Here is a 288358-nt window from a genome sequence, read left to right as displayed (position 1 = left end):
TATTCGCTTTGGGACCAAAGTGATGGAAAATACAGAAAATATGTCAATTTAAACCTGCTTCAGTAACCCCTTCCCTTCATTGTGGAATTATCATTTCTGTGAGGAATTTAGATTCAAAAGCAGTACCTGATTAACAGCTGCCCGATTATTCAGCTATTAAAATGTAGTTTTAGAATATACCTGCAAATACACTGTATTAGTATCATAACCTCCCAATTCTTGAAGATGAGTACATTTCTCCTTTTCGTATAAATTATACACGTTTCTAAATAACAATAAATTGTTACTTTCATTTTTATCGAGTTTCCGTTTTGAAGGAAGGAAATTCACGATGATGCGATACATAGCACTTTCGTCTTGAAGTAAATATCAACATTACTATGAAAGGATAGAACAACTCGCTGCTAAGCAACCGTCACAACATCCTTCATCATCAACGGCATCATTATGTGTAAGCCATTACTTACATAGCACGCTTCCACACACATACATGCACAAATTCATAAAATGTACAGAGAAGCTCACAAAGTTGTAAGTAGAGGAATGAAAGGAAATGTTGTTGGAATTTTCCAAAGTTGTACTAAAATACAATGTTGTCCTTGTGCTGCTGCTACTCTGCAATTTCTGTTGCTATTTAGATATTTCATTTTTTAAGCAGACATCATAAATCAATTTGTTTGAAGCCATACAACACGAAATGGCAGGAACATAATGGCGATGCTAAAGATGGTGCCCACTGGAGTATAGAAAATGGAATGTACTCTCAAGTGCAACGACATTCATACCATCGCGTCCATTCATGTATTCAATGTCATTCAATTTGCCATAGACAATAACAAAAAAAAACATTCCTGGTCTGTTGTGTTAAAGTAATAATGGGGACGACTTTGAACGGACGAGATTGAATTTTATTATATAAAGGAAACTATAATTTTAAATTCATCTTTTTTTAATGAATGCAAAATTAATGGGATTTGCTGAAACTTTTTAAATATAGCGATTTTTTAAAAAATAAATATTTTCCTGGCGGCTACAGAAATGCTTAGTAACAAAGATTATACAAAAACTGTTTCGATATTTCGCAACTTCAAAAATAGTTGATATTTTCTACAAATATTTTGTACACTGTTATACAGCAGAATGCGTCTTTGCTAAGGGAGTTTTTCGCTAAATAACATGATTTTAATCTTCACGAACATGTTTCGTTAACTGTGGAGCAAAACGTATTCTAAAGGCCAGTTCCCACATCGTGTTATAGTCATATGTAAAGTAATTTTTCACCTTTTATAAATAACAATTTTGTAGCGGACACGTAGGCGCGCCCAAAAGTTTTCAAAATTAAACGAAAAGCAATACATCTTCTACTGACAGCCTTATGTTTCTCTTACACACAAATTATGAATACAGTGAATATTACCACATATTATAATATATAGTATGATATATACTGTCAGATAACCAATTTGTGGAAGCTCTTTAAAGTATGCTATAAACATGTTTAAGAGAAATGTAGAAAATGTAGCTTTGCATAGGACTATAACATAAGTTGTGTTCCAGTACTTTTTTAGTAGTAAAACTAGCAGAAGAGAGAACAGTTCTCTTCATCCGAACAATCTCCTAGCACATATCCAGCTTCATATACATTACATATCCGAAACAACCTGAATATTTCGAGATACCAACTACAATACTCCCGAAAACTCCATGCGTTTAGCAAACTTTCTGCGCTTAACGCTATCGAAACTTTTAGTAAGGTTCATGAGCTTAACACGCCACAAGCTCCTTACATGCTCCATGGTCTTAACTAATTCCCGGTAATTAGTACAATTCTCTTATTAATTTCCCTACTACCAGTTCGTTGCCTCAACTTCCAACTTATAGCCAGCTTCATACTTCCACTAACCGAACTACACACCAACTGAAACCCGATACAACCCTGATACTTTCGAGCCGACAACAACTCGAACCCTGATACTTTCCAGCCGACAACAACTCGAATCCTATTACCTCCGATTACACTGGAGGCCGAGTATTTTCGGACACTTCCGAGCTGGATGCTTCCAAACCGCCCGATTACCTCGGAGCCGACCATACTTAAGCCTTACCACTCAATTATCCAAAAAATCTTTGCCTACTATAATTTAGAGATTCTCTGGCAAAAGTCTGATAATGAGAGTTAGGATCTACATTACATAACCTCCAATCCATATTCCTTACACATTCCTTACATTATGAACACAAACCATGGAAAGGGTAAATGTCGGATACAGACGACTCTATTCAGAGCACAGATTTACTCAATTTCACTCGACAGCGAAACTTGTTTGGGAGGAAATATGGTGTGTGATCTTGTGCAGAAAAATACACATGACGCAGACATACAACAAATGTATGACAAAAAACTGAAACAGTGCTCGGCAAAAGTAGAATCTGCTCGATTTTGAACGAATTTTGCTGGTACTACAAGACAAGGAAAACATGCTCACTCCTATTGGAGCGACATTGAAACATTGAGTTTACTTAATCTTTTTTTCTGCTCCCAGGAGCGCAACTGGCTCGAAATCGAGTGAGTGTCACTCTTCGAATGACTTTTGCCGGAGGTCTGGCTATATGATGCGCTACAACACTAGGCGAATTTAGCAAAGCTACATGTAACAAATATACGTTTATATTGTGAATTTGTGTTAAATAACTCATATAAACTATTACATCCGATTTAAATTCAAGCTGCTATCAAGCCGCTATATCTTAATCTGAATCGATTTTCCCAGAAATGGAGGGAGATTTGTTTTATGATGTAGGTGCGTTAATTCCCGTATCAAATATCTTTGCTATAGAGAGTATATTATGACTTTGAGATTGATTAAATATGAAATCGGACTAAACATATACATATGTATATGAGATCCACCGATGCAGATAGGGTCAGCTCGATCCCCCTTCAAAAGAATTAATATTAAGATACTTTCTAAACATTTTGTTTGGAAGTCATTTTTGTCTCTTGGGGCCCTTCCAAAATGGTTTGGGAGTACACCCCTGATTTGGTCCTAAATTGACAGGCATTATTCTAGTCAAAAATTTATCGTATAATTTAAAAATCTACCAATAAGAGCAATTTTGGTATATCAAATTAGAGTGACGTGCGTATGGGAGCTATAACTTAAACTCTCCAATTTTTCTAATAGTTTATACCAGATATCATTGTTATGTAGTACATATTACAGTTTTAGGGTTTTAAATGTTATATCAGACGAAACATATGTACATTTATGAGAGCTACAGCTAGATTAGATCCAGTGTAAATGCACAAATTCGTAATATTTTGTGTACACTGAGTGTAAGCTTACCTCAGCCTCCGTCAACACATCTTTAAATCTACCTAGAATTGTATGCTGAGCAAGAGGTGTTGCATTTAGTATGGCAAAGGGTCCAAGACTAAAAAATACTTTTTGTCGTAATAACTACACCATAGAGGATTTCATTGTTGCCCCTTACATACATACATCAACAGCATACAAAGAGAGTGGAGAAAATAAAGATTTTGCATTGTGTAAACTTGAAAATGAAAGATTTATGAGTTTGAAAAAAGAAACTTTATGTCATGTACGTGCAAATGGCTAAATTAATTTTACTCTTATTTATTTTCGTTTTTTTTTACCATAAGAGTGTCGTCTATTTTTTAAAGAATGAAAGTTTTAGTATGAAGGAATTATATTATATATAAAACAACCCGGGCCGAATCTGCGATTTGGGCATTCCGAAAATGAGTTAGTGTTAACTGGTACTTAAATTTTTTAGCTGCAATTAAAAAAAAATTGAATACAATCTCATCATCTCAGAGAAAATCAAATCATCCACAACTGTCAATACTCGAAACCTTTAACCTTAAATCTAATTCAGCAATTGTCAGCCAACTATGTCATTGTCTTAAACGATTTTTGGCAGCAGTTTTGCCACACAAACAAAATTTACCCAAAAGACAAAAATAAAACAAAATTCGTCACAGAAGTGGCACGTAATTGCAGCATTTTATTCTAATGGAATTTGTTTCATTTTATATGATATTTGTACGTACGTACGTACGTATGTAGTAGCTCTACTATAACGAAAATTGTGTCAATAACCTCTGTGTGTAATACGTCTTCTTCACATTTGGTCTTTATTGGCAAATTCAATAAATTGGCATGTGTATTGGAAAAGACAGAGATAAGCATTATAACAGAAAAGAATGTAGGGATATGATGGCAATGATGATGATGATGGTGGTGGTAAGAAATGAATGACTAACGAATTTTGATCACATATTGCCTAAATTTGTTATTTGTTTTCCAATCATACCAAAATAGGAACGATACACGTTCGTTCATCAGCATGCTGTGAAAATGTTGTGTGTGTGTTGTGCATACAAACAGAGAGGAGTTGGTTATCAGTTTTATACGAATCAAATAAAAATTAACTTGCCTTTTTAAGATAACGGGCACAGGGTAATCGAAAAAAGTCTTGATTAACAGCAACCCGATAATATGTAATAAATTTAACTATCGCTCGTTTAAGGACGTATTTTAGCATCCATAGCTCCCAAAATTGTAGAATTCTTTTTTTTTTACATTTGTATGAAAGTTAGTCCTTCGGTATAAAATGCAAATTTTTCGCTGCCGGATATTTTGAATACTTTTCAAAACATCTCAAAGAAGGGCAAAGCCACTAGCACATGTTTTTTTTTTATACAAAAACCAGTAAAAAAGGGTTAAGTTCGGCCGGGCTGAACTTTGAATACCCTTCACCATTTGGAACGAAATTGGCATTTATCAAAAACAATAAGATGAGTTAAAAATTCTGTAAAAATCTTAAAAATACCGAATGTAGCTGTTATATTAGGGTCTATGCGACGACATGAACCTGCATAGGTAACTTTTGTCATAAACCATTACATTACCATTATGTAGCTAAAATCATCAAAATACCGAATATCGGGAGGTACCGTTATATGTGAGCTATACGAAGACGTGGACTTGCACAATTTTCTGCCTTAGGCTGTAGTATCCATTTCGAAATTCAAATACCAAATTTGAAACAATTCATATGAATATTGTCGCTAAAATCATCAAAATACCGAATATCGGGAGGTACCGTAATAAGGGAGCTACACCAAAACGTGGACCTACACGTCCCATTTTCAATATCATAAGTCCTGCAGACTAATATACATTTGAGTAAAATTTTGTCAATCTTCTTCAATTCGTAGAGTGGTTTTACAGACGAACAGACGGACGGACATCGCTAAATCGATATAGAATTTTATGCTGATCAAGAATATGTATACTTTGTGGGATCTAAAATGTATATTTTGAGGTTTTACAAACTGAATGGCAAACTTATTACCCTCCATACTATGGTGGAAGGTATAAAAATGACAACAATAATTAAGTCTGACTTTTTTGAACAACAAAATTATTTTAGGTTTGGTAAAGTATCAAGCTAGATCTGCATAGTGAAAATTTGAAAATATGTATATGTAGTAATTTGATGGACCAAATATGTTTCTGGAGTTAGATATATTTATCAAATACTCATAAATTTTAAAGCAACATAGCAGTTTCATTTCATTTATTTACCTTACAAAGAAATATAAATAAGCCCACAGGGCCCATAACTTATATTATCTATCTACAATACCCTAACATAATACAAATTCAATGATTAATTCAAACTTAACAAATAACATATTAAACCTAATAATTTATCTTAATAATTCACGAGAAGCTCGAACCCTACACCATTCACCATCACCAACTAAACAATAGTCTACTAGAGCAGTGAAAAAGTGTAGCAGAAACGAGCTAAAAATAAGAGATAACTATTTTATTACTCACAAAACAGAGTATAAATAGTAACTCACATTATACCCTACAAATAAAATTAAGAAGATAATATAGTGGCTCCCCAGCCCAAACAAAAAGAAAAGCAAAAAGAAAAACCCATAATAAACCGACGCAACCACTACAAAAACATAGCCTACATATTAAGGCGAAGGTATTCAATTACTTTAACCCTAAACAGATAATTGGTATGGGCAAAAGTACGTAAGGCCAAAGGAAGCTGATTCCACAATCTCACCGCCCTAACCACAAATGATCTCTCACCAATGGAGGACGAAAACCTTGGACACAACAATTGAGGATTTCGAGATGATCTACAAAACACAAAGTTGTCACGAAGAGGCGAGTCAAAATTGCACATAACACTGTAATGAAATTGAAGAATACGAAGATCAACGTAGCTGCTAAATGGCAATCCCAGGAGATCATTAACAAAACAAGAAACATGATCACCACGACGCAAGCCATACACATAACGAACAATCGAATTTACCGCCCTACGGATACGTTGCATTTGAGAAGAAGTAGTACCAGAGACTACCTCTAGACAATAATTTACCTGCGATAGCAGCAAGGATACAACCACTCTCTTCCTAACATGACAAGGCAAATAAGCATTAAGACAATACAGCCTCCGCAGCTGAAACCTTATGCGACAAAGCAAGGAATCAATGTGTCTCTTAAAGTCCAACTTCCGATCAATTATAACACCAAGACATTTCATTTCATCAACAAATTTCACTAACACAGAACCCACAGTAATATTAAGAGAACCACCATTACCATGATCATTGAACAGCATAGCTTTAGTTTTATTCCAATTGATCATAAGGCCATTTAGCGAAATCCACGACGAAAGAGACAAAACAATAGAATTAACCAACCCTTCCAACCCAGCAATATCAGCCTCTCTGAAGAAAACATGAATATCATCTGCATACAAAAACAGACAACACCTGTCATCAACAACTGAGTGCACAATGTCATTAATGAACATAATAAATAACAACGGTCCCAGTACAGAACCTTGCGGGACTCCACATTGGACACTACAAACTTCAGACGAAACACCCAAATGAACAACAAACTGAGACCTACCTTCCAAATATGAAGCCATTAAACGACACGCAGAAGATGAAAAACCAAACTTAAACCTCAGCTTGTCAAGTAAAAGGGAATGGTTTATCGAATCAAAAGCCTTTGACAAGTCAAGGCCCAATAATAACCCAACATCAGATGAATTAAATACATCTCTAATCATGTCAGTAAGATATAATAAGTGCGTGGTCGTACTACATCGTCGCCGAAAACCAAACTGAGAACTACTCAATAGCCTACGATCATCAAGGAAGTCAACAATCGCTTCTTTAATAATATGCTCAACGACTTTTGACATAGCAGGTAGAATGCTAATGGGACGCAGATTCGGCAAATCAAATGATTCACCAGTTTTCGGCACAGGAACAATTCGTGCAACCTTCCACGCCCGAGGAAAAGTAGATGTCATAAAAATCGAGTTAACAAATTGCAGGAAATGACAGGAAATGTATGGAAATATAAGTTTAAAAAACTTTACTGGCACGCCATCAACCCCCACAGCTCCCGACTTAACTTTATTTAATGACCTTACAACATCAGAATAAAATATGCAATAAAACCGAAAAACATCATCTCCCACATGACCCTCACTATAAAGAGACTGACCACGCTCACCCACAAAACCAGGATTCCCACCGGAAAAATAATGATTAGCAGCATTGACATCAATTGGTGGAGCTTCATTATCACTACCCAAAACACCAAACGACTTTAGAGATTTCCACAGCTGATTATTATTCATACGACCAAAGAAATCATTATAGTACTTACGCCTCTCATTCCTCATCACAGCCTTACAACGATTCCTATACATACAATATATTATTCTATTACCCTCCATAGGTCGCTTGCGCCACTCAAAGTACGCAAGATCTCTAAACAGCCGTGCCGATTTTACCACATCAGATTCCAACCATGCATCATTCCTGGGGTTGACCTTACGAACAGAAACAGGAACGAAAGACAATAGCGCGTTAAACAACAAATCAAATAGTGAAAGTTGACAATTCACATCAGAAGTGGAATATAAGGGGTTGAAGCCAAAATCAGATATGAAATTTAAAATGCCCAACCAATCCGCTCGGCCAAAGTTACGATACTCAATAAATCTCTCCTCTGAAAATACAGGCAGGTTAAGCGAACCAAAAACAAAGGAATGGTGTGATATACCAGGACATCGACCCTGAGACGAGAAACCCAAGGACAAATTATCACTAGTAAGGCAAAAATCAATTAACGAGGTAGAGTTATGGGCCAAATCATAATGGGTAGGTTTCATGTTATGCACAATAGTTAGCCCCAATGATCTGCATAATCCTCTCATCGAAACAGAGTTCGAAGACACAAATAAATTACAGTTAAAATCACCAAGGACAATGATATTAGAGAAGCGATCAAACAAACTCTCATGTACATCACAGAAAGACTGAACATCGCCATGGGGAAGATATACTACCGCCACAAGCAAAACCAATGCCCCAATATTCAACTCAACACACACCGACTCACAAACACCAAAATTATTTGAACGAAAAACTACCTTATAAGGAATGCCACTACCAATATAGAGACATACCCCACCACCAACACGACCAACACGATCACTCCGCACCAGCTTATATCCTGGAATAACCAACGATTTCGATGAGACTGCAGAATTAAGCCAAGATTCAGTGACACCAAAAATGCTGATACCACTACCAACCAGCAAGGATCGAAGCTCATCAATTTTATTATTGAATCTCGATGGGCGAATACTTTGGCAGTTCAAGTGGCCATACGTTAGTTTACCAAACAAACCCTCAAATAAGGGTTTAAAAAAGTGAGCGTCATTAATTATGGGTCCCAGATTATCATCAAGTGACATCAAACCAAATAAAGGGGCTGGGGAGCAAAATTATGTAAATTCGATTTCGCATCTTATACTAAAAATTGAAAAATATAAATATATAAATAAAAAAAATAAATAATAAATAATAATATGAAAGATTATTTAGTACAAATAAGCAATAATTTGCATCAAGAAAACAATTAAATTGCCAATGAGATCAAAACAAAATTAATATTTACATTACATGACTACACTCCCAGCAGCATATCACCAACCAACGGAGCACCACCCGGTTGCAGAGGACAACTACGAGCAAATTCAAGAAGCTCCTGTCGCTCAAAAATTGTTTTACTTCCATCAGCAAGTATTACCTCAACTTGAGGTTCATCACTATTTAACAACCTGAATTTCTTAATCTTCTTCTTGAGCAGGCCTCTGCAGGCAAAGACAAGACTAGATGCCGATTTAACAAGATGATCATTTAAGTAGATACGGGACTCCAATAGACAATTCTCCATAACTTCTTTTAGGGTTACCTTCCCTCTTTTAACAAATCGGCGGATAAGGGAATCTCTTGTCTGAATAGAATTAAACTTCACCAAAACCGCTCTACGTTCAGATATGTAACAGCACTGCTGCATGTCGCCATGAGATAGTTGCAACCCACACAAATTAGCAACTTTAACAACAAAGCTCCTGAGGTCTTTAATATTTTCCGGCAAACCTCTTATAATGATATCAGCTCAGTTAAGCCTTCGCTGGAGCACATTGTTAAAAGACTCAAGCTCAGAAATCCTATCAGCAAGTTTCTTTTCTGCTAACAAAGCCGTACTTTTAACTTCAGAGACTGTCATCTTCAACTCAACTACGGCCTTTTTAAGCTCAACCACATCACGCTTTACCTCAGATATTTGTGCATTATAAAGATCAAACAGAGCATCAGTTTTGGTACGGAATTCAGACAGACATCTAGCCATATACGTGTCCATTTGTTGTTTCATAGACAAAATCAAGTTATCCTGCAGCTCTCGCAGAGCATCTGAATTCCCAACAAAATCACACGCAGCCACACCAACTGTCCCATCACCACCATTCAAAGAAGCATCAGCTGTGGCACCAACCCTAGATGCATCAACTGCAGTGTTCGCTTTTGTTCCGCGATCAACCACACCAGCGTCACCACTACCACCAGTAGCCCGAACACAGCACACACAAGTGTATCTGAGTTGCTTATTTATTTTAGCCTCAGCCTCAGAAATGCCAACGCAATCCAAATGGAAAAAATTTGCACAGCCTTTGCAACCAATTTTATATTTGGATTTGGCAATATGATCCTTACAAACATTACAGGTCAATAGCGACGGCATTTTCAGGATTACCTTGGCAGATGCAAATGAATAAAAAAAAAGAGCGCCAAACGAAAATGCACAGCAACAGGTTAAAAAGGTGAGAAGAAAAACCAACTCCACCAAAAGCCACAGCTCCAGACCTTCAAACACCAATATCCACAAGAAATAGTCCAGTCAATTTGTAAAAATCTCCAATTTTAAATATTTAATTATTTTCTTGACAGAGCTCAAATTTAATGCTTGTTCATTGCAGGGATCTATAGTTCGTTTTTTTTTTAAATCTGTCCCACTGTAAGGATAGGGAATTTGTCCGATTCATGAGAAATTTTTTAAGATCCCAGCAAAATTTTCGCAATCACCTGTCAACACTCTATGCATAACAATGTAATGATAACTCATTATCCTCGAAAAAAAATTATTTTGGGGGCCCTATATTTCCCAGGAAGTACTAACTATGGCATCCCAATGTTGAAAGAGTTAATACCACTGTGAGACAAAATTAAATGTTCTTAGTAATTACAAGATAAATCCAAAATGTTGCCCTCATGCGAGTCAAAAAAGGTATTTATGGGCTCTTTTTCAAAATATAGTTAAAAACTTTTTTAAACGTGATCGCAACAAGCCGAACTACTCTACACATTTATTTGTCACAAAATTCTACTATAGGTCCCAGAAGACATCATAAGTCTAAATTTCACCGAAACATCAGGAATTCACAAATATTAAAAACACATTTTAGGATTAAAGCCGTGCTTAATGTGAGTTTATACAAAATGTTCCTAAAAAGCATAAATTTACAATATTCTTCATCATATTTCACTATAAGTCATACAAATTTCTATTTCCATTACATATCAAGAAAATATTTGCAACAAAGTTGCTAAAAATCGGTTTAGACAGAAAGTGGGAAAAGAAAAATGTTCTACACAAAAAGTCACTATGAATCTCAGAATAAGCCTTTTTTTAGGAACCTCTTGACTGTATCGTCCACCAAAATTGACAGAAATTCCGTGTCTTAAATTTTATAGATTCTTAGTTTTCTATTATTAAATTTCATGTTTGTATTAACATTAAAATGCGCCGTAGGTTTTAACTTCACCGCTGGCTACACTCCCTTAATCCCATGAATTTTTGTTAGAATATTTTGTGGAATATTTCCTTTTTTCTGCCTGGAGCTTCCCCAATTTGAATCATATATCCTGTCGTCTATACAGACATGCACGTCGATAAATGCGAACATCACAGACTGATGATGCTAGAAGGAATGCCTTTTGGCATTATTTATTATTTAGGTTTTATTTGCAAATGTAATTTCATCATCTATGGGTATGCTTGAAATCATCAGTATCAATGCTGTCGTTGTTTTTGTAGGTCGTGTGTGGTTGTAGTCCATTTTGTTTAGGGGGCATACTCCTTTTTTAGATATAGAATGTTTAATTCTTCCTTGCCAAGTTGTAGGTAGGTGAATGTGTGTTGGGCGGCGGCGGTGGTGTGTGTGTCTGCAAGAGGACTTTGCTCCTTAGGTTTCTCTTTTCCTAGTTGTTTTTATGCCTATCACGTACATATGGCTTGTCTTAAATACGGTATGTTTAGATTTGGTATGTCATTCGTGTGTATCCTTTTGTACATCCTCCCAGCCACACATTTATACCTTGCTCGGTGTTCTGTAAATGATTTCGACTAAAGATATCAACATTAATAATGTTTACAATTTCATGGCACATAAACCCAGTTGGGGCCAAAGGAAAAAGGTTGTCTTTTTAAGGAAGAACTCATATTTAATTATCTTAAAGTTGGTTATCTGTTTATTGGCTGTAGTTTCGAGTTTAATTTATTTCTACCGGTTCAACATCTGATTGGGCTAATCGTTTGGGTACCAAAGGTTCATATTCATATTAATATTTTGTGGATAACGACCTGCCTAATGGTGCTTATGATGTAGAAAATATGTATAATAATTGTTTCATAAACGCTAACATATCCCCAGAGACAATTTACATATAGTAACTTAAATTATTGCACAATGTTTTCCATGATAAGGAAAGGGGACCATAATACGGTATTATTTCCGCCGTGCTACAAAATGCTTCGGGGGCAATAACACTGTTCTGGGAAAGTTCGGTCTGCGTCTTTCGTACATTGCGGTACTTTGGCGGATAGTCGCCGTCACTTACATCTTCAAAGTTGGGGACTACTGATAGGTTAATTGATGTTGAAATCACAGCTCTAACACCCCCGACCGCTATCTGCACTGTTCAGCATGCAATTCCGTTGAACCAACGCAGCAAAATGTCGTGTGTCACATCGAGAAAAAGATGAATAGTCTATTCACCACTATATGCAGCATTTCTCGATATCGAGGAAGCATTTGACAATATCATACTCGAATCCATTCATAACTCTTAAAACTTGATGTACCCCCGCTCATCATAGAATGAATTAATGCCATGCTCAGCAGAAGAATAATCAATTCGCACAGGGGAAGACCGCAGGAAAGTGTTCTATCACCATTCTATCACTCAAATTACAAAAGTATTTGTTGAAATTATTATTATTTTGTTTTTCAACATAGCAATAACATTTGCTTGAAATAAGAAAAAAAAAACAATCAAGACTCTGGATTTGGAGATTATATTGGGAGAAGCCCCCAAATATTGGTTCATTCTTTCTAATATATTAATTGTTTCGTCCCAAAATGTATGCTATGAGGAAATTTGGTTATTCTGGCAACACTGATCTCCCATCTCACTATTTTTCTCTCTTCTACTGTCAAACAAACAAGCTTTGCATAACAACAACACCAAGATCGAATAACCAAACAACACACATTGGTATCGTAAAAATGGAAAGAAGAATAAAAACAAAACCTCAAACAGACGCAGACCAGAGATCCGCGTGTAAAATGTTAAATAAATGTTTACGTTTTATTTCTGAAACGAAGTGACCACAAAAGGAATAATAAAATACGTTGTTGCTACAAAACATATATCTGTACATGTGTACCAAATACATACATACTTACATATGTACGTTTGCAAAATATAAAAGGCCGACAAGTAGAAAACGCCAAATGTATGAGCAAATATTTTTAAAAATAAACATTCCGGGGTTTTTTCAATCAGCCACGAGGAGTGATGATCTGAATTAAAATTCCAAATATTCAAACTAATGAGTTTCTGGGAGTATGTATTTTGAGATTTCTCTGAAAAAAGCGTTACTGATTTATGCTTAGGTAGTTATGGATTCATACGAGTGGTTTTTAGAAATCGCAGATAAAATTAAATAAAAACAGATAGCCTATAGTCGGACGGAGCCGACTGTGTGATATAACCCTAGTAAAGTAGTATAGAGCAGTACCCAGAAATGCATTTTGAAACCATTTCGGAGGCCCAACGAGCTAAAATGTGAAAAGTGGCAATTTTGGAAGACGGCCGGTGAAAGAATTGTGAAGAGACGCTGTGCAAAATCATCACGAATTTGAAAATGCACTTAAAACTAGAACTAAAAATCGACTAAAGTTGATTCAATTTTTTTTTTTTTTTTTTTCACTTCCATCAATCAAAGCTGTGCACTTTTAAATTTATTCCGATCCAAATTTTGTTCGATGTGGAATGCCCCAAAATTTGAGCTTTCAAAATGGCATGAAACAAGTTAAAACATATCGGTTGATTTTACCGGCAGATGTGTATACCTTCAGCCAATCGCGACCTTAGAATGACAAGGTTCTAAGTGGACTGAGTAGAGTTCGTGGCAAATTGAAGTTCAATATTTAAAATTCTATAAATTTTTTAATTCTGGTACAAAATAATTTAACTTTTTTACAGACCATTACATTCTCGTTTTTTTATATGATGCTTGATCGAAAATTACGATTTTGATCAGAATCTCCGAGTTTCAGCAGTTAAGGTTTAGCAATTAGAACTTTGGCCTTCTAAAATATCAATAAATATTCAATTGTCTGGTTCTATGGTATGTTAGATCCAGAACCACATATCATTCTGAGTAAAAAACATTTTTTTAATGAAAAAATTATTTAGAAAAAACATAAATCTAGCCTTCAAAGCAATCAAAAAATCCATTACAAATCAAAATTGCAAATAAACTTAACTCCTCTTATAATAAAATAGTAGTTTTTCTTAAATCTTTTATACTTATTTTATATTAATATTGGTATCATAAAAATCCAAGTCTTGAGGCGCCATAAATTTTAGCATTATCTAAATTTTTTTTATTTTTTCTACTGATAATACTGGTTTTGTTGTCACAACTTTTGACCTGCTGGTTATAAAAACGGAAGTATTACTGTCTTTTTTGCCTTAAGAGTTGCGGTTAGCACGTTCCGAAATTCTTATATTTACGGTTAGCAAGGCTGTTTCTCGATGAGAAAGCTTGTTCTGAATTTCAGGTAAACTTTGTGTAAATCTTAATGTGCTTACTTTTGAAAATGGTACCTCCTTGTAATTAAAAAACTTTGAAGCTGTACTATAGTTCCTGAAATCTGTGGCTAGCATTTGAATAATTTTAAAAGGTTGTTTTCTGTTTACCAGTTTTAATAAACGGATTAATCCAACAGGTGAATATATTTTTGTGCAGCGCATTGCCATCTCGATACACGAATGCACATGATCTATTTCCTGGGTACATGAATGTCCCGGTACTGAGAACTTCATTAGAACTTGATCCATGTAATATGGTCTTGCATAAACTCCATCAAGCATTTAGACATGTGCGAATTTCTGTTTTGAGGCACACATGAGTTACTCCTCAGTATAAGCTCAGTCAAAACGTTTTCCTCGACCACACAGTCTAGTATTTTACGCAATGCGCTAGCAATATCATTTGCAGCTCTACCAGATAAGGATTCATTCCATAGCACAATATACTTGATTAGTTAATGAGAGTTTAGCTGTTAGATTATAAATATTAAGCGGTTCGTCTATTAAAAAACGAAATAATTTCCGTTCTGGGACAGTTAATGACATTTTGCAAATCAAAGCTTAATATCGGAATATTGCCATTTTATCTTCATCTCTTTCTTTCGGCATTGAATCTTTATTGGCAATATGTATATCGCATTCACTCATTTGACTTTCAGCTATACCAGATAAGGATTCATTCCAAATTGTGTTTTTTTGCACTTTGCAATCGCCTCATACAAGTCATATCGGTCACTTCTTGGAACGTAAAAGCCAACATTAAATTCTGTGTTAAAAACCCAACGGTATGTTGACTGTTTTGCGGGTTGTATGTCATTCTCTTTACACCAATCTGTATACAAACTATACATTTGCCGTCTGGCTTAGCTGAATTAGCGTCTGTCTTCTGATGATGAGCATTGTGTACCATTTTCAACCGATTAATTTTCCTCGGAAGCTAGCAGGGATTATCAGAATCTTTATCTGTTGTACCTGATTTTATTTCATGTCTTAATGTCAGGACAATCTTTCTTTATAACTGTTACTTAACCAACAGTTTCGGCACCATTACTCATAATTTGTTATAATTTCTTAAAACAAACTATATGGCCAATTCACGGTTCTAAACACGTGGTTCTAACTGTTGTTATAAAAACATGCGGTATTGCAAGAGTGTTCGGCTCTCTTCTTGCGTTATTTGTTATGACAAGGTTCTATAAAACAAACTTGTCTCTTTTTATGAGACAAGGTTCTAAATGTAAAACATAGAACCTTGTTCATCCTATGAAAACGAAATTCTGTACGATAGAACTTTGTTATTTTTAAAAAACTGCCTCAAATGCACATAACCAGTTCAGATTGAATTATTCGATATTAAGTTAGAACCCTGTCATTCTAAGGTCGCGCAATGTCCTTTTATGTACATATATTTCGATGCATTATAACTTTAGGGTTTGTTATGTTTAGGGTTTATATAATGGTTTAGTTGAAACCCAAGGTAGAAAGAATCGATGTTTATCAATAGCTTACCAATAATAAAGGCAATCTGATTCTGTCCATTTATTCAGACTGTTTCAAAATTAATAATGGCATGGAAGCCAGAGTCAACAGCAACAACCTAAGCACTTTAATATATTTTATATTGATTGAGACTTATTCCAAACGGAGTCCTTATGATAAAAAAAAGTCAGATAGACAATGACCGGATCTAACAACAACAAGGAACACATTACAACAAAAAGATGTCTAAAACAGCTCGCAGTCTTCGAGTCTAGAAATCACATGCAAAAGAAACCCATGCATTCAACAGTCTCTAATCGAAAATAGATTTGTCATTTAAGATAAAGCTGTCGGGTATATAATCTAAAAGAACAACATACTTTTAAGTACTATAAAATATATTCTACCATGTCCCTAAACTTTTGCCCAAAACAACTAATTTTGCGAGTTACTGTCGACTCCTGCAAGCAATGTGAGTACAAGGGAGATACTGAGAAGATTGAACACTTGATATGTGATTTTCAGGCCATCAAGCATAGAATAAAATGAAACCGCCAGAACCGGTGGTTAAGACGAGTTCAATAAAACCCCTTCACTTGCACTACATGAAACAATAGATATATTTTTATATATTCCTTTATATACAGCAATTCTTCCTTAGAACCATCATATTGGATCGAATGATTTCCGAGAGGAATGGACTCCCGGCTTAAAAACCCAGACCAAATTATATACTTTATATTTAAATACTATTAATTACTCTTATGGTTTGACACAACAAATGACATTGTTATTATTTTCGAAATTCCCACAAGCCATCTGTTTGTTTGCATTGATAACAACTATTGGAGTTTAAACAACCAGCCAGTTATTATTAGCGTCACTGGCCGATGAATCACAATTTGTGTCTATACATACAAACGAATGTACATATAATCACAGACATCACGATGGAATGAGGTAGCGAAAATTAATATGGATTTTAATATATTGTGTATCAACCGCACTCTCCTCAAATATGTTCGAAGAAATTTGCGTTTTTCTCAAGAAGCTCACAACAAGAATTGGGTAAAATATTTGAGAAACTCGTCGATTAAGTTCGAAAATCATGCCATTGCTGGCTGTAAAGTAAATATTTGCGTGAGGAGTGTGACGTCGTTGAATAAAATAAAGACAAGCCCATAAAAAACATAATTTTAAAGGGGAAGAAGCGATTGATAACCTTTTTAAACAATATAATCGATTTGGTGGAAATTTAAATTGGGACTCTTGTAGTCTCTGGTCTCCGGCGTATGGTCAGTAGATTTGTACAATTTTACCTGTTTGTTTAGATATATACATATATAGGAAGCATATAAACTTCTCAACTATGAAATCGCCAATCGAAAGATTTCTTTCTTTTTTATTTCGGAAACTAACTTCATTAATTCTAATTTAAACGTTTTAACTGACAAACCTCACTTTTTAAACAGTGCTGCAGATATGGATTTTAAATGTAAATGTATTTTTACTTGTATAATAATGATGAACCTTTGTTCAGTATATTGCATAAAATTTTGTATAAGGGTACATTCCGATTTGAATTAATCTGAAAATGTCATCCAAAATTGTCCATAGATTTTGGGACAATGTGGTACTTACATTTTCTAGTGTATAAACATGTGTTTAAATTAAATTATAGTCCAACTCAATGTAATAAAATTCGGGTTAAATTAGAAATCCAAAACCTTCTCAAAATATCAGGGAGGTGATAAGTGCACCAGGGACGTCGACATTCAAGGAACGAACACGAACATGTAAAATGCTGTCAATGCAATGCTTGGATGTTACCGACAGAGCCATCCGAATCACCATCTGGTGGATAGGCAACCTCCGCCCAGGTACGTAAGGAAAAACCTTCGAGATCTAGAGAGAAAGGTAGAGAGGTATAAGAGAGAGAGAGAGCATCTAGATCAACAGGCCTATCAAGCGAGAATGAATATTATCACTCTAACGCGGCCTCAGAAGTTATGAAAGGATATAGAGTGAATACTGTACTAGGAGACAATCCATCTCCTATCGCAGCTGAAGAGCGAGAGCTGCCCCGATAAACCCGAGTAGCAGCATCCTTTTTTAGACTGGACTTAGAGGCAGAACCCGATTGAGAGGAGTCAGATCGAACACGGCAGGCGAGCTGCTACAACAACAACAACATTCAAGGGACATGAAGATTATTCAAATTTTATTCAAATTCATGACATAAAGATGTGGGTAGATCTCCTTATATCCCAACTTTATATAACTCAACCATAAAATTTGAAGAGAAGTGCTTAATAACTACTAACAAATTTCTCATGATATAAATAAAACTGCAAAACAAATGTGCACGCTCTAGACTTCAGTCGGAGTTATAAATGGCAAATCTTTAAAAATGCTATACTGGCCATTTCATTTCAAATGACGTGTCTGATCCATGTTGTAATTAGTGAAACTAGTTTTAAGGTTTCAAAAGACAATGACCAGCCCTCTTCAGGCGAGCGACGTACTCAAAAAACACTGCTAAACATTAATATCACCATATTAAATGTACGAAAATGTCAACAAAATAATAATTGCCCCTTCGAACGATAGATTTTATATTCTCCCCCAAGAAGATCAATCTACGACTGGCAGCTCATGTCTTAACTAAAACCTGAAAAAGTGTGACGATAATAATTATGTTAGACATCAGACATCTTTTATCTTAGCTATGCAACGAAAACTCATATTTAGCATTTGTATGTGAGGCAACTCTGAAATTTAAAACAATTATCGCATAAAACAAAGTATACTTTCAGGCTGAAGTTAAAACTATACGTATACAACTCACATAAAGTAAAATTTCAAGTTTCCTATTACAAAAAAATTGCTTGTTAATTAAATTATTTCAAAATAACTTATAGTACGTTTATATATATGAGGGTTAACCCACTGGATTTGGATTTAAATTGTCATACCCATTACTTTTACTTCAAATAAATCCTCTCAAAGTAGGTTAACCCTACAAAAAGTTCTAACGTAAACATGGCATTAGTCCGTGAAGTTATAAAAAGTGGTTACGCAAATGGTGATTTGGCAACTCAGCAAGGGGAATCCACTGATATTAGACATGACCCATATTAGACATATACACCCTTTAAAAACGGTTTGGAGATCGAGCCCATCCCAAGACGGTTAGGTCGATTAGTCTATCGGGTAGAGCCTTAGCTTTTGCCAGTCCCGAAATTAATAAATTGTTAAACAACCATTTAAAAGAAAACTAGTAAACAAAATGTTGATTTGGACCGAGCCGAACTTTTAATACCATTATAAATGAAAGTTTTTGGATTCAATATTCGAGCGAGTTTTATTTTTCTTCAATGTCAGCGAAATCGCTTGGAAAATGCAGTAAATGCCTTCATATGGGCGCTGTACCAGTACGTAAACCAACACTGGGATTAAATAAAGAGAAATACAAAATAGGTAAACTAAAGGTTATGTTATGTTAAAGGACTATATAGTTGCCTTGAGGCGATTGCTCCACTCGGAGACCTGCTGGTCCATTATGCTCATTCTAAATCTGAGAAAAGAGAATAGAGAAAAAAGAAATAGTCTATAGTAATCGGTATCATCACCACTCCACTTAGAAGTCATGGGTCATTGCAGTGACCTGTGATGATACCCACAAGTTTTTGATCGGGTTTCGTCATTTCGTTCCCGGATATAATAGGCCATTACAACAAAACGAGCATTACATTCCCTTTCATCTAGCCAGTTTTGTTAAAATCTCCCGGAATAATGTTCATGTATCGCACGAAAGAAGTGACACAAGTGACGAGTTCTCGAATTGAGTGGAAAATGATTCGGATCCGCGTTTTGTCAATTTATCTGCTGCTTCATTACCTAGAACATTGCAATGGCCTGGAACCCAACAGAGCTTGTTTAACAACCTAACTTTTTCCAAAGACTTCCTATAATCCAAAAGTGTCATAGATTTAATGGTAAATTAATTTAGCGCCATCAATGCCGTCTGACTATCAACGTATATTGTCACCGGAACATTAATTTCACTGTTTTTGCAATTAGATCTATGGCTTTTTTTATTTACAAGTGTTGTCCGCGCACATTTTCTTCTTTATGTTTGCACCTTTATTTGTATACCCTCCACCATATATAGTATGGAGCGTATATTAAGTTCGTCATTCCGTTTGTAACTCATCGAAATAATCATTTTAGACCCAACAAAGTACATATATTCTTGATCAGCGTAAAATTATAAGACGATTTAGTCATGTTCGTCCGTCTGTTGTAATCACGCTACAGTCAAAACGAATTAAGAAATTTTGCACAGATCTGTCTTTTGTCTGCAGGCAGGTATAGTTCGAAGATGGACTATATCGGTCCACGATATCGTATAGCCCCAAATAACGGTACCCCCGATATCTGGTATTTTGATGATTTTAGCCACATTTTTCAATGGAATTGTATGAAAATCCACATAAGCAGTTCTTTGTGAGCACTTTACCCCCTGACAGAGAATTCTTTCTATAGGTTAACAATATCGTATATCCCCATAATGTGGTAGAATAGAGCCTTCGATATTAAGTAAGTTGTGGATCAGGAGTGATAATAGTATTTACATCCACCTCCCAAGGTCCGAAAATGGAAACCCATGGCACAATTCAATCTGTTCTTAGTTCACTCATGAGGTCCAAAGCGATCGTTGTTCTAATGTAGAAGATAAGTACTTAGTAAGTAGAGACTAAGTCAATAGTGACAATATGATAAACTTTTAAGTGTCGTCCCAGTAGAATAAGCAAATTCTATATGAAGATTTAATTCCAAATTTTTAAAGGAATCCGATAGAAACTTTAATTTTAGTGTGGGACTTAACTTGATATGGTAAAGCATCTTCTATAGACCGTTTTTTCCAATACCTGGAAGTAATAAATGTGTTAATTTAAAAGGACAGATATATTTAAATACATTTTTGTATTCGCCTACAAGTCAGCTACGAGACTATATATAACCACATAACCAAAAATGATTTATTAAATTGAAATATGTCGTCTATGAAATATGTCGTCTAAACAATTAAAAAAAAGACTTTGTTGGTGGTAAACAAATCAAGCATTTAACCCCTGTCAAGTTCAGCAAAAAATCACTGCTCGACCTCTAATATATACACAACGGTTTATACGATTCCACAAAATTCCATGTCTGAGGTGGTTGACCCTTTTCAGTTCGGTGCACGCAGCATTGCAATTGTTTGCATTCTAGCCAAAATTCATTTAGGAATGACAGTTAAATATAAAATTAGCTATGCCAATTATGTGATTACTATAATGCACAAAACCATGTAATTTATTATTTTAGTATTGAATAGGAGGGTGACATGGCCAACAAAAAGGCAAACGTAAACACGGAAGGAATTTCCTCCATGAGTAGACGCTGTATATAAATGAAACCATATTTGCTGTAAACTCATATCTAAAATTTTTTGTGTGCATAGCAACTACCAAATTTCATAACGTAAACCAAAGTATATTTTCAGGCTGAAGAAGTATTTTTTTAATTGAGTTCATAAAAATAGTCTTATATTAAGTAAAAAAGCAGTCGGCCGGGCCGAACTTTGAATACCCTCCGCCACTTGAAACGACTTTGGAAAATTTCAAAAAGATAAAATCCACTAATACTGTTAAAATCTTAAAAATATATTGGGGTCTATACGAAGAAGTGGACCTGCATAAGCAACTTTCGAGATAAGCCATTACAATATTCAAATACGAAAATTGAAAAAAAAAAAGAAATCCGGTGAATAATGTAGCTAAATTATCAAAATACCGAATATATGGAGGTAATTGTCATAGGCTGTAGTAACCATTACGAATTCTAAATACGAAATTTGAAACAACTCTGGTGAATAATGTCCCTAAAATCGCCAAAATACCGAATATTGGAGGGTACCGTTGTATGGGGGCTATACGATTTCGTAGACCTATATAGACAATTATATTCCAGAGGGTTTTGAACTCAAAAGGAACTCCTTGTGTTAATTCCATTGTAAAATGTAGCTAAAATCATCAAAATACCGAATATAGACTGATCTGATTTAGATTCCTATCTTTATTCGTTTGTACTCCAGCGTGATTACAACGGACGGAAAAGGCTAAATCATCTTGGAATTTTACACTGATCAAGAATTTGTTATGTCTAAAATTATTATTTTGATGAGTTGCAAACGAAATGAGGAATTGGTTTTTTGTTACCAGAACCATATTGTATTTAAACATATTTATTCTAGCCAACGTCAACTAAAATCTTAGGGCAATACTTAAACCATAGGCTATTGTTGAAAGGGACACATGAAACCGGCGACAACAATCTTGTGGTGTGGTGTGGTGACATGCTCCATTTTCGTAGGGTGTTACGACATTACGACATTTTCACATTGTACTAAAAACAGAAGCGTTTGCATTTAATCGAAAATAAATTTAGGGGTGACAGCTACGCTAGAAATTAGCTACGCCTATGACATGATGTCACGCATTATAAAATCCATAACTAAAATGCACAAAGCAATGTAAATAAACACAATTTATTGCTGAATAGAAAGGTGGCATCGTCAAACAAACATAAGCAAAAGGTAAACAATGAGGGAATTCCCTCCCCCTTCAAACACGTTTTTTTAAATGATAATACAAACATTTAATCCAGGTAAATATAAACAATTATGTTTATCAAATATTTACTTAAAGCACACATTATTTTCACAAAATTTACTTCATTGGTTTACTGCTAAGTTGGAGTCTATTGTAGAGACAGGTAAACAATGAACCGTATTATCGTACATATAAAATTTTAATTTTTGTTCAACAATTGTGTGATATTCAATGCCTCTACTTTTTGGATCAAATTTAATCCGCATATTTTATTTTATGTGAAATAAAAACAAGCGATGGACACCATCATCGAGCCGAGCTTTAAGAATCACTCCACAGATAAACAAAAATCGGTCCTTTGGGGTCTCTTTGGGTCAACTAGGTGCATTTGGCCCGGGCCGGGATGATATCACCATCTGCCTTGCATTCAATCGATAAGGGCATCGATAATGTGATATTTGTGGAGAAACATGTAGTCAACAGCATTAATGTATTGCTGTCACGAATTATCCCATTCTATATCAGATAATGACCAGAGATGGGCATAATGCACTGTATTTTTAGTGCACTAATAATTTCACTATCACTGTTCATTTAGTGGTAGTGCAGTTTTTAATTCCACTACCACTAAAGGGTTGGTGGTATTGAAAAATAAATTGCACTACCACTAACCCTTTAGTGATATTTAAAAAAAATTGCACTACCACTAAATTTTAGTGGTAGTGAAATTTCAATAGCACTACCACTAAATTTAGTGGTAACCCTTTAGTGGTAGTGGAATTAAAAACTGCAGTACCACTAATTATTTAATTCTTAGTGCACTAAAAATTTAGTGCAATATGCCCAACCCTGATAATGACAATGTGTCTTAGCGACGGGTGAGTAAATTTTAATGAACGACAAAGGAGGGCTTCCTGCAATTATAAGAGAAGACACTCTACGTTCCGCAAAAGTGGAGAGAAGACAACATCAGAAAACTACACAATACCACTAATGTTCGGGTATCAGAAACTGACGGGAAATCGTCACAGCTGCTGACGGGCGATATAAAAAGATGGGAGAGTGGGTAGAAAATCTGTATCAGTTATGTTACATCTCGGAAGGGGAAATTCTGCATTCCTCGCGGCAACACGACATACATAGCTTCAGCAAAACGTTTTCCAGAAAAAACACAAATCAGAAGAAATAGTTTCAATACCCACAAGTTCATTGAACATACCCACACATAAGACGGAGTAGACATATTGAACCCTCGAGAAGTTGAAAGAACGAAACCTAGTGCGACATAAGATTTTAAACAAATTCCCTTTTCATTTATTGTTGGCTTAGTAGGAATATCTAAAAATCTTAAAAAGTAACAAAATGCAAGATAAACAGAATTTTGGTCTATCCTTTGTTTTTTTTATATTTGGCCTAAAAGACCGTTTATAAAAAACGTGTTCAACCGATTCGATATTGGTACTACAGAAAATCATTGGAAAGCTTATGAAGATACCATTGTTATGACAATCATAGACGTGGTATTTTATTGAACACTTAAATGCTCTTAAAAAGTATTGAGTATAAAAACCCAAGCCCAAGCCGAAGGCCAGGTACTTAAAATGTATCAAATATTGAAAAACTTTAGCTCTTGAAGTTGGTGTTGGCTACACCCCAAAGAATTAGTAACGTTAAAATAGTTTCAAAATATACTTATGGTAGAATAAAGGACGCGCGATTACCTTTTTTGTAAACCGCTCCACTCGGAGACCTGCTGGTCCATTGTGTTCATCTTAATAGGAAATTGGAAGAAAGATAATTAGTAGAAAAAAGTAAGGTGTTAGAGGTTTTAGAATAGTTTAGCTTATTCTCATTATTGTTGTTCTTATAAAAACTTTTCATGTGCGATGCCGATTTAAGACATACTCGAGAGAAAGAATCACAAACGTCCCGAAAACACTTTCTCCAACCTTGAGTTTATACTCTTGCCTCTGCGGTAAAATGGGAAAACATACATTTCTAAGAATTTTACCGCAGGTATCTTTCGATCCGCGAGGGGACCCTAAACCCTGCTTAAGCCATATTTACAAAAGTCTTAGAGTTAACTCACCTTTATTGTGTATTTAGCATTCTTTTTAGCTTTGAAAAATTTAAATATGTCCAGCATATTTACAAACGCTCTGCGTGTTCTATATTCACTGCTTTCATTCACTTGTAAGTTTGTTTAGTTTTTCCGCGAAAATGCGCCAGCCAGTTAATGTGATATAATAGGGATTTATGTTTGTGCAAAAATAAGTATAAAAGATTCCCCACAATTTTTCGAAAGACCTTAATTTATGTTTTGCGCCCGTGCTTTTATTATGCTTTTTACAATATCACAACATAAAACACGTGACGCTAAAGTGCGTAACAAATTACAACATGTTCGGAGACTAACAAACAAACTGAGAATTTTTCACGCATTCATTGTATGAATAGCTGCTAACACCTATGGGCCTTGGCAGCATTTTGAGACCAACAATGAAAAAAGACAACTACTGTGCAAAAATGAAAAGAAAACAAATGGAAATTAAACCGACTTACAAGGATGATGGAAGTTTTTAGACAGACGATACTGCTATTCTCTTGCTTTGCAAGAGAATAAAGTGTGTTGTGGATTTTCATCGTGAAAATTTCCCAGTTTTTGTCGTTGACTTAATTAATTATGCCTATTGGCATATTGCTTTTTATAGATTTATACACCAACGTAATTAAAATTAATAAAATATGCAGTTTAAAATATGCAGTAATTACCTCCACGTGAGCCGGACTAATGAAGTTGCGACAAAGAAGGGACACAAAACGCAAAAAAAAGCGCATTATAGTACACTTTGAGCTATTTAACTGTTCTTGAAAGCAAGAACAATGTCGATAGCATGTAAACATACAAGAAACAGAAAACAAAAACGGAATATACATGTGTATGGCTGTGCGTTCTTAATAATGAATGAAGGGAATGAATGGAAATGAATAACATGACAATGAAACAGAAAAAAAAAACAATAAAACAAAAATTAATCATAGCAATGACATTTCGTTATAGTGGCTTAACTCTTAAAATTCATTAAACTTTTTAAAGTGATACCTGCAATGAAATTTAATTTCTGTAAAAGAAGTCCGCAATTAAAAACAAAATAAAAATATTGCAAAAGAAACATAAATTCACATCGAAGTAAGTTACAAAATAACTAATTACATACATATTTTTCTGGAAAGGCACGAGTAACCAAAGCCTGTTCATCTAACAAAAATAGGCTTAATATGCATTGCTATATAACATGTAAGCTGATTTAATCCTCCCAAGATCTTGAACTTTTCATGCTGTTAGCTTCCAGGTATGTACGAAAAAGCTTCATCCCAGTCCCTTTTCATTTTTATGTACGCAAAATCGACCGCCCTTTGAATGCTATTTTATTTGTTCCCCTCTTTAAAACCTATTTAATGACTTCATCCTTTCTGGGAAGAGTTCAACTCTCCTTGTCATTAGAAGCCTGAATCTGGGTAATATTTCTGTTCTAAACGGCTTTCGCCTGTTGACCTGAATGACTTGTTTAGGAGATTAGGCTTTTAGAAATCTCTCCTAATTCTTCGTATGCACAACAGCCGATCTTGGAAATATTTGTTTTATTTGCACCCATGGCAACATTCTTCCGGGAAAAAACCGGTTGATATTCTTAGTTTCGGGGACATCCAACTCGAAGACAGAGATATTGCTCTCCAAAGGACATTCTTTAAGTATTCAATTTGAAAGCGATAATGTTATAGCCCTTGCACCATGGCAGGTTCCCTGATTGCAAACTGGAACGGTGTTGGGAATGATATTCAGTAAAAACATTTGCTGATACTATCAAAGTCAGCCCTATTTTAATCATTTGTAGATTCTGTTAAAAATGTTCGGTTATTAAACACATCTATTTTGAACCATACGATCGTTGGGCATTGTGAGATAGGTTTTGGGCACGCTCTTATTTTGTAACAGCTGAATAATGTAAACGTCACTTCCAAATAACTTGACAATCTATATAATGTTTATAAAAAATATGACTAAAGACCTAAACACCTGTTTCTTAGTCTGAATGTGCTAGGTTAGGTTAAAGGACGCGCGGTAGGAAATTGGAAGAAAGAAGAATAGTAGAAAAAAGGAAGGAGTTAGAGGTTTTAAAATATAGTTATGAGGGTGATCCACGGCTAGAGATCTTGCTGTGCAGTTTTTACCCATTTTAATCTACTGGCTAATTGAAGAACTACTGTAGGGTCAGTGCTAGAGAACGAAGTCAAATCATGTGACACTTGTTCCTCCACCTACCTGTGTCTCACGTTAATGAGTGCTGGACAGTGGCAGAGTAGATGTTCGATCGTCTCAATTTCTTCTTCGTCCTGACATATTTTACAGTAATCAATGTAATCGCTGTCCCATTTCGAGGACATTGCTTTCACCTTGCAGTGACCTGTGATGATACCCACTACAAGCTTTAAGTCAAGTTTAGACAATGACAGTAGCAACTTAGTTCTGTTCTCCGAGAGTGTGGGCCAGAGTCTTTTGGAGATGTTGCATCTCCTTTCGTCCAGCCATTTTTGTTTAATTCTCTCCAAGTAGTGTTCATGAATAATCTGTAGGAAGTGGCACAGGGGTGGGTCTCAACTTCAATGGTAGTCGATTCGGATCCTAGCCTATCCAATTCGTCTGCACTCTCGTTGCCTGGAATATTGTAATGACCAGGAACCTGACGGGGCTTGATGGACAACCCAGCGTTTTGCAAGGATCTCCTGCAGTCCTAAACAACCTTAGACTTGATAGTAGAAGTTTAGGGCTTTCAGTGCCGCTTAACTATCGACGTATATAGTCACCGGCTGCTAACCTCGTTATTCCTCGTTACCTACCGTCTATGGCTTTTTTGACAGCAAAAATTTCCGCCTGAGATACGCTACAGTCGTTTCTAAGCTTGTAGGATTCGCGAACATCAATGAGTGTCACAGAAGATATCAGCTCTCGTTCCGCATTCCATCTTTGAGCCGTCGGTATAGACAGCTATGCCGCAGAACGGTGGATTGTTATGGACCGAGGTGTCCTATCAGGTATGTGGATGTCAGGTGGGTCAAAGCACAACCGTGGTGAGATATAATCACTAGTGTTGGCTTCCTCCCCACATTTTAAACACGCCCTAGGATCGCAGAATGTTCAAATGATTAACTGGATTTTTTGAGGATTGCCATAGGCTTTGTTCGTTGAGTCTATCTTAAGTCTGGGAATTGTTTGAGTTTGGCACGGTCGACCAAGTAAAGTCGGTGGCTGCAAGCTAAGCAACCATGATGGAGTTCCATATTAAATCTAACAAAAACGATCACAGATCTTATTGGAGTCGAGTAATTTTGCAAACAACTCCTTTTTTATTAGCCGGTGCACTGCCGTCTCCGGCCATACATTTTTGTAGGAAAGCAGGAATATTTTAGCCGTCATATCACGGGGAAGGACGTCTGCACTCTCACGTAGCAATACTGAGGTTAGATTTTAGGAAGAAATCATTATAGGAGACGTTCTAGTATGTTGTAATCAAAACATCTGGAATGTTTAATTCCGATTACTAAGATAATAATGAGGAAACAGTGACAGTCGAACACAGCTTTGTCAATGCTCAATGTAGTTTAGATCACCGAATGTTTCATGACCATGGAGTCTAATCCCATTTCTATTTTAATAGCCTTGATGCGTTGCAGATTAATATCGACTTCTATTGTCCTCTAATGTAGCAATGTCGTAGTTGTCGTATTTTACCAATAAAGTATCGTAGGAAACGGATATGTACTAGTCAATATGCAAGTGGAATGCCCAATTCCGATTACTGCGATAATGCGAAGGAAATAGAGACAATCAAACAACACTTTGTCAATGATCTATTAGGTTTAATCACTAAATGTCCCATCCTTTTTTTAAGTTCAGCTATATTCCCTGTAGTAAGGGAAAGGACTTTGCAGCAAGTTTAGTAAAATTGTCGACGTCTGAAAAGATGGTTTCGAATTGGGTCATTCTTTCTCTGTTTTCTCAATCATTTTTATATCCTGAGTCTTAAATATGGCAAATATCGTCATATTTTTATTTTAAATGACATCTTTGATTCCGTCAATTTAATATGTAGGGAAAGAGACGCAGTTTAAAGATTTGCACATTTTTAAAAATTCCACTGTTTCTATTTCTTGAAATTTGTCGGCAAAAATTAAGTAGTCGCTAAGACCTACTGTAATGAATGATGTTAACTTTTATTTCGCCTATTGCATGATCATATTCGATGTCTGACGTTAATGGCAAAAAGCGTTAAAAATCCCAGTACAGGAAATGCATTTTCAAAAAGCTTACCTTTCGATAAACATCCTGAAAAAGCGAATGTATTGAGTCACTCACAATTTCATCAGTATTGGAAGAGCATGTAAATATTGAAAGAAAAGATCCCATGGCTAAAAATGTATTTTTTCTATGTATTCTTAATGCGATGTGTCTTTTCGTTTCATTCGACAATAAAACTTGCTCACATTTTAAAATATATTGACACTCAAAAACTTATATTGTATGCTGAGAGATATTTCTTTTTGCAATGATTTTTAAATAAGTTCACACTACACTTGCATAAATATTTTCCACCGGATCACTAAGTATAGCTGTTTAAAACAACATATATCTGTCACATAGCTGAACAAAAACTAATTTTCTTTATTTTATTCTCAAAGACCCTTAGGTCTATCAATATCCTCCAGTTTCTTTTATTATTGTAATTCAAAGAGAAACGAAAAAGGTCGTGTACAAAAGAGAAACACAGTTGAATCCGTATAACCGGAAAACATAAATTTAAAATGATGTATAAGAAAATCCATCCACACGGTACCGGCGTTTGAAATTAAATATATTTCAAATTTAACGTATGGGACACAGGGGTCGTTGCTGGTTGTAAACTTACGTAGGGTGTCTCAGGATGAGTACTCCAAAAATGAAACTCTGGCAAGTCAGGTTGTTGCATGGTACAATGAATACAAGGTAGGATAACTTTGAAAAAATTGCGAGAGTGGAGGTCTACCTGTTTGGCTTGTAATGTCTGAATTACTATCAAAACAATAAAAAAGCAAACAACTTGTTGCATAGATTTTGAATAAATAGTTTACAACCGCGAAAACTGAATGAAAAGTCAAAATTTCTTTTCAAAATCATGTTCTATATATCTCTTATGGTTTATTTCGCGACAAAAACTGTAGATTTTTTCGATGCATACGTCGCAATAAGCATTTTAAAAACACCCGAATTTGAATATTTTCTGAACAATTTTTTTATTATTGAAAAGAATACACACACATAAACAAATGAAGTTGACATATAAAGCCAGAAAAATATGACTTAGGTAAGTCTGCCCTACCTTGAATTCATTGTACCATGGGTTGTTGCAAGTTATTTGTGAATGTGGTTTTAGTTCAAATTAGTACATAATTTCAGTAACATAGATGTTTTGGTACGCGAATTTTAAGATTCCACGCCAGTTTATGTTTTCTAGCTGGTTTATTTATTTGGATTCGTCTGTGATGTGATTTATATTTTGTAAATCGTTATCAACGTAATTATTATTGGCAGCAGTGGAAACCGCAAAGCAATTTGAAATGTTATTAATAAAAATATGAATTAATATTGACATTTAGCCCCTTTCTATAATATAAATGAATCTACATTTCATTGTTTTATTCAAGCAAAATAACCTAACGTATCCATGTGAATATTTCATATTTGGCATTATAAATCTGGGAACAAATTATGCCTTTCTGAATACGTTGGACTTTGAATCGCCCATACTGACATACAACCTGACTGATGTTTAATTACAAACTGCTGTTTAGTTGAGGTTGTGTAGATATCAAGTAATTAAGAACTTATCAGCAATCGGGGCAAGTTAAACGACAACCCGCCTTAGATTTCCGAGGCGATGTTTCGGACTCCTGCTCATCAAGAAAGGAGACTGTAACAAAGAAGCCTTCAAAAAAGGCCTCTGATAAGCCAAAACCGCAGGCTGTGAGGAAGAAGAGGAAATTAAAGCCTTCTACAACGGAGAAGGTGATCTACATCTACCGAACATGAATGTAAGGATGGGACGAGCTGTTATCTATAAGGGAGCTAAGGTCATTACCTGTGAAATTAATGAATTTATAGATTTCCTAATTTCTGAAGTCAATGGGCTCTGCCGAGCCCAGTACAACGGAGGAGGTGATCTGGTACCGAACATTAATGTAAGGCTGGGACGAGCTGTAATCTATAAGGGCTAAGGTCATTACCTGTGAAATTAGGGAATCTATAGATTCCTAATTTCTGAAGTCAATGACCTTAAATCCTTTTGGGAAGACAGCAACGTCGCTGCCGTTTCTGTCTCTAAGATCACATGCGGAACGGTGACCCACCATTCTATTATGGAGTTAAGGGAGATCCTGAAGCAAAATGCTGGTCTTAGTACTGGAAATTCCTTTACTAGGAACAACGGATGGTTCTAAAAGTAGCCAAGGAAATGACAAAGAGGTATACCTAAGAAGTCGAGGGGGATCTATCTGCATCACTACAAGCCCGCGGGTGCCGAACTTAAGATAACCCTCTCGACATCAAATATCGATATCGGCCTGGTCCAGGAGCGTAATCTCTTCAACAATAGAGCCACCGGGCTTAATGGCAAGAACTATACGGGTTTCTCCTCCACAAATAAGAACAAATAAAGGAGACAACACCACCGTAAGGTCGAGTAGAGTTAGTAATTGTACTGATATCCTCATTCTACATGCCCTAGGAACATCAGGATCCAAGACATGTGAAATGTCTAATTGCGATTACTGAGATAATAATGAGGAAACAGTGACGATCCAACATCGCTTGTCAATGCTCAATGTAGTTTCGATCATTCTACTTAAAAATTGTAAAATATCTAAACAATAATTTAAAAATTCATGGATTCTTTATGACCGTATAGATCCAACATTTTTGTTTTTAATTTATTTTCAAACCTAAAGAACAACTGAAGAAAGAAATGTTTCGGCTTTCCCGCCGATTTGAAAGAGTTTTGAAATTATTGTAATTTTAGTTGTAATTTGTCATCAAGTTCCTTGTACAATCAATTAAGCTTTCCCAGATCCCCATTTTAATAAATTAAAACTAAGAAATAGTCAACTATTTAACTAGAAATTCGGTGAGAAATTTCAAAACATAAATTAAAAAAGAACAACAGCTAACAAAAGAAAGGTAGTGATCTATTAAAAAAGAAACCATTAAAATCCATTTTGGTTGGGGTGAACGATCCAACGCAGCTAAATTTATTTTTGGGACCTCAAAATCACTCATAACTTTTTTTTTTTAAATTCAATGGATAATGACGAAACGCTCTAACGATAGCTACCACTGCTGTCGAACTACTCTAAACAACTGTTGTCACAACTGTGACAATCACACAACGGTGGCAGATACTTCGCAAGCAATTAACAAAATAATAAAAATAATTTGCATATAACTGGACTGGAAATGCTAGATTTGTGTGCCGGATTATTCGAAAAACACAATACCACAAGACGACAACGAATTGTTAGACACAACAAAATATAAACAAAAATAAACGATAAAAACAAATCGTAAACCTATTTGCCCGCCAAGTACAACAACCTCAGAGAGAGGGAAAAACACATGGAAGACAGTCTGTCAGCAAAACGAAAGAAAAATGGGGAGGAGGAGGTGTGTAATATGACAATTTCTTTTCTAAAACTTTGCATAGGAAGCATATGACACATGTTGTATTGTATTTACATACACGGCTAGACAGACAAATTTGGTCAGAAAATAGCACAAGCGAACCAAACAATACCAATTACTTGACATTTAACACTTGTTTGGAACCTGATGACATCAAATTCGATTATTATGTGAAGATGGGTAAGAAGACATTTTTTTATGAAGCAAACAAGTTGTTTATTTAAAATTTATTGTCTTTTTCGATGTCTGAGGGGGAGATGTGTCTGTCTTTGTTAATGAGATATTCCATATGCATAGGAAGCGAAGAAACTAAGATATTTTCCTTTTCGCTGCAAATTTCAGATAAATCTGCAAATTTCGTAAAAGGAATCAATCAATAAAATTGCAAGCACATGATCTTTGCCCTCCGCCCTAAAAAATGATTATCTATTGATATACGAATTATTAAAATAAATATGTTGGTATCTTTTGATGTAGAATTTCTCATACAAAAATAAAATAGTTTTGAACAGAGATCATCAAATTGGGATTTTGTTTGTGTGCGGCATCTTGATTTCTCATTAAATAAGATCCAATTAATTGTAATTAGAATTAAGAAATAAATTCAGCTCTGTTGACGTTTCTTTGAAGATGAAATACTTTTGCAATATGATTCATCGAAGAAGTGTACAAATAATCACAAATTAAATTATTTGAGCGTTCGATTGAGAAACTAGATCAAAATTGTCACGTTTTGTGTTATTTGAGTACACACCAGTCGTTTGTTCTTTATAGGCACGAAAATTTATATTTACACACAACCTCTTTAAGGAAGATATAGAAAAATTATTAAATATTTGAAAACTTTAAGACAAGATAACTCTTTAGAAAATTAATAACATCCTTGACGTAATAATTCCTGGGTTCACAAGGCGATGTTATTCCCAACATAAACTAGCCAAGCAACCAACTAGGGGCTATATAACTAAGTGCCTCTCAATGTTAATGGTTTGCTTGGACATTGGCTTTATTAACGGAACTATTGCATTAATTAAGGCATTCCATGTGTCGACAAAGATCCAACCCAATTCACGCATAAGAAATTCAAGCTTATTCGACTAAACCCCAAGTTTATAGGGAGGGAACTTCAGATAAGCCAAATCTCAAGAAACCAAATTAATTGAAAACCATGAGTAAAACTTAACCTGTGGGCCTGGGAGAGTCTCAGTCTAAATACCTGCTTGTAATTGATTCCTGAGTCCACGAGGTGAATATAAACTAGCCAATAGGGGGCTATGCAACTACTTGTCTTTCTTTATTCATGGTTTACTGTAAGGACACTGGCTTTATTTTAACGGAGCTTAGACTTTATAAAATCAAAAAGGTTCTAATATAACTTTGCCTCGTATCCTTATTATGTACCGCTACAAGTGGGACTACAAACTACCACGTATTTATGACGATATAGACTACTTAAAGAGAACAATTTAATAATGCTCATCTAGGAGAGCACCAGTGTTGACATCAGAAACAACCTCTTCTCGACAGTTGAGTAAGAATTAACTCATGTGATACAATTTTGGACCTATGTTTAGAGTTCGTTCTCAGACTGTGTGTTGACTTCTGACGGATCTTATACCGCAATGTCGAACAAAAACGACAAAACTTCGCCAAAATAGAGGCATCATTGATATTTCCTACCACAAAAGGACAAGAAAACGTTAAGAAGACCAGTTATTAAAGCAGCCTTTGTGAATAAGAAATTCCAACTTAATCGATTAAATCTCAACTTCAGTTTAGTAGGATTTCCAACGTTCCAAAAAGTAGCAGTATGTAGAAGCCTGTAATGACCGTAACAAATTTTCCACACATTAGCTCTAATAATGGCAATTTTTGATCGAGCCAGTCTCAGTAAATAGCTATGGCCTAGCTCTTTTCAAAGGAAATCCAATCCGTCTTTCAGCTAGTAGCAGTTAACAGGATGAGGTTGCAGCAAACTGCTGCGAATAAATCATGGTTCTTACAGTATAGCCAGTGTCAGAAAGTCGATAGATCGATAGAACTTCGCTGATACCATGCAAACTTGGACCGTAGTAAGGTAACCCCAAAGGACTGAATCTTATGTATATATTCTTCATTCATTTCATTCCAATTCCTTGGATCTCTTCGAAAAGGCGACAAATTGATAGAAACTTCTGCATTTCCCATGCGGCCAAAAAATAATTCTTTTAAAAGACAATCTATACATCTCCTCCTTGGCATCTATAAGTCACATCTTCATTTTATAATGTAAATCCATTCTGACACTCATTAAAAATCCTTAAGCCTGTATATACTAAACATTCTCGTGAAATTAATTTATACTCAGTCAACTCGATTTTTGTAAGACACCTACCTGTATCTCTAATAACAATTCCTGTCGCCTTCTGCGCAATTCCAGCAACAATTTTTGTTGTTCGGGCGTCAGTTCTGAAAAAGTAAAGAACAAAACAAAACATGAATATCATAATGTATATAGATATTTCATATGCGGATAAAGGCAATTGTGAAAATACAAACACAGATGTTTGTCATCAGTTGGTTTAGGTTTAATGTCCAGACGAACATTTAAATATCACAACGGAAGTTCATAGTTGAGGAACACAGACATCATAGGTAAATTCCAAAGTGTGTGACAGTGCTACACACAAATATTGAACCGCTTGTTTGTATGTGTATATGCACCAAAGTATTTTGGTCCCAATAGCTTATTAGAGCAATTTTAACAGCTGTTTAAAAGATTTCGGAGGCTGAAGTCATTAACCAATTAAGATAGCTGTCAATAAAGAAAAAAAAAAACAAAATGTGAAATATGGGAGACATCGTGACGTTAGCAGCAAGGGTAATTACTACTATGATGACGATACTGTCTTGATATGTGGAACAATTAAACAGAATATGTAAAACATTCCGAGTGAAGCTACATTCAAATCAACAGAATAAAGTGACATTCAAAACAATTGTTGCTTCAATCTCAACCACCACATCTTGCTACTCACATATCAAATAGTCAGAGTCAGCAAAGGCAAAACAAACAGAAAACTACCCTTCTGGTGTTTATATCTCTTCATGCAGGCAAACATACATACAGACGGACTGTCCAATTGAAATGCCGACACTAAAGGAATGTTTGCAGAATGACACTTTCCAACAATTCATGCATGAGTTTTTCACGAATAGTTAGGCGGTTCAGGTGTCACTCCACCACAAGAAACACCATCACTTCTGCATTCAAACAAGGTACAGCAAATGCTTGGCTTATTTTTAAATGTTGGGTTGGTTGGTTGGTCGGACGGTCAGTTATATTGATGCACTCTTTTTTTTACTTCATGTTTCATGGACATGGACTTTCACTTAAACTTGTCCAAGCCAACCTGATGTTGCCACAACTATTATATTTTTAACTGTTTCCATTTCATTTCGAATATATTTTTGTCTCTACTTTAAATTTGGGTCGTCGACCTATTTTCATCTCCACAAGGAGGGGTTTTGCTACCTTTATCATATTCCACCTCATAAGCTGTGTTTGTGTTCCCTCCTTTGCCTTCCACCCAATCAAGCACACAAACACTTACCTGGCATTCCAAAATCATTCCGCCCCGCCGCCGACGTAGCTGTTGATGATGATGTATATGACCGTGTTTCCATTGTTGCTGTCATAATTATTGCATTATTGTGCTGGGCTTTTTATTTCTTTGTGTTTTTGTTTAATTTAAATAGCACTGGTTTTTCAGAAGTTTGGACACAAAAAGCTGGACACAATTTATATTGTTAAATATTTTTCAAATACACAAATAAATTCCCCCCTATATATCCCCTCACTCTTTTGTAAACTTTGTTTTTTCTACAGCCACTATTGAGAGAGGACTCCTTATTCTCTGTTTTAGTTTTCACAGAAACATTTTCTTCGTGTATTCCTTCACTTTTTGGCCAACCAGACACAGCAAGCAATTCAATTTTATGTATTTCATTTAAATAACAAAAGATATTCACTTAATTTTGTTACAAAATCGCGTTTATTTGGATTTTTTGTTCTCTGTGTCTTTTTGTTCGACGTACACACAAAACTAGGGAAACATAAGTCGACTTTTGGCTGTCGATTGAATGGAAAGGCAAATGTTGCTAGATATCGAAAAATCTATTGTTGGTGTTTCGACCGGCTGCTACTAACACGATATTTACACATGCACATAATTTATGGAAGGAAATAAGTACGCGCTGCTGTTAAATATTTATATAGAATTGTAAGGTTAAAATGTGCATTTTTTAAATAGGGTAAGTGTACCAGTAGTCGGCACTTTTAGGATTTTCGCATTTTTAATCGCTCACCATTCTGAGTGGAACATTTTAATTATTACATAGTTAATTTATTCAGATTCGAAATTTTGTATAGTTTTTGCAATAATAAATAAGGTTTTAATAACTTTTTATTAAATTTCATAAATTTGTAGTTTTATTAAAACAATGCTTTTGTGCCAGTAGTCGGCACCACTTGCTAATTGTCGGTATGGCATGTTCCAACAGTCGGCATACCAATTTTTTTGTAAGAGTAGTGAATAATAATAATAAATTAATTCATTAAAATATAATATTTTTGTTTAGTTAAACTGATTCGACGTCTTTATTGTACTTTTCTTAAGAATATGGATTGTTGAGGACCTTCACAGACATAAATTTTAATTTTTATTAGAATAAATCATCTTTTCTTAGCGAAATTGTACACAAAGATAGCTGACAATATATTTGAAGTAAACAAAATATATTTAGTTATAATAGTTTCATTTATTTGGGCTTAAAAATAAAAAGTGCCGACTACTGGGACATGCCGAACTTAGGCACTCTTACCCTAGTTGTACAAATATAAAATACGGATTTGCAAAGTGATAGAAACAAGAGATAAATTTAAAATTTGGTAATAAATTTTAAACAAATTGGACAACATTTTATGAAATTGAAAATTATTTTTTTTATTTTAAAATGCTCTATTCCAGAACCTGCAAGAATCTATTAGTTTTGCAAATTTTTTCGATATGGTCGGAATCGGATATCGTAGTGAAAACTTTTACAGTCTTGTAGTTCTGAAACATACCAGTTTTTTTTATAACACCAAGCACCTACCAGGGATTGTTCTGTTCCAGATCGTGCAAGAATCTACTAGGTTTGTAATTTTTTTTCGATATTATAAAGGGAAAATTTGTAGTAAATTCTTTTACATTGCAGTTCTGGAACAGACCATAAAATTCGTATTCTATAGACATAATTAACGTATCTTTTTGTGCATAGAATACGAATTTTATGGCCTGTTCAGGAACTGCAATATAAAAGTATTTACTACGTTAACAGATTTTCCCTATATAATATCGAACAAATTGCAAAACTGGTAGATTCTTTCAGATTTTGGGCAAGGCATTTGTTTTTAATTTTCAAAACAATTGCTCTGTTCAAGAAACTGTAAGAATCTACTATTTTGGATTTTTTTTCCAATATCGGTTATCGTAGTAAAAATTTTGCGTTCTTGCAAATTCTAGAACAGACCAAGTATTTACATAACAATAAAATACACTCAGAAAAAATGCAACCATCTGGTAGCTTTATCTTACTTACCTAGGACAATAAAAACAATGGAAAGAAATATAAATGTATATAAATTAGAAACTAAATTACAACAAGGACGAAAACTCCTGCAATTTTCAGGCGTCATAAAATACTTTACATAAATCACGTTTTTCAGTTATTTTTCCAGAAATTCGTCGAAAAAATGTACCTTTTGTACGCTTTTGCCTTTTACCGTTTTACAAGAACTTTAATCGTAAATTTTCATTGTAGCGATTAAAATAGGGAGGAGTTTTCCAAACAGAATGCAGCAACGTTGGGTGTAAAAATGCTGAAATTATACCGAAAAGGGCTTCCATAACACAAAATAAGGTCAACAATGCAAATTGTAGAAGAAATATGAAAGATACTCTGAACTAAATACTTAAAAATAAGCCTAAAGCAGAAGTTAGAACATTAGGGTCCCGACATGCGTCATTAATTGGCCGAAAAAAACTACGCAACTCTAGTTACCCTTCTCTACACAAATACGCTGAAATGCATTTCATTGAGGGAAAGTAAATTCATTATATTTCTTAAGGTCAGAGCAAACAGAAAGAGCTTTATTTTCAGTAACTTCCTTGCTTGGTGGCATTATTCGCCTTTTTTAATAATTTATCCAAATTGAGAGAAGGACTCCATCTTAATCAATAAGGGATTTGTTGTTATTGTTATTGTTCAGATTGGAGTGGTGGGACAAATAGTTTTTACTGTTTTAGGTGCTGATCCAAAAGCTCTTCCTATACTAACAACCTTTTCTCCCGATCTAAAACTTCTTTGACTCACTATTTACGTGGGAGAATCACACATTAAATTCTTGCCTCAAACAAGACAAGTGTATTTACCACCACTAATACACATAATAACAAAGAAAATTGAATTTCCCTTTTAAAGGTGCAGGTGACGAGCAATGCTGTTAAACGTTGTAAACTTGGCAAAACAGATCTACATAACTTAAAATACAACGCTGCTAATCGGATTTTTTAGTTTTAAAAATGAGACCCAACTCGAAATTCAACGACGCATGCGGGAGTTTCTAAAAAGTGACGTAAGTCGGAGCCCTAATGTAACTATATACACCGACTTATCATGAATTTGAACTACGAAATTCACGAAAAATGATTTTGAAAAGATATATTAACTTTTCATTCAGTTTTCAAGATTATTGTTTAAATAATAAAAAAAAAAAATAAAATGAATAAAAAAAGGAATAAACATAACATCATGTTGCAAACCCATTTAACTATACCTACCGGTATTCGACATTTTGACGACCTAATTTTGTAACGCAGTTGTTTCAAAATCAACAAAATTAATATTTAGAGTTCGTAAGAGACTTTACCACATGTGACCGGGCATTATCTATATAGATCCACGTTTTTCTATAGCCCCCAAATAATCGTGTCTCGAAATATTAACTTTTTATACCCTCCACCTGGAAAGGGAGGGTATATAAACTTTATCATTTCGTTTGTAACGTCCCTAAATATTCGTCGTAGACCCCATATAGTATCTCAACCTTAGATACCAACAGTGTCCTTTAAATGAAATTTCAGCTCTGCAAGTTCCCCCCATTGCAAAATTTAGAAACATCTAGTACAATTATAGTACGAATTTCCAAAATCAGCTCATTCTTCCTACTACAGATACCAACAGTGATATCCATATAATATTTCAGGAATAATTTAGTAGTATTTAGTACTCTTTGAACCGCTATAGTACACATTTTCAAAACAATCCGCATATCTCAACCTCAGATATGAACAGTAACATAATATTAAATTTTAATTTTCAATTTGACTCAATGCCAAATTTAGTAACATTTAGTACTTTTCGAACAATTATAGTACACATTTCAGAAACAACCTCCATATCTTAACCAGAGACACCAACAGTGACATCTATTTCAAATTTCATGATTTCGGTTATATTCCTTCACCCAATACCAAATTTAATACTATTCATCTTCCATATCTCAATTCCAGATTCCAACAGAGACTTCAGTAACAAATGTGAGGAATTTTCAGTCCCATCTCCTAAACTAATAACAAAATTTAGTAACATTTATTAATTTCCGTACAAATATAGGACGAATTTCTCAATCAATGCCAAAGCTCAAACACTAATACCACCATTTCAGCTCTTTTCCTTCGCTAAATACAAAATATAGTACAATTCAGTATTTTTTTTTTACAATTATAGAACAAATTTCCGAAATCTTCCCCAATCGGCAATGCTACTTAATCCCAAGTTTTAGATTTAAAATATCAAATATAGTACTAGTTAATGCTTTCTGTGCACTTGTAGTATACATTTCAAAAACCTCCTCCTTATCTAAATTCCAGATACCAACAGAGATCTCAATATCAAATTTGAGGATTCCAGTCCTTTCCCTTCACCCAATGCCAAATATAGTACCATTTAGTATTTTTCGTACAAATATAGGACGTATTTCAAAACCACTGCCAAATCTGAAATGCTGATACCGCCAGCTATCTATATATCAAATTTTAGGATTTCAGCTCTATATTCCTTCACCCAATACAAAATACAACCGTACAAAATTCCGAAACCACCTCCATGCGGCAACCTGGCTACCTAATCCCAAATTTCAGATTCGAAATACCGAATTCTAACAAATATAGTACCAGTTAATATTTTCTGTAACTTGTAGCACACAATTCTAAAAACCACATCTTTATAAAATGGAAAACAAAATTTCAGTTTCTTCCGTTCCAAAATGTTCCAAATTAAGTATCATTTAGTACAGTTCGCATACTTATTACACATTTACAATGTAATTTTCATATATCAAACATACTTTCCAATCTTGATTCTCATACCAAATTTCAAGGTTTTAGCTCTATCACATAATAAATGGTACTATTTTAGAAGTTTCGTGCACATTTTATGTCCGTCCATACTTAATTTTGTTTGAATTGACCATTAAATTCGAACAAAATTAAGTATAGCTGGACATATAGGTGCATTGACTCCGTCCCATTCGACACACGACACCATTAGTAAAACGCAGACAATAGTCACTTTAAGTTTGTATAATTGGTTATGTGTAGCGCACAGTGTGTGTGCAAATATGCTTCGTTGAAATCAAATATTGTGTTTGCCCTAAAAAGTACATAAAATTTTAAGTCCATCTAACAATGTCTGTCTGTCAATTTGCATTGTGTCTAGGATGGTTGGTATTTAAAATGAGATATGTCGGTACACGTTTTGGAATCACCGCCATATAACGGTACCTCCAGATATTATCAACAATTTTTGCCACATTTTTGCACGGATTTGTCTAAAAATTGGTATTTGTCGTTCAACATTGGTTCTAGCTCCATCGTTTGAACATTTTGAACAACAACATTTATGCCCACGTTCTCCTATAGCGCACATATTACGATACCCACCGACATTCGGTATTTTGATAATCCTAGTCATATTTACCCACGAAATTGTTTTAAATTCGGTATTAAAGAAGATTTGGTAGATGACAATCCTTGAAGTATCTATGGAGGATCACGTTTTAATATGCCGCCCATACAACGGCCTCAATCACTTTATGTTTTTTTTGTTTTTTTTTGTAAAAGTTTAACAGCATTATCCAAACGGTCTTACTGATGTTTGTAGTTAAAATTGGAACACGTTTGTATTCAGATACTTTAATATAAAAATGTTTTCTTTGCCCAAAGGCGGATGGTATTAATAGTAAGGCCCGCCGAACTTAATTTGTATACCCTACACCACAAGGTGGTCAGGGTATAAGGTCTTTGTGCATTTGTTTGTAACAGGCAAAAGGAAACGATAGTTCCTTTTGATGATCTGCATTTTTGTAAACAAAGTACAAGTAGCAGTTATTGCCCGATCCAGATGAAATTTATTTGACCCTAGGACGAACCCTATTGAAATTAGAGATAATCGTTCATAATTTAGATACAGCACCCATATATATCTTCGTCTGATCTGCCTTTTGTTGTGCACCAACATGTAATATTAGCCCAAATGGGATGGCATTTGGCACTACAACCAAATTAGGCCTGAAAATAAGTATGCCAAATTTGATCAAAATCGGTTCAAATATAGCTATAGCTCCCATATATATTGTTCATCCGATTTATTTTTTTATCCGCAGCCGTAATATGTACTCTAAAACAATATTTGGTGAAATATATCTAATAGTGTTAAGAAATACCTTTGCTAAATTTTATCGAGATCGGGTCAGTTTCGGATATAACTCCCATATATAACTTCATCCGATTTGTCTTTTATTGTGCACCAAATGGGATGGAATTTGGCACTTCAGACCGAATTGAGTCTAGAAGAAGCTAGTATGTCAAGTTTGTTGTTCATCCGATTTGTTATAATTGTTTTTTGCCAAATTTTATCGAGACCGGCTCAGATTTGGATATAGCTCCCATATATATCTTTATCCGATTTCAAGTTAATTGTGCACCAAATGGGAATGCAAAGTGGTGTGGGCTGTCATAAAGTCGGGTCCTCCCGACTTTAAGATTTTCTTTACTGGTTTTACTTGTTAATTATTTCAGCCACATTTTTAAGAGGTAAAGGTTCACCCTATATGTATAGCTCCTTATTATGGGACATTTGCAGCTTAAAATAAAACCTATTCGAATATTGAATACTATTATCTTAAAAGTTTTTTTTAACTCTTAGTTGAGGGTATTGCAATTTTGGTCCAGCTAAACGATGTTTTAATTGTTTATTTATTATATAATTAACATAAAAAACTATATCTATATATTTTAAAACATTTAGATAAGTTTTTATTCTTTAAAAAAAAATATCGTCTTATAACACGTTGTTTATGTTTTTTTTACCAAACCATGTTCGTTCCTCAAGTCTTTTGTTTTGTTGACTTTGTTCCAAAAGAGCAATAACAGAGCCTTCAGTCTCTACTCAAGAAAATGAGAAAACGACGTAATGGCAAAAGTAATTAGCAAATAAAATAAATGTCTTTGATGTTGTGCTACAAATGAATATAACTTAACTACCCAAAACAACAGCGGGAACGCCACCAACCAAACAACAATTCACAATTCACAGAGTCAAATGCGCCAAGCCCAAAACCGCACTCGAATTGTTGAATGTGGTAAACTGAGCCAAGATAGCTCCAAAAGTTAACAGTAAGTTAGTCGATTATCAGACAGACAACGGCAAACAAGTTAAATCTGTAGACGCCACGGAGCCAAGTAACACGTTTTTACATCCAGCAAAGTAGTGCTTGCGCTTACCAGAGAAAGAAGTTTACATATTAAGTAATCCAGTTCAGTTTCAAACGAGGCCAATCAGATGTTGCCCTTAACAAGTTTTTCGCAATTCATTCTATTAATATGTGTGCTGCACTTTTTGGCGTCATCAACAAATGCCTACGATCCGAATGACAAGAAAATTGCCTCTGTGCTGCCACCTGAGGGCATGTTTGAAGCCTTCTATCCTCGCGAAGTAGATGGCGTTCCCAATGGAGCTTCCCGGCCAGCTCATGCACACGGCAGTTTTTTCAAACATCGAAACCCAGCATTGGTGGATACGAAAAATGCTGCTGCCTACGGTTATCGATTTGATGGAAAGCGTAGATTTAATTTTGATTGATCGGTGCGCAAATTGAACTGTTAGTTGTAGCCGAATTAGTAAACAAAAGAAACTTAATAAAATGTGATTTGTAAATAATACAATTTGTTTGAATTATAATATAAATTATATAACTTCGTAGCTGTTTTCGCTGAAGAAAAAATACACATTTCTGTGATTCGATACATACAAAACATATATTTCACCTCTTGAACATAAATAAACGTATAAATACTAGCAATAGGCGACCAAATGGTGTTGTCTATTTATTTTATTAAGTGCAAAAGACAGTGAATACTTTAAAAACGTTATTTTTCGACTGAAAACTCTCAGGCCAAGTCTTTCGTGGGCTAAAATCTAAGACTGTTCTTTTAAAAACAATATACATAAAATAAATTTCCTACAAAATCCGTCACTCTTAAGCATTCAATTTTTGATCAAATATTCTAGAAGAGCAATGATTTCACTGGCAACACAAAAAATAATAACAGAAAAAATCCAGTTGTTTATTAAAGCAGTGCCATCTTTCGTGCATCTGTTTGCATCGTAAAATAACCTATAGAGAGGGAGCGATTTCCCCCCTCCTTCACGTTTTTGTTAATAATTCCGGATTAAAATTCCTTAACAATATTACTGATAGCAATGTAAGATTTATTTAACTCTCAAGCAAATAACCAAAGTGTTCTTTTATCACATTTTTCAAAAATGTGCGTTTTAAACTCCCTTTCGAGTGGAATCGTAGCAGGTCAAAATATTCCACAAAATTATTTTCCATAAAATTCTACTATACAGGTCGCATTTGTTGCCCGATCCGGATGAAAGTTTGCACAAATTATTTGTTTGACCCAAGGACGAACCCTTTTCAAATTGGAGATAATCGTCCGATTTGCGTTTCATTGTGCACCAAACGTGTAATATCAGTCCAAATAGTATGGAATTTCGCACATGCGACCAAATTAGTACTGAAAAAAGTATACCAAATTTGATCGAAATCGGTTCAGATATAGCTATAGCTCTCATATATATTGTTCATTTGATATGTATTTTTTTCGCCCGCAGCCGTAATATGAACTCTGCAACTAGATACCTTTGCTAATTTTGATCAAGATCGGTTCAGATTTGGATATAGCTCCCATATATATCTTCGTCCGATTTGCCTTTATTGTGCTCTAAACGTGTAATTTTAGCCTAAATGGAATGGAATTTGATACTTAGGACCAAATGGAGTCATCCGATATGTTATATTTGTACTTCACGGCCGTAATATGCACTCCGTAAAAAAATATTTTTAGCCACAATATATTCTACACAAAATTTTAATATAAATATTACAATAAACTAAATATCTGGGCTTAATGGTCTTAAAGAATACTAATTTCAAAACTGTTATATTACAAGGGAAAATAATGTGAAACTGTTTAATACGTTTCCATTCTACGTCAAAATCTCCCTTAATAGTTTATTTTTTGGGGAAAAAGAAATTCCAAAAGTGCATTGAAATTCCAAAAAGTGCAAAAACTTACACCGCAGCAGAAAGAAAACAGACTCTAAAGAGCTAAAGAGTTGCTTCACTTGGCCGACAGTGGTGAACTGCCGAATTTGGTTTTCTCCGATGGTCGATCTCCGCTCCTATTAATCGACTATGGCATCAGAATAAATGCGGAATATTATCGCGAAAATATTCTGGAGGGTGTATTAAAGCATTGGGCATGCAAACATTTTGGCTGCAGACCTTGGACATTCCAACAGGACTTAGCACCATCGCACTCAGTACGCCCCACCCAAGAATAGTTACAAAATGAGGTTCATTTCCAGCGCACAATAGCCACCAAAATCTCCCGATACCAATCCGTTGGACTATTGTGTCTGGAGTATTTTGGAAAGCAGGGTTGCCTCTAGAAAATACCAAAATGTCGATCGCCTTAAGCAAGCACTCCGTCGGAATGGGCCAAAATACCGCAGAGCAACACTCGGGCAGCGTGTGACGGTTTCATTGGCCGTTTGAAGGCCATAATTCGGGACCAAGGTGACCATTCGAACAAATCTTAACTTATTCTAAAATTTGATGCCATTTCCGACATTTTTTGCTTTCATTCAATAAAATTTAAAATAAAAATTTTGACTTTTTGCAGTTTTTTTTACCTCTCCCTGTATATCCAAATATTGTTTTAATTTCTAGTATGATTTTGTATTGAAAATTGTATATATCGGTACTCGTTTAGGTATTTAGGTGTTTTTTTTCCGCAAAAAATTCAAAACTGTTGAGAAAACCAGTTGTCGATGTTTCAGAAGCATTTTCCAACTGAATAAGTAATCCTTCTGTCTCATTGGACAAACAATTTTTCAATATCCATCCATTTTTATACCCTCCACCATACTATAGAGGGTATATTAACTTTGTCATTCCGTTTGTAACTCCTCGAAATACTCATGTCAGACCCAACAAGGTATATATATTCTAGATCAGCGTAAAATTCTAAATCGATTTAGAACATCTGTCTGTTGTAATCACGCTATCTATCGAACGAATTGAGATAGAAGGCTAAAATTTTGCACACATGTTTATTTTTAAGTTAAGTTCGTAAATGGGCCATGTAGGTCCACGTTTTTATATAGCCCCCATATAACGGTACCTCCCGATATTCGGTATTTTTATGATTTTAGCGACATTATTCACCGGAATTGTTTCAAATTTGGTATTTGAAATTCGAAATGGATACTACAGCCTTAGAGAGAAAATTATTTGTGCAAGTCCACGTCTTCGTATAGCCCCCATATAACGGTACCTCCCGATATTCGGTATTTTGATGATTTTAGCGACATTATTCACCGGGATTGTTTCAAATTTGGTATTTGAAGTTCGTAATGGATACTACAGCTTATGACAGAAAATTGTCTCTGCAGGTCCACGTCTTCGTATAGCCCCAATATAACGGTATCTCCCAATATTCGGTATTTTGATGTTTTTAGCGTCATTATTCACCGAAATTGGTTCAAATAACATATTTACAGTTCATGATGGATACTACAGCCTATGACTTTCTTGTGAGTACTTTACACCCTGAAGGAGAATTGTCTATATAGGTCCACGATATCGTTTATCCCCCATACAACGATACCCCCCATTATTCGGTATTTTGATGATTTTAGCCACATATTTCAACGGAATTCTACACAAGGAGTTCTTTGTGAGTACTTTACCCCCTGAAAGAGAATTGTGTATATAGGTCAACAATATCGTTTATCCCCCATATAACGGTACACCCCATATTCGGTATTTTGATGATTTTAGCAACATTTTTCAACGGAATTGTCTGAAATTCTACACAAGGAGTTCTTTGTGAGTACTTTACCCCTAGACATAGATTCGTCTATATTGGTCCACAATATCGTATATATATAGGTATTTTAAAGATTTTAACAGAATTTTTAATGGATTTTATTTATTTATTTTTTTTTTGAGAATGTTCTAATTCGTTACAAATGGTGGAGGGTATTCAAAGTATATATATAATATTTTCCATAATGACTTGTTTAAACACAATTGAAGAAAAATCGTAGAGTACAAAAAAATTAATTGTTCTCTTAAATTTCCTGTTTTGCGGACTGATATGTACAAGTTGTTAAACAGCCTAGCTTCCTTCTTTCATAAAAAAACCCACTTCTCTGTTTCATAAACTTGTTTGTTTACGGTATTAACAAAACTTTCTATTTGACTTTTTAATGGAACAAGAACTTGTCACAAGTCTTTTTGAGTTGGAACATTTTTCCATTTTTTTCATCGAATTGCAAAATATAAATCATTTTACATGGGACATGTGGAAACTCTAGAGCATCAAATATTTGTCCCAATTTTTTGACAATTTTTTTGTTCGTTAAATAGGTTATTGAATTAACTTATTTAGGCATATCTGTACACAACATATCCGGGTGTCTGGTTCATCACCGTCAATGACATTATGAAAGTGATACCAAATTCACATTTTAAAGTTAGCAGGTACACAAACCAAAATACACATGGAATAATTGTTAGAATTATTGTTTTGTGTGTAGATGGCGCTATGGTGCACACGAAAGAATTCGCAAATTCATATCAGAAGTCACTTAATGAAACACAATATAAAACACACATAGGTAAAACTACATAAAACAGGATGAAATAAAAAACAACTGCAACAAAGAATGAAAGCAAAAAATGTCGGAAATAGCATCAAATTTTAGAATATCTTTAGCTTTGTTCGAATTGGTCACCTTTGGCACGAATTATGGCCTTCAAACGGCCCATAAAACCATCACACGCTGCCCGAATGTTGCTCTGCTGTATTTTGGAACATTCCCGGCGAAGCGCTTGCTTGAGGTGATCGACATTTTGGTATTTTTTAGTGCCAACCTTGCTTTCCATCGAATTGGTATCCTGAGATTTTGGTGGCCATTGTGCGCTGGAAATGAAGTGAGGAACCTCATTTGGTAACCATTCTTGGGTGGCGCGTGCTGAGTCCTCTTGGAATGTCCAAGGACTGTTTGCGTGTACAAGGCTTTAATACACCCACCAGAATATTTTAGCGATGATATTAGGCATTTATTCTGATGCCACGGTCGATTAATACGAGCGGAGAGCGACCATCGGCTGTTATAGCGGCCCACACCACACCATGGCCGGTGCTTGAGTTCTGGTGGTCAATCGAAGGTTAGCATTTTCAACTAACCTCTTTGGCAAGTAAACACGATCATTTTGTTTTCTTACAAACTGCTGGACAGCGATTGTTTTCACCACTTCCGGGCAAGCGAAGCAACCCTTTAGCCCTTTTGAGTCTATTTTCTCTCTGTTGCGGTGTAAGTTGCAATTTCAATGACTTTTCCCCGAGCTCATTTTTCAATATTTGCCAAATGGAATATTGCCATATGTTCAGCTCACGAGCCATTTTTCGGCCACTGCGACGCTGGTTTCGATCAAGTCGCTTCTTTACTTTTCGATCTTTTTCTGCTGATGTTGCTGTTTTCTTCCGTCCATTTCCTCGACGTTGGGCTACGCTACCAGTATCACGGTAACGAGCGATGGTACGAGACACAAAGGATTTATTCACATTTAAATGGTGGAGTGCTCTAACGATAGCCACTTGTGGTTTTCCAGCCAAATATAAAGAAATCACACTATCACGCTTGAATTCCATCACGAATAATTTTTACAGGAAAATTCTCACCAAAATGAACACAATGCACCAACCTAGGGAGGAAAAGTGTAGAAAATATATTGAGAAGGGCTTGCGTAACACAAGAGAGTGTCTACAATCTCATTTGTAGAAGAAATAGGAAGGATATACTGAATGAAACCATTACCAATAAGTCTAAAACAAAAATTTCCAATTAGGTAACACGACTAATCACGAATTTAAACAACAAAAACCTACAAAAATGTCTAAAGACACGCGTACCAGGGACCACTTATAACGATCTAAAGCTATTACTTTATCTGTAGCAAACCGCTCGCCGATTCTATATACTAAATATACAGGCATGTCACACGAGCGAATTCGGTACGAAGGTGATTTCAATTTCGTATTTAGCTTTTTCAGAGATCGTAAAACGTAAAGTTTTTTCGATTTAAAACCACTTTTGTTTTTACAATTGAAATTGTATTTTTATGTAAACGTGTGCCTTTAAAACACTTTCAAAACACTTTTATGTAATAACAATGTTGAATTAATGACAAATACACAATTAAATTTACATTTTTTTTATATATTTTTATTTATTTTATATTTATTTAAAATAATTAGCAAATTTTAATGGTTTCTCAATTGACGAAGTCAATTGTTAACAAAGTGTTGCCGTATAATTTTTTTCTTGAAAATCTTTTTTTCTTCAAACAAAAATTATTCGTTTGTGAAAACCAAACAATGTGGTATTACGAATAATAAACTGAAGCAAAGAGAAAAACAAAACAAAAAAGAACACCAAAAAATTTTTTTTTTACAAATTTGTAATCATATTAAAATATGTGAAATGTGGGTTGTGGAAAGCTTTTTAATCAATTAATCATTAATTAACATTTTACGGGCAGGCACAGGAATTCGGCACTAGAGACAACTGTCATAGATTTTATGGAGAGCCACCAGGATCTAGCGAGTGCTTATGTCAAAGGTGATCGAGTGATTGCCGAAACCAGTTGGTCACAGCTTACCGAAAAAAAAAATTCCTCGGACCACCCACCAAAGATTGCAATGGGTGGAAAAAGACTTGGTCAGATTGGACAGTATACGTTGAAAAAACAATAGAAAGAAAAATGAAAAAAAAAAACTGGTGGTGGTCCTTTCAAAAAATAAGTGCTCAGTGAAATTGTGGAATCCATTGAATGTATTTTTGCACAAAAAACTCTTTAAAACTGAATATTTGCACTTCTACAATGTTCCTAATCATGTGACTTGTTTTAATTCTTCATTCATTCGTTCTTTCATTCTCCTAATGTTTCCATATTGAATATATAATGTTGCCATATTTAAACTAAATTCGTAGTGTGACATACCTGATAAATCAAGAACAGATAGCCGGAAAACCAATGAAGCAACAAATTCAGCACACGAAAAAAGCAATAGCTTTAGTTTTGATTGCTGCAAGGTAGATGTACTAGGTAATCGCATCAGCCCAGCTGACGGCACCATTAAATGTCAAAACAAATTGTTGTAATGAAGAATTCGCCCTAAATGAATGCAACAACAAATTTGTTTATGTTGTCTTCCCTAAAAGTACCTTTTTATAATATTTCAAATAATTTAAGAGCAAGTTTAGAGTGAAACCAGTAAAAAATAAAAAGAAAATGAAGGAAGGAGGTTAAAATGGAGTGCAGCTTTAAGAATTAAGTTAGCCTCAACATCAAAGATTCCCAAAGCACATCACGGGAAGTAGTGCAAGAATTCGACTCTTGCAAGGTAGATCTAACAGGTAACCGCATCGGCGAATTGCTACAACAAAGCAACTTTTGTGGTCCCCTCAAATGTCAAAATTGGCATCTAAGGCGAAAAACATAGATTCGCCATGACATTTAAAGGTTGCGGCAAATTTGTTTCAACCAATCAGAAACGAGGTGTTTGTCTACATTTTATTTTGTGTGCCTCTCGTCGTAAACGAACGTCGCAATAAAAGTTTTTATTGTAAAACAAATAAGAGTAAAATAAGTATTAATTGTTGTATTGCGATATTTTTTAAACCAAGAAACTTATAATGACTATATTTTACTGGTTTAAACCGAAAGTTTTCCGGAACTGCAAATGACAAGAGTCGAATTCTTGCACTACTTCCCGTGATGTGCTTTGGGAATCTTAGATGTTGAGGCTAACTTAATTCTTAAAGCTGCACTCCATTCTAACCTCCTTCCTTCATTTTCTTTTAATTTTTTTACTGGTTTCACTCTTAACTTGCTCTTAAATTATTTGAAATATTATAAAAAGGTACTTTTAGGGAAGACAACATAAACAAATTTGTTGTTGCATTCATTTAGGGCGAATTCTTCATTACAACAATTTGTTTTGACATTTAATGGTGCCGTCAGCTGGGCTGATGCGATTACCTAGTACATCTACCTTGGACTCTTGCCATTTGCAGTTCCGGAAAACTTTCGGTTTAAACCAGTTAAATATAGTCATTATAAGTTTCTTGGTTTAAAAAATATCGCAATACAACAATTAATACTTATTTTACTCTTATTTGTTTTACAATAAAAACTTTTATTGCAACGTTCGTTTACGACGAGAGGCACACAAAGTAAAATGTAAACAAACACCTCGTTTCTGATTGGTTGAAACAAATTTGCCGCAACGATGGCGAATCTATGTTTTTCGCCTTAGATGCCAATTTTGACATTTGAGGGTACCACAAAAGTTGCTTTGTTGTAGCAATTCGCCGATGCGGTTACCTGTTAGATCTACCTTGGGTTGCTGCTATTCTCTTTTAAGACAAGTGAGCACCCAATAATATATTTTAATGGATGTGTGTTGTCAATGTACGAATTAAAAAAAACACGTACATATATATTTGAATTTTAATATTTTAATCTGAAATTGTTGAATAATAGTATAGACCGAAAATACACATTAATTAAACGGCTTCAAAATTTTTTGCGCATTGTCTATACGATTTCAGTATTCACCATAAAAATCTGAATCACAGTATACCAATTTATATGCGATATATCAAGATGCGTGCATGTAGCTTCAATTTGAGATGTTGTATAACCTCATACCACGATTTGAGCTATTTTAATGTGGAAGTCGTAACTTCCCATTAATTTGGTGGTGGACGGTATCAAATACCGAACTTTGTTTTTGTACTTGTTACTTATTAAATGTGTCTTCCTTTTTCCGTTATGGCAAATGTTTCAGTTTTCTAAATAAATAAAAAATAAATTGTGTTGTTGCAATTAAACATTGTGTATAAAAATATTGGTGTTGTGTTTTAAAACATGTATTTTGTATTAAAAAAGGAACATAATTTTTAAATTTTCAAAACTTGTTTAAATGAAGATATTGTTCCAACTGAAATTATTTGATGATATTCAATGATTTGAAATTTGTGTTCAATGTATTTTATAGAATTGTATCGGGCTTAACAAATTTATCATGACTTTTTCCCATATGTTTCTGGTATTCGGCAAAGGAGTTCGTTTTGTATACATCCTTGACATCTGTTTGACCATCTTTAGCTGTTTCTTCGCAAATTTTGCATTCGTACATACTTTTTCCTGGATGTTTATCGGTTTTAAGGACATGTTTACGCAGATTCTCCAAGACATTGGTACGAAAATCGCAATACGGGCACTGATATGGTTTCTCGCCACTGTGACAACGCATATGACGTTTTATGTGACTCTTGATCTTGCTCCTAAATTTGCATTGATCGCAATTATAAAATCGTACTTCATCATCGGGTAGATGAATCTTTTTGTGCCTGAAAAGGAAAAATAAAGGAAATATTGTCAAAACCAAAATAAGTACAGATTATATAATTAATGCTGAAAGAGAGAACACGTGTGACGGCGCGTGAGAAAGATCCACCTGTTCCACATTTTTGAAAATTTCGGATTCATATTCCTTACATTTTAGGTATATAGTTTCTTTAACTATATTACTGTTAACAACAAGAGGATTATTTTGTAAACAAATTCAAACCTGAAGCTAGTTACATAACAGTTATGGAGATGGTAACAAGTGAAAATATTATCAAAAGTCTAATTTTTTCCTAGACGGCAGATATTCAGAATATAAAACACAGTTTGGGAAAAAGAAGAAGTCATATTCTGAATTAATTTCACTATAAATCTGTGAATAGTCCATGTGTCGTTTTTTTTTTATTTAATATGTTTCCATTCTAAAATCACCAAAATACCGAATATAAGGAGGTACCGTTTTATGGGGGATATAAGAAAACGTGGACCTATATAGCCCATTTTTAATACGCTCCATACTACGGTGGCGGGTATATAAAACACTTTTTATTTTCCACAAATAAAGCTGTTTTTTCGAATTTCGTGCAAATTTTCATAAGAATTTAGAGTCTAAAAGCCCGTCTGGGTTGTAGAACATTCCAAGTGGATTTCATTGTACTCGATTTGTATATCAAACCCCCGAAAATGTTTCGGGTTCTAAGGTCAGACTTTTTAAGGCCTTAATATAGGACCATTTATTGCCATAGTTGCTATATAAGGTCTTAATTACTTTTACGTTTTGGTCATATTTGTCATTTTATTATACCCTCCACCTTGGAAAGTAGGGTATATTACCTTTGTCATTCCGTTTGTAACATCCCTAAATATTTGTCGTGGACCCCATAAAGTATATATTCATAATTAGCATTAAACATAGTATGTGTAGGTCCACGCTTTTTATAGCCCCATATAGTGGTACCTCCCGATATTCGGTATTTTGATGATTTTTGTCACATTTTCTCAAGAATATGTCTACAAATTGGTATTTGTGGGTCAAATGTTTCATGTGCCCTAAGGTGAAGGGTATTAAAAGTTCGGTCCGGCCAAACTTAATGTTTTTTACTTGTTTTGAGTTTTAAAACCCTCCACATACGTAGTACGAAGGGTATATTAATATTGCCATTCCGTTTGTAACTCTTCGAAATAATCATTTTAGACCCAACAAATTATATAATTTTTGATCATCGTTAAATTCTAAGTCGACTTAGCCAAAATCGCCCGTCCGTTGTAATCAGACTAGACATATAATAGGAAGCGAAAATTTTGCACGGAGTTGCCTTTTGTCTGCAGTCAGGTCAAGTTCAAAGATGAGCTATATCGGTCAACACAGTACACAACATGTTCTTCCTCCTGTGGCAGAACTTTGTCTACATAGATCCACTTTTTCGTGTAGCCTCCATATAATTGTACCTTCCGATATCCGAAATTTTGATGATTTTAGGCACATTTTCCAACGGAATAGTTTAAAATTCAGTATTTTGAGCACATAATATGATCTACTTCAGGTTGCAAAACATTGCCTAAATAGGTCAAGGTTTTCGTATAGCCCCTACATAATTGTATTTCCCACATTCGGTATTTTGATGATTAAAATTCGGTATTTGGAGTTCATAATTTATTCTATCTTCTGTAGCAGAACTTCTTCCATGTAGATCCACGTTTTCGTATAGTCCCATATAATTGCTCCCGATTTTCGGAATTGCGACAATTTTTTAACAGAATTTTCTAATGTAATATTTTTAAATAGGCTTTTTGAGTTTATAACGGTTTCTACCCCGTGTGGCAGAATATGGGGTATTTAGGTCCACGTTTTCCCATAGGCCCCATATAAAGGTACTTCCAGATATTTCAGAATTACATAGTGTGTTCTACTGCTTATATACAACAGTTTCTATATAAGTCGACGTTTTTCCATGGCCCTTTCATCTCGATATTCGGTATTTTGAGGATCATAGCCAACTTTTAAAGAATTGTTTTAAATTTGTAGCGGACATTCCTAATATCAGAAGTGAGGCATATTCCTTGAATACTGGAATTTCGGGAATTACAGGTATATTTTTATATGAGTTACTTTCCAAATGGTAGAGGATATAAAAAGTTCTGTCCGGCCCAACTTAACTGATTTTTTACTTGCTACTATGTAGAAAAGCTACAAACTAAAAAATCAAGGTAAGTCCACGTTTCTGTTAATCCCTTTAATCAAGATAACCGCTGACTTTAGTTATTGCGAGGGTCTTGGTCATAATTTCCAAGGCGTAGAAAACTTTTTCGGCAATAAATTTGAAGGTAGGTCCACGTTTATTTTCGGATAATACAAGCGCACAGTCAAAGCTAACCATTCGTTTCAAATCAAAATGGATGGTAGCTTAAAGTATTCCAATAAACCTTTGCACCGACGGACATGTGATCCATAGATTAAAATGCCGCCACTGAAATGTCCTTTTTGGACATAACGAACAACAATGCCAATAACATACATATTGTACAACAACAACAATGACAACGTGTACGCGACAATATATTGAAGAACCAGACCAGTAACACCCCAACAACTGCAACAACCATCAACAGCGTAATATGCAATAGCAAAAGCCAACAACAACAACTACAACACACATTGTCGACAACGACGTCATTCTGCCCCAAGAAACGTGACTTATCGATCGCTTTGATATGTTCTGTGAAATTTTACACACAGTCACATAGGAAATTCCATCGCATCGACAAAACAAGAGCTACATTGCATTCGGAAGACGATACGACACAGAACTCCTCCCAAACGAGCTTCAAAATTTCATCCAATACATTTTCGACCAACAAAAAAAAAAAAAAAAAGAGTTGCTGCCGATCGATGAGGACAGCGGCACAGCACAAAATAGCCAATTGCATTTAAATGCAATTGCAATTGCCACTGTAGGTAGTGAGGGGCTCTGCAATGCTCCTTAAATCTTGTAATTTTGAATACTGAATGCGTAGCGCTTGTTTTTTAAATGGCTGTTTGTGCTCGTGCTTCTGTTGTCTACACCACCGCAAATGATGAGGATGAAGGTGAAACATGTTAAATGTTGTTCGATGTGAAGTTAAATCAAGCCTTGTTTGTGGCCTTTGAAATTTTTTGGGAATATGATTTCAATGCTAACGCCCAAGGTCTATGTAAATTCGGCCAATTTTTTCTGAGTTTTTCTAGATGCATTAGAAGGTTTTGCAATACTTCTGGCTGATCTTCACTCCAATATCGATAATTCTGCTTATTTACGTTGTCATTGAGCCAAAAATGAGCTTCTTTGCAAAATTGGAGGAAACTTTCTTAACTCACCACTTATTTGGATAATAAAACAAGTAAAAAATATCGGTCGCTTTTGCCGTCAGATATATACCCTCAGCCAATGTTCGCTTATTAAAAATATTTTGACTTCTGTTATGATTATTCAAATGTTTAAACCTTTATGCAGTTGGTTCCGAAGGGAGTGGCCAATCTTGGCCATTTCGTGTCGGACCTAAATAAATGTGATATAAATATTGCGACGTGCTAGGTTTGGACTGTCTTGTGTTAATGGAAATTTTGGGATGTACCAAGTCTTGAATAGAATCGGATGTTAATTTCGCTTTTTATGAGCTTCAGGGATATTCAAAATTTTGAGCCTTTGTGGGGGAGGTGCCAGAAGGAGTGGACCGATATATCCCATCTTCACAGCGGATATTTTGTTAGTGAAAATTATGGGATGTGTGACGTTAATTCAAAATTTCGAACTTTTGTGGAGGGAGGAACCAGAAGGAGTGGACCGATACATCTTAACACCAGATCTTCGGTTGATGAAAATATTGGGATGTGTGAAATTTTAAGACAATCGGATTCTTACATCACATTTTATAAGACTTGTAATTATTCAAAATTTATACCCTTTGTGGGGGAGGTACTTGATGGAGTGGATCGATATTATCCATTTTTGTACCTGACCTAGAACTGACGCAAATATTAGGATTTGCAAAGTTGGATTATCCTTTCTCTTTCTGTGCAAAATATATATTTTTTGAAAATTTCGACCTTTTGTGGGGGAGGTACCAGAAGGAGTGGACCGATATTGCCCATCTCCAACTCGATGAAATCGGATACTCCTTTCAAGAGTTATCGGACGCACCAGCCAGCCAGACAGATGGACGGACGGACATCGCTAGATCGACTCCAAATGTTCTGAAACGGATTTGGTCCAAAGAGACCTAGGTTCTAAAACCATTATTTCGACTAGGCACGTTTTGGCCGTATCAAATGATATATACCCTCTGTAGCCATATGGCTGAGGGTATAATTAACTGAATTGCATGTGTTGTTTGTTTGTAAGTCGATTCGTAGTTAAATTATAGAAGATGTGAAACAAAACACCAAATGTGTGTGAGCTGTTGAAACCAATGGTGCCAAAAAGATAATCAGGGCTGTCACAGAAACCATGTCGGTTTTGCTTCTTGTCGTTTTTGTAAACCAATGTTGGTTTCATTTGGTGTCATGAAACCAAGTTGGTTTTGTCAATTTCGAATGTAAATAAAACCAATGTTCGAAACAGCTGTTGTTACTTACATGTGTTGTTTGTTTATTTGTCATTGAAATATCAGTAAAAGTAAAGTAAATGAAAAAAGGAATAAGTCGCTATAAATAAAGTAAGATGGCATCAGCAGTGGTAGTTTTTGTGTTGTTGGACGAAGAACGCTCAGAAAAGGTGACGAGAAAAGCTCTTAGAGATTTCAGCAACCCACTGGAGTAGCCGGAGATTGCGTAAGTAATTTTTTCCTTTAAATATCCTTTAAAAAATCTTTAAAAATCCACGTTTATAGTCCTTAAAAAAATCCATGTTTATGGCCCTTTTAATATCCTTTAAAAAATCTTTAAAAATCCACGTTTATAGTCCTTTAAAAATCCACGTTTATAGTCCTTTAAAAAGTTCACGTTTATAGTCCTTTAAAAAGTTCACGTTTATAGTCCTATAAAAAATCCACGTTTATGGTCCTTTTAATATCCTTTAAAAAATCTTTAAAAATCCACGTTTATAGTCCTTTTAATATCCTTTAAAAATTCTTTAAAAAAATCCACGTTTATAGTCCTTTAAAAATTCTTTAAAAAAATCCACGTTTATAGTCCTTTAAAAATTCTTTAAAAAAATCCACGTTTATAGTCCTTTAAAAATTCTTTAAAAAAATCCACGTTTATAGTCCTTTAAAAATTCTTTAAAAAATCCACATCTATAGTCCTTTAAAAATTCTTTAAAAAATCCACTTCTATAGTCCTTTAAAAATTCTGTAAAAAAATCCACGTCTATAGTCCTTTAAAAATTCTTTAAAAAATCCACGTTTATTGTTCTTTAAATGTCCTTTAAAAATTCTTAAAAAAATCCAAGTTTACAGTCCTTTAAAAATTGTTTAAAAAAATCCACATTTTTAGTCCTTTGAATATCCTTTAAAAATTGTTTAAAAAATCCAAAGCAAATGAAAAGTGACAGCTCTAAGCAACTTGGTTTATTTCCAATAACAACACCAGTAACATTGGCTTCTATGACAACCAAAACCGATAAAATTCTAATTCGAAAATAAAACCAATAACATTGATTTTCATGACACCAAAGCATTTTTTCTTGTCGTTTTTAAAACCAATAGTGACAAAATGGGTTTCTATGACAGCCCTGAATAACTAAAATTATTTTTTTTTGTCTTGTACTGAAAATCGAATTTTAGTCGAATTTCGATTTTACGTAGATTTTTGTTGGTCGATTATTTTTTTATATGCGCCAAAAAGTATGCAACGAAAATGTTTCTTAGTTCTATGATCTGTTGGCAAAAGTGCATACTAAGCCAGTATTTGCAAATGGGAGTTAATTATAGCTATATCAACACATAAACTATTCAAAATTTCAGTTCAATCGAATAATAAATGCGACCTGATTAATCGTTTTTGACGACAGTTGTATACCCTCAGCCTATGACAGTTAATTGAATTATATTATATGTTGCTCCTTATCCACAATACAATATTGACTACTTCCTAAACTATTTGATTTTTAGATATTTAATTCGACCTTTATTATATATTGTTACAAATGTAAATTTAATAAAAAACGAGCTCGAGGTCTTTGTTGTTGTTTAATTATTTATTATTTTCGATATTTCGTCCTCCAACGGAAGACATCATCAGGAACAATATTGTTTAAACATATAACAAAATTTGACAAAATATCGCCAAGCTTCGACGCCGACCTTGTGTTGTTGCCATCTGTTTTGTCACTCTAAATTTACATTTGTAACTACTTCCAAAACTTTATGTGAGATATGTGATAAATTTTTGAAAATGTTGAGACATGCATAAGGTTACAGATATAGTGGAATGTAGGGTTATACTTCATCTAATACTGACAAAAATATTGGAATGCTCAAGAAAAGAAGTGAGCCGATAAATTCCATATTTACGTCTGATCCCTGATGCTAGTAGAAATATTGTCATGTGTGACATTTGAGAAAAATCCGGTACTTAATTCGCATTTTATGAGAACTATAATTATTCCAAATGTTGACCCTTTGTGCGGGAGGTACTTGATGATGTGGTCCATTTTCTCACTCGACATATCACTGATAAAAATATTTGAGAGATTGCCTGAAATTGGATGATCCTTTCTAGTTCTATGCGGCAAATTATTTTCCGTGAAAATTTTTACCTTTTTATGGGTGAGGTACCGGAAGGAGTAGACCTTTCTTGCCCATCTCCAAAATCGATCAAATAATATTGTAATTCGTATACTCCCTTCGAGAGTTATCGTGTGTACCCCCCAGAAAAATAGACGGACGGAAGGGCACCTCTAGATAATCTCCAAATGTCCTGAAGCGGATTTGGTTCAAAGAGACCTAGGGTCTAAAATCTTTATTTTGATGAGGCAAGTTTTGGTCGTATTATATGATTCAGTATTCTAGTGAGATCAAGCTTAAAAAATGCCGAATATATTTTACACTTTTTATAGTTGAATTTATTCGAATTTTGATATTAAAAATTTTTGATGTCGAAATTGAAGGTTGCATATATATACTTAATGTTGATTTTTAGTCGACTCAAATTTAACCCAAAAAAGCATGCAACAAAAATATTTTTTAGTTCAACAATATTTAATCTCTTGGCAAAAGTGCACATCAAAAATTTAAAATCGATTTTTGTCTTTAGATGGGGAGACATAACTATAGCCCAAAAATAGACTATTTTATTGCAATAAATAATCGAAAAGTCTAAAAATATAGGGAAACTACTAATTGGTAACTAATTTAGAAAGGGCCCCAGCACGAGCACCCTCAATCGGCTACTCTGCATTGTTAAACTAAAATATTTCTTTTTTTGTTTTTGTTATTTTGTTGTCCACCCCTGATAATGATGGAGAACAAGTAAATATCAATAACTGGCATTCGCAAATCGCGCACATCCTTTAACTTTCATGCACGTTTCTTTTGTCATGGAGGAAAAGAGACAAAGAGAGAGGAGAGGCTAAGACTAAAGAATTGCGGTGGCGGTTGTTTGTTTATTGTAACCAATTTAACCTTGAAATATGTTGATCTTTACATGTTCAAATCCTCAACTCGAGAGGAGCATATGCGGCCTATACATTTATTTCCATTAAATGGTGATCGCCAAATGAAGAATAAGGAGATCGTTTTGTGATTATTCGGCGGGAGTGTATGTATAGATATATGTAGTCTTGCATAATGTAGATGCTTTCATTGTTGTATTAAACATTTGTTGGTCTTGAAAATCCGGGTTTGCTGTTCTTATGAACGCGTGTCTGAATTTGACAGGTGATGTCGCCAAAAGTCTGAATAAGTATGATTGGCTTGTATATACATACTTCTATATTTATATATGTATGTGAATAATACAAGATCAGAGATTATCTGAGATTTTCATCAATATTGTGTACTTATGCTTTTTTGCTTTTTTATAGAAGTAAAATCTAAATCAATAAAAACACTAGATTAGTTGAAAAAAACTTTTTGTTAAAGGATCGATACATTTGGAAACAAAAAAAAATAAACTTTCGACATTCAATTTTTAAGTACACACCTAAGCTTCGGCATATTGAATTGAACGATTGAACGATGAAAGAGGTTTAAATAGTAGTACTTTTTATACCATCAGCCATATGGCTAGAGAGGGTATACATCATTTGATACGGCCTCCCCCATATAGGGTTCAAGTTTTTTAAAAACAAAACACTCAAATAAAGCGAAATAAGCATCCAATTCTCCTCAAATATCACACACACAAACATTTTTGCTAATACAAGATCTGCTGTTAAGATAATATATATCGGCGAATCCCTTCTGGTACCTCACCTACAAAAGGTCAAATTTTCAATATTTTTGTCTGTTATAACTTGTGAAAAACGTCAGCGGTTCTTTACAATTTGCTATATCCAAATATTTCTTTCAATGATGAACCTGAGATGAATATGGAATTTATGATTTCGTGTAAAATTGGATATAAATTTTCGATTTTCTTGTTATTTTGCTCATATTCATATTTTTATCTGTATTAGACGAGGTTTGAAAATGGATTACTTCGGTCGACTATATGTGGAACGTGACGCACATTTTAGCAATTTCTTAAAATTATAACATATCTCATACAAAGTGAAGAAAGAAGTAGTAACATATTAAATTGATATTTGTGATTTTGTATAATTAAATATTAATTATATTTAGTCAGGGGTACTATATTCAAATATTCAGATGTAACTCTAGGAGACACTTGAAAGAGCGTTCTGTTGTTTGGAAAATACAGATATATCAGCTTCTGGTATTTCAGTTAAAATTCCCAATTTACTTGTTTATACCGTACTTAAATTTTAAATTGCCTAGTTAAGGGGACTGCCGCATATGCCATAGTTGATATAATTTCCACAGTGGGACAAATTAGTGGATTTAGCTTAGGGTTTCTATGTGTTGCTGCCCTTTGACACGAATAAGCTACTTCATTTGGAGACCAGCTGTCGTGTGTGTTTATCTTACTGAAAGAAGGGGAAAGAAGTGGAGAAAGAAGCATTGTGGTAGACGTAGAGTCTGAACCATGCACAGAATAATGAAGAAGTAGATCAAAAAGACCTAATCCAAAGTTATATAAAAATTTTAGATAACCATTGTTGGTACTGGCGCGGCACTTTAGTCTGGTGTAAATATAGTTATACCAGTTTGCATTATATAAGACACTACTATTTTTATATACGAAATATGCATGACACTTTTTCTTTGAATTTTGAACTCTTGTAGAGGAGGAACTAGAAAAAGTGATCAATATGTCACCCATTAAAATTTTTTTCAATAAAGGAAAACAAGTGTGATGGATCTTTTTAAGCGGAAATGGTACTAAGGTGGTTCAGCTACGACTTAGCTCGCCGGATGGGGAGGTTCTTTTTCCGCAGATCTATACATTTAAAATTTGTGTACCATATGCTTTGATTTGAAAACGGAAATTTAATATTTTAAGTAGACAAAAAAAATAAACAACATTGTAGACGGATGAACTCTTAACATTACCTTGTTTTCATTCAATTCGAATTAATTACTATCAGAATTCTACGTCGTGCGAGGATAGATTTTACTCCTCATTGGCTACCCACCCCTTATGACGTATTTCAGTCATCCTTTTTGGTATTTTCTTGCCAATTTATTTGAAAATACCCCAAGAAAGTTTACACGGCTATCTGGCAACCGTTCAGCCCATAATTTTAATATTTTAACACATGTTTACTTCATATAATCGAATACACATTTTATTATATAGAGTCCTAAACACATTTGTTGTTTAATTTTTTTTATACATTTTGAACAATAACACAATTTTTTTATTTCTGTTAAATATACGTATCAATAATAATAATTTTTAATACCTATCTATAAAAATATACGATTATATTTATGTTCTAAGCATGCGTTTTTTTTTTAATATTTTCTTTAATTATAAAATTTTAATTATATTTTTTTTTAATTTTTTTCTTACATTTTTATTTATTTTAATATCATTTCATTTTTGATTTATTTTTTTTTTTTTTAAATATTTTTCATATTTTTAAATATGTGTAATAACTGTTTTAAAGGTTATGTTATGCATATATATCCGTATTTTGCCATGTTTTTTTTTTTTTTAGAATCTTTGTTCAACTTTTTGTATTTCTTTTGTCATGCAAAATTAAATTTCAATTATGTCTGTTCCACCCTAATATTCCTCTTAGGCTTAGAAAAAAAGTTTGCGCCTTAAGTTATGCTCTGGTGTTTTTTTTTTGTTTTTAGGTTAAGAGGTTTAATTCACTAGGTTTACACCACGTGCAAGAAAAACTAATATTGAATAGAATTGGTGTACACTATGAATGGTGGATGACAATATATTTGTTTTAAATTTATAAAATTTCCTTTCTCAGCTTTTTAGCAATTTGCTTCGATTTTCCTTTCCTTTTGTTTTATAAATTGATTTCAGGGTCTATTATCTATAGGTTTGTGTACTTACTGCAACAATTTTTAAATACATCAGTTTTGCAAACCACGTGGTGAAAATTTGGTTGTGTCAGAGGTGAGGTAATCTTACCTCGAACTCGCTCGGTATATTGTAGATGTCGTTCGTTATATTATTTGGCGCTTTACCAAGGTAATCCTTGAAGTCAATGATAATTTTAACACAATATCCTGTATTAAATGTAACATTAGTGATTTCATTGAACAAAGAGATACTATTTTTTTGTCTTATGTTTTAAAACGTATGCTTACCCGAGCAGAAACTTTTACACAAAACTCACAATAAAAATAAATCACGACAAATGTATAAAAAATTGTGAGTGCTGCTTTTAGATTCTATTTAATAAAACAGAAATTAATGTAAGAAGGAAATCAATAAAAAAAAAACTGTTTTTATACACACATTAAGTTTGGATTTTTCGTTACAATTTTATTTTGAACTTTTATGGTGAAATTATATTTGTCACCTTGACACTCTGAAACCTTCTGCCAAAAAATTTCTGGATATCAATTTAGGTAACTTTAAGGTGACTTTTATGAAGGTCAGTTCCCACATGGAGTTGAAGTTACAGAGTTGAAATATTGATCTCTTTGCAACTATGGTGGGACTTGAATTCGTGATGCAGTTGCCTTTCAATGTGTATAGATGGCGAAAGCGTATAGCATTGCCACATTAAAAACAATGAACGAAATGTTCATAATTCTATTAATAATATATAATTTTCATATACCTCTTTGTATTAAGAATACCAAAAAAAAAGTTCGAACAGGGGGAAACACATAAATTAATATATTTATATATTAATTAATTAAATAAATTTGGGCATGAAAATATGTACGCTGAGTGATTTCTGTCAGTATGTAGGGTAGGAGATATATTCTGAAACCTACTGTGAAATGATCACACAAGATATAAAGTGGTGTTTTCCAACACTACTACTTTGCCAAATGTCAAAGCAACAATATTTATTCTATAGCAGTGAAAGTTAAAGAAAAGTTTTGCTTACTAAAAAATAAATATAAGAGCAAACATTACAGCCAAGGGTGGCTGTCACAAAGCCAATTCTTTTTGTGTAGCCAGTGTAACAAAAAGAGTTGGGAATTCGTAATGTTTGGATGTAAGTATAAAACAAGATATTTTACCAGTTTGTCATTTAATCATGTTGCATTCTCTTGTTTTGCCTGTTGTAGCTGTTCGTCCTGGAGTAGAAGGTGACCAACTAGGGTGACGAAAAAACAACAGTTTGTGTGCGCTAGTTAGCTACCTGTTCAAAATAGGAAAATATTGGGCTGTGATACAAACATAAGATGTTTGGACAATGAGGCGATAATTAACAGCTGAAATCATTGGGAAATTTGTGATATGATGAGGTACCTGCAAATGTGAAAGGGGAAAATATCCTTCCATAGATTCATGGTTTCAGACCAAATTCTTATTTTTTTTTAGGTATATTGGAGTTTTTTCATAAGTTTGTTATACCATCTTTGGAAGCTGTTAAATATCTGATGGGCATATTATATTTAGTCGGAAGAACACTGTATACAGTAACTGCCTATACATAAATGATATTTTTTTTTATGGAAGCGAACAACATTGTGTGCAGAACAGGCTTATAAGACAGATCTAAAAGGACCAATAAGAAGACAATGGAAATTTTGTTGAACAGATGAGTTTTCTTTTTTTTTTTACTTCTGTCAAGTTTCTTTATACTAATGTTTTTCTTTTTCTTTGCAGCATTTTTTTAATATGGGACTATATTAATGTTCTTTTCCATTTCAGGTGAATTGAATTGCTGAATAAATTGACTGCGTGGAGAATTGCTTTGTATGGATTTCAGAAGGAATGCTGTGGAGTTGCAAACGGGAATTGGTAAAACTACTTAACGACATTAGTTTATAGATATAGATATAGTTTTTAATATGTATTTTTTTATTGCTTTAAGTGTTGGGCGTGAATGATGCCAATTAGTTGTCCCTTTAAATTTTCAATTTCGTATTGACAGTTCCCTAAAGGTTTTCTAATGCGACATTTAAGCCACGGTTTACATAGTTTGGCATTGATACCTTTTGCAAAATCGCTTTGCACAAAATTTTTTCTGTATACTTCTTGTCCAGGTTTGAAAGATACAATTTTACATCGTTTATTGTATGTAGATTTATTTCGCTCATATGCGTCATGCATTCTTTTGTCTACCTTTTTATGCAAAATTTGCATTCGGTCAGACATAGGTAATATGTTTATTTCTCCATCTTCTAAAGCGTTTAGTTTTCGAAGTATTTTGTATGCATCAGCATGTGTAATCATATGGTAACCTATAAGGGCAAAGTAGGGAGATGTACCTGTTGAGGCATGAATTGTCGATCGTAAGGCACACTCTATTTTGGGTAGACATTCATCCCACTTGGAATGGTCTGTTTGCAGGTAGCTGCGAATACTACTTAATATTGTTTGATTAACACGCTCACTTGCATTTGCCTGTGGCGAATGTATGGCAGTGCGCATATGTTTAATACCGAATGCTGATAGCAATTCTTTGAACGCTTCTGATGTGAATTGTTTGCCATTATCCGAGTGTATACACTCAGGTACGCCGAATTTATAAAATATTTCCTCCACAAGGAATTTATTGACTTGGGCAACGGTCGCTTTTGTCATCGACTTGAGCAGAACGAATTTCGTTTTGTGATCTAAAACAATAAAAATATGTGTCTTACCAGATTTTGACCTGGGGTATGGCCCTAGAAAATCTATATAAATTTTCTGAAATGGTCTTTGAGTTATAACCTCATTACCCATTGGTGGTCGTAAAATTTGTTTTGGGTGTTTAATCTCTTTACACGTATTACAATTGTTTACAAAAGTCTTGATTTCGTGTACCATTGATGGCCAATAGAAAAATTGTCTAATGCCGTGAAGAGTTTTTGTTATACCACTATGACATGTGTTGTTGTGTATTTTATTTATTATATGGTTGGTGAGTGTATCTGGAAGCCATATTCTCCAACATTCATCATCGTTTTCCACATTTGAACGATTAAATTTTACTTTTTTATAAATTATGCCTTCTTTAACCTTTAAGTCAGGCAAACAACTTTCATTTTGTTCGATAGTTTGGATTAGAGACAGGTATTTTGGACTTTTAAAATCGTCAGAGTCTAGATTAATAAAAGATGAATTATCAGTAGAAATTTCCTCCATATCCAAACGAGATAACATATCTGGGACTACATTTTTAGATCCTTTCCTATGCTCTATGTTAAAACTATAGCCTTGGAGTTTCAAACTCCATCGTGCTAATCTACCGTTTAAGTCTTTTTGCTTCATTAACCATTGGAGACTAGAATGGTCCGTAATCACAGTAAAATCCATCATTTCAATATATTGTCTAAATCTTTCAATGGCAAGCAAAACGGCTAAACACTCTTTTTCTGTTGTAGAGTAATTTCGTTGAGCGCTGTTTAGTTTCTTTGAGAAATACTCGATTGGGTGTTCACCGTCATCGTCATCTTTTTGAAACAGAACTGCGCCAACTCCTACATTAGACGCATCGCATTGGATAAAAAACGGTCTCGAAAAGTCTGGACTCGAAAGTACTGGACTTGATACCAAACTATGCTTTAGCTTTTCAAAAGATTCTATAGCTTGAGGCGTCATATTGAACTTAGGTGTTTTCTTTAGCATATCGGTTAATGCAGCAGTTAATGTTGAAAAATCATGAATGAAGCGGCGATACCAGCCGACAGTACCAAGAAATCTCCTTACATCTTTTTGTGATTTCGGCGGTTTTATATTCATGATTGCTTCTACTTTGCTTGGATCAGGCTTCAGTTTACCAGCACCAACAATATATCCAAGATATTTAAGCTCTTTGTAGCAGAATTTGGATTTTTCCATGTTAATTGTCAGTCCAGCTTGTGTTAATTTGTCACCTACGATCTTCAATATTTCCATATGGACTTCAAAGTTTTGTGACACAACCAAGAGATCGTCCAGGTACACAAATACACGGTCTTTCAACACTGGAGGGATCACTTTGTCCATTAGTCTGCACATCCTTTGAGCCGCATTGCACAGTCCAAAAGGCATAACCTTGAATTGGTAGTGAGGTCTACCTTGGACTGTAAATGCTGTTAAGGGGCGACTTGATTCCTCCAGCGGAATTTGCCAGAATGCGTCTTTTAGATCTATAGCTGAAATATAGTATGTGTCACCTAATCTTGCCAGAAGTCCGTCTATGTTAGGTAGGGGATAAGCATCTTTGCGTGTAACTTTATTTAGTTCCCTTGCATCTAAACAAAGGCGATTTTTATTGGGTTTTATCACTAAAGTTACCCTATTATTCCAATCTGAATTTTTCGCTACTTCAATAACATTTAGTTTTATCATTCGGTCTAATTCATCATACATTAACTTCTGTACGGCAGGACTGACGGGATAATACCTCATCTTTTTAGGATCTGCATTTCCTATGTCGATACTATGCTGTTCTAAATGTGTCTTACCTAAACCATATTTTGTGTAGCAACGAAAAGCAAGTTTAGTTTTCTCCAAGACTATATTCTGTTCATGTGTTAACACATGTATCTTTTTGTCTTTTTCACCATTTGATAAACCGCTAGTAATTTCATTTATATCTGGTTCAAATGAAATTTTCAGATTTAGTGCTTTCCAAAAATCATATCCCAAGATTAGGGCTTGTTTTAAACTTGGAACCAGATAAAAAGTCATTTCCTTTATTTTATTTCCACATTGAACACTAGTCTTTATTTTGCCAATGATTTGTTGTTGTTTGCCATCAGCTGTCCTAATATTGGATTTAAAATTTAGTATTTGGGCATTTATCATTTCGGCATTTTCTAAGCACTTGTTACCAAGGCAGCTAATAGAAGCACCGCTGTCCATTAGACCAGTAAAGTTAAAACCATTTAGTTTGACATTCATATATGGTCTTATGTCATCATCAATTTCTAGACAAGCTGAAGCAATTTCCTTTCTTTCAATTTTTCTATTTCTATAAAGTCTTCTTGTTTTTGCAATCTTTTTGGTAACTTCTGGCTGAAAATCTTTAAAAATCTCATCTCTTTTTTTCTTATATTCCTCTAACCTTTGTTCGTATGGAATAATAGTTTTTAACATGGTTGTTGTAGCTGGTATATTTTGCTTTAGGGTATGTAAAACGGTTGGTTGGATATTTTGAGTATTTATTGGGTATTCTGGGATATGTATTTTTGTGAACATGAGGTCCCAGTCGGCCTCATGCTCTTTTGTTGGTTTCCCACACATTTGGGACATTTTGGTGAAGTCACACCATCGAACCCACATTTAAAACAGAAAATATTTCTTTGCTCCAAGTCACATTCGATATAAGTATGACCCACTGTCTTACAGTTCCAACATGTTAAAGTTTTTGTATTTAAATTTGAGTTATGTAGAGCTTCAACTTCAGTGGTTTCATGGAAATTTTCATCCTGATTAAAATTGATTTCATGAACTCTTCTGACGTTGTTTTGGTGTAGTTGACGATATGCGAGTCTCTTTGATAGGGTTACCTCTGCTCGTTTACATTCTTCTATCAAGTCGTCGATAGAGTTAATACTTTTTGCATAGATAAGTTGGACTAATCCATCTTTCAAATTGTCTTTAATTATTTGTACAATTTCAAAATCAGGGATGGGAGTTCTCATTTGATTTTGAAGCTTGACAATTTCAGATATGTAAATGTCGGCAGATTCTGAGGGTAACTGTCTACGCTCAATAATTTTCCTTTGTATTTCGAAATCACTCTCGTAATTTCGGAACTTTTTTATGAAATGATACTTTAATACTGCCCATTCGCAATGAGGATTCTTCTGACGAAATTGCCAGATCCAGTCATGCGCTCTGCCTGCCAGCATATGGTGGAAACCTTTAATAAAAGTATCCCATGGGCAATTATAATCAAGTCTTAGAGATTCGGCTCTGAAGACGAACTCTTCTACACTTATTAGCTTCGATGAACCGTCATATCTTAAACCCCATTTCTGAAGTTGTAAAGGTGTAATGGGTTTGACACCCATAGCAAAATTTTGATTAATATTTTGAGAATACTGTTGATATGGATTGTGGTATTGGTTAGGTTGTTGTTGCTGTCGGTAATTAGTATTTGAATTTGGGGCATTGGGCCTTTGTTCTTGATTGTCATTTGATTGATCTTGGGTGTGGTCTAAAGACAGATTTCTTATGGAATCAATCGAATGCCTAACGACCTGTGGAATCATGACAGCAAGTCTGTCTTCCAAAGTTTTCATCGCTTCGGATTGTGCAAGTCTAACTGAGGCTGAGATAAATTCTCGTAAGCTTGGTCCATTGGAATGATTTATAGGAGCTTCTAAATTTATTTTCGGGTTTGAAATTGGCAATATTGGATCCTGCTGATTTGAAGCTGTTGGGAATTGTGAATCATGTTGGTTCATTCTTTCAAATTCTCGTCTAACTTGATCGGCAGTAATGCTGCTGTATTCGGGTCTCATTATAGAAGAAACTGATTCCGGTGATGAAGTTGTTTGTAAACCTGTTGGTAGTGACATTAGGGGAGGAATACCAGATTGAATAAGAGTTCTATTTGTACTCTGTGTTGATGTATTCACTGTTGGATTAATAGTTTGATTTTGCATGGTATTGTTTTCTAACAAAAGGCTACTTGGAGGATTGTTATTATTTGCTGGAGCAGCGTTGGAAGTGCTGGGATTAGCAACGTTTGGGGCACTTGCAGTTGAATTACTTTTACCCGCAATTCTGCTTGAAGACCTAGTTCCAGTGTTAGAGTTTTTACTAGACATTGTAACAGTTAATTAGAAATGTATTTATGACAAAATGTATGCAAAAAGTGAATTGCGTAGATTAAAATGGGTGATTAGATTTTGAGCTTAAAGTTTCTCTTAAATTCAGTATTTAATTTATAATGTAGTCTTAAAATTTGGTATTGAATATAAATTGTTTTTAATTAATGAAAAAAATATAATATTTTTAATATTGCTATTTTAATTTATTTATCATATATTTTTGATTAATTTTACTCTAATATTTTATTAATAATTGTTTTTCTTTCTTTTCTTTTCAGATATGTGAATACTTCTTTTATTTTAAATATATATTTATATATATTTTATTATAGCGATATTAAAATATTTTATTTTTTTTTATAATTTACATATATATAAATATGTTTGCACTTTGTAGATAAATAAAAATATAAATTATTTTTTTTATTTTTTTGCCAAAAATATTTTGTTTGAACTTGTTATAAATCTTATAAACTTTATGTTTCTTTCTTTTTATATACTTTTTTTTTTATTATTTAATTTGGACTGAACTTTGTTAACCAGACACCTGTTCATATTGTTATGATGTATAGAATTCTGTAAACAATTTTTTTGTACTTTTTCTTATTTTTAATGCTCTAATTTATTTTAATTAGAAAAGTAAATAGCAAAAAGAAGTAAATTGTTGTTTTATATATATTTTCTTTGCTTATGGTTTTAATAAACATAGAAATATATCATTAACTGGAATTGAATGTTATTTTTATTTTGATAGATTGTTGGGTTTGAAGGTATGTTTAAGAATACAATTTGTTTAGAGACAAAATTTATTGTATTGTACCTATTTAAGTTCAATGAATAAAACCACTGGTTTGGAACTAATATATATTCAGCTCTTTAGCCATTGAAATATGCTTCCATTCGAATAGTAGTAATCATTATTTTGCTCAAAAGGTAACTCTAAAGTGGAATATGCCCACGTACCTGTACAACGCGACATGGATGCTAAAAGTTCCTTTCGGGATACCGATTCGTGCTACATAAGCTACAAAAGAGTGAGGGCTATTGTAAAAATAAATAAAAAAATTAGAGCTCGAATGTTGGGCGCCATAAATGTGATGGATCTTTTTAAGCGGAAATGGTACTAAGGTGGTTCAGCTACGACTTAGCTCGCCGGATGGGGAGGTTCTTTTTCCGCAGATCTATACATTTAAAATTTGTGTACCATATGCTTTGATTTGAAAACGGAAATTTAATATTTTAAGTAGACAAAAAAAATAAACAACATTGTAGACGGATGAACTCTTAACATTACCTTGTTTTCATTCAATTCGAATTAATTACTATCAGAATTCTACGTCGTGCGAGGATAGATTTTACTCCTCATTGGCTACCCACCCCTTATGACGTATTTCAGTCATCCTTTTTGGTATTTTCTTGCCAATTTATTTGAAAATACCCCAAGAAAGTTTACACGGCTATCTGGCAACCGTTCAGCCCATAATTTTAATATTTTAACACATGTTTACTTCATATAATCGAATACACATTTTATTATATAGAGTCCTAAACACATTTGTTGTTTAATTTTTTTTTATACATTTTGAACAATAACACAATTTTTTTATTTCTGTTAAATATACGTATCAATAATAATAATTTTTAATACCTATCTATAAAAATATACGATTATATTTATGTTCTAAGCATGCGTTTTTTTTTTAATATTTTCTTTAATTATAAAATTTTAATTATATTTTTTTTTAATTTTTTTCTTACATTTTTATTTATTTTAATATCATTTCATTTTTGATTTATTTTTTTTTTTTTTAAATATTTTTCATATTTTTAAATATGTGTAATAACTGTTTTAAAGGTTATGTTATGCATATATATCCGTATTTTGCCATGTTTTTTTTTTTTTTTAGAATCTTTGTTCAACTTTTTGTATTTCTTTTGTCATGCAAAATTAAATTTCAATTATGTCTGTTCCACCCTAATATTCCTCTTAGGCTTAGAAAAAAAGTTTGCGCCTTAAGTTATGCTCTGGTGTTTTTTTTTTGTTTTTAGGTTAAGAGGTTTAATTCACTAGGTTTACACCACGTGCAAGAAAAACTAATATTGAATAGAATTGGTGTACACTATGAATGGTGGATGACAATATATTTGTTTTAAATTTATAAAATTTCCTTTCTCAGCTTTTTAGCAATTTGCTTCGATTTTCCTTTCCTTTTGTTTTATAAATTGATTTCAGGGTCTATTATCTATAGGTTTGTGTACTTACTGCAACAATTTTTAAATACATCAGTTTTGCAAACCACGTGGTGAAAATTTGGTTGTGTCAGAGGTGAGGTAATCTTACCTCGAACTCGCTCGGTATATTGTAGATGTCGTTCGTTATATTATTTGGCGCTTTACCAAGGTAATCCTTGAAGTCAATGATAATTTTAACACAATATCCTGTATTAAATGTAACATTAGTGATTTCATTGAACAAAGAGATACTATTTTTTTGTCTTATGTTTTAAAACGTATGCTTACCCGAGCAGAAACTTTTACACAAAACTCACAATAAAAATAAATCACGACAAATGTATAAAAAATTGTGAGTGCTGCTTTTAGATTCTATTTAATAAAACAGAAATTAATGTAAGAAGGAAATCAATAAAAAAAAAACTGTTTTTATACACACATTAAGTTTGGATTTTTCGTTACAATTTTATTTTGAACTTTTATGGTGAAATTATATTTGTCACCTTGACACTCTGAAACCTTCTGCCAAAAAATTTCTGGATATCAATTTAGGTAACTTTAAGGTGACTTTTATGAAGGTCAGTTCCCACATGGAGTTGAAGTTACAGAGTTGAAATATTGATCTCTTTGCAACTATGGTGGGACTTGAATTCGTGATGCAGTTGCCTTTCAATGTGTATAGATGGCGAAAGCGTATAGCATTGCCACATTAAAAACAATGAACGAAATGTTCATAATTCTATTAATAATATATAATTTTCATATACCTCTTTGTATTAAGAATACCAAAAAAAAAGTTCGAACAGGGGGAAACACATAAATTAATATATTTATATATTAATTAATTAAATAAATTTGGGCATGAAAATATGTACGCTGAGTGATTTCTGTCAGCATGTAGGGTAGGAGATATATTCTGAAACCTACTGTGAAATGATCACACAAGATATAAAGTGGTGTTTTCCAACACTACTACTTTGCCAAATGTCAAAGCAACAATATTTATTCTATAGCAGTGAAAGTTAAAGAAAAGTTTTGCTTACTAAAAAATAAATATAAGAGCAAACATTACAGCCAAGGGTGGCTGTCACACAAGTTAAATAGTATCAGTCGGTATTGCCGACAGATGTATACCCCCAGCCTTGAGTTATGATTATTCTAACTTTTGACACTTTATGGGGGACGTTCCGAAGCAGTTTGCCAATTTTGTCCAATTCGTATCTGACCTAAGTCTGATGTAAATTTTACAACGTGCCATATCTGGACCATATCGTCTACTTCCTATATTTGTTATGAGTTATGTGCAAATTTTTGGAAAATGTTCGAAGTATGCGTGAGGTACCATATATAGCGGACGAAATATTCCACTTTATCTAATACAGATAAAAATATTTGTACGTGAAAAATTTAAAAAGAATCGAACATTTATATTCTATTTTATACAAAATCATAAATTACGATTAATTACATAGATAGATAGAATCTTCGACTTTGCAATTATGACAGATATAAGTATTGGAAATAGTGTCACTTTGAGGTTGAGGTACCAGAACTAGTTGGCAGATATCTATCATTTTCACAAAAGATTTTGCGTTAGCAAAAATGTTTGGATGTGTGGAAATCAGATTATTCTTTCTCTTTCTGTGCGTTAAAATATTTTCTTTGACAATTTTGACCTTTTGTGGGCGAGGTATCAGAAGGAGAGGGCCGATATTGCCCATCTCCGAACTTGATCTAAGTTTGATAATAATAATACGATGTACCAAATTTGGATGAAATCGAATACTCCTTTCAAGAGTTATCCGGCGCACCTACCAACGGACGGACGGACGGACTTTGACTCCAAATTTTCAAAGAGACCCAGAGTTAAAAACCGTTATTTCGAAGAGGGGCGTTTTGGCCGTATCAAATGATATATACCCTCTCTAGCCATTTGGCTGAGGGTATAAAAATATAGGGAAGCAGTGGTCCAACAAATTCTCTTCTATCTTAAGTCTGATATAAACATTACCACAGACCCAATTGAAGAAGCTACTTCATTCAGAGATCAGCATTTCATATGTGCTTCTGCATTTGTGTCTCCTACTCGTGCTTCAAAATGCCACTTAAATCATTAAAATACGTCATTGTCAGCCGCGGAGCTGATGTCGGCTGGACACCTCAGAGCTGTGATTTGACACCGTTGGACTTTTATTTGTGGGGTACCGTCAAAGATAAGTGTTACACGCCGAGAAGACAGAGACAATTGACGCTTTATAGAACAATATTAGTGAAGCCATTGGTGAAATACAGCTACACATAATCGATAATGTACATGTATGTGTATATAGATCTATCGTGTAGGCTAACAATAGTCGTTGAAAACTGTTATAGAATAGAATAGAATATTTTTTAATATTCTCGTTAAAGGGATTTACAGAATAAAATAAAAATATCGACTCTTGTTGAAAAATTACGAAGCATATTCATATCTCTTTAGTTTATGGCTTATAAAGTCTTATATGGCGATTGAAGGGGAAGTTTTGTTTAACATATACGAAAATCTTCTTCTATGTTAATGCGTACATAAATTTAATCCAAAAATTTGCCTCCAATAGGGCCGATTCAACCTATGCAATTTTTCGACAAAATTTTTGCTTTATTGCAAACTGAATAACCAAAACACTATACCCCCTTCTATCTTGTAGTGGTTGGGTAAAAAACGCTGCTCTTCCAAGCCAGTTCATGGACTGCACTCAATGCCGGCAATAACACAACATTGTCCGTATGAGGTGGCAATCATGCAGCAGCATTTCTTGTTGCTAATTAAGCTTGCTTTAGACTTTCAGCTATACTGCCATACAGTCACCGAAAAGCCATGCGGCAGATCAGAATGGCATCTCTTCTAAAAGTTTAAGTCTCTGTGCTTAGGTGGTGTTCTTATGTTGGCGGCTCCTGTGTAGATATGTTGCGTTGGTGTTGTCATCGTCTGGATCGATATTTGCACTTCTTTTTTTTTTCTTAGGCATTTGCGCTCCGACTCAAAAGACCACTGATCTGCCAGTGGTCAAGTCAGCAATTAATTCGATATTTTCGTGTTTTGTGTGTGAGTGTGTTTGCAGTTTTTTCTCCATTTTTCGGGTAACATACACATTTCTTATAAGTTACGAGTTCTGCACCTTTTTGTTACTGGATGTTTGCAATGGCGGTGAATATATTTTAAGGTAGGTAACAGATTTTAAATCTTTCACATTTCATTTCGTTTAATTTAAGACATTTTCATCAGATTTCTTGTCATTTCTGACTTGACTTGGAATGTTCTCGAGTGCATTTATTGAAAATAATGAGCCGTTTATATCCTCCCTAATTTGATTTACAATATTAATTTAAATTAAGACGAATGGTTCGTAGTATTTAACAAAATGTTTTGAATTTTAGGCTTTAGACTTCAATTAAGCTGCTTTTTATTTTTTGTTAAATTTTGTTTTGCTTCATTGTTTATTTAGATGCTTCCAGTTTTTGTAGACGTATGTCTTTCTCAACACCATAAAATATATTTCATATTGTTTGGGTGGTAACATCTTCGACTTTAACTTGGGAACTCGTTGTAATGTATCACCCAATGGTCAGGATTTCGCCCAGAAGGATCAGCTTTCTAAGTCCCTTGTTCTTTATCAGGATATTATTGGCCAGGCGACTGTACACTATGTAATGTAACAATACTCTTTCCGTGAGTTATATAGGGGGAAATATAGACTCTGACGATTTTACATTGGTTAGTAAATTTAATAACTTGGCAAAAGCAATCGATCATTTTTATAACATCCTTCACTCTGCCATCCGAACTGAATACTCAAATGTGTTTTAGTTCTGTAGTTTATTTTAAAAATGGGAATTGAATGTCCACGATTTGGTTTAGCCGATTAAAGTTTTTTTGTGATTTTCGTCTTATTTTCATCCTTATTTGCTGTAAATTAGCAGTTTTTGTTCTCAGCGACAGAAAATGACCTTGAAAATAACTGTCTATATAACTCTAAAGTGTGCTATGTGTCCCATATAACGGTATCTCCCGATTCTCTATTTGAATTAATTTTATAGGGGACGAGCAAAATATAAATTGTTCATGAAAAACTTACAAAAAATATTAAATATAGCTAGAGGTTTGTTTTTATTTGGATTAGATAAAGGATTGCTTCGATTAAAAAGTCCTCTTGAACGGGATCGTAGCAAGTCAAAATATTCTAAAAATATTGCCAACACTATTCTATTAATAGAAAAGGAACGGTCGACGAAGGGGTTTTGTTGTAACAGACAAAACCAACTTACATGCTTATGTCATTTCGTTCAGGTAAATGAAAGCATAACAAGTGGAGAAAAATGAGAATGTTTATAAGTGCGGTTGTAAGGTTTGAAAGATGTTCCTAAATAATTTTTGGTTCAATTTACTTCTTTAGTTTGAGCTTATAGTTTCGTCAATTGGGCAAAATAAAGTTTTTTTTGTCATAGGAGTTATTTTAAAATAACTTTATAGACGTGTGATAAGGCATGGGCCATTAAAATGTACCATTTGGTATTATATGGACGGAAGGAATTTTAAACTTGAAATTTGGTATGAGAATTAAGGTTGGGAAGTAAGTTTAATAAATTTGGTACAATTTGGTATTGGGTAAACCGATGGTTCTCGAAATTGGAAATTTGGAATTAAGGTCGCTGTTCATGTGTAGCCTGAATATATGAAGGTGGTTTCGGAAATTTGTATTATAATTGCACGAATTTAGTGTTTAATAGTACTAAATTTGGTCTTGCTTTTTGGTTTGAAACGTGATATATAATTTGATATTGAGGTCACTGTTGGTTTCTAGGTTTGAACTAGTTTCGGACAGTGGGTGCAGTGGTTTTACTTATATTCTTCTCGCCAAACTTCAGAAAATTTTTGAAGACTTTTTGGTGTAAACTATAAACATTTTCCTATTATTCCCTCCGAATAAGGAAAAGCTTAAATAATATATAAACCCTTTAGTACGGTGTATGAAGTTTTGATTAAATTTTTTTGTCAACCTGAAAAAATTGTGCATTTTGAGTACTAAGAAAGCCTTACAAGAACAGTTGGAATCTAAAATATTAAGGTGGACTTTTCGCTGACGAAGAGCGGGCACTTTCTAGTATTAAAAGTAGAATCGACAAAACGAAATATTCTAGAAATCTTACATAAACCGATTTAATACTTAAAATATTCTTATTATACTCCCGAACAAATGGTAAAATTTATTCATTATCATTACTTTCCTAAAATCGTTACACAAAGGGGATTGTTCCCATGCAAAAAAAAATACAATCAAACAATTTAAAAAATGCCAATATAAGTAGACTCTTCCTGGTACTGGAGCAGAGTAAGTAATTCTACCCTTTAGATATAACTACCTGGGTTTTAATTAATCGACCTATCGACTTTGGCATTGATGCTTAAAAATCAAAGTCAATTTTGTCGGCCTTGAAAATTATAGATATTTTGTAGATAAAATTACACATCAAATATCTACTTTATAAAATAAAAGTCTGTTTGTTTAGTTTATATTTTTTTAAAGACGATAATCTAAAATCCAATGTTTCCTTCCAAAATAAGGGTGAGATAAAAAAAAATCTGCAACAAAGTCAAACGCCATAATTTTTACATTTTTTTTTAAATTTTATTGAATAAAAGAAAAAAATGTCGGAAAAAGAATCAAATTTTTGAATAAGTATAGATTTGGTCACATATGACACGAATTATGACCTTCAAACGGCCAATGAAACCATTACATGCTGTGCCAAATGTTGCTCTGCGGTATTTTGGCCCATTCCCGGCGAAGCGCTTGCTTGAGGTGATCGACACTTTGGTATTTTTTAGTGCTAACCTTGCTTTCCAAAAAAATCCAGACACAATAGTCCAACGGATTGGTATTCGGAGATTTGGGTCCATTGTGCGCTGGAAATGAAGAGAGGAACCTCATTTTGCAACCATTCTTTGGTGGCGCGTGCTAACTGCGATGGTGCTGAGTCCTATTGGAATGTCCAAGGTCAGCGGCCAAAATGTTTGCATGCCCAAGGCTCTAATATACCCTCCAGAATATTTTCGCTATAATATTCCGTATTTATTCTAATGCCACTCCATTACCATGCCGGCACTTGAGTTCTGGTGGCCAACCGAAGGTGCACTTTTTCAGCTGACCTCTTTGGCAAGTAAACACGATAATTTTGTTTGTTTACAAACTGCTGGACAACGAACGTTTTCTCATTGGAGAAAACCAAATTCGGCAGTTCACTCTTTTAAGTTTATTTTCTTTCTGTTGCGGTGTAAGTTCTTGCACTTTTTGGAATTTCAATGGTTTTACTCCGAGCTCATTTTTCAATATTTGCCGAATGGAATATTGCGATATGTACAGCTTACGAGCCATTTTTCGGCCACTGCGACGCGGGTTTGGATCAAGTCGCTTCTTTACTTTTCGATCCATTTCTGCTTCCGTCCAATTTCTTTTCGTCAGGCTACATAGGGCTACGCTACGTCGTATGGGAGATATATCTAAATTTGGACCGATTATTTCCAAGTTCAATATGGTTCGTCTTTGGACCAAACAAATGATTTGTGCAAAATTTCATCTGTATCGGACAATAAATGCGACCTGTACTTTGTTTATAAAAATACATGGACTGGCGGACGACATTCATAAATCGGCTTAGAATGTGTGTTCTATGCAGATCATCAAAAGGAACTATGGGTCTATCTCGTTTTTTTGTCTGTTACAAACAAATGCACAGAGACATAATACCCTGACCACCTTGTGGTGTAGGGTTTAAAAACAAAAAAGCATACAATTTAGAAAAATTGCGTTCAAAGACCCATATCTCTGGATCCAAGAAAGATTTGTACCACAGTGTTATCATTACTTCATAGTGTTATTATTACCTTCATAAAATCTTTGCACAAAGCGTACAACAAAAATTCAATCAAATAATTTTAAAAATTTCAAATCATGCAGACTTTAACCGGTACTGGAGCGGAGTAAGTAATTCTACCCTTTATATATAATTATCTCGACTTTGAAAATTATGCCGGCCTTGAAAACTATAAATAATTTGTTGATAAAATTACAAATCAAATATCTATTTTTTTAACTAGAGGTGTATTTGTCTAGTTTATTTATTTATTTATTTATTTTTTTTTTTTTGAAGACGACAATCTAAAATCCAAAGTTGATTCCAAAATTAGGTCCGTCAGAAATTCATATCAGGACAATGTATGGCAATCCAGTCATGCGCGCAAGACTCAAAAACTGCAAAAGAGGTTTGCGTTCTCTGCTTGAAATTTACGTACAATATTCCAGATAGAGCTTTCAAATTCTACAAAGATATTATTGTTGGTTTTTGCAAGAAAATGTTACACATTACATATCCTAATTCGGGACAATTTAGGTAAAACTTTACAAGTTCTTAAAACCTGGATATAATTTAATAAAAATGATAATGAAATAAATGGCTTGCCTATTTTCTAAGCTTTTTGCTTAACACTTAAAGTTTAGACAAACTTTAACCTTTGGAGGTTCGTCGTCTTAATTATTTTAGTAATCTCTAACCCCAGAATTATTTCTTTATATTTATTTTTATGCATACACACATATTAATTAAAGAAAAAAAATCAATTTCGAACTTACCTTTTCAAGTGAAATTCACTCTTTCCCACGGAGTCACAACCCTTTTCGGGGCATTTAAAACTTTCAATTGAATGCGAGGCCAAGTGAACCTTTAATAAGGATTTGTTATGAGTTCTATAGTCACAACTGTCACGAGGACACACAAAACGATGGTTCGGCTTAGAATCATGATGTGTCAGACAATGGTCCTGTAAACTTCGCCTAAAACGAGAACAACAATAAAAACAAAGCAAAAAAGGTATGAACAAATTTTTTGAACAATGTCACAAATTTCAATAAAAAAATGCTCAGCCAAAAAAGGCAATGAGGACACATGGCCGGCCGAGAGCATTTGCATAGAATGTTGAAGTTTATTACAATCAAAATTAAATGTAACATTTGCACTTGCACAGTTTTGTGTCAACTCTTGGCTCACTAATTAGATTAAATCAAAGTTATTAGAATTTGCCACGACATTGCAAAACACTTTTAGGCAATTTTCTAGTCACGTCTGATGACGAGTGTAAAGCAGAACATTGAAACGTGATTTTTTCATTTGAAATACATGAGAGGGGTGAAAAAATACAACAAATACCAAACATTAGAACTGACCCAAAACATGTCCACTTTGCATGGACAAAAAGTGACTAAAAATAAAATATAAATTTTAATTGAATGTAGCCATTCAAGTTTGAATAAAAACAAATGTAAATCAGTCAAAACTTGTTCGTGCAAGTTTAGAATTAATTATATTTGTAATTGTGTGATTGCCATCAAAATAATAGCAAGGGGATAAAAACCATAGGTAAAGTTATCCTTTCTTTTAAAAAAATTAGAATGATTTGTTTTGAATATGATAAGTGTTTAGATTGGATAAATCGATAAATGAATTCGGTGAAAGATAAATTTGTAGGTATCTAAGGCATCTGAAAATAAAGATATGCAATAAGGAAGAAGCTTGGCTCATTCCAATATATAAATTGGGTTCAATCCCCAGTAGCAAAAGACCAATTTAGTTTTTGTCTTCGTACGGTAGATTTTTAAGAGATAGGTTTTATAGATTGGAGGTGGGCGAGCGAGTTCCTGGCCACATTGTTATTCAGATATAGAATTAAAGTTGTAGTGCATTTACGTCGGTGATATGCTGTCAACTCCTATTGAGGTGTTACTTTTATTAAGTACACAACTTATTACTCCGACTTCGGAGACTCCATATTATATCTGGCTCGAGAAAACAAGATCCTTTTTAAATCCGATATTTCTGACCAAAACCTTTTTGATCCTCGCATAATATTGTATAGGAATATAATATTACCTGTATAATATTTTCCCCACTTGCTAAAAGCTAAATGGTTAAATTTGTGTATCAATAACTATAAATACCAAACCAATCAACTGTTTTATGACAGATATACAAATATACATATGTCGACCTATGCGAAATTAATCATTTTGAGGGGATACACAGAATAGTTATTAATGAACGAAAAGCCAGACTCATCGTTATATGGGGGATATAGTCCAACGACATATTAGGAAATATCAAAAAAAAAAAAAACAGCTACGTTCGACAGGGCCTTCATTATTTAAAAGAAGAGGAACTGATAATTTTAAGAATTCTGAATATCTGGTGTTATAGTTACATGGAACTACACAAAAAATTTAGCTAAAATCATCAAAAATATCAAATATAGGGAGGTACCGTTATATGGGAGTTATACAAACGCGAGGATCTGTACAGGAAATATTCTGTCATAGGACGCACCCACTACAAACTTCAAATACAAAATTTGAGACTATTTCGGTGAAAAGCGTAGCACAAATCATCAAAATACCAAATATTTGGAGGTGCAGTCATATCTACCAAAACTTGGACCAATATGGACTAAATTTTACAGCTAATTTACAGACAGACGGGCGGGCATCGCTAAATTGACATAGTATTTTTGACATATTTAAATGCTCTACATAAACTAATGTTGGTTACATATAGATTTAAAAAGATAAGTAATTTTTTGTCATAGGTTGTGCCGATTCCGAACTTCAAATATGAAATTTAAAACAATTCCATCATACTTGAAACTATTCCGGTGAATAATGTCGCTAATATCCTTAAAATACAGAATAAGGAGAGGTACCGTTATATGTGGGCTATACGAAGGCGTGGACCTTCATAGACAATTGTCCGCCATAGGTTATAATGTCCGCGACAAACTTAAATACGACATTTGAAACAATTCCAGTGAATAATGTCTCTAAATTATCAAAATTCCGAATATTGGGAGGTGTCGTTATATGAGACTATAAGAAAACGTGGACCGACATGACCCATTTACGGACTTAACCTGCTTACTGACAAAATACACTTGTGTGCAAAATTTTAGCCCACTGTCTCAATTCGTTCCAAATATAGCGTGATTACAACAGAAGACACACAGACGAACATCGCTATTTTACGCTGATCAGGAATGTATATATTTTGTTGGGTCTAACATGATTTCGTGAAATTGCAAACGGAGACAATATATACCAAGGCCAGGCAAATGTAGACCCGCGTGACTTCAATGAGCGTAATAATTTTCATTCTCACAATTGACCCCACCCATTGAAAAGCAATATAGTCAGAGAGTAACAAAATTGGGAGGATAAAAAAGTGGGACTCTCTGTGCACCGCTACTATATACCTAAAATGCACGGACCTATAGTAGAATTGCTAAGACCACATTTGATGGGAGTTTTCAATCAATATTTTTTTAAAATTTGGAAATAAAAATTAAAAAAGATCCTTTGGTGGGCTGTCATGAGTGTTGAAATTGTGGACCAAAATAATTCTTGTTTTGTTATCAGTAATATTGCCGGATGCCAAGGAATCTTATAACAAAATTCCGAAAGCTGTGATAGTGAGGGGAATTTGCCTCTTTTATTGAGGCACCGGCGTAGTTAAAGATACTATTAATGCGTGAATTCCTTCTCAAGGAGAATAGCAGTATCCCATTTACTATCAGAAGTCATAAAACTCTCATTTCTTTTTGGGACTCTCTTCTATGCTGTAGTTTATGAGTCTGCTTTTAAACATCCTATCCATCATGTCTTCTATGGGGCACATATCACCGTCTTGTGGAAAGTAATTGGTGTCCAGTTCAATACCATCCAACTTTGACCTAAACAAATCTGCGCTATCGAGAGTTGGATAGCGCAATCCACTCGCCTTGGATACATTTTTCATAAATAAGTTGTATTAAGCATTTTGGTTCCGACTGAATTTGAATAATGTAGCTAAAATCATCAAAATACCGAATATAGGGAGGTACTGATATATTGGGCTTGTACGAAGACTTGGACCTGCATAGACAATTTTCTGTCAGAGACTGTAGTTTCCATTACGAACTGTAAATAAGAAATTTCAAACAAATCCGGTGAATAATGTCGCTAAAATCATCAAAATACCGAATATAGACAGGGGGTACCGTTGTATGGGGGCTATACGATAGTGTGGAAATTGTTTGAAATTTCGTATTTGGAATTGATAATAGGTACTATAGCCGGTGACCGAAAATTTTCTATGCAGGTTCAGGTCTACGTATAGCCCCGATATAACGGTGCCTCCCTATATTCGGTATTTTGATGATTTTAGCTACATTATTCACAGGATTTTTTTCTAGTTTCAGATTTAAATATTGTAATGACTTATGACAAAAGTTACCTATACAGGTCCACTTCTTCGTATAGAACTCAATATAACGGCTATGTGTTTGGTATGTTTAAGATTTTAACAGAATTTTTAACGGATTTTATTTTCCAAATTATTTTCCAAAAATTTCCAAATTCGTTGCAAATGGTGCTTTTTTACTTGTTCTACCATCTATGGTCAAAATACACACGTAATGTAATAGCGTATAAATATTTAAAAACTAAATCTGTTTTTCCTATTTATTTTGTTCCTTTTTTCACTATAATATGTGACGTCATTTCACCATAAAATCAATAAGAAAACTTTGTTTCTTTTTTATTGCTTTTGCAGTTTTTCCTTCCAATCATTATCGTCAATTTTCGTACAGCAACATCTCACCATTCAACCGCAATCGTGGCGAACAATACAAACAGCATTGACATCAACTTCGGTGACAGTAATCTCATTGCCATGTTGTTGCATTGTTGTGTCGTGTGATTATGGGAATACTTTGCAGCCATCGTACCTGGTTATATAACTGAGAGCGAAACACGACAATAGCAACAACATTCAAATTTATCGTTATTTTCCTGCACAAGGATTAAAAGGCGAAGAAGTATGGGGAAGAAGAACTTAAAAAGGATAATGGCTTAAAATTATTTTGGCTCTTTATGGCTTTTTTCGAGTGAGTTAGAACTCTTTGTTGTTCGAAACTATTACATCCACATTCAGAATGACGAAAACATTATAAGTGAAATTAAGTCACAGTGGTATTTTAAAGGATAACCTCAAATATTAGTTTTTGACAGACAATTACTTATTGTGAAGTAATTCAACCGATTTTCCCCCCAAAATCAAGTTGACATATATGCCAATTTTGAGCCATAATCATTTTGCTTGTTTCAAAATACTGTGAAAAGCGAATATGGAGATATGACAACGTCAACAATAATGACAATTTGGTAACAGTGTTACAACGGTACAATGTAATATTTTTGTAACATTTGACAATAGAGAAACTCATTAAGGATTTGTCCTAAAAATAATCTTTTACATTTATTTGAGGTAGTTCTTTATTTTGTTTTGCTATCTTTGAAATTGCTTATTCAGGGCCTTTACAAGTTTCACCGTCTCCACAAGGATTATTCTACTCAGGCATTAGTTTTTATGGTAGGGAGGAGTATTATGTTTGTTTCTCTCTGCCCAATGCTTTACAACGAAAATGTAAAAGTAAACACTTATATTTTTTGCTATTCAATAATGTACTGTGATTTGTAAAATTTCAAATGTAAAGTATTAAATAGTTTTGGTATAATTATTGAGGTTTTATGGGTGGAACTTGGAAAATGTCAAAAAATCTCCGTCGAAAAATACCGCTCAAAGGAAACTCGTTATATGGGGGATATACGAAGACGTGAACCTGCCTACCCAATTTTTGTCATAGGCTGTAGTGCCCTCTACGATCTTTAAATACGAAACTTGAAACAATTCCGGTAAAACTGTCGCTAAAGTTATCCAAATAGCGAATATCGGGGGTACGTTTGTATGGGGGCTGTACGATATCGTGATCCTATATAGATAATTCTCTTCAGGGGGGTAAAGTATTAATAAAGAACTCCTTGTGTAGAATTTCAGATAGTTCCATTGAAAAATGTGGATAAAACCATCATCAGGGGGTACCTTTATAAGGGGAGTAAGAGTGAGAATCTTGCTTCATATACCTTGTGCGACAAAATTTCTATTTCTTTAAACCCTCACCTTGGAAAGGAGGGTATATTAACTTTGTCATTCCGTTTGTAACATCCTTAAATATTCGTCGTAGACCCCATAAAGTATATATATATATATATCTATATATATATATATACTAGCTGGCCCGGTCCGCGTTGCCGGCCCATAGTTTTTTTCTATTATGCATATTTGTCAAAGCATGATTATTCAAAGATATGAATGTTATAAATGTTCACGTACTGGTCGATTAGTTTTTAATTTTTAGTCAAATGAGCAGTAATTTGGAATTTACTGTACTTTGTACAACTCGTAATTGAGGGCTAATTGATTTAAGAATAGGCAAAGTTAATTACTTTTTTGAACCCATTAGCACCTCAGATTGTGCATTAGAGTCCTCATAAGTCCCCCTAACCATGTCGGTCTGTTTGTCCGCCAAAAGGTGGACTTGAGGGGATACTATTACATGGAGAAAATCCTAAAATTTGTAGATATGTTGAAATTTTTGTGTAAGATTTTCATCCCCAAATACTCATTTTTAGCCAAATCCTTTGAAATATGGTAAAATGCGAAACATCGACCTACATTGAAAACTTTCTTCACCCCTTATAATCCAAGATGACAAATAGAGGCCAAATCAAAAATATAGCTATTTTACATCCATTACCGTAAGATGGGAATTAATTTTATTTGCCATTTAAATTGTAAGTTGGAGTCCATATTTTTCATCATAGTATAATTTAATGACGATTCAACAAATATTCGGTCCCGTGCTAATTTCTTATATTTGTAATTTGTTCATGTTTTCACAATTTATTTCATATAGATGTATATCCCAAATCTACGTTCCCAACCAATATTCTCTTGGGGGTTACAAATTCAATAGAATACAAATTTTTCTTTTCTGACCACACATTAGATGTGAAAGTGGACTTGGGGATACTCCAATGTGGGGACTTTACATGAATAGATTTCTATGTGGCAATTATCTGTACGATGGTTCCTTACCCCAGGGTAGCATAAATAAAATTTTTTAGTGGTCAAGACCAATATGGGCCCTACTCCGAAAATTTTATGCGAAGAGGTTCTCTACCCCCCTTAGAAACAAAGATGCCAAATAAGGGCCAAAAATAGAAGAAAATGGCGAAGGCTCCAAAAATGGCTTAAATCATACGATGATTATTTATGATCGATATCATGACCTGCTAAAGCGATTTAAGGTATCTTAAATGTTCAGGCAGAATTTTTGGAAGGATAGAAATCCTTTTCTTACTAAAAGTCCCATTCGCTCTACTATTTTGCACCCTTTATATTTGGTATTTTACTGATTGTACTCCCAAAAATTTTTGCATTTTGAGCTCTCATTGGACGGATTATTGTCACATGAAAGAAGTAGGGCCACGCTTTGAAATAAGCTCCATTAGTCTTTTTCGGTCATTTTTGTTTGTTTAAATGTCTGCGCATCTTCCAGCTGAAGCACGATGTAGGCCCTGGAGTTGAAAGGTAGATGTCAGTTACCATCGTATTTCGCACTTATTTCATTTTTTTGGTGAAAAATTGTATATAGTGAAAAATTATTCTTTATTTTGTTCACAAAAAATCCACTGAATTCAATATGATATTAAAAATTGAAAAAAATTGACAAAAGAAGAATAACAAATTGAAAAAATCTTTAACTTGTTCGCTGATTTTTTACAGCAACTGTTTAAAGATCCTTACAAAGTTTGTCAATAGAATGTACTTTTATTTTAAAATTCAATTCCATTGGAATTTTTTTTCGATATTTTCCCGTTTTGAGAATTGTTGCAATGAGATCTCTTTTTTCGTGTTTCTTTTTAACGATTTTGAAAAAGTAATTTTCTTTTAACTTTGGTGTGACCGCATTAAATTATTTCGGTATCATCTATTCCGTTTCGCCACCACATAATTCGGTACTACACTTCCATGTAACCCGTTATCAATTCAATTTCAATTCTCAAGAAATGAAGTCAATTAAATAAATTGGTATTAATATTCGAATTCAAAAATAAAATATAAAAAACACTACAAATGTACATTAGAAAAAAGTAAGTCAAAATGGAAAAAATCATGCAAAATAAAACATTACTATTGTACATTTCAAAAGTCAAAATGAAAATGTTAACATATCACATTTTTACGCGATTTTTTTGGATATTATCCTTTTCGGATTAGAGACAATTCCGAATTTGTATGAATCATTAAAATCAGTTCAGCGGTTCTTAAGTTATAAGCGTAGTAACTAACACAACTTTCATTTATATATATAGATATATATATATATATATATATATATATATATATATATATATATATATATATATATATATATATATATATATATATATATATATATATTCACAATCAGCATAAAATTCTAAGTCGATTTAACGATGTCCGTCTGTCTGTCCGTCTGTCTGTCTGTTGAAATCACTATACAGCCCACATTATTTGACGTAGAGCGCCAAAATTTAGCAGAGCAATTTGTACTGTGTCTAGGATGGTTGGTATTGAAAATGAGATATATCGGTTCACGTTCTGGTACAGTCCCCATATAACGGTACCTCCCGATATTCGGTATTTTGATTATTTATGCCACATTTTTTCACGGATTTGTCTGAAAATTGGTATTGGTTGGTCACAATGGGTTCCAGCTCCGGTGGCGAAACAGTGCGTGTATAGGTCCACGTTTTGATATAGTCCCCATATAACGGTACCTCCCAACAATCGGTATTGTGGTGACTTTTGACATATTTTTTCAAGAATTTCTCTGAAAATTGGTAGTTGTAGATCATAATGGATCCTAGTTCGTGTGAGTCATTGTAATTATAGGTCTACATTTTGGTATAGCCACCATATAACGGTACCTCCCGATATTCGGTAATTTGATGATTTTTGCCACATTTTTTCACGGATTTGTCTGAAAATTGGTATTTGTAGGTCATAATGGGTTCTAGCTCCTTTGGCGAAACATTGTATGTGTAGGTCCACGATTTGGTATAGCCCCAATATAACGGTACCTGTCGATATTGGGTATTTTAATGGTTTTTGCCACATTTCTTCTAATGCTTACTTTACCCTAAGGTGGAGGGTATTAAAAGTTTGGCCCAAGGTAATGTTTTTTACTTGTTAATAATAACATAAAACCTCCCAGTAGATTATTAAATTGGAGCTAAAAATAAATGAATAATGTATTGGCATTTTGACAGTTTACATTGCGAAGTGGGCAAGAAAACCCCTTTTCCACATTTTTTTTAAATTTTCGGAATTCTTGCATTTTAGGTATATAGCGTCTTTGGTAATATTACTCAAAACAGCACAAGAATTATTTTGGTGGAAATTTTTTGGTAACATGCCTAAGAGATGTTACCAAAATTTAACTATAGGTCTGAGAAAACGACAAAAGCAAATATAAAGTCCAGAAATTTACGAAATTCAAAAAAAAAAAAAAAAAAAAAAGAAGGAAATAAAAAAATAAAATTAAAAATAGGCATCATTTTAGAAGAAATGCGTCAAAGACAAAAAATATTCTTCCTCAACTTTCCAGTATATATCAAAAAAATATTGGCAGAAATGTTGCAAAAAAACATTTTCGAAAGTAAAAAACTTGAACAATATACATTCAGGTTTTGGTGCAGAAATTGTATAAACATACCCTCTGTCCGAAAACTTAAATCAATGTTACCTTATATAATGGGGCTGTATCTAAAAGTGGACCTATAATAACAAAAACAAGTAAAAAGCTGTAAGTACGGTCGGGCCAACCTTTGAATACCCTCCACCATTTGGAACGAACTTAGCAATTCTCTAAAACAATAAAATACCGAATGTAGCTGTTATTTAAGGGTCTATACGACGACATGGACCTGCATAGGTAACTTTTGTCATAAGCCATCACAATATTCAAATACGAAAAAAATACAGAATGCACAGACAATTTTCTGTCTTAGTCCGTTATATGGAGGCCATACGAAAACATGGACCGGCATGACCCATTTACGAACTTAACCTGGTGATGGTGATGAAATGGTGATGCCTATTACCAACCTTTGTGATAATTCTTTGAGATACCGTATATGGGTAAACACGAAGACGTGGATCTGTACCATCAAATTTCTATCAACGAAACTAGGACTTATTGCGAACCATAAATTCCAAATTTGAAATAATTCTGTTGAAAGAAGTGATTAGTGTCATCAAAATACGGAATATTGAGAGGTATTGTTCTTTTCAAGAATGTTTCCTTCATATTGGAAACACAAAGTTTCAATTTACAACAAATTCGGTTTAAAATTTGTGACTAAAACAACAAAAACACCATATATGCAGTTATGCTAAAACGTGGACTATTATATTGTCCATTTTAAAAACCAAAAGTTTTATGGACCTTAAAAATGTATCAACCTACTTTACTTTGTTCGGAAGTTAGAGCGATTTCCACAGACGGACGAGCATCGCTAAATCGACATAGAATTTTATGCTTGGCTAGGTTTATATGTAAGTATAATATTAGAATGCTATGGATACCGAAAATGTCCACATTACATTTTCAACAGACTTTGAATACCTCAAAATCCTCATCCTCATCCGTTTGACTAGTTGTGGGTGTGTGATTACAAGTATTAGACTTAAAGCAAACATGGTCTGGGTTAATATCTTAAGGAATAGTTCAACAACAAGAACTTCGACTTCCTTTTAATGCTATCGCATATCCTGTCATGTGTTACAACAACGCATGCATGTTTATTATGACTGGGTTATGGCACTTGTAATTAGCAAAGTTTTACATCACTCCACCTTCGTGAAAGGACCCACTCTGCACGTCCTGAATGGGAGACAAGCCATTTTCTTTTCCTTGCAAAACATCCTTCAGTGATTCGCAGCTCCGTCACATCATAAAGAAATGTCAGTTGTCGCGAAATAAGGATAAACAAAGCTACTCAGGCACGAAATTAGCAAAATAATTCTTGTCTGACGCGGAGTTTTTACGTCGACAGTGGTTGCGATGGTGGTTTCTCCCATCGTTTACGACCGGAACAACAGCAAAATGTGCAAGAAATTAAAACGGAGCATTAAGGATTAAAACGGGAAGACATTTGTGAGAGATGTGTTTCGTATGTGTTGCAAAGAAGATAGACTAAGGGACAGACAAACAGACAGACGTGTGCGATACGACGTGTACTCTATTGCATGCATTTTAAATGAAAATTAAACAAAAGCCCGCAAAATAAAGGATTTTTGCAAATGACTTCAACTAATTAAAGGCCAAAATGTTAATGAGTTTTGCAAGATGTCGTATGGTACAGATTACCATTTTTTATTAGGAGAGACAAAACAAAGGATTTTTTTCTTCAAATAGAAGTAAAATGATTAAGAAAGGCGGAGGATAGTAATAAACAGATTGTTTACTTGAAAAGTTTGCGATTAAAAAACGAATAATAAATCTTTTGGAATATCCAACATTCGCGGCAGCACTGTTGAATGGAATGAATAATCAGCTTACCAGACACTCAGGTTGAATTTCGGATCAAAAAACAGTGCTTCTTCGAACCCAGTATAGTTCGGCCCCATCGAAAGCAAACACTTAAAAATTTAAATTTTAGTGCCAAGATTCCTGTATTGTGAAGACCATGCCGTACGGAATTTCAAACAATTATATTGAAAAATTTGGCTAAAAACAAAGGTGCAAATATTGAGAGGTACCGTTATATGGGGCCGCTATTGGAAAACGTGGAACTAAATATTCAATGTTCTGCCACCGGGCTAGAACCCATTATGATCTAAAAATACAAATTTTTATCAAAATATCGAATACCAAGTACCGTTATATGGGGGCTATGCCAAACGTGGACCTACACATACAATGTTTCCCCATACAAGCTAGAACCCATTATGACCCACAAATACCAATTTTTAGACAAATTCGTGAAACAATGTGGTAAAAATAATCAAATTACCGAATATCGGGAGGTACCTTTGTATGGGGGCTATACTAAAACGTGGACCTATATATACAATGTTTCGCCACACGAGTTATAACCCATTATACCCTACAAATAGCATTTATTCTGATACCACGGTTGATTAAACGAGCGGAGAGCGACAATCGGCTGTTATGGCGGTCCATATCATCACCATGGCCGGCGCTTGAGTTCTGGTGGCCAAGCGAAGGTGTACATGTTCAGCTCACCTTTTTGGCAAGTAAACACAATCATTTTGTTTGTTTACAAACTGCTGGACAACGAATGTTTTCTCTTTGGAGAAAACCAAATTCGGCAGTTCACCACTTTCGGCCAAGCGAAGCCACTCTTTAGCTCTTGTGAGTCTACTTTCATTCAGTTGCGGTGTAAGTTCTTGCACTTTTTGGTATTGCAATGGCATTTCCCCGAGCTTATTTTTCAATATTTGCCGAATGGAACATTGCGATATGTTCAGCTCACGTACCATTTTTCGGCCACTGCAATGAGGGTTTCGATCAAGTCGCTTCTTTGCTTTTCGAATCATTTCTGCTGATGTTGCTGTTTTCTTCCGTACACTTCCTTGACGTCGGGCTACGCTACCAGTATCACGTCAACGAGATATAGTACGAGACACAAAAGATTTATTAACATTTAAATGCGGAAGTGCTCTAACGATAGCCACTTCTGGTTTTCCAGCCAAATATAAAGAAATCGCGGTTGAATTCCATCACGAATAACTTGTTTTCTGAAAAATTCTCTCCAAAATGCTTTTGTACGGTTTTGCCGACAGACGTATACCCTCAGCCAATTCGATTATTTAAAAATATTTTGTCTTCTGTTATGCATTTTCAAACTCTTGACCCTTGGGTGTTTGTGGGAGAAGGTACCAGAAGGAGTGGACCGATATTGTCCACATTCACACCAGGGGTGTATTAGGATTTGCAAAGTTGGAGCAAAATCGGATTATTGTTCCTCTTTCTGTGCAAAAAATATATATTTTTTTTAAATTTCGACCATTTGTGGGGGAGGTACTAAAAGGAGTGGGCCGATATATTCCATCTTAACACCAGACCTTGGGTTAATATAAATATTGGGATGTATGAAATCTAAAGACAATCGGACTCTTCCATTACATTTTATAAGAGTTGTAATTATTTAAAATGTTGACCCTTTGTGGGGGAGGTACTAGAAGGAGTGGACTGATATTGTCCATTTTCGTACCAGACCTAAAACTGACACAAACATTAGGATTTGCAAAGTTGGAGCAAAATCGGATTATCCTTTCTCTTTCTGTGCAAAAAATATATTTTTTGAAAATTTCGACCTTTTGTGGGGGAGGTACCAGAAAGAGTGGACCGACATTGCCCATCTCCGAACTCGATCTAAGTTTGATAAAAATATTACGATGTACCAAGTTTGGACCAAATAGGATACTCTCTTAGAGAGTATCAAATGATATATGCCCTCTGTAGCCATATGGCTGAGGGTATAAAAAACGTCTTCCCTTACTTTTTGTAACAGTGGATGTGGCTTCTGGCAATATTTCAGTACTCTTCGATCAAATTCTAGTATTTGTGGTACAGAAAACTCACATATACATTGAAACGCCGATTTACCCAAAACGAGTCACTCTTTGATGTGGATTTTGGTTCAGAGGTATAATATTGCCATTCCTTGAAAATGAGCAAAAAGTGGTCGTTGGGGAACCATTTTTGTGCAAAAAATTTGAAGGCGAGGATATAAAAAAAATTGGTTGCAACGGGAGGGAGCTATGTGCCATAGAGCCGAAGTTAGACTCGATATTGCATATTATTGGATTTAGTGATTTAAGCTCCCTCATAGTAATTTTGTCACCCTTGATTTTATATTAGCGGATATTATAGAAACCCGCTTCAAACCCTTAAATATGCTTTAGTACAAATAAAAAACAAAACCTTAAAAATACCAAATGTAGCCGTTATATTAGTGTCTACACGACGACATGGACCTGCATAGGCAACTTATGTCACAATCCACTACAATATTCAAATTCGAAACTTGAATGAAAAAAATCGGTGAATAATGTAGCTAAAATCATCAAAATTCCGAATATAGGGAGGTACCGTTATATTGGGCCTATAAGAATGCGTGGATCTGCACAGACAATTTTCAGTCATAGGCTGTAGTATTCATTACGAACTTCAAATACCAAATTTGAAACAATTCCGGTAAATAATATCGCTAAGATCAGAAAAGTACCGAATATCGGGAGGTACCGTTATATGGGGGTTAAACCAAAACGTGGACCTACTTCACCGATTTTCAATACCAAAAGTCCTTCATTTCGTTCGGGTGCTATAGTGGTTTCCACAGACGGATATGCTCAAGAATATATGTACTTTGTGGGGACTAAAATGTATATTTCGAGGTGTTACAAATCCACCATGGTATAGAAAATATTTTTTTACGAAATGCAAATATTTTTAAATGTTAAAAACGTTTTAATCTATTTAATTGTTTCATAAAAAGTTAGCTTTATTTGTTAAAACCAGACCTCCAAAAAACTCAATTGATTTTGCTCAAAGAGTGAAACTCACTCGAATTCGAGCAAGTGAGCTCCTGGGAGCAGAAAAAAAATTGAAGAGTGATTTTTTTTTGTGTTACTCAAATAGGAGTGAACATATTATCCTCGTTTTTGAGTGGGAGTAGATTTAGTCTTACTGAGCAAACAGATGTGTATGCATGTGTGTGTGTGTTTTTCAAATCAAACAAGCTTCGCAATACATTCTGCTGCTTTTTTCTTTGACTTCGTATACGATCAACCTGAAACCACTGTTTGCCCTGGTTTGCCGTCGCACACACAAATCACCAAAAAAAGAGTGTCTACTCTTCACTCTTTCGTTTTGTGTGTAAAAAAGTCCCACTCCCGACAGTCGCTCCCGAGTGAAAATGAGTAAATCTGAGCTCTGGTTAAAACTAAAGTTTTTATTCAAACGCTTTCAGTACACTGGGGTCTGAAGAGGAGTCCGAAACATCTCATAAAATTATCCAGTGTTTCTTTTCAGTATTGTGTTCATTACTAATGTAGAAAAATATTACTTTTTCGCACTCTTTTAGTACAAATGTACAGACGACATGCTGTTTTCATCCGTTTTACACAAAAAGTGAACTCATGGATTTAAAGATCAGTTCTATAGCATTGTTAAAATTTTTATAGCATCAAAAACGCTACTCCTTCGCAATTTGCGTCACACAAAATTACTTTCTTTATTTAAAAAAAAAAAAAAAAAAACGTTTTAGTACTAATTACCGAAAAACTCCGTCATATCATATCTTGAACCAATACCAAATTCTTAGTACTGTTTTTGTATGACGATACGAAAGTGAATGCGAATAAAAAGCACTATTCTAAATATTTCTTTTTTACACTTCTCGTCTCGTTAATCTAGTCACAAAGGTATAGAATTTTAAGCTAAATAAAGAGTTTGTAGTATTCTTGTACCTTTAGTTCTAATTCCAAAAAACCGGCTTATCGGCCACCCACCCAGTAACAACTAGCCGCATGCCAAGTTTTATTTTCAAATAACTAACGACGCTATTTTGTTTTGTGATTCGATGACGGACTTTATCATCCCATTTGCTAGAAGGTCTGTTTAGCTATGCTGTCATCAACATACATCCGTTGCATTAATCTTCCAAGCACCAAAAGTATAAGCCAGCATCATACCTCTTTTCAAGCAAAACAAAACGTAAATGAATACAAAAGTTTGAGCGTCAAAATTGCCGGGTGGTGGGATGAGCAGTTGATAATACAACTCCTTTCTTAGTTAGCCTTTTTGAAAGGATAAGACAAAATGAGCGTTACAACTACTAAGCAAGACGACTATTAATACCGTAGGAACTTTAAGAAAGACAAAAGTGTACAGACGTACACAGTCTGCTGTTGGAAAGACAAGTGTACGGGGAAGGGTTAGTGGTTTATTCTTAAAACTTGACGAAATGTTTCACACTTGGTTGAAAAGCGTGAAGGTGTAGACAATCCTTGGTTCAGGGGATAGAGGAGATTGGAAAGTGTTACTATCATCACACCTTATACAATAATTGTCGAATAGAAGTTGTAGTTTTTAGGAATTTGAAAAGGGCATATATTGGTGTATATACATACATATATATGTGGATATTTTGCAGCATAATTTCATTAATACACAGAGAAATTTCCAAAAGAAATACCTGAGCGCGTGTTCATAAAGAGTGGAATTTTTACATAGAGTTTACTCTTTAGTTTCATTTGGCTGCTCCCCTTGGAGTGGGTGCTCGAATCGCTCGAAATAGAGTAAGAGTTGGCTAAAAAGTTAAATCGAGTGGAAATAAGTAAAAAAAGCAGCTAAGTTCGGTCTTTAATTCGGCTTTTAATACCCTCAGTTCCTGTGAATAATGCGCCTAAATAATCGTATACATACTCAACAAATGCGGAAAAGGGGGATAGATACTAAGGTCTTTAATTGTAATGACATTAGCAAGTGTCCAATACTTAGTCAGCAAAAAGTCCACCATAGAATTTTATATTCGATATAACAGTTCGTGTTAGGACTAAAAATGCACAATTTTTTCATTTTCAAAACTTCATACACCGTACTAAATTTTCAGGCTTTCAAGGTTTTTTTATATTAATCAAGTGTTTCCTTTTTCGGAAAGAATAATCGTTCATTTTGAAGGTTACCGAGGAGAATATTAGTAAAACCATCACACAATGGGCCCACAATCATTTTTCCTGTCCAAACCTATTTCAATGTCGCCATATGTAAACCCTAGAAACCAACATTGATCTCAATATCAAATTTCAGCTCTATCCCTTAACCTTATGCCATATTTAGTAACATTAAATACTCATATCCAAAACAATGTACGTCTCTCCATACAAGACTTTTCGAACAATTTTAGTACGCATTTGCAAAATCTCCACCAGATCTCAATTCCAGATCCCAATACTAAATTTAGTACATTTCATACACCTGTAGGACGAATCGTTGTCGCCAAATCCCATACACAGATACCATTAGTATTCCAAATATAAAATTTCAGAATTTTAATTCTATACCTTCACCCAATACGAACTGTAGTACCATTTATTACTTTTCGTACAATTATAGTATTTATTTGCCCATAAGTCCAGCCTACAGTTCATCCAATGTTCAATGGTACAATTATCAAATATTGTAATATTTAGTGCTTTTCGTGCACTTTTAGTACACATTTTCAAAAACACACATTTTCAAAAGCTCTCATATCAAATTTCAAGATTTGACACCTATCTGTTCACATATTTATAAATGGTACCAAATTTAGTGCATATGTGTACTTTTGTGACGCGTTTTGTTAGAATTTCAAAAAAATCTTTAGTTTTTCTATTCTACACAACATAGAAGACTACATGTACATGCTCTATTCCTTTCAGGCATTATCCGTTCACGCAACACCAAATTTAGTACCTTTCATACACTTGTTGGAAATGCGTTCCAAACTCAAGTCTAATCTTAATCCTACCCATCTCCCCTGATCACAACACAAACATTTTAAATTTCCAGATCAATCCGTTCAACCAAAAACCGATTAAGATTGTAGCTGTATCCGTACACAAATACCAAAAGGTTCGAGATTGTGTGCTTTTTAGTATTTTTATTACATTTTTAGTACGAATTTTCAAAAACCAAGACTTATTTTAACCCTAACCACCAGCATTGACCCACGGGCAAATCAAGATTCAGACAGTCACTAATTTCTTCCTCTTTAGATTATTGTCAGTGTACATATCACCCGCCTTTCAAGCTCCTACATCTTCAACTACTCCCTTAAAACTGTGACACCAGCTACACCTTCCGGATCATTTCACCGATTGGTGGCTATCATTAGTAACGAAGTTACGGTATCTACTTTCATTAACATAGACGAAGAAACACAATACCTGAACAACGTTCGCTGTATCCTTGTGATATCCTTTCAGTCTTGTCATCGTCAACTATGGTTTTAGCTGCCGCTACATTATGTTTCATTTCAGGCAGCCATGTCAGACTGCTGGAACCTAATGCAGTCAGGGCGTTTGCATTTGTAGTCGATGCATACCATGACGCCATCATGTTCATCTGATTACATCGAAATAACATTTTCCTCTTTTGGCATTCGGAGGGGTGGAGTTACATATGCGCTGGCTTTAGAAGTTTCTTCATTCATTGCAAGCGATACGGATGTTCGATGTCTTAACCGGGGTTTTGTTTGGTAAAAGTTTGTGTTATTTCACATCTTGTAGGTGTTGAACAAATTCGTGTTTAGTTTAGGAAAACTTTCCTTGGAATGCGACAGATAGTCAGTCAGCCAGCGACATGTTTTGTTTTCCATACGAAGAAGCTGTGGCACTGTTTGTTTGGCATTTCAAAGATTTTCCGAGGTGGTTGGTGTTGGTATTGCAGTGCTATTCCCGTAGCTGCCATAAATATTTATGACGCTTTTCCAGGTGCCGTGGCGTGCCATTAGTATGCTTGAATACCACTACATACAACGTGTATTTATGAAGCTGTATTCGAAATTCATTGTTCATGGATGGGCATTAGTTTCGCTGGTTCGTGTTTTGAAAACTTCGTCTTTTCTTTCTTCATATCTTAACGTCAGTTACTGACGTCCTGGGAGTTGAATGGGTGGGGAGAACACCAAGAAGAAAAAGGAAGTGACATACATGTCCGCATGTGTCAGGATATGACGTTACACAGGAATAAGATGTTCTGGATATTATTCGGTTGATGTTTAAATCTCAAAATATGTTTTATTTAGAATACAATAATCTCGAGGATATACTTCAGTAATTCCGGATACGTGATTGGTTTAAACGAAATGCCAAATTATGTTGGTTTCCTTTGTTCCATTGGAAGTTTATGTGTTTATGTATTCTTTCTAAATAAGTAACATGCACCTGTAGTGGTTAATTTTATTTAATAAATAATTGTTTTTAAGTCTCCCACCAAAATTCACCACAAAATTTAAATGTTTGTATTTAAATGTATGTTAATACCAAATACGCAATGCGTATGAAAGAATAAAGTTTAAACTTTTCAATTTTGTTTGAATCGAAATATTCAAATATGTTTTTTTCGACGCAATTTAATATTTTTGTAAATATGTTAAAAATTGGACGTTCCAAATGATTGATTATGGTGAGAAGGTGTGCAGTTTTATAGGCAACGCAACCATTTTATTAGAAGCCTTAGAATGGGAACACATTTTTAACAATGCGCCAAAGAAATATGTAGCAAATACTTATAACTCCACAATAATTAGAAAAGAATGGATCCCATATTTCCAATTAGAATGTCGAAATCTAAAAAATAATGGATATTTGACTTTTCTCAAATTTCAACGATTTTTCGATGATTGAAGTTTTATAGCAAAATTTCAATGATTCAGCATTTAAAGCTTTTAGCCATAGAAATATGACACTTTGAAGTATCGTTTGTGGAAAGTTCATATAATCTGGAATGTTACATTAAATAGTCTTCCCATTTAAGGGCGGATCCCAATTTCAAGTACTAAGCTTCTCCAAACCAATGATGATAGACTTTTAACAATGATATTCTGTGTTTTAATTTGAACATTTTTCGCCCAAAATCAACCATTACTGCTAAAATTTTAAGAGTTTAAAAATAATACGCTGCCATTGTTTAATAATAGTGAGGATCTTTTTTACCCTCCAATAAATATGGTTTGCAATTTTTTTTTAAATGCAAAAAAAAAAAAACAGTAAGGAGAGACAAAATTCGGGCGGTGCCGACTTTATGAATTTAGGTGTTAATTGCGTGTTAAAGCTTTAGATCGGTTTAAATTTGAAAATAATTAAAACTAACCTGTATAAGTTATATCTTAACAGATTTCATTTAATCTTGACTGGGGTAAATTTATGTTGTGTGACCGCTCGAACCAAATATCGTTGCTATGGAGTGCATATTATGACTTTTGCAAGAAAATCGTTAGAAATAACTTTCTTTGATTACTTATTATAGAGTGCATTATACGGATTTGGGTAACTTAGTTATAACACCGGCTGATATATTTGTGAGCTATAGCAGCGAAATTCAATACACTTGATTCTAGGCTAAATTTGGTACTCTCTGAAAAAATCCATACCATTTGGCCCAATATATATATGGAATATCCTTCTCTGAATCGATTTCTACTAAATTTGCGGAGACATTTGTGCCTTTTCAATTCGGGCTTGTATTACCCATTTGGTGCACAATTTACTTGAAATCGGATAAAGATGTATATGGGAGCAATATCCAAATGTGAACCGATCTCGATACAATTTGGCAAACGTATTAGCATATTACGGCTGTGGAGAACAAATGTAACAAATCGGATAAAAAATATCTGAATCTTTTTTCACCAAGTTTATATATCATCAAAAGGAAAAATGGGTCTAACTCGTTTCCTTTTGCCTGTTACAAAGAAATGTACAAAGACATAATACCCTGACCACCTTGTGGTGTAGAGTATAACAAAATACTGACTATTTTCTCAGTTGAAGGTACAATCCTTCCCCTTAAAATTGAAAAATAATCAAAAAATTATTATTATTTATGAGGCAAAATTAAAAAATAAAAAAAAAACAGCTACGTTCGGCCCGGCCGTTGCATGGGGGCGTAGATCTGCATAGACAATTTTCCGTCATAGATTGTAATATCAATTACCAACTTCAAATACGAAATTTGCGCAATTTCGGTGAATAATGTCGCGAAAATCCTGGAAATACCGAATAGCTCGGGGTAGACAATTTATGTGTGGATTTTCAGACTATTCCATTGAAAATATGGCGTAAATCATCAAAATATCCAAATCGGGGGGACTATTGTATGGGGGATATACGATATCGTGGACATATATAGAAAATTCTCTTTCAGGGGGTTAAGTCCTCACAGAGAACTCCTTGTGTAGAATTTTAGGCAGTGCCATTGAAAAATGTGACTAAAATTATAAAAATACCGAATTATGCAAATACCGTGAAGTACAGTTATGTGCGGGATATACGTAAGTCCACGATTTATGTAGACAATTCTTTTTCAGGGCTTATAGTACTCTGAAGGAACTCCTTGTGTGGATTTTAAGCCGATTTCGTTAAAAAATGTGGACCTATATAGAATATTCTCTTTAAGGGGTAAAGTACTCACAGAGAACTCCTTGTGTAGAATTTTAGACAATGTCATTGAAAAATGTGGTGAAAATCATCAAAATACCGAATATCGGGGGTACCGTTATATGGGGGCTATACGATATCGTGGATCGATATAGTCCATCTTCGAACTTTACCTGCCTGCAGACAATAGACAGATCGTTGCAAAATTTAGCTTTCAATCTTTATTCGTTTTGACTCTCACGTGATTACAACAGACGAACGGACGGACAGGGCTAAATCTTCTTAGAAATTTACGCTGATCAAAAATATATGTACTTTGTTGGGTCTAAAGTTATTATTTCCATGAGTTACAAACGGAATTACGAACATACCCTCCATACTATGTATGTTGGAGGGTATAAAAACAGGAATAATTCAATTGAAATGGTTGCCTCGGCAGGCCATGCACTGCCCTTCACGAAAGGTCCTATTTTCTTATCGATTGTGTACAGCTGTATTTCACCAATGGTTTCGAAAATTGTCCTTTAAAAACAGGAATAATTCCATTGAAATGGTTGCCTCGGCTTTCACGAAGGTCCTATTTTCTTATCGAGTGTGCGCAGCTGTATTCCACCAATGGCTTCGAAAATTGTTCTTTAAAGCGTAACAACTTCTGTTGTAACATTTATCTTCCGTTGTAACATTTATCTTTGACGGTACTCCACAAATAAAAGTCCAAAATGCTGCTCTGATAATGTGATCTTCAAAAACAGGGTATATAACATGGATTATCTTGCGTCGATCTGGTAAAAGGAAGTGTTTGGAAATGTCCTCCTCTTCAATATTGGTGGAAAAAAACCATGCACATTTCTAAGAAAAATTGCCCAAATTTGCCTCTGAACCAAATGACTCGTTTTGGGTGCATGGTTTTTGTTTCCGATACGGTGACCGTTTGGTAAGTACTTACTTCCTAGGACATGTCCACCTTAAGCACTAGCAGTAACGAAAACTACATACTACACACCCTCTACATTAACCGTAAGCCCAAAATAAAAACAACTATATATCCGCATTATCAGCGAGATATATTATTTACAAAGGAGCACATCTTTGAAATTCTGATGTTCTTTACATTCAAGGAATTCAATAACATGCATAAAGCAAAATTGTATTTTTTATAAAAAATTATAATTTAGCATGTTTTCGTATTCATTTTTAGGAGCTGCATGCAAATAATTTTTAATTTCATATTAATTTCATATTAAATTTATAAATTTCAACTAAAAATTATAAGTTTTAATTTCTAAATTACATTTGAATACGAAGTAACAGCATTATCCTGCCTCTTGCTACGTAATTCGGTACGAGAAAATTATCTCATAAACCCTAGAATAACTTAAATAAGCGAAATACATAATTATTTTTTTTTTATATTTTATTTGCTTAGTTTTTAATGCAACCATATTTAGTTGCCCTCTTTTTCTTCCTTTATATTTTGTGGAAATTTATTTTTATGTTTATTTCAAATCATTGTCCTTGTTCATCTCATTTTGTTTGTTGTCGTTGTGCCAGCAGAAGTGCCCGTTGATGTTGGTCTTCGAATATTTGTAGAATACTTAAGTTTTACGACGAACGAGACCAAAAAATACAACAAATGAGAAAACATCAAAACCATAACAAGACGAAATACTTATCCAAAATGAAGCAGGCATGGCAACTCTTGCCCTCCGTTGTGCCACACTGCATCCTGACGATGGTCTCGGCCCTTGCTCTGAGGCCGCTTGCCGAGTGCGAAGTCGTCACTCACTTTTGAAAGTGAACAAAGAAACGAGGACACAAACATAAAGCAGATGAACGAATAGTGGATATTTCCAGCCATATACTTCCGGATTTGCAGACAAGACTGAGACCGAAATCAAGAAGGAAGACAGTGCAACAGACCTCTTCAGTGAAGCGTCATCACGCTGCTGTTGGTAACGCAACGATGAATGGTAATGCATTTAGAAAACTTTGATTTTGGTGTATATGAAACAGAGGCGTACTGTGAAGGAATTATAGGGTGGGTACTTTCGTTTTTATGGGTAAATCATGCCCCTATTTGAACATTATTATCGCCCTCATATTGTTATCCCCTTCGAATTCGTATTATTTGCCGTCCCTGTTTACTGCCAATGAAGAGCTCTCTTTTTCTTTTGCTCGCAACTCAAGTTGTTTTCGAGTTGGCTGTTTTGTCAGTGGTAATTCATTTTTATTGAAATGGCATCAAATGTTCTAAACTTTACACAGTACTACCGAATGAGAATACGACAAACGAGAACATTTCAATTTATACAGTGCCACACTTCAGGCAATGTTTCCTTCATTACGTTTCTGCACTTTCAAATGCAATGTACCCTACAATATGTATTGGTAGAATAGCTACAAACGTTATGTATCAAATATAGGAAGTAAAACGATCTCACATTTCGGTGAAACAGGGAGGAAATGGGAAACATCAAAGTTCAAAAGAGGACCCTAATATGATTATACAGAATAACCTAAGATGTGTTGAAACGACTCTCAACACATCTAAACGCGCATTAAAGTGCCGTACTATTGATTGACAGGGAGTGTCAAATTTCTATGGAAGACCCAAAAAGGACAAAACAGAATAAATCGTTAGCATTAAGGGCACTATAAAGCGCGGAATACGCTATTGTTTTTAATTGCAACTTTCATATTAGCCTGCCTTTAAGCGTGATTTTTGCATAGACAATAATCGGTTAAAAACATGTACTTAAAACAGCGTGTAAACCATTTAACGACTAGTTTTACATCATGTTGCTGGGCGGAATTTGCTTGCGAACGGGATTGTTCGAAGAGTGGGTATTTTGTACGGAGTTCACTTTTTACTCTTTTTTTTTTGTGGGAGCACTCCTGAGTCAGTCCTGTGTGAAAAATTAGAGTGGGAGCTAAATCGCTCGAAATAAAGTGGAAGGTTGCTTTTGGGTCAGTCGTGGTGCGTAGTCGTGTGATAAGGCTGGGTTTTGGGAAATTCGTGCGAAAAGTACTAAAATGTATGAAAAAATTAATACTTTATGATGGACAAACAGAATGAGTTTGAATTCAGGAATTTGGAATGAGGATCATTCGAACAGGAACTTTAAGGTTACGATAAATTCAAAAATGGTATAAAGCTTCTAAAATTTTGTATTATATGAACGGAAAGAGCTAAAAAAGTGGCATGAGAATCCAGAATCATATGAAGGTGGTTTTAGTAATTCGTACTAATTGTGCGAACTAATACTAAATTTGAAACAGTTTGGTTCAAGGTGAACGAATGAAGCTCGAATTTTGAAATTTTGTAGTGGTTGGTGGTAGATTTCTGATAAAGAGGGGATTTTGGACATATGTACCTCCAGTCCACGAAAAGTACTAAATGGTACAATATTTGGTACAATTTGGTATTTGGTAAACAAATAGTGCTTGAAATCAAACATTTGTTTAAGGGGTCGCTGTTCATGTTTACCCTGAAAATACGGAGGTGGTTGCGCAAAAGTGTACTACAATTGTACGAAAAGGACAAGGGATATATATATATATATATATATATATATATATATATATATATATATATATATATATATATATATATATATATATATATATATATATATATATATATACATATATATATATATATATATAAAATTCTGAAATTTGACATTTATATGACTATTGGTATCAGAATTTGAGAAATGGAGAAATGGTTTTGAAAATGTGGACTATGACAGAAACTGCAATATAGAACCATATTGAACTAGTTGTATATTTTTTATTAGAAATATAATAAATTTAATTGCGAAAAATCACTACGCATTCTTCCAACATGGTTTGCAAATTAACTTTAAGTGGCGTCAGTCCTGTGGGAGTCGAGCCACTTTTGACCAAATTCCAAGACATCGACTCCGTCTTGGCTCCGAAATCATGTTTATCTCCCCATTTCTTTATAGAAACATTGATTTAGTCATCAAGACTGAACTCTGTTTTGCTGTGAATTTATAAATATACTAAACATCGGACCATCAACATTCAATAAAAATTGTATGCTACCACATGGAAATTAAATATTTTTTTGCAGGGATATTTTTTTACTCATTAAGATTTTACAATTAAAAAACGTGAACCGATTTGGTCGAATTATCATCCAATGAGTATCATTAGGCTTTTTCTAAATCGGTAGGTTCCATTCGGTTCTTTTCAGAATAAGTCCCGAAGAAAATCGGATTCGAAGTCAATTTATGTATTGTTTTCGACTAACTAAAGTATAAAAAACGGTTTCCGATTCCGAAACCCTTGCCCATAAATTCATCGTAATATGTTTGGAACATGCAAAGCCAATAAACGTGGAGTATCTTAAGAAAAAAGTATTTCTAACTAAAGTAGAGATAAGTGGAATAACTTGTGTCTTAAACGCTCACCTTGATATCAATTTTATACCTCGTGTAGGCCATGCCGGGAAAATAGTATAACTTCGGTACACATTCTCGGTCATTGTCCAAATTTCACAAAATAGAAAACCCATTTCTTAAACGAATTAAAGAAAGTTAAATGATTTTTGATCGGTAAGAAATCAGTCTCGGGCGGCTAACAGGTTTGCTCATGATAGATCAGTGTTCGACATTGTCTATTTTGTGTTTGCTAAAACTTTAACTCTTTTTTAGCTTTTATCTTTTTGGCAACGCTGATTTAAAAGGTGCACGCACTTTTCGTGTTTTGTTTCACTGTCAAATATGTTTAGTTTGGTCAATATAGCTGGCCGATGGCATGATTGGACCGTACTTTTTCAAATATGCTTCTTCATTTGAATATTTATTTGTGAGATACAGTCCGAAATGTTGGAAAGAGTATACCAGAATTGAACTACGCAGATGCGTTTTTTAAACCAAACATGCGTTGCTTCAACTGGCTTGTTTTTTATACATATGGTGAGATGGAAAACTGCAACCAATTTCAGACTGCTGTCATTTCTAAGCCACTCGTCCAACAGCTGTTAAAATTATATCAGTGACAAGCGTACAAAAGCATTTTGGTGAGAATTTTCCAGAAAAAAGTTATTCGTGATGGAATTCAAGCGTGATTTCTTTATATTTGGCTGGAAAACCACAAGTGGCTATCGTTAGAGCACTCCAGCATTTAAATGTGAATAAATCTTTTGTGTCTAGTAACATCGCTCGCTACCGTGATACTGGTAGCGTAGCCCGACGTCAAGGAAGTGGACGAAAAAAAACAGCAACATCAGCAGAAATGGTTCGAAAAGTAAAGAAGCGACCTGATCGAAACCCGCCTCGCAGAGTCCGAAAAATGGCTCGTGAGCTGAATACCGCATATCGCAATATTCTATTCGGCAAATATTGAAAAATGAGCTCAGGGTAAAGCCATTGAAATTCCAAAAAGTGCAAGAAATTATACCGCAACAGAATGAAAGTAGCCTCAAAAGAGCTAAAGAGTTGCTTCGCTTGGCCTAAAGTGGTGAACTGTCGAATTTGGCTTTCTCCGTTGAGAAAACAATCGTTGTCCAGCAGTTTGTAAACAAACAAAATGATCGTGTTTACTTGCCAAAGAGGTCAGCTGAAAATGGGCATCTTCGGTTGGCCACCAGAACTCAAGCGCCGGCCATGGTGATGGTGTGGGCCGCCATAAAAGCCGATGGTCGCTCTCTGCTCGTATTTATCGACCGTGGTATCAGAATAAATGCCGAATATTGTCGCTAAAATATTCTGGAGGGTGTATTAAAGCCTTGGGCAGGCAAACATTTTGGCCGCAGACCTTAGGACTTAGCACGCGCCACCCAAGAATGGTTACAAAATGAGGTTCCTCGCTTCATTTCCAGCGCACAATGCCCACCATAATCTCCGGATGCTAATCCGTTGGACTATTGTGTCTGAAGTGTTTTGGAATGCAAGGCTGGCTCTAAAAATGCCAAAGTGTCGATCACCTCAAGCAAGCGCTTCGCCGGGAATGGGCCAAAATACCGCAGAGCAACATTTGGGCAGCATGTGGCGGTTTCATTGGCTATACTTCGTGCCAAAGGTGACCAATTCGAACAAATCTAAACTTGTTCTAGAATTTGATGCTATTTTCGACAAGTACATTTAAGGTTGCAAAATTCGCAGGATTTTAACTTGATAAAATATATATTTTTTAATAATAAAAAATTCAAATTTGGTTTCAAAAATCATAACATTATTGTTTAAGTTAAAAATTAAGAATTGATGATCTTAAAATCAGAACAATTTTCTTGTATTTGTTCCATGTTATTCACAATATTTCTCAATTGTGTTAACAGTGTGTTCCACATTCAAACTTAAAAAATATGTTTATAAAAAACTACTTAGAACTTTTTAATACAGATTCCAAGAACGCATAAATTGGAGAGGGAGTTTTTTTTGCTGAGAATGTTACTTTTACCAAATATCGATCAATTCGTCATAATAGAACGCGCTATGGTAGGCATGAAACTATTTGGAAAAATATCCTACGGTGATCGAAAAATACTTTCCATTAATCATCCTTTTTTGATAGACATATTATTTTGCTCAACAACATATCCTTTTATTTAGCAACGTAATAAATAATAACATTTCTCATTAAGATATTTTTAAGTTAAAAATCGGTCAGTCAATGAGAAAATCCCTCCAAATTTGTACGATTGCATTAGACATGTAGCGCAATGTGACTGCCGTCAAGGTGTCCTTTTTTCTCCACAAATTCTCTTAGTATCGTTGCTGGTTGTTTAAGCAATTCGTTTTAATGATTCTCTCTTGCATATAAAAACACATTATTTTAGTTTATTTTAACATTTTGCTGTTTTCACTTCTTTTTTACAAGAATTTTATTTTATTATTTTTATTGCAGTTGTGTGTATGTATGTGTATGTGTCTTTCTTTATTTTCTTCATTCAAACACAACTCTAGTCATCACTTGAGACTCAATTTAATTCAACTTGATTTCTTTCTGGTTCGGATTTCGCAGTCTTCGTTTTTATCGTTTTGTTGCATTCAAACCATTCGTCGTTGTCGTCGTCGTCGTGTTTCGTCTCCGTTCTGTGGGGAAATGAATTGAATGCTTCAAAAACACATTTTCTCGAACGTCCTTCTGTGGGACATTGATGCGGCTATCAGTCTAGAAACCGTGGCTGCATAATCTGGCCCTCTGGAGATGGTTATGGTCGGTCATTGTGATGGTAGTAAGTTTTCGTCTTCATTTATTTTATGGTTTTGAGAAATTGCCCTAGACATGTATGTATGTGTATGTCTATTGAATGGTTATGATGCGCTTCTATCTCCATAGGTTGCAAGCAACTGCGATCAAAAATCCAAGAAAAAATGGAATTTATAGCAAAAAAATATTTCCATTGCAAAATCTATGGATTGGTATATGTATGTTTGTGCGGTCTTTCTCTTTTTAGGATGGAAATAAAATTATTGGATTCCATTATTGTAGAATACAACTTGGCAATAATATTTGTGAGAAGAGAGGAGCCTCACTTCGATTTGATAACTTTTTCCATTCCATAGTGTGGATGGAGTACATCCAGGCAGAAAGTATGAAAAATACTTTTCAATATCCACTTGTCGAAATATTTAAACCTTGTTGCCGCCGATAGACGGTGATTATTCTTTATGTCCACTGTTCACATCATCGGCAGCTATGTTTGTCAGCACTTCGTATGATGTCCACCAACAAATCTATGATGATGATTGTCTTGCACTATTGCCAAGAATATTTTGATTTTCAGTTAATTCAGTTTGGGTCAGCTGAGTCTTAATGATGCGTACATGTTTTGCTTTAAATTAAAAGTTGTACAACATACCCATCAGAATATATTTGTATTGGGATCATTGCGGATAACAATACGTATACTTGTGTGGAAATATTGTGTTAAGGCATTGTCAATGCTGTTGTTTAATTGATTTTGTTATTCCGCCTTGTAACAAAATATTGTATGAAGTCCCCAGTAAATAATTCATTGCGATCAGTAAAAACTTCAAAGTCGACTCACCCACATCCGCCTGTGAATATGTGGGAGAGTTAGATTTTTTAGGCAGTGTTTTCTAGTTTGCAATAATAGCGAATTTATGGTGTTTGATATTGGTCCACGTTTTGCGAAAGGAAGCAGCATAACAACTCGGAATGGTAACAACACTGAAACAAAGCCACTCGTCCGACAGCTGTTAAAATTATTCCAATGACAGCTCATTATATTGATTACAAGCATACAAAAGCATTTTAGTGAGAATTGTTCAGAAAAAAAGTTCTACGTCATGGAATTCAAGCGTGATAGTGTGATTTCTACATATTTGGCTGGAAAACCACAAATGGTTATCGTTAGAGCACTCCATCATTTAAATGTGAATAAATCTTTTGTGTCTCGTACCATCGCTCGAAAGCGTGATACTGGTAGCGTAGCTCGGCGTCAAGGAAGTGGACGGAAGAAAACAGCAACATCAGCAGATATGGTTCGAAAAGCAAAGAAGCGACTAGATTGAAAACCGCGTCGCAGTGGCCGAAAAATGGCTCGTGAGCTAAACAAATATTGAAAAATGAGCTCGGAATAAAGCCATTGAAATTCCAATGGTATCTCCGCTCGTATTAATCGACTGTGGCATCGGAATAAATGCCGAATATTATAGCGAAAATATTCTGGAGGGTGTATTAAAGCCTTGGACACGCAAATATATTGGCCGCAGACCTTGGACATTCCAATAGGACTCAACACCATCGCGCTCAGCACGCGCCACCAAAGAATGGTTGCAAAATGAGGACCCTCTCTTCATTTCCAGCGCACAATGGCCACCAAAATCTCCGGATACCAATACGTTAGACTATTGTGTCTGGAGAATTTTGGAAAGCAAGGTTGGCACTAAAAAATACCAAAGTGTAGATCACCTCAAGCAAGCGTTTCGCCGGGAATGGGCCAAAATACCGCAGAGCAACATTCGGGCAGCGTGTGACGGTTTCATTGGCCGTTTGAAGGCCATAATACGTGCCAAAGGTGACCAATTTGAACAAATCTAAACTTATTCAAAAAAGTAGATACTTTTTCCGACATTTTTAGTTTTCATTCAATAAAATTAAAAAAAAAGGCTATAAAAGGCTATAGTCGTGCGGGGCCGACCACAATATGTTGGAATCCCTGCCCAGATATTACCCTTAGCATTTTGACCAGGGACATTTGCCCAATATTTACGCACTCCGTCGTGCTGTTAGTTTTTGTGGTCCATTTTACAGCTAAATATATTCTATTGGTCATCCAAAATGCTAGAATCCTTCCCTGTCCTTAACACTTTTCTCAGGCGTGTCGAATGGCTTCAATTGTGTGATCAGGAATTCTTTACTTTTTTGGGTTTATTTGAACGCCTAATATTTTGCGATCATCTCCAAATGTTGGTATTTTTCAGACAAAAATAGTGGTCCATTCTACCCGCTGTCCTAAACACTAACTTCATGCGAGATTTCGTGTCCTATTTATAACCTTTATAACGGCTGCAAAATCAGAAACATTTTTAGTTGTTGGTCCATTTCAACTTCTAAATATATTGCGGACATTTTTGAAAACAATGGGCCTAGCCCTTCTGAGCCTAACCCTACACTTTTCACGAGGATCGGACGATAATTGCAAACTTTATATCATACCCCCAACCTGTGTTGTAAGTTGAAAACATTTTACAAAATATACACTTCAATATTATAAGTCAAAATGAAAAAATCGCATGCGATAAAGAATATGAAAAAAATAAAAATATGCCATAAAATACTACAAAATCTAAATTAACATCATTATTGACATCTCTTTTTTTAGATTTTATACTTTTATGCCAAGAGAGCATTCTGAAATCACAACATTTGTCAAAATCGGTCCAGCCATTCTTGCGATATAAGCATTATAGCTAACATTCCCTTCATTTATATATACACATTATATATATTTCGCTATATATATCCGATATATTTACAATTGACATCTATATAATGGTCAGAATTGACCATTTCGTCTATTTGTGATTTCGATGGAATTAAAAATATTCGCGGTTTTGTGGAAATTTGACTTTTACTTAATACAAATGTTATGGTCTATTTCACCCTCTAAATATTACACGATGACCATCAAAATTGGAAGGCTTCTGCCCAGCCCCAAGCCCTAGCGCTTTGCTAACTCCCGCTTCGATTGGTCTATAATTGCGACCTGTAGAGCAACTGCAAAATCAGGAAATTTTTCAGTTTTTGATCCATTTGAACCCCTAAATATTATGCGATCATCTCCAAAAAGAATAGGGTTCTATTCTGGCCCTAACCCCACCTCCATTTTCAATTTCGTGAGGATTGGGCTATAATTGCGACCTGTAGAGTGATTACAAATTAACATGGACAGACGGACGGACATACATAGCTAGATCAACTCAGCTCGGCAAGATAGGAAGATGCATATATACTTTCCTATGTGGGAAACCAATATTTCGAGGTGTTACATAATTTTTTGCCCAATCAAACTTATAATACCCCCAACACATAGTGTTGTAGGGTATAAAAATCGCATGCGATAAAAAATATGACAAAAATCGTAAAAAAATATTCACTTTTTTATTAGCATATTTTTATGTTATTTTCTTTGATGTCATCATTTTTTGGCAAGAGACCATTCCGAATTGATGAGAATTGTGAAAATCAGTGCAGCGGTTCTTGACTTATCAGCGAACTAACTAACATTCCATTCTTTGATATATGAGATTGTATATATTTTGCTATATATGCGAGATTTTGAGTATGAGCATCAATGTAACGGTCAGAAGTGACATTTTCGTGTATTTGTAATTTCGCCAGGATAAAAAATATTTGCGGTTTAGTGGAAAATTTCGCATTTTTTACAAAAATGTTATGGTCTATTTTATCCGCTTAATGTGGTCCGATGACCATCCCAGTCCTAAACTCTAACTCCATGCAAAATTCCGGCCGATTCGTCTATAATTGTGGCCTGTAGATCAACTGCAAAATCAAGTCTTTTTTCAGTTTTTGGTTTATTTCAACCCCTAAATATATTGCGATCATCTCCAAAAACAATAGGGTTCTATTCTGACCCTAATCCATTTTCAATTTCGTGAGAAACGGGCCATAATTGCGACCTGTAGCTTGATTACAAATTAACATGGACAGACGGACGGACGTACATAGCTAAATCGACTCAGCTCGGTGAGCTAGGAAGATCCATATATACTTTCCTATGTGGGAAACCAATAGTTCGTGTTACATAATTTATGGCCCAATCAAACTTATAATACCCCCAACACATAGTGTTGTAGGGTATAAAAAATGTGAAAATTATGTTTGTTGCAGTTTTTTTTTTGATCTTACCCTATACTAATTCTATTATTACAGTAGCATTTTTATAATTTGTTGTGGCACTTTCCAGTTAGACAATATTATGTTTACTAGCAATTTTTTCATTTGTTTTTAATCAAATCCGTAATAAAGGACATTCAACCAGAAGAAGAAAAAATAAAAGCAATTCAATGCAAAACAATTTGTTTGACAAAATAAAATGACTAGAGGAAATCTATTTTCTTCAGAACAATCCAACCGCGAACTATGTACCCAACATGTAACTTTGGGGGGTGTGTGTGAAAGGACATTTTCATTACACTTAGATTAAAAAATTCCTAAAATAACCAAAACCCATCCCCATACCTACTGCATCCTCTTTTTTAGACTCATTAAAATCCCAAATAAAACGAATAAATAAGAAGAAAAAGGAAATGCTTTTAACAAAGAAATAACAAGAAGATAAAAAAGAAACAAACTGTAAAGATTGCGGACAAATTAACTAAAAAATAACTCATTAAGTTGTTGTTGTTGTTGTTTTTTTTTTTTTTTAAACAACATTCCACCGCCATTCAACAATCCACTGAGTATGTATTTTAATTTTCACACATGGATTATGTAACTGTTGCAATATCCCACATCACCAACAGCGTTTTCTTATTTTCGCCTCGTCCAATTCGTTAGTGGTTTTATTTTCTCTCACCAACCAAATATTGTCTCCCATAACCCCAAGCACATATGCAACTCAGTTCTTGTTCGAGTGAAACCTAAAAGTATGCAATGCATTCACTAAATCACGCTTGCGGCCATTAAAAATGCAATCTTCGCCAAAGCATTTCTGGTCATTCTAAGATTCCTGCAAACGTCCTGCTGCTATTGCAGGACGAATGCAACAGTGGCAATGCAAAAATTAGCCAGTATTCTCGTCACTTTTTTTCTGAATAGTGGATGGTGTTTTGTTTCGTTATTTATTCGCTTGTTTATTGCTAGGCAAATGAAATGCAGCTTAAGGAAAACATGACATGATTACCGGGGGCGATGGTCATTAGTGGATATTATGCTTGCTTTGAGATTTTGTTAGCTTAATTTTTACCATATACTTAAAATACTATGAATGGTATTTTTTAATAAAAATATTAATATTAAGAACTCATTGTTTATGACATATTCGTGGAATCTCAAAACTCCCTTTAAACGGTCAAAATATTATCCAAAAATTGTCAAAAAACGCGAACATATTTCCTCCTTTTTGAATGTTTTTTTTTTTTTTTTTTTTTTTTGAGTTGAAAGTACCATATAAATTGGTTTTAGATGAAAATTCTCCATATAAAAATATTCTACAACACATTTCAAATTAAAATTTGTTTGTATTTACGTTTTTATACAACACTATATGTTGGGGGTGTTATATGTTTTATTGGACCCACAATTATGTAACAAATCGAAGTATTGGTTTCCAACAAAGGAAAATATATATGGATCTTCCTATCTCGCCGAGCTGAGTCGATCTAGCTATGTATGTCCGTCCGTCCGTCTGTCCATGTTAATTTGTAATCACTCTACAGGTCGCAAATATTGCCCGATCTTCACGATATTTAGAATGGAGGTGGGGCTAGGGCCAGAATATAACCCTATTGCTTTTAGAGATGATCACATAATATTTAGGAGTTGAAATGGACCAAAATTTCCTGATTTCGCAGTTGCTCTACAGGTCGCAATTATAGACCAATCGAAGCGGAAGTTAGCATGGCGCTGGAGCTTAGGGATAGGCAGAAGATGTTAAGCGGGTAATATTTAGTGGGTGAAATAGACAATAACATTTGTGTCAAATAAAAGTCAACTTTTCCACTGAACCGCGAAATGTTTAATCCCGACGAAATCACAAATAGACGAACAGGTCAATTCTGACCGTTACGTAGACGCCGATAGTAAATATATCGGATATATATATATCGAAATATATACAATGTGGAAGGGAATGTTAGCTAGAATGCTTATATCTCAAGAATGGCTGGACCGACTTTGACGAATTTTGTCAATTCAAATGCCCTCTTGGCATAAAAGTATGAAATCTAAAAAAATCGCATAAAAAGATGGCAATAATGATTTTAATATTGATTTTGTAGTATTTTGTGACATTTTTGTATTTTTTCATATTTTTTATCGCATGCGATTTTTTTATTTTGACTTATAATATCGAAGTGTACAATTTGTAATATTTTTTCACCTTACAACACAGGTTGGGGTTATTATATGCAGATTATCGTCCTATTATCGCAATTATCGTCCGATCCTCACGAAAATTTTCACAAGGTTAGGGTTAGGCTCAGAAGGGCTAGGCATATTGTTTTCAAAGATGTCCACAATATATTTAGGGGTTGAAATGGACCAACAACTAAAACTGTTCCTGATTTTTCAGCCGTTATTAAGGTCACAAATAGAAACCAAAGGACACGAAATCTCGCATGAAGTTTGAGTTTAGGACAGCAAGTAGAATGGACCACTACTTTTGTGTGAAAGAATACCAGAATTATATCCGAAATACACAAAACGCGAACTTCTGGATTTTTTATGCTGATGTCGTCGACGAATATAGCCAAATATCGTAGGCAAGCAAATCATACAGATGAGTCTCAATATGGAGATACAGAGGGGCATCTCTCTTTTGGAGATGATCGCAAAATATTTAGCGGGTTCAAATGAACCAAAAACAGAAAAAAATACTGATCACACAATTGAAGCCAATCGACATGCCTAGGAAGAGAGTCAAGGACAGGGGAGAATTTTGGCATTTTGGATGACCATTGGATTATATTTATGGTAAGGGTAATATCTCGGCAGTGCTCCGTGACATAATTTCAAAAGCGAAATCTTCCAAAATGAATTTGGGCAAAAGGGGGCTTCTAACATTTTGTAGTAGGGTATCTCATTGTCGACTCCGCACGACTATAGCCTTTGTTTCCTTGTTAACTGTTAATTTTTCACGTTTCCGAACTGAGTCAAAATGTTCCTTAATATTTCATTCTTTGCCAAATAAATGTTTCTGAACAAAAATGTTTACATTTAACATGCATTATAAAAAAACATTAATTTTGGTAAATAAAAAATTATTTTCGAATAATTTATTACATTTTCCAAAATTGCACAAAATTCCTGGAAAATATCACAGCCAATTTGGGGTGTGGAGGAAATTTCAATTGGATTTGTAAGTATTTGGTTTGTGGATCAAACCTCCCGAAAAGAGTTTTGAGTTCTCAGAACAAACTTTTTTCAGCGCGTAGAACTTCGCAATAAATGATATATGTAGGCTCATATATAGGTTTCACCTGATTTAGGTTCTAGCGAGGGTCTTGGGTATATTTCCCCCTTAATTCATACACTTTGTTTGTTTAGAATTTGTCACACCCTATTGGCAGGGAACGTGGTCTTAAGAGGTGCCGTTATAGAGAGTCTATAGCGTAGGGTTTTCTACCCACGGAAGGTTTTCTACCCACGAAGAAACTTAAATACTAAATATCAGCCAAAACCCTCGAAATTACAATAAGGAGAATTAATATTTGAAATGGGACTTAGAAATTGGCTCAAAATAAGGGCTGTACCAAAAATCGGCCAACATGACCCATTTTTAAAGCAATCTTTCTTGAACTAATCTAAAGCTCTTTATACAATTCCAAAGCTCTATGTTACATCTTGGGTCCATTCGTGTACGGTTAAGTCTATGTAAAGGGCTCTAACGTTTGGTCTGTTTTGGGGGTTTTATTTACAGACAGAATACAGTAAAATTCACTTATAATTTCTCGTTTGTTGCATAGCGTAATTTTAATAATTCGGGAAAAAACTTCTAAATTTGTTCAGAATAAACAAGGTTTTTTTATATATCAAAATTGATGATAATTTTATTATCTGCTTCACATAAATTGATCTGCTTCAAATAAATTCTCTATGTAGACGTTTATTTCTTACGAGTAGCTCTACTAACTATGCTTAGTTGGGTAGGGTATCATAAAGTCTGCCCCGCCAGGACTTTGACCTTTATTTACTATTTTTCTTCGACTTCATCCATCCATCATGATATTTTGTGGATGCATTTTACCTAAACTCGCAAGCCAAAATATGGTTTTAATATTTAAATATACCCGTTTAAATATAGTTTTTAACATTTTTGTAATCAGTAATATTGCAGAATACAGTATATGCCTAAATTTCAAGGATTCCAAGGAATGTTAATCAAAAAAAAAAAGTAGAAGAGGGTGAACTTGTTCCCTCTAAGTATGTTATTTTCGACGTAGATTTCAAAAACACATGACTTTTAGTCACCCGCTCAAAGTCACTGTATGTTGTGCTGTTTTCGCTGGAGGAGTCATCGGTTTTTTTCTCGAAGACGTCGCGGGCCAAACGGTTGCTGTAAATCGTGAGGGCTACAAAGCAATGATCAACGACTTCTTTTTGCTCCAAAGTCATGAGTTAGGATTGGAAAACATTGCACTGCCCAGTAATATCGCCAGATTGACCGCTCCAGATTTCTTCTTGTGTGGCTTTTTGATGTCGCGGGTTTATGTCAACAAGCCTCAGACTCTTTCGGCTCTTAAAGACAATATTCCTCAAGAATGTAAGGACCTATCGGCGGAAGTCATGGCCATATACCATAAAAAGGGCTCAAAGACATCATATTCTCGACTTGATGTAAAAAAAAAACAACTAAAAGACCAAAATAAAAATAATCCACAGGAAGAATCAAAGTTTTATATAATACACTACAAGATGGTCAGGGTATTATATCTTTGTGTATTTCTTTGTAACAGGCAAAAGGAAACGAGATAGACTCATAGTTCCTTTTGATGATCTGCATAGAACAACATTCTGAGTCGATTTATGCATGTCCGTCCGTCCGTCTGTCCATGTATTTTTGTAAACAAAGTACAGGTCGCATTGTATAAGTAATTCGTTGGCACAAGTAATTCGTTTGACACAAGAACCAACCCACACCAACCAAAGATTAGCGCCCACATAAATTTTCGTCCGATTTGCCTTTAATAGTGCACCAAATGTGTAATAGTTTTTGCACATACGACCATATTATGGTATTTTGCACATACGACCATATTAGGCCTGAAAATAAGCATGCCAAATTTGATCGAAATCGGTTCAGATATAGCTATAGCTCCCATATGTATTGTTCATCCGATTTGTTATTTTTATCATCCGCAGCCGTAATATCCACTCTGTAACAAAGATATTTGGGGATATATATCAAATACAGCTCAGAAATACCTTTGCTAAATTCTAAATGGGATGGAATTTGGCACTTACGACCAAATTGGGTCTAGAAACAAGTATGTCCGCCCGTCTTTAAGACTTTCATTACTGTTTTGTTTTTCATTACAGACCAAAAACATAGGAAGTTAACTTTTGCGCCACCTTGTATATAATACGAAACATGTGATCGAATCATACGAATCATATGTGAAAATACGGTTTTATCCTATACTGCAAAGTATTTGTAAATTGTACATACAAAAAGGGCCGATATTTCCTTACTTTAGCCAAATCGGATACACCAGCTTCGAACTTTAATAAAAATTATAAAAAGTGCCAAGTGTGGATTAAAATGGGTACACCACTCAAGAGTTATAGCGCGCAATAGCTGGCCACATATTGGCTTGAAATAGTACACTTCCATACTATGGTGTAGCCTCCACATATGACTTATAAAGTTCTCGAATGAGATAGTTCGATAGTATAATTATTTGAAGAGTTTAATTAAAGAGCTACTGAAATCTATGCTGACCTCCTACCAACCAACCTATGTAAGGGGTGGATTCGGCAACGGTTGACGACAGACTTCGTCCCAGCGGGAGTAAGTTGGAATTTAATATCACACCTACCTTTATGTGCCACACATAATTAGTTCTCATAGAAAGTGGTTAGTCCTATTATTTCAATATTAAATGATACAAGTTTTATACTTACTTGCTTTTAAAGACCTTCTCACACGAGTCACATTGAAAATCTTTCTTTTGTATGTTTTGATTCACAACACCCATCTCCAGCTTATTCACTGTGCCATGGACTCTATCTATGTGATCTTTTAGATTATATTTTCTGGCGTACTTGAGCCCACATAGGGTGCATTCGAATATCTTCTCATTTGTGTGACGGCGCAAATGACAACGTAATGACTGTTTCCGAAATGTTTTCTCACACAGAGGACATTTTATTTGATCTTGTGTTGCCATGGACACGTTGGTGTGATATAGGTTATGAAAGATGATTTCCGACTCATAAGGCGAGCTAAATAGATATATATATATATATGTATGTATGATAAAAAGAATAAAGTCTCATTTTAATTGTTTTGACTTACACAAATTCGCATAGATCGCATTTCCGCAATACATCTCCATGTTCAGGTGTCACTTTCGCTTCTTGACTTGTCATTTCCACGTCTCCTTTTGTTCCAGCATTCGAGTCTGATGTTTCACGATTACCAAGAATTTTGGGTTTACATTTTCGCAAGTGTTGACCCAATTTCTGGCCATTTACAAATTTTTCCCCACATACCATACACACGGAAAGGGAGTGCTCTTTCTCACGGTGTGCTATTAACTGATCTCTAGATTGGAAGATTTCCTGACAATTAAGACATTTGTTTGTTTTCTTAATTTCTAAAGATTTTCGAAGTTTCTCTCTTTTAATTGCTTCAGCACTAGTGCATGGCTCGTCATCGGAGTTAGTTTCAATTTTAATCTTGTCCTGAATAACTGTTATAGGATTTTCAGTGGCACAGCTATGTATGTTGGAGAGAAATAAATAAATTCTTCATTTTTTGACAGTCAATTATTTTGGAATTTCAAAGCAAATACAAGCACGATTCGGTTACGTGTTTGTTCATAAGTCGCAAATTACATTAGGCATGTTTATTTGCGGCAAGTCTCTATTTGAAGGAAAGGAAGGGGAATCAAAATGGAAAAAAGAGAGTTATTATTATTCAAAACTAGCTGGACCGGTCCGCGTTGCCGGCCCGTAGTTTCTGTCTATTATGCATATTTGTCAAAGCATAATTATTCACAGATATGACTGATATAAGTGTTCACGTACTGGTCGATTAAAAGTGTTTTAAAATACCTGTACCCTTATTTAAGTCGTGTACTTGAGGGGGTACTATTACATGGAGAAAATTCTAAAATTTGTATATATGTTGATATTTTTGTAAAAAATTTCCACCCCAAATATACATTTATAGCCAAATTCTTTGAAATATGGTAAAATCAGGAGTTACCTTTATATGGGCACTACTCCGAAACATCGACCTACATTGAAAACTTTCTTCTACCCCTTATAATCCAATATGACAAATAGGGGCCAACTCAAAAATATAGCTATTTTACACCCATTACCGTAGGATGGGAATTAATTTTATTTGCCATTTAAATTGTAAGTTGGAGACCCCATAAAGTCCATATTTTCCATCATAGTATAATTCAATGACGATTCAACAAATATTCGGTCCCGTGCTACTTTCTTATATTTGTAATTTGTTCATGTTTTCACAATTTATTTCATATAGATGTACATCCCAAATCTACGTTCCCAATATTCTCTTGGGGGTTTCAAATTCAATAGAATACAAAGTTTTCATTTCTGACCAAACATTAGATGTGAAAGTGGACTTGGGGATACTCCAATGTGGGGACTTTACTTAAATAAATTCCTATGGGGCAATTATCTATATGATGGTTCCCTATCCCAAGGTAGCACATATACAATTTTTTAGCCAAATCAATTGATGAATGTGGTCAAGACCAATATGGGCTCTACTCCAAAAATTTCAAATTTTATGCGAATAGGTTCTCTACCCCCTTAGAAACAAAAAATGTCAAATAAGGGCCAAAAAATGAAAAAAGTGCCAAGACCCCTAAAATAACTTAAATCATATGATGGTTATATAAATATGAAATCGGGTTGTACCCTTATCCGTGAGTTATGATCGATATCATGACCTGCAAAGCGATTTAAGGTATCTTAAATGTTTGGGAAGAATTTCTGGAAGGATACACTGAAAGAAAAAACTTCATACCATAAGTGAAATCCTACGTTCCGTAAATGAAATTCGTTATTGATTTTGAACCAACGTAGAGGTTCGTTGAATAAATGAAAAAAGTTTCATTGAGTTTCATTAATGTAAAATTGTTCATTAATATAATGAAAATTCTTCCTTGATTCAGTGAAATTAAAATGACAGAGGGTATTACAAGCTCGGTCCGGCCGAACATTGCTTTTTTACTTCTTAATACCTACACCACACTGTGGTAGTGGGTAATTTGTCGTTGTGCATTTGTTTGTAACAGGTAGAAATATGCGAGATAAACCCTACTTTTTGGATGATCTTTATAAAATCACGTTCTGAGTCGGTTTATGCATGTCAACAAGTCTGTCCGTCTGCCCATGAATTTTTATGAACAAAATGCAGATCGCCTTTATTGTCAAATTGATACGAAATTTTCCATGTATTATTTGTTTGGTCTAAGAACGAACTCCATAACGTAACGTTTCATCCATTTCATGAAACTGCTTCATTAAATTGGAGCACAAGTTTAAATATAACAATTATCATAATTTTTCCTCTAATTATAAATACTTTGGTCGTTGTTTTATATCAGACAGCACGGTTATGTATCATTTCTATATTCACATTTTTACTGAATTTTGTAAAAATAAGTAATTTCGTAACATTAATAAAATCTGTTTCATATATTCAATGAAACCAAAAATCATTGAATTTAAAAGCAACGCAAGTTTTCATTGAATGAACAAAAAATGTATTATATTAATGTAGCTTTTCGTTGCATCAATAAAAAAATCAACGAAACCGCTTCATTGATACAACGAAGCATTTTTCCTTCAGTGTAGAAATCCTTTTCTTACTAAGAGTCCAATTTCTCTCTCTACTATTTTCTACCCTTATATTTGGTGTTTTACTGATTGTACTCCCAAAGAATTTTGCACTTTGAGCTCTCATTGGACGGATTAATGTCACATGAAAGAAGTAGGCCCACGCTTTGAAGTGAGCTCCATTAGGCTTTTTCGGTCATTTTTGTTTGTTTAAATGTGTTCGCATCTTCCAGCTGAACCACGATGTCGGACCTGGAGTTAAAAGGTAGAGGTCAGTTAACATCGTATTTCGCACTTATTTCATTTTTTTGGTTGTATATAGTGAAAAATTATTATTTATTCTGTTCACAAAATAAAACACTACTATTGTACATTTCAAAAGTCAAAATGAAAATGTTAATACATCACATTTTTACGCGATTATCCTTTTCGGAGAGTAGACAATTCCGAATTTGTATGAATCATTAAAATCAGTCCAGCGGTTCTTAAGTTATAAGCGTAGTAACTAACACAACTTTCTTTTATATATATAGATATTGAACCCATGTTATCGTCCGCCCCAACCGGCGAAGCAGTTGCCTATGTCTAGATCGCCCCCAATTGTCCTAAAACAGGGTTCGTCCAAAAAGACTTAGGGTCTAAAACTGTTAATTCAGTGAGGCATATTTTGGCCGATTCAAACAATATATATCCTCTGTAGTAAAATTGCTGAGGGTAAAAAATTTGGATGATGACAATTTGCCGCAAGTAAACTTCCCTTAATTAAAATCAGTACTAAACTAGAGAAGTCGGAAGCAATAAAAGGCAATGCTTCGCCACGATTATATATGAATAGAGTTCCAGTATTCCGCTTCTCATATTATGGTTAATAAATCATAAAAATGAGCTTACGTATTGCTTGTTTTCCACTCTTTTAGTTCTACACTATCCTTCCATTTTAACTCTGCGGCCGGATGTAAGGATACACAACGAACATCGTATTCCATGTTATCCGAGTAGATTGTAATGAAGGAGTCTGTGGCCAGTATGGAATCTGAAACTTTTGGTTTAGAACTGCCAGGGAGTAATATAATAATTTAAAAATTTTGATTATAAACAAGCCACACTGTTCTAATTTTGATTATATTGTTTGAATTCTATTTTATTTACTCACATTTCTATAATGTCGCGTATTTCGAAATCCATTGTCGATTTCTCCTCCCCCATATTTTTAGCGTTTTTCTTTTCAATACCGGAAGCTTTTTGTTTGTGTTCTAGGGTTTTGCGATGTCGTCTTGCCTTACACGGACTATTGAACTCTAGCGAACATATCGAGCAAAAATATTTCGATACAGAATGTTTGAATTTTTCATGGCGTTGGAGGGCTATTTGTGAAGGCAGAACCTCTGGACAGGTAAGACATTTAAATTTCGATTGATAAATATCCGAAGCTGTTCCAAAGTATTCCATTTCAGGATGGTGACTACGAATGTGTCGGCGAAGCTCAAAATTGTAACGAAATCCAGATCCACATTTCAAGCAACTCAAGGTCCGGCGTTTGCTAATGCAAATCGGCACAGAACGATTAATGGCCAGTAAAACTTCCTTGTGCTCGGGACTCAAAAGATGACGTCGCATTTGATTATTATCTTCACATTCAAATCGACAATAGGAACACCAAAAACGACCCGGTCCTTCGGAAGCATCTAAATGCGAAGCAGAACTCCAGTGGAGCAGAAATGCCTCCTCGGTGTTGGCATAAAAACGACAAGGGCGACATTGGAAGGGAGACTGCAGCACTATCGAATGGATATTATCCAAAATCATGTGTAGCGATAGGCCAGGATGTAGTTGCATGCGGCGATAATGATAGTGAGAAATCAGGTGCTTGCCAATGAGATGTCTGCTCATGACATGTTTACATAAACTGCATCTCAAGAAAGTAGAGCGTCGTTTCCGCTTTTTGCCAATTGCCGAAGTGGACGCAGTAGTTACTGCATGCATTTTAGCTGTCTTTACTGCAAAGCCCTTGTTAATGTCCTCACGTGGGATTTCTTCAATAACCGCCTTTTCTAACTGGGTTTCGGGTTCGTAACGTTTCAAGGGATAGCTTGTCTTCAGATGGTTCTCATAGATAGCTTTACTCTTCAATTTGCGACAGCAAATGTTACACCAATAATCCTGTTTTGTAGAATGTTTTGCCAACTCGACGGCCTCCTTGTATTCCAAACGTTGGACTTTGGTTCCAGGTATCCATTTGCCTTTTGTGTGATCCGAGGGCGGGTGTTGGCAGTCATTTATATCAACATCGTCCATATGGTCATCCCAGTTTGGCGATAGCCTAGACAATTGCGAATGGGTAACTCGAAGGTTTGGTCTATGTTCGGGTTTCCATTTGCCACCCGTATGCGTGGCTGGCACAACGGGAGGAGAATGTCTTAGCAGTGGCAATTTCCATTTACCACCTGTGGCATGGCCTTCTGCTTCTGGTTCATAATCTTCGTCATCGTCATCATCTATTTCGTCCACATCAGCCTCATCGTCCTCTTCCTCCTCGCTTAATTCTGGCGATTCGTGTTCATATGTTATGGGCTTAAAAAGGGCCTCATATGACTTCTTTGCCTCGCCCATGTCATTTACGGCTTTCAGAAGATTGTCACTGCCATGTTGGTCGCCATGATGGGTTGCCATCCATGACTCTACTTCATGTGAAGAATGATCAGATTGTAGGGATTTTTGTCTTTGTAATTGACCAGGACCACCTGTTTTGCCACCACTACTCTGATGTGTCGCGACAGGATGATGAGCAACGGACGATTGAACACTTTGCAATTGTAGTGATGAAAAGAATACATCGGCACCCAATTCATACGGCAATTCATAACTCTCTCCAAGATTTTTTGAACTTTTTCCACCGTGACTGGCAGCTGTTGGTTGCTCGGGTTCATTGAAATTAAATGGCTCATAATTTATTGGTGGCGTTACATCGGAGTTACGATGTTCCGATGGAGTTACGGTATGGGACGTTGAATCTTTCGTATTCGTTGTGGTTACAGTCGCTGTGGTTGTATTTCGATTGCAGTTTTGTTTGCGATGTTGAATATAGTTTTCAAGGCCTATTATCGTTTGACTGCATTTAATGCAGAGGTGAGTGTCATCAAGATCGGCATTCATAATGGAGAGGTGTTAGCTGAAAAAAAAACAAAGTGGAACTTGTTACCGATTTCATTATGAAATTTTTGATAATAAATTGACAATTTCATTAAAAAATAATATATTTTGGGTCCACATTTCGCTATTATTTTCCATATAGTGTTTATAAAAATTGAGGATGTTTTTATTTCTCGTTTCTCGTACTTAAAAAGGATTAGTCGCAAAAAGGAATTAAAAACAACAAAAACGACAATATATCCATTGAGTTTGTTTTACATTTCAGCACACGCAGTAGTTTGTTACTGTTGTATATTATCTCGAGACAAAGATAACGCAAATTTATATCAAATTTATTAACAACTTGATCGCGGATCTGAGCCGAACACATGTAGTTTGTGCCACCAAACATATGGTATGGTAAGCATTGATATGAATGAATCAATGCTCACATAGAGAAAAAGGTAAAAAAACGCACACACACGAAAGGCAAACATGTTGTTTAATTGCGCATAGATTATGAGATGCATTTAAAAGATATGTTTCGAGCACATACGTACTATGTACGTAACTACATATGAATTCGAGGTTTGTTAAGTAATTTAGTTTAGGTGATTCCCCACCAGACGTGGCTATCTTTCAATGCGTTTGGCGACTTAATTTTTTACTTGGCGAGATGACGATTTTTTGACTTATAATAGAACTGTTGGTGAATTGTAGCAAATCTCCTGTTTTGACACCCTCCACCATGGAAATGAGGGTATATTAATGTACACATATATTTTTGGTAAAACATTGTCTGTATAGATCCATCTTGGTTTCTAAGGGTGTAGAAAATATCTTTTCATAAAATTTTCAATTTTCGGAGTAGAGCCCATCTTGGTCTTGATCACATTCATCAATTGATTTGGCTAAAAATTGTATTTAGGCTACTCTGGGCCAGAGAACCATCTTACAGATAATTGTCCTTATAGGCATATATTTAAGTATAGCCCCCTCATTAGTGTATACCTAAGTTCAGATAAGAAAATTTTGTATTCTATTGAATTTGTAACCCCCAAGAGAATATTGGTTGGGAACGCAGATTTGGGATGTACGTATACATGAAAAAAAAACTCCGAAATATCAAACGGGAACATGAAAAAAACTACGAATATTAATTTGATTGATCGTCATTGAATTATACTGCGAGAAGGTTAGCCCTAGCTCACGGTCATGAAATGGCTTTTCATAGAACAATTGCCGACTTACAACATAAGCTCGATGTTCAAATGGGTGTTATACGACCTAAACACACTAACCCCACTAGTAAAATGCTAGGGATGGACATAGCTGAAAAATTGCCAGACGTAGAAGATGCCAGTCTTCAGCAGAAGGAAGATTGGGCTGCCGAGGTAGCCGAAGACCTCGGTATGGCGATAGATGTTGCACCCCAGACAGTTGATAATGGAGCTTCTTTAGGTGCAATCCCTAAGCCAAAAACAATGTCAAATGAAGCTTTCCCTCAAATGAAGACGAAGAAGCAGCCTGCCTCTAGGAATGGACCCACTTAAACAGATGTGGGTGCTAACTTGCCTACTCTGGATAAGAAGCAGCCAGCTGGCAAATCAATGCCAGCTTTTACCCTTTACGATGTAGGTGTTAAGGAAATTTCGGGAATCTTCAACCAAAGATACCGATCAGGTGAGTTTTCTATCGTTTATATACGCCCATCTGTTCTATCACTCAAGGTCAAGGGCCTTACAATTTATGAGGAAATTAGGTCTTTACTTGTTGAGCGTGGTTATAAATTCCACACTCACACGCCGAAAGCAAATGGCTGCTCAGAGTATCGGATATAAAGTACACGCTAAATAAAATTTTAGATTGTAATATTAAAATAAAGAAGGATAAAGGTCGCGACTTTATCATTTGTTTCAATTGCCAACGTTCGGGTCATGTCTCCAGCAATTGCACCATGACTCCTCGTTACAATAAATGTCTTGATAGTCATCACTCATATAAATGTCCCATTCCATTTAAGGAAAATGAAGTTTTTGTAGATGATGTTGATTCCGTTACTGGTAATACTATTAAAACTCCTTTAGCTTTAGCTGCGTGAACTGCAAGGTAGTCGGTCACACTGCGTCCTCCCGCCAATGCCCGCGGCGATTATTGCTAAAAACAGAGCCGATGCTCAGGCTAAGATTGGTAGAGCCCTCGCATGGTACTTACTTGATTGTCCAAATCTTCATATATTTTCTTCTGAACACCCCTCAATACACAACGAAGGTCACGATTCATTTATAGATATTTTCATACGCACTCCAGGACTGGCTTTGATCGATGACAACACAAGGGCTACAACCTTAGACTTTGAGTCTGACCACAAGGCATTGGAAGTAGTCGTCCACTTGGGTGGATTTGGGAAAGGAAAACCAAAACCTTTTTTAATTTTGACAAAACTAATATAAACCGTTTCCAGGGAAGACAGGGGCTTGCCTAAATTTGTTTGCCTATGAACAGAAATGTTTCACATCAAGAGATCGATTCAACTGTTAAAAATTTAGAAATCCTGTTTAGAAACGCTATTGACGCTTCAGTCCCTAAAATGAAAGCTAAAAATAATACTCTAGGTGACCTTCCCCCAAGGATCACGTTTTAAAAAACATGTTAGGAGATGATGTTATGAAACCAAGGCCTATTGAACATCTGAACAGCAATTTTTAAAAAAATAAAATCCGTTAAAAATTCTGTTAAAATCTTAAAAATACCGAATGTAGCCGTTATATTAGGGTCTATACGACGACCTGGACCTGTATAGTCAACTTTTGTCATAAGCCATTACAATATTCAAATACGAAACTTGAAATAAATCAAATAAAACACATTAAGTTCGGCCGGGCCGAACTTTTAGTACCCTCCACCTTAGGGTAAAGGAAACATTTTTTATAAAAGTATCTGAATTCAAGCGTGTTTCACTTTAAACTTCATACAACAGTAAGACTTTTCGCATAATGCAGTTAAATTTATCAAAAAACCATAAAGTGAGTGAGGCCGGTATATGGGGCCATACCAAACCGGGAACCTGTATAGGCAATTTTATGCTTTAAGGATTGTCATCTATAAAATCTTCTTAAATACAAAATTTGAAACAATTATGTGGGTAAATGTAACTAGGATTATCAAAATACCGAATAACGCTGGGTATAGTTAGATGTGACCTATAAGAAAACGTGGAATATTCTGCCATCGGGCTAGAACCCATTATGAACTGCAAATACCAATTTTAATCAAAATATCGAATATCGGGAGGTACCGTTATATGGGTGCTATACCAAAACGTTGACCTATACATACAATACTTCGCCATTCGAGCCAGAATCCATTTTGACCCACAAATACAAATTTTTAGACAAATTAGTCGGAAAATATGGCAAAAATCATCAAAATACTGAATATCGGAAGGTACCGTTATATGGGACTATACATTAACGTGGACCTATGCATACAATGTTTCGTCACCGTAGCTAGAACCCATTATGTCTTACATATACCAATTTTTAGACAAATCCGTGAAAAAAATGTTCAAAATACATGGACATTACGGACGAACAGACATGCATAAATCGACTCAGAAAGTATTGTATGAAAATCATCAAAAGGAACTATGGGTCTACTTCATTTTCCTCTGCATGTTACAAACAAATGCGCAAATACATAACACACTATACCACAATGTGGCCTAGGGTATAAAAAATAAATTGTGCTTTTAAAGCGATAAACTGTATAAATTAGAACCGAAATATTAATTTCTCATCTGATTTATTATTTTAAATTAAATTTTGATTAAATAGAGAACGTTTATCTGCAGATATTGTACTTACGGGAAATTCCTCAAATATTTTTAATCAAGTTGCAAGGTGTCAAAAATATAATCATTGAGTAACTTTACTTTTTATTCCACCCTCGTATTTAAATACTTGGCAATGTCTATGTGCAACGCCCAACACGCTATGAAATTATGCACACGGCTGTGATTCGAAAACATACATATCTAATCATTTGCGTAAAATATACGATTATAACATTTCAATCGAAAAATAAATCCACAAAATATAATAATGCAAGCGGCTCGATTGCCTTTTCCCTTTGGATCACCACTCGTCTTGTGAAATATGTACTAAAATCATCTACTGATTCATGAGCTATTCCAACAACAAGAGCAGCAATGTTACTCGGGAAAAAAACGACAACTTTATTTGTAGCACACCAGCCAGCTATGGTGAAAGAAGGTAGAACAAAAGTCGAAAAGTTATCGCTAGGCCAGTAGTTGGGAGAAAAAAGCTAAGAGCTCGTTTAATTTGGGAGCTTTAAGGTTGGGGAGAACAATTTATTATGAATTGACTCATTGTGGTAATATTCACAATTTAAGACATTCTATTCAGAGTAAAATAAATTTGAAGATTGCCGAGCGACAACTTAAAGCGAGTATATGCGACAGGAGGGAATAACTACAGATTATATTTTTATTGCTATTATAAGGACAAGATATATTAATAAAAGCATTTCTCAACGTTTCCACTCTTTCACAAATGAGATGGTGAAATATAAAAACACTTATAGGTGCTTCAGGGACTCATATTGTCCGAGAGAAAAAAAGAAAGCCAATATTTCGGATTCATTCTAAATAAATACTCGGTCATTGCTACAATCCGGTCGACAAACAAACTGCATGGAAATCCCACGGCGGCTAGTTTTTTGTACTGCATTGACTTTTAGATCTATTTGAACGGGAATTACCGCCTCTACAATAACATGTTTGTCGCTAGATAACAAAACTCCGCGATGAGAAGTTAGATGCATCTTTCATACAGCTCTAGGCTCAGCATTTAGCAAGAAATTTTATTGTACCATATTTTGCGCGTTGTATAAGATTCTGATGTTTCCGAAAACGAAACTTTTGCCCATGTTCAACATAGATCAAAGTATAATATGAAATCGAAAATATCCTTCTAGAGTTGTTGTATGTAAAGACAGACGAATGGACATTACCAGATTGACTTCAAATGTCCTGAAACGGACTTCGTCCAAATCGATCTAGGGTTAGCAACTGTTATTTCGATAAGCCCCTTTTATGCCATCAGCTATAGCGATATAGCTGATGGCATAAAAGGGGTGTTCACCAGCGGAGTGCCTTAGGGGGTGATATATCTGGAACTTTTTCAATATTTATATGTACGCAGATGATTGTATTAACATGGCTTCGGGCCTTTTTTAAGAAAACAATTGTGCCGTCATTGAGAAGTCTTGAAGGTCCTCTTTGAGAAGTTCCTTCTGGCCTTTTCTAAGAAGATCTTCTGGCCTTCTCTGAGAGGAATTTCTGGTCTTCTCTGAGAAGACCTTTTGGCCTTCTATGGGGAGACCTTCTCACCTTCTATGAGAAGACCTTCTCGCATTTTATGAGAAGACCTGGCCTTTTTAGAGAAGACCTTCCGGCCATTTCTGAGAAGACATCCGAGCCTTCTCTGGGAAGAACTTTTTCATTTAAAAATATGTAATATCAAGCACTTACGTATTATTTAAGTCATCGCAATCCATCGTTATGTGGTAGAAGAATATTTAGACTTGCCTAAAATCCAACCTGCAACTGCAATAGAGTACGCCCTTCTGACCTGTATGTCAGCAAAACAAAAATGTTTTGAAGCAATACCTGACTGAATGCTATCTCCAGAAGCATCCTTGTCATGGCAAATAAACTGGAGCCACAACATATCCTTTCTTTAGCTGTCCAGCTAAACACGCCAACCATTTCGATTTCGACTCAGTGAAAGTAGAATCACACTTATGAATTACATCACATTCACTATTTGTCGTAATATACCCATTGTACCTCCGAACTGCTCTTATCCAATAATACATTCATTGCCTATTTTACCACTGTAGGGTACACGCCCTTATTGACGTTCTCATTTCATGCTGTGGCAGTAGTTCACCATAAATTCTCAGCTCTTTTTAAGAAAACCAAAACTCAAATCAAGTGGACCGACGCTTATCGTGAACTTCGCGAATATTGACGTCGTTGTCTTCATCATCATCCTCATCATCGTTGTTCCCGTTTATTTTTTCTTGTTCGTATTGTCGTAGTCATTTTCGTCGGCATGAATGAAAGTCCATAATGGTTGAATGTGTTATTTGTTACCATTGCATTGTCATAAGTTGTTGTAAAATTGTTGTGTTACTAAACCTGCTGAGATTCAATACGTTCTGGTCTTCCTTCCGCCTGCGTCATAACTGCCAACTGCCAGTTTCATAGAGGCACTTCGCTTCAAAATATCCATTCGGTATCCATGGATGGACGCATCATAGGACGTCTGTCCTCCGTACATCTTGTTTAGCATTAAAATGCGTTGCCATATATTCGCATAAAAGCATTGTAACTCAGAAATCATTAAATAAACAGCTCAGCTCAGGGGATCGCAATTGGAGAGTCAGCACCAGCTTTTGCCGGGATTGGCCGACGATTGTTTATGAATTTGTAGGTTGGCGTGAAATATAGACACGAAATGTATCTTTTCTAGTAACGCAATCGATATAATACGTAAAAATGAATTGCTATTTGGCTGATTGCCTTCCGCTCTGATCCATCCTTGGCCACGCCACGACAATAGGAAATCGCCATTTCGCTATATGACGCGGCTTGCGCTGTGAAATGCCTGGGAACACTTAAAAGCTGTCTAAATTATTGCTAATGATTTGTTGTTAATATGCCTCATAATTTTCTTGTCATTCAATGGCTGGGCTTGTGAATAGCCAGGATGGGTAGGAAAATGCCAATTGTCCTTATTAAAAGGGAATATTTATTTATGACAAATAATTTAAAATTCCATAGCCAGAAACAAAAACTAAAATCGTATTTTTCATAGTCGAATAACAAACCAATTATATTTATTATAATTAAATATTTTTGCTGTTTAATACACTTATGCACACGACAAGTGTATGCATGTTTACTTAATTAAGCAAATGTTGGAGAACGTACGAGAAAACTTGCTAAAGTTCTGTAAATTCCGCAAGGCGTATTTTTGCTATGATTAAATTTACCACTAAAGAATTCAATGTTTTATATCCTCTGTCATATGGCTACAGAGGGTATATATCATGTAATACGGCTAAACAATGCCTGACAGAAATAACAATTTTAGACGCGAGGTCTCTTTGAACGAAACTCGTTTTAGGACATTTTTAGTCGCTTTAGTGATAACTCTTACGATGTTCTTCAAACGTAGTAAATCTCAATATTTATTTATTTATACCAATCTAGATGAGGTGTAAACCATTTTGAACGTAATTAGAAAATTTTCAAAATAATTAAAATACAGAGATACAAATACAAAGGAAACGAGAAACCATACTACAAAGATTGTAATCTATTGTTAGTCTTCAATACCAAATTTGACATAATTTTGTGGGTAAATGGGACTAGGATTATGAAAATACCGAATATCGGTCTATATATCAAATACCGAACAATTGTATGGAAACCGTTGACCAATATGGACAATGTTGTGACACCGGTTGTAGAACCCATTATGAAGTACAAATACTAAATTTCACACAAATATATTAGAAAATGTGGCTTAAATATTCCATATACCGAATATCCGAAGGTACCGTTATATATACGCTAAAAGAAAATGTGGATCTAGATAATCAATGTTCTGCACAAGAGGTAGAAACAATTATGAACTGCAAACAACAGTTTTGTTTTTTTAAGAAAATCCGTGGAAAAACTGGGTAAAACCATCAAAATACCGAATATCAGGAGGTACAGTCATACGTAGATATACGAAAACGTGGACCTATATATAATGTTCCGCCAACGGAGCTAGAACCCATAAATAAATGTGGCTAAAATGTGGAAAAATGCGGCTAAAACCATTTCGGGAGATACCGTTATATGGGGGCTATCCCAAAACATGGACTGATATATCTCATTTTCAATACTAACCATCCTAGACACAATACACACTATTGTGCAAATTTTTAAGCACTACATTAAATAATCTTGCAGACCTAACGCACATTTGAATAAAATTTTATCAACCTTCTTCATTTCGTTCGGAAGCTAGAGTGATTTCCATAGACGGAAAACACCACACATACGGGCAGGCTTCCCTACATCGACAGAAAATTTTATGCTTTCTTTCTAAACTTTGTGGGGTCTAAAATGACACAATCTTGCCAAAATTATTCGTAATAAAATAGTATGCAAGTCTGAACCGATTACCGTATCATTTGAAAAAATTTATTTGTAGACCAAAATCCGTCACGCATTCCAAGTTTTATTGAAAATTGACATACATAGGGTGTTTGGTGCATCAATAATACGAAATCGGGTGGAAAGACAATGGGAATTTCAAAGATTTATATAACTTGTGTTAATTTCAGACGATGCTATAGTATATTGGGAAATTTGCAGTAAAATCTGTTGAGCGGGTTTTGAGCCTAAAAATTACAAACAGACAATTAAAAGAACAAACATTTTCCTCTTTTAAAGATTTTCATTCTTTTGAAACTTTCATAATGTTTTAAATCGGCGGTGTTAATGGGGCTATTATGAACCATAATAAAACAACTTATTTCGGAAAGCATTGCAAAATACTAAAAAATAATTGATGTCAAATTAGGTTTGATTAGAAGAATATTGAAGTTAGTTCCGAAACTTTTAGCCAATATTGACTAATCCGTATCTGATCTAAGACTGATATAAATATTACAACGTGCCAGATTTGGACTATATCGATTACTTCCTATACTTTATATGATATATGTGCAAATTTCTGGTAAATGTTGAAAAATTCGTGAAGTAACAGCTATAGCGGACGGAAGTATTCCATTTTCATACTTCATCTAATACAGATAAAAAATATTGATACATATAAATTTCGATAAATTACATATTCATATCCGATTTCCTCTATGTGCAGCCTACTAGAAGTTACCGTCTCAACGTTCAGAGCCATTAACCTTAACTTAATCGCAATAAGTTCGAAATAAATACTACTTTCCAGAGAAAGGCCCTTGTAAGCCATCATTCACACCAAATATGCCTGATGAGCCGCTTAACTAACGGCGAATCGCGTGGTGAGTGTGTGATAGTGTCTATCTGGCTTTCCTTTTCACTGCAAATTTCAGATCATTAAGCTCGTCTCGAAAGAGAAATAAACACAGAAATTATAAACATATGGTCTTCGCCTTAACAAGGCAAAACTCAAAAATTAGGAACACGATTTAAGTTTGGCAATAATATTACGGTGTACCAAGTTTGAATCAAATCGGATACTTCCTTCAAGAGTTATCGTGCGCACAAGCCAGACAGACAGACGGACGGACATCGCTAAATCGACTCCAAATGTCCTGAAATGGATTTAGTCCAAAGAGACCTAGGGTCTAAGTCCGTTATTTCGATGAGGCATGTTTTGGCCGTATCAAATGATATGTACCCTCTGTAGCCATATGGCTGAAGGTATAAAAAACACACACACCAAATTCTGAAAAACTCATGAATATTCCATTTCATTAGTTGATAGTGCGGCCCATAGTTTATTTCATGCAAATTTTGACTGCGAGTGCGCCTCAAATGATCCATCCGTTTCGTTCAACTTTGTCATATTCTTTCCAACATTTCGGCCGGTACATGAATGTTTCAATGTCATCTTCCATTGTGCCAATTGAAGCTGGCTCGTCTGTATAGACCTGAGCTTTTATACAGCCCCACAAAAAATAGTACAATTGATCGGTCCCAAACGTAAAATAAAATGTGTCACGAACTCGTCTCTTATTGTAGATTAAGAGGTAGTCATTTCAAACATAAGTTTGACTTAGTTCAATTTCGACCCTACGCTCTTATGTTATTTTACGAAGAAGACAGCCGATGAATCAAGCCCGTCAAAAAAGCGTTTTATGTATTCTCACCTTAAGACTACCCTACTTTCTCAGCCGGACAATTCCTGCAGGAAAAGAAACAGGCACACCTAATATGCTGTAAAGAATTTTATGGATAACTTATTGTCTAAATTGTGAAATTAGTGAAGACCGTTTTTGCAAACATCAGATATATAAAAAATTTTATCGGCAAAGGCACGAAATAAATGAATATATTGATGTGGAATAAAAAATTGTCAAGACAACTCTCCAAATCTTACTTATCTTCACATCCAACACGGGAAATATTCAACGTTTTATCCTCATCTCATTCAATGGGGCCCCAATACCATCATCAAGTACTGTACGCCCTCCCAAATCATTTATGATCTGTTGACAATATTTCGTTGTCAAATGGTCATTGTTTGCTTCATGTTTGTCACATATGCAAATAATGGCTTTATTCTATACCAATTTCAAAATTGTTATGTTTGTGTGTTTGTTGTTCGAACTACCAGCCGCTCTGTCGTGCTGGCCATTCTCGGAACAATTTTATGAATGATAGTTATATTGATGTTGTCCCGGCTTCAATACAACGGCTATTGCTTTGAATGTGTGTTGTTGTCCTGTTGTTGTTGGTGTTTTTATTATTTAATTTTTATTTGTCGTTTTAGAAAACATGTTGTTGCTTTTCTTTGCATCTTTTTTTCGCGTGAAATAAAAACGTAGCGGACAACAGATATTCATTTTTCTGACAATGACTATTTTACTGCTAAAACGGTCTCTCTATTTGTCAGTTTATGTTTCTGTTGGATATTCTTCGGGTAAGGCATTTGGTGTTTTTTTTGTTGTTTTGTTTGAGCAATTTGAAAATATGAATTGGATGAGAATTGTCAAGTGTCAGCGTATATGGCATGTTTGACATGATACTTAGAAAAGAAAACCAACAATGATTGTAACATGTTGTTATACAGATAACAAAAGCAATATTCTCATACATAAATATTTGTGAATGCAGGAGGAAATATACGAGCCGAGGCAACATACCACTGTATATACCTATGAGACAAATACATAAAATGTCCAGTGAAATTACATGTTGCTTTTGTGTCGTAAAAATACTGTACGTAAATGGACAAATATAATTTTTAACGTGACCTATTATTAGATCCATAATACATTAAAGTTCAGTATTTAATAAAACATTGAACAGCAACTAAAAAGTGCAATGTTCTTTTTCGATTTTTTAGATCAATACGAATTCTTCTCTTGTTCAAAAAAAATTAAACAACTTTTTAAGTTCGGAATTTTAGCAATAAGTAAAATACCTGAACGGATGCGTTTAATCAAATACATACATACTGAAAAAATATTTTTTTTTTGTATTTTTTACAACACTATGTATTGGGGTTATTATAAGTTTGATTGGACCAATAATTTTTGTAGGGGTTTGTTTAGGGGTTGAAATAGATCAACGACTGAAAAAATTTGCTCTACAGGTCGCAATTATAGACCAATCGACTTGAAAGTTAGCATGGGGCTAGAGCTAGGGGCTGGGCAGAAGCCTTCCGATTTGGATGGTCATCGGGTAATATTTAGTGGGTTAAATAGATCATAACATTTGTGCTAAATAAAAGTCACATTTTTCTTAAACCGCGAATATTTTTAATCCAGGCGAAATCACAAATAGAGAGAATGGCCAATTCTGACCGTTACGCAGATGCCGATTGTAAATATATCGGATATATATAGCGAAATATATACATAAATATATGTACAAAGGAAAGGAATGTTAGCTAGAATGCTTATATCTCAAGAATGGCTGGACCGATTTTGACAAATGTTATCAAGTCAGAATGCCCTCTTGGCATAAAAGAATAAAAGCTAAAACATCGCATAAAAGTATGTCAATAATGATGTTAATATAGATATTTTAGTATTTTGTGGTATTTATTTATTTTTTCATATTTTTTTATCACATGCGATTTTTTTTAATTTCACTTACAATATTGAAGTGTATATTTTGTAATATTACTAAAAATGTTCCTGATTTTGCAGTCGTTATAAAGGTCGCAAATAGAAACCAAAGGACACGAAATCTCGCATGAAGTTAGAGTTTAGGACAGCGGCTGGAATGGACCACTACTTTTGTGTGAAAAATACCAACAATTCCATTCTAGCGAACGCTGGAAATAATTTACAGGCGAAATCCAAAGTACACAAAAAATAACTTTTGGCTTTCTTATGCCGATTTCGTTCTTTGAAAATAGACAAATATCGTAGACAAGCAAATCATATACACGAGTCTAAATTTGGAGATACAGAGGGGCCTCTTGCAGTTGGAGATGATCGCAAAATATTTAGGGGTTCAAATGAACCAAAAGGAGGACTTCTACCATATAGAGTGTTGTAGGGTATCACATGGTCGGCCCCTCACGGCTATAGCCTTCGTGTTTTACTAATTTACAAAGCAGACTATGTGAAAATATAAAAAATGCCCGAAAAATGCTTTTCAATTTTATAAAAATTATTTGTAATTCATAGCTCCATTCCTTCAGACGAAAATCATGCATATGTCTGCTTATTAAATGACACTTATTAAAAAATCCTACAGTTTCTAGCCTTGAACATTTTTCATATAAAATTGTTTATCGTTCAAATGGCAGAATACTTACTTATGGAAAAGTTCTCGATTTAATTGCTGTATCGAATACACCATCAGTATCAATTTTATTGCCACATCGCTGAAAATGCAATACCACAAGGTACGGATCAGTCATCAGCCTTATGATTATTATATTTTTAAATAAAAAAATGTCGTAAAATTTTGTGGACATTATACGTCAGGATGCCTGGCATTGGGCATTTGCTTGAATATTCCTTTTTTAACATCTTCGCATCACTGGTAGATCGGAAAGAAATGCGGAGACATATAATGGATGTTAAAAGCAGTCAAACGTTTGCCTCATCCTCACAGCCGTTTTTACGACTTTTGATTAATAATTTATTTCGATGGCTGATTAAATTTTTTTATGTTAAAATCTTTAAACGAATTCTTATTTTTGTATCAGTCGGAATTGGTTTTCGTCTTTGTTGGTTTTGAACTAATTTAATAATCATATTTTCTCCGCACCTTTGATAAGAGTCACTAAAGCCATAAAGATGAGACCAAAAACAAGCCCATCAGAATTTTACGAGTCTTTGACAGCAGTTAAACGTCAAATGTAAAGATATAAAATTGTTGTTTTACACGAAGAGCTCTGTCATTTATTTGAAGTTTTCTTCTTTTTAGTTATATCACAATCCTTATTTATATTTATTTAATAATTTGAAAGCACATAATTATAAAAAAATAACAATTTATTAAAACTATAAGCTAGTTTTCTTATACAAGAGATGGAAACATTTTTATATATAATCTTTAAATAATATATTTTCCGACCGAGCTGCGCGGAGACCGACGTAATAAACTTATAGTACCATACAGAAGTTACCCTTAGCATTTAGACCAGGGATATTTGCCCAATTTTACGCACTTCGTCGTGCTTTTAGTTGTTGTGGTCCATTTTACAGCTAAACATAATCCAATGGTCATCAAAAATGCCAGAATTCTCCCCTGTCCATCTCTCTATTCTCAGGCATGTCGATTGGCTTCAATTGTGTGATCCGATTTTTTTTTGTTTTTGGTTCATTCGAACCTGCTAAATATTTTGCGATCATCTCCAAAAGAAAGATGCCCGTCTGTATCTCCATATTGAGACTCATCTGTATGATTTGCTTGTCTACGATATTTGGCTGTATTCGTCAACGAAATCACCATAAAAAAACCAGAAGTTCGCATTTTGTGTATTTCAGATATCGCCTTTAAGTAATGCTAATATTTTTTTCACACAAAATTAGTGGTCCATTCTACCCGCTAAACTCTAACTTCGTGGCCTTTAATTTCTATTTGTGACCTTTAAAACGGCTGCAAAATCAGGAACATTTTTAGTTGTTGGTCCATTTCAACCCCTAAATATATTGCGGACATCTAGCCCTTCTGAGCTTAACCCTACCCTTGTGAAAATTTTCGTGAGGTTCGGACGATAATTGCAATCTGTATATAATAAACCCCACCTGTATTGTAAGGTGAAAAAATATTACAAAATATACACTTCAAAATTTAAAGTCAAACTGAAAAAATCGCATGGGATAAAAAATTTTGGCTGAAAGGCTAAAATTTTGCACACAAGTTTATTTTGCCAGTAGGCAGGTTAAGTTCGTAGATGGGCCAAGTAGGTCCACGGTACCTCCCGTTATTTGGTATTTTAAATTTGTTTGCGACATTATTCACCGGAAGTGTTTCAAAATTGGTATTTGAGGTTCAAAATAGATACTACAGCCTAAGACAGAAAATTGTCTGTGCAGATTCACGCCTTCGTATAGCCCCCATATAACGGTACCTCCCTATATTCGGTATTTTGAGATTTTGGGTACTATACTCAAGGAAATTGTTTGAGATGTCGTATTTGAAGTTCGTAGTGGATGCTACAGCCTGTGACAGAAAACTGTCTATGCTGGCCCAGGTCTTCGCACAGCTCCGATATAACGGTACCTCTCCATATACCATATTTTGATGATTTTAGCTACATTATTCACCTTTTATTTCAAGCTTCGAATTTAAATATGGTACTGGCTTATGACAAACAAAGCCTATGTAGGTCCACGTCGTATAGATCCCAATATAACGGCTATATTCGGTATTTTTAAAAATTTAATAGAATTTTTAACGGATTTTTTTTTTTTGAAATCGCCAAATTCGTTTCAAATGGTGGAGGGTGTTCAAAGTTCGGCCTGGCCGAACATACTGCTTTTTAACTTGTTTTAGATTCTATTCTTTTATGTCAAGGAGGCATTCTGAATTGACGAAATTTGTCAAAATCGATCCAACCATTCTTGAGATATAAGCATTCTAGCTAACATCCCTTTCTTTTATATTATATTTAGAATTCAGAATTAATCTGTTCGTCTATTGGCCTATAATTGCGACCTGTAGAGCAACTGCAAAATCAAAGAATTTTTAAGTTGTTGGTCCATTTCAAGCCCTAAATATTATGTGATAATGTCCAAAAGCAATAGGCTTCTTGTTTGGCCCTAGAACCACTTCTAAATTTCGTGAAGATTGTTCCATAATTGCGACCTGTGATTACAAATTAACATGGACAGACTGACGTACACAGCTAGCTCGACGAGATAGAAAGGTCCATAAATACTTTTCTTATGTGGGAAACCAGTATTTCGAGGTATTACATAATTTTTGGCCCAATCAAAGTTATAACACGCCCAACATATAGTGTTGTAGGGTATAAAAAACATTCTGGCCAACCGAAACAAAATTTGGGTCTACTTGGCCAGAAACTCCGAGGTTTCCCATACTTTGGGATCATCACACAATTATTGTTTAATACTGATTTATTTTACATTTAAATACACAATCAAATATATTCTTAGCATGTTATTATAGCTATTTGTTTATTTATTATGTCAAATTTTAACACAACTATTTGGAAATCTCAAAGTAGTAACATTTTATATTAGAACGTCATGTATTTTTATTAGGAGCCGGTCGATGTAAATAATGTAATACTATTTGCATGAATTATCGTGATCATGTACCTCATGTTTTAAAAGTACAAACCCCCATGTAAAATTCAAAATTTACAAACATCCCAATGTGAAATGTGCACAGATTGGTTAATCGTTAATGTTGCTGCAAAGAGTAAAAAATATGATTTCATGATTTTATTATTTCAATCGACAATACAACATGCAAACCTCACCGCCGTCAAGGATAAATATATGGGCGGACGGGTGACTTAATTTGTTTTAATGCAGTAATTAAAAACGGGTCATAATTTTTACGAACATATGGTATTATGCTAAATCATTTTTAAACCCTTTTCTACTCGGAAGTTTGCCGATGAGCTGGCTCGCTGTTTTTTGTTTGGGTGCCATTTAAAGGTGATGGCGCTCAAATTATTGTGTGAGGCTTTTGAATATACAATAATATCCATATGAAATGAAACATGTGTGTTGGTACATTTGCCACATACCTACGTATGTACATCTCTTCTCCAGGTTCAAATGTACATTCATGTATGTGGTCTCTTATATACAACAATAAGTTGGTTGGTGAGTGGATTCGTCACTGTCGTAAATTTCAATGAAAATGACTATTTAAATGCTAACAACAAACCACCCGAACTACAACGTCGACCAACATTGGTGACAAATAAAGAGCTGCAATTGTTCGTATTAATGTATACATGTATTAGGAGGTAACAATATTTTAAATAATAATCATATTCATAATCGAAATCCAATGGTCTTGACTTAATATTAAAGTACTTGACAGGATTGTTCTTCACATATGTAACTTTAATATTGCATCTAAACCTTTGGGTCCAGCCAGTTAGTTGGCGATCGATCAAATCGCAGTAATTTCATTATCAACCAGGTGCTTAATTCAAAGAAAGTAAGGTGTGCCAGAAGCGATAACTCTTCACCGAGCATGCGTGAGTACGAAAAGAAACGAAAACTCCGATGAAGGCGTAAGCAAACGCATTATATTCACCTGACAGTATAATAGAGCAGAGATTTGGATTTTTCGATACATCTGGCCGGAGAAGTTCTTTCCACTCATGCGTGTCCAAACGGATACAGCATTGAAAACGTGAACTTATGCTAAAGTACGGAAGAAACTGTTGTCTTTTTGCAGTTCTCATGGGAAGTACTTACTCCACTGTCACCAAGAGACAATAAATTAGGTCAAGAAAAGAGTAGTTCTATTTTTAGAACACTACACAGCAAAAACTTGGGAGCTGGGTGTGTGTAAGCAAATGCTATAGTCATGCTGGACCGACCTTGTGATACCCTACAACACTATAATATGTTGGAACATTTTTGGTACATTTCGTTTTTGAAAAAAAGCCATAGAACAATGCACAAATGTTACATTAGATTTTAGACCGGAGTTTTTGACCTTTGACACCCTTTTTGTTTTAATGATAGGTACACAAAACATTTTCATACGAAAGTTGTGGTCCATTAGACTCGCTAAATATAATCCAATGGTAAACCAAAATGCTAGACCTCTGTCCTGTCCCAAAATTTCTCCTCAAAATTCAAAAAATTCTGTGTCAGATGAGTTTCAATAGTGATCTGTAGAGCGACTGCAAAATCAGAATTTTTTTGGCCCATTGATAGAAAATCTTTACAAAATGTATAATTCAAAATTGAAAGTCAAAGTGAAAAAATCGCATGCGATATGACAAAAGAATAAAAAATATACACTTTTTTGTTGGCAGATTTCTACGTGATTTTCTTAGGTTTTTCACTTTTCTAGTAAGAGGCCATTGCAAATTGGTGATAATTGTCAAAATCCATCCAGCGGTTCCCGACTTATAAGCGGAATAACTGACATCAATTTCTTTTACATGTAGATTGTACCTATTTCACTACATATCTGATATCTGTACACAGTAAAAGTCAAATGTGATGAAGATAAAATGGGAGCCATATCTAAATTTGAACGGATTCTCACCAATTCTCTCAAAAGAGTTCGTCCTTGGGCCAAACAAATGATTTATGGAAAATGTCATCTGAAATGCGACCTAAACATTGCTTACAAAAATACATGGACAAACGGACGGGCGGACAAGCATAAATCGACTCAGAATGTGATTCCACGAAGATCATCAAAAGGAAATATGAGTCTATTTCGTTTCTTTTTTGCATGTTACAAACAAATGCACAAAGACAAAATACCCTGTACACCAGTGTAGGAGGTAAAAAATGAGTTTTCTTATTACCAAGTTACACTTAACGTCGGCGCAGAGAGGGCTCATCCGTAAACAAAATGGAAGGTTTGTAAGTTCGAGGCTCAACTATGGAATATAATTCAGACAAGTAAAAAATCGTTAGATTCTTCTGGGCAGAACTTTTAAATATACCCACCATTAAAAATAAATAAATGCCTGCCATTTTTGCCTCAAATGCATCATATAGCATAAGGTTGGCGCACGATTAGTGGAAATGTGGCTAAAATCATCACAATTCCGAATATTGGGAGGTACCGTTTTATGGGGCCTACAGAACAATGTTGACCTATATACAGGCAATGTTCTGACAAAGGCTGTAGAACCCATTACGAATAATAATTAAGATTGTGACTTAAATTGTCCAAATGCCGAATATCGCGAGGTACCATTATATGGGGTTATACGACGTAACGCAGACAAAAATAGTCCATTTATCGTCAGAAAGACGGACAGGCGAACCGTATGAGTGGTTTTTATTTTTATACCCTCCACCATACCATGGAGGGTATATTAATTTTGTCATTCCGTTTGTAACTCCTCGAAATACTCATGTCAGACCCAACAAAGTATATATATTCTTGATCAGCGTAAAATTCTAAGACGATTTAGCCATGTCTGTCTGTCTGTCTGTTGTAATCACGCTATCTTTCGAACAAATTGAGATAGAAGGCTAAAATTTTGCACACATGTATATTTTGGCAGTAGGCAGATTAAGTTCGTAAATGGGTATAACGGTACCCCCCGGTATTCGGTATTTTGATGATTTTAGCGACATTATTCACCGGAATCGTTCCAAATTTGGTATTTGAAGTTCGTAATAGATACTGCAGCATAAAACAGCCACTTTCGGCCAAGCGATTCAAATCTATAGTTCTTTTGAGCCTGTTTTCTTGCTGTTGCGGTCTAATTTTGGAATTTCAATGGTTTTACCCGAGCTCATTTTTCAATATTTGCCAAATGGAATATTGCGATATGTTCAGCTCACGAGCCATTTTTCGGCCACTGCGATGTGGGGTTCGATCAACGAGCTATGGTACGACACGCAAAAGATTTATTCACATTGAATTGCTGAAGTGCTCTAACGATAGCCACTTGTGGTTTTCCAGCCAAATATAAAATAATCACGCTCGAATTCCATTACGAATAACTTTTTTTCTGGAAAATTCTCACAAAAATGCTTGTGTCCGCTTGTAAACAATACAATGAGCTGTCACTGGTATAATTTTTACAGCTGTCGGACGAGTGGCTTAGAAGTGACAGCAGTCTGAAGTTGGTTGCAGTTTTTTTTATCCCACCCTGTATAGCACTCATATTACAGTTTCTCCTGATATTCGGTATGTCCGATATTCTGTAAGTTTGGTAATTGAAGTTCTTAATGGGCACTACATTTTCTGGCAAAAAAAAAATTAAATTTAAGTCCATATTTCCCTATATCTCACATAACGATAATTCTCTATATTCCAACCAAACTAAATTGTTTTAAACTTAATGTTTGGTGTTAGTAATGGGTACCAACTCCCATAACGAAAATTGTGTAAATAGATCCACGTTGTGGAATCTGATATAACGGTACCTCCCTATATACCATATTTTGATGATTTTAGCTACATTATTCACCGTTTATTTCAAATTTCGAATTTAAATATGGTAATGGCTTATGACAAACAATGCCTATGTAGGACAACGTAGTATAGACCCCAATATAACGGCTATATTCGGTATTTTTGAAATATTAACAGAATTTTTTTAAGGATTTTATTTTTTGAAAATTTCCAAATTTTTTCCAAATGGTGGAGGGTATTTAAAGTTCGGCCCGGCCGAACTTACTGCTTTTTAAATTGTTGTTGTTATTTTGAAAAATATTAATTTAATTTCGTTCTAACCTAATACCTATTGCGACCATGAAACTGTCGGTTTCGGTAGACAACAGCTAGGAGAGTGAACATGGAGCGACTTGCGCTATGCTGCAACATAATAAGCCATTATCGTTTATCAAAACGTTTCATAACCATTCAGAAAATCGCTAGCGACTAATTACCCAAATAAAAATTGTATCATAATTCTAAAGCTTGTTAAAGTCTGGGCGACAAGAAAAGCGTGCGAGTGCGCTCTAACAAATGTGGGTACATGGAATGTTTTGAGGAAAAACAGAATGCCAACTACGAGCAGAAGGTGTGTCAAGGTAGTTACCAATGAAGCAAATGGTGACATTGTCTGCAGTGGTAGAGATGAAATGATAGCAAAAACTGGTGACTCCCTTGCCTACACATAATTGTGAAAACAACAAAATAGCAATTGGTTTCTATTTGTTGTTGATGCAACAACAAAGAATATGTCTCGTTGTTTTATATCATGGCTGTAGATAGATACACATTTGTTGTCGGGCTTTATTGTCCCTTCATTGTTGGTTCGGTGATCACCCAGATGCACAGCGTTGGCTTTCATCGGCAGAATAAATAATTGCAATGTGTTGCCAACACGTTAATTGTTAAGCAAATGCTAACGCGTTTATCACTTACCGAATAAAGGCAGCGAACGAAAGCGGAAGAAGTCGAGTCAACAAAGAAGTCGAGTCTAAATTGTTAACACCAGCCTACATTTGAGACATGTAACTTGTTTTAGAATGAGGCACATACCAACATAACCCCAAAAATTTACTGAAATAATTTACCGCATTCGGTGCGGCATTTGGATTTGAAAGGGTTGTTGCGTTGTTGAATGAGTGGTTCTTGTTGTACCGAAAGCTTAATTGTATATTTTTCATCAGACTTAGCTACACACTCTGTTAGAGTTTCCGATGAGGCCCCATGACGGAGTACCAAGGCCCTACAACGACAAATTGTCCGGCGGAGATGAACCAAAATAACAACAACAACATCAGTTAGTACCCATTTGTCGCAAATGTCGACAAAAATCAACACATCAAGGACATCAAATTGCATAGCTACAACATCCGATATTAATTGTGTATATATTATGGAATAATTACCTTATTCTCCAAACAAAAGAGAATACTAATTTTGTACATTGTCTAATTCAAATCACTCTATGAACGACTATAAATATCACTAACAAGTGACAGAATTTATCGCGAAAAAATAATTGACATTTTAAAATACAAAATTGAAAAATTAATAACATATTACAAATCTGAACAGATTTTTACGAAATTTTGCAAAGGATAAAAAGGTGTTTCTGATATCTTGTACCAAATATTACGGTTATCATGTGCATATTATGTCGTTGAGGGGTTAAATGTCAAATCGGATGAAATATTTAAAGAGTGTCCCAACTAGAACGCAATTTTTAAATTTCAAATAAAAAAAATAGTAAAACTTTATTATATCGTAAAGTAGACAAAGTGAGGTTATGTAAGGAACAAGATACCGTACAGATGGTACTGATGGCGATCTCTTAAATGCTGCAGTATTTCATTAATGCAGCGTCCAATTTCTCTTTTAAGGCATCGACTTCAAAAGAGCCCAAAGAAAAAACTTGAAGGTGTTAACTCTCATGATCTAGTCGGGCAATTTAAGTCTCCAAAAGGAAAAATAACACGACAGAGAAATTACTGGTGCAGCGATTGAATTGTATCTCTGACTGTATAACATGTGGCGACGTATTGCTGAAACCACAATCATTTCTTCAAAATGCAAGTTGACTGCAACGTATTCTGGTTAATAATCGAAATAATGAAATAATAATGACATCGCGAATATTGTCCTTTAAAGTGTCAACTATCTCTGGCGTGTCGGCCTAACACTTGTCTTTGACTGCACCCCACAAATAACAGTCCAACGGTGTGAAAACGCAGCTCCGAGGTGGCCAACCGACCTCAGCTCTGCGGTTGATAGTGCGATCTTCTATAACAGGGCGCAAAACATCGAGTGTATCTTCTGATATGTGGCACGTAGCGCCGTCCAGTTAAAATCAAATGTTTCCAATATCCTACCCTTTAAGGTTTTTGTGAATGAAAATTCGTTCAACATTGCCCGAAAACGTAACCGTCACTTCTTGCTCATTTTCGAGGCAACAATGACCCAAATATGCTTCTGGGCCAAAATCCGCATCGACTTTACAATTTATGCGTGATAGTTTTCTGTCACCCAAAAGCATCAATTTTGTTTATTTAGATACGGAACTGACGCTGCTTTTCTTCTTCCAAAATACGTGCCAAAATTTCGCACACATTCTGCATAATGAGCATGATTTTCAAACTAATGTCACAATACAGGGTGAGATAAAAAAAAAACTTTTTTTAATTTTATTGAATGAAAGCAAAACAGGTCGGAAACAGCATAAAATTTTAGAATAATCTTAGATTTGTTCGAATTGGCCACCTTTGGCGCGAATTATGGCCTTCAAAAGGACCATCACACGCTACCCGAATTGTTCTGCCTATGTGGCCAATTCTCGGCGAAGCTCTTGCTTGAGGTGACCGAACCTTTGGTATGTTTTAGTGCCAACCTTGCTTTCCAAAATACTCCAGACACAATAGTCCAACGGATGGGGACATTTTTTGGCCATTGTGCACTGGAAATGAAGCGAGAAACCTAATTTTGTAACCATTCTTGGGTAGCGCGGGCTGAGTGCAATGGTGCTGTGTCCTGTTAGGATGTCCAAGGTCTGCGGCCAAAATGTTTGCGTGTCCAAGTCTTTAATACACTTTCCAGAATATTTTCGCGATAATATTCGTCATTCGTCGATTATTAAGAGCGGAGAGCGACCATTGGCTGTTATGGCGGCCCACACCATCTCCTGGTGGCCAACCGAAGGTGCACATTTTCAGCTTACCTCTTTGGCAAGTAAACACGATAATTTTGTTTTTTACAAACTGCTGGACAACGAATGTTTTCAAATCGGAGAAAATCAAATTCGGCAGTTCGCCACTTTCGGCCAACCGAAGCAACTCATTAGCTCTTTTGAGTCTATTTTCTTTCTGTTGAGGTGTAAGTTCTTGTACTTTTTGGAATTTCAATGGCTTTACCCCGAACTTATTTTTCAATATTTGCCGAATGGAATAATGCGATATGTTCAGCTCACGACGCGGTCACTGTCACTGCGACGCGGATTTCGATCGCTTCTTTACTTTTCGAATCATTTCTGCTGATGTTGCTGTTTTCTTCCGTCCACTTCCTTGCCGTCGGGCTACGCTACCAGTATCACGGTAACGAGCGATGGTACGAGACTTATAAGATTTATTCACATTTAAATGCTGGAGTGCTCTAACGATAGCCATTTGTGGTTTTCCAGCCAAAGATAAAGAAATAATAAATAATCACGCTTGAATACCATCACGAAAATCTTTTTTTCTAGAAAATTCTCACCAAACTACTTTTGTACGCTTGTAAACAATATAATGATGCGGATCCTGATCTCGGAGAAATATTTCTAGATATCCCGAAACAAGTGACAAATTTAATATACCCTTCATCTTATGGCAAGGGAAGAGAAAACAAGTAAAAACGCAGCTGAGTTCGGCCGGGCCGAACTTTTAATACCCTCCACCATTTGGAAGGAACTGAGAAAATTCCGAAAAATTCCGCTTTTATGAAAACCGTTATATGAGGTCTTTACGAAGACGTGGATCTGCATAATTAATTTTTTGTCATAGGCTGTAGCACCGATTCCGAACTTCAAGTACAGATTTTAAAACAATACCAGTGAATAATGTCGTGTAAAATTTTATGCTTTTATCTCAATTTGTTTGAAAGATAGCGTGATTACAACAGACAGACGGACTATATCGACTGAATTTTACACCGATCGAGAATATATATACTTTCATAAGTATTTCGAGGAGTTACAAATGGAATGACAAAGTTAATATACCCTCCAAAGAATGGTGGAGGTTATAAAAAACTCAGAGAAAAGTAAAATTGAAAGCCGACAGGAGTGGCAAAACTCATCTGCGAATGTTTTGTGTCGTGCTGTAACAAACCATACAATAACAGAATCATCATTCATTATCCCACCACATAGCAAAGCTGGTGGCACAACGCATTGCACACAAACACATATGGCGGAAATGACATATAACAAGAACAATAATATTCACACTCTAACACTGGCAGGACAATTCAATGTTCTTCTCACTACCACACTATCATAAACGTTTATGCCGCAACAACAATGGCGCGTTATAGAATACCTACATGTGTGCATGAGAATATAGGAGTAGTAGACGTAATAAACTTCATTTTTGACAGGACATAACACACCAAGGAATGTCGACGCTTATGTTACCGGTGTGTACAATGTTCTTTACAACAAAATATAAGCAGAAGGTGACGGCTGTTCGCCATGGTCGTGGTAACATTGTTGGCGGAGTTGCTCTGAAAGTCACTCACGGCTGCGACGTGAGAGTGGTAAATGGAGGAATTATCCCACAAGAAGGTTGCGGAGAACGGAGTAAGGTTTAAATATTGTATATGGAGTACACATATTGCGTGGAAAGAGCTTATTTTTAAGTTAATCATTGCGATGTACCCCGGAAGTTGTTTGCTGCCTTGACATAGTGGGCGGCGTGTACTAGATGTCAGAAGGAAACAATTGAAGATGGAATGGGCGTTTCACATTGTCATAAAAAGTTGATGCGATAGGGGATGACTCAATTTGTTTGTATTAGATTAGACTAGTTGTTAACTGCATGAAGTTATCAAAAAAAAATATGTCCTATTATTACTCGAGCCAATATAGGTCTTAGATTCGTAACACATAGGTATATTAATATACATATGCTATCAGTAAAGTTGGAACATAAATAATACCTGTTTTTAAACTATAACTATATCGGAACCGTTTTAACACCTCCTACCATTCTATGGAAGGTAAATTAATCAGCGTACGAAAATAAACTATATCAAACGTTTACAATCGTTTCGTTCTGTATTTTCTCGTAGTACAAAATATAACGGGACTTGTGTGCGTTTTTTTTTATTTTGTACTGTTTGCGTAGATGAGTGGAAACGAATCGTTTCGTTTGGAGAACAAAACGATTGAAAAATTTGTGTTTGTGACTTCGTGTGAGCGGTATTAGTAGTTCCGTTTTTTCTTTGTTCGCTGATATTAACTTTCTCATTCCGTTTGTAACTCCTTGAAATACTCATGATAGACCCTATAAAGTGTGTATATTCTGGATCAGTGTAAAATTCTAAGTTGATTTATCGATGTCTGTCTATTGTACCAAAAGTTAAGTTCGTAAATAGGCCATGTCGTTCATCGTTCTCGTATAGACAACATATAACGGTACCTACTGATATTCGGTATTTTAATGATTTTGGCGACATTATTCACCGGATTTTCTTTCAATTTTCGTATTTAAATTTAGTAATGGGAACTACAGCCTATGACAACTAATTTAGTATGCAGATCCACAACTTCGTACAGCCCTCATATAATGGTACCTCCTTTTATTCGATATTTGATGATACTCGCTACATTATTCACTTGAATCGTTTCAAATTTCGCTTTTTAGAATTTCAATGGCTCATTTTTCAATATTTGCCGAATGAAATATTGCGATATGTTCAGCTCACAAGCCATTTTTCGGCCACTGCGATCAAGTCACTTTTCCAACCATTTCTGCTGATGTTGCTGTTTTCTTCCGTCCACTTCCTTGACGTCGTGCTACGCTACCAGTATCACGGTAACGAGCGATGGTACGAGACACAAAAGATTTATATTTAAATGCAGGAGTGCTTTAACGATAGCCGCTTGTGGTTTTCCAGCCAAATATAAAGACTCACTAAAGACACTATCACGCTTGAATTCCATCACAAATAACTTTTTTCCGGAAAATGCTCACCAAAATGCTTCTGTACGTTTGTAAACGATATAATGAGCTGTCGCCGGAATAATTTTAACAGCTATCGGGCGAGTGACTTAGAAATGACAGCAGTCATCTCACCCTGTATATGGGAGATATATCCAAATTTAGTTCGATTATTACCAATTTCTAAGGGTACAAACAACTGTAAATACCCTCCACATTTGGTAACGAAAACATTTGTAAACAAAATATCTGGATTTAAACGTGTTCCAATTTAAACTACAAAGAAAATGTTGCTTAATGTTGGCAAGATACCGAAAATTCGAAGGTTCCATTATATGAGAGTGGAACTACATACACAATGTTCTGTCATCAGAAGTGCAACCCATTACAAATTGTTAAAATGAAATTTGGAACAATTACGTGGAAAAATGCTGTCAAAATATCGAACATCGGGAGTTACCTTTATATGGGGGCTATACAAAATAGTGCACCTGCATACACAATGTTCTGCCAGCAAAGCTAGAATACATTGGTGGGAACTTTCTTTTCTTTACGTACAAGTTATGGTTTGTTTAGCCCACTAAATATTGTCCGACGACAAAACAAAATGGTAGGCCTCTGCCCAGGCCAAAACTATAGCCCTATACGAACTTACGCGTCGATTGGTAAATGGGACATGTTGAGCAACTGCAAAATTAGAAAATGTTTCTGTTTTTGGTCCATTTCAACACAATAGGCTTCTAATCTGATCTACCACTGACAATATCGTTATTGACTTGTACAAAATGTCCATAGGATAAAAGCTTTGCTTGTCTACACTTGCTGAGCAGCACTGATACCAAATCTTTAACAAGACAGTCACTATTGATATTTTCTGCAGGGTAGTCTACACTTGCTGTTAAGAGTTTTTTCGTGTGGAATCTGTCAAAAATGAAGTAATAACAAAATTGTACAATAGTTGCATACATGGGACATACTGCTTATGAAAATACACTTTTCCAACTGATTTAATATATCAAAATGCAGACAAAAACCAAAAAGATGACAATTGTGATGACACCCACACTAACATTTCCCATAACATCGCATTGTCAAATAACAAAACACAATCTCCGCTCAGTCTAGGGTAGAACAACAAGAATCCAATGAAGTGCAAGAATGTTTAATAAGAATTTATGACTTTTTAACAATTTTCAACAACAAACAACAGCATTCGGTTTGTTTTATTTTAAATTATCGCTGCAACTGATGTTACTACTGCAAATGTTGTTTTGTTGTTGTTGTTGTTTCTGGTATTTAAATGCCCATTTATTCCAGTAATAAAATATCCAAGTATTTATTCTGGTCACTATCCCGGAACATAAAATCATTGAGGACAAGATGTACATCAAAGCCTAGGCGGTCGGTCATGTCAGTCCGCCAGCACCCTCGCGCTCGCGACTTGCCACCAGCATAGTTTCAAGTGTGATTCGGATGAGTTGTAACCGAAATGTTGTAGCGAAAACCACAACAATCATTACACGCTTGCAAGTACATTACATCACACGCCCGATGATGGCGATAATGTTGTTGGTGGTAACGATAATGGAGGTAGTGCTGGTGTTGTTGTTCTCGTAGTGGATGTATGTTGCAAGTATGGTTTATTACTATGAAAAAAAAGCAAACAACGACAATGAAATGCGACAATAAAGTGGTAATCAAACAAATTGTTAAGTTTATGACTTGCTGCATAATACACCCAACCAAACGCACACGCTCGGGCAATCACTTAACGAAGCCCACGCGCCATTCTTGTGCCACATAAATGCAACGCTACTTCACAAAATGGATGTAGACCGATCTGTTTTCTGATGGTTAACCCTAAAGGGAAGTCAACAATTTAAGTATCTGTTGATCGGGTAATGATTTCGAATGCATCCAAAGGGAAAGAAAAAACGGAATTTTACCGGAAGAACTTTTAAGTTTTTTTTTTTTTTTTAAATAATAATTATTTCCTTTAAAATGTTCGGAGTCCAGGACTGTAACTTTATTCATCTCATTTAGACGGGAGGTTGGCTTACGTGTTGAGATTATTGTTGCTTCAACCGGTATGCTGAATGCCGTGCTGAAATCTGCACCACTCGCTAAACCGATCCAAAACGAGGATTTTAGCCAATTTTTGTCATAGACCGTACCCATTACGAACTCCAAATTTGAAGCAATTCCGTTGAAAAATTTTGCTTAAATTACTAAAGTCGGAAAGTCCAGATGTTTATACCCTACATCACGCTGGGGTGCAGGATATTATGAATTTGTTTGTAACATGAAGAAGGAGAAGATATAATCCCATATTTTTATTAGAAGATCCTCATAGAATCACTTTTTAAGTCGATCTATGGATGTCCGTCTGTCCCTCCACCATTCTATGGAGGATATATCAACATTGTCATAAGTGTATATTAACATTGTCATTACGTTTGTGACTTCTCGAAATGCAAAGTATATATATTCTGCATCAGCGTAAAATTCTACGTCAATGTCCGTCTGTTGGTATGACGCTATGTTTCAGTATGAAGGTTTTGTTCGTAAATGGACTATGTCGGTCACTTTTTCGTATATTTACCAGAATTGTTTCAAATTTCGTATGTGAAGATCGCAAAAAATTACATATGCAGGCCCATATATTTTATAGCCCCCATATAACGGTACTGTACAAAATACTTTGTACATACTTTTGAGTGCGGTTGAGGCGCTGGGAAAAACTAGCAATAAACAATCAATATTCAAAAATTACATATTTCCCAGCCGCCATAAAATACCACATGTGAACAATTCGGTGATCTTGTGCGCTGACGCATACGATAATGTGTCAGATAATAAAGGTTATGACCCACACGCACAGATATCGATGCGCTCAGTAGATGCACAAGACCACTAGAATGAAATGACAAGCAGCCCTGCAATGTTCTCCATTCAATATTAGAATAGATAAGAACAATTGTGTGGCTGCAATTAGGTTAAGTTAGATTAGTTTCAATAGTACGTAAGGAACATGAATTTTAAATAAAAACAGAATTGAATCAACAGCCTAACCATTCGGTAGGTTTTCTTTTCTCATTCAGGTACTTTGGTTCGGTATTTGGATAATTTTAGAGACATTACAGACCGGAATTGTTTTCAATTACGTGTTTAAAGTTCGTAATGGGTACTACAGTCAACGAAAAAAAATCATGCAGGTCCACGTCTTTGTATAGCCCCCATATAAAAGCTTTATTTAACCGGTATTTTTCGACGGAAGTTTTTTGAAAAAGTTCATGTTTATTCCAAATGGTGGAGGATATTAAAAGTTTGGTCCGGCCGAACTTAGCTGTGTTTTTAATTGCTATTATCTATGATATGAGTGCTCCCGTAAAGATAGGGATATTGATCAAAAAGTTCGTCTAGTGATACAGAAAGTCAAATTCAGTGTCAATTATTGACATGGTGCAGGTTTTTTTGGCATCAAAAAGTGGTGTCAACACAGACTTAATCCGAAATAATCAACTCAATAAATAAAATCAACCACATATTTATATTTACTCTAAACAGTTCGCAGGCTTTATTCAATCATTTTATCGCTCAGTTCATCAGCGTTTGTTTTTTCTTTTATGAAAAGGTATGACTGCGTTCAAATAACGATTTTTGCAATTTGATTTTTATGTGTCATTAACACTGCAGTTAACGCGCGAATTTATCACCAACTCCCACGTTACGTGCATCCGAATTGAGCCCATATGGTTTCTGTGTGCCGAAATTGGTGTTTTTTGTCCATTGTCTGATTTAATATTCCGACAACAAATTATGTTTGTTTGTTTTATTGTTTATCTGATCAGAACTGCTGGATGATGAGTTCATGGCAAAAATGGGAACCGTTGCAGTTTCAAGCTTTGGAATTTTCAAATTGAGTTATCAAAATGAATTAAGGAAAGGAGAAGATTAAGATATACATTTAATCGCACCAATTTATGAAGCGATTTGATTGAATATATAACGCACCTAAAAGAGAAGAGTGAGTGGTGAATTTTTCGAGAAAATTTTCATTTTTTTTAAATAAAAAATATATTTGTAATGCGTTAAGATCACCGATGGGAAATTTTATAACATGTTAACAGGTTCTTAGTAATGTTGGAATCGCTTCATAAGATAATTTAGAAAGAGTTAGCCATTTAGAAAAGCTTTCTCCTTAGTCCCTCAATTTGGTTCTATAAATGTTCAATATGAGACTATAAAAAATAAATTTTGGGGCTTTATGTACATAAAATGAAGTAAACCTTCAACTCTGAGAAACACATTCGATTCCTTAAGATTACATACATATTTACTGCGATAATACAATTATACAATTATATAACAAAATCTTAGTACTTTGATTAAGAAGCTTGCATCAAAACCCAATACCATAAGACATAATGGCTTAGAAATGATTATGTCTTTGTGCAGTAGTTTGTAACAGGCAATAGGAAACGAGATAGACCCATGGTTACTTTTGAGGATCTTCATAGAATCACTTGAGTGAGTCCATTTATGCATGACAGTCCGTTTATCCGTCCGTTTGTCTGTGCAAGTAATTTTGTAATCTAAAGATACGTCGCATTGATTGTCCGATCCAAATTTTGCACAAGTCATTTGTTTGACCAAAGGACGAGCCCTATTGAAGTTGGAAATAATCCGTCAAAATTTAGATATAGCTCATATATATATCTTCGACCGACTTACTTTTATGGTGCACCAAACGTATACTATCAGCCCAAATAATATGGAATTTCGCAAATACTGCCAAATTAAGCCTGTAAATACGTAAACCAAATTTGATCGAAATCGGTTCGGATATAGCTATAGCTCCCATATATATTGTTCATCCGATTTGATATTTTTGTTCTCCGCAGCAGTAATATGCACTCTGTAACAACGATATTAGATATATATATATATATATATATATATATATATATATATATATATATATATATATATATATATATATATATATATATATATATATATATATATATATATATTTATTTATATATTTATTTATATCAAATACAGCACAGAAATGCCTTTCCAAATTTTATCGAGATCGGTTTAGATTTATTTATAACCCCCATATATACATGTGTTCTAATATTCGACAGCATAATTTACAAAAATGATGCGTGTTATGATGTACAGTTGCATTTCTTTTTGCCTTTCGTCATGATAATGCGCTCATATAATTAAGTCATTGTTGCATTAAAAAGTATAAGTGTCATTTTAACGCCGATATTCAAACGGTATTACTTACAAATTGGTGCTCCACGGATGATGCACAAAAATTTTGCATGAGTTTTTTTTTTGCTTCTTAAAACAATGGGTAAGAAAAAAAGCTCAACTCCGTGCGAAAGGAAAATAATATGGGAGAGCTTCCAAAAACACCAAAATATTTTGAAAGTTGCTCGAAATTTAAAATTTTCCCGTGGAAAAGTAAATAACGCAATCCATTACTTTAAAAAGAACGGAACTTCTGAAAATTTACCCCGTTGTAAGCCAAGCTGACGATAGGCTATTGGTGAAGTTAAGTAAAGCCGATCCATTTTTAACATCTACTTAGATCAGGGCACAAATGGATGGACATTATGGGGTAGTAATATCTGCACAGACTGTCCGACGTCGTCTGCAAAAAAATGTATTAAATGGGAGAATTGCACGACGTAAACCAAACGTGTCGAAAAAAAATATCCAGAAAAGACTGAACTTTGCAAAGCAACGCCTACATAACGGTCTGAAATTTTATTGTTTGGTGCGATAAATCTAAATTCAATGTATTTGGAAATGATGGCAGACCCTATGTTAGACGTCCCCCGCTACAGGAATTAAACCCTTAAGAAAACTGTTAAGCATGGGGGCTCATCTGTAATGGAACGGGAATGTTTCATGGCATCCGGCGTTGGCCCAATTATCCGAATTGAAGGAAAAATGACTGGAGTTATATACCCAAATATCCCAAAATAACATTTAAATGGCAGGAGAAACATTAAAAATCCGATGATTTACTCTTAGCCTAAATATTTCAACAGAATGACGACCCGACTGGATTGCTGCCAACAATGTTAAAACCCTGGAGTGGCCGACCAAGAGCCCTGATCCAAAACCCCTTTAAAAATCTTTGGGGTATCATAAAACGATCGGTTGCAGCTAGGAAACCTGCAAACATTGTGGGAAATCATAAAGGACGAATTGTACGCCATCACCTCTGCGCAATTCTATGGGTAAGTGGTGTGCAGAGGTCATATTAAGAAAAGGATTCCCAACGAAATATTAACCACAAGAATGCTTGGATTTCTAAAAAAATACGTTTGTGACATTTTTGTCCCAATGACTTAATTGTGTGAGCACTCTAAAATGAATTTAATGTGCCATTTTTTATGCATTGAGTTTATTTTCTTACTTTAATGCTAGAAAATGTGTTATTTTGTTTAATTCCTAACATTCAAAAAATCTACTCCACATATCGTTTGGAGGTAGTGTCTTAATTGCACGAGCACAAGTGTATATCTTCGTCCGATTTGCCTTTTATTGTGTTCCAAACGTGTAATATTAGCCAAAATGAGATGGTATTTGGCATTTACGAGCAAATTGAACATAGAAACAAGTATGTCAAATTTGGTGAAAATCAGTTCAGATATACCTATAGCTCTCATATCTATTGTTCATCCGACATGTTATATTTTTTATTTGTTATATGAAGCCCTACTAAATATGCAAAGGGTGTAGGGTATCATAAAGTCGGCCTCGCACGACTTCACTGTTTTTTTTTTTAAAGAAAGCCTCATTCTGGATTTTAAAATATTTTCTTGCATATAATTCCAAATGACAAAGGCTTTTTAGTACACCTTACTGATGAAGACATTTTCGATCCTTTTCCGTTTTGTGAAAAAGGACATTATGAACTCCACATTTAAAACATGAAAAATGCATTAAATCATTAAAATATCGAGAGCTACTGCCATTCATGGCATATATATAGCGAACTTCAAACGTAAAATTTGATGAAAATGAATGAAATGAATAAAAATGGTCAGAATTCCGAATATCCCAAGATAACGCACTTTGGACATATATGGGCAATAAGGACGTGTTCTTTTATACTGGAAACAAACTGCTTACTTCACATCAGGTAGTAATGTTGTAAGAAGTCTATATCGAAATGAGGAGCTATATGACCCATTTTCAATACCCCAAGTCCTCAAAAAGTGTTTACCTTTAAACACAATGGTAGCGAATGTGATAACATTTATCGCCTTCTTTGCTATCTTAGCCACACCATGAGTGATCCTCATTTAACGTTTAGAACTTCTAGGTTGGTGGTTAATCCAGTATCAATAGCACCAAAATTAGTGCAATTCACACAATTTTTTTGTCCAATATTCAACAAATAACATGGAACACAATTTGTTAATTTTTCTCCAGAACCCTGATAGTAAATTAGTAGTTCTATTTTTAAAGGAAACTCTCAGATCCATTATTCCTACCAATAGTTATCAACATATCTAATTTCATGAAATTAGCAAAAGCGGTTCCATTATGTGTACATATATCACTCAATTCACAAGTTTTATATACATATATGGTGTCTCGGTTCCTCCAAATTGTGGTATTTTCTCCTTATTGAAGTTTCTTATTATCGTCATAATATTCTTTCAATCAGATTCCGAATTGCTAAAAAAATCTATAATTTATTACATAGATAACCAGTATTTGTTTTTATGCTTCCTTTACGAGTCAAACCATATTCGTTAACGTTTACCTTCGTAACAATAAACTTTTTCCTCGCTCCAATCGCAAGCATTAATTAGTCTTTCTCGATTCCAGAGGAATACAATAAAACAATATGTCTGAGCGGCAACCACAATATGGTTTCGAACAATAATCGTAAAAATGAATTGATGCACTCAAAGATGAATATGAACTCCGCTGTTTCTTTGATGGGAAATACTGATGTGAAACTGAAACCAGTTCCCAGTGTTGGGACCGATGTATTAATGACTAATATCGTGATGCTGCTGCGATGCTATGAAGTTGGTGGTAATTATTGATATGGTTAAATAGAACGGTCGAATAACTAAAAACTCATAAAAGTCAAATTGAAATGCATCTGGAAGTATTGAACCACAGGCAAAGGAATGAAATGTTTGACAAACGAATGTATCCGACATAAACATACTGTGTTTTCATAAAAATAATATGATAAAAGGGACTGACATTTAGACTCTTACCAAAAAGCTAAAAACAGGTTTCAAATTGTATACTTTGATAGTGCGCCTATTGATTGCATTGAATTATTTAAATTAAAAACAACAACATAGTATATTAAAAATTTGATTTTTTGTTAAAGAAATCTCATATTTTTTCAACTTTGGTTCATTTTAATGGAAATATGGTCCTGTTTTATTTGTTCAATACGTCCGTACCAAGTGCTTGTTATGATAAGAAGGTGAGTATTTTTGTACTTAACACTATTATTACAATGTAACGAACCTAAAAGCAAACTTTTTCTGGTAATGTTCCCAAAATTTTGTTTTGTGGTTTTTTTGACAACAGCTAGCTAAAATTTGCAAAAAACGTACCGCTTTGTCTTTGCCCACATTTTTGAATAGAGTAACACTATATTGTTTCAAATACAAGGTAATAAATACCAAATACTTGTAGGAGCCGAATAACTCATTAAAATGTAATGTAAACCATCTGCATTAAAACAAGTAAAATAGCAGTAAGTTCGTCCGGGCCGAACTTTGAATACCACCAATTGGAACGAAATTAAAATTTAAAAAAAATAAAGTCCGTTACAAATTCTGTTAAAATCTTAAAAATTTCGAATATAGCCGTTATATTGGGGTCTATACGAAGACGTGGAAATGTATAGGCAATTGCATCACATTCTATTACAATATCCAAACACGAAACTTGAAAAACAACCCTGTGAATAAGTAGCTAAAATCATAAAAAATACCGAATATAAGGAAGTACCGCTATACGAAGATCTGTCATAGAATGGGGTTACGATTAAGAACTTCAAATACGAAATTGGAAACAATTCCGTGGACCTATGTAGCCGATTTTAAATTCCAAAAGTCCATACATTTGAGTAAAATTGTATCAACCCACTTCAATTCGTTCGGATGCTAAAGTATATCCTTAAATAGAATGTATCAAAGTGTATATTTCGAAAAATTGTATGAAAAGGGAAGAATTGGTTATTCCTAACAATTACAAAGCAAATTTAACATAGCTTTCTCATTACCAAGTAATTAAAAACGCAGACACAAAGTGAGTACTTCCAAAAGTTAAGGTTATGTTTTCGAGAGTAGGCGTCGATAAAAGAAGAAAAATAATAAATACGATGACAAATTACGTTAACTCTGTTCGTGTATAACTACAAATCATTAGTCGATTTTTAGTGGCCAAAATATAACTACTTATTTCGAGCGAAATACTCCTGTGAAGATAGGTAGAAACCCATTATTTGGTAATTCATAATAACCATTGTATGTTCATTTCATTTTGAAAACTTAAAATGCATTTTCTTACAGATTTAACTGCCATTAAAATTTAACTATTTCGAATTTGGTTGCCGATTCTTCCCGACCGATTTTAACGCTGATTTAATTTTAAATTTTGGTAAGGGCGACATTTTTTGGCGGGACTTGACTTTCATGCTTCATGGCGGGAAAGGCGTAAACAAAAAGAAGACGTATTATCTGTCGATATAACAGTTGCCTCACTTCGGGAGTTAGACCGCCGAGCATCTTAATTATGAGAAAGGTTAGCTTATGCTCAGGCAAAAGAAGTGCACAGGCGTCGTTTCCTCAACAAATAACTCTTAATAATGTCTCTTGGTTTTTAACACCAAATAGTTCACATTAATGCCACATTAATGAATTGGTTCCGACCCTTTTAAGATTAAAATACTACGACGACCATGTGAAACCCTTCACCATCATGCACATTTAGTAGAACTATTCATAGAGCTACGCTAATTTATGGGAAGTAGATCATACTAATGTTTTTCAATGCGCATTATGGCTTTGGAGCTGACGACTGACACAGGCATTTGTACCTCCCGTACCATACCATATCGTACCATACGATATGCAATGGAATACATATTATTACGGCTGTGGAGGGCTCAAATCGAATAAAATATGTATACTGGAGATAAAGCTATATCTGGACCGATTCAGATTGTCTGGACCGATTGTATGTGCTTATTTTCGCACAGTAAAAATTAAAATCGACTGAAGAAATAGGAGCTATATCTAAATTTGGACCGATTATCACCAATTTCGATAAAATTCGTCCTTGAGCTTAACAAATGATTGTGGAAAATTTCGTCTTAATCGGACAATAGATGCGACCTGTACCTTGTTTACAAAAATACATAGACAGACGGACGGACATACATAAACCGACACAGAATGTTAAAAAACAAATGCATGACATATAATGCCCTATACCTGTTTTATATGCTATACAAATTTATACTCATTTTCGAAATTAGAAATTGTTATGTTATTAAACTATTGTTGTTATAACTAAAATCCCCTGCAAATTAATCATTTTTTACTTGGAAATATAGCAGATATCACTAAGCCGATCAAAATTCTAAAAAGTATGAGAAAAACCTTTGATATCATCCATATCTCATAATATCAAAACTGTTAAAAAAAATCAGAAAGAACCTTAACTTTGTCATTCCGTTTGTAACATCTCTAAATATTCGTCGTAGACCCCATAAAGAATATATATTCATAATCGATATAAATTCTAAGTCGATTTAACGATGTCTGCCTGTCTCTCTGTCCAACTGTCTCTCTGTTGAAATCACGATGCAGCCCATATTATTTGATACAACAATTTGTTTTGTGTCTAGCATGGTTGATACTTAAAATGAGGTATATCGGTTCACGTGTTCGTGTATCACCCATATAACGGTATCTCCCGATATTCGGTATTTTGATGATTGTGCCACATTTTCCACGGATTTGCCAAAAAATTTAGTATTTGTAGCCCATAACGGATTCTAACTCCGGTGGATTGGATATCTGTGTTCACGTTTTTCTATAGCGCACATATAACGGTACCCACCGATAATTGATATTTTGAAAATCATAATCACATCTACCCTAAGACTTGCAATAAATAACAATCCTTGTAGTATAATATATATACAGGGTTGCCCATATTCGACGGACCCATCTGGCAACGCCATTACTTTTGACAGAGATGTCACATCGCTTAATGACATACCGCGTTTGAAGCGTTAGTCCAAGCAGATTTTTACCATGAACCAATACACGCCACGTGAGCGCTCTGAAATAGTTGAAATTTACATTCAACAGAAGAAGTCAATTGTGAAAACTCAACGTGCTTTTAAAACATTAAAAAATGTGAGAAGTGCGCCTTCTAAGAACACCATTAAGCGTTTATACGAAAAATTTTCGACTGATAAGGCTCTTTCTAATCCGAAGAGGCCATATAAAAGTCGACCAAGGCGATCGGCCGAGAATATTGCTGCCGTACGAGCCAGTGTTGAGAGGTCCCCAAGAACATCCCAAAAACGCCGTTCTCAGCAGTTGGACATGGCTCGGTCCACTTTACAACGGATTATTTGCATTGATTTGCATTTGTTCGATTGGAATGGTTCATGGGTCCGTCGAATATGGGCAACCCTGTATATATAAAAGAGGACAATGTTTGTAACTTTGATTGTTTGTTTGTAATTTACACTCAAAAACTACTGAACAGATTTTCCTGACAATTTCCAGATATATTATAGCATCGGCTGAACGTAACATATGCTATAAAATTTTTTGATATTCAATTTGGAACTGGATATGTGGCATCAGAATCGGAGATACCTCCAACAATTTTAGATTTTGTATGCACATATCTATTGATCGGTTATAGATTCAGTCTTCAAATTTGTAATGTGTAACAGAATTTGGTACAACAATCAATTTTCCAAATTATATTAAAATCGGTTGAGGTTTGGGTATAGCTCCCATATATATTTTCAGCCGATTTCGTGTATTTGATGCACCAAACATGCTATATATGTCAAATGTCAATGAAGTATGGAATGTGTAACGGAATTTTTCTAAAACTATTTTTTGTTAAATTATATTAAAATCGGTTCAAATTTGGATATTATTTTATTAGGAAATATAGACCCCCACGCCTTTGAAGTGGTATTAGTCTAAAAGTAAAAAAAAAAACAACAACACAATAATTCTATTCTATTGTTTATATAGATTACTGTTTTGGTATGGCCTCCATATAACGACCTAACCCACTCTTTTTTTTATACTGGTTGAGTGTATTTAAAGTTAGGTCCGGCCGTACTCTCTTTTGTTTTCGTGTAGCTTAAGTTTGAAGATGAACTATATTTAAAGTTGTTCCTGCCGAACAGATGACTTTGTTATAAAGCAGTAGCAATTGAGATAAAACATTCGAAAAATCTCATGGGCAAATTTTCTCAAATCAATGACGGTGCCCAGTCTTATTTGTAGCTCAATGGAACCTCAATGGAACCAATATCTAAACGAAGTGTCGAACTGAGTTCTACTCAAATTATAGAGGAACTGGTCATAGTAAAAAAATACTGATGATATGTCTAAATCCAAGAGAAAAAATTGTTGGTTGCCTTGCCAAAATATCGAAACCACTGTTCCATCTATAGTAGGCCTTTTCGTTAGGTATTTCTAGTTTTGTGATAGCTTCATTTATTTTAAAAACGGAATTATATTATATGAAACCACTGTACTTTGTTGAAATATCAACAACAAAAAGCTTTATCAATCGACAATAATATGAAACAACTGTTTTTAAGCGATTTCCTTGTAAAAGCAGCGGGATCAGAGTTAATTTCTAAAACTCTACATCAGGAAAAGGCGACCTAAATGACATTTCTTTTCGTAATCGGCATTTCAAAAACAAACAAACAAAAGCAAAAATTAAGTGCATATTCCAATGTAGGAAAGGCCGGAGAAGGAGCCACATTAACGATGAAATACTGAATGTCATAAAATTGAATTTTATTATTATTTCCACAAACTGCACACAAATAAACAAACCAACAACAATAAAAAACGTAGAGGAATTCCCAAAAACAAATGTATGCAATTAAATTGTTGTAAAATTTTCGTTAAGTTGACATTCATGGATTAACGTTAATTTTATGATCCGTGACAGTTACAGAACACAACAAGCAGCTAGTCAATAACGCTGACAATTGACGAGCCATAAAAATGACATAACCTTTGACACGTAAGTGACAAGGGGAGTGATGCCTCTGCCGTTTTCACAATATATGCAGGTAGTTACCTGGTGTTACCAGCAAAGATGGAAATCCATCAATATATGTATGAATGTATCTAACATTGCATAAATGTCTGCTCTACAGAAGAGGCATTTCCAAGGATTTACTACTTTTGTAAACAATGCAAGGGAATACACCTTTTAGCGGCCTGCGTTGTGGGATTGCTGTTTGCGTTTGTTGTCATTACCAGAAAATGTCAAATCATAACAAAAGTAGTAAATTTTGTAATTTTATGAGGCATCATAAAATCGAGTGACATCGCCGAATGCTTTGACAACCATAAAATGGACCAACAACGACAACGCCGCCAGAACACGGCACAGTCATATAACATATGAAATGGCAATCCCTTTGGTGCGTGTATCACCTTTTTTCTCGGTGACACAGACGAAGGTGAGCCAACAGATGACAATATTTAGGATTGCATTTCGCTGCATTGACCGTTCCTTCAAAGAAAGCATCAAGGCGACAAACATGCATATGGAATTTTACACTGATGCATGTAGTGTGTAATCACAGTGAAATGTGACTCCTGTAACTAAAACTTTGACAAGCAAAAATGAGGTGACACACTGTTAGAAACTTAAACGGTCACTTTGGCATGCAACCTCCTCTTCCTGTCCATGAGTCAAGTGGCCAAGTCCAACCAACACTTTTGAAATGTTTAGTGAGTTCGTTTGTTTCAACTGTCACTTATGTTGACATGTGGCTAACAACAACAGCTCCAAGAAGTCTGTCCCGGGATGTGCAGCCATGAGTTCCTCCAAGGAATAGTCTTGTTGCCGTAACCATAAAATATTCCGACAACAAATATTGTACGTTACTTTATTGCTATTTGAAATATAGAATAATATCGTAGGGAATAGCTTATAAATAATTTAGTATCATCGCTAGTTTAGTGGACATCTGTCAATTGCAATTATGTTGGTACCACATTGTATTCACGCCGATGTGAATTGACTGTCATGTTAATCACTTTTGTCGTTGCAAGGTGTGGAGAAATATAGACACAGAGTTTATCTTCATTGAATGGGGGTTTTACGTATTTGCAATATTGTTGCATAATACGTTGATGGGCAACTCTGTATTATGTCGTTTGTTGATGAACTTTGATTTTTTTATTTCCTTAGATATTTTAAAAGATACGTACAGAAAGTGGATCCTTAATGTGTGGTTTAAGGATCCATTTTCTGTACGTATCTTTCAACTAAATTTCCTACATTAATGATAAACTGAAAAATACATCAGATTAAGAAATTGGATCTAAAATTTTACTGTATGTTCTAAAAGCATCAAAAGTTTAAAACTTACCTAAACCCCAAGAACTCTTAAATATGACTGACTGACTGACTGACTTAAAGATTCACCAAGGTCCAAAGTAAAATCTTGTGTGAGGGTCACTCTTTCCCCGAAGGGGTCAGATAAGGCTGGGTTTTTGGAAATTCGTACTAAAATTGTACGAAAAGCATTAACATGTATTAAATATGATACCCTTTGTACAGGGTGAGATGAAAAAATTGCAACCTGTCATTTTTAAGCCACTCGTCCGACAGCTGTTAAAATAATTCCAGTGACAGCTCATTATATTGTTTACAAGCGTACAAAAGCATTTTGGTGAGAATTCTCCAGAAAAAAAGTTATTCGTGATGGAAATGAAGAGTGATAGTGCGATTTCTTTATATTTGGCTAGAAAACCACAAGTGGCTATCGTTATAGCATTCCTGCATTGAAATGTGAATAAATCTTTTGTGTCTCGTACCATCGCTCGTTACCGTGATACTGGTAGCGTAACCCGACGTCAAGGAAGTGGACTGAAGAAAGCAGCAATATCAGCAGAAATGGTTCGAAAAGTAAAGAAGCGACTTGATCGCAGTGGCCGAAAAATGGCTCGTGAGCTGAACATATCGCAATATTCCACTCGCCAAATATTGAAAAATGAGCTCGGGGTAAAGCCATTGAAATTCCAAAAAGTGCAAGAACTTAAACCGCAACAGGAAGAAAATAGACTCAAAAGAGCTAAAGAGATGCTTCGGTTGACCGAAAGAGGTGAACTGCCGAATTTGGTTTTCTCCGAAGAGAAAACATTAGTTGTCCAGCAGTTTGTAAACAAACAAAATTATGGTGTTTACTTGCCAAAGAGGTCAGCTGAAAATGTGCACCTTCGGTTGGCCGTTCTGGTGCGCCGGCCATGGTGATGTTGTGGGCCGCCATAACAGCTGATGGTCGCACTCCGCTCGTAGTAATCGACCGTGGCATCAGAATAAATGCTGAATATTATCGCGAAAATATTCTGAAGGGTGTATTAAAGCTTTGGGCACGCAAACATTTTGGCCGCAGACTTAGACATTCCAACAGGACTCAGCACGCGCCACCCAGCGTGTGACGGTTTCATTGGCCGTTTAATGTCCATAATTCGTGTCAAAGGTGACCAATTCGACCGTCGAATTTTCGACATTTCAACAAAAATTAAACAAAAAATTAAAAATTATGGCATTTGACTTCGTTGCAGTTTTTTATCTCACCCTGTATTTCAGAGAACACTAGAGCTAGAACTGAAACATGTACCAAAGGGTTTGTGGAAATTTGCACCATCTATCTATATCTATCTATCTATATATATAAAAGAAAGTTGTGTTAGTTACTACGCTTATAACTTAAGAACCGCTGGACTGATTTTAACGATTCATACAAATTCGAAATTGTCTCCTCTCCGAAAAGGATAATATCCAAAAAAATCGCGTAAAAATGTGATATATTAACATTTTCATTTTGACTTTTGAAATGTACAATAGTAATGTTTTATTTTGCATGATTTTTTCCATTTTGACTTACTTTTTTCTAATGTACATTTGTAGTGTTTTTTATATTTTACTAGCTGGCCCGGTCCGCGTTGCCGGCCCGTAGTTTTTGTCTATTATGCATATTTGTCAAAGCATAATTATTCAATGATATTACTTTTATAAGTGTTCACGTACTGGTCGATTAATTTTTAATTTCTAGTCAAATGAGCAGTAATTTGGAATTTACTGTACTTTGTACACCTCACAATTGAGGGCTAATTGATTTAAGAATAGCCAAAGTTAATTACTTTTTTAAACCCATTAGCGCCCCAGATTGTGCATTAGAGTCCTCATAAGTCCCGCTAACCATGTCGGTCTGTTTCTTCGCCAAAAGGTGGACTTGAGGGGGTACTATTACATGGAGAAAATTCTAAAATTTGTAGATATGTTGAAATTTTTGTGTAAGATTTTCACCCCCCAAATACACATTTTTAGCTAAATCCTTTGAATTATTGTAAAATCAGGAAGTACCATCATATGGGCACTACTGCGAAACATGGACCTACATTGAAAACTTTCTTCACCCCTTATAATCCAAGATGACAAATAGAGGCCAAACCGAAAATATAGCAGAACAATATAGCATGTCAAACTGAAAAAAAATCACGTGATTTAAATAAGTAAAATAAGTAAAAAAAATCCACCTCATAATTGAGGGCAGACTGATTCCAGAATAGTCAACTATAATTACTATTTTACACCCATTACCGTAATATGGGAACTAATTTTATTTGTCATTTAAATTGTAAATTGGAGACCCCATAAAGTCCATATTTTTCATCATAGTATAATTCAAAGACGATTCAACAAATATTCGGTCCCGTGCTACTTTCTCATATTTGTAATTTGTTCATGTTTTCACAATTTATTTCATATAGATGTACATCCCAAATCTACGTTCCCAACCAATATTCTCTTGGGGGCTACAACTCCAATAGAATACAAATTTTTCTTTTCTGACCACACATTAGATGTGAAAGTGCACTTGGGGAATCTCCAATGTGGGGACTTTACTTAAATAAATTCCTATGGGGCAATTATCTGTATGATGGTTCCCTACCCCAAGGTAGAATATATACAATTTTTAGCCAAATCAATTGATGAATGTGGTCAAGACCAATATGGGCCCTACTCAAATTTTAAATTTTATGCGAAGAGGTTCTCTAAAAAGAAAAAAGTGGCCAAGACCCCCACAATAGCTTAAATCATACGATGGTTATATACATATGAAATCGGGTTGTACCCTTATCCGTTATCATGACCTGCAAAAGCGATTTAAGGTATCTTGAATGTTTGGGAAGAATTTCAGGAAGGATAGAAATCCTTTTCTTACTAAGCGTCCCATTCGCTCTACTATTTTCCACCCTTTATATTTGATGTTTTACTGATTGTACTCCCATTTTGAGCTCTCATTGGATGGATTATTGTCACATGAAAAAAGTAGGTCCACGCTTTGAAATGAGCTCAATTAGACTTTTTCTGTAATTTTTGTTTGTTTAAATGTGTTCGCATCTTCTAGCTGAACCACGATGGAGCTGAAAGGTATTTAATTTCTTTGCTGAAAATTTGTATATAGTGAAAAATTATTCTTTATTTTGTTCACAAAAAATCCACTGAATTCAATATGATAATACAAATTGAAAAAAATTGACAAAATAAGAATAACAAATTGAAAATAATCTTTAATTTGTTCGCTGATTTTTTACAGCAAATGTTTAAAGATCCTTACAAAGTTTGTCAATAGAATGTACTATTATCTTAAAATTCGACTTCATTGAAATTTTTTTTTTCGATTTTTTCCCGATTTGAGAATTTTTGCAATGAGATCTCTTTTTGGGTAATTTTTAGCGATTTTGAAAAAGTAATTATCTTTTAACTTTGGTGTGACCGCGTTAAATAATTTCGATATCATCTATTCCGTTTCGCCACCACATAATTCGGTACTACACTTCCATGTAACCCGCCATCAATTTTAGTTCTCAAGAAATCAAGTCAATTAAGTAAATTGGTATTAATATTCGAATTGAAAAATCTATATATATAAAAGAAAGTTGTGTTAGTTACTACGCTTATAACTTAAGAACCGCTGGACTGATTTTAACGATTCATACAAATTCGAAATTGTCTCCTCTCCGAAAAGGATAATATCCAAAAAAATCGCGTAAAAATGTGATATATTAACATTTTCATTTTGACTTTTCAAATGTACAATAGTAATGTTTTATTTTGCATGATTTTTTCCATTTTGACTTACTTTTTTCTAATGTACATTTGTAGTGTTTTTTATATTTTATTTTTCAATTCGAATATTAATACCAATTTACTTAATTGACTTGATTTCTTGAGAACTAAAATTGATGGCGGGTTACATGGAAGTGTAGTACCGAATTATGTGGTGGCGAAACGGAATAGATGATATCGAAATTATTTAACGCGGTCACACCAAAGTTAAAAGATAATTACTTTTTCAAAATCGCTAAAAATTACCCAAAAAGAGATCTCATTGCAAAAATTCTCAAATCGGGAAAAAATCGAAAAAAAAATTTCAATGAAGTCGAATTTTAAGATAATAGTACATTCTATTGACAAACTTTGTAAGGATCTTTAAACATTTGCTGTAAAAAATCAGCGAACAAATTAAAGATTATTTTCAATTTGTTATTCTTATTTTGTCAATTTTTTTCAATTTGTATTATCATATTGAATTCAGTGGATTTTTTGTGAACAAAATAAAGAATAATTTTTCACTATATACAAATTTTCAGCAAAGAAATTAAATACCTTTCAGCTCCATCGTGGTTCAGCTAGAAGATGCGAACACATTTAAACAAACAAAAATTACAGAAAAAGTCTAATTGAGCTCATTTCAAAGCGTGGACCTACTTTTTTCATGTGACAATAATCCATCCAATGAGAGCTCAAAATGGGAGTACAATCAGTAAAACATCAAATATAAAGGGTGGAAAATAGTAGAGCGAATGGGACGCTTAGTAAGAAAAGGATTTCTATCCTTCCTGAAATTCTTCCCAAACATTCAAGATACCTTAAATCGCTTTTGCAGGTCATGATAACGGATAAGGGTACAACCCGATTTCATATGTATATAACCATCGTATGATTTAAGCTATTGTGGGGGTCTTGGCCACTTTTTTCTTTTTAGAGAACCTCTTCGCATAAAATTTAAAATTTGAGTAGGGCCCATATTGGTCTTGACCACATTCATCAATTGATTTGGCTAAAAATTGTATATATTCTACCTTGGGGTAGGGAACCATCATACAGATAATTGCCCCATAGGAATTTATTTAAGTAAAGTCCCCACATTGGAGATTCCCCAAGTGCACTTTCACATCTAATGTGTGGTCAGAAAAGAAAAATTTGTATTCTATTGGAGTTGTAGCCCCCAAGAGAATATTGGTTGGGAACGTAGATTTGGGATGTACATCTATATGAAATAAATTGTGAAAACATGAACAAATTACAAATATGAGAAAGTAGCACGGGACCGAATATTTGTTGAATCGTCTTTGAATTATACTATGATGAAAAATATGGACTTTATGGGGTCTCCAATTTACAATTTAAATGACAAATAAAATTAGTTCCCATATTACGGTAATGGGTGTAAAATAGTAATTATAGTTGACTATTCTGGAATCAGTCTGCCCTCAATTATGAGGTGGATTTTTTTTACTTATTTTACTTATTTAAATCACGTGATTTTTTTTCAGTTTGACATGCTATATTGTTCTGCTATATTTTCGGTTTGGCCTCTATTTGTCATCTTGGATTATAAGGGGTGAAGAAAGTTTTCAATGTAGGTCCATGTTTCGCAGTAGTGCCCATATGATGGTACTTCCTGATTTTACAATATTTCAAAGGATTTAGCTAAAAATGTGTATTTGGGGGGTGAAAATCTTACACAAAAATTTCAACATATCTACAAATTTTAGAATTTTCTCCATGTAATAGTACCCCCTCAAGTCCACCTTTTGGCGAAGAAACAGACCGACATGGTTAGCGGGACTTATGAGGACTCTAATGCACAATCTGGGGCGCTAATGGGTTTAAAAAAGTAATTAACTTTGGCTATTCTTAAATCAATTAGCCCTCAATTGTGAGGTGTACAAAGTACAGTAAATTCCAAATTACTGCTCATTTGACTAGAAATTAAAAATTAATCGACCAGTACGTGAACACTTATAAAAGTAATATCATTGAATAATTATGCTTTGACAAATATGCATAATAGACAAAAACTACGGGCCGGCAACGCGGACCGGGCCAGCTAGTATATATATAAAAATCAATTGTTGTTTGTTGGTAACGGAATCAGTTGAAAACGGCTGGACCGATTTGCATAATTTTTTGTACAAACGTTCGTCATACCCCGAGTTAGGTTTTTAAAGAAAAAAATATTGACCACGCCTTATTTTACGCCCACTATCTTGATTTATCTAAAATCTTTATATTTGCCAGATAATGAAGATATCGGTTTGAAAATTATTACACGAGATACTGTTGACTTTCCCTCCAAACTTAGGAATTTATTTGGGCGCCAGGGAACTGACCATGCATACTTCTAATCTGTCTATACATAAGGAAGTTGTGTTAGTTACTACGCTTATAACTCAAGAACCGCTGATCTGATTTTAACGATTTACACAAATTCGGAATTGTCTCTTGGCAGAAAAGGATAAAATCCAAAAAAATCGCGTAAAAATGTGAAATTTTAAAATTTTCATTTTGACTTTTGAAGTGTACAATAGTAATGTTTTATTTTGCATGATTTTTTTCCATTTAGACTTACTATTTCGGAATGTACATTTGTAGTGTTTTTTTTTTAATTTTATATGATGTGTAGTCTTTCTGGGTAGTAGAAAGCGACGAAAATTATGGAGTGGCGGAACTGAATAGATGATGTCAAAATAATTAAAGTGGTCAAACCAAAATTGATAAAAAATTAAAAAGAGCATATTGCGCTGCATAAACTCTAAAATAGGGAAAAACTGAGAACATTTTTCAAAGGAATCAAATTTCAAAATAATAGTAAAGACCAAACTTCGTAAGGACCTTTAAATATTGGCTGTAAAAACCAGCGAACAAGTTGAAGATTTTTTTTCAATTTGTTTATTAGTTACTATGCTTATAACTCAAGAACGTTTTGACGGATTTTCACAATTCATACAACTTCGGAATGGAATCTTGCAAAAAAAAAAAAAATGCGTAAAATATGCCAATAAAAATATAAAAGAAGAAACCCTTTTGGCGTGAAATTTTTTCAATTTAAAAACTATATAGAAGTGTACATTTTTTATTGTTTTGAATTCTGAATGAATAATATCAAAAATGAAATAGTACGCAATAAGATGTTAAATGACGATCTTTCATGTCTGAAATTGGCATTTAGCTTTCAACTCCAGGATCTACATCGTGCTTCAGCTGGAAGATGCGAACACATTTAAATAAGCAAAAATAACCGACAAAACGTTATGGGGCTCATTTCAACACGTGGACCTACCTACTTCTATCATATGACAATAATCCGTACAATGAGAACTCAATATGCAAAATTCATTGGCCGGCCGGGCAGAATTATTACTATCATCCATCTGAGGGTAAAGGAAACTTTTTTATATAAAAGTATCTAAATTCAAGCGTGTTTCACTTTAAACTTCATATACCAGTAAGACTGTTTGAATAATGCAGTAAACTTATCAAAAAATCATAAAGTGAATGAGGCCGTTATATGGGGCCATACCAAAACGGGAACCTCTGTGGACCGTTTTATACTTCAAGCATTGTCATCTATCAAACCTTCTAAAATACCAAATTTGAAACAATTGTGTGCGTAAATGTGACTAGGATTATCAACATACCAAATATCTATAGGTATCGTTATATGTGTTAGACAAATCCGAGGAGAAATGTGACAAAAATCATCAAAATACCGAATTTCGAGAGATACCGAGAGACCGATAAATTTCATTTTCAATACCAACCATCCTATACACAATACAAATTATTCTGCTAAATTTTGATGCTCTACGTCAAATAATGTAGCCTGTATTGTAATTTAAACAAACAGACATGACAAATCGACTTATCGACTTTTATGCTGATTATGAATATATTTTGTTGTTGCAAAAAATCGTCAGGCTTAATCCCATTATTGTTGTTTTTATAAAGGGGATTAAGACTGGCGATTTTTGCAACAACAACATACTACGGTATCCCAAAAAAAACATGCCAACAATGTTCTGATTATTATGAATATTTATATGTATATTTTATGTGGTCTATGACGAACATTTATGAATGTTACAAAGGTAGAGGATATAATAAGCATTAAAGACTAAAATTACGGGCCGGCAACGCGGGCCGGGCCAGCTAGTAAGTGTATAAAAGTACTAAAATGTAGTAGAGCTAAAGACTTGAAATTTGGAGTGAGAATCAAGGTTGATGAGTAGAGTAGATGTAAGAAGAAAACGGATGGAGCTGGAACCCTGAAATTTGAAATTAAGATTACTGTCACAGTGCAGAGTTGGGACATTGAGGAAGTTTTAGAAATTTGTACTTATGTGCACGAAAAGTACTAAACGGTACTGAAATTGGTACAGTTACGATTTGAGTGAACTGATAGAGCTTTAATTCTGAAATTTAGAAAGAAGATTACTATTACATTCTAGGACTGAGGAATGTTGGTAGTTTTGGAAATTCGTACTTATATGGTCCTAGATTTGGTACAAATTGGAATTGTGATGAGCCGATGTAGTTGGAATTCTGAAATTTGGAATGAGAGTCACTGATGGAGTGCTGTCTTGATGCACCAAAATGTTATTGGAAATTCGAACTTTACATTTAACAAACGTTCGGAAATGTTACTAAACTGTTAAAATGGTAACATTTGGTATAATGTGAACGGACAACAACAATTTTGTATGAGAATTAAGGTTGGAAAGTAAGTTTTGATATATGAAGGTGGTTTTGGAAATGTGTACTAAGTGAGGGAAATGTACTAAATGGTACTAAATTTTAAACAGTTTGGTTTATGGTGAATTGATGAAGCTGAAATTTTGAATTTGGTCCCCTGTTGTTAGTAGGTTCGTAATAAAGATGAGGTTTTAGAAACGTGTACTACAACTGCACGAACAGTACTAAATAGTAATTGGCTTCGGGCGAACAGAAGATGATTGATATCGGTGTTTGGGAGGAGAATGAAAATGCTCGTATGATGCTTGATTCGACACTGAATTTATTTTTTCATAATTCCATCTTAAGTGCTAGTTTACAAAATAATTCTTAACCTTACACACTATCTAGCAACCCTTACTTTCTATTCAAGAATACATATGAATTGGTGATAGACCAACGCGACTCATCTTGCGTACATTGTCTTGCCTGCATATCTCTTGTGGGGGTCATAAAATCTTTATTACATGCTCATTATCTTATGCAGCAGGCAAACACAGCGTTGGGTAGATTATAATTTACAAAAACTATTAAACATAGTCGTACGTAAATAGTTCAATACAAAATTATCACTAAACTGAAGAGTAAATTCTATGTTGAGAAGAATGTAAGTACTTAGCATAAAGTAAACTAAAACTAAATAATATTTAGATAAGCGTGTGAAACACCAATTCCATTTCCACACACATGTTTGAGTCTTTCAAACATTCTGCGGGGGGGCAAAGTGAATAGATGCTACTCTTGTCGGTTTTATGCATCTTCTGATTGAACATATTAGAGCTATTATGCAGGCGGCTACCATGACCATTAGAGATAAGTGCCCGGAGATGTGATGAAAATTCAACCCTTTTAGATTAAGCTGTGAGACATCGATCGTTTTCAACTGAGACTCTATTTCCGCTAGCCTTGCTGAGTGATTTACCACCATCGGCCCTAAAGGCATGACCGAGAAATTAGACAGCCGGTTTATGTCTGCTACGAAAGATGATTTGTCTTCCACGACCTTCTTCGATGCAATATTGAAAGGTGTGGAAATTGTTGCTCCTTTTACCCTTAATGTACATCCTGGCTTCATCGTAATGATGCCTTGACTCGGTAGCTGGACTATTTGCTGTGAATCTCGACTGCAGGATACGTGAGCTGTTGTTGGTTGAAAAACTTTGAACAACCAGCGGTTGTTGGCTTGCAGCTTCGTCCATAGCGATTCCATCTTTGTCTCAGAGAACTGGCATCTCGGTGCATTTAGGGGCTTAAGAGAGTACACCTCACACGAATGGTCATTTGCGTCGACCCATGGCCAATTACCTTCGCAAACATATTCATCGTCAATGTACAGCTGGCACATGTTTAACTCAGCTTGCGTCATTATATGGTAGGCATCCCTGTGGAAATTATATATCAGATAATGTCCCGATGGCTGTGCTACAACTTTCCCACCGTTCAGCCTAATAGGTAGGGGGATGATCCGATGCAGCTGAGACGTGTGTTGCGTGAACAATGGAATATTAGCTGAAACCATCAGTCGGTCCTCAATTAATGCTGCCTTAGCAGTAAGAAGTTTGTATACCGCTCTAATTTGATCATACTTTTTTCCAGGAAATTTGAGGTGTTCAGGCATGTGCTCTCTTATCTTGGTCATTTCTTCCTGAAGTTGTAACGGCGTAATCAAGGCTGGATTGAGCTTCCCATGGTTAATGTCAATAAGCAGGTTTATCATACTCGACTGTACTCTTTCGTTCTCGCGAATTATTGCGTCCAAATCTTTGGTTACCATGAAAAACCGAATCGACTCTCTATAAACGAAGTATGACTCTTCCATAGCCGCCGTTATGTTGTTCATCTGATCCTGTATCTTCTTGAAGTTGGTATTTACATCTTCCATAGTAGTGCGCAGAATATTAATCGTAGATTCCACGACCGAGGTTTGTTTTTGCATCATAAACTTCAGGTTATATTGATTTTCCAATAAGTTTTGCAAGCTTTCTTCTATTTTTTTCCGATCTTCCGCATCCATAGTTCCGAATAGGACGTGCTGGAGTGACCCGATGAACTCTAATGGCGCTCGTTTGGGCCTCCTACTAGTTCTCGAGAACAAGAACTCGTTAGTGTCTTGTAGACTCCGAACCTGCCTCTCCATAGTTCTTAGAATATTGTCGCACTGCGGCTCGAATATCTGCAACTTTACGCATAGTGGCATCATCGTTTTTAACACGGTCTCGCATTTCTCCATGGATTCAAAAAATGGAAGCATATTAAAAACTATGATCATGTTCCATTTCGAGGCTACAACATTCACTGATCCAACCTGGTCCAAATATAGTGCGGTTGACTCCTGCAGCTCCGTGATATTGGTTAAGCTGTCAGCGACCGTAGGTTTTACTTGAGTTAAAGCAAGAAGCAAAAGCACTAAGTAGCCTGCCAGATTGCCGGTTCTCTTTCCATTGGAGCTGTCACGTTTTTCATCAGTTTTTACGCCTTCTAATGGGCACAACTTGTTCACGGATCTCTTTATCAACCCTGCTTGGGTTTTTAAAGTGGCGACTCTTACTAACCCATCCGGTCCTGGATGGACATCTTCGACTTTACCTAACGGCCATCGTCCAGGATGTGTTTCCTCATTCTTAACTATCACCACTTGTCCCCTCTGTATATTCTTCTTTTCGGTTTTCCACTTGTACCGTTGTTGGAGTGTTTCTAGATAGTTTGATTTCCATTGCTTCCAAAAACAATTTTTCATTTTCTGCACTTGCTTCCAACGATCTAGGGCTGTAATCTTGTGTTCGTCGCTCGTTTCTGGATAGCTTATCAAGGGCCTTCCGATTAGAAAATGTCCAGGTGTGAGGACTTCCACCTCGCCAGCATTATCATCCATGTTATAAAGCGGCCTCGAATTTAACACGGCCTCGATCTGATATAAAAGCGTAGACATTTCTTCAAATGTCAATTTACTCTCACCAATAACTCTTCGTAAATGATATTTCATTGATTTAACAGCCGCTTCCCATATTCCTCCGAATTGGGGACTTGCCGGGGGGATAAAATGCCACTGCACTCCTTCTGTCGCTAATATAGGTGCTAGTGCGTTATTCTCCTTCATGGCGGCCTTTAAATCTCTATCCAAATGTTTAACTGTTCCAACAAAATTTGTGCCGTTGTCAGAATATATATGACTACTTTTACCTCTTCTGGCAAACAAGCGCTTTAGGGCCGCCAGAAATGCTTCTGACGTCAAACTGCTAACCGGTTCCAAATGAATTGCCTTTGTTGTCATGCAAATAAATACCGCAATGTATCCTTTATATGTTTTCTGGCCTCTGCCATTTGAACACTTCATGTATATTGGTCCTGCATAGTCTACACCACAATGTGTAAACGGTGCAGATACATTAACTCTATATTCTGGTAACATTCCCATTAGCTGGCATTGATTTTCTCGTTTATATCGTATACATTTGACGCAACCCCGATTCAGCCGTTTTACGTTGTTTTTCAACCCAATAATCCAAAATTTTCTTTTTAGCAAATGTTCCACTATCCGATTTCCACCATGGAGCGTTTTCACATGTGCGTCCTTGATAATTAGATCACTCAGCTCTGATTTATTGAGTATTATGGGATGTTTACGATTATACGCCAGCGAAGCTAACTGTAATCGACCTCCAACTCTCAACACGCCATTCTCGTCTAAAAAGGGATTTAATGAAGCCAGCTTGTGTTTGTGATCAATCGGCGTATTATTTTTAGTCTCGTGACAATTTCTGCAAATTCTTGTTGTTGATGGCCTTTTATTAAAAACATTTCTGCAGCTCGTAATTCTTCCACAGTCAAGTAATCTGGAAAGTTTTTTCCGCGTAGCTTTGCGATATATCTGAGCACATACGCTATCACTCGCTTAAGTCGTGTAAACGATGAATAATCTTTTACCATATGATTGAAATAGTTGGGACCGCTGTTCGCATTTGTGACGGCCACATTGACATACACAGGTTCCTTTGTATCCCAGCTCTCTTCATCTCGCATTAACCACGACGGACCATTCCACCAGAGATTATTCTCTGGTAACTTGTCTGCTGATATCCCTCTGGATCCCATGTCTGCCGGATTTTCCTTTGATTTTACATATTGCCATTTGGCTGCTGGTACCCATTGTTGAATCTCCTTCACTCTTGTCCTTATAAATCGATCTTTACTAGAACTATTACGTATCCATGACAGCGCTATCGACGAATCACTCCACATAAATACATTTGCTTCTATTGACAAAATTTTCATAACCTTTGTCATAAGTTTCGCTAATAAATTCGCCGCACACAACTCTAGTTTTGGTAACGTCTTCCTATTTTTAATGGGATTGACTTTGCTTTTAGCTGCTACTAGCTGAACAACTCCATTCACTTTAACATAAACTACGGCTGCATAAGCCTTTTCCGATGCATCCGCGAATCCATGCAGTTGTGCTTCAGTTGAGCTGGATACGTGCAACCATCGAGGTATTCGAATCGAAATCAGTGAGTTTAGCTTACTCGTGAACCCTCTCCATTGTTTATTCAGCTCCTCTATTAGTACATTATCCCATCCAATATCCATTACCCATAGTTGTTGAATAAAAAGCTTCGCCGTTATTGTTATTGGTGTTAGCCATCCTAATGGATCGAATATTTTGGCCAAATAGGACAGGGCTTTCCGCTTGGTTATCCGTTGTTCATTGTAAAGTTGCGTTGTAAATCCAAATGTGTCACTTGCTGGATACCATTTCAGCCCCAACGTTTTTAAGCAATCATCTTCTTCTATGTGAAGTACATCATTCTCTCTCTTTGCGTCTATGTTTTTTAGGACATCACTATCGTTCGAAATCCATTTCCGTAGCTTAAATCCATATTTTGCTAGATGTTTATTTATTTTCTCCTGTAATTCTTTACATCTTGAAATAGAATCTGCTCCGGTTAACAAATCGTCCATGTAGAAATCATTTTGTATAATAGCGCCAATGTCTTTATCTTCACATTGAGATCCAATTTCGTCAAGCGTCTTTAACGCCAAAAACGGCGCACACGCCGTACCGTACGTCACTGTCGTTAATCTGTATTGTTCTACTGGACTTTCGCTGCTGGATCTCCACAACACATATTGGTATTCTTGGTCATCTTTATGTACCCAAATTTGTCGGTACATTTTTTCCACGTCTGCACTTATGACGAACTGATGTTTCCGCCATTTTGTAAGGATATCAAAAATATCTCTCTGCAATCTTGGCCCAGCGTAGAGAATATCGTTCAAGCTTCTTCCATTTGATGTCTTGGAAGACGCATCAAATACCACTCTTACTTTTGTAGTTATACTGCTTTCTCTGATGACAGCTTGATGGGGAAGGTAGTATTTTCCCCGTATTTCTGGCTCTACTCGTTCCATATGCCCCATACTAATATATTCTTCCATAAACTGTTGGTATTCCATTTTTAGTTCAGGGTTGGCGCATAATTTTTTTTCAATGTTCAAAAATCTTGCCATAGCTCTTTTACGTGAATCTCCTAATTCAACGTCTTCCCTGAAGGGAAGTCTGACCATAAACCGGCCATCATTCGCTAACGATGTTGTTGAGCCATAATTTGATATACAAAAGTCATCCTCTGTCACTGCTTGATTGTCGCTCACCTCCTCTATCTCCCAAAATCTTTCCAGAGTAGTAGTTGCTACAATTTTCTTGCTGCTTCCCTTTTTTTCCGTAGTCGGTCCCGACAGTATCCATCCTAGCTTCGTCCTCTGCGCCAATATACTATCTTTTTTGTGAATACCATCTTGAAGGATTTCGTGGTAGACATCGCTTCCAATCAGCACGTCGATTCTATCTGACGATGTAAAGTCCGGATCTGCTAGCGTAAAATTTTCCCATTTATCTATATCGTATTCACACGTTGGATCCTGCTGAACTGAAGCCAACTCAGGAAGTACGACTGCCTCTATATTCACAGCGAAATCGCTTAAAAATCTGGGTTTCACTTCAATAATAACTTTCGATTTTGCTTTACCGACGACTGCTCCTCCAAGTCCATGCAGTGTTACATCTGTTCTTTGCTTTGGCAACTGCAATATCTGTACGGCTTCCTCGCTGATTGAAGACGCCTGAGCACAAGGATCGATTAATGCTCTCAAGGTGATGTATTCGTTTTGCTTCGATTTTACTCGTATCTGTGCTGTTGCAATTAATACATGATGCATTTCTTTTATTGTGGTAAATGTTGATTTTCCTTTGTTGCCTCCTGAAGCCGATTTTTCAATATGAAGGCTGGTGTGATGTCTGCCATTACACATAAAGCAATTCGTTTTGCTAATGCATCTTCTTGTTGCCTTATGATTTAAACAGTTAGTGCACAGCTCGTTCCGTCTTACCCAATCAATCCTCTCCTTCACTGTTAATGTTTTATACTGCTGACATTGGTGAATCTTGTGCCCAAAACTTTTGCAATAACCGCATTTTATTTGATTTTCTTCGCTGTTTGTTGCTGCCACTTCAAAACTGTATTGTCGCTTGAATCTCTGCTTATCTCCATCATCTATAGACCAAACTGAATTCAAAGTTTGATATCTTTGCTCCAAGAATTTTAGAACGTCGTTGATATCTTGAATTTCCGTACACTTTTGTATTGTCTGTTCATATTGTAAAAGAGTCTCTTTATCCAATTTGCGCACTATTATGTGTGCCAGAATTGGGTATGCATCTCCCAGTTTCAAATTCATGGATTTGATTCCCTCAATGCTCTCTATAGCTGTATCCAATAACTTCTTGATACTGTGCACTGATGATCCATTAATTTTTGGCACATCTAATAGGCTGTCCACATAATGTGTGAATAGAGTCCTTTTATTGTCGTACCTTTTACGTAATGCTTCCAAAGCCCCTTCATATGCTGAACTGGTTAACGGCATGTTTTGAATAATCTGCAGTGCATCCCCCTTCAAAGCTGACCGTAGACGAAACAGCTTCTCTTGATCTGAGGCATTTTTATCTTCGTGCACTAATGTGCGGAATAATTCATAAAATGAGTTCCAATCTTCACGACGTCCACTAAACTCTGGAATTTTTATTTTTTCGACCATTACGGATTTTCTTTGTGCCGCTTCTAAAGATGTCAACAATTCTGTTATTTGCATCTGAGCTTTGTTGAAATCTTCTCCGGACTGTTCCCACTGATCTTCCGTAAAGTCATTTCCTGCACCTTCTCTCGCCATTTCTGATCGAATGTCGAGCAGTCTGTTCATCTGGACTTCCAGTCTCTCAAGCAGTTTTGTTAAATATATCTTGTCTTTCTTGGTTTCGACCAGTTTATCATAGAATTTAATTCTGCTACGTTAGAATTAAATTGATTTTCTAATGATCTTGCTAGTTTGTTGTGATTTTCATTTGTCACTTCACCAATTTCCATTAATTTGAATGATAACTGCGGTGCATTTAAACTATGTTCTTGTGGACTTGAATCTCCTTGTTGTGGACTTATTTTAACGGTGTGGGATTCTTCTGCTTCTGCATCATTTAAAATCTTCCATATGTCCTCTTTCATCTTTTGTGCAATTTCATACGCTTTCTCCTTATAATACGGGTCATTTTCATTCTTATCGTCCCTTTTTTTGAGTGCCTCATCATTTCTGCAGAATGTTTCCCATTGTTCTAGCACCTTCTTACGCATGTCTGGTATGGTATTACTGCGATATTTCCTACCTCGCGCCGTCTGCAACATAGCATCTAACACTTTGAAGATTGTGTATTGTTGAGAGTACATTTCTTGGCAACTAGGCATTTTGATAAGTCCTTTTAAAAATGTTGTTGTAGTTGATCGATGTTTAATTAATTTTTTTTTTGTAGATATTTTTTTTTGTTTGCGATTGTTGATCAATGTTGTTGTTGAGTTTTGTAGATTGTTATATTGTGGTTGGTGAGTTGTTTAACTGCTGTTACCACACTTGATGTTGATGTTGTTAAAGTTGTTTGTTCCTAATGTTGAATAGTTTTTGATTGTTGTTGATTCGATTTTTGATGTTTGCTAGTTCCTTCACTTTCGCTAAAGTGAGCGCTCGATGGACCAAATGTTTGGGAGGAGAATGAAAATGCTCGTATGATGCTTGATTCGACACTGAATTTATTTTTTCATAATTCCATCTTAAGTGCTAGTTTACAAAATAATTCTTAACCTTACACACTATCTAGCAACCCTTACTTTCTATTCAAGAATACATATGAATTGGTGATAGACCAACGCGACTCATCTTGCGTACATTGTCTTGCCTGCATATCTCTTGTGGGGGTCATAAAATCTTTATTACATGCTCATTATCTTATGCAGCAGGCAAACACAGCGTTGGGTAGATTATAATTTACAAAAACTATTAAACATAGTCGTACGTAAATAGTTCAATACAAAATTATCACTAAACTGAAGAGTAAATTCTATGTTGAGAAGAATGTAAGTACTTAGCATAAAGTAAACTAAAACTAAATAATATTTAGATAAGCGTGTGAAACACCAATTCCATTTCCACACACATGTTTGAGTCTTTCAAACAATCGGAAATTTGGCATTAGGTATTGAGTGAAGGGATAGAGATAAAATTCAGAAATTTGATATTTAAATTACTGATGGTATTTGTGTTTAAGATTTGGCAGTGGCTAGGAAATTTGTCTTAAAATTGTGTGAAAAATAATATATACTATACAGAGGTCACTGTTGGTATCTGAGATCGAGATCTGATGGTCGTTTTGGAAATGTGTACTAAAACTTTACGAAATTACTAAATAGTACTAAATTTGGTATTGGGTGAAGGAATCACGCTAAAATCCTGAAATTTAATATTGAGATCTCTGTTTGTATCTAATATTGAGATATGGAAATTGTTTTGAAAATGTGTAATATAATTGCACGAAAAGTACTGAATGGTGCTATATTTGGTATAGAGTGAATCTATAGAGCTGGAATCCCGAAATTTTATATTGTCGTATGCGGTATCTGGTATTGAATATAGAGGTTAATTTAGAAATATATACTATAGTTGCACTAAATGGTACTAAATTTGGCAACGGGGGGAAATTACAGAGCTAAAATTCAGAAATTTGACATTAAGGTCACCGTTGGTATCTGAGGTTGAGATATGGAGAGTTATTTTGAAAATGCGTACTATAATTGTTCCAAAATACTAAATGTGGTGTTCGGTGAAGGGAAAGGTTGGAATCTTCAAAATTGATATTGAGGTGTCTGTTGGTATCTAGAATTGAAATATGCAATTGGCTTTGGAAATGTGTACTATAATTGTACGAAAAGTACTAAGTGGTACAAATACGGATATTGTACCAGGGTTATGTCATTCCACTTTCATTCCTACACCATATAGTGGTAAGGATATTATGTCTGCATTTTTTTGTTACATGGAGAAGGAAGCGAGATAGAACCATAGTTACTGTTGAGGATCTTCATAAAATCACTTTCAGAGTCGATTTATGCATATCAGTCCGTCTGTCCATGTATTTTAGTGAACAAAGTTATTTATCCGATTGAGAGGAAAATTTCCAAACAATATTTGTCTGGCCTAATGACGAACCCTATCGAATTTGGTGAGAATCGGTTCGAATTTAGATATAGCTCCCATATATTATTTCAACCGATTTCGGGTTAATCGTGCATCAAATGGGTAATATCAGCCTAAATGGACTGAATTTTGGCAATTCCGATTCATTCTGCCCTCTAATACAATTACGTCGGCCTTTCATCTGTAATGCCATTGATATTGCAGAACACCGATTCTAGAAGTAAACATTGATATTAGGGAGCCGCCTGCCCAGATTCAAGCTGATTTGGAAAATTCTATGATCCAACAGGTTTTGTTATCAAATTCAGCATTTGTAGTTGTAGTTTATATGAGAGGTCCTGTTATAGCTCTTAGAGCTGGTAAAATATCATTTCGATGTTTTAGGTAAAAACGATAGTAGCGCCTATTTAATGAAATTCATGATATTATTAAATCTCATTAATTTGGCGCTATTATCGTTATTTTAAGCCAAATCCGTGAAAAAATGTGGGAAAATCGGGATTTACCTTTATATGGGGGCTATACCAAAGCGTGGACCTATACATGCAATGTCTCGCCACATGAACTGGGACCCGTTATGACCAACAAATACCAATTTTCAGACAAATCCGTGAAAAAAGTGGCATAAATCATCAAAATACAGAATATCGGGATGTACCGTTATATTTCAATACCAACCATCCTAGACACAATACAAATTGCTGTGCTAAACGTCAAACGGCGCTCTACGTCAAATAATGTGGGCTGTATCGTAATTTAATCAAACCGACATACAGGCGACAGATCGACTTAGAATTTTATGCTGATTATGAATATATATACTTTAGGGGTCTATGACGAACATTTAAAAATGTTACAAACGGAATTAAAATGTTAATATACCCTCCTTTCCAAGGTGGAGGATATAATAAGCATTAAAGACTAAAATTACGGGCCGGCAACGCGGACCGGGCCAGCTAGTTGATGTATATATGTTTTGTCTTTTTTTTTTTTTGAAATGCCAATTTTTTGGGTGACAAATTTTTTGTGAACCCCGCCTGAGGTAAGTTTTGTTCCCGGCGAAATACAATGAACACATTCGAACCCATCCTTAAAAAAACGCAGATATAGGTATTGTGAAAATAGAAAAATCAAAGGTTAAATGATACATCGGAAAATGCAAATATATAGGTACGACTATACTATATAAGTTCTATATACTATACCATACTATACTATACTATACCATACTATACTATACAATAAACTGTTCGTTGCTAAGTGAATATAAAATTATTAATTTTTTCTATACAAAAACAGATGTCAGAAATATTAAATTAGTTGTTTACATGTTCTTTAAAGAAGATCTTTGAGCAATTACTCCGGCCGCATTCAGACGAAATTTTAAAGATCGTCGGCATAACTTTACATCAAAGATCAATTCATTTTTTCGTAATGCTTAAAGGAAGTAGACTTTTAGAAAATCCCATGAATCGTACAATTGTTGTTACCAATAAAGATTATGAACAATAACTGAACAATAATGGAATTTCAATAACAATTCAAATATAAACAAAAACTCATAATAGGCGGGACTTCAAAGCGGGATATTATTTATTTTATGTTTTTTTTACACAAAAGTCAAACACTACATGTTTGTATTTTAAATTACACCCGCCCTTTTCTTTGCTCTCTTTCTCCGAGTAAAAGAATAGCCATATTTGTTTTTAAAAACATCAAATACAAAACTGACACTTCCTACTTAAAACCTCAAGAATCTACCGTTTATACACGCACACTCGCTCGCAGAACAAAACATCTCATCGCACACGAATACATCAAAAATGCCATAAAATCATCAACACATTTCTTAATACTTCTCCCCCGTTCGTGAGAGAGATATGCTGGCTGTGATGGAAACGGAATAAAATGTACCCACACACACAGACGCACAATATCATCATCGGTTGTTACTTGCAGCCACACGTACGCACAAATAAACAACGGCTGTCAATCAGCCATAAATCATGCCGACGCCATTGTGAATTGTGACGCTCGAAGAGAGGTATGAAGCAGACCAAACTTCGGTTATAGAAAAACAATTGAATTTTTACTGGATGTGGCGGGGTTTCGAAGAGAAAGACAGTCTCTCACACAGAGAGGTTGGTAATAAATCAATGATGAAACGAAAACAACGATGGATGACAGGCTGCGGCAAAGATGCTGGTTCTTGGGGTGGGCCAAGCGCAGTCGTTGTCTGTGATAAAGCGTGCGTTTAGACGTGCATGCGTTGTTTATCATTAAAAACTATACACATAAATATTTGGATTACTTTTACTTCTATAAAAATAACAAAAATGGAAATAATATATTGGATACACTCATAAAAGTGTCATAAGGAAGATTTGTGTACCACGCTTAAATCAGATTTCGATTAATTACCTACTGGTATTAGCAGTGAGAACTTTAAATATTGATCGAAAAATTCGGAAAAGGGAGTTAAACTGAGCACTATCAATCAACTGACTATCTGATTGGAATAATGATTTGCTTTTATCAAAATGGTTGCGTTACGTTTCAATTGAAACAACCAATAGAGCCCCGCATTGGGCGCCATTTAAGCTCTTTGTGAATATACATATTATTTGCATTAAACATGCTTTTGGCCTGGGTGCTTTCACCCTGCCTTCTACTTCCTTACAGCTTAGCCAATGGAATGCCCAAATATTCCATGCAAAATGTCATGGATTTGAAAACAATTATTTTTAAGTTTTTCTTAAACATTATTTTTAAACATTCGTATATTGGAAAATAGAAATTTGTTAGTTAACATTTTTCAAAATTTAACATTATATAATAGCAATAAATACATTTGTATATCTACCTATGTAATATACAAAGAAAGATTTACGTCACTTCACAATAAATTGGGCAAGTTCTCATTTTTAAAATGTCAACTGCTTAAATTCCCATCACAATGTCATTAAAAAGCGCACGATGTATAATTATGGCATTTTGTGCTAATGTGAATTCATGTCCTGCGGCATCATCAGAATCATCATTATCGGTAGCATGTACAGCGACATCCACGCATGAACATGTATATTCCGCTTATGGTCTGGGTGGATCTGTGTGGGGCAGCTGAACTCAAATCTCATATTTTCCTCCAACCCCAACTATATACCAACAGATAACAACAACAGCAGCAAGCATAAAATTCGAAAGCAGTCATTGGGAAGGGGCCAGTGAGTGAGTGAGCGTATGTATTATGCTCATTAACGTAATAACGCCTCACGTTCACACACACTACGATTCAGTATTCAAAGGAGACACCAACACTCGCACAGTCATTGCGCGATTTCATTCACTCATACTGTGACACAATCAGATGTTATTATAGGCCTTTAATGTGCTGTTGTACAGTTTATGATGCTTTGGATGTCGTTCTGCTTGTCGGCCTTTATGTCTGTCTGTCTGTGTGTCCGTCCGTCTGTCTGTCTCAGTGCCTAGCAACCAGTCATCCTGCCTGCCAATGTGAGAGGACAACAGCATGAATTGCATGGAAGTGTGTTGGTGTTTGTTTAAAAATGAGGCACTGAGCTCGCATAAATCACTCATTATGAGGCGTAATTAATGCGACTATATGGCGACCTAAATTTTATATAAATCATTAGATTAGGCAAACAAACCTTTTCCTCGCTCGTTCGCTCGCTTGCGATGCCTAAATGAAAATACACACGAACCCGCACTGCGACTACAACATCACAGACTTACAAACAATATCCATATAAGTGAGACAGTGGCAATTTACACAACTCTGCCCTCCCGCAGTTGGTTTTTGGATAGAAGTTTGAATGATGCTGGGTTTATAATTTACAAAAATGCAGGTGAGGACAAACTTCGCTTTATTTGCGAGGCACTAGATTCAGAAATTGAAATTGAGGATGCGTATTAAATAAACTGTGTCATTATGGCTTCGAAAGAGCGAGGTAACTGAGAACGGGGCTAGTACACCATTTTAGATTTAACTGTGAACCCAACCACTAAGAATTTATCCATATTAATCTTTAGGCCGTACACAAGTAGTATTGATTTGAAACTCAAACTTTCTACATGTGGTCAGGAAAATTTCTCTCAGCAATATTGTGGAGGATATATTATAGAAGAAACTTTGAAGAAATTTCCCTCCAGACATATCTCCGACGTTGAAGTTTTAGCATCGGATCTAAACTGTTCAAACATATATATAAATATAGGTGATTTGGGTTCGCTTAGGACAAGTATGGAGACAATACCACGCCTTGTTTCCAAAATACAAGTAGAAGATTGTCATATCTTATTTTCAGTTAAATTGGCATTAAATTTGTTACAAGAATTTCTCAGCGAACGTTTTTGTTTTAGTATTGAATCCATATAGGGTATTGTGAAGATTTTGTCAACATTTTTCAGCTGGTAAACCTGGGGTTTAAGAATTTTCTATGGATGGATCATTGAATTATTTTTGTAACTACATTAACGGTATTGTGGACGATTTTTACTCGTAACCATACCTAATTCTAAGCTTACTACTGAAATTATGCTTTTTAAGATGCAATGGCTCAACTCCAATAAATTTTCATTTACATATGTGCCGAAGATAGTCAAACCTTGGCAATACAGTCCTCAAAAATGTCATAAAATCTAAATACTCCATAGTCAACATTAAATGCCACCTACATTATGAAAAATCTTCCTATGCCAACACTAAATAGATGTGAAAGTTGTATATTTATATAAATTGTGTGAGTGTCTGAGAACGGATGCCCCGCTTCACATAATTCAAACACTTGCTCAACCTTATCCTCTCATCCTGCTAATGATGAGTAGCTAAATATATATATATTTGTTTGTACATATCACGCACACACACACCATGTACTGGAATATGGTTTTAGGTAATATAAATGTGATGCTAAACGTTGATGAACATTTATTTGTAGAGCTCTTAAGAGAGGCAGCATCATCTGATTATGTTTAAATCGCAGTTGGAAATGTTGCCGTAAGCACTCATCAAAATACCACTTGTCTGTGAGTATTCACTGTATTTAGGGCTTGAAAAATGCTGAGGAACAAATATTTTCATAAAAAGAAATTTGCTTAACTATGCTTGTCATTAGTGTAACCATCATCAGCTTCTGCTTAGAATCATTCTAGGCAACCTTTTTCATTTTCAGGGTTTGGGTGGCATTTTACTCAGTGACAGGACGTTCATGTGAACTAACGATGACACTTTTTTGAGATTTAACAGGTATGTATGTCGTTTAGCTTAAAGGTTCTTTTTCTTATCAATATCCCAAGATCAGTAATTTTCTACGTTGGAAATTTTGTAGAAAGCGTAACGTTAAAATACTAATGCCGCTCTGATGAGTTTTTGGGGTCAACTCCTAAAGCATATTTGACAATGTTATCTGTATTTGTAGATTTTAGCAAACAAATGTCTACTCAAATTTTGTGGGCTATTCTTCAGAGTAGAATACACAGTCTTTAAATGTTACATTATCGCTCTTCATTGTAAGGGGATCATATTAAGTTTGTCATGCTGTTTGTATATAATCGAGCCAGTAAAATATCAACGTTCTTGCTTAGCATAAGATATGCTATAACTCAAATTCGGAATGGAGTGCAGTCTTTCCTTTCGAAGACTAACATTGTTCTCTACTTTTGGAAATATCCGTTATGAGACCCTTGATACCTTCTGGTATTCAGTGCTTGGAAGGTTTCAATTTGGAATTTCAAGCAGTTTGAATTATGGTCCACGGATCCTATTTATGGAGTTATGGATCAATTTCAATTTGCGGGTTCCAATTGCATTTTACACCTGAACCCGGCATATTTGGTTCGTAGGTGTTTATTAGACCCTCCACGAAAGTAAGATAGAAGTCATTCTCGTAAGCATTTTATTTTCATTTTTTTTTTCAAATTCATAATGAAAATTTATGTAGAATATTTTTGTTAAAGTGTCTTTGTCTCTTTTGGATATTTAAAAAAAAACCATCCACCCGATTTCCATATTTAGTATAGGGTAAGTGTGCCTAAGTTCGGCATGTCCCAGTAGTCGGCACTTTTTATTCTTAATCCCAAATAAATGAAACTATTATAACTAAATGTATTTTGTTTACTTCAAATATATTGCCAGCTATCTTTGTGTACAATTTCGCTAAGAAATGATGATTTATTCTAGTAAAAATTAAATTTTTGTCTGTGAAGGTCCTCGACAATCCATATTCTTAAGAAAAGTACAATAAAGACGTCGAATCAGTTTAACTAAACAAAAATATTATATTTTAATGAATTAATTTATTATTATTATAAATTATTCTTACAAAAAAATTGGTATGCCGACTGTTGGAACATGCCATACCGCCAATTGGCAAGTGTTGCCAACTACTGGCAAAAAAGCATTGTTTTAATAAAATTACAAATTTATGAAATTTAATAAAAAGTTATTAAAAATTTAATTATTATTGCAAAAACTATACAAAATTTCGAATCTGAATAAATTAACTTTGTAATAATTGAAAAGTTCCACTCAGAATGGTGAGCGATTAAAAACCCGAAAATCCGTGCCGACTACTGGTACACTTACCCTAACTGACATTTTTCAAAGAAAGCAGGGGAGTTATATACTTTCAGGGGAAGTTTTTTAATCATACAAATGGTATTAAATTTTATCATAAATCCCGGAAGCCATGCCTTTATATGTTCATCTTAAATTGACAATTTATTTAACCACTATTAATTGTTCCTTCGTTTCCTATTAATTCAATTCGACATTGTTTCCTGCCATTCATGTAATTTTATTCATAAATTAGGATTAGAGTAAAAACTTTGAACATTTCAAGTCTAGTTTTTTTCATCTCTCAAAAAATTATCACAAACATATCTCGCTCTCTGTTGACTTACTTTTCATGGTAAATAGTATTTAAAATCCTTTCGTTTCAAATATGGCACGTCTAAGGATGGAAGGCAAATGTTTTGTTTAGACAAAACGACCACCATAGTCATAAAACTTAATGTTAACTTTAGCAAATAAATGTCAAAAATAGAGAATCATACTTCATATTAACTACTCCCCAACCACGAATGTTACAGAACGAAACCGGCCAACCAACCAGCAATAATGGATCCTTGGAAAATAGAAACAAGCTCAATAACAACAACGAATGCAACCATTCGAACAATTAAATGTTGGGATTTATTTTAATAAGGGAATTCTAGAGGATAGAGTTGGGGTTGTCACATAAAAGAAGGTGGAGGGTTTTCTTTGTTGTCAAGTGATAGAGGCGTCGTATTTCGGAAATGAAAGGGGTGTTCGAGTTTGTTGATAACCCAAATTCAAATATTCACTTTAATTCACAGATGAATTAAGAGATGGTTTATCATTCATAAACCAAAATTTTGAGGAACTTGTTATATGCACAACAAAATCTTATTCGGCAATGTGGTCTTTTCAAAGGAGAGAATTTTCAAATATAATTTCGGTTATATAATTTCCGTCTTTAATACGATTTTGTATATTTTGATATTGACCCTATAAAACATTATTGAAGTTTAGAAATAAGGTTTCTCAGCATTAACAATACATATTTCCATTCATAATAATACTTCCTAACAATATCATTTTTTTTAATGAAATGTTACCCCTACTTATTTGCTTCGCCTATGTTTGCCTTGAAAGCAACTAGCTACAATACTTATGTTGAAAGTTTACGCACACACCCACACTCAAAACTAACGTATTTTCTAATTTTCGGCATTTAGAAATTATTGTAATTCTAAACATTAAGTAAAAATTATTTGAAAAACTTTTCAAAAATATATATTTTGTAAACGAACAACAACGTACATATCCCACAACAGAAACAGTGGCATAGCAATACTAGCTTGTTAGGGAAATAATACAGAAATCTATCGAAGGAAATAAAATTGGAGACGTTACCAGAGAGAAGAATTCTGCATAAGGAAACAAAAGAAATTGTTCTATTTTAGTATTATTAAAAAGAAACAACCCCAAAGAGAGACCAAGTTTTAATATACTACGATCTGCTCCATGTGGAAAGTGACAGCAGTACCAATTAACAGTCATATCGATATGAAATTTTAGCTAAGGCGAACAATATTTTGCGTTTGCATCCCATGTATCGACAAATTGCAGTAGAGGGTATTTAAGGCTCGTCCACGCCGAACTAAAACTCACATAGTATCTCCTGGTTTTAGCTATATCAAGGCCATAATTTTCAGTTAGGCTCCGATATTTCATTTTGTTATATCGATATATATTTTAATAAATGGACGAAGGCTGAGGGTATACATATGTGGACAAACCGAATGATTGCCTTACATAATAAATATCCTAGTTGAAATTTCACATAAAAAACAATTTTGCACAGAATTCTAGCACTGCTATCTGGTGACGTTTTCTAAATAATTGTCAATTCGTTGAAATCACGATACAGCGCAAAGTATTCGACGTAGAGCGTCATAATTAAGGAGAACAATTTGTATTGTATCTAGGATGGTTGATATTAAAAATGAGATATATCGGTCCACGTTTTGGTATAATCCCCATATAACGATACCTCCCGATATTCGGTATTATATATCGATGATTTTTGCCACATTTGTCTAAAAATTGGCATTTAAAGGTCATAAAGGGTTATTGCTCGTGTGGCGAAACATTGTATGTTTAGGTCACGTTTCGGTATAGCCCCATATAACGCTACCTCCCGATATTCGGTATTTTGATGATTTTTTGCCAATTTTTTCACGGATTTGTCTAAAAATTGGCATGTGTAGGTCATAAAGGGTTCTTCCTCGTGTGGCCAAACATTTTATGCTTAGGTCACGTTTCGGTATAGCCCCATAAAACGGTACCTGCCGATATTCAGTGTTTTGATGATTTTTGCCACATTTTTTCACGGATTTGTCTAAAAAATGGTAGTAGTAGGCCATAATGGCTCCAGTGGAGAAGCATTGTATATAAAGGTCCACGTTTTTGTATAGGCGCCATATAACGGTACCACCCGCTATTCGGTATTTAGGTGATGTTTGTCACATTTTTTCACGGATTTGTCTAAAAATTGGTATTTGTAGGTCATAATAGATTCTAGATCCGGTGGCGGATCATTGTATATATAAGTCCACGTTTTTGTATAGCCGCCATGTAACGGTACCTCCCGCTATTCGATATTTGGTGATTTTTGCCACATTTTATCACGGATATGTCTAAAAATTGGTATTTGCGGGTTAGAATGGATTCTAGCTCCGGTGGCAGAATATTGAATATTTAGGTCCACATTTTCCTATAGCGTACATATAACGATGCCCACCGATAATCGGAATTTTGATAATCCTAATAACATTTACCCACAGATTTGTTTCAAATTTGGTAGATGACAATCCTTGAAGTATAAAATTGTCTATAGAGGTTTCCGTTTTGGTATGGCCCAATATAACGGCCTATATAAGTTTAACTGCATTATCCAAACGGTCTTACTCGTATACGAAGATTAAAGTAAAACACGCTTGAATTCAGATACTTTTATATAAAAGTGTGGAGGGTATTTAATGTTTTTTACTTGTTTTATCCAATCTTCATACTTTTACAAAGTTCGGCCCGGCGAAACTTAACGCGCTTTTACTTGTTTTTATTTTGGGAAGGAAATTGTAATTAAATTTTCCGAAGCCTGAGAATCCAAACCCCTGTCAAATACTTTCATCTTCACTTTGATTATACCTATCCCCAAATAATCCATAGCCATGTTTTTTGTTTAACGTTTCAGAAAATGGAGTTCTGAATTATATTCTCTTAAAATCTAGTTAAAAATATGTAAGTACTAGCTGGCCCGTTCCACGTTGCCGGCCCGTACTTTTAGTCTTTAATGCATATTTTTAAAAAGCCTAATAGAACACAGATCTGAATTATGTAAGGGGCACAACTTTTATTATAAGTAAAATAACTCCATAGTAATTTCTAAATAGAAATCAACATTCATGGCTAAAATTATAATAGAAAATGACCCACCGACGGTTTTCAATATTTTGAATAGGCTGACCTTATTTTTCAGCAATAGGCTTTAATTGAGTGTTAAAAACCTATATGATATAGAACATCTATAATAGCCCCATATGGAAATTCAGCTCAATTTTTTGGTATTGTCTATCCAAGGTAGCCTAAATACAATTTTTTTGCCAAATCAATTGATGAATGTGGTCTGAACCAAGATGGACACTACTCCGAAAATTGAAAATTTCATGAAGAGGTTTTCTATCCTCTTAGAAACAAAGATGCCAAATAAAGGCTTAAAAATGAAAAAAATGTTTAAGACACTGAAAATTGCTTAAATCATATGATGGTTAAAAAACGTGATCATTTTTTGCAAGGATGTTTTTTTTTCTTCAAATGACCAACTTTTTCTGAAATGAGTATGCAGAATATGTTTAAAATGTAAACTATACTCGAAATCGGGCTGTACCCTTAATCGAGGGTCATATATCATAACCTGCAAAAGCGATTTAAGATATCTTGAAAGTTTAGGAAGAATTTCTGGACGGATATAAATCCTTTTTTACTAAATGTTCAATTCTCTCTACCATTTTGCACCCTTTATGTTTGGTATTTCACTGATTGGTATTTTTGAGGTCTCATTGGACGGATTATTGTCTTATGAAAGAAGTAGGATGTACGTAGGTCACTCATTTCATTTTTAATATTATTCATTCAGAATTCAAAATAATAAAAAAAATGTTCTCTTCAATATAGTATGCCAAATTGAAAAAAATCACACCATAAAGATTTTTTTCATTCACATTTTTATTGACATATTTTAATGCGATTTTTTGCCAGGGTACCATTTCAAAATTGTATGAGTTGTCAAAATCTGTCAAGCCGTTCTTTAGTTATAAGCGTAGTAACTAACACAACTTTCTTTTATATATATGGATTTCCCTAAAGTGGCTATCCTAAATTATGCAAACGGAATTGATCATATATTTACCTTAGTTTAGCGATTAATTAATCAAGCGAAATATTTTCAGTAAAAATAGGAATTAAATCAATATTTGTATATTTGCTGAACAGAAGAACATACTTAAATTTAATGGTTTAGTTCATAATTAAATACAAAACTGAAAAAGCGTATATTCCTGGAATGGGAAACTGTACTGATAAACCCTTGTTAAAATGTAAAGAGTACCGAAAAATCCGTTTCGGGGCCATAGTATGTAATGAAAGTTTATCATATTATATTTATCAAATTTAATTGAAGATAATCCATTATAAAGGTAATAACTACAAATAAACTTTTTATAAAATATCGAAAATCGAACTTCTATTCTCTGCTTAGAATTTAAACTATTTTTTGTAAATTGAAGAAGGTCTAAATATATTTATAAAATAGCCTTTTGTTTTGTTAATTACCAAATATTCTGATTTAGAGTCATTTCGTGAATGGTAGCTCCGTTATCTCCCTACAAAGCGTTTCCTTTCAAATAACGTTGAGTGAGTGAATAGTTGTTGACTGTGGGTGTTTGAAAAGTATGGTGAAATGTAACTGTTCAGGCAATTAAGGAATGTACAAAAATAATTCTCATCTGCTCATGAATATTCCTTTGTTCATTTTCTTGCCGCCACATTAAAGTAAAGCAACCCATCAGAAAATATCTTCAAAACAAAAAGTGTATTACAAGCAGTCCTGTTATCTTGACAGTTTGGTTAGGGACATAAGTAGGCCGGCGAAGGACATTAGCTAACCATTTAATATAAAGCATTTAAAAAAAAAATATATATATATATACAATTGGTTTCACAAATACATAATTTTGTACATTCCCTTGTATATATGTATATACAACTGCCTGCACAGTTTTCGTGAACAGTTACTTTCTTAGTTGAGATATTCAATTGGGATTTTAATTAAATCACCTTCTTTTGATGTACAAAACGCGCCATTTATTACATTCATCCCTTGTCGTTGTTGTATTGTCCGAAACTTTAAAAGAAAAATAAACATTCTTCTAATGCTTTAATAAAATATTGAAATTGTTAACAGCAACAATAGTTAATTTAAAGTTAAAGTTATGTTTTTTATGCTGGCACATATAAACATAAATGTAAATTTCTAATTTATTAATTTGAATTTAATTGGAATATTCAGAATATAAAAGACGAGCTGAAAATACAAATATTTATCTCTAAATATTTACACGGTGAGATGAAAACACTGCAACCAACTTCAGACTGGTGTTATTTCTAAGCCACTCGTCCGACAGCTGTTAAAATTATTCCAGTGACAGCCCATTATATTGTTTACAAGCGTACAAAACATTTTGGTGAGAATTTTCCAGAAAAATTCAAGCGTGATAGTGTGATTTCTTTATATTTGGCTTGAAAACCACTATCGCTAGAGCACTTCAGCATTTAAATGTGAATAAATCTTTTGTGTCTCGTACCATCGCTCGTTACCTGGTAGCGTAGCCCGACGCCAAGGAAGTGGACGGAAGGAAACAGCAACGTCAGCAGAAATGGTTCGAAAAGTAAAGAAGCGACATGATCGAAATCCGCGTCGGAGTGGCCGAAAAATGGCTCGTGAGCTGAACCTATCGCAATATTCCATTCAACAAATCTGGAAAAATGAGCTCGGGGTAAAGCCATTGAAATTCCAAAGAGTGCAATAACTTACACCGCAACAGAAAGAAAATAGGCCCAAAGAGCTAAAGAGTTGCTTCGCTTGGCCGAAAGTGGTGAACTCCCGAATTTGGTTTTCTCCGATGAGAAAACATTCGTTGTTCAACAGTTTGTAAACAAACAAAATTATCGTGTTTACTTGTCAAAGAGGTCAGCTGAAAATGTGCACCTTCGGTTGGCCACCAGAACTCAAGAACCGTCCATGGTGATGGTGTGGGCCGCCATAACAGCCGATGGTCGTATTAATCGACCGTGGCATCAGAATAAATGGCGAATATTATCGCGGAAATAATAATAAAGGAATGGTAACTAAATTAGGTTCCTCGATGCATTTCCAGCGTACAATGGCCACCAAAATCTCAGGATACCAATCCGTTGGACCATTGTGTCTGGTCAAAGTGTCGATCACCTCAAGGGATGGACCGCAGAGCAACATTCGGGCAGCGTGTGACGGTTTCACTGGCCATTTGAAGGCCATAATTCGTGCCAAAGGTGAGCAATTCGAACAAAATTCGAACAATCTAAATTTGATGCTGTTTCCGACATTTTTTACTTTCATTCAATAAAATATATATAAAAAAAAATGTAAAAATTATGGCGTTTAACTTTGTTCCAGTTTTTTATATTAACCTGTATAATCCATTTTTTTTTTATTTTAAAGCCGGTGCGCTTTTTTAATATTATATGCATTTAAAGCTTTATATACGAATAAATTGAAGTTTTTGAATAAAAATATAATGAATCCAAGATTAAAAAACGCATTTTTGTTTTTGGATATACAATTTTTATAGTTTTCCTTCAGGAGCGTAAACAATCAAATTAATCGTGAACATGCCACATAGTGCAGCTCACCATAAGAAAAGCTGGAAAATGTCGCATAAATGAAGAGTTTGTCCGTGAGATTTATTCATTGAATTCGAAGTAGGAATACACTAAATAATAATTGTAGCCTCAATTAAATTGTTGTGTAGTTTTTTACTGTTAGACTATTACCGAGGCAAAAGCATTTTAGGTCATGTTTCTGAATAAAGTAATATCCCAATCTGAGCCAATTTCAAAAAAAAAATTTACTGTTAGACCGAATTCCGTCACACATATCACATTTCATTGAATTTAGAGATATTTAACGTGTTCGGTGCATTAAATTTATCAGAGATAAAGCAAATATTGTTTTGTATAGCCATTAACACGAGGGACAAGAAGGGGAGGGACATTAAATTTATCAGAGATAAAGCAAATATTGTTTTGTATAGCCATTAACACGAGGGGCAAGAATTGCATGACCTCGTGGTATCGGTCAAAAACCAATATAAAACCTTTGCAGGACTAATTAGATGATAGAAATGTGAATATTGGTTAAAGATATTTTGGGTATTATTACCCCATATCGGCAACATCAGATTTCAAGGATACAATATGGTTATCTGGCATATCAGTGTTTTTTTTTTTTTTATTTTATAACAGTAAATATTTTCAACTTAAACAAAACCTTAAATTTAATTAACTAATGAAATAAGTTTTCCCTTTAAATAAATTGTCAAATATTGCATTCTGAAAAAAAAAACAAATCATCAGTCAAAGGTACTCGTTAATTTACTCTGATTAGTGGTGTCTGTCACATAACAACTTCCCCTAATGTTGAGTATTCTCCTTAAAATGGTTTGGCATCTTAATGAGCTACCCCAGATTTTATTTGCCGCAATATGCTACACAAGGGAAGAGAGACAAAGAACTTAATTTGCTAATTACTTTTCTATGCGATGATAATAATTTACAATTGTCATTGTCAAGTAAAGCAGATAGACGCATAGACAGGCAGACAGACGTACAGAGAGATAGATAGAAAGACATACAGTAAGAAACAGGAGCATATCTTCTAATTATCTCATTATATTACAATATTCAGCAACAAAAACAAACTGGCCAATATAGTAGAAGGACATAAAAGGCAAGCTAAATAAAACTGAAGAATAACATTTAATACTAATTTCAATATGTCACCTAAAAGTGTCACCCCTATTAACTTTGTAAATAGAAGACCAACGGACTTGCAGTAAATAAGGAGAAAGGAAAACCACTACAACAACAAAACACAATTCTCAAGCAAACACATTTTCGCAAAAATATTGCTGTACTCTCCTCGCGTACACAACCTCAACACAAAGAAAGACAAGAAAGTGAAAAATAATACAACACTGAAGTATTTAAAATATATAATAGAGGGATAGACAACGGCGCACAATAGATTCCAGGCAAAGCAACAAGAAATAAAAAAGACGAAGGACACGTTTTGTGACAGACACCCCAGAAATGTCACTGCAGGGTGAATGGCATTTGAACGGCAGTAACAACACCAAAACGACCCATTCGAATCGAAAAGAAGGAGCCAAAACAAATACCGAACTGACAAACAATCCCTAAACGTTGGATACAATTGCTGAAATACCAAACTACAAATATAGGAAAGTCAATAAAATACAAACATATAGTGTACAGAAAAAAATAATAAATAAATAAAAAACAAGTAAAATAACATTAAGTTCGGCCGGGCCAAACTTTTAATACCCTCCACCTTAGGGTAAAGGAAACATTAGAAGAATTGTGGCAAAAACCATTAAAATGCCGAATATCGGGAGGTACCGTTATATGGGGGCTATACCAAATCGTGGACCTATAATTACAATGACTCACCACACGAAACTGGGACCCTTTATGATCTACAACTACCAAATTTTCAGAGAAATTCGTGAAAAAATGTGTCAAAAATCATCAAAATACCGAATATTGGGAGGTACCGTTATATGGGGACTATACCAAAACGTGGACCTATACATACAATGTTTCGCCACACGAACTAGGACCCATTATGACTCACAAATACCAATTTTTAGGCAAATCAGTTAACAAATGTGGCAAAAACCATCAAAATACCGAATTTTGGGAGGTACCGTTATATGGGGGCTATACCAAATCATGGACCCATACATGCAATGTTTCGCCACCGGAGCTGGAACCCATTATGATCAACAAATACCAATTTTTAGACAAATCCGTTAAACAAATGTGGCAAAAATAATCAAAATATTGAATATCGGGAGGTACCATTATATGGGGGCTATACCAAAACGTGGACCTATACATTCAATGTTTTGCCACAAGTACAGGGACCCGTTATGACCTACAAATACCAATTTTCAGACAAATCCATGAAAAAAGTGTGGCAAAAACCATCAAAATACCGAATTTTGGGAGGTACCGTTATATGGGGGCTATACCAAATCATGGACCCATACATGCAATGTTTCGCCACCGGAGCTGGAACCCATTATGATCAACAAATACCAATTTTTAGACAAATTCGTTAAAAAAATGTGGCAAAAATCATCAAAATACCGAATATCGGGAGGTACCGTTATATGGGGACTATACCAGAACGTGGACCGACATATCTCATTTTCAATACCAACCATCCTAGACACAATACCAATTGCTCTGCTAAATTTTGGCGCTCTACGTCAAATAATGTGGGCTGTATCGTGATTTCAACAGACAGATAGACAGACGGACAGACAGACAGACAGACAGACGGACATCGTTAAATCGACTTAGAATTTTATGCTGATTATGAATATATATACTTTATGGGGTCTACGACGAATATTTAAGGATGTTACAAACGGAATGACAAAGTTAATATACCCTCCTTTACAAGGTGGAGGGTATAATAAAAAAGTAATGTAGTAAGTGTAAATGTAATACACTTGTATTTTTGTAATAATGTGCAATTCATTCGTAACTCCTCGAATTTCATAGATTAATTTGATCCTTCTTAAATTTTGTACCGATATGGTGTACTTAATAAACAGAGCTTTCCAATTCTACTAATTATGAACCATTCAGAAGAATTTTTGAATTGGTAGAACTTAACACCGCATTTTGTCTTTAGACACTAATGCATTTTATAGGTATAAGCGTCTTTCTTTAATCACGCTATCTTTCGAAAGAATTGTGATAGAAGGCTAAAAGTTTTGAAACATTTGTATTTTGTCAGTAGTCAGGACAATATCGGTCCATGTTTTCAATTGCGGTACCTCGAGAGATTTAACCTCGAGATTTTGTATTTTGATGACTTAAGGCACATTTACAACAAAATCTTTTGAAATTCGGTATTCAGAGTTCTAAGTAAGTTCTAACTCGTATAGCTCGCATGTAACGATACCCTCCAACATTCGCAATATTACGGGTTTTTCTAGCGAAAGTGTTTCAAATTTGCTATTTGATTTTCACAATAGATACTATCCACTGTAGCAAATATGTTCTATTTTTCTATAAACCCCTCAGGGACGAACACAGGGTCTCAAGAACACCCTCCCTCACTAATCAAAGTGGTTACTATACATTACCATTGGAATATATGTTTTTGTGGTTGATAATGGGTTCGACCTCCGGTGAAAACAATGTCTACATAGGTCTACGTTTTCCCACAGCAGCTATATATTTTTACAATCCAATAGTCGATATTTTGACTGTTCAATGCACATTTTCCTGTTATATGCAAATTTGGTATTATTAGCAGAATATTGTACGTGTAGGCTTACGTTGATTATAGCTCCAATCTATTGAACTGGCATTTGCTGTTCAGAATGGAACTCGTTCGAATCACAATACTTTTATTAATAAAGGGTTTCTTTGTCAGTAAATTTCGAACACTGTCTTTTCACTTCTTTGTTGAAAGAATCTTTTAAGAACATATTAAAGCATATAAAAACAAATGTTGTTTTGACATAAGCAAATATGCCATTATATGACAAGCTGTCAAACATGAAGTATCGAATTATTGTCTAAAATGTCCAAATTCCAATGTTTGCTAACAGTCATTTAAACTGAAAATAAAATTTAAGTATTACTATATGCAATCAGTTGGTGTTTTAGTATTAATAATATTTTTAGCACAAACGAAAATGTACATAAATGAGACATTTTTGCCTTATTTTAACCCACTAGTAACTCCGAATGTAATTAGTTTACATTAACTTGGGTTATTCGGTTCATGTGTCTTCCCAGTTTTTGATGGAGAGAAATAGACATTTTAAAATAAAAATCTTCAAATTTTCACATACATACGCCATTTATATGCAAATACTACAGCGGATACTTAATGACAGATGTACAGAGCCATTTCCTAACATCTAAACATCGAAAGGCAAACGATGAAGCTTATGTCTACGTAAATCTGATTTTGTCTTTATTACTCGAAAACAGTGCGCTTTTAAAGTGCACATGTACCAGTAAAACATTTGTGAGGAAAATACAAATTTTTATATTGAATCAACAAGACGATATATAGAACAACTTCTGAAGGTGTGGCTAAACGAAGATAGTTGTCATACTTTACAACATCGTACATATACAGGGTGAGATGAAAAAATTGCAACCAATTTCAGATTGCTGTCATATCTAGGCCACTCATTCGACAGCTGTTACAATTATTCCAGTGACAGCTCATTATATTGTTAACGAGCGTTCAAAAGCATTTTGGCGAGAATTTACCAGAAAAGAAGTTATTCGCGATGGAATTCAAGTGTGATTTCTTTATATTTGGCTGGAAAACCACAAGTGGCTATCGTTAGAGCACTCCAGCATTTAAATGTGAATAAATCTTTTGTGTCTAGTGCCATCGCTCGTTTCCGTGATACTGGTAGCGTAGCCCCACATCAAGGAAGTGGACGGAAGAAAACAGCAACATCAGCAGAAATGGTTCGAAAAGTAAAGAAGCGACTTGATCGAAATCCGCGTCGCAGTGACCAAAAAATGGCCCCTGAGGTGAATATATCGAAATATTCCATTCAGCAATTATTGGAAAATGAGCTTGGAGTACAGCCATTGAAATGTCAAAAAGTATAAGAACTTTCACCGCAACCGAAAAAAAATAGACTCAAAAGAGTTAAAGAGTTGCTTCACTTGGCCGAAAGCGGTGAACTGCCGAATTTGATTTGTCCGTTGAGAGAACATTGGTTGTCCAGCAGTTTGTAAACAAACAAGTGATCGAGCCCAAGAGGTCAGCTGAAAATGTGCACTTTCGGTTGGCCAACAGAACTTAAGCGCCGGCCATGGTGATGGCGTGGGCCGCCATAACGGCCCATCGCCATCGCTCTCCGCTCGTATTAATCGACCGTGACATCGGAATAAATGCCGAATATGATCGTGAAAATATTCTGGGGGGGTATTAAAACCTCGTGCACGCAAACATTTTGGCCACAAACCTTGGACATTCCAAAAGAACGCAGCACCATCGAAATAATAATTTTAGACCCAACAAAGTATATACATATTCTTGATATGTGTATATACTTTTGATTAGCGTAAGATTCTAAGACGATTTAGCCCTGTCCGTCCGTCCGTCTGTTGCAATTACATTGCAGTCAAAAAGAATTCAGATAGGAAGCTAAAATTTTGCACAGATCTGCCTTTTGTCTGCAGGCAAGTCAAGTTCGTAGATGGGCTAATTCGATCCACGATATCGTAAAGCCCCTGTATAACGGTACCCGCCGGTATTTCGGTATTTTGATGATTTTAGCCACATTTTTCAATGGAATTGTCCGAAATTTATTTATAAGTATTTTAACCCCTGAAAGAAAATTGTCTATAAAGGTCCACGATATCGTATACCCCCCATATATTTTGATGATTTCAGCCAATTTTTTTTATGGAATTGTCTTAAAATCCAAACAAGGGATTCCTTTTGTGTACCCCTAAAAGACAATTATCTAAATAGTTCCACATTTCAATATAGCGCCCATATAACGGTACGCCCATGTATTCGTTATTTTCATGAATTTTTTCGACATTATTCACCGGAATTGTTTCAAATTTCGTATATAAAGTTCGGAACAGTTACTACAGCCCATGACGCAAATTACTTATGCAGGACCAAGTCTTCATATAGCCCCAATATAACGGTTTTCATTTGAGCGGTACTTTCCGACGGAATTTTTTTTAAGTTTCTTCCAAATGGTGGAGGGTATAAAAAGGTGATTTAGGTGATTTTTTACTTGTTTTAATGCTAAATTACCAAGGAAGGCTTTCCGGTTTGAAAAACATTTGAAATCAGAAACTTATTAATAATAATATTGGTAGATTGATTTAGAAGAATATCAATTATTTACTCTAAATGCCATTCAATAAAGAACAAAATTTAATGTTTGCTATATTTAAATTGTTTCTAGTCATTTATATATTTTTTCATAATCTATAGTTCTGTTTTGAAATGCAATATTCACCAACATGTTTTTAAACACTGTTCTAAATATGTGTTTTTTTTTTTAGCTTGGCAACGGAAGTAGAAATGCCAAGAAGAAACTTTGAGTGATTTATGGCTTAACGAGTGATGAGGACGAAACAAAAAAACAACGCTAACACACTCAAAGCAGTAGCTGCAATACAACGACAGCAGCAACAACAACAACAAGATAACGGAGAACAGGAAGACAGAGAAAGAAAAAATACTGTATACAAAGTTGAGAAGGATAATGGCAACATAACGAGATTGTTTCGGGCATAAGAAAAACACTTTATTGTAAATGTTTAGCTGTTGTTGTTTCTGTCCTTGTCATTGTCGTTCCTTATTGTTGTTGATGTTGTCATTTGAATGAAGAGGACATTTTGTTGTTATCCTAGCGTAGAATACGTGCCATTGGGCACAGTTTATGGTATTAACTTTTCTTGGGGATTTCCATTTTCCTTAGTTTGATTTTTCTTCTTTTGTTGTGCTTTCAATCAAAATTATTTCAATTTGTACAGAGTTGGACGGTGGAATTTAACATTTTCTAAAAGGGGCCTTAATAGATGAGATTTTATATACCTATTTCTTAATTCAATTTTAACACCACCTAGTTCCGAAAAATATGTACATTTCGTCGCAAGAGCGTTAGAAAATTGAATTTAAAATTTTTGGAAAATCTCTTTTCTTGATAAAATTGTAGAATAGAAATGGGACGCAAATTTTTAAATGTCAGTCTAAGATTTGAAAATATGTAGGAATGGAATAAAATGAAAAGAAATCAAATGGAGTCTATCAGTTATCTGTCATTTACAAAATTTCTCTGGTTGCTGAGCAGACATAACTTGATAACGAAAAAAACAAAGTTAATATCATATAATCTTGAAACTCTGACTGTATGTTGAATATTTTTCTGTCAATATATACAGAGTGAGATAAAAAAACTGCAACAAACTCAAACGCCATAATTTTTACATTTTTTTCTTAAATTTTATTGAATGAAAGCAAACAATGTCGGAAATAGCATCAAATTTTAGAATAAGTTTAGATTTGTTCGAATTGGTCACCTTTGGCACGAATTACGGACGCTGCCCGAATGTTGCTCTGCGGTATTTTGGCCCATTCCCGGTGAAGCGCTTGCTTGAGGTGATAGACACTTTGGTATTTTTTAGTGCCAACCCTACCTTACAAAAATACACCAGACACAATAGTCCAACGGATTGGTATCCGGATTGGTAACCATTCTTGGGTGGCGCGTGGTGCTGAGTCCTCCTGGAATTTCCAAGGTCTGCGGCCAAAGTGTTTGCTTGTCCAAGGCTTTAATATACCCTCCAGAATATTTTCGCGATAATATTCGGCATTTACTCTGATGCCACGGTCGATTAATACGAGCGGAGAGACACCATCGGCTGTAATGGCAGCCCACACCATCACCATTGCGGGCGCTTGAGTTCTGGTGGCCAACCGAAGGAGCACCTTTTCAGCTGACCTCTTTGACAAGTAAACACGATAATTTTGTTTGTTTACAAACTGCTGGACACAGAATGTTTTTTTATCGGAGAAAACAAATTCGGCAGTTCACTACTTTTGGCCAAGCGAAGCAACAACGTAGCTCTCTTGGTTTTTTTTTCTGTTGCAGTGTAAGTTTTTGCACTTTTTGGAATTTAAATGGATTTACCCCGATATGTTTAGCTTACGAGTCATTTTTCGGCCACTGCGACTGGGGTTTCGATCAAGTAGCTTTGTTACTTTTCGAACCATTTCTGCTGATGCTGATGTTACACTTCCTTGGCGTCGGTCTATGCTACCAGTATCACAGTAACGAGCGATGGTACGAGACAAAAAAGATTTATTCTCATTTAAATGCTGGAGTGCTCTAACGATAGCCACTTGTGTTTTTAGCGAAATATAAAGAAATCACACTATCACGCTTGAATTCCATCCCGAATAACTTTTTTTTTTATCTGGAAAATTCTCACCAAAAAGGTTTTTATATTCTCACCAAAAAGGTTTAAAAAATATAATGAGCTGTCACTGGAATAATTTTAACAGCTGTCGGAGTGGTGACGAGTGGCTTGAAAATGACAGCAGTCTAAAGTTGGATGCAGTTTTTTCATCCCACCCTGTGTATGTTATATTCGTTATTACGCTTATAGGTCAAGAGCAGCTGGTCGTTTTCCACGATTCAGACCATTTCGGAATGGTCTCTTGGCAGAAAAGGATAAAATTGTATGTTGGCGAAACTGAATAGGGGCTATAGAAATAATGTCACACCAAAGTTAAAGGATCATTATTGTTTTTAAACCGCAAAATTTGGTAGCTTTAATATGCAGAATTAACGACTTGCGACGGACACAACAATACGGAATGCAGTACAATTTCGATATTTTAAAAAATCATGTGGCCATTAACGTTTTTATTTTACATATAACAATAACGGATTCGAAAAGCGATGATTTTTATTGAAATCTTGAATTCTTGAAAACATCGTTATCGTTTAGGATCCCTTAATTTCAATTAACCTGATTTGTGGGTTCCTGACGATTTCGAAATTCAAAATTTTAGCCCTTTCAGTTCGATAATGTGACGAGAGATGTGTTCTAGCATTCTTTTCAAAATCATTAATTTCAAGTCCTAAATTTATGTTGGGCTTTTTTCAAATGTGCTCTACTCTAAAAATGTATGTTCACCTTCGGCTGATAAAAGCAGATTAGAAACACATAAAATCGGCCGACAAAGTTATATTGAGATTATATCAAAATTTGGATCGGTATTGCAAATTTCCAAGCACTAAGAACCCAAAATGCTTAAATACAACTCATTTTCTTGAGAATTAGGCTAACAGGAATGAATTGATATAGTCTATCAATAAATATATGCCGAACTGTAAACCTATATTAAACTATTTGATAGATACACTTATAATGTTAGCGTTGATTGAGGCCCGCCTACTAACGACAATAATGAAGTAGACAAAACCAAAAGCTGGATGTGTGTCTAAACCACTGCCAAACACAGACCACTTGATTGGTGAAAGTTGTTAAGATCTGTTATGACCATTAGAATTTGGATATGCGAAAATACAATTAGGAGCTTCAAAGGATGTGTAATATATCGGTACATAAATATTTCATCATATGTATAGAAATTAGTTGAAAGAACTGGAGTAGTGGATAGCAATTTTTCAATTTCTTATATTTTCGTTATTTTACAAAATTTGTCGGTAAGTTAGCGACGAAATAAAGTATTCCCTAAGCCAAATCGATAGATAACAGCGAATCCACTACCATTTTTTTTATCCTACACCACGTGGCAATGGCCACCTTCAAAATCCCAACAATTTTGAAGTTATGGGCTGTTCTATATTGAATATTATTTGAAAAAAGTTAACCCGAATTGGAAATATGAAATTACTACGTATTTGCTTAGCAATTGGACTGAAACCTTTAAAATACCTAACATTGGTAGGTACTGTTGTATATGGGCTATACAAAAAGACGTTCTCAATGTCAAATTACAGATGATTTAATTGTAAATTGGGAGAGAAACCTCCAACATACAGAAAGTCAGGTGGTAGAGTTGTGTAGGGACGATATCTAAAGGAGGTATTTCTTTATCAAAACCACACACTCCAGTAATAATATCAATGTCTGTGCAAATTTTAAAACGGTATCTTTAGTAGTACTTGCTTCATCGTGATTTAAATAGTGGAAATCATATCGAATTTTAAATTGATTGTGAATAGGAAACGGCTATAGGATACTATTTATTCCCAAAGTGTACTTAAATTACTAAGAGGCACTAAAAGTTTAATCTACTGTCGAAAAGGTGGCTGATGGATTGAGGAGAGATGCACTAAAAGTTTTTTATTTGAATTCGAAAAAAGAGTATTAAAAAGCATTATTTGGTCCTATGCGAATGGATAGAGTGTCAAATGTACACATTTGGTATTTGAATTAAGTTGGAGAACTAGAGCTTGAAATGTGTACAAAGTGTAATAACTCTATAGTACGAATTTTCAAAAACTGTCACTTATCAAACCCACATTTCATTTTATAGCTGAATTTATATTTATAGTTCTATTCCTACAACTTGCTATTTCAACGATTTTAGGCGTAATGTATCTTGATCTGTTAGGTATTCATTGGACGAAAATTTGTCATAGGAAAGAAGGAAGTCGGCATCTCCATATAAGTCCAAAATAGTAATTTCAGTTTATTTGACTATCTTACTCATTCAGATGGAGGAACTATAAGTCCACATTTTGAAATATTAATGGGAAGAACACATACATAGACAAACAGCTATGTTCGGTCGGGCCGAACTTTTAATACACTCCATTATTTTGAAGGAAATTGAAAAATTTCAAAAAAAAAAAAAAAATCCGAAAACTATTTTTTTTTAATTTATTTGGCATAAGTTGTACTACCCATTAAAATCTTTGAATGCGTAATTTGAAACGATTCCGGTGAATAATGTTGTTGAAATGGCAGAACGATGTAATAATTTGATCTATTCGCTAAAAATACTTATAATATGGAGTGTGAACTAAAAACTATACCGTGTATATTTTTGTCAATTTCTCATAATTTAGACTGGAAGGGAAACTTTTCAGATGTTAGTAGCGTTATATTCCTCATGAATATAGTGACTGAATAAGTCGAGGAAAAATATACGCTACGGCGAGATAATTTTCTGTCAAAATAGGGACCATCGATTGGAACAGTTAAAGATGGGTCTAAAGTGATTGATTCCTTGTGTTTGGTCTAAAACTGGCAGAAAAGGCGGCTAAAACCTTCACAAGATCGACAACCTAAAACTTTTAATACTCTCTTTAAAATACGCAGAGTTGATTATTTTTTTGCACAAAATTTATCGAAGTCAATGATTTTGATAGCAGTCCATCAATGACATATAACGTAAATGGAATGAAGAAAGGTTAAAGGAATTGTATTATTATACTATAATTTCTTTATTGAAGATGTAAAATAATATTTATTTATATATTCCCATATTTTTCAAAATTGTTTTAAAATATTAGTATGATAATACATATTCGTGAAATACATCAAATTTGGCTAGGACTGCTGCATTATGAATGCAATTTTCTTTAATCAAAAGTACAGGATAAGAGGCCCATTATGAAAAACAAGTCCTTCAAACATTCGATACAGACTCCATCACTGAAATGGCGTTCACAGATGTATCGTAGACAAGTAAGGTGTATTGAAGAAGTTTACTTATCCTTGGCTTTACTACTCCCACACATTTTTGGGGGCTGTACAAACTGTCACTTTGATGGGCACGTATTAAATTTGTTGTACAGCTATTTCCCCCCCAAAAATTCAGTTGGTTTGTCTTGAAATGGATTTTCTGTTTTTGCTTAGATTGCGTGGATTAATTTTACTTTATTTTGATCGAAAGAAATGTTTATCAAGTTGTTCACTTGATTTGTTGGTATGACATTTTTCGGAGAAGCCAAAATAAAATACTTACATAAACAACAACAACAAAAAATATCCCTAGAATATTTTAGGGGGGGAAATTATGCTCGTAAATCATTTGCATACATTATGAACGGCGACTGGATTTAATGTGAAAGGACAAACGTTTGGTTGGCGAGAGTATGTGAGAGAGGGAGAGACGGGGACAGTGGGGGTGGAGTGGCAAATCCTTTCAATTACTTTTCATTCAATTAATATTAATTAAAACATTCCATTCCATACCCGGGTAACGGCAAAATTTTGTATTGCTCCTCAAAATGTTGGTTTGCCATAAGTTATTCTGCCGACATTGGTTGGCAATTCACATCATAGAAAATTCAGAGCAATTAATTCAATGCCAAATGCGAAATCTAGAGAAACAGGATCAACTTAGTCTTTGTTATTTAGAATTTTAGCTTTCATTCATTTCATTTTCAGGCTGCTTTCCTACACATCTTCACCCTACCACTCGCCGTATGCCATGTTGTAATTTGCCGTCGTTGCTGTCGCACAAAAAGGGTCTTTAGTAAAATATCACAAACAGCAATTGCCATAAATAATGAAAATTTATACGAAAGTTTTTTTCCCATAGCAGCAACAACAGCGATTGCTTTTGAAAAATTCCTTTGATTTGCTTTCGAATTGACTTTGGTGCCTCGAAGGTCTGTTTGTTCGTTCCACCATATCCATATTTTATTTGAAGTCCGGAAAGTTTTCGTTTTTGTATAAAATTAACATTCAATCAATTTTTTGGTTGACGATGATGTTATTTTTTTCGAAATATTTCAGGTTATTGGTGCTGATTTTTATACCCTCCACCATACTATGGAGGGTATATTCATTTTGTCATTCCGTTTGTAACTTATCAAAATAATGATCTTAGACCTGTCTGTCCGTCTGCCTGTTGTAATCACTCTATCTTTCGAACGAATTGAGATAAAAGGCTAAAATTGTGCACACATGTTTATTTTGCCAGTAGGCAGGTAAGTAAGTACATGGGCCATGTAGGTCCATGTTTTCATATAGCCCCCATATAACGGTACCTCCTTATATTCGGTATTTGGGCGATTTTAGGAACAATACTCACCGAAATTGTTTGAGATGTCGTATTTGAAGTTCGTAATGGAAGCTGCAGCCTGTGATAGAAAATTATCTATGCAGGTCCAAGTCTTCGTATAGCTCCTATATAACGGTACCTCCCTCACCGTTTATTTCAAGTTTCGAAATTGAATATGGTAATGGCTTGTGACAATGATGATGAAACTTTTTTTTGGACTCACACTTCAACAACGCTACGAAATTTTTCAAATTTACTTTGAAAATCGGGCTCTAGAGCAGTTGGCAAATGTTGTTTTATCGCAAAATTGTGTTCAGTGATGAGGCGCATTTTTGGCTTTACGGGTTTGTTAATAAGCAAAATTTTCGCATATGGAGTGAGACCAATCCACAAGAGACCCAAAGACTCCACTACAGCCAGAAAAATGCACCGTATAGTGCCGTTTTTACGCTGGTGGCATCATCTTCAAAAATGATGCCGGAGCTCGCTTTACGGTCAATGGAGATCGTTACCACACCATGATCAATGATTTCGAGAAGTGGACCTGTCAATTGGCCTCCAAGGTGGTGCGATTTGACACCTCTCGATATTTTCCTGTGGGGCTATGTGAAGTCACTGGTTTATGCTGATAAACCAGCGACAATTGACGCCTTGGAGGCCAGCATTGTTCGTTTTATTCATGACATACGGGCAGTAGTGCTAGAAAAAGTGGACAAAAATTGGAGTCCAAAATGCACTTCGTCAAGAACAGCCGCGGTGCCCATATGCCCGAAATGTTTTTCATATGTAAATGTCAATATTGATCTTTCGAATAAAGAAAATTTTGATTAAAATTTAATGTTTTGTGTTATTTTTTACAAATTAAAGTTCTATCGGACTTAAAAAAACACCCTATAAATGGTATTAACATTTTGCCATGTAGGTTAAAATAGTACCCTATTTTGACATAGGTGCTATAAAATGTCAACCGATGGGAACAATACGTAGGACCAACAACAACTGCACGTGGTGTGTATTGTGGATAATCGAAGTAAATTCTTGCCTTTTTTATGAAAGTTAAAGTCGATTGATCGAAAACAACACCTAAGACTAAAATCTGAATAATTCTTCTATATCTATAAAAGAGAAAAATGTTTGTGTGTTTGTTTATAATTTATGGACTCGAAACCATGGTACAATAAGGAGGTAGAACAGCTTCGTGAAAGTACAGAAATACACCCCTGAGGATATGCCCACTTTCTGTCAGAATTATTGAAAAGTAGATGGAACAGGTGGCTCTAATTTATTTAATATTTTTCATTATTTTGAATAATGATTAAAAAACGCGAAAGATGAATGAAATGCCTAGATTTTCTTTCAAAACTATAATCTAAATTGATCAATCTCCCAATTTCATGGCAAAAATGGTTATTACCTTTAATGTACGCCCTCTAATGTACGATTCTTCCAATCATTGATTTTAAACATATCTTGTATTTATTTTTCCAAAAAAAAAAAAAAAAATAAATAAATAAATAAATAAATAAATACATATACAAAATTGGCAGAAGTCGCACCCACTTAGAAGAAAATTGTAATCAGCTGGTAGCTCTACCTTATCTATATATTGTACCATGCTCGAAAGCGACATTGGCTGAAAGTGACATAGGCTATATAAATTTTTCAGGTTCCACTTGGAACTGAAGTCTCCAAAGTTGGAATGAGTGACGAAATTTGATCAGGAAATATATTTGACAAATTTATTATATTTTCGGGGGATTTCACATATTTGATGCAGTCAACGCGATATGTATGTCCGATTCCAATGAAATTCTGAAAATTGTAAAATTATATTGAAATGGGTTGAGGTTTGGGTATAGCTCATATATATATATATATATATATATATATATATATATATATATATATATATATATATATATATATATATATATATATATATATATATATATATATATATATATATATATATATATATATTTATATATATATATATATATATATATATATATATATATATATATATATATATATATGTATATAAGTATGTATTTCGGACGATCTCATGTGTGTTATGGACCAAACACGATATGTATGTCAGGTTCCAATGAAATTGGAATGAGTAACTAAATTTGATAAAAAAAATTAATTTGTCAAATTATGTATTTAAATCGGTTCAGATTTGGATATAGCTTCCATATATATTTTCGGCCGATTTCACATATTTGATGCACCCAACGCAATATGTGTGTCCGATTCCAATGAAATTCGGGCAGAGAGACGAGATTTGGTACCAAAAAAATTGGCAAATTATATTGAAATCGGTTGGTATCGGTCGGTATATCTCCCATATATATTTTTCGACCGATCTCATTTGTGTTATATGCCAAAAAATAAATTTATTAAATTAATTGGAAATCGATTAAGAATTGGATATAGCTTCTATATATTCCTCGAATTCACTAATTGCAAGAGAAATGCCACTCAGCTTTAAAAGATTGCAGTTTCCAGCACGATTGTCATTTGCTACGAAATTAATAAATCCGAAGGACAAACCCTTCGTGTATGCGGACTAAATTTGTCATGTTTCTGCTTTTCTCATGGTCAGCTTTGCTTCGTATGTTCACGCGTTTGGAGACAATAATTACGTTTTTAAATTTTTGTGTTTGTTTAATTTATTTGTTTTTTAACCCAACAATATGCATATAATGCATATAATAGCGAAAGAGTAGCAAAGTGTGCCAGGTTCAGCTGATATAAAATATAATGCAAAAAAATAAAAAAAATAAAATCAAAATAATGTGCCGTAGAAGAAAATTTTACTCAGATACCGACGAGAAACGTATATACGAAATACTTATGTATATTGTAATCTATATAGCCCAGTTAAAAATTTATTTCTATGTTTGTAATATTTAATTGTAATTCTGGCATCCTTCCCTTTTGTTTTCGCCTTTAATTATATCGCCTAAGTAAAGCCAAATGTCTGTTCGGAATAAGAAATGACAAAGTATTGTATTGTGAAATCATTACCTCCTTTCGTTGAGTTGGGGGACAATTAAAAAATATTTAAATTACAAATTCAAAAGCAACAAAAAAACAAACAATCAACCATCCGTACCGAACAGCCAACCATTCGTTTGGTGTTGTATAACGAGTATACATACTTTCCTTACCTTCTAACGACGACCATCAAGCGGATAGGGGTAGATGGATAAAGAAAAAAAGTTAAGAAAAACAGAATGAATGATGGAATTGCTTTAAGTTTGGCACAAATGACGGTTACATTCAAACTCTGCCGTCAATGGCGGCTGCCATTGCCGTTCTTCTCCCACCCAACCTATTCAAGTGAGTAATGTGATGTGCAATAATGAGGATATCAAGGCAGAAGGAAAATAAGAAGAAGAATGGAGATTGGAGATTCAAATACAGCACAAGAGGGGAAATGATTGGATGATGTTGGAAGTCTAAGTACAATTTATTTATTTTGTATGCTTCGCAATGGCACTTTCGAGAAAGTTGGGAAACTGTGGTTTTTCTGTCGACTTATATGGGACAGCAATTTATTTGAATATTCGAAAGTTTTTTTTATATATTTGTCCTTTGATATAAGTTATGAAATAATTAATTTGTTGATATACAAGTTAGAATTTAGCAGCCAATTTTATGGGTGGTACCAGGAAATGTTGTAATATGTATGTGACATTTTCATATTTCATCTTATTGTAATAAAAATATTGAGGATCGGAAACTTTTTTTAAATTTGGCGTTAGTAATAGTTAATTAAAATTCCGACCCTTTATGTGCAAAAGGAGTGGACCGATATATCCCATATTTACATAATATATAGTTGGTGGATACATTGAAATGTACGCCGATTGAAAAAATATCAATGACTTTTTTTAAATTTTATGAGAGTAATAAACTTTTAAAACGTTTACCCCTTGTGGGATGGGATATGACCTGTGGATGACTCAAAACTTTATAAAGCAACTATTTTTATGAAAGTAATGAAATTTTTTTAGTGGTGATACTAGAAATATTGGGTCGATTTAGCCTACCACCAAACTCCAACTAAGTTTGTTAGGAATATTATGATGACTTATGCCCTTCTAGAGTTATTATGCTCACATGCAGATAGACAGACAGTAATTTTGGCCATAATAATAGCTGAGGGAATAAGAAGAAGAATAATGCTAAGCAATATGTTTTATCAAATGTATGCCTAATATTGTTTTCGTGGAAGCCTCTTATTTGCTAAGAGAGGACAATATTTTGACATCGTAACAAAATGATAGCAGGGCGATGAATGTTTTGGAAAGCAGGAAATAATAGAAAATGACAATTATTTCTATATTATTGTTACAAGGGTCTCTCCTTGGCCCTGTCCTTTTCAACATTTTTACTAGTGATGTACCGCATGCGCCCGAAGGGCATTTGCTCCTGGCATATGCAGATGATATCTCCATCGCTGTGGCCGGAGCACATGCCGGGAACACTAACTCACGTTTAAACGCATGTTTGGAGCAGCTCTCCGAATATTTCCATACTTGGAAAATGCGCTTAAACGTAGACAAATGTGAAGCGATTACCTTCAAGGGCAATAAAAAATACTTATACCGCAGCGCCAGGCAGTATGAGCCAAATCTTGTGGTTGGAGGACAACAAATTCGCAACTCGGACCAGATTAAATATCTGGGCGTTATTTTGCATAGCAACTTTGAGTTTGTTAGGCATATTGACTACACGCTTAGAAAAGTCAAGTGTATATATTGGGCCTACCAGCGTGCCATAAATGCTACTGGAGGGCTGACTGTTAAGGTTAGATTACTTATCTACAAACAGATAATAAGGCCTCTGATTGCATATGCCTTTCCTATTTGGTTTGGAATATCTTCCACCCAAATGGAAAGACTTCGCATATGGGAGAGGCGAATTTTAAGGTCCTGTTTACCCTTAAGGCGAACCCAGCGTGAAGATGGAACCTGGCGTTTACCTCCCAACAGGATAATTTACGAATCGATCGACTTTAGCCGTATAGATAAATTTCTTATGGCTAGCGCTCTAAAGTGCCTAGACAGAGCCGAATCAGTCGATAACAGGTTAGTAAGGGAAAGCCTTAAACATGAAACAGACATGGACAGGCTAGCTCGGGCCAATTATAGGCCACCGAGCAGTTTACTAACGATGAATGAAGAGGGTCTTCTCTACAGAGAAGACCAACTCCTCTTCTATCATCGTAGGTTTGGGACGCTCGCGTTAGGAAACCCCGTCTACAATGTATCGCAGTAGCCGGTGTAGCATCCTTTGTAAATAATGTAAATAGTAGATTAAGTAGAATTAACATTAGATAATAAGTAGTTTTAATAATAGATTTAATTAGCTTTAATAAATTAAAAATTAAAAAGTTAGGGTCTCCAGTTTTTTGTACATCATTTTTTAGGAGAACATTATTATTATAAGAGTAATTATAAGTATAATTGTATTAGAATCGTATAGAGAAAGGCTATAGCTTCACTGTAGCCTAAGTTAAGTATTATATAGGTAAAATTAGAAAAATAAGATTTATGTTAAGTATAGATTAAGGAAATATTGTTAGCCGTAAGGTATTCAAAAATTGTTTAAGGATATGGATGAAATAAATTAAAACTGAAACTATATTATTGTTATATCGCACATACTGCGTGCCAAGTTGGTTGTAATAGAACAAGAATTGAGACACTGAGCTTTGCTTTTTCATAATAGTCACCCTTGATCTAATTATTATTTAAAAAACAACATGTATTTATTAGTGGCTGTTTTAGATTAAAATACTTCTACCAGTTTATGAAATGTGTGGACCGATTTCGTATATGATAGACATACCAGTATTGACAAATAAAATAAGCCTGGCAATATTCCATCTGATTTCTGTCCAGCTCTAATGAATACGCCGAAAGAGTTTTTGCCAAACCCACTGTGCGTGCACGTCTTCACATATTTTCCCTATAATTTTCACAGTTTTTTTTTCTTCGTTTATAGTTAGATTTCCATCAGTCGGAGATTGTGATTGTGTACGTGAGCATAACGGTAAATAGTATTCAAAAGATAACTCAAACCGGGATACAAAAAACCGCCCACCCAGTCACATGAAACTGTACACCAACACAAGCACACAAACACACACCCATACAAATACAAACCACCGTCAAATAATGGCAACTTTTGCAATGTCTCAAGCCAACATCATCAGATATGGATAGCATCAATTCGGCTTCAGTGGCAGAAAGGCGAGGTGATGTTGTTTTGCTCAAGAAAACAGCAGTCACGGCCTCAACTTAGGGGTGGTGGATGGAAATGCTGTGTCGAGCAGAAAAAGAAAATGTCAAAATTGATTGATTGAATTGCCACTTTATGAAATTTGTGAGTCTTAAGAGATGTTCTCCCAATCCTTGGCAGACAACCAGGGAGAATTGGTTGCTCGCAAGCAGGGGGTGGTGTCGGTGGTGGTAGGCTATGTGCTTGGTAAGGGCTGATTTACTGATATTATGGATGCCATGCCACTGCCGTAGCTAGCTTGAGTTCAGGCTGTTGGTCTGACTGCTGTTGCTGTAGTTGTGAGTGTAAACATTTGCTGCATAAAACGCATAAAATTATGTGCAGGGCGGCCATTAAAAGTGATAGATTTATGACAACTCTGAGGGTGGGTTCATAGTTGTTCGTCGTCTTGTTTTTCTTGTGTTTTTTTTTCGGCATCACTGAGTGATGCTGCTGTTTGTTGGACTTGACTGATATTTGGCATTACTACGTTTTCTATATATACCAATTATATGTTTTGAGGAAGGTGAGATTGCGGGTTTAATAGAAAAGTTGTGAGGGCCTTGTAGCTTAATCAATTTTAACAGTAAAATTGTGTACTAACAAAATTAAACGAAGAGAATATTAACTTTGGAATTTGGATTAGATATTGTAAATGTGGTTATATAAACGCCTGTAAAAAATTTGTTGCATAATTTGACAAAATTAAAGTTTACCCCACATAGAGACGATAGAAAAAAAAAAAAAAAGCACTATTTCTTAAACCAATGATTCTTGAAGTAATCTCTATAAATTTTCAAAGCTCTTTTTTACGAAATATGTCTTAAAATATCGAGTTCCCTTTGTATATTATCAAAGCTATATACAGCCCTTACAAAGACTAGCCTTAGAATCCAAAAGTATTTTTCTTGATATATAATGGACATAGAGATTTCTTTTCTTTGCTGACTTATGAGTGAAATTTGATAAAGAATTTGTTTGTCTTCGACGTCATCCTTCAAAAAGAATAACCTTAAAATATTAAAGGTCACCATAGTATGGAGGGTATATTAAGTTTGTCATTCCATTTGTAACACCTCGACATATAAATTTTAGACCCCATAAAGCATATATATTCTTGATCAGTATAAAATTCTATATCGATTTATTTGCCTGTACGTCTTCCTGTAGAGGGTGAGATAAAAAACTGGAACAAAGTCAAACGCCATAATTTTAACATTTTTTTTAAATTGTATTGAATGAAAGCAAAAAATGTCGGAAATGGCATCAAATTTTAGAATAAGTTTTGATTTGTTCGAACTAGTCACCTTTAGCACGAATTATGACCTTCAAACGGCCAATGAAACCGTCACACGCTGCCCGAATGTTGATCTGCAGTATTTTGGCTCATTCCCGGCGAAGCGCTTGCTTAAGGTGATCGACACTTTGGTATTTTTTAGTGCCAACCATGCTTTCCAAAATACTCCAGGCACAATAGTCCAACGGATTGGTATCCGGAGATTTTGGTTTCCATTGTGCGCTGAAAAGAAGCGTGGAACCTCATACTGTAACCATTCTTGGGTGCTGCGTGCTATATGCCATGGTTCTAAGTCCTCTTGGAATGTTCAAGGTCCGCGGCCAAAATGTTTGCGTGCTTAAGGCTTTAATACACCCTCCAGAATATTTTTGAGATAATATTCGGTATATATATTCTGATGCCACGATCGATTAATACGAGCGGAGAGCGACCATCGGCTGTTATGGCGGTTTTCGGAAATAGGAGTTTAATCAGATTTTCTCTTACATGACAACATTTAGCCAGTTTGATATATGCGTAATTCGTGACACTACTTTTAGAGCAACGTGGCAAAGGCACATTGCGCGCGAAAGCTTAATGAAATAATTCTCAAGTATGAAGTATGAATAAATATTGGTCCTGGGGAGTGAGATATGTCTATATGTTTGGAAATTCGATATCAAAAGTACTAATATGCTGCCTTATGGTGGTTAGCAAAAGTTTTGGGGCAGACATGTAAAATGTGGAGTGTTGTTTTCTGTTGCCATGTATGGGTGAGATGGGCTGTTGTTTTACAAGTAAGTAAAAATAGAAAATATGGAAATAAGACCATGCTAGATGTACATAAAGTACCAAGTGGTAATGAATTTGTTATAAATGTTTGAGGCTGAGATTTTTTATTATTGTCGCTGATAGAGTGTACGGTTCAGATAAGACGACGGTGTCGAAAATAAAAGTGCACGAAAAGTATGTATTGCTAAAAATGGAATTACGGTATTTGATGCACTGATAAAGTTATATCTCAAAATGTTAACATGCGGATTATTATTGGGGGTTTATTGTAGTGGATTATTATAATGGTAAAGGTTCGCAATGCGTATGTTATCTTAGAAATCTGTACCATTTATAAATGGTACAATTTTACGGCATTTGATAAGCTTGCCAGTATGGAATAAAACATCTAAATTCCGAATTGTCTTTTGAATGAAATTGCTCATTTTTCAATTAAACAGATAGCATCTCCTTTACATAAAAAACATAACTTACAGAATTCAAGTAAATGTTCAGCAATTTGACAATTTTACATTCTAAATTGAATTATTTGAATAACAAACATTCTATATTTCAATAAGGATGGACAAATAAAAAGGCCCTCTAAAACGAACTTAAAAAATTCCACCTCCCGTTTTGTCTCGTGGGGTTTGATATCAACGAACGTACGTATTTTGAATTGCTGTAGTTGTTGTGGTGCTTAAAGCAATTCTTTACTATAAACACATTATGCCAAAACCAGCGATAAATCAGTTGGCATTATTTTAATTTTTACCAAAAGTTGTAAATTGACGACGAAATGAATACTTAAATAAATGAATGTACCAAGAAACAGCCCTTCGGCCCACTACAGAACCAACAACAACAATAGCACATCACCATTTTTGTCCAAAACAAATGTTAGGAAAAAATCATAAACTACAAATAATGACAATGATATCATGTTTTAATATTATCCAAGAATAGCAAGAAGAGGAAAAAGCTGGAGACGAAATATCCCGCAAAGGAAATACGGAGTGTGACTTTGGATTATTATCTTCAGTACTTACAGGGATGGCTGGTTGCTGTTGTTGTTTTTGTTTCAGCCGTTTTAACATTACAAATGTGTGTATGGATAATAAAGAAGAGTTATGCGAGATGGGAATAGAAGATATTCCCGTCCATAATGACTGACAAGAGTTATGTGCACTTCATCACCAAACTTTTCTTTTCGGCTGCTTACCTTTTTATTTTGCTTCGGGGGTTGTTGTTCTGAACAAGGTGGTATTCTTTCGATTTTCTGCGTCTCTGGGATTAACATTGATAGTAAAAGTGTTAGTTATCGGCGAACGAATTATCTGAATGCCTTCAGGCAACAAAAAATTAGACTTTTAGAGATAAATGAAATCAGGAATGGTGTTAGTTTCTTCCACCCAATACAATATAAGAGTTCGAAAGTTAAAAAAAAAAACAATATTTGCAGTAGCCAATACGCAGTATTTTGAATAATTTTTGGGTCTTTATTTTCTTTTAGTTCAAGTACAACGTTGTAGAAAATAGCAAAAAAAAAAAAATTGTTTTTAAAATCTATTGTTGGTTTTCTTATGGAAATTCTCATTGGTGTATTACTGAAAAAAAAAAATGTTTACACTCGCCGTTCCATATCAACCAATAAAAATTTGAATACAATTCCACACGACGAATCACGTTCCATATCACATCCAAATCAATGAAACATCCAGACTACATGCTGGCATCCATATTGTAATGGTGTGTGGCTATTAGACAGGTGATTGATTGACAGTTGATTGTGTGCTACAACTTGGTTTTTGAAATGAACAAAAGAAAGGTGGAGAAACCCTGCGCTTCGTGTATGAGGCTCTTAGTATTCCACTCGTGGTAAAAGACAAAATGGAGAACGTAACATTTTGAACATTCATTTGTTATTAAAGACGAAGTATAAATGACTTGTATCTGTAAAACGTATCTGAATCACAACCCCAGTAGAAAATAAGGTCTTTCAAAGTAATTTCTTGATAAAATTTGAAGCATATCTTTGAAACTATATTGTCGAAGGAAATCTACAGGATAGAATTAGAATAACAAATTTTAAATAAATGCAGTGAAATTTTAGTCATTATATGCGAAAGGAATTATAAAATTCGAAAAAAAATAATTAATAATAAATAAACATTAAACATTTTAAGAGGGGCGTGGGCCAACCTAAAAAAACCTATATTACAGATAATTCCATTAAAAATTTAATTATGTGTTAAGAATACATAAATTAGTATAATAACGTAAATTACAGGCAATTACATTATTTAAACGTAGTGATAGTTGTAGAATATAAAATATCGGACGGCACCGTATAACAAAACAAGTCGTGCGAGGCCGACCATGTTATACCCTACAACACTACAATATGTTAGAAGCGCCCTTATGTCCAAATCCATTTCGAAAAATTTCGCTTTTGAAATTCTATCACGGAGCACAACCCAAATATTACCCTTAGCATTTTGACCAGGGACATTTGCCCAATATTTACGCACTCCGTCGTGCTGTTAGTTCTTGTGGTCCATTTTACAGCTAAATATAATCCCATCCTAATGCTAGAATTCTTCCCTGTCCTTAACTCTCTTCTCAGGAGTGTCGATTGGCTTCAATTGTGTGATCTGGAAATTCTTTCGGTTTTTGGTTTATTTGAACCCCTAAATATTTTGCGATCATCTACAAAAGCAAGAGGCCCCTCTGTATCTCCAAAATTGGAATCGTATATGATTTGCTTGTCTACGATATTTGGCTATATTCGTCAACGAAATCAGCATGAAATAACCAGAAGTTAGACTTTTGTGTATTTCGAATATTTCCCGTAAGTAATGCTGGTATTTTTTCACACAAATTTAGTGGTTCATTCTTCCCGCTGTCCCAAATTCTAACTTCATGCGAGATTTCGTGTCCATTGGTTTCTATTTGTGACCTTTATAACGGCTGCAAAATCAGGAACATGTTTAGTTGTTGGTCCATTTCAACCCCTAAATATATTGCGGACATCTTTAAAACAATAGGCCTAGTCCTTCTGTGCCTAACCCTTGCCTTGTGAAAATTTTCGTGAGGATCGGGCGATAATTGAAATCTGTATATAATCACCCCAACCTATTTTGTAAGATGAAAAAATATTACAAAATATACTCTTCAATATTGTAAGTCAAATTGAAACAAGTAAACAAGCAGTAAGTTCGGCCGGGCCGAACTTTGAATACAAAAAATAAAATCCATTATTTTTTTTAAATTTTTACAATCTATATATATAAAAGAAAGTTGTGTTAGTTACTACGCTTATAACTTAAGAACCGCTGGACTAATTTTAGCGATTCATACAAATTCGGAATTGTCTCCTCTCCGAAAAGGATAATATCCAAAAAAATCGCGTAAAAAAGTGATATATTAACATTTTCATTTTGACTTTTGAAATGTACAATAGTAATGTTTTATTTTGTATGATTTTTTTCCATTTTGACTTACTTTTTTCTAATGTACATTTGTAGTGTTTTTTATATTTTATTTTGGAATTCAAATATTAATACCAATTTATTTAATTGACTTGATTTCTTGAGAAATGAAATTGATGGCGAGTTACATGGAAGTGTAGTACCGAATTATGTGGTGGCGAAACGGAATAGATGATGTCGAAATAATTTAATGGAATCGAATTTTAAAATAGAAGTACATTCTATTGATAAACTATATACGGATCTTTAAACATTTGCTGCATTTGCTTTGCATCAGCGAACAAGTTAAAGATTTTTTCAATGTGTTATTCTTCTTTTGTCAATTTTTTTTCAATTTGTATTATCTAATTGAATTCAGTAAATTTTTTATGAACAAAATAAATAATAATTTTTCACTATATACAAATTTTCACCAAAAAATGAAATAAGTGGGAAATACGATGTTAACTGACTCTACCTTTCAACTCCAGGGCCGACATCGTGTTTCAGCTGGAAGATGCGAACACATTTGAACAAACAAAAATTACCTAAGAAGCCTAATGGGCCTCATTTCAAAGCGTGGAACTACATCTTTCCTGTCACAATAATCCGTCCAATGTACAATCAGAAAAATACCGAATATAAGGGTGGAAAATAGTAGAGCGAATGGGACTCTTAGTAAGAAAAGGATTTCTATCCTTCCAGAAATTCTTCCCAAACATTCAAAATACCTTAAATCGCTTTTGCAGGTCATAATATCGATCATAACTGACGGATTTCATATTTATATAATCATCGTATGATTTAAGCTATTTTTGGTGTCTTGGTCACTTTTTTAATATTTTGTCCATTATTTGGCATCTTTGTTTCTAAGGAGGTAGAGAACCTCTTCGCATAAAGTTTGAAATTTTCAGAGTAGGGCCCATTTAGGTCTTGACCACATTCATTAATTGACTTGGCTAAAGGTTGTATTTATGCTACCCTGGGGTAGGGAATCATCATACAGATAATTGCCACATAGGAATTTATTTAAGTAAAGTCCCCACCTTGGAGTATCCCCAAGTCTACTTTCACATCTAATTGGTGGTCAGAAAAAAAATGTTGTTTTCTATTGAATTTGTAACCCCCAAGAGAATATTGGTTGGGCCACGTTTTGGTATAACCCTTATATAAATGTATCCCTGACCTGACAGCAGTAACCGTGGTCTTGGCCCCGTTTTTCAACTGATTTGGCCATTATTTGCTGTATTTAGGCTACTTTGTGAGTAGAGAACTATCTTACAGAAAAATGTCAACATACGTAAATATTTTGGTACAGTCCCCATTTGGGGACTTTAATGCGCAACTTGAGGTGCTATGGTAATGGGTGTAAAAGCGTAATTAACTTTGACTATTCAGAAATTATTTTGCCCTCCTTCAAAAGTAATTTATTTCTATTTGGTCGAATCAATATTTATATTAAAATTTGTTCACCGTTATGAGCTAGATTTGTGAAATATTATGCTATGCAAAATTTGCATTAAAGACTAAAACTACGGGCCGGCAACGCGGACCGGGCCAGCTAGTATCTAATATAGGAAGGTGCCGATATATGGGGGTATATATGATGTTGTGGACCTATTAAGACAAATCTATGTCTGGGTGTAAAGTACTCACAAGGAACTACTTGTGTGAATTTTCAGACAATTCCATTGAAAACTGTGGCTAACATCTTCAAAATACCGAATATCGGAGGGTACCGTTATATGGGGGCTATACGATATCGTGGACTGATATAGCCCATCTTCGAACTGCAGACAAACGAGAGATCTGTGCAAAATTTTAGCTTCCTATCTTAATTCGTTAGACTGTAGCGTGATTACAACAGACGGACAGACGGACGGACAGGGCTAAATCGTCTTAGAATTTTACGCTGATCAAGAATATATATACTTTGTTGGGTCTAAAATGATTATTTCGAAGAGTTACAAACGGAATGGCGAACTTAATATACCCTCCATTCTATGTATGGTGGATGGTATAAAAACCGCATGCGATAAACAATATATGAAAAAATAAAAAAATATCCCTAAATGCTACAAAATCTATACAGGGTGAGATGAAAAAACTGCAACCAAGTTCAGACTGATGACATCAAACATTTTGGTGAGAATTTGCCAGAAAAAAAAGTTATTCGTGATGGATGGAAGAAAACAGCAACAACAGCATAATAGTTCGAAAAGTAAAGAAGCGACTTGATTAAAACCCGTGTCGCAGTGGCCGAAAAATGACTCGTGGGCTGAACATATCGCAATATTCCATTCGGCAAATATTGAAAAATGAGCTCGGGGTAAAGCCATTGAAATTCCAAATACTGCAAGAACAAGAATGAGAATAGACTCAAAAGAGCTAACGAGTTGCTTCGCTTGGCCGAATTTGGTTTTCTCCTATGAGAAAACATTCGTTGTCCAGCAGTTTGTAAACAAACAAAATGATCGTGTTTACTTGCCAAAGATAGGTCCAGCCATTCTTGAGATTTAAGCATTCTAGCTAACATCCATTTTCTTTGTATATACACATTGTATATATTTCGCTACATATATCCGATTTATTTACTATCGGCATCTACGTAACGTTCAGAATTGATCTTTTTGTTTATTTGTGATTTCGCCGGGATTAAAAATATTCAGGGTTCAATGGAAAATTTGACTTTTATTCAACACAAATGTTATGGTCTATTTCACTCACTAAATATTACCCGATGATTATGCAAATTAGAAGGCTTCTGCCCTGTCATAAGATCTAGCCCCATGCGACCTGTAGAGCAACTGCAAAATCAGGAAATGATTCAGTTTTAGGTCCATTTCAACCCCTAAATATTATGCGATCATCTCCAATAGGTTTCTATCCTGACTACAACCACTTCCATTTTCAATTCCGTGAGGATCGGGCCATAATTGCGACCTGCAGAGTGAGTACAAATAACAATGACGGGCGGATGGACTTACATAGCTAGATCGGCAAAATAGGAAGATCCATATATACTTTCCTATGTGGGAAAACAATATTTCAATATTTGGCCCAATCAAACTTATAATACCCCCAACACATAGTTTTGTTGGGTATAAACACAGACTTCTATCGAATATTCTAGTAATGGCCAACTCGAAATACAATTCCATTGAAAAGTTATAGGAAAAGCCCTAGAGTGTCTAAAATCGGCAGTACCGTTGAATAGTATATTTGAAAAATTGTAGTGCTCTAAGACATGTATATCGGAAGGTACCGATATATAGGAGGATATACGATATTGTGGACCAATATAGACAAATCTATGTCTGGGGGTATAGTACTCACAAAGATATCCTGAACCCATATAGACAATTCTCTTTAAGGGGGTAAAGTACTCACAATGAACTCCTTGTGTGGATTTTCAGACAATTCCATTGGGAAATGTGACTATAATCATCAAATACCGAATATCGGAAGGTGCCGTTATATTAGGGATATACGATATCGGGGAGCTATTTAGACAATTCTCTTCCAGGGGGAAGAGTACTCACAAGGAACTCCTTGTGTGGAATTTCAGACAATTCCATAGAAATATGTGGCTAAAATCATCAAAATACCAAATGTCGGGGGTACCGTTATATGGGGAATTCGATATGGTGGACCGATGTAGCCCATCTTCGAAATTGACCTGCCTGCAGACAAAAGACAGATCTGTGCAAAGTTAAGCTTCCTATCTTAATTCATTTTGACTGTACGCTTATTATTATAAATTATTATTTCGATGAGTTACAAACGGAATGACAAACTTAATATACTCCCCATTCTATGTATGGTAGAGGTATAAGAAGTATGAAATCTTTATCCGAATTTATAGTACGGTGCATATAATTTAATATTCGAAGATTAGAAAAAGAAAACTTAGTCTGGAACGCACCACAGGCCTACACTGGCTTAAGTGAATGCCCAACAGGGCATGCGGCGAATTTGCTTCGCCGCTCTTTTCTACCTAACCTAACCTAACCTAAGACTATTTTATGCACATTTTGAATACTTCTGCTCCACAAATTTTGGCATACTCTTTACAACATTTCGGCCGGTATCTTACAAATAATTGCTTCAATGTTGTCATCCGATACGTCAATTGAGGCGGGATTGTAAATAGACATGAGATCTAGTATAGCGTTAAATTACATGATCTAGAGGGCCAATAGACCCGAACGTGAAATAAAATGTTCACCGAACTCGTCTCTCAATAAGTGGCAATTAGCACCGTTTGGGCCAAAAAGTTGGAAACCATCTCAAGTTAGCACTCACCATTTACAATTACGTTACGATTCGCAGCATCTTTGAAGAAGTACGATTCATGGTTAAATTATAATTCAAACTTAAGATGTTTGATAGTAAAACATAACACGAAACGTGCGTGAGCTGTTTGAATCAGTGTGGCACAAAAAATAATAGCTAAAAATTTACCGTTTACTAAGTTACAGTCCTTTGGAAAATCAGCTTCCAGGTGAAGCGGCTGAATCTACAATGTTGACATTTTGCATGTGGGCAACAATGGTGTGTAGGAGGAAAAGTGTTGGAAATTGGAATAAGTATATCCATGATAAACAAAAATGATTAATAAAAAATTTTGGATATTCGTTCTAGAGAGTTACGAAGAGTAAATAATGGGTTAAACATTGTAGTTGCATAGGTGCAACAAAGGATATTAGGAGTTGTAAACTTTGAGTGTAAGAAAGGTACTAAGAGCTAATCATTTGATGCGACGTTTTTAAAAGAATATAAGCATGGTAGAGTTAAGAAGGTAAAGTCACACAATCATATGTTTACAATTTTTGCAAAATTATTAATTTGACAACATCTCATTTTTAAAATGTATATTAATAAATCCAATCTGTACACCTTCTTCATTTTACGTTGGATATAAAATTGAAATTTTATGTGAGAATGAAAGTGAGGAAGGAAGTGATTTTCGAAATTAGCACTTAAGTTTACCAAACTTAACAAATTGTACTTAATTCGGTACAAACTGGTACTAAATTGGACATTGAGTGTAGGAATAGAACTGGAATTATGAATTTTGGTATAAGTATAACTTTGAGAGTAAAGCATTAGAGTAGTAAGTGTGATAGATGGTATCCAATTTGATTACAAATGATTATGAAGGTGAAGTATGTTGCTACCTCGAATTTTTGCAACAGAAATGCCATCCAACTTTAAAAGATTGCAGTTTCGGACACGCTTGACATTCGTATGAAATCAATAAATCCAAAGGACAAACTCTTCGAATCTGCGGACTAAATTCGACATGTGCTTGGTTTGCTCATGGTCAGCTGTGGAATGTTCACACGTTGGTAGACCGAGTGATTTGTTTGTTTACGCATTAAAGTATTACAATAAATACGTTTTTGGAATCTTAGAATTTATTGTACCACAAAATGTTCGTATATAAAATTTTGAATGCATATACAATCAAAAGGGGTATCGAAGCGCAGCGGGAGCTATATCCAAATCTTAACCGATTTAAAAATAATTGGGCAAATTTATTTTTGTTCCGAATTCCATTACGCATTCCAAATTTGGAGACTGTACATATTAATAGATATGTTCATATAAAATCTAAATTTTTGGGAGGTACCTTCGATTCTGATGCTATATCTCCAGTTGCAAGTGTAATTCCAAAATTGTATATTTTATGTTACTTTCAGGCGATATTGTAGTATACTTGGAAATTTTCCAAAAAAAAATCGGTGCAGCGGTTTTTGAGTCCACAAGTTACCAGCAAACAAACGTACAAACATTTTCCTCTTTTATAGGTTTTATTTATTATTAATTATTTATTAACGTATACAGTGTTGTTTTAAATAATTTGTGCATTTTATTTCAAAAGCTGATAAAATTGGCATTTTGGGATTGTATTTTCATACTTTTATGTTTCTTCATTGATGTTTTAACATCCTACACATATATTCAAATCCTTATATTGAAAATTAGTTGGTTTAAGTCGTTTAATTTTCATAAAAAACAAAAGCACTTCAAATTTTGCACGAATTTTTTATAACAAGGTACGAAAAAGACTCATTTGCGTTGCCATCTTCTCTCCAAGAAAAAGCTTTCGGTAGGAATAGAATTCCCCCAGGATATTCGCGATTTGGCTGATTATGTTGTGCAATTGGAGTAATTTCCATAGGCAGTCAGATAGACAGACGGACGGATGTGGCTAAATCCCCATGGTTCGGATTGTAGTTAGCCCACCAAGAACATTGAATATTGGCAAATGAATGAAATGAAAATAACGGAACAAATATATTGATACCCGCTGAGGATTCCTGCCCTCTTCCTTTTTTATCAAGATGTTTGTGTAAATAGTGAACTAAAAAAAAACAAATAAAAAAACAGTAAGTTCGGCCGGGCCGCACTTTGAATACCTTCCCTCATTTGAAACGGATTAGACAATTTTCAAAAAAAAAAAAAACAAAAAAAATAATAATAATAAATAAATAAATAAATAAATAAAATTCATTAAAAATTCAGTTAAAATCTTTGGAATACCTAATATCGGAAGGTGCCTATATATGGGGCATATACGATATTGTGGACCTACATAGACAAATATATGGGGTAAAGTACTCAGAAGGGACTCCTTGTGTGGAATTTCAGACAATTCCATTAAAAAATGTGGCTAAAATCATCAAAATACCGAATATCGAGGGGTGCCGTTATATTGGGGCTATACCATATCGTGGACATATATAGATAATTATCTTTCAGGGGATAAAGTACTCACAAGGAACTCCTTGTGTGGAATTTCAGACAATACCGCTAAAAAATGTGACTAAAATCATCAAAACATCGAATATCGGGGGTACCGTTATATGGGGGATATACGATATCGTTAACCTATAAAAAGAATTCTCTGTCAGGGGGTAAAGTGCTCACAAAGAACTCCTTGTGTAGAATTTCAGGCAATTCCGTTAAAAAATGTGGCTAAAATCATCAAAACATCGAATATCGGAGGTACCGTTATATGGGGGGTATACGATATCGTGGACCTATATAGACATTTCTCTTTCAGGGGGTAAACCTTTAACTTCTGAGGTGACATAGGTGGTGGTAAATTTTACACCTCTAAATATTACAGAAAAAAAAACTTTGTTAAAAATTTATTTGATAATAATTTGTTTTTTAAAAGTAAGCTTGTATACTTTAAATTACAATAAGTAAAAAAAAAAACATTTTTTTTTATGTAAACAAAATTTTTTTCATTGTAATAGAATAGAGAATTTCAAGAAAATGTGAAGGGAGGGTAAAATTTACCACCACCTCAGAAGTTAAAGGTTAAGTACTCACAAGGAACTTCTTGTGTGGATTTTCAGACAATTCAATGTGGCTAAAATCATCAAAATACCGAATATCGGGAAGTACCGTTTTATGGGGGCTACACGATATCGTAGACCTATAAAGATAATTCTTTTCCAAGGAACAAAGTACCCACAAGGAATTCCTTGTGTGGATTTTCAGACAATTCCGTTAAAAGATGTGGCTAAAATCATCAAAATACCGAATATCGGGGGTACCGTTACATGGGGGATGTACGATATCGTGGACCTATATGAACTATTCACTTTCAGGGGGTAAAGTGCTCAAATTTAACTCCTTGTGTGGATTTTCAGACAATTCCCTTGAAAAATGTGGCTAAAATCATCAAAATACCGAATATCGGGAAGTACCGTTATATGGGGGCTACAAAATATCGTAGTCCTATATGAGAAAGTATCTGATTTTTTAATAATTTGTATGTTTTGTATATTTTGCAATTAAAATATTTTAAATAATTACACACATATTTTTAATTTTTATTGTTTGATGCCCCTATTATTCTTCTATAGTATTGGATAAAACCTCTTAAAATGTATATCTGGCAATACTGTTAACAAAATGCATACAGTTTTTTCTCTCAGCCTATTCTCCCATTCTCTCTCCCCTGTTTTTCCATTTGTTGCTTTTTAATCAGCTGTTTACAAACCGATGGCACGCTACCAGCAAACGACCAACGCAAAACAGAGCAAAGATTTTATAATAATATTATGATTATTGAAATAAACTAATAACACCACAAGTTGAATTTTCACTTTGTTAGCATTTTCACGTAATGTGAAACATACACACACAAATTATAAAGAGAGAGAGAAATTGATTTGACATATGGTCTGCTTGTACTCACCCACGACGGCTGGAAGCTTTTTATTTCTCATTTACTTCATTCAAACAAACTGTTGTTGTTGTTGGTGAATGCGTCTATACACATAATACAAATTAACATTTAGTTAAACTTGTATTGATTAATATTTCTTGTTATTTAATTTATTTTTACAGAACACTTTTGTCAAACAACCGTAGTGGCCAGCTGAAATACACCACACTGTTTATTGTTGCTGCTTACCAACAGCTGTTTTCTTTTTTACTTGATAAGAGTCTGAGAGCACGTGGTTGGTGTTGTTTCTCTTTCGTTGAATTTATGAGAGGCAATACTGGTTTCTGCGCCAGTATTTTGTCTCTCTTCATTTCGTATCGCATTTCTTGTTTTTCTGGTGGTGTGACGTCACATTGTTGCTGCCTGTCGTATACGCTAAAGTGGGTTGCAACGGAAATAAACGTTTATTTTCATATTTTAATTAAAGTCAAATACGATTAATGAATTGATATTATGATCTTCCTTTATTTTTCAATATAAACGAAGCTACTAAATAAATATTTGCGAGTTTAATACAAATATGCATCAGAAGGTCTGAAATATTAGTCGTTATGTTGCATATGTACATGTAAGGAGGTAATAGGGCTACGTAAGTTTTGTACATTTTGCTGTAGCACTTGCCGTATGATTCAATTTTGTCGAATACTTGAAGCGACAATATATTGTTAATGTGAGCGACATTGAAAAGGAAATAGGATAAGAACTCCTAAGATTTTAAGAGATTATCTACCAAATTAGATACTAGTTTCGAGACGTCAAATTTAAAAACTTGTAGTTATTTCAAAATTAAACATTTTTCGTATGGATCTTTTTATTAATGTAAAGACTGAGATGAGGAACAATTGTTCATCTTTTTATTACAGCAATAGGACTTCAGAAGAGCACTTAACAAAAGGATGCTGTTAAAAAGATGTACACAGTGAAAACTCCCAATAGTGGACACTCTCTTAGGCCGAGTCCCCCTTTAATAGACAATTATCAAGAAACGCAGCTTCAAATACAAATGTATATGAATCATTAAAGAAGGATAAACTTTCAGTTCAAGAATTGGCAAAAAACTTTAGTTATTTATTTTTTATCAAATATGTATTTACATATGAAAATATCCTTTTTTCTTTTGAAGGTTTGATATTGTAAAATCGCATGTAGCCTATATATTGAAAAATAAGGAAAATTAACTTTTACAATGGCGGACAGGTAAAGATCCGAACCAAAAAGTGTTTAGATTACAGTCAATTGACCTGAAACTAGAAAGAAAGACACGTCTCTCATTTTTTTAAATCGTTCACAAAACATTCACGTTTCATGGCCTATTGTTCAAGAAAAGGCAAAAGAAATTGCCTCAAAACTGGGAATAATAAGCTTTTTTGCTTCAAATGGTTCGAAATGCAGACAATATATATGCTTTAAAACAGTATTCGTGGAGGCAGTTGCTGATTGTGAAGTGGATGTAACCTAGTTTAGGGAAAGACTGGAGTTACTGTTCCGGGATTTCAGACCAGAAAATGTGTAAAATGCTGAATTATCTATTTTTCTATTATTTAGAGTCCTTCCCAATAACACATTACCATATAAAAACAAGTAAGCAAGGGCAATAGCCGGCGTGGCCGACCATATGATACCCTACAACACTACAATATGATAGAAGTCCCTTATGTACACACCCATTTTGGAAGATTCCGCTTTTGAAATTATGTCATAGAACACTGCCCAGATATTACCCTGAGCTTTTTGACCAGTGACATTTGCCCAATATTTACGCACTCCGTCGTGCTGTTAGAGCTAAATATAATCCAGTGGTCATCCAAAATACTAGACTTCTTCCCTGTCCTTAACTCTCTTCTCATGCAAAATCACGTGTCGATTTGTTTAAATTGTGTGATCAGGAAAATTTTTCTGTTTTTGGTTCATTTGAACCCCTAAATATTTTGGGGTCATCTCCAAAAGCAAGAGGCCCCTTTGTTTCGCCAAATTTAGACTAATCTATTTGATTTGCTTGTCAACGATATTTGGCTATATTTGTCAACAAAATCAGCGTAAACAAGTAAAAAAGATGTAAGTTCGGTCGGGCCGAACTTTTAATATCCTCCACCATTTGATACAAATTTGACAATTTCCAAAAAAAAAATAAATAAATAAATAAATTAATTAATTAAATAAATAATAAAATAAAATCCGTTAAAAATTCTGTTAAAATCTTAAAAATGCCGAATGCTTATACGACGACGTGGACCTGCATAGGCAATTTTTGTCATAAGTTTTTAAAATATTTAAATGCGAAACTTGAAGAAAAATCTGTTTATAATGTAACTAAAATCATCAAAATACCGAATATGGGCGTACCGTTATATGGGGGCTATACGAAGACGTTGACCTGCACAGAGAATTCTCTGGCATGGGCTGAAGTATCCATTACGAACTTCACATGCGAAATTTGAAACAATCCCGGTAAATAATGACGCTAAAATCATCAAAATACCGAATATCTGGGGTACGGTATGTGGGGGCTATACGAAGACGTGGACCTACATGGCCCATTTTTTGTTTTATTCTGCAGTATCTATTACGAACTTCAAATACCTAATTTGGAACGATTCCGTTAAATAATGTCGCTAAAATCATCAAAATACCGAATATCGGGGGGTACCGTTATATGGGGGCTATATGAAGACGTTGGCCTACATGGTTCATTTTTTGACTCAGGGTGAAGTATCCATTATGAACTTCAAATACCAAATTTGAAACGATTCCGGTAAACAATGTCGCTAAAATCATCAATATACCGAATATCGGGGGGTACCGTTATATGGGGGCTACACGAAGACGTGGACCTGCACAGATAATTTTCTGTCTTAGGCTGTAGTATCCATTACGACCTTCAAATGCCAAATTTGAAACAATTCCGGTGAATAATGTCGCTAAAATCATCAAAATACCGAATATCGGGAGGTACCGTTATATGGTGGCTATATGATAACTTGGACCTACATGGCCCATTTACGGAAGATAGCGTGATTACAACAGACAGACAGACGGACATGGCTAAATCGTCTTAGAATTTTACGCTGATCAAGAATATATATACCTTATTGCGTCCGGCATGAGTATTTCGAGGAGTTACAAACGGAATGACAAAATTAATATACCCTCCATAGTATGGTGGAGGGTATAAAAAGCAAGAAGTTCGCCTGCAAGTTATTTTGAGCGTTTCGGTAGAATGGAAATGTTGCTATTTTTTCACACCAAAAAATAGTGGTCCATACTACCCGCTATTCTAAATTCTAATTTCATGCGACATTTCGCATCTTTTGCTTTCTTTTTGTGACGGCTACAAAATCAGGAACATTTTTAGTTGTTGGTCCATTTTAACCCCTAAATATACTAAAAAATCGCATGCAATAAAAAATATGAAAAAAAAAAAAAAAACAAAATGCCACAAAATACTACAAAATCTATATTAACATCATTATTGGCTTCTCTTTAGGCGATTTTTTTAGATTTTATACTTTTATGCCAAGAGGGCATTCTGAATTGACAAAAATTGTCAAGTTCGGAACAGCCATTCTTGATATATAATCATTCCAGCTAACATCCCCTTCCTTTGTATATATACATTGTATATATTTCGCTATTTATATCCGATGTATTTATCTAGGTAACGGTCACAATTGACCTTCTCGCTTATTTGTGATTTCGCAGGGATTAAAAATATTCGAGGTTTTATGGAAAATTTTACTTTAACACGAATGTTATTTCACCTACTAAATATTACCCGATGACCATCAATATTGGAAGGCTTTTGTCCAGCCCTATGCTCTCTTCCGCGTAAATTTTTAAGTTTTTGGTCCAATTCAACCTAAATATTATGCGATCTTCTCCAAAAGCAAGAGGCTTCTATTCTGCTTCTAGCCCCACCTCTATTCTAAATTTCGTGAAGATTGGGTCATAATTGCGACTTGTAGATTGATTACAAATTAACATGGACCCACGGACGTATATAGCTAGATCGACTCAGCTCGGCGAGATGGGAAGATCCATACACTGGAGCCCCGACTTGCGTCGTCCCGTTTTGCGTCGCTTTTCAAAAACCAGAAAATTCGATTTGAGTCGTTGCAATTTCGAGTCGCGTCGGTCCGAGCTACATCGTGGATTACTATTTTTTGCATTTGCAGTGCCTGATTTAGCATTAATTGTTTTGATTTTTTATAATAATTAAGACACTTTTGTTTTTTTTTTTAATCAAAAGTTGTTGCTTTATTTTAAACTAGCTGGCCCGGTCCGCGTCGCCGGCCCGTAGTTTTAGTCTTTAATGCAAATTTTGCATAGCATAATATTTCACAAATCTAGCTCATAAAGGTGAAAAAATTTTAATATAAATATTGATTCGACTAAATAGAAATAAATAACTATGGAAGGAGGGCAAAATAATTTCTGAAAAGTCAAAGTTAATTACGCTTTTACACCCATTACCATAGCACCTCAAGTGCGCATTAGAGTCCCAAAAAGTCTATGTTCTTGTTCATAGTAAAATTCAATGACGATTAAACAATACCAGCGTTGTTGTCCGCCAATTGGTAAACATCACTATAAATTGGCGGGCCTGGGGACTGTACCAAAATATTTACGTATGTTGACATTTTTCTGTAAGATGGTTCTCTACTCACAAAGTAGCCTAAATACAGCAAATAATGGCCAAATCAGTTGAAAAACGTGGCCAAGACCACGGTCACAGCTGAAATCAGGGATACATTTATATAAGGGTTATACCAAAACGTGGCCCAACCAATATTCTCTTGGGGGTTACAAATTCAATAGAAAACAAAATTTTCTTTTCTGACCACCAATTAGATGTGAAAGTGGACTTGGGGGTACTCCAATGTGGGGACTTTACTTAAATAAATTCCTATGTGGCAATTATCTGTATGATGGCTCCCTACCCCAGGGTAGCATTAATACAATTTTTAGCCAAATCAATTAATGAATGTGGTCAAGACCAAAATGGACCCTACTTAAAAATTTAAAACTTTATGCGAAAAGGTTCTCTACCTCCTTAGAAACAAAGATGCCAAATAATGGCCAAAATATTTAAAAAGTGACCAAAACACCAAAAATAGCCTAAATCATACGATGGTTATATAAATATGAAATCGGGTTGTACCCTTATCCGTGAGTTATGATCGATATCATGACCTGCAAAAGCGGTTTAAGGTATCTTGAATGTTTGGGAAGAATTTCTGGAAGAATAGAAATCCTTTTCTTACTAAGAGTCCCATTCGCTCTACTATTTTCCACCCTTTATATTTGGTATTTTTCTGAATGTACAATGGACGGATTATTGTGACAGGAAAGAAGTAGTTCCACGCTTTGAAATGAACCCCATTAGGCTTTTCCGTAATTTTTGTTTGTTCAAATGTGTTCGAATCTTCCAGCTGAACCACGATGTCGGCCCTGGAGTTGAAAGGTAGGAGTCAGTTAACATCGTATTTCCCACTTATTTCATTTTTTGCTGCAAATTTGTATATAGTGAAAAATTATTCTTTATTTTGTTCACAAAAATTTACTGAATTCAATATGATAATACAAATTGAAAAAAAAAATTGACAAAAGAAGAATAACACATTGAAAAAATCTTCAGTTTGTTCGCTGATTTTTTACAGCAAATATTTAAAGATCCGTATATAGTTTGTCAATAGAATGTACTTCTATTTTAAAATTCGATTCCATTAAATTATTTCGACATCATCTATTCCGTTTCGCCACCACATAATTCGGTACTACACTTCCATGTAACTCGCCATCAATTTCATTTCTCAAGAAATCAAGTCAATTAAATAAATTGGTATTAATATTTGAATTCCAAAATAAAATATAAAAAACACTACAAATGTACATTAGAAAAAAGTAAGTCAAAATGGAAAAAAATCATACAAAATAAAACATTACTATTGTACATTTCAAAAGTCAAAATGAAAATGTTAATATATCACTTTTTTACGCGATTTTTTTGGATATTATCCTTTTCGGAGAGGAGACAATTCCGAATTTGTATGAATCGCTAAAATTAGTCCAGCGGTTCTTAAGTTATAAGCGTAGTAACTAACACAACTTTATTTTATATATATAGATAATTTCCCCATTAAATGTCAGTGCATTTTGTAGATGCATAGAAAAAGGTCTCCGGTCCCCATTAACGATGCAATTCGGGGCTCTAGTGTAAGTACTTTCTTATGTGGGAAACCAATATTTCGAGGTATTACATATTTTTTTGGCCTAATCAAACTTATAATACCCCCAACAAAAAGTGTTGTAGGGTATAACGAGGAATGCACAGAGGGTACAATGTCAAAGGAAAGATTAACAGTGTTGTACCCTGTAAGTATGACAGGCTAGAAGGAATTGCCTTTGGCTATCGTAAAGTCAGTTAGCTAGTTACCTAATTATTCTTAAAAAGGTGGAATTTTGGCAAATGCTAACTGCTGGTACACAACCTAGGCTCTGAGATATTTTCTGTAAATTGTAATTTTTTTCACCTCCTTCAACGAAAAGTACATATTTTGACATTAAAAGTTTCAAAAAGTCGACGTTATTACACATATTCTTGATCACCCTAAAATTCTAAGTCGACTTAGCGATATACGTCTGTCTGTCAGTTGTAATCACGCTATTTTTCGAACGAATTGGGAAAATTTTGGACACATGTGTATTTTTTCAGTAGGCAGGTTAAGATCGAAAGTGAGTCATGCCGGTTCACGTTTTCGTATAGCCTCCATTTAACGGTACCGCTAATTGGCATTTTGATGACATTATTCTCGGGAATCGTTTCAAACTTCGTATTTAGAGATCGTAAAGAGTACTACGGTATTTTTCGAAAATTTTAAAATTTTCAAGTTCTTTCCAGGTGTATTACTCCTGGTATTACTTTTACGTTGTTGTGCGTTGAAAAAATGCGTTTCAAATAGCCTAACCTGTTTGCATTTATTGTTTTATGTTCCAAACCACACCGTCTTTATTTTAACAGAATATTGTCAATAAAACCCAACGTTTTTATATGATCTACATATAACGGTACTTGTCATATTTTGACAAGTTTAGGCGCATCATGTTCTTACCTTAATGACAGAAAATTGCCTATACAGATCCACGTCAACAATGCAATAATAATGGAACAAATAAAGCTTCCTGTTCTTTGCCTACAAAAATATATAGACAGTCTAACGAGCGAAAACGCGTAAATCGACTCCGAATGTGGTTCTACGAATATAATCGACAGCAACTGTGGCCCTATCTGGCTTCCTCTTAAATATTACATATACAGGGTGAGATAAAAAGACTGCAACAAAGTCAAACGCCATAATTTAAAAAAATTTTTTTTTTAATTTTATTGAATGAAAGCAAAAATGTCGGAAGTAGCATCAAAATTTAAACTAAGTTTAGATTTGTTCGAATAAAGTAAGATTTTTTAATGATATTTCCAAAATATTCAGTTGTGCAAAATTTATGGATTACACAAACGAATAGAGGTTAATAGAAAAATCTCTGCAATACCAAATAAATTTACAATCGCTGCCGACAAATCTTGTTGCTCTCTCACTCTCTCTCCTCTTTCCCCTCGTGGAAATTCCTCTAATGAAATTCATCCAATACAAAACCTGTCCACCCCATTGATAAATTATTGATGTAGCTGTCATTTCAATATGCCATGTGAAATATATCTTCACTATCATCATTATCATCGGCTCCAACAGCATGTTCCAGACCCAAAGTTAAAGCATCATCACCATCATCATCAAGAGAATTGACTGGGGCCATCCATGAGTTGTGAATAAAACAGACGAAAGAAAAAAAAACCTATAAACGCAACTAAACTCTCGAAAAGATTTGATCTTTGTGACTTTAGACAAGTTTAGATTTTTTGAGTTGTGCAAGTGTTGTTGTTGTTGGCATTGTTCATTTGTAAGATCCCTCCCAAAATCAAGAGGATACTAAACACCGAAAGCCAAGACAAATCATAGCTCAATACACTCAAAGCAAAATGTTAATGTTGCAGCCGTTGCTTGATTTAATTGTTGACTTGCTTGGGGATAATCATGTGCAAACCATTGGATTTTATGGCAACTTTGTGAAGAGCAGCAACAACAAAAACAAGCAAGCAAGCCAGCGACCATCTTTAAGAAAAAGAATCTGCACTGGCAATGACCATGATTATGGATGGCTACCAATGAAGCAATATTTTTGTCATGTCAATGCTCAGCGGTTATAAATCAATGCACTGCCATTGTGGCATGTTCCAACCCACTTCAGTGCCCAACCCCAACCCCGTGTGATCAGATTACTCTGCATCCCCCCTAATTTTATACTTTGTTGGTCGGTGGAATAGCGTGTGGTGGCAACGAATACTTTTGGTTGGTATCTTATCATTGTTTTAATATCTAAGTTTAAAGTGTATCGTTAATATATTCCTCTTCAGGTTCATTTATTTGAAGTCTAAGGAGAACTTCACATCTCATCTATTTCATTTTATTTGGAGTTGAATTGGTGTTTGGAATTACCATTTCGCAAGACGTTACAGTGTTTTCAGTGGAACGCGTATATAACTGTTTTTATGGCAATCGGACAAAAACAATTCTATATTAATATAACAATAGTACCAAAAAAAGAGGTGACCAATTTCGATTTTGAATCAAACAAAAATTATTTTGTGTACTATTACACTCATTATTTTTATTGTTTTGACCCAAGTTTTTAATTAGTTCATCTTCGAGAAAATCCTTAAATATTGTGCCAAACCAACTAAAACTGTATTTAAGAATAGCATATGAACCGCAACACTGTAAATCATAGCTGAGCAAGAAGATTTTGTTTAGCGAACCAGTCTATTACTTCTATGTTTTTTTTTTAACAATACCTTTTAAAAAAGCTGTAAGTTCGATCGGGCCGAACTATGAATACCCTACAGTATAGGGAACGAATTTGCAAATTTTCAAAAAAAAAAAAAAAAATTGTTGAAAAATACTTCTAAAATCACGAAAATGTGAATATAGGTGTACCGTTAAATGGCGACTATACGAAGGTCTGAACCTGCATATCATATTTATTGTCACATGATGTAGCGGCAACTTCGCATCCAAATTTGAAACATTTCCGGTGAAAATAATAACACAAACCATAAAAAACCAAATATCTGTCGGGATATTGGGACTATATCAAAAGATAGACTTACAGGGTGCGATGAAAATATTGCAACCAACTTCAGACTGCTGTCATTTTTAAGCCACTTGTCCGACAACTGTTCCAGTGACAGCTCATTATATTGCTTAAAAGCAAAAAAAAAGCATTTTGGTGAGCATTTTCCAGAAAAAAAGTTATTCGTGATGGAGTCCAAGCGTGATTGTGTGATTTCTTAACATTTGACTGGTAAACCACAAGTGGCTATCGTTAGAGCACTCCAGCATTTAAATGTGAATAAATCGTTTGTGTCTCGTACCATCGGTCGTTACCGTGATACTGGTAGCGTAGCCCGACGTCAAGGAAATGGACGGAAGAAAACAGCAACATCAGCAGAAATGGTTCGAAAAGTAAAGAAGCGAATTAATGGAAACCCGCGTCGCAGTGGCCGAAAAATGGCTCGTGATCTGAACATATCGCAAGTTTCCATTCGGCAAATATTGAAAAATGAGCTCGGGGTAAAGCCATTGAGATTCCAAAAAGTGCAAGAACTTACACTACAACAGAAATAAAATAGACTCAAAAGAGTTAAAAGAGTTGCTTCGCTTGGCCGAAAGTGGTGAGCTGCGGAATTTGGTTTTATCCGATGAGAAAACATTCGTTGTCCAGCAGTTTGTAAACAAACAAAATGATCGTGTTTACTTGCCAAAGAGGTCAGCTGAAAATGTGCACCTTCGGTTGGCCACCAGAACTCAAGCGCGGGCCATGGTGATGGTGTGGGCCGCCATAACAGCCGATGGACGCTCTCCGCCGAATATTGTCGCAAAAATATTCTGGAGGGTGTATTAAAACCTTGGCCACGCAAATATTTTGGCCGCAGACCTTGGACATTCCAACAGGACTCAGCACCATCGCACTCAGCACGCGCCACCCAAGAATGGTTACAAAATGAGGTTCCTCGCTTCATTTCCAGCGCACAATGTCACCAAAATCTGCGGATACCAATCTGTGGGACTATTGTATCTGGAGTATTTTGGAAAGCAAGGTTGACCTTAAAAAATACCAACGTGTCGATCACCTCAAGAAAGCGCTTCGCCGGGAATGGGCCAAACTACCGCAGAGCAACAGACGGGCAGCGTGAGACGGTTTCATTGGCCGTTTGAAGGCCATAATTCGTGCCAAAGGTGACCAATTCGAACAAATCTAAACTTATTCTAAAACTTGATGCTATTTCCGACATTGTTTGGTTTCATTCAAGAAAATTAAAAAAAATGTAAAAATTATGGCGTTTGACTTTGTTGCAGTTTTTTTTATCTCACCCTATATATTTACAGATCTATGTTATATACAGTTATAATGAAGCTATGCAAAAACGTATATCTATGAACCCATTTTTTAATACGAAAATTTCTGCATACCTTAATCGGCACAGAAGTTTATGCTGCTCATCAATATACACTTTGTGGGCTCTAAAATGCATATTTCAATGTGTTACAAACTGAATGAGAAACTTAATATACCCTCCAAGCTATTGTAGAGGGTATATAAAGTTGAAAAAAAGGTAAATTTGTAATTTTCCAATTCTTATTTTACATTTTCTTTGGGTATCATTGACGTTTATTGGTCACACTAGTGCCGCATATTAGTTTCACATTTTAATAAATTTGACGATTGAATTGAATCTCTAATGCGTTTAGAAAGTTAAATTAAGAGTAATATACATATCATCTTCCCAAAGACAGCTCCATTATTTGATCTACTATTCTCTGACTACTGACTGACAAAATTATTGTTGTTTACTTTCTATCGAAGGACGATAAAAGAAGGTGTGGCGTGTTCAGACACTTTTTGTGACTTCCATCGGTTAAAGTAGCGTTAGTCTGCAGTTAGTTACGAGTACAACAAATACAAGACTGTATTCCATGTGAAAAACTATAAAATTTGATGTCTGGCTTGGGAATCGGACCCGGGTGTTCAAAGAGCAAAGAGAGCATGGTAAGCATGCTGCAGCACAGTGTGTTGTAATCCTCAGGTGGAAAAACGTCTTATTATACCCTCAGCCATGATATAAAGATAAAGATGGTATATTTCGTCAGGTGCGAAAATTAACAATATCGGCCCACTTTAGCAAAGTACCAACCCACACCACCCCCACCCCCCAACGGGACAACATTTTGAATAATTATAACTCTTATAAAATGATGATGTCCGATTGTCTTCAAATTACACACATCACAATACTTTCATTAATTAAGCCAAGGTTTGGTGTGAAAATGGGATATATCGATCCACTCCTTCCGATCTCATTTCAGACTTGGTATATCACAATATTTCCATCAACACAAGATTTTTTATCGGATTTTTTATCGGACCAGAGATCGGACGATTTCTTCTGGTACCTCCCCCACATAAGGTTCAATATTTTGAAAAACAAAACGCTCAAAGCAGGCGATACATGCATACAATTCTCTTTAAATTTTATACACAAAAAATGTTTGCTAACACAATATCTGTTGTGAAGATGATATATATCTGCGAACCACTTCTGGTACCACACCCACAAAGGGTCACAATTTTTATACCCTACACCACAAGGTGGTCAGGGTATTATGTCTTTGTGCATTTGTTTGTAACAGGCAAAAGGAAACGAGATAGACCCATAGTTCCTTTTGATGATCTGCATAGAATCACATTCTGAGTCGATTTACGCATGTCCGTCCGTCCGTTTGTCCATATATTTTTGTAAACAAAGTACAGTTCGCATTTGTTGCCCTATCCAGATGAAATTTTGCACAAAACATTTGTTTGGCCCAAGGACGAACCCTATTGAAATTGGAGATAATCGGTCAAAATTTAGATATAGCTCCCATATATATATCTTCGTCCGATTTGCCTTTTATTGTGCACCAAACGTGTAATATCAGTCCGAATAGTATGGAATTTTGCACGTACGATCAGGTGGGACCTCAAAATAAGTATGCCAAATTTGATCGAAATTAGTTCAGATATAGCTATAGCTCCAATATATATTGTTCATCCGATTTGTTATTTTTGTCCTCCGCAGCCGTAATATTCACTCTGTAACAACAATATTTGGGGAAATATATCAAATACAGTTCAGAAATAATTTACTAAATTCGAAATACATTTACCAAAATCGAGATCGGTTCAGATTTGGATATAGCTACCATATATAACTTAGTCCGATTTACCTTTTATTGTGCACCAAACGTCTAATAATTGTCCAAATGGGATGGAATTTGGCACTTACGACCACGCAGCACGCGGTTTTTAGTTTTGTTGGAAATACAAATTGCAACAAAACTAAATACAAATTACAGTTCATTTAAATGGAAAATATTGCTAAGCTCTTTACAATACCAAAAACTAAGCTGAGTTTTCACATGGGTCTATTATAAATGTTCCATATCACATAGGTTTTTAACACTCGAATTGAAGCCTATGTCTGAAAAATAATATCTAAGGCTCTAAAAATATTCATATATAATATAAGGCTATTCGAAATATCTAAAACCGACGGTAGGTGAAAATCTATTATAATTTTTGCACGAATATTTATTTCCATTTAGAAATTACTATGGAGTCATTACCGCTTACATAAGACATTTATTATGCTTTAAAAAATATGCTAAATAAGCTAGTTGGATATAAATGTTCGATATATTTTTACCTGTATTAGATGAAGTATGAAAATAGAATTCTTCGGTCGACTATATCTGGTACCTCACACACATTTTAACATTTTCTAAAAATTACCACATATTTCGTATAAATTCAGAATGCTCTCTTGACATAGAAGTATAAAATCTAAAAAAATCGCAGATAAAGATACCAATAATGATATTAATATAGATTTTGTAGTATTTTGTGACATTTTTTTATTTTTTCATATTTTTTATCGCATGCAATTTTTTCAATTTGACTTATAATATTGTAATATTTTTCACCTAACAACACAGGGTGGGGATATTATATAAGTATTGCAAATATCGTCCAATCCTCACGAAAATTTTCAGATTTGGCTAAGAAGGGCTAGGCCTATTGTTTTCAAAGATGTCCGCAACATATTAGGGGTTGAAATGGACCAACAATTAAAAATTTTCCGGATTTTGCAGACGTTATAAAGGTCACAAATAGAAGCCAAAGGACACGAAATCTCGCATAAAGTTAGAGTTTAGGACAGCGGGTAGAATGGACCACTAATTTTGCGTGAAAAAATACCAGCATTACTTACAGGCGATATACGAAATACACAAAAGACGAGCTTATGGCTTTTTTATGCTAATTTCGTTGACGAATATAGCCAAATATCGTAGACAAGCAAATCATATAGATGAATCTAAGTTTGGAGATACGGAGGGGCTTCTTGCTTTTGGAGATGATTGCAAAATATTTAGGGGTTCAAATTAACCAAAAACAGAAATGTTTTTCCAATCACACAATTGAAGCCAAACGACACGCCTGTGAAGAGAGTTAAGGACAGGGAAGAATTCTAGAATTTTTGATGACCATTGGATTATATTTAGCTGTAAAATGGATCACAACAACTATTATTGTTTTCGTTTTAAAAATGTGTCAGCACACGCTTAACATTATTTTTTTGTCCTTCGCGCCACTAAGTAGTAACTCATTGACGATTGAAAGTAAACAGCTATAGATTTGTGTTATAAATTTACAAACCATTAGATTTTTATACCCTCCACCATACTATGGAGGGTATATTAATTTTGTCATTCCGTTTGTATCTCCTCGAAATACTCATGTCAGACCCAACAAAGCATATATATTCTTAATCAGCGTAAAATTCTAAGACGATTTAGCCATATCCGTCTGTCTGCCTGTGTGTCTGTCTGTCTGTCTGTTGTAATCACGCTTTCTTTCGAACAAATTGAGATAGAAGGCTAAAATGTTGCACACATGCATATTTTGCCAGTAGGCAGGTTAAGTTCGTAAATGGGCCATGTAGGTCCAAGTTATCATATGGCCCCCATATAACGGTACCCCCGATATTTGGTATTTTGATGATTTTAGCGACATTGTTTACCGGAATTGTTTCGAATTTGGTATTTGAAGTTCGTAATGGATACTACATCCTAAGTCAAAAAATGAGCCATGTAGGTCCACTTCTTCATGTAGCCCCCATATAACGGTACCCTCCGACATTCGGTATTTTGATGATTTTAGCGACATTAATTAACGGAATCGTTCCAAATTTGGTATTTGAAGTACGCAATAGATCCTGCAACATAAAACAGAAAATGGCCCATGTAGGTCCACGTCTTCGTATATCCCCCATATACCGTACCCCCCGATATTCGGTATTTTGATGATTTTAGCGACATTATTTACCGGGATTGTTTCAAATTTCGCATCTGAAGTTAGTAATGGATACTTCAGCCCATGCCAGAAAATTGTCTGTGCAGGTCCAAGTCTTCGTATAGCCCCCATACAACGGTACCCCCCCCCCCATTCGGTATTTTGATGATTTTAGCTACATTATAAACAGATTTTTCTTCAAGTTTCGCATTTAAATATTGAAATAACTTATGACAAAAGTTGCCTGTGCAGGTCCAAGTCGTCGTATAAGCATTTGGTATTTTTAAGATTTTAACAGAATTTTTAACGGATTTCATTTTGGTGGTGGAGGTGGTGGAGGGTATTTAAAATTCGGCCCGGCCGAACTCACAGCTTTTTTACTTGTTTAGGATAAAAACTTCGCGTCTTAGAGAGGGAGTGAGAAACTCACTTCCAATTGATTTTCTATATCTGGTTTAACAAATGGCTTCAAAATTAGCATTGTGTTTCCGCAAAACCAAGTTGTTTAGATGTTTTTGTTCTCATTGAATAAGATAGTATATTGCGCAGTACTGGTATCTGCAGACAGCAATTACTTGCACCCTCTTCTGATTTGTCATCTTTATATAATTTACTGCTCAGATTCAGGAGCGATTTTATAATGTACTAATAGACCAGTTGACCGATGAAGCTGTTAGTTTTGTCTTGGCTAAAAGTGATTTGTAATTTTTCTAATTTTTTTCCTATAGTCTTCCCTATTGTTAAGGTGACCTTCAGATGTTATAAAGAACGGTTACCTGATGATGAATTTGATAATAGGAATAACAAAGTAAATTTCAGAATTTAGCAAAGTTTCAACTCAATCTTTTTCTTAACTTTTAGTTTTTTGTCGTTTTATCTGAAGTGAACGGTTAAGAAATTGTCTATATCTTTTAAGTGGATTTAATGTATAAGTAACACTTTGACATTATAGTACACACATTAATAACAATTAAAGGATATCTTTGTCGTCTAAAAGTAGGCTTTTGTTTAACTTTTACAGACAATTACCTATTCAACAAGGTTTATCACATGGATCATGATGTGTCGTTATGATATTGAAACTATCTTTACACCCGCGTTCCTGCAACAGTGTCAGCTTTAGATGCTCATCCAGGCGGCAATAACTGTAGTTGGAAAATAAACTTAATTTTATGCTCAAATCGGTTTTGCAGATTTGATAAGTGGTTATCAAGGTTCCGTCAGATTTAAAATATTATTAGGTATTTTCAATAGATTTGGTCAACAATTAAGAGTATCAGCTTAAAGAAGTAAACTCTTTCGCCATTTCAATGTATTTTCCATTCGAAACACTTACTTTCTGAACTTGTTTTAGACCATACATGAGAAAAATAGAAAATGGAGAATTTTAAAATAACTTTGCTGTGTCGGATTTTAAATAATTTAATCAGTATTAAAATTTTACGTGACAGATAATAAGAGACACAAACGCTAAGGTGCATACTTGTCCATCTATGTTAAAGATCGAATATTCTTGAAACCACTGTCGTGGCGAGTAGAATGTCGGTGTTAGTAAAACTGACCTGTTATTAAATCAACATCGAACAAATGTGAATTGTAATTTATCTCAAAATTATCACTTTGCTTAGGCTTATTTTTCACGTTCCACTACTTCGACGTGTATGTATGGTGTCCCTCCCCCTCATATCCCCCTTATGTTTACTCTCTTCGACAGGATGAGAGTTGTAGGGAGATCTGAAATATTTTTTGATTGCCTTTGGGTGTCGTTATGGTTCAGCTCATTGTTTTTGTTGTCAGTTGGCTGTTTGTTTGCTTGATGTTGTTACCTTGGCTAAGATTTCTCGGCAGAGATACATATTATTAACAAAATCATTCACGCGATGTTAAACGTTCCTCTCTCTCGTTGGTGAATTTTGTAGTTCTGTTCCTGTTGTACCGTCTGGCTACCTCTTTATACCATTGCCTGGTGACTGTTGGTTGGTTGTTCCTTTGTTTCGGTGCTTGTCTTCCGTCATCACTTCTTGAGGCAAATTGTGTTGAACGGCATAAGATTGGCAACTAAATTTAAAGATTGCTCTTGCGGTTGTCCGTTTATTTCCCTTTGTATAATTTACTGCCTTTAAATGAAAATTAAGTTGTAATATTAAAATTCGTTGGCTTGTTTGTAAAATATTAAAGAGAGAATGTAAATGCAAGATGTATACGATTCAAAGTTTATGCATTGAGGAAAATGTTTCAGCCACCATACAGATCTAGTTGTATCCCATCATAATTATAAATTTACCATACATATTTACTACACATATTTAAGTAGATTGTTTTTCTGTTTTTCTTATAATTCGAAAAATACCAGTAACACCACTATGACTATTTAGTAGAGTCACGTATAGTAAATAAACGTCCATATTGGCAATTCATTTGGTTTAAATTTGAAATAGATCAAAACTAACCTATACTCGATCTCCACTAAACTTGTTTGATGCAAATTTATGTTTTATGTGACCTCTGGATTAAATTAGAGGAATATGTATATGAAAGATAAACCAACTCTGAACCATTCTCGACAAAACTTGGAAAAGTTATTTTCAGTATGTACCCAATATCTTATACCGGAAATCCTTATGATGGAGTGTATTATATCTAAATCTGAGACCATAGACTCTTCATTTGATTCGGACTGATATTACGCATTTGGTGCACAATACTTATACAATCGCACGACACTACCTATGGGAGCTATATCCAAATCCGATCCGATTGTCACTAATTTCAATAGAGTTCGCCTTTGGACCAAACAAATGATCTATGAAAAATCTTACTTTGTTTACAAAAATACATGGACAGACGGTGGGACATGCTTAAATCGATTCAGAATGTGATTCCATACATGCAATGTTTCGCTAAAGGAGCTAGAACCCATTATGACCTACAAATACCAATTTTCATACAAATCCGTGACAAAATGTGGCAAAAATCATCAAATTACCGAATATTGGGAGGTACCGTTATATGTGGACTATACCAAAACGTGGACCTATAATTACAATGATTCGCCACACGAACTGGGACCCATTATGACCTAGTTGTAGTACAAATTAGTGAAAAAATGTGGCAAAAACCATCAAAATACCGAATATTGGGAGGAACTGTTATATGGGGGCTATACCAAATCGTTGACCCATACATGTAATGTTTCACTAAATGAGCTAGAACCCATTATGACCTACAAATACCAATTTTTAGACAAATCCGTAAAGAAATGTGGCATAATCATCAAAATACCGAATATCGGGAGGTACCGTTATATGGGGACTATACCAAAACGTGGGCCGATATATCTCATTTTCAATACCAACCATCCTAAACACCATCCTACGTCAAATAATGTGGACTGTATCGTGATTTTAACAGACAAACAGACGGACAGACAGACAGTCGGACATCGTTAAATCGACTTAGAATTTTATGCTGATTATGAATATATATACTTTATGGGGTCTACGACGAATGATTAGGGATATTACAAGCGAAATGACAAGGTGGAGGGCATAAAAATACCAAAGTGTCGATCACCTCAAGCAAGCGCTTCGCCGGGAATGGGCCAAAATACCGCAGAGCAACATACACAACAGCGTATGTCGGTTTTATTGGCCGTTTGAAGGCCATAACTCGTGCCAAAGATGACCAACTCGAACAAATCTAAACTTAATCTAAAACTTGATGCTATTTCCGACATTTTTTGGTTTCATTCAATAAAATTAAGAATAAAATGTAAACATTATGTCGTTTGACTTTAAAGCCCTAATACCCATTCAAAAAATGCTCATAGCTGGTATAATACAGGTACCTCTACTAAATATGCATAGTAGAGTAGGGTAGCATATAGTCAGTCCCACCCGACTTTTGACCTTTCTCTACTGGTTCAATGTGAACTCAAAACAAAAATATTACAAAATTCTACACAGAAAGAAATTAAAACAAGATGTAACAAAATTATTCACATTTTTGATGGCGAATTTTTATCAGTTTTTTTTTTCGATTTAATCCTTTTCTGCCAACATACTATTCCGTATCCGGGTTGTCGTACTCAGTCCAGCCGTTATTTAGTTATAAGCGTAGTTACTAATAGCATACGATTTAAAAATATTCTCGTTTTTATAGGAACTTTCCAAAAAGAATTTTCCAATTTTTCCATTCCAAAAGCCATTCTGGAAAAATTTCACACAAAATTTCATATCAAAAAGCAACTTTCGAATTTCGCGACATTTCTAGAGGATTTTCTCAACATTTTTTTCCCAATACACTTATAAACGACCGAAAAACATGTAAGTCTAATCAAGTCAGCCGTTCTCAATTGATGAGTTCCTATAAATTATATATACCATTCATATAATACTATCTGGCACTGTCCGCGTTGCCGGCCCGTCCATTTAGTCTTCAATGTACATTTTTAAATCATAAGCATAAATCACAGATCTGACTTATGTAAGCTGCACAATTTTTATTACAAATAATGACTCCATCGTGATTTCTAAATAAAAAAAATATTCATGGTAAAATTATAACAGAGGTTCACCTACCGTCGGTTTTACATATTTTGATTAGCCTGATCTTATTTTTCAGACATGAGCTTTAATTTAAGTGTTAAACACTTAAATGATACAGTACATCTATAATAGCCCCATGTGAAAACTCAGCTCAATTTTTGGTATTGCAATTTGGAATTTGTAATTGCAACTTTTAGAATACCGTGCTGCGTGGTATTAAGTTTAGTTCAACTCATATTTTGGAAGGTTTGGTTTTTGAAATAATGTCAAAGATCCCTGACTAGATGTTTCCCTAAGGTTTTTGACCCGAAGAATTTGGCCAATATTTACGCACTCCATCGTGTTGTATTCAAAACAATTTCACACGAAAGTTTTGGTCCATTTTACACTGAAAGAAAAATGCTTCGTTGTATCAATGAACCGGTTTCGTTGATTTTTTTCATTGATGCAATAAAAATCTGCATTAATATAATACATTTTTTGTTCATCCAATGAAAACTTACGTTGCTTTAAAACTAAATGATTTTTGGTTTCATTGAATATATGAAACGGATTTCATTATTGTTACAAAACTACTTATTTTTACAAAATTTAGTAAAAAATGTGAATATAGAAATAATGCATAACCGCGCAGTCTGATACAAACAAGTAAGCAACCAAAGTATTATAATTAAAGAGGAAATTGTGATAATTGATATATATAAATTTGTGAGCCAATTTAATGAAGCAGTTGTAGCAGGGTGTAAAAATTAAAAAAATACAATTCAAAATAGTAAGTCAAATTGAAAATATCGCATGAGATAAAGAATATGACAAAAATTGAAAAAAAAAGAACAAAAGATATTCACTTTTTTTATTGGTATATTTTTCCGCGATTTTCTTAGACTTTTTCCTCTTCTGGCCAGAGACCATTCCGAATTGATGTGAATTGTGAAAATCGGTCCAGCGGTTCTTGACTTATAAGCAGAATAAATAAGATCTAATTCTTTTACATATATTATTCCATTAAAAAATTGTTCTCAATTTTTTCCTTATTTTAGAATTTTTGCAATCTCTCTTTTTTGATTGTTTAGCGATTTTAAAAAAGTAATTATCCTTTAACTTTGGTGTGACAGCGTTAAATTATTTCGACATCATCTATTCAGTCTCGCCACCACATAACTCGGTGCTACACTTCACTTCGTGACCCGCCTGTAATTTCAGTTTTCAAGAAATCGAGTCAATTAAGTAAAGTTAATCAAATTAAAAAAAAAAACGTTTGTACATGGTAAATATTGACTTACTTATATTATTATTTATCCATAGTTTATTATCTTCTGGAATGATATTATTCGCATGGTCCCACTTACCCAATAAACACATAAAATCTATAAATCACAGTTTTTATCCGTTGTCGCTTTATACCCCCCAAAAAGACTACACATCATATTAAAATTAAAAAAATAGTAGTAGTAGTACATTCGAAAATATTAAGTCAAAATAGAAACAAATCATGCAATATAAAACGTTACTATTTTACACTTTAAAAGTTAACAAAAAATTCAAATTTCACACGATTTTCTTGGATTTTATCCTCTTCTGCCAAGAGATAATTGCGAATTTGTCTGAATCGTTAAAATCAGATCATCGGTTCTTGAGTTATAAGCGTAGTAACTAACCCAACTTTCTTTTACATATATAGCTACTTTATATAATATTCTGTCACTTGTCTCCATTGAGGGGACAAAGGAATATGCTGTGAATGTTTCTAAATAATAATAATGTATACTTAATTCATAACACATTTCTGTCTCCCTTATTGACTGTTTAATCTTTGAGTCAATAAAACGTGTATAATATGTTCATCGTCGTAAATAAATCCAATTGTCTACTATAGGGATTCCTAAATATGAGCGTGGGCGGTTATTCTACTCATCAAACCTTTTGAGGATTGGTAGACCAGTGTCATAGATTTCTACGCGAAATAAGTATCCCCGGATTTCTATATCCAATAATATAAATGTATCACGAGCTTCTTGCTTTAAAAAATTGGTCGTTTATTAAGCCTATCAAACATTTTAAAATAAAGTAAAATTTTGTACGATCTCGCCACGTGGGGAGAATATCCCCAGACAAAAAACAGGGGAACTGATGAGGATTGGTGTCACTTTCACCGTTATCTTTCCCCACTAATAAATAAACATTGTTTTTATAAAGAGAAATTACAATTATTGGATTAAGCCAATTTTGCAATATCAAAATAACTACGGCATCCCGAGCAAAAATACAACACTTATTCTTAGAAACAATTTTGTCACCAATGTTTTATTTACTGTAAAAGTTTCAAAATAGTAAGCGTGTTGGGTCCATCCAGGCCCAAAATGAAATATACGATTGATTTCAAAAATTTCACAAATCCTATACAAATTCCTGAATCAATAGGTTTATTAGTTTGGAAAAAATATAGAAAAAACACATTTCAGGTTCAATCAGTATAAGGAAGTGAGTTGTATAGATATAGAATATATACGAGAAGATTAAATTTTGTGTTCTCGTTGTCTGTTTTCGGCCTTTCAATGAAATATACCTACATGCATGTACAAAATTAAAACACAATAACCCCAATGTGTCCTTTCACAATCCCATTAATAGCACTTTTCACCTTCATTAAATAACAAAACTGTGCTGCCATTATTGCCAACATCTCTGGCCATCTGCGGAGAGCCAATCATATTAAGATTATTATCAGATATTAAACATTATAAAGAAGCTTTACAAGCGGACAACTACAACATGCAGCAAACTGGGGACGGTACGCAAACGACGAACCATTATCCAGCAAATTCAAGGAGGGACAGAGCCAAAAAAAGCATTCAACCAACAACTGCCACAACTGGCAGATTTATGATTTTCAACATGATGTACGTCTGTTAAACACCCGTGTGACGTTGTATATGCGTGAATTCATATTACAAAAATCATCTGGTGGCCAGGAGAAACATCTATCGTTTGTTTGGTCTTTTTTCATGGCTGCCTCTCTGTTGGTTGGCTGGATGATATAGGCATTTCAACCGAGTAACAAAAAGAAAGAAAAAAATACTTCACTGTTGATTGTCTTTGCTGACTGAAAGTTGAGTTGTAATAAACAATTCTTCTTACCAGCCGCAAAGCTTACGTCTCAAAGGCTATCATTCGTGGAAAGCAAAATAAAGAACAACCTGGCATTCCACCTTTACGTTTGTTGCCTTTTCATTCGCATCATATGCACTTCACTTCACTGACTTTTTGATGCATTTCATGGGGCGTTACTGCTCACACAGGCACTGGCGTGCAGCGTAAAAAATCATTATTCGTTTATATTTCTGAAAGATGGCAGAATGGATGGCTACATTGGTAAATATTTCTGTTCTGTTTTGCTTCCTTTTTCTGTTTGGCTGCAGCATGTCGGTACAAAAAGGAATGTTGGACATGGCGAAGCAACAACAACGAGAACAGCATATGAATTATTAATTTCTGACAGTTAAATATGAAGGAAATCGCACGGTGCAAAGAAAAAAGTAATTAAATACTTAATGCCGTATTTAAAGTTATTTTTCTCATAAGTATGTATGTGTGTTACGAAACAAGTAGAATAGTGTGTGAAATCTTTTGGAAAAGATTTTAATCAAATGAAGTCATAAGACAATATTGAAGTAAATATGTTCCTTCTTCTTTCAATTGTTTATGCCTTACAATGTAAAATCTTGGAATATCGCTGTTATTTTTATTTCTTGAAATAATTAGAAAGAGAGATTTCAGCCTCTTCAAAACCTAAATTCGATCAGGATCTCGTCAAAAATTTCTTGCATAAATAAATTTTGGGAAATCTAAATGGTCGATATAATCAAACTCAAGGAACAATGCCAAATTTTTAAGCTTTTGATTTTCATTCACATTTCAGGAAGGATTATAATGGGCTTAAAATTTTTCTTTTTGAATTCTTATTAGGTTAAGTTTCGTAAGACAATGTTAGAATGGTCTCTTATGCATAGCAAGATTTTCTTGCCTTATTTTGTCCCTTATAGTCATATATTCTATTGCATATGGTTTAGCTTATGATAAATACGTAATTTTGAAACAAAATTTTTCACTTAAAAAGTAAAATAAAAACAAATAAGCAAAGGCTATAGTCGAGCGGGGCCGACCATTTGATACCTACAACACTACAATCCATTTTGAAAGATTTCGTTTTTGAAATTATGTCACGGAGAACTGCCCAGATTTTACCCTTACAATTTTGACCAGGGACATTTGCGCAATATTTACGCACTCCGTCGTGCTGTTAATTGTTGTGGTCCATTCTACACCTGAATATAATCCAATGGTCATTCAAAATGCTACAATTCTTCCTAGTCCTTAACTCTCTTCTCAGTCGTGTCGATTCATTTCAATTGTGTGATCAGGATTTTTTTTCTGTTTTTGGTTCATTTTAACCCCTAAATATTTTGCGATCATCCCCAAATGCAAGATTCCCCCTGTACCACCAAATTTAGATTCGTCTATATGATTATCTTGTCCATGATATTTGGCTATATTCGACAACGAAATCAGCATAATAAAGCCAGAAGTTCGCTTTTTGTGTATTTTGGATATCGCCTGTAAGTACTATTGGTATTTTTTTTCACACAAAAGTAGTGGTCCATATTATACGCTGTACTAAACTCTAACTTCATGCGAGAATTTGTGCCCTTTGTTTTCTGTGACCTTTATAACGGCTTCAAAATCAGGAACATTTTTAGTTGTTGGTCCATTTCAACCTCTAAATATATTGCGGACATCTTTGAAAACAACAGGCCTAGCCCTTCTGAGCTTAAACCTACTCTTATGAAAATTTTTGTGAGGATCGGACGATAATTACAATCTGCATATAATAACCCCAATCTGTGTTGTAAGGTGAAAAATTATTACAAAATATACAATTCAATATTATAAGGCATATTGAAAAAATCGCATACGATAAAAAATGTGAAACAATAAAAAAATGGCACAAAATACTACAAAATCTATATTGTTGACATCTTTTTACGCGATTCTTTTAGATGTATACTTTTTATGCAGATTGCAATTATCGTCCGATCCTCACGAAAATTATGCCAAAAGGGTATTCTGAATTAAGAGAATTTGTCATAATCGGTCCAGCCGTTCTTGAGATATAAGCATTCTAGCTAACATCCCCTTCCTTTGTATATATACATTGTATATATTTCGCTGTATACATCCGACATATTTACTATCGGCATCTGCGTAATGGTCAGAGCCTAGCCCCATGGTAACTTCCGCTTCGATAGGTCTACAATTGCGACCTGTAGATCAACTGCAAAATCAGGAAAATTTTCAGTTTTTGGTTTATTTCAACCTCTAAATATTATGCGATCATCTCCAAAAGCAACAGGCTTCTATTCTGGCTCTAGCCCCACCTCTAAGATTGGCCCAGTATTGCGACCTGTAGAGTGATTGCAAATTAACATGGACAGACGTACGGACGGACATACTTTGCTAGATCGACTCAGCTCGGCGAGATAGGAAGATCCATATATACTTTCCTGTGTGGGAGACAAATATTTTGAGGTGTTACATTATGTTTGGTCAAATCAAACTTATAATACCCCCAACACATAGTGTTGTAGGTTATAAATAAGAATATTACTTTCATCGATAGGTTTCAGGGACTAGGTTACCTTCGACAAATTACATAAATTACTAAAGGTATAAGCAATTGAATGATTGCTGATTTCGTGTCTACGATTTAGCAACGAATATAAATTCGCATTTAAAACAACTCACTTTTTTTGGAACATTATTTTAATTTTGTGTTTTATTTTGTTAAATACCCCTTTCGAAAAAGGAAGCACTTTAAATTATTTGCAAGGTTTTTCCTCCTACTTTCCTTTCTTGTCATTTTTTGTCATGCAAATCTCTATTCATGGGCAGAACAGACATGCCCTAGAAAACTTGGCAAGACTACCATAAGAAGGAAGTCGTGTGATCGATTCATCACATACACAACTGTATCCATTGCACCAATATTAGCAACAACATAAATGGAATAGCGAGCATCAACCATCAGCCGTTACCCACAAATTGCCGTTTACTGAATGGAGGAAAAAATTCTCGTTTAATTGGTGGTGCCTGTCACTTATAGTAAAGAGTTTGTTGTTCGAAAGGAAGCAGGGCAATCACTTTTCCCATCCTAAAACCTGGAAAAGACCCGACATCATGCAATAGTTATAGGCCAATTAGCTTACCTTCTGCGTTCGGTAAGCAATTTGAGTATTTCATACTTTCCGAAATAAGAGAGAAGTTAGAAGAAGGAGCAATCTTATCTGATAGTCAATTTGGCTTCAGGCAGGGTCATTCAACATCACATGCCCTGATAGTCTTAGGGGACTATGTGACTAAAGCTCTAAATAACAGGTACATAACTATGGCTGTTAGTTTAGATTTTGCCAGGGCGTTTGGCAATGTCTGGCAAAATGCCATCATATATAAAATGAGAAGACTAGGCTTCGACTTTAATATATGTAGATTAATCACTAGGTTCCTAGCAAATAGAAGCTTTAAAGTGAAAGTTGAAGATGACCTTTCATCTGAAAGGGCAGTAACTGCCGGAGTTCCACAAGGTTCACTCCTTGGACCCGTCCTCTTCAACATATTTATTAGCGGTATACCGCGTGCGCCTGATGGGCAATTGCTCGTGATTTATGCAGATGACATATTTGTCGCTGCTGCAGGAGCTCACGCAGGGAATACTAATAATAGGCTAAATGCATATTTGGAGCAACTCTCCGGAAAATGCACTTAAATGTCAATAAGTGTGAGGCAAAAAGAAATACTTGTACCGTAGCGCCAACTGGAGGGGAAGCTATTAGAAATTCAGACCAGGTCAAATACTTGGGTGTAGTTTTTCACAGTAAATTTGAATTTAATAGACATATAGACTTTGTACTGAGAAAAGTCAAAGGTATATTTTGGGCCTATCAACGTGCTATCGGCACAAGAGGTGGGCTGACCGTTAAAGTTAGACTATTAATCTATAAACAGATCATTAGACCATTAATTGCCTACGCCTTTCCTGTCTGGTTTGGGATCTCTTCCCACCAAATGGAAAGGCTTCGCATATGGGAAAGGCGGATACTTAGGTCCTGCTTGGGCTTAAGACCAACGCAGGGTGAAGATGGAATATGGCGCTTACCGCCCAACAGGGTAGTATATAGTTCCATAGACTTCAACCGCATAGATAAGTTTCTAATGTCCAGTGCCCTTAAATACCTAGATCGGGCAGCTACGTTAGATAATAGTCTAGTTGGGGAAAGCCTTTTGCACGAAACTGACGTTCAACGGTTAATTCGGGCCAATTACAGGCAGCCGAGTAGCTTAGTTACACTAGATGTAAAGGTCTTCTATATAGAGAGGACACACTCCTCTTCTATCAACGTAGGTTCGGCTCGTTAGACATCGACAAACAGCCCAGTGACTGGCGTAACGCCCTCTATGTAAATAATGTAAATAGTAGTATGTAAGTTACTATAAGTAGAATATATAGATATTTGATTAGTTTTTAAATTTAGTATGTAAGAAACAAAAATCATAAAAATGTTAGGGTCCCTTTTTTATACATCTTTTTTTAGGGGAACTCATTAATGTTAATTTATTTACATTAAAGTATTATATAATTTATTAAATTAATTTTAGGTAACATTATTATGCCTTATTATTTAGATAAACTTAGAAATATAAGATTTTATGCTAAGTAATTTTAAGCTATAGACTTAAGAAATATTGTTAGACAATAAGATATTAAATAACTATGTGTAGAGATCTGATGGAAAAAATAAACTTAAACTTGAACTTCGAAAGGAAGCCTTGCTACTGCTACTTATTAATTTTTATATTTTTTTTCAAACGTTTAATAAAATTGCTGAACATGTTCGACGACAAGCTTTTAAGTCTTTAACAAACAAATCGGTTCATATTATAGCTCTTAATTTACTACATGATGAAATAGTGGAATTGAATCCCAGTGATGAACTTGTAAAAACACAGAAGCTTCAAAAAGTGAAATTAGAAATTATCATAGGATTATTTAACCTCTTTATCCTTCAATTTGTTTTTGTTTTATATTTTTTGTTTTACTTTTTAAATAGATCCGGAGATATCAACCCAACTTGGGAAACTTCCTTCTTCATTCTACAAGGCTTTGATTTTTTATTCCGGAATTCTGCGTACGACTGGCATCCACATATTAAATTAACTATTCAATATTTCAAATTCAGCCGGAGGAAAGTGTTCTTGACGCCGTTGATAAGGGCCATCTCTACTGTTCCGTGCCACAGCCTGTTCTGATTAAGGCTTCGATTTATATGTGGGGATATGGCGTACAAAGATGTTGTAGACGGAAACCGTGTTAATAGTTGGCAACTGGATAACCTCCAGTGATGCTGGCGAGGAGTAAACCGAAACAAAAGCCAATCGTAACGTTTGTGCAAGGCTGCATGGGATTATTTCAAAACCGAAATCTACCAAAATGAAGTTGAACCCAAGGGGTCTTCCAACATATTTAAGTGTTATAGGGTACGACATGGTCGGCCCTGCACGACTATAGCGTTTCAAGTAAGCATAATTTACAGAATTTTATTTAACCACAAAGAAACGACCAGAGAAGCACATTTTTTGAATATTTAAAATATGTGTAACCAAAATTATTTCCGCTGCGAATACCTACAACCTTCCCGCAATCCTCATCTTCAGTCTCTCGTGGATATGAAATGTTATCTACACTAAATAACATACATTAATTTCATGTCATATCCAAACTCCATTAACATTGCACCTTGATGAAACTCCAATTCCTAGCTGATGCGGCCTACAACAACAAAAACAGCAACAGAAACAACAATAAACGGCGTACTCTTTGATTTATACGATTCAATCTGGAAATCTTTTTGATACAATAAACTGCATTTAATGGCATATATTTCATAACAGACAAAACCATATTTTTAACACATATCGAAAAATTGTGAAAAGGATATACATTCAGTGCAGCTGAGAGAGTGGAGAAGTGAAGCGAAGTGACCAAATTTAAGACTGCAACTGACTATTCCGGCACCGACACACCACTGCCTGCCAGCAATCCAGCCATGTACAGATTTCGACCAATCCAATCCAATGGACGAGCAATTCCAACAACGACAATCACAACCACATCGGAGTTGGCGGTAAATGATGGACGAATGCGAACTGCTTTATAATTATGCGATTTGTTATATGAGATTTTTAAGACATGATTGTGGTAAATGTTGCCGTTGATTCACTCTCCACTCCACTCGATTCGATTCCATTTACTGTTCGTCGGTTTGTCTGTATGTCTGTGTCTGTGTCTGCTGTCAGTTGATTTGTTTGTCTGTCTGTTGGACTCTTCAGTCCAGCAGGGTCCGCTGGCAGGCCAACAGATAGACGAAATGTTCTCGGTGAATGCAGAGACAGAGCCTGAGGGAGACAGACAAATGAAACGAAATGAATATGATTTAAAATCCGATTTCAAAAGTGGCATTTCAAAACGATTTATATGTGTATGGAAGACATATGGACGGGTGCGACAGACGTTTAACGAGGTTACGGCTTCAAAGTTTGAACTACGAAGGTTTTAAAAATAAAATACATATTGAACATTTATATAAATAGACTAGCGAGTGCCCGCAACTTCTTCAGCGAAAAGTCCAACAGTTTGTGTAATACCTTTTAGTACTCAAAATTCACAATTAGTTCAGACCCCATGAAGTATATATAAACAGGGTAGATAAAAAACTGCAACAAAGTCAAGCGCCATAATTTCTACATTTTTTTTTTAAATTTTATTTTTAATATCAAATTTCAGAATAAGTTTAGATTTGTTTGAATTGGAAAGTGAGATTGGAGAGCGACCATCGGCTGTTATGGCGGCCCAAATCATCACCATGGCTTGAGTTCTGGTGGCTAACCGAAGGTACACATTTTCAGCTGACCTCTTTGGCAAGTTAACACGATAATTTTGTTTTTTTTACAAACTGTTGGACAACGAATGTTTGCTCATCGGAGAAAACCAAAATTCGGCAGTTCATCACTTTCGGTCAAGCGAAGCAACTTTTTAGCTCTTTTGAGTCTATTTTCTTTCTGTTGCGGTGTAAGTTCTTCCACTTTTTGGAATTTCAATGGCTTTATTTCGAGCTCATTTTTCAATATTTGCCGAACGGAATATTGCGATTGTTCAGCTCACGAGCCATTTTTCGGCCACTGCGACGGGGCTTTCGCTTCTTTACTTTTCAAACCACTTCTGCTGATGTTGCTGTTTTCTTCCGTCCACTTCCTTGACGTCGGGCTACGCTACAAGTAGAGTGTCTTAGAAATGACAGCAGTCTGAAGTTGATTGCATTTTTTCATCTCACCCTGTATATATTCATGATCAACATAAAATTTTATCACTATTCAGCCCACATTGTTTGACATAAATCGTTAACATTTAGCACAACAATTTGTATTATGTCTAGGATGGTTGGTATTGAAAATAAGATATATCGGTCCATGATTTCGTACAGCCGTCTCCCGATATTCTGTATTTCGATGATTTTTGCCACGTTTTTCACGGATTTGTCTAAAAATTGGTATTTTTAGGTCATAATGGGTCCTAGTTCGTGTGGCAAAATACTGTATATATGGGTCCACGCTTTGGTATAGCCCCTATATAACGGTACCACATTTTTTCATTGATTTGTCTAATTATTGGTATTTGTAGGTTATACAGGGTTCCAGCTCCGGTGGCGAACCATTGTGAATATATGTCCACGGTTTTCTGTAGCCCCCATATTACGGCACCTCCCGATATTTAGTATGTTGATCACTTTTAAAACATTTTCCAAGGTTTTGTCTAAAATTTGATATTTGTGGCTCTAAATGGGTTCTCGCTCTGGTGGCAGAACATTGAATATATACGTCCATGTTTTCCTATAGCACACATATAACGGTACCCACCGATATCCGATATTTTTATAATCCTAGTCACATTTAACAACAATTTTTTTTTAATTTGGTATTTAAGACACGCAATTGATAACACTGCTATAATGTGTGAAATTGTCTATATAGGTACCCGTTTTGGTACGGCCCCTCATATAACGGCCTCATTCACTTTATGTTTTTTGAAAAGTTTAACTACATTCTCCAAACGGTCTTACAGGTATTTGTAGTTTAAAGTGGAAAACGCCCTAAATTCAGATGCTTGTTAGCTCTATCCTTGACGCCTGTTCCAAACATTCATTGGTGATTAATGAATTGAATGTGATTCGTAACATTATTCGTGTGTTTACACTTTAGGTCATATAGCTGAGGAGGGTATGAAACATTAGATACCGTCAAAATGTTTGTCCGTCTGGCTCTTCTGCTTTCAAAGGAAATATCCGATTTGGTTATTATTTTAGTATTAACAAATTATTTTCTAGCTTACTGGTAATGCTGAGGATATGAAGTTGCCATTATTTTTGACAACTTATAATGAAGAGGGTGAATAATGGTCATTACTACTATCGTTGAAAGTAACACACACGCCTACAGTAATTTTGCTGGGGTGTTGAAAGTAGTACACAAGTTCCATTGTTGTGTTCTTAATATTGATTTTTGGTGGCATTTTGGAAGTACTTACTTAGTACGACATTTCTATATTAAAGTAGGGGTTTGGTATTGACTAAATAGAGCCATTTTTTGATAGTTGGAATTTTTACTAGACCGTACTCTAAAGAGGAATTTCTCAACAGACGTTTTCTATACTTTTATCTCTAACCTCCGGTAAAACATCTTTAGATACATTCATTACAAAAATACCTTGAAATAACACACAAATAGGCGTTGCAGAATTCGACGGGCAGTGTACAGGAAAAGGTTGTAGAAAATGAAGAATCGCATGCTGATCTTTTTCGATTACAAATGCATGCATGCATAAACATATATTTCGTTTAGCGATCACCAATGGTGATGTTCCTGTTGCTTTAGCCACCGTCAATGATGAAGATCATGAAGATGATGACGACACTGACGACGATGTCGGTGATAGGTAGTGCCAATGCGGTTTGCTTCAGTTCAAATGGCTGCGGGTGCTCAAACTGGCACCATATTTTTTCCAATACACAGAGCCATCAATGCGAATCCTTGGCGAGATGTTTGTTCACATGGACTTATGTGTCTGTCTGGAGCGTCAATCTGTCAGACACATTCCCGATGTTTGTTGGTGGTTGCCGGTTGGCGAGCTTCGACCATGACTTTTTTCATTGTGTAAAAGCCAAGTTAATCATGAATTCTGTTGTTGCATGTTTAGCTAAATAAGATGAACATTGTTGGAATTTAGCGAATTGATGCTTTTGTTACGCATTTGGGAGGTTTTGTTCGTTCGCGTTTCTGGGTATATACTTTGTAGTCTCTTCATCATTGTCGAACAAAATGCCGTTCTTCAATTTTTGAGCCCTGCAGCAGCTTCCCTATTGAGGATCACTTCACTTGTTCGACTGAGCTTTGTGTGGTGGTAGTGGTTGTTGGATGCTCATAAATTTGATCGGCATTTATTTATTTTTTTCACTGTTGGGAAGTCGAATGACTTTTGTTGTGGCCTTGTAGTGTGATGATAAAATGCAGGTTCTTTCGTGGAGTTCATCAAAATGTCTGATGCTTTTGGTAGGATTGTATTGAACTGATCTAAAATGGTTCCTAATGAAGCTTCATTGCGTTGTTTTAAGATATGTACATCTTGCCTTACAATTGAAATTTACTATTTTGATATCAGTTAAAATACAATCGGTGTTACTATTGACGAAATACAGATGGAAATTGTATGCATGTTTGTCAGATATGTTTCATATTTTTATATGGAAAACGCTGATCATTTAATCGATATTCGGTTGATATGATTGTAGGAAGGGTGATTACCAGAAGCGGCTGTAAGTTTTACTTGGAGACTTATTATCTTTTGCGTCCATTGTGGATAGCAACACATAGGAGTAAGGATAGTAGATAGAGTTTGGGTAGGAGGAGACACATTTAATTCTGCAAAGTAGTTTCGTTAAAATGATGGTGAATTAAAAGACTTAGGATTAAAGTATGATATCACCAGACAAGGGGACTTTGTACTTTACGCTCATCGATTGTACACTTCTCACACAAAAAATTAACAATTATTTTTGTTCGACCGGGCCGAGCTTTTAATATCCTCAACCATGAACTACAGAAAATAAATAAAAACAAGTTAAAAAGCAGTAAGTTCGGCCGGGCCGAACTTTGAATATCCTCCACCATTTGGAACAAATTTGGAAATTTTCAAAAAATAAAATCCATAAAAATTTCTGTTAACATTTTTAAAATACCGAATATAGCCATTATATTGGGGTCTATACGATGTGGACATACATACACATTGTTTGTCATAAGCCAGTACCATATTTAAATTCGAAACTTGAAATAAACGGCGAATAATGTAGCTAAATCATCAAAATATGGTATATGGAGAGGTACCGTTATATCGGAGCTGACAATTTTCTGTCACAGGCTGTAACATCCATTACGAACTTCAAATACCACATCTCAAACAATTTCGGTAGGTATTGTACCTAAAATCGTCAAAATACCGAATATAGGGAGGCCTGGACCTGCATAGATAGGAAGACCTGGACTGCATAGACAATTTTCTGCCACAGACTGTAGTTCCCATTACGAACTCTAAATTCGTAATTTGAAACAATTCTGGTGAATAATGACGCTAAAATCATCAAAATACCGAATGTTGGGAGGTACCGTTATATGGGGGCTATACGAAGACGTAGACTTGCACAGACAATTTTCTATCATGGGCTGTAGTATCCATTATGAACTTCAAATACCAAATTTATAACAATTTCGTTGACTAATGTCGCTAAAATCATCAAAATACCGAATATCGGGAGGTACCGTTATATGGGGGCTATATGAAAACGTGGACCTACATGACCCAATTACGAACTTAACCTGCCTACTGACAAAATAATCATGTGTGCAAAATTTTAGCCTTCTATCTCAATTTGTTCGAAAGATAGCGTGATTACAACAGACTGACAGACGGACGTCGCTAAATCGACTTTGACTTTAACGCTGATCAAGCTTATATATACTTTGTTGGGTCTGACATGAGTATTTCGAGGAGTTACAAACGGAATGACAAAGTTAATATACCCTCCATAGTATGGTGGAGAGTATAATAAATATTTGGTGGTATCTTCTATATCTATAAAAGAGGAAAATTTCTGTATGTTGGTTTGTTCGTAACATATGGACTCGAATACAGCTGAAAAGATTTTCCTGAAAATGTCCAAGAATACTACAACATTGTAATTCCACTGAAATTGAAGTGGAGGTACCTCCTAAACATTTAGATTTAATATGCACATATCTATTGATCGATTGCAGATACAGTCTCCAAATTTATATTGACATATATTTGTCAATTATATTCGAATCGGTTAAGATTTGGAGAGAGCTCCCATATATATTTTCGACCGATTTCGTTTATTTGATGCACCAAACATGATATGTATCTTCCATTTTAATGAAATTTGGAATAAGTGACGGGGTTTAATCAGAAAATAAATTTGCCAAATTATATTAAAATCGGTTAAGATTTGGATATAGCTTTCATTCTCGGTCGATTTCACATATTTGACTCACTAAACATGTATGTACCTCTAATTTCAATTAAATATAGAAGGTGTGACGGAATTGGGTGTAAAAGTAAATTTTGTCAAATTATATTGAAATCGGTTCAGAATGGAATATGGTATTGGACTAACAGTAAAAAACTACGCAACAATTTAATTGAAGATAAGATTATTATGGGGAAATATGTTGCTACGTCGAATTCTCTAATTGCAACAGAAATGCCATTCAACTTCAAAAGATTGCAGTTTCCTCCACGCTTGGCATTTGCTATGAAATTAATAAATCCGAATGACAAACCGTTAGTGTATGCGGACTAAATTTGGCATGTTCCTGCTTGTCTCATCGTCAGCTTTTCCTGGCATGTTTACGCGTTGGTAGACTATTACAATAATTACGATTTTTAAATTTTCGAAATATTTAGGTTTTTAAAATTTTCGAATTTCTTTTATTTTTATCAAACAAATATTCATATTGAATGCATATAATATCAAAAGGGGTAGGGAAGCGCACCGGGTTCATCTAGTCATTCTATAAAGGATGCTGGGAAACGTGGTCCTAAATAAACAATTTTCTCTTATAAGGCTTGTTATCAAAATCTTTAAAATATCGAGGTTAATATCCATTAAGAACTTCAAATTTCAATTCCACAGAAACAGGAAACGGCTTTACGAAATCTTTGGCTGATATACATAATTTTCAATGCCATGCAGATTTAATATGCGTGTGACCCAAATTTTAGCCATCTGAGTCGATTCCTTCAAAATTAGACTGATAACCAAAAACGGATCTATGCTTTGTGTGACCAATATCATTGCTATGGAATATATAGTATGAGTTTGAGAAGACTTAAGTATAAAATAGCGCGAAATATGTATATATAAGAAAGCATTAACTACATCTGAATCGATTTGACCCAAACCGTTGATACATTATTCAATTAGGAAATGTGTTGTGTGACCCAAAATTAATCTATTTGCACAAATTCAAATAAATTTAAAAATGAAAAATATTCATTTGGTTTTCTCCAGATTGCTTTGTAGTAATTTCTTTCAAAATATTCACATTTAATATGATCATATCTAAAAACATTTATCGAGAACAAAAATAACACTTGTCGCAAAGATGTGTTCATAAATCAAGCTTTCATCGAATGCCCATGCTTTTGTTTGAGAATTTGCATTTGCATTCATGAACAACATTGCATTGGGTAAGTGTAGAGTATATTCTATTTCAAGTTTGACTAATGTACAGCCCAACTGTATAACTGGTATTAGTTAACCCATTTCGTTTTGTGCTTTTGAGGCACTTATATACCTATTCAAAGTTATGTGTTTTTACATGTGATTATTGTGGTTGTGAGATGAAACAACTGCAACCAACGTCAGACTGCTGTCATTTCTAAGCCACTCATCCGACATCTATTAAAATTATTCCAGTGACAGCTCATTATATTGTTCACAATCGTACGAAAGCATTTTGGTGAGAATTTTCCAGGAAAAAAGTAATTCGTGATGGAATTCAAACGTGATAGTGTGATTTCTTTATATTTGGAGCACTCCAGCATTTAAATGCGAATTAATCTTTTGTGTCTCGTACCATCGCTTGTTACCGTGTTACTGGTAGCGTAGCCCGACGTCAAGGAAATGAACGGAAGCAAACAGCAACATCAGCAGAAATGGTTCGAAAAATAAAGAAGCGACTTGATCGAAACCCGCGTTGCAGTGGCCGAAAATGGCTATTGAGCTGAACATATCGTAATATTCCATTTGACAAATATTGAAACACGTGCTCGTAGTAAAGCCACTGGAATTCCAAAAAGTGCAAGATCTTACACCGCAACAGAAAGAAAGTAGACTCAAAAGAGCTAAAGAGTTGCTTCGCTTGGCCGAAAGTGTTGAATTGCCGAATTTGGTTTGCTCCGATTAAAAAAGATTTGGCCACAGATCTTGGAAATTCCAACAGGACTCAGCACCATCGCACTCAGCACGCGCCACCTAAGAATGGTTACAAAATGAGGTCTTCGCTTCATTTCCAGCGCACAATGACCACCAAAATCTCCGGATACCAATCCATTGGACTTTTGTGTCTAGAGTATTTTGACCAATTTAAACAAATCTAAATTTATTCTTATTTGGTGATATTTCCGACATTTTTTTTCATTAAATTAATTTTAACTTGACTTTGTTGCCGTTTTTTATCTCACCCTGTATATTTGACGCTCTGGGTGATAGCACATGTTTCTACATATTCTTCTTGTTTGGTTGTTAATATATATTTTTTTACAAATTATTCACGAGTTGATTATTAACCATTGTGGAAATATTATATTTAGCTACATATTTATTTAATATTGTCGGTCGGTTCTTTTTGAGTCCTGGAGCGTGGTGTACTTTACAAAATATGTCTCTCACGTTTTTTGAATCAATTTAAAGTTAAGACATAATGTCAGACATTTACTTTTAAAAACCTAATAAACCCATAGAAATTGAAACTTTTGCATTGTACTTTAGCGATATATAGTTGATTCAGCCTATTCGATATAGTTTAAGTTATATCAATAAATAACTTTGCAGAGGTTGTTCTCTACAAGATTTGTTGCATTTGCTGAGTATCATACTAATTTTTATGTAGTTTATCTCTTGTCCTGCCAGCGTTTTCAAGACGAAATTCAAAATTTTGAATCTCCGTAGTTTATCTCTTGCCCTGCCAGTGTTTTCAAGACGAGATTCAAAATTTTGAATCTCCGTGCAAGCAAAGTAATGAAAATACGAACAGTTAGAAGACGCAAATAGAATTCGTTGAACAATAATTTCCAGCATTACTTGTAACCACATATCCTTTGCATTACTATTATACCAAAACATGTAATAACATTCGGCATTACCAGTAAGCTTAAAAATAATAAATCAAATTTTCAATTCAAAATGAACTTCTTCTGTTGCAAAGTGTAGTGATTTATGGCGGAAAAGTCCGACTACAAACCTAATGTCACATGTTCAAGCCTCAATTCAGGCAACAAAAAGGAAATACGACGAGTTTGCCAATGGTATATCGGTATTTTTTTATACCCTACAACACTGAGTTGGGGCTATTATAAGTTTGATTGGGCCAGAAACTTTGTAGCACCTCGAAATATTCGTTTCCCATATAGGAAAGTATATATGGATCTTCCTATATCGCCGAGCTGAGTCGATTTAGCTATGTATGTCGGTCCGCCCGTACGACTGTCCTATTAATTTGTAATCGTTCTACAGGTCGCAATTATGGCCTGATATTTATGAAATTTAGAATTAAGGTGGGGCTTGAGCCAGAATAAAAGCCTATTGCTTTTGGAGATGATCACATAATATTTAGGGGTTTAAATGGACCAAAAACTAAAAAAATTCCTAATTTTGCAGCTGTTCTACAGGCCGCAATTATAGACCAATCGATGCCGAAGTTACCATGGGGCTAGAGCTTAGGGCTGGGCAGAAGCCTTCCAATTTCTTTCTTTAATCCCGCCGAAATCACGAGTAGACGAAAAGGTAAATTCTGACCGTTACGGAGATGCCGATAGTAAATATATCGGACATATATAGCGAAAAATATACAAAGTGTATATACAAAGGAAAGGGATTCTAGCTAGAATGCTTATATATCAAGAATGGCTGAACCGATTGTGACAAATTTTGTCAATTCTTGGCATGAAAGTATAATATCTAAAAAAATAACAAAAATATATTTCAATAATGATATTAGTAAAGATTTTGTAGTATTTTGTGATTTTTATACCCTACAACACTATGTGTTGGGGGTATTATAAGTTTGATTGGGCCAAAAATTATGTAACACCTCGAAATATTGGTTTCCCACATAGGAAAGTATATATGGATCTTCCTAGCTCGCCGAGCTGAGTCGATCTAGCTATGTATGTCCGTCCGTCCGTCTGTCCGTCTGTCCGTCTGTCCGTCTGTCCATGTTAATTTGTAATCACTCTACAGGTTGTAATTATGTCCCGATCTTCACGAAATTTAGAATGTAGGTGGGGCTAGAATAGAACCCTATTTCTTTTGGAGATGATCGCCAAATGTTTAGGGGTTGAAATGGACCAAATACTGGAAAAATTTCGGATTTTGCAGTAGCTATACAGGTCGCAATTATAGACCAATCGACGAAATTTCGCGTGTAGATAGAGTTTAGGGCGGGGAAGAAGCCTACTAATTTGGGTGGTCATCGGATAATATTTAGCGGGTAAAATAGACCATATCTTTTGTGTTGAAAAAAATCAAAATTTTTCATTAAACCGCGAATATTTTAAATCCCGGCGAAATCACAAAGCCATGGCAAGGTTACTTCTGATCTTTACATTGATGTTAACATCCAACAAATCGGATATATAGCAAAATATGTGCGATATATATATCTATCAAAGAAGATATGCTTGAAAGATCTCTTATATGTGGAGAACGGCTGAACTGATTTCGAAAGTTCTCATTAATTCAGAATGGCCTCTTGGCAGGAAAGAAAAAACGTCTAAAAAAAATCGCATAAAAATATCTCTCTAAAGATGAAAATATTGATTTTGTAAAATTTTCTTATATTTTTTTCAATTTTGTCATATTTTTGGCATATTTTCATTTTGAATTAAATATTTGGTAATATTTCTACAGCTAACAAAACTAAGTAGTTAGGATATGAGGATATCATATACAGATCTCATTTATGGCCCGATCCTTACGAAATTTTGCATGGGGATAAGATGAGGGTCAGAATAGAAGCCTACTCTTTTTGGAGATGATCGCCATATATTTAGGGGTTGAAATGGACCAAACAACTGCAAAATTGTCGCCCGATCCTCACGCACATTTAAATGGGGGTTACCACACATTGCAAAAGCCAAGCAGTTTTGGATGGCCTTCCAAAAATATTCAATGTGTGAAGGAGTTTGCAACTTTTATAGACAAAATACGAAAATGTCCATTCCAGTGACTTTTTGGAGAATTCACAAATACAGGAAAGAAGATTTCGTTGAAGAATATAGTCAAATGGCTGTATCTCATATAGATGCGTTTCAGTCAAAAACCAATAATAAATGTTAATCTTTTGCCACTTCTGAGAGGTTATAGGTCTTTGGGAAATATTGGTTCTAGATCTTACGTGCAACATCTACCAATAAATTGGAAATGAGCAAATTAGTTTAAGTTGCTATTATTCGAAAAATAGAGAACGAAACCTGATGGTTTTCTTTTATTATTTGTCACAATATCTTGTGGAATTCTGTCGAGTATTTCGCCTATATAAACTGTATGGTTTATTATAGTGTTGTAGGGTATTCAACGGTCGGCCCCGCTCGACTGTAGCCTTTGCTTACTTGTTTTTTATTTTTTCATTTTTTTATCGCATGCGATTTTTTCAATTTGACTTATAATATTCAAGTGTATATTTTGTAATATTTTTCACCTTACAACACAGGTTGGGGTTATTATATACAGATTACATTTATCGTCCGATCCTCAAGAAAAACCACTCAAAAGCCTCAATACGTAATTATGGCCTAAAGTGACAATACGTTTATTTGCTACACGTGACATTACTGAATATTCAAAGTGGGGTTAGGTATCATAAAGTCACCACCCCCGTCTTCTGTATTTCCTTACTTATTTTATTTAAACTCACAATGTCAACGTCACATTTTAATAACTAAAAATTTATTCAATGTTAGTATGGAATTACCCATATACATTATTACCCATATACTCATCGTTGTTAATACGCATACGAATGTAGAAGGTGTTTATATCTATACAATAAATCAATTAACAAATTTATAATTATTATCGTCATAAATCTCAGATCAAGACTGTCTCCATCGTCGCATGAGTACTTTGTGGAGGCTGTTAATGACGATGACGGTTCAGAGAAATGTTGAAGTGTCTATGGTTTACCGGAATCGGGATGAGTTTATTTCTGGTTATTTGCCAAAGAAGAAGGTTTTACCAAACCATCTTTGTTGTCTCTGATATAGAGTCGTGTGTTAAATAATGAAATATTCATTAATGTTGGTGCTGTCAGCTTGACAGGTGATTTATACGCCATACAGGGGAATTCTGATATTAACTATCTAATCGTCGACCGACCAATTGAATGGTGGTAGAAAATTCTTTCGATCATTTCTTACGAAAGGTTGTAGTTTATGTGTCTACATTTTGTTTTAGCCAGAGGCCTAAACATTCATTTTGCAATATAAATACGTATTTTATGTTAAAATCAACAACGGGTGCTATCGTGGCAGCCTTAATTACAGGTTTCACTTTGCCAAATTATAAAGTAGACTATCAGGTCATTCAGGTTCATCTCAAGATTTATTTATATTACTGTCACATCTCATTGGAATATAAAATATTTTCCAAGTGAAGATAAACTGAATTACGCCACTAAGATGATCTCATTTAATGTCAAACTCCGTAAATACAAAGTACAATGGTGATCGGTAAAATGAAAGCATGCCATCGGATCGATGATGTTTACAAAGCAACTTTTTTTGGCCCATTAGTGGTTTGTTTTGTGTGCGTTAAAATTGATTTTATACGATTTTCTTTCATTGTTTATAGGTACCAATACAGGTGATAGATTGGCGAATATCTGTGAAATTTTGCGCTGATGACTTGTTTGCCCAAGAACGAATCCTATTGAAATTGGTGATTTAGGTATAGTTCCCATATATATTCAACCGATTTCAGCTATATTGTGCACCAAATGCTACTATAAGCCAAAATTTGATACGTTTTAGCACATAAGTTCAAAAATACCTCTGCCAAACATTACCAAGATCGGTTAAGATTTGGATATAGCTCCCATGTATATTGTGTGCACCAAATGGTTAATATCAGCCCAAATAGTATGGATTTGGGCACATTCGACCTTGTTGAGATCGGTTAAGATTTGGATACATCTCTCATACACATTTCCCTCTAATTTGATATAAATGTACTTTTATATTTAAGTATTTTGAAAGTTATGACATACACTCCATAGCAACGATTTTTTTTCGAGAGGTTACATGGAATATACATTTACCTCAATCAAGTTTAGTGGAACTCGATTAAGATATAGGTTTTATATGTTAGTTTTAATCTTCTTCAAATTTGAACTGCTCTAAAGCCTAAATACCCAATTTATACCTAAATATGACCGTTTATTTGCTACTAGTGACTTACTAAATATTCTAAGTGACATTGGGTATCATAAAGTCGGCCGAATTTTTTCTTTCCCACTGATTTCGTCATTCCTCTTTTCATAATTGGAGTTTGAGTCATTACCTTGCTCTGCTTGGCTGTGTCTTTGATATTCTCTGGCTGTCCACAGAACACAATGTGGGGGAAAGGTAAAATAAAAGTCTGATTGTCTTCAAATTTCACGCATCCCAATATTAGTACCAACAAAAGATCAATTGTAAGGATGGTATATATCCGTTCACTCCTTCTGGTACTTCCCCAAAACGGGTCGAATTGAGAATCCTATTCCCTTGAAATTTCGAACATCCCAATACTTCTACTAAAACAAAGTAATGTGTGAGAGGATGGATATATAGGACAGCTTCTTCTAGCACCTCTTCCACAAAGGGTCAAATTTCACAATTACAATATTTTTAACAATACAATATCTGGTGTGAAGATGAGTTACATCGGTTCACTCTTTCTGGTACCTCTCCCACAACACATAGAGTAGTGAAATCACAAAAAAAAAACAGAGATTAATTGAAAAAATTAAATTCGTCTTTTGGAATATATGTTTCTAAACTATTTTAAAACACAAAACTCTACTTCAGTTCCGAAATAAATTACTTTTCTAATTACACAGTCCTAAATTTAAGAAATATTTCACTTTTTCGAGGAAGAAATAAATGTTTTCGGTTTTTTGAAGTGTAATAATTTTGTTTTTTTTCCTCATCAGAATTGATAATTTTAACTCTGAAACATACAATACCGATAACTATCAGTATAAAAATTGTGAAAATTATATAAAAATTAAATGAAAACATGACAATAATTTCGCCTCATTCATATCCTAAAATTTTAATTTTTTCATAATTCATAATAAACAAAGGAAGTACTATTATATAGGGACTTAGCTTCACAACTTTTGCAGGGAGAGATTCTCAAGATACCTAAAATGCCATTATATATGGTCAACACATAACAATGGATTTATCTTCACAATTTATAGCAGGGAGAGATTTTGTCAGCTCAGAGCTGAAAATGTCTACTTACTCATGATTGGGTTTGAAGTTGTGGCCGAAATCTTACAAATACCGAAAATTAGAGATACAGTAATATGGGGCCTATACAAAATACTAAAGCAATCTTTAAAAGTTTTAGCTCTAAATGTCAGGTTACACATGATTTGGTTTAAAACTGTGGCCAAACTATTCACAATTCCTAAAATCAGAATGAAATGCTATAGTGGGCCCTTTTCGAAACGTGGACCGATATGCCTCATTTTTAATACCAAACACACTACGGGCGATAGAATGCTTTCCTGAATTAATCTTCGTTTTTGGGGATCTCACCCCACGATGCAACATTTTGAATAGCCATGAAGCGCATAAAACGCGATATGAGCATCCGATTCCTATCAAACTGGTCCCACCTCAATATCACACCCCAAAACAAGATCTGTTGTGAATATGGTAGATATCGACCCACTCCTTTTCGTACATTCCCCACAAAGGGACAAAATTTTGCAGCACCAAAACGATCATTCAATGCAAATTGAGCATCCAATTCTTTTCAAATTTCATAAATCCCAATATTTCCACATACACAATATCTGATGTGATCATGGAATTTATCGGACTACTCCTTCTGGTACCTTACAACTTGCGAAACAAGTCATCGATTTGCGATTTTCATCAAACTTGTGTATTTCATTATTTCTGTTAACCATAGGTCTAACAGATAGAAATGTAAAAAAGTATTAGATTTTCTGTCAATTTTGCACATCCCAATATTTTTATGAAGTGGAATACTTCGGTTAACTGTATCTGGTACATGGCACTCATTTGAACATTTTCCAAAAACTGCATATTCTATATACTAACGTACAATAAGTAGTCGTTGTATGCCAAATATGGAACCTTTTAGCATTTATATCAGACTTAGGTCAGATACGAAAGGAAAAATATTGGCCAACCCTTTCGGAACCTCCCCCCAGAAAGAGTCAATACCTTAAACAACCATAATGTAAGTCAATATATATGTAGAAAAAAGACTTTGGCTGGGGGTACACATCTGTCGGCAAATCTGACTGATATTTCATAGCTTGTTTTAATAAAAACTACTTTCACTCGAATTGTTCATATTCAATCGTATTCGTTTTAATTTGGTTTTTTTACATTTCCAAACTCTCGTCCATTTCCGAAAAGCTTTGATATGTCAGCATAAAATTCTAAGTGGTAATTTTCTTTTCTTAAATGCCCAACAAAAAAATTCTGCTGAAAAATGTGACTAAAATTGTCGACCCATTTTGAATATGAAACATTCGACAGACCTAAAGTTAATCATTTCGATCGGAAGCTTGAATGATTTACACTGACCGACAGACAGATGCCTACCAAGAATATGCATACTTTGTGGGTTTAAATTTTTATTTGGAGGAGTAACAAACGGATTGAGAAAGTTTATATACCATAGTATGAAGAAGGGAGGAAGAAGGAAACGATTATCGTGTTATCCTTTTCCAGAAAAAAAAGAAACATTCACTTTAATTTCTTAATTTTAAAATTTTATTAAAGGCGCCATTTCGCTGCTGCTGTTAAGTAGTTAAGTTAGCCTTTTTATGTGTTGTTCATTTTAAAATATCGTGAAGGACCATACCAATAATTTTGCATAAAATTTTTTTTTTTTTTTTTGAGTTGCTTTTGGGTAATTTTTATAGCTGATGAAGGTTCCACCTTCCAACACTTTCAATTTCTGCTGCAGTTTTAACTTTATAATAACCATCCGTCAGCATCATGGTCCAAATGTAGAATAATACATAAGTCGGCAATAACATCATCAACCCTATCATCTTTGACAGTCATTAACAAATATTCCTGGGGAGCTCAACAGCAAGGGTATAGGTGGGAGTCGTTTGGAGCCTCATTTAAAATCACTTTGGACCGCGTGTTATGAATAAATAATCGTTGTTAAAAGTCAGACCACAAAACACACTTTTGCATCGTCTGGCTGACAGACAGGCAGTCAGTTAGTCATTTCGATCCTCTGCTCAAGCTTATATTCTGTGGTTTATGTTTGTTTATTTTAGCTAAAGGTTAGTGATGACGATGCTTTATGGCCTTTTAATCTTTACGCAAACATTTACACTCACTCACACACACAGACAGAGGCACTCCAGACACTGTTGCATTTTTGAGTTAGCTCTTCTTGCTGAACATCTTCTCAAATCGACTATGGTTGGTGATTGATGGCAGCTGTTTTATGGCCTTTTGCATGCAACCCATCATCACTTCTCCTGCCCCAAGATCGACGACTGCCTTATTTCGGTTCCATCACCATTGTCGGCGTCCTCGTAACAGTCATGGATGGCGTCTCATCATGGCCATCACCATAATCACCAATGATTTTGTAGTGATGCCCAAAGATGACTTATAAACGAGCTGCATGTTCGTCATATTTAAAGAGAGACAGACTACTTCTTTATGCCCTCCAGTTATGATGTGTTAATAATGGCGCTCTGTGGCTACATTTGGAGGCGTTTCGGTTAGTTGCTTCCTTTTAAAAGTAATGTAGTGTCGTGTTGTGTTTTGTGGAATGTTGTTTATTGAGGTTGAAACATGTATAGATAGTCGAACTTTTTACAATTTTTATGAAAGTCCATAAAGATCCGGACTATTAACTTGTTAATTCCAAGAGTATGAGGTTTCTACTCTATTTTGGAGGTAGATTTAGAAAAACGATATTGCACTTAAGAAGAAAAAATGTTTGAGAAGTAAAAAAGCAGTAAGTTCGACCGGGCCGAACTTTGAATACACTCTACCATTTAGAACGAATTTGAAAATTTTCGAAAAAGATAACATTCGCCAAAAATTCTGTTAACATTTTAAAAATACCGAATATATTAAGGCCTGGACGACGTGCACCTACATAGGCATTGTTTGTCACAAGACATTACCATAGTCAAATTCGAAACTTGAAATAAACGTTGAATAATGTAGCCAAAATCATAGAAATGCCGTACATAGGGAGGTACCGTTATTTAGGAGCTATACATTTTGAACTTCAAACACCAAATTTGAAACAATTCCGGTGAATAATGTCGCTAAAATCGTCAAAATACCGAATGTAGGGAGGTACCGTTATATGGGGACTATATGAAAACGTGGACCTAAATGTCCTATTTACAAGGCAAGGTCTCGTTTGGAGTGATAGAGTTACGTCGGACATATGCAGCAAGCTGAAGTTTTAGCGGTAGCAGTCCAAGGACAATAATGCTCTTATTAGTCATGTATTATTACACCAAGTTCAAGGTAATTAAAATTTAGCTAAAATCGTCAAAATTTTGTGGGCTACCTTTAAATGGGGCTGTACGAAGACGTGTATCTTTAAAAACAATTTTCAATCATAGGAAGTAGTACCCATTGCGACCTTCAAATTCCGAAAACAAATTCCATTACAATCATTAAAGAAATTCTAAATATAGAGAGGTATCGTTTTAGGGTGCTTCACCTGTATGTATGAACCAAATTTTCGTTCTTTGCATTCCTATTTAAATGTCCCAAAATCTCAATTACTTTAATCCTATATATTAAATTATAAGAAAAATGAAAAAAAAAACCTAGTAAAAAAGCTCCAAGTTCGGCCAGGTCGAACCCCTACACCGAATATCGGGAGGTACCTTTATACGGCTATACGAAGACGTCGACCTGCACAGACAATCTCCTGTCATAGACTATAGTATCCATTACGAACATCAAATACTAAATTTGAAACAATTCTGACTAATAATGTCGCTAAAATTAACAAAATACCGAATATCGGGAGGTATCGTTATATGGGGTTATACAAAAATGTGGACCTACATGGCCCGTTTTCAATACCAAAAGTCCTGCAGACATAATACACATTTGAGTAAAATTTAATCTATTTACTTCAATTCGTTCGGAAGCTAGAGTGATTTCCACAGACGGAAGGACGGTCGTTGCTAAATCTACATAGAATTTTATGCTGATCAGGAATATATATATTTTGTAAAATGTATGTTCCGATGACAAACTTAATATACCCTCCATACTATGGTGGAGGGTATAAAAATAAATAACATGGATGTATCGAAAAACCAGAAAAGAAATATCAAAAGTCGTCTTTATTATACCCTGCACCACTAGTCTTATTATATAGGGAATTTATGAAGAGAAGATCATACCAACTATCGGTTTCCGCTAAATTAGGGGGCATTTGTGACTGAACCATTTTTGGTCAAAATCCATCCTATCGTATGGATATATGTCTTGAAGTCGGACGGAGATATATATTGAAGCTATATACAAATTGTAACTGATGTTTATAAAATTTTCTTGCCGGCCCGTTCTTTTAGTCTGTAACGCACATTTTTTAAAGCCTAATAGAACACAGATCTGAATTATGTAAGCGGCACAATTTTTATTATAAGTAAAGTGGGGGTTACAAATTGAATAGAATACAAGATGTTCTTTTCGGACAATACATTGTTTGGGAAAGTGGACTTGGAGGTACACTAATGTAGGAACTATATTCAAATAAATTTCTATTTCAATCTATTTTTTCCCCGATTTGAGAATTTTTGCAATGAGATCTCTTTTTTCGTGATTTTTTGCGATTTTGAAAAAGTAATTATATTTTAACTTTGGTGTGATCGCGTTAAATTATTTCGATATAATCTATTCCGTTTCACCACCACAGTTCTCAAGAAATCAAGTCAGTTAAATAAATTGGTATTAATATTTGAAATCAAAAATAAAAGATAAAAAACACTACAAATGTACATTAAGTCAAAATCATGCAAAATAAAACATTACAATTGTACATTTCAAAAGCCAAAATGAAAATGTCAATATTCACATTTTTACGCAATTTTTTTTTGGATTTTATCCTTTTCGGCCAAGAGACAATTCTGAATTTGTATGAATCGAATCCAGCGGTTCTTAAGTTATAAGCGTAGTAACTAACACAACTTTCTTTTATCTATATATATAAATGAAAGTTGTGTTAGTTACTACGCTTATAACTTAAGAACCGCTGAACTGATTTTAATGATTCATACAAATTCGGAATTGTCTCTTATCCGAAAAGGATAATATCCAAAAAAATCGCGTAAAAATGTGATATTTTAACATTTTCATTTTGACTTTTGAAATGTACAATAGTAATGTTTTATTTTGCATGATTTTTTCCATTTTGACTTACTTTTTTCTAATGTACATTTGTAGTGTTTTTTATATTTTATTTTTGAATTCGAATATTAATACCAATTTATTTAATTGACTTGATTTCTTGAGAACTGAAATTGATAACGGGTTACATGGAAGTGTAGTACCGAATTATGTGGTGGCGACACGGAATAGATGATACCGAAATAATTTAATGCGGTCACACCAAAGTTAAAAGAAAATTACTTTTTCAAAATCGTTAAAAAGAAACACGAAAAAAGAGATCTCATTGGAACAAATCTCAAAACGGGAAAATATCGAAAAAAAATTGCCAATGGAATTGAATTTTAAAATAAAAGTACATTCTATTGACAAACTTTGTAAGGATCTTTAAACAGTTGCTGTAAAAAATCAGCGAACAAGTTAAAGATTTTTTCAATTTGTTATTCTTCTTTTGTCAATTTTTTTCAATTTGTAATACATATTGAATTCAGTGGATTTTTTGTGAACAAAATAAAGAATAATTTTTCACTATATACAATTTTTCACCAAAAAAATGAAATAAGTGCAAAATATGATGGTAACTGACATCTACCTTTCAGCTGGAAGATGCGCAGACATTTAAACAAACAAAAATGACCGAAAAAGACTAATGGGGCTTATTTCAAAGCGTGGCCCTACTTCTTTCATGTGACAATAATCCGTCCAATGAGAGCTCAAAATGCAAAAATTTTTGGGAGTACAATCAGTAAAATACCAAATATAAAGGGTGCAAAATAGTAGAGCGAATGGGACTTTTAGTAAGAAAAGGATTTCTATCCTTCCAAAAATTCTGCCTGAACATTTAAGATACCTTAAATCGCTTTAGCAGGTCATGATATCGATCATAAATAATCATCGTATGATTTAAGCCATTTTTGGAGTCTTCGCCATTTTCTTCTATTTTTGGCCCTTATATGGCATCTTTGTTTCTAAGGGGGGTAGAGAACCTCTTCGCATAAAATTTTCTAATGGGTTCAAAAAAGTAATTAACTTTGCCTATTCTTAAATCAATTAGCCCTCAATTACGAGTTGTACAAAGTACAGTAAATTCCAAATTACTGCTCATTTGACTAAAAATTAAAAACTAATCGACCAGTTCGTGAACATTTATAACATTCATATCTTTGAATAATCATGCTTTGACAAATATGCATAATAGACAAAAACTATGGGCCGGCAACGCGGACCGGGCCAGCTAGTATATATATAAAACAAAATAAAACATTACAATTGTACATTTCAAAAGCCAAAATGAAAATGTCAATATTCACATTTTTACGCAATTTTTTTGGATTTTATCCTTTTCGGCCAGGAGACAATTCTGAATTTGTATGAATCGAATCCAGCGGTTCTTAAGTTATAAGCGTAGTAACTAACACAACTTTCTTTTATATATATATATATATATATATATATATATATATATATATATATATATATATATATATATATATATATATATATATATATATATTAAATTTGGTGAAAATCGGTTAAGATAAAGCTATAGCTCCCATAAATATGCTTCATTAGATTTGTTTTTTAAGTCCCTCACGTAATATGCATTCGACAACAATGACATTTGGTACCAGATATTTTATAAAGCTCAAAAATACCTTTGCCAAATTTAATCGAGAACGGCTAAGATTTGGATATAGCTCCCACATATACCCTTAATCCGATTTCAGGTTTATTGTGGAAATAATGGTTAATATCAACCCAAATTGAGCGAATTTCGGGAGGAACGTTTCCATTTTGTGCAACTCGGCTCCGATATATATATTTTCTTTTAAAGAACCATCTCCAAGTGATATCAAGCACTCGATAGAAATATTATTTGGCATAAAATATTAAAATGTCTCCGTCAAATTTAGTGAAAATGGATTCAGAATTGGATATATTAGGATATATTATATACTATATATTAGTTCCCTCTGAAACCAAACTGCAACTGCTCTTAAGTCAAATGTTGATAGGTAGTATGATCTACTTCAAATAAATTCTTTTGTTACGGGTGCTCTTTTAATAATAGTGGTGTAGGGTATCATATAATCGGCCTCGCCCGACTTTTGACTTTTCCTTACTGTTTTTTTTTTCTGAAAAACTTCCAAAACAATAGACTTCCAATCTGTTCCTAGCCCTTACCCCATGCAAAATTTAGTGTGTATGTAGATCGGACGATAATTGCGACCTGAATATAATACTGCCAACACATAGTAAGTTGTAAGTTGAAAAAATATAGGATATATAGCTTTTCTACATTTGGGAGAAGCGGATTTCTAGATCCTGTTTGGTGCTAAGGCTAACTAGAAGATAAAATGGAAAATGACCAAAAGAAAAGAGGATATAAATCCATCGAGTAACTTTCTAGTGGTTATCGCTCTGGATTCCAGGCAGTGGTGCATCCTTAGGTAGTTGGTGAGAGAAATCCTCGTATACGAAACAGATGTGGAAATGCTAATTCGGTTCAATTGTCGGCCACTGAAGAAAGATGAATGAAGTGTGTTCTCCAACTTCTATTCTATCACCAATGGTTTGGGACGGTAGAGTTAGATCTTAGCATAGTCGTTTAATCGTCATATTAGGAGATTTTTTATAAATATAAGTGTATAGAAGTATTAAAATTAACAAGTTAAAAAGCAGTAAGTTCGGCTGGTCCGAACTTTGAATACCCTCCACCATTTGGAAAAAATTTGGAAATTTTCAAAAAATAAAATCCTTAAAAAATTCTGTTAAAATTTTAAAAATACCGAATGTAGTCGTTATATTGGGGTCTATACGACGTGGACCTACATAGGCATTCTTTGTCATAAGCCATTACCATATTTAAATTCGAAACTTGAAATAAACGGTGAAGTTAAAATCATCAAAATATGGTATATGGAGAGGTTCCGTTATATCGGAGCTGTGCGAAGACCTGGACCAGCATAGACAATTTTCTGTCACAGGCTGCAGCATCCAACACGAACTTCAAATACGACAACTCAAACAATTTCGGAGGGTATTGTAGCTAAAATCGTCAAAATACCGAATATCGGGAGGTATTGATGTATGGGGCCTATACGTAGACCTGGACCTGTAAAGACAATTTTCTGTCACAGACTGTGGTTCCCATTACGAAGTCTAAATACGTAATTTGAAACAATTCTGGTGAATAATGATAATGTCTTAGGCTGTAGTATCCGTTTCGAACTTCAAATACCAAATTTGAAACAATTCCGTTAAATAATGTGGCTAAAATCATCAAAATACCTAATATTGGGAGGTACCGTTATATGGACCATTTACGAACTTAGCCTGCCTACTGGAAAAATAAACATGTGTGTAAAATTCTAGCCTTCTATCTCAATTCGTTCGAAAGATAGCGTGATTACAACAGACAGACGGACATCGCTAAATTGACTTAGAATTTTACGCTGATCAAGAATATACATACTTTGTTGGGTGTGAAATGAGTATTTCGTTAACATTAGTATTTCATTAACATACCCTCCATAGTATGGTGGAGAGTATAAAAAGGTAAAATCATTTCAAATAAGCATACCCATCTCTAAATTTTCTGTATTTCACCATAGTTCCCATATCTGATTTGTGTATGTACAACGGATATACATTTTGACAATGAGAAGCTTTAATTTTGAAAAAAAAAATAAACATATGATTGCATGACTTTACCGTTATAAATCTACCATGCATTCGACAAAAATTCCAGTATTGAAAACAATTAAAAATGGAAAGTTTTTCTTTTTACATTCTGTTTATAATTGCACATTATTTGACTGTCAAATTCTGCAACAGTCTACTATTAATGAGGCACAGATCAAAAGAATATTGCATTCGGTGCTTTGTTATAAAAATATATTTAAAATTCTTTTGTAGATTCAACTAAAAGGATATCATTTGCATGCATTGTGGATGTAATTCTCCATTTCAACTAGAATGGAAATGTTGTGTTTTTTTGTTATTTTCGGAATGCTACCGCAAGAAATAAATCTTCAATGTTGTACAAAAAATAGGAGATTTCCATTCTTCACAAAATACGAAACAAAAATTACAAGAATAAAAAGGAAATATTATATTGAAAAAAAAAAAGAAAAAACGTAACAGTTCGGAGATAACAAGACGAAATTTGTTTGCCCTGTGGCTAAAAATAGCTTTGTAATTGTGTGGTCGGTAACTAACTGTCAAAAGATGCAGTTTCATAAAAAAGGCAGCTACCTCAAAGGATGCAGTTATATTTCGTTGTAAACAATTTGCTATAGAGTGGTACATGCGGTGAAACATACAATTTATAAGAAGGAATTCACCTTTTTTTATTTTTTGTATTCATACTACACTGAGGTATATTTTAGAACAAGAGTTAGTGGCGTACATTTAAATGAAAAACATGAATGTATCCCAGAAGAATTTACTCACAACTAGATTTAGGGATTGACCAATTTTGTCAAAGACCAGTGATTGACAGATTTTAGGATCCAGCTAGATAGAAAATATTTAGTCTGCAATTCTTCGGTAAAATGTGTCCGACCACCATCTTAGATTTAAAGAAGTTAACCACATTTACTTTTATCCACTTACAAAACAGTTTCGTCATTCCGGTATGATTTTCTAATTCAATTTTGAGAGTTAAAAAAGTGAACAGAAAAAAATAAGAAGTGATTTGAGAAAGAATACCTATGTAGTCTTCTAACTTCATTCTCATGAATTATTTATTCTTTGGTTGGTATAAGTCTTCGTTGTAGGCCTATTATAGAAATTTTAATATCGACTCATTATGCACTATACAATTCAGTAAGTCGGAGACCTTCATATTAGACAGTTGTATATCAATTACTGAAAAATTGTTTTTAAATATCATTGTTGGTTTTTTTGTTTCCCAATTAGGAGCTATGAGCATTCACATCACCTACAATGGGAATTTTCCTTAGTAACAAGTTATTTATTTATTAATTTTCTTTTTGGCCGGGATCAGCATTGTAAATGAATCCTGCTTTAAGCTTATACTAGCCTACAAGTAGCTAAGACATCAGTCATCTGTTCTTGGTTATAAGAGGTTTATTAAGATCTGCCGCTAGATAGAACTTTCGTTCCTCTAGAGGTGCTTATTCGCTGCAATGATGACACATATTTTTAATCTATCTGACAAGAGATCGTTTTTTGATGTAGGATGGGTTCTCTCGAATGACCTTGTTTTCGTTACTGTCCGTGGCTGCTATCTGAGCTTGATCTTTTCAGTTTAGAACACTACTATTAGGACAGAAAGTCAATGGTTACGACGCGAATAATATGTGAAAAAGATATATCTAGAGAAATATACAGGGTGAGATAAAAACTGCAACAAAGTCAAACGCCATAATTTTTAATTTTTGTTTAAATTTTATTGAATGAAAACAAAACATGTCGGAAATAGCATCGAATTTAAGAATAAGTTTAGATTTGTTCGAATTGGTCACCTTTGACACGAATTATAGCCTTCACCAATGAAATCGTTACACGCTGCCCGAATGTTGCTCTGCGGTATTTTGGCCTATTCCCGGCGCACATGTTCAGCTGGCCTCTTTGGCAAGTAAACACAATTTGTTTCTTTACAAACTGCTCCGAGCTCGTAAGCTGAGCATATCGCAATATTCCATTCGGCAAATATTTACAAATGAGCTCGGGGTAAGCCATTGAAATTCCAAAAAGTGCAAGAGCTTACACCGCAACAGAAAGAAAATAGACTCAAAAGAGCAAAAGAGTTGCTTCGCTTGGCCGAAAGTGGTGAAATGCCGAATTTGGTTTTCTCCGATGAGAAAACATTCGTTGTCCAGCAGTTTGTAAACAAACAAAGTGATCGTGTTTACTTGCCAAAGAGGTCAGCTGAAAATGTGCACCTTTGGTCGATCACCTCAAGCAAGCGCTTCGCCGGGAATGGGCCAAAATACCGCAGAGTAACATTCGGGCAGAGTGTGATGGTTTCAACCTGTAATGTTGAAGTTATCCCTACCAAGTTTAAAGACCAATCCATGAATGATTTCTTCAGTCTTTCAATCCGTCCATCCACGCCCAAAATTAAACATACGATAGATTGTGAAAGTTTCGAAAAATCTTTAAAAAATTTTAAATCGATGCGTTCACCCGTTTGGCGGTTTAATTCTTATTCTTTATAAAGAAAATGTATGGCCTATTTTCCATTGCCTTTTTTATTATTTCAGTTAAAGCGTACTAAATGCTGTTGTTCTAGCTCTGATGTTTTGCAAACCTGAAATGTTGGTACAAAAACGAACATCAAATATGTACATTTTACCGGGGCCATACCACTAAAATTTCTTTAGATTGGAAATCCCTTTGATTAGATTCAACGAATCCCTCTCTCTCTCTTTAGGGGTTGTTATTATAAAATCTCACTTGACTAGATGATATCTCTCCCACGTTCCAATAGAATGGTCTAGAATTCTTAAGTTCGCAATATATACGTATCCCTCTGGCAGAAGATTGTTGAAAAAGCTCTCTGTGTGTTTTATAACCCCGTGTAACGGAATTATTTTGAATTCTAACTGTAAAATTTATAACGGGTACTAATCCCTCTGGCAGAAATTGCCAATATATGCCCAAGTTTTTCAATAGCCCCCATTTAACAGTACCTCACAATATTCGGAATTTTAATAATGGTAGAAATAACGGAATTGTTTGAAAGAAGTTGTTTTTAGTGCGTCAAATCTCCACATAAGTCTCCTCTTTCTCATAGCCTCCATATAACGATACCTCCCGATATACGGTATTTTGGCCATTTTAGCCAAATTATTATCTTCGCATGTTGACATTTTGGTATAGTCAGCAAACTTCGATTATGCTCTGTTTAAGGTATTTTGAAGTTTTTAACTCATTTCACTCTCATTGGAAGTTAAACAAGTAAAAAAGCAGTAAGTTCGGCCGGGACGAACTTTGAATACCCCCCACCATTTTGAACGATGTAGGAAAGTTTCAAAAAAAAAAAAAAAATAAATAAATAAATAAATGAATAAATAAATAAAATCTATTAAAAATTGTGTTAAAAACTTAAAAATACCGAATATCGTAAGGTGTCTATATATTGGGGGGATATACGATATTGTGGACCTTTATAGACAAATCTATGTCTAGGGGTAAAGTACTCACAATGAACTTCTTGAGTGGAATTTTAGACATTTCCATTGAGATATGTGGTTAAAATGATCAAAATATCGAATATGGGGGATACTGTATATGGGGGCTATACGATATCGTGGACCTATATAGATAATTCTCTTTCAGGGGATAATATGCTCACAAGAACTGCTTGTGTGGAATTTCAGTCAATTTCCTTAAAAAATGTGGCTAAAATAATAAAAATGCCGAATATCGGGGGGTACCGTGAACCGATATATCCCATCTTCGAATTTGAATATTAAATCTGATAACTATAATGTAATGAAATCTCTCAACTACGCACGCATAATTACGTTTCATTAACTGTATGTAATCATATGTATAAGGAGAGACATCATGTGTGTTATGTGAAATTACTATTAAATCGTGCAATATTTGCCGCATAAAATATTCTCATGGATCTTGCAAACACAACATCTCCTTAGATATGAGTCACATCAAATCAAGATCAATTCACAAAACAAAAAAATAAAATTGTCACGATAAGTTCTTGTTGCCTGTTCAGTTTTCATTTTAGTTCAAAATTTTTCATCATACACGAAACGTGATTTTATCATTGTCAAAATGTTTTTACAAATGTGAACTCCATTCAACTCTCAGCTGGCTTAGCACAGCTTGACACATAAACAAATTTTCCCAAAGGGTAGAATTGCAAACAGCTTTGGATGGAAAGGGGGAGAAATAAATCAAAATTGATTTATTGTTAACAAATATTGATGAGGAGTAAATCATGCTGCAGATTCAAGAAAAACCACATGTTGTACAACGAATACATATATATTCGAATACTGTAACGAGGGCAAAGAGTCTCTTATAAAACGCGTGACATCACTGTTTTTTTAAATTTTTTATTATTTTTTCTTTGGTTGACATCGATTGTCCCATGGTTGTCCCCCATGATTTCGCTGGAGAAATGAGTCTAATAATTCCATAAGTGTATTGCGATTGCACAATGGGAATATCGAGAGATTCAAGAATTTTGGAATTATTAAAATGTAATTATTAAAAGCAATCAACGCTCAGGCGAGACGGCTGAATCTAGAATCTTGGAATTTTGCATGTGGTTCAATGGTGGTGGGTAGGGGTGAAATAAGACTGTGTTTTTGGAAGTTTGTCGTACCTCTTGGTATTTTGTAAACTGCTACAGCTTAAATATTGACATTTGGTAAACAACTTTTATTTGGGAAGTGTTCACGTTAAGTGAATAGCCAAGTTCGAATGAAATATTGCGATGTGTTCAGCTCACGATCCATTTTTCGACCACTGCGACGCGGGTCTCGATCAAGTCGCTTCTTTACTTTTCGAATCATTTCTGCTGGTGTTTACTCTTTTCTTCTGTCCACTTCCTTGACGTCGGGTTACGCTACCAGTATCGGTAACGTGCGATGGTACGAGACACAAAAGATTTATTCACATTTAAATGCTGGAGTGCTCTAACTATATCCACTTGTGGTTTTCCAGCCAAATATAAAGAAATCACACTATCGCGCTTGAATTCCATTACGAATAACTTCTTTTCTGAAAAATTCTCACCAAAATGCTTCTGTACGCTTGTAAACAATATAATGAGCTGTCACTGAAATAATTTTAACAGCTGCCGGACGAGTGGCTTGGAAATGTCAGCAGTCTGAAGATGGTTGCAGTTTTTCATCTCACCCTATGTACGGAATAATAAGATGCAGAAGAAAGCTGTGATTGCCATGCCTAGTGGAAGTAATCCAGTAAAATTCAAGTTGGAGTGACAGGAAATTATGAACACTGGGACGATAAACCAAGGTCTGTAAGATGACGGTGGCAGAGAAGAATGACAACTCTGGGCAAAGAAAGTAGACAACACATGAAAAGGATTTAGAATAAAGAGTTGAAGCGGTCAGACATAGGAGGTGGGACGTTCAAAAGAGACCGGCTGGAAAGATGAATATATTTTCTGAGTGCTATAACTTAACTTCTTTTCTCTTAAAATGAGAGCTCTCTTAGATATATTTAATTTTTTATATTTTTATTATATTTTATATGTACTTTTGCCCCTGCTAAGAATGTTGACGGATAATCGAACATGTTTTTAAAATACACAAAGAGTGGTTATTAAAACAGGAAAATAGTGTTCATATAAATAGGTGTTTTTGGAATTGTGTCCTAAGTGCAACAACAATTGAATTAGTTGAACGGATTGTTCTGGAAATTTAAAATGTTGGTAGTGGGGTCTCTGAAATTTAAAATTCGGTAATGGGGTTACTGTTAGTGTATCGGATTGAGAATGAGAAGTGCACGAACAGTACTAAATAATACTATATTTGGTTTAGTTTGGTATGGGATGAAGAGATAGCGCTGGAATCATCAAATATGATATTATATATGATATAGGAATTACGATATGGAGGTGGTTTTGACAATGTTTACTATAATAGCACTAATTATTACAGCTAAATAATCTGAATCTGAAACGATTGTATCACATTAAGTGTGCTAATGTAATGGCTAAATTAGTGAAACATATGTGAACCGATGTTTGTTTTATTAGATATTTTAAACGACCGGACAATATGGTGAAATGTCAATGAAACACACCTAAAATAAACTATGTCCAAATCCAGATTACATTGGCAACATTAATGGTGACAGAGATCATGTATATCATTTAAGGTATTTAATAACAAATCGGTTCGCACTTGTTGGGCTTTTGGCTGATGTTGTTTCCAGTACCTAAGAATGCACAAACAGGAATGGGCCAAACACGAGTATGTCTTGAAAACTTCCAAAACGAGCGGTATTATTACCTTTGTTTATCTTGCAGTTTTTTTATCCTCTTCAGCACAATGATATGTATGCGGATTTTTTATTGCATCTCTACAATCTACTGAGTTTATGCTGGCTAAGATATTTAGAGTCGCAAATTACCTTTCCCTCATTCATCTTTCCATATCATTGTCTGGCAGGTCGGGTTTTTTACTCCAGCAAAAGATCTCACTACCAAATTTAACTACTTAAATTCATATAGCATCGTTACCCATCATTTGAATGTGGATAATTACCTAACTGCTGCCAAACTCTCAGTGTAGTAAATACAGACCTATTTCGTTCAGAAATTTAATCGAATCCTTTATTATGGCAAAGATTGTTTTGGTAAAAACCCCATATAAGTGTATACCCCGATTTCAAGTAGTTTTTATGTTTAAGTCACATTTTTCAAACTAATTGCGTCAAATTTTGGTAATTTGAGACTTTCGAAAGAAGAAATTGAGGAAACGTTTTATAACGTTTAACCCTCATATGAAGTATCCCCTGATTTCAGCTATTTCCGGGGTCATGTCGACAATTTTGAATTGAGATAATCTATATTCGACACCTTGACTTCTTCGCAGGAAATGTTAAATGTAGGTCAATGTTTTGGTGAAGTGCCCATATAACGATACCTTCTGATTTTACCAATTTCGAGGGTCTTAACCACATTTTCTAATAGATTTTGCTAAAAATATTTACATATGTATACATTGGTATAACAGTACCTCCCAGGGGTCGATTCTTCAGGATTAAAGCGACTCTCTAGTCGGGGGTTAATCAATGATCCCTCCTTGGTCCGATGTTATACAACATTTTTCGTGCGGCATCACCGCTCCTTCCTCTGAGGGTCTCCCATGCTGGTTATGTCCTTTTTTGCCTTTTCCGGTCCCGATTTAGATATATATCAAGTTTCAGGTTTATTGTGAACTAAATTGTGAATATCAGTTCGAGTTAAGTGTGTTTTGGCACATGCGACCGAATTCAAAATGAAAGCTAGTGTGTCGAAATTGGTGACGCCTTCTGGAAATCATATCATGCACTCTACAGCAATGTTATTTGGTAAGAAAAGTAACAAATGGTTCCGCCAAATTTGGTGTAAATCGATTCAGAGTTGGACATGCCTCCCATATATTAGTTCGTTCTGTTTTCAAATTATAACTGCTCTATAGCCATAACACGCATTCAAAATAGGTTAATGTTGGTATAATCTACCTCACGTAAATTTATAAAATATATTTTAAATATACATAAACATTGGTTGACCTTTTCCTGTCTCTTTTTCTAACCAGTAACCCAAGAATTTGAAGTAGATTTCGCTTAATGTGTGCCTTGTAAGTGTTTTAGCAGAAAACGTCATTATTTGTTACATTACTGGTAATGTCTAGGGCATTGCTTATGATTATTTGAGGCTTACTGGTAATGCAGACAAAAATTACAGTCTTTAAAAAAGGAAAAAGGAAAAAACTGCGATAATGAAAAACCCACCCTGGCATTTAAAACCTCAATATATTATTATGTGGGATGCAGAATAAAAATAATGCTCAAATTCCATACTTTTGCTATCGCCATCCCAATGTCCTTCTCAAAAATATATCGCCATTTAAGATGAAAATAATTGCTTACCCTTTCTGAATTTGTAACTCCCTGTCGATGAAGAGAGTTGGGAGAATTTCAGTAAGAAGCAAAAACAACTACGAAATCCTATGTTGTACAGTACATTTTCACCAATAAGCCGTTTATCCAACCGTCTGTCCTTCCGCCGTGCAGCAACGACGACGACGAGACATGTTGGTGACACTGCGGTTAGTGTTGCTGACATAAACAACATACGAATTGATGGCAAAACGATTATGTTGCAAATAGTCACATGCAAGCGATGTCACATCAACAAACCGGGGTTGTGTCACCACTGCCGAGGGGTGAGGTTGGCGCAATGTCGGATTTCGTAGAAGTGAAAGATTTAAAGTCCTCAATGAAATGTTCGTCGTTAGCTAGCTAGCTGCACATGTTGTAATGGTGATTGCATGGATTTGGAGATTTTTGAAGTTTTTGGCAAAACAAACTCCACCGCCAGCAATATCAACCAACATCACACAGTCATCAACCACCACCAATAGCAATAATAACAAAAACAACACGGTCAACATTTATTGTCAAATCATGAGGTTTCCTGCTGCTGCTGCTTCGGCTGCTGTTGTTGTTGTTAGCTGGGGCTTGGACTTTGGCAAAAACTAACTGAGCCGTAATGAAATGTAAGCTGTGATTTGCTGCCACAGTAAACAAGTGGTAACGTAAATCTTCTGTTGGCTTTTTCCCATGCACTCTTATGGTCAAATAGACACTCTCGAAATCACACACACACACACACAAACAACCTAAGCTATACCAACCAACCCAGCCTGACTTTCCTATTGCAATTTTTTGTTGGAAATAAAATTGACTGTGTTGCTTCACAAGCTGCATAAATTTGGCTGCATTGTTTCGTAGATGGCGGGTGGAACAATAATGGAGTTAAATAGATGGAAACGATA

General features: G+C 34.8%; 3 protein-coding genes and 1 long non-coding RNA gene across 5 annotated transcripts; 2 read left to right on the top strand and 2 right to left on the bottom strand.

Annotated features, from left to right (window-relative positions):
- The first annotated feature begins 42927 nt into the window (after positions 1-42927).
- On the top strand, positions 42928-43908 carry LOC101901241 (uncharacterized). Its single transcript, XM_005178844.4, has one exon. It carries the CDS (start codon positions 43427-43429, stop codon positions 43724-43726), a length of 300 nt encoding a protein of 99 aa, XP_005178901.1. The 5' UTR covers positions 42928-43426; the 3' UTR covers positions 43727-43908.
- Positions 43909-52126: 8218 nt separating this feature from the next.
- On the bottom strand, positions 52127-228908 carry LOC101887305 (zinc finger protein 236). Its single transcript, XM_059128056.1, has 7 exons — positions 228651-228908; positions 121819-123834; positions 121557-121718; positions 118138-118560; positions 117744-118064; positions 79928-80128; positions 52127-52645 (listed from the first exon to the last, which is right to left on the bottom strand). The coding sequence occupies exons 2-7, from the start codon at positions 123816-123818 to the stop codon at positions 52285-52287; spliced, it is 3468 nt and encodes a 1155-aa protein (XP_058984039.1). The 5' UTR covers positions 123819-123834; positions 228651-228908; the 3' UTR covers positions 52127-52284.
- Positions 64147-70706, top strand: LOC131804826 (uncharacterized). 2 transcript variants are annotated; one of them, XR_009343316.1, is made up of 4 exons: positions 64147-64324; positions 64398-64589; positions 64654-65076; positions 70307-70706. It is a non-coding gene; the product is annotated as an uncharacterized LOC131804826 (long non-coding RNA). The 2 variants fall into 2 exon arrangements; XR_009343315.1 differs by having other exon boundaries at positions 64158-64324; positions 64398-64577.
- On the bottom strand, positions 176217-179747 carry LOC131805085 (uncharacterized). The gene has a single exon (XM_059128332.1). It carries the CDS (start codon positions 179745-179747, stop codon positions 176217-176219), a length of 3531 nt encoding a protein of 1176 aa, XP_058984315.1.
- Positions 228909-288358: the final 59450 nt, after the last annotated feature.

The sequence above is a fragment of the Musca domestica genome, unplaced genomic scaffold (genome assembly GCF_030504385.1).
Source record: "Musca domestica strain aabys unplaced genomic scaffold, Musca_domestica.polishedcontigs.V.1.1 5, whole genome shotgun sequence".
Lineage (NCBI taxonomy): Eukaryota > Metazoa > Arthropoda > Insecta > Diptera > Muscidae > Musca > Musca domestica.
Note: the sequence above shows the minus strand (reverse complement) of the source record. Positions and strands in the feature narration are given on the sequence as shown.

Coding starts and splice junctions, on each gene's coding strand:
- LOC101901241 (XM_005178844.4), top strand. CDS start 43,427: ATGTTGCCCTTAACAAGTTTTTCGCAATTCATTCTATTAATATGTGTG.
- LOC101887305 (XM_059128056.1), bottom strand. CDS start 123,818: ATGAATGCCGATCTTGATGACACTCACCTCTGCATTAAATGCAGTCAA. Junction 80,129..117,743: donor GAGAAGGTCTTTAAAAGCAA/GTAAGTATAAAA, acceptor TTCTCGTTTTAG/GCGAAGTTTACAGGACCATT. Junction 52,646..79,927: donor AGTGAATTTCACTTGAAAAG/GTAAGTTCGAAA, acceptor TTTCCTTTTCAG/GCACAAAAAGATTCATCTAC.
- LOC131805085 (XM_059128332.1), bottom strand. CDS start 179,747: ATGGCGAGAGAAGGTGCAGGAAATGACTTTACGGAAGATCAGTGGGAA.